Source organism: Molossus molossus, unplaced genomic scaffold (assembly GCF_014108415.1).
Source record: "Molossus molossus isolate mMolMol1 unplaced genomic scaffold, mMolMol1.p scaffold_m16_p_16, whole genome shotgun sequence".
Taxonomy (NCBI): Eukaryota; Metazoa; Chordata; class Mammalia; order Chiroptera; family Molossidae; genus Molossus; species Molossus molossus.
Window position 1 is genome coordinate 15960311 of NW_023425351.1, and position 222029 is coordinate 16182339.

The window sequence follows — 222029 nt, forward strand, 5'->3', positions numbered from 1 at the left end:
GTGGTACATCTTTTGATGGGCAGAGAAGAAAGTGAGTTGTAGCAGTGTTTCCTCAATTTCCCATTGTTGTTTCTGTTTTTGTTCCACCAAAATAAAGGTGCAAGTTTTTGTCAACTTTTTGCCACAGTGGATTTCTGAAAACCTTGTCACTGCATATACTGTTGAGAAAGTGCGTCATGTTTTCCCCTTGAGCTTTGGCCCCTGATCAGTGGTACAGAAAATTCAGTGGAGTAAATGTGAAGATCTGAGCGATTCATGAGTCAGCCAGCATTTCGTCTGGCGAGTAGAGAGGACCCCACAGGCTACAGCAAGGGAAAGGGTTTTAAGGGCAAGACAGGGAAGGCGTGAACAGAAAAGGTTATTTCAGGTCTAGTTAACATACCTGTGGGGACAGAAAGGCAGATTACTTCATTTTCCTGTGAACAGAAAGAGGGGTATGTAATAAACCTGACCAGCTCAGGAGGCCACATGGCAGGCTGCAAACCTGACCAAAAGTAACCTCACAGGGCGGCCTCATCACAAGTTCCTAACTGGGCCGGTCACAGCGGGTAGTCATGGCCCTGGCCTATCAATTTCTTAGCAAAGGTCAGTGTTTACCTTAAGTGAGCCCTTTCCCTTGTTCTTAAGAATCTAAGATGGCATACCTTTGAAATGTCAGACTAATTTCCTTTTATAGAATCCTCGGCACAGCCACCCACCAGAGCATGAGACCAGGAAACCTTGTTGTTACCTTGTTGCCCACATACCATCTCCATGTGCTGTAAACGTTCGGTATTAACTGTCCTGGCCCCCCCCCCCCCCCCATAGAAGAAGTATGTGTTTCTCCATCTTGCGTTTTGATCCAGTCCCTGAGCTTTCCCCACTTTGCCTCCTCCCGCCTCCTAGTGTGCCACCAGCGGATTTCATGTTTTTCCCTTTGATTTTAAAGCGTGAGTGAGACTGCAGAACTACCCTTTATTTTCTGAGGCATGTTCTCGATCTGTTGAGATCTTGCTTCCAGACATGTCCTCAAACTTTGGCTCAAATAAACTGTTATAAAACTTTTCTGTAGGTTTGAACGTTCTTTCACCTCTGTTCCTTTGAGGGATTACAAGGCCCGTGTGGCAGATTCCCTTGTTGATGACGACCAAGACACTTCACACTGAGCAGTTCCGACGACACTGGGCAGTGCGGAACTGCAGTCAGCTTAGGTGTTGAGTCCTGGTTTGCTCAGCACAAGTGACTCCGTTTGGGGCTTGTCATTTCTTTTTAACAGTAGTAAGGGCTTGTTTCTTCTAATGTGAACAGATTTTATCATTGCTATCCTAGGATCAGGAATAGTAAAAAGTATAATTGAGTTTTCTATCAGAATCTATGTTGGTTAAAAAGTAACAACAATAAATACAAATAATCAGTAGACTTAAAAGTGAAGGCGTGAACATGGTCGAGTCCAGGTGGGGTCTTGCATCCAGCAGCGGAAGTTTCAGCCGGTGGACTTTGAGCATAGTGGGTGGTAGGATGAAGTAACATCTCACAGAACTAAACGTTCATCCTCCCTCCAATCGTTGTCAGATTTAACATTCCCTGAGGTGAGGTGGTCGTCGTTATTAATGTAAGACTATATGCAAATCAATGTTTTATATGTGCATCATATAAAATGCATGATGATAACATTAAGGCTACGAGGTCTTTTCCCCCTTGAAATCATATTTTAAATATTTATGTAAGTAGATGTTACTGTTTGAAATATTGTCTGCATAGGTATTCTAGGGCAACTCCAACTAATCTGACTTTATATTCTTTAACAGTAAGCATTGTGTAATTTATTTGCAATAAGGAGTGCATGCTTTAGAGATAACTACGTGGGCTTCACATTACTGAGGGCTTGCAAGGGCAGAATCTGCACTTGGCAGCAGCTTGCGGCTTATGGTCAGTGTCACAGCCTGTCGTTCCGACCTCAGCTGAAATGGGATTCCTTCAGAGAAGCCTTCCCTGATGCCCCACCCGAGACCATCCCCTGGCCTCTCTCGCCACATTACTCTGGTCACTACAGAGCATTAGCAATACCTGCTATTTTTTTGTTAATGTGTTTGACTTTTATTCCCATTCCTAACATGAAGACAGTCTTTACAGTTCCTCCCTCCAGTCTTACGCCAAAGCAATTTAGTAACATGGTAATGTCCTTTGTTCAGGGAGGGGGAAATCCATGGGTCGGGGGATACTGCTCCTCAAAAGCATCGGAGCACTGTTTGCCGGGGATTTGGGCAAGAACGAGTTTTATGGAGCATTAGAAGAGGCAGCCTGGAAACGGCATGATGGCCAGGAGGGTGGGGATTTCCTTGTAAAGTCAGCAGGTCGTTTTCTAGGGCAAGGCGAGCTGGCTAAAGCTGATTTGGAGGATTGTGGGGTGAAGGTTAGGTTTCCTTGACAGGTGTTTCCCATAAGTACCACTGACTTGGGGTTAGATTTGTGATGTGGGGCCCCCATTTGTGAGTCCTAATATACAAATTAACTCGGTCACCCAGAGTCCCAGAATGTGAGTTTGTGAGAGCAAGGTTTTTCTTGTCCACTGCTGTATCCTTAGAGTCTAGAACAGTTTCTTCAATGTAGGAATAACTCAGGAAATGGTTAACAAGTAGTAAACCAGTGAATTAAGAATGGGACCCTCACCTAGCCAGTGTGGCTCAGTGGTTGAGCGTCGACCCATGCACCAAGAGGTCACCAGTTCTGTTCCCGGTCAGGGCACATGCCCAGGTTGTGGACCCGATCCCCAGTGCGGGGCATGCAGGAGGCGGCCAGTTAATGTTCTCTCTCATTGGTGTTTCTGTTACTTCTGTTCCCTTCCTCTCTCTCTAAAAGCAATAAAGAGAAAATTTTTTTTAAAGAATGGGACCCTCTGAACATTGGAATATATCCATTTATGTTTTAAAAATGGGAGATTCAGAATAGTGCCAACAGTTCATTATGGCGACAGAAAACATTTGTACATTTTGATTGAGTTTTAAAGAAAGTAGAGAAGTGTAGAAGTGGGCTCTTTGGCTCATTTCCAGGTGTGGTAGCCCCTCCACCTGGAAGCGAATGGTCCTGGCAGCTCCCCCGTGGTAGAATATGGGTGCAGAGGGCTGAGGAATGCCCTCCTGAGAAGCTAACAGCATGTGAAATACCTGGATTGTCCGAATCACAGTAACAGGTAGGTGCTGTGATTCTAGAAGTTTAGCGGTAAGGAAGAACACTTCTATGAAGACCATGGAAACCGCTCAACCCAGTAAGTTCTATTTGATTACTCAGAAAAATATGCTGGTCACTTGTCATGCAATCTGATTGCTTATAATAATAATTTTCTTGTAGATTTTATCTTTGCATCAGAGTTAAAATAGTGCTAGCCTTATAAAAGCTATTTAATGTATATTATGAATTACACATAATTTTAAATTATTAGCCATTTATATTTTATTTTAGAGTATAATTCCTCATCTTTTATTTACTTTAATACTGATAACCCCCAAAAAGTGAAAGTTGATTTATTGAAACTGAATCACAGTAAATTGGAAGTGTGCTAAGATATACATGAACACTTCTGTGAACTAAAAAGCTGCAGAAAGATGATCGAGAGGGTTAATCACATATCCCTCGTGCCTTTGAAATCACGCTCGTGTAGGAGGTGTTGACTTTGGCTGCACTCTCACGTTGGCTGAACTTATAAAGAAAAGTCTCACTAGTCATTAGATATTGTTCTTGTTCTCTAAATTAACGCCATTACCCAATCTTCCACGCAAGCAAGGAAGGCAGAGATGACCCGGAGTTACCGATTTCCAAATAACCTTTTAAACAGACACGGATATCCACAAACATCTATGAGTTTCAGTGTTCTTATTTTCAAAAAGATAATGATGTTATACAATTCTCCTTAATAGCAACCTTTTATGTATGTTAAAATACTCAACTAGTACTTATTCAATTTGCATAGGTTTCTTTTTTAAAACATAAGTACCAATCTTAAGTATATTTGACATCAAAAGTGGCACCAAAGCTTATAATTTCTCTATGTGCAGTATTTGAAATAAGAAATTACTTTAATGCAGAATTATAGCCACAGGCATTGTGATCCTTTGGCTTCAGATGTACTGAAAACAGCAGAGGCCCGCTCTGCCTCGGGCCCTGCGGGCCGCAGCGGGTGCGCGGCGTGTGTCCACGTGTGTCCGTTTGCTCTCGGCTCCGCACGCACAAGACCACCGATGATTCACAAACTGTATTTTTTTCCTAAATTTTTTAAATAATATTTTTAAATATTAATCTGTTAGTGAAAATAAAATTATAAAAGGTGTTTGCATTTCTAGGTTTTTAAATTTTATCACTTCTGTTTTTTTATATCATACCTGAAAATAGGTCCCCTGATTCCACTTTTGTGGATGGTTCTCCAATCAAGGTTAAGATTTTGCTTAAATAATTGATTTAAGTATATAAAAGTACTTTTGGTTGTTTCTTTAGTATTTTCCCTGTTATAAGTAGTGGTGCTTACTTTTACTTACAGGCTATATACCAAATTACCCTGTATGTATGTGAGGGTTGAGGGTGGGGGTGGTGTGGGTTTGTTCTCTAACCAACACAATTTCCAACCAATAATAAAGTTTCACTTCCGTTCTTCTTCCTTTCTGCTCTCAGGTTGTCTGTTCTCTTTGGTCCCTATATATTTCTAAGTATTACTTCCCAAACTTTCTGACTCAGTGGGAACTTTTCTCGGAACAGTGCATGCTCCCTCCTAAATTATGTAGGGAGAAGAGGCGAACGTGGACAGGACAGGGCAGAGCAAGGCCTTGATGAGACCTGGGGGATGAACAGGTAAATGTGACCCCCGTTATCTTCATGAGGAAACAAGTTGGACGACTGGGACGAATCACATTCTCCTTCCTCTCAGTGTTTCCGTTTCTACGTCCTGCAGTGCTGGGTAACAAACAGCTCAGTCTTATTACTCGTTTGCATTGTACGCAGAAATACCTGGACACAAATTTTCTAGATTACTAATAAAAGGTTAAATCGTTTTCTAAAGGATATTCAGCAAATTTGGGGAGTATTCAGCAAATAATTTTTAGCATATTAAGTAATATTGTAAAGGATAGTCAATAAACATGGTTAACTCTTAGCTTCACCACCCAAAACATACTCAGGTGAAATGGTAATGTATGATGATTTGATCATTCTGGTCCTATGTAATTTTTGTGTGTGGAGTACTCTAATGCAGTTCAATACTTTGTTACATTTTTCCTTAATGTTTGCTGTCTTCCTAGCAATTTTATTACATCAAAAATGATGTGGCAAAAAAAGCAGAGTGTTAAAAGGGTCAGGCACTACTATTTCTATAAGAATATTCCTTGCTTTTTCTCTAAACTGGAGATATGAATATCAAATTCTTTTTCACATTTATCTAGTGCAAGAATCTGGTATCCTTATTCAACTGTAAGCTGGAAAGTTAATAAACCTAGAACTCTGAAAAGTTCTTAATGCAACCTTTAAAAAAATCTTAGCCCTGGCCGGTTTGGTTCAGCGGTTGGAGCATCGGCCTGCGGTCCCGAGAGACCCGGGTTCAGTTCCCGCTAAGGGCACGTACCTCGGTTGCAGTTTGTCCCCGGCCCTGGTTGGTTGTGCGGGTGGCAGCCACTCTATGTGTCCCTTCACATCGATGTTTCTCTCTCTCTCTGTTCCTCTCTCTCCCTCCCGCTCCATCTGAACAAAAAATGGAAAAATGTCCTCAGGTGAGGAAAAAAAAAAGAAAAAAAAAATCTTACATTTTAAAATATTGGGGTCGGACGAGATGGTTATCTTTAATATGAGAGAAGAGATTATTGTAGCAAAAATCACTTCTTGGAAGCAATTAACAATATCAAAAATGCTACTGTTGATTATAATTTTACTTCTTTCACAAAAGGACTCCAACCTCACATAACAGTCCAAGAAGTAAGACGAGAAAGCTGCATTTGTATGTATGTACGGAGGGGGCCCACATGAGGCAGCAGTGAGCGGTGTCTGCATATGTCACCATCTGGCAGAAAATGCTGAGGGCCACAGGCCCCGTGAGTCTTTCCGAAGATCAAGAAGCTGCTGGTAGTAAAACAAAACCTTGAGTTACCTTTGACAAGTTAACGTTAGGACATCAGTGTGTGGGAATTTGGTTACTTATCATCTCCACCAGAGGGTGTGTGAGCCCATGGGAAAGAATTTACGCCATTAGCTTTCCTTGAGCAGGTTTAATAAACTGAAGGGAGAGGATAAAAATTACTTGTGCAGCCCTGGCCGGTTTAGTTCAGTGGTTAGCACGTCGGCCTACGGTTCAGAGAGACCTGGGGCACGTATCTTGTTGCAGTTTGTCCCCGGCCCTGGTTGGGTCGAGCGGGTGGCAGCCACTTGATGTGTCCCTTTCACATCCATGTTTCTCTCTCTCTTCCTCTGTCTCCCTCCCACTCTATCTGAACAAAAAATGGAAAAAATGTCCTCGGGTGAGGATAAAAAATAAATTAAAAAATTACTTGTTAAGCCCTGGCCAGTTTGGCTCAGCGGTTAAAGCGTCGACCTGCGGTCCAGAGAGACCCAGGTTCTGTTCCCGGTAAGGGCACGTACCTAGGTTGCAGTGTCCCTGGCACTGGTTGGGTCGTACGGGTGGCAGCCACTTGATGTGTCCCTTTCATGTCGATGTTTCTCTCTCTCTCCCTCCCACTCTATCTGAACAAAAAAAAAAATGGAAAGATGTCCTCGGGTGAGGATTTAAAAAATTGTTCAAATAGGAGAAGGAATTACCCAGACATCAGTATCATTTAGCACTGTTCTCTGACCTCCTGCAGTGTAGATAAGGAATACTTAGCATTTTCTTACAGAGAACAGACAGCTGTCGGAGGGGAAGGCAGGTGGGGGCTGGGTGAAAAAGGTGAAGGGACAAGCAAAGTGAAAAAACCCTCATAGACACACAACAGTACGGTGATGACCAGAGCGAAAGGCGGGTGGGGGGTAGAAGAGGGTCAAAGGGGATAAATGGTGATGGTGAACACAGTACAACATACAGATGATGTATTATGGAATTGTATACCTGAAACCTGTATAATTTTGTTAAATAATATCACCCCAATAGATTCCATAAATAAATAAAATTTGTATTTTCAGAACTGTAACGATGTTTGATTGTAAAAAGATTGATAGTGTCATTGTACTCTAGGCCTAGGAGGTTTTTAGTGTGATACTACCATCAAACATTGCTCAGATGTTTATTCTTTTGGTGTATTGCCCACTGACGACCATTCCCCCTAGAACGTATTAAATGCCCACTAGTGTTTGAACCCCTTGACTGTGCCTTCTCCACTGTGATGCACAATCACTCCTTAACTTTTTTAGCTGAACTTCATTACTCAGATTTCAGTTCTTGGATCTTTTATATCTTTGCAGTCATCACTTCTCACCTTAGTGAATCCTATTTTGATCTTTATTTCTCCTCCCAAATTGTGCATGCAAGTCTGCCTTCAGCAGGAGATGGGAGGGGCAGAACGGTAAGGTGAAAACGAAGCAGCTGGGGTAAAAGCTGGATGCCCTACATCCCTCGTCATGCCTCTGCCATCCACTCTGCGCGCCCCATTCTCGCCTCCAGAACAAGATTAGAACATGGTCCTTCAGTTCTTAATTCCGAGTCTTTGTTGCAAAATTAAGCACTGACCAACATAACATGCCTAAAGATGTTATGATGGAATTAAAGATGGACAATTCAATGGGAGCCAATAAAAAATTCAGAGAAAATGTAACTTTTGTTGTTTTTCTCTTCTTTTTGGGTTGGTTTTCTGGGACTATCTACTGGTAAGAGAATTTGAGAATCCTTATCAAAAACAATTCTCCCTGAATCCTATGTATTTTATTAACCACTGCCACCCCAATAAACTCAATAAATGAATAAATAAAATAGTTTCAATCCAGTAATATCTGTGGAATAGCTGGTAAATGATAGCATTAACAAATAGATTAGTCAATGAAAATTTTGCAGGCCAATAAAGTTTTCTTAGGCCAAATTTTTAATAGCTTTAAAAATAATGATGTTAGAGTCTTAACTGCACAGACCTGTAGCTTGCTGCTTTCATATGACACTAGTCAGTTATTTTTTAAATGTTTGGTAGAATACTTACTTATGTGGAAGAAATTCATGATAAGAGCAAAGTCAAGTTAGGATTGCAGTCTAGTTTAAAAAACAAAAAAAACTTGCTTACCATGTCTAGGCCAAATGTTGGTCTTTTATAATTCCTCACTAATAGTAGCCAGGACTCCTTGAAGAAATTACTAACTCCAGGCTTATGAAATGGAAGTTCAAGAAGAGTACAAGAGCCAGGCCGGTGTGGCTCAGTGGTTGAGCCTCTACCCATGCACCTAGAGGTTGCCGGTTTGATTCCCGGTCAGGGCACATGCCCAGGTTGTGGGCCAAATCCCCGGGGGGGGGGGGGGGACATGCAGGAGGCAGCCAGTGGATGTTCTCTCATCGATGTTTCACTCTTTTCCTGTCTCTTCCTCTCTTTCCAAAACTAATAAAGAAAAAAAAAATTTTTTTTTTAAAGAAGAGCACAGGTTGTCTTGTGACCAAAAGTAAAGGTAGTTTCAAAGACCTGTGGAGTCATGGCAAAGGGGCACAAAAGCCAGGTTGAAGTAGTTTCTACTGGCCTAATTTGGTATCATTTTAGCATTAGAGTAACAGTTAACTGAAATCAAGGCTGTGAAAACCCCTACGTCCTTTATGATTCTCAAAGGAGTCATTAAAGCCTCTGTCACCACTAAGGTGGCCATTGCACCACTCCTTACTTTGAAATAGCCCTCATTGGCAAGGGAAAGCTGTACTTTACAGGAAAATGCGTTAGTAAATGTGGGTACTAAAAAATAGAAATATAAAATCAACATTTTGCAGTCCCTAATGAAATTATTAGCTCAGGCAAGGATTATCAGTTAGTGTTAAAATTATTAGGTGATTGATGGGGAAGTGAATCCTGTGTGGTGTTTATCCAAGTAGCATTTAAAAAGCCTGCACTCGCCCTGGCCGGTTTGGCTCAGCGGTTGGAGCATCGGCCAGCGGACCAGAGAGTCCCGGGTTCGGTTCCCGCTAAAGGCACGTTCCTCGGTTGCAGTTTGTCCCCAGCCCTGGTCTCACATCGATGTTTCTCTCTCTCTTCTTCCGTCTCTCTCTAAAAAAAAAAAAAAAAAAAGTTTAAAAAAGCTTGCACTCATTATATTCATTATATTCCTCATATAAGTGAGATCATGTGCTATTTGTCTTTTTCTGCTTGGCTTGTTTCGCTTAGGATAATATTTTCCAGGTTCCTCCATGTCATCTCAAAGGATAAGAGGAACAGGGTAGACCCAGGGACATGGAAGTAGGGTACAGACTGACAACCCTCAGAAGAGGGGGTGGTGGGAGGAGGGAGGAGACAAACCACAGAACTTACATGCATGTATGCATGACCTATGGACATCGACAACAAAGCCAGGGATGGGGCAGGGAGATGGGGAGGAGGGTGTCAATGGGGTAAAAAAGGAGAAATATCTGTAACAAAAGTAAAATTTAAACAATTCTTTTTAATTAAAAAAAAAATGAGGGCAACAAGAATAAATTGAAGAATTAATATAGCATATATAACTTTCAAAATAGTAGAGGGGAAAAAGGAGAATTTAAAAACTTATCTAACCCTGTAGATAGTATACTATTGAGAGAGAGAGTATGATTATAGAAAGAAATGTAGTAATACTTGCCAAGGCCTTCAAAAAGCTTCATATACCTTACTTTATAATTTCACTCATAGCAATTTACCTTAATGAATAATCAAAAATATTAGTCATGAAAGTATTAGTTATACTAGCAAAAAAAAACCCAAAACAAACAAAAAGCTTGCACTCATCGTGGGGACCCCACACGTGTGCAGTGGGTGGGAGAGGAGCGGTGAGGCAGTGACCGGGGTCGCTGTCCTCCCTCGCCCCCCTCCCCCACTCCTGCCCGGGCACCGCCAGGTGCGGTGCGTCTCCCAGGGGCTGCCTGTGCTGGGTACGTGCCGCCTGCGACGTACTCCCAACTGAAACATTCAACTTGAATCTATCACGCACGCCTTTGGCTGTAACTTTCAGTTTACAGGAATAAGTAGAAAAAGTGAAAAGTTGCCACAAAAAAAGTAATCTATAAAGTAACTTCATCTGCCTGGCCAGTGTGGCTCAGTGGCGTGAGCATCAGCCCATAGACTGAGAGGTCCCAGTTCGATCACCGATCAGGGCACATGCCCAGGTTGCAGGCTGGATCTCCATCCTCAGTAGGGCGCCTGCAAGAGGCAGCTGATGGATGTTTCTAGCTCCCTCTCTTAAAATCAATGAAAAGAAACTTTAAAGTAACTTCATCTATAAAGTTAAATAGAAGCTAATGCAGGCATACCTCCCAGATGCTGAAGCTTTATTCCAGACCACAATATGGTGAGCTGTAATCTTTTTGCTGGTGGAGGGTCTTACCTTCGATTTGTAAAAAAAAAAAACAAAAAACATATCTATCTGTGAAGCACAATAGGGTGAGGTGACATCTCCCAAGGGTGAGAAAATTATGTAAAGATATTTACATATTGTTAACTACCCACCTCCCAAAGAGAGGGAGAGAGAGCATGAGAAAGAGAAAGTACTTCCACCAGCAGTAGCTATGGTTCCCTTCTAATTTCTAGATGAGACTGGCTCTGACTTTCCTGTCCTATGGAAATCAAAAGCCCTCCCCAACATTCCTCCATGTTCCCTTCATCTCCATGCGCATCCTTGCTTCTATTTAATTAGTTCGATTCATGAAGTCACCCACTGCCCCTCATATGTGGCTCCTGTCCTATTTTGCATTGACACAGATGTCGAACTTAAACACTGTGGTCTCCTGACCCACCCTGCCCTCCCCAAAAAGCAAAGCCTGGCAAAACAGAGCTTCACACACAAGGCTCTCTTTCAGCAGCTGACTTAAATAAGATTGCATGGGAAGAGAAAGAAATATTTCAGCAAAAAAAGTATAATAGAATACTCAGCATTTCTATTTTCCAAAGTCCCACTGTTCATCCCTTGAGTTTTCTTTGGCATCCTTGTTCTGCTTCACCCTGGCTTGTGCCACCGCACCAGCTCCCTGCTCACTGCTTGGGGGCTCGTGCGCCCTTGAATTCCAGTTTCTTCCTGTTGAGTAGAGCCTCTTTTCTGCCTCTAATCATAACCTTAGGCCCTTAGTCAAACCAGTTGAGGTCCTTGGTAGAAAAAGGCAGGGAGTTGTAAAGAGTATTTTCTCCATTTATTGCGTAATGGTTTGAGTTTTTAGTGAAAGTGTGGTGATAGTGTTGGTTTGTTTTTTTAAGCCATTTATCTAGTTTATAGGCCCAAGACAGGAGATGAGCTCAGCCTAAACGTAAGAAGCACAACAAGGGATCAAGGCTACGTGCTGGTGCAGTCTGGTTTCAATGTTCCAAGTAGGTGTAATACTCTAAAAAATAAAAGGACCTTGATAAATGCCGTTCAAGGTCTGCTCTTATCAGTAGATGGCCTTGAACTTGGCTGTGGGGTCCAGAGCTGAGCGCGCTCTGTATATAACTTGCTGGCTCATGTTGACTTTGGACACTTTACAGCTCTTCAGTGACAGAATGCTTGAATTCCTAAGCGTTCTAATGTGCGCACACAGGCACACTTCATTCCCACCGATATGTCTTTGTCCTAAATGATATAGTTAGGAGTTTGACTACCTTTTTGTGTAAGCCTATTATTTATAAGCTTTGAAAAGTATGCCATTTTAACAAAAGGTGAGAAATAAAATCAATTTGATTAACACATCTCAATATAATCAATTTGGGGGTCTTCCTGCTTTATTTGGGATATATATTTTAGGCAGTCATAGGACCTAATGTGTAGCCAATATGAGATGAACCCAAGGTGAACTGGATGGTGGAGTGTAGAGAACGTCTTCCTATCTGTCTTTGAGCTTCAGTTAAGTAACCAACACAAACAGCATGGCCCATGACTTCACGTGCTTGAACCAAATTTTCAATTAAGTTTTAGTAGATTAAAATCATGACAATGAGCTCATCAGATGATATGTTTGAAGATGCTTATTTCTCAAATGTCCGAGTCCCGTATGGGTTTCTCTAGGAGTGAGGTCGCATATAGACGCAACATGGCTTACAGGAAAGAAAAGCAACTATAACCTGCGTCCCCGCCCTGTGATGTTCAGGCTCTGCAGATAAGATCATCAAGCTACACAACAACAACCTGAGCAAAACTCCATTGTTTTAGAGGTACAGGTACACAAACTTGCTCTGTCAGCCTTGACTGACATCACTGACGTCACGTGAAGAGATGCCTGGTGGGAGCTCCCCAGCAGGTGTGCCGCACGTGGATGAGGACAGTGCGGAGGCGGCCAGCACCTGGCAGGCTAGTTGCGTGCTGGGACAGCTGGAGGCACGGACCAATGTCCTCCGGCCTCAAGCAGGCCCTTCCAGCTACACACATGTGCCTAAAACAGAATTGTTTTCTAGGTGTACCCTGATGGGGAGAATTTAAGAACCACTCGCCTGGATAAAATGTTTAAATATCCAGGTTGGACAGTCATCTGATCTAATATCTAGACTAATTTATCAACACACATATGTGTTTTCTAACAACAGCAAGATTCCAAAACATTGATCTAACCTGTTGCTAGGTTTAAAATTGTGATAAAATATGCATAACATTTACCATCTTAACCATTTTTTGTTGTTGCTAATCCTCATCTGGGAATATTTTTTCATTAATTTTCAGATAGAGTGGAAGAGAGAGAGGGTGGGAGGGAGGGAGAAAGAGAGAGAGAAGAAACATTGGTGTGAGAGATACATAGCTTGGTTGCCTCCTGCATAACCCCAAATGGGGGACTGGGGATCAAACTTGCAACCCAGGTATGTGCTCTTGACCAGGAATCGAACCCATGACCATTTGGTCCTTGGGCAGATGTTCTAACAGCTGAGCCAAACTGGCGAGGGCACCATCTTAACCATTTGTAAGTGTGTAGTCAATAGTGTTAAGTATATTCACATTGTGCGACCAATCTCGACATTACCCCTTGAACAACTCCCCGTCACCCGGGCGACCACCATTCTACTTTCTGTCTCTATGACTTTGAGTAAGTACAGCATATAAGTAGAATTATACAGGATTTAGCATAATGTCCTTAAGGTTCATGTGTGTTATTACATGTATCAAAATGTCCTTCCTTTTAAAGGCTGAAGAATTATTTCATTGTATGTATCTGCCACATTGTGTTTCACCCATTGATGTTTTGTGGATGTTTTGATTATTGATACAAACTTACTTGACCTTCTGGGGGTCAGGGTATTTAAAGCCCCTGTATTATGATTCATATTTGTTTACTATCCTTCTTAAGTCAATGCTTCAGCTCATAAGTCAGCTACAATAGTTGATCTTTCTGCCATGGTAACATAATGGGTGTCACATAACAACAACAGGTAGTAGAACTCTAGTCCAGGCCAAAGCCCTTGCGTGCCTGTGACACAATGAAATACCGTTGACGGCTGGATTCAGTACAGGGTTAGGTTAGTGAGGACCCTCGTTGCCAAGGACTCATGGGTATCTCACAGGAGCTAATGAAAATCTAAGGAGTAAGGGAGGATTTGCTAGAGCTACATGAACAGCTGTCCACGTTCGCAAATGGCATCAGGACTTCCTCTCTTACCTACTTGTCTCTTCTCTGCCAGCCTCCAACTTCTCTCTGTGCATATCGGCCACCTCCACATGGCAGAACATAAAACTTCAGAACCTAACTTAACCTGCAGGACCTTTAGGACCTGACTGGCCTTAACAGCCTTCAAGGGGCACAGATTTCCCCAGAGCCCACTTCAGTGTGAGCATGAGGACAATGAACACCCTGTCAGGGGGTGGAGCCGGGGCCTCAGAGAACACGGAAAAGGGGCCCCTCATGGAGAACCTGCTCGGGGTCTACTTGAGAGATTGCACACGCCCACGCCAGGGCAGAGTCCTGCCAATGCCGGCCCGTGCCAGTCCACCTTCGCTGTGACTGTTGGGTCTCCTCTTTTCCGAACGGGGTTTTTATTGCAATGGTCCAAGCCCTGTTTCACCACGTCCTCAGCAGGAAGGTAACGCAAGCAGGACTGCTTCTGGCCTCAGATCTCGGAGTGCCTCTCACCCCACAGCTCTGGAGACCGGTGCTCCTTGACCTAAGGCGGAGTACATCCCAAAAAACACATTGGAAGTTGAATATGCGTGAATTAACCTGCCAATCACCATAGCTTAGCCTAGCCCACCTCAAACATGCCCGGAACACACGTTAGCCTGCAGCTGGGCCAAATCACCCAACATAACAAACACGCTGCTGAGCGTGATGACGGCCACTGCTGATGTCCCCCGCCACCAGACGGCACCTTGCCGAACGTCGACTATCACTACTCAGGTGAAGATCAAAATTCGAGATTTCCAGCAGGGCTTACACTGACTGCGTGTTGCTTCACGCCATCATAGGGTCGGAACTCGCAAAGTGAACCATGGCAGCCGGGGACCGTCCGTATGCGGCTCCTTTGTCCCAGTCTCCGTGCCCTGTCCTTCTTCCCCTGTTCTGCTCTTGGACAGCTCAGGACAGGAGCGACAGACTGCTCCTCCCATCTCCCGTTAGTATCTTTGTCAAACCCGCTGGTGTGTACCTCGGATATTCCCCGTCTAACCAGTGGCTGGTGACTTCAGACGTAGCTTTTGGTTTTCCAACATCTTTAGCAGTTAGTGCCGGTGTTAGGGCTCTGGTCCGCTGGGACTCCAGACACCCCAAAGGGACCCACACGACTTCAGCGCAGGCCCTGGCTCTAAGAGAAGGTGCTCCCATCCCACAACCAGCTGTTACTAAGCAGCGTCTCCTTTTTCCTTCACACCAACAACAGAAGGTCTTTGGGGCTCAGCACTGGGGCCGACAGGGTTCAGATCATTACTTGGCCTCAAGTTATTTAACTTCTCTAAGTCTGTTTCCTCATCTGTAAAGAGATATAATAATAACACATATGTTATAAGGTGATTTTGAGGGTTACATGAGACAATCCATGGAAGACCTCAGCACACTGTCTAACACAACAAGCATGCAATAAGCTTATAATTATTACTGGTCTCAGTTCAAAATATTGAATGGAATTAGACACCTGAGGCTTTCATCTGATTCAATAAATCAAGAGATCTAAGCTATGAAAATCTCAAGAGAATTCCTGTGTCACTTCTCATCACAAAACTTCATAATTCCAATAATGTCGAGGTGACTTATATATACATTCTCCTGAACACATGGATTGATGGATGGATTGATGGATGGAGTGAAGGGTCAAAAAGTCTTTAAATTCTCCTACTGCTATGATTTGAAGAAGACATATTTTGGGAGCTGTACTTCCGTGCCTTCTGTGATGATCGCCTGTCAGAAGTGGGAGGTGGGTCTCTGCCCGCCCCTGCTCCTGCCCTTCCCAGCCTGACAGGCAAAGTCTGAGGGTGCACTCCTGTGTTCTCTGCTGGGGATTACACGGTCTTCTGGCCTGGCGGGGAGGCATAGCCGGACCGTTGAGTCAATAATGACTTGCAAAGATATGTTTGCCTTGGCTTTAGTTCTATTGGGATTCAGTAACCTTGGGCTAAAATGGACAGTTCTCAAACATATTTTTTCTGAAGGGCAAAGTCAGGAGGTTCCCCACCCCCTATTTTCTCCTTAGGAAGAGAGATAGGGAGCCATCAGAAACAGGACAAAGCTTCAGCTTTTCAGGCTCTGACAACTGAGACTCGCAGGGCCGGCTCAGTGAGACGGTTGGTGTGTCCGGTCCCGCGTTCCGGTTCATCTGCGGTCCCTGCCATGAGGGGGACCCGCTGAGCTCTGCTTGGGCAGCGACTCAGTCCTGCCATCCTTGGCGTTGAGCCATTTTCTTGGTCCTTCAGTCCTACATCTCTGTGGATAAGTCATTTTAAAAACATATTGTCTACTGTGTAAACCAGTACAGAACGTTCTCGTTTTTATCCCCATAACATCCTGAAACCTAAATCATAAACACTTGTAACCACAACTAAAACTTCCGTAAGCGTCACTGCGCAGTGTTTTAAGCTCGCATGTACCCCTGACAGCTCTCCGAGGCCAGTGCTTTGATATCACCTTTGTACAGGTGAGGAAAGCAGTGCAGACAGAGCAGGCTCGGAGGCGACGTGAGTGCGAGAGCAGAGAAGTGGATGCAGGCGTTCCGGCTCCAGATCAGGCTCCTAGCCACCGCGTGGGCAGCCGCCAGGAGGGCCCAGTGCCCTGCCATCTGCTACTACGGCTTTGCTCAGGAGCTGGGATTTTTGACTTGCTTCTAACAACCAGAATATAGCAGAGGTAATGGGATATTACTTCTGAGGTTGGGTTATAAAAAGACTGCAGGGTCCATTGGGGAAACTCCCTCATGCTGTCTCTTGGGTGACTCCCCTGGGGGTAGCCAGCAGCCACGGTGTGAAGCAGCCCAGTGTAGACGCCAACACAAGTGAACTTGGGTGCAGGTGTCTAAGGTCTGCCGACAACCACATGCGTGAGCCTGGAAGCACATTCCTCGGCCCCAATCTGGCCCTGAGGTGACCGCAGGCTCAGGAGAGACCTTGAGCCACAGGCACTCAGCTACCTAGTCTGGACTCCTGGCCCCCAGAAACCACGAGTTAATGTTTGTTCTTTAAAGCCACTAAGTTTGGGGGTACTTTCTTAGAGAGCAGCAATACAACCACCAAACTATGCTGCTAGGTTGTCTGTCTGTTTTAGACAGTACCTTATACTACAGTGAGAAGCTGCATTTCTCAAGAAGGCCTCTGGCTTGGGAGGGCGCTTGGCTGCGCGGCGCCTGTGCGGACTGCTAAGTCAAGCGGGTTCTTCCTTCCCGTTCGAGCAAAATGATTTCTGTAACGATTTCATGATGATTCGTTGTTTCGAAACTTAGCAAAGACTTTCTGAAATTCTACATATATTTACTGCTTATGTTATCTGTTTCTTCTCCAAAAGAAATCCGTTTGTCGTGCCTACTTTACTGGAATTATGTGAACAACTTTCGCTTACTGCGAAGTGACCATGCCCAGTGGCGCAGGCCCCGTGGCCTCGGCGGTGCGGGAGTGACAGCCATGGTTATCCCAGCCCGCCTCCCCTCGCTGGGCCTTTCCGTGACTTCATTCCTTTCTCTTTACCTCAGTCTTCCTTCTTCGTGTGCGTGTGAGTGCGCGAGTACTGAGAGCGTGTGTGTGCCGCGTTCAGGAATCAATCCACTGTGGTCTTCTCACCCGGCACAAATGGCCATATTCTGACCAGATTGTTTTCCCCTAGATTCTTACAAAAATATCAAATTATTTTCATCTGAGTTGAGTCATTTCTTAAAAAAATATTTATCAGTTCAGCTTAGAAATGCTGAAGAGCTATCTTATGATCTTGTTCATCCAATTTGTACATTTTGTGAATAAATTTGAGCATAAGAACCACTTTAACATCTTCTTCAATAAAAATAGAGATCATGGGGGTATTTATTCTGTGAGTCACCACCCTTTCCTCCTTAAATCTTTGCTCCATAATCATGACAGGGGGCCAGGGACGACTCCTTTCAGGATTGGCCAGCACAAGTTTGGACATTTAGAAAGGCCTCCCCACCATCCATATTACTTAGTACTCTGAGGTTTGACCAAGTGCCTTCAGTGTGCAGGAGCACGGCACTTACCTGTGAGTCAACATCTGGCCATCAGCCCCACATCAGCATCTTCACTTAATTCTCTGCGGCAGGCATGTTTTAAGGAGGAATGACGAGTTATAGCTGTATTTATCTCTAGGTGTCCAGGGGCTCCTTGTGGGCTACTAAGTGCTGTTACTGCCTCTTGTTTCTTCTCAAAGTCCTTTGGCTTGCATCATTTTTAGTTTGCCATCTGGTCTGAAGATTTTCCATTATTTGAAAATACATTTTCCTTGCTCTTATTTTATATGCATGCAAAGTATTACTGTGTGTGTGTGTGTGTTGTGTGTGTGTGTTAAACATGCCATATATGGGCAAGATTTCAGTTTTTTACATTCTTACTGATTAGTCTCATCACTGCCCTTAAATGACTTTAGATTCAAAGGCTGCCTGACTTATCAGAGATACTCTGATGGGTACACCATATCACCAGAAGTAACTAAGGTTAGGTACCAAGGTGAATACTTTGCAAACAACTATTGACTCTAGTTCTCCTGCCAAAATTTCAAACACCATGAGGCAGCACTGGAAGACATCCAATGGTGTTTATAGTTTGAACAGCAGGGTTGTTTTGCAGGATTCCTATGGCACACGAGAGTTGATAAGGTCAAGAATTTTTAAAATAAGACAAACAGCTACTAAAAAAACAACCCTTGGTGTTTTGTAAGTGAGCAGTGATGTAGAAGGGGCACCATTCAACTCTGAGACAGGGCTAGCCTCTAAAGTGCATTTGTGTCCAAACCTGGCTGCGGGACCTTGGGAAGGCATCCTCACCCTCTGTAAGAGTATCACCACCTGCAACTAGAAAACCTCTAATATAAGATAGAGTCTGTTTATTCTGCAATTAGAGGTTATGTTTTAAATACCACCCCCCAAAAAAGATATCATGTTATTTTAAATCTATCCTTAGGTATGCAAGGTGTTGGAATTAGATCTTCCTGGGTTTCTAAAATTGTCGAACTTGAATCTGAACTCCTTGTGGGCAGGGACTGGTCTCTTCATCTGGATAAGTCACCATGTACCATGGCTGGTGCAGTCTGAACGCTCAGCAGCCCTTAGCTCTTTTATGAATGAATGATAGACACTGTGAGATGAAGACAGGGCCACCAATGATAAACCTCACTTCATAATTTTGCCTTGCCTCATTCTGGAATGTCAGACTGAAATAATGTAGGGTTAGTCCAACAGTTCAGGGGGGTCATTCTGGATGCATGAGTTCTGTAGGATCTGGGTAGTTACAATATTGACCCATTAGCTTCTAAGGGACCCCCTGCCTGCATGTAAATATAATGTACCAAATGAGGCTGAGATTTGCTCTGTTGTCCTTACAGCCCTGCAATCACCTGCTTACTCAGTGGAAAACAGGAGTGGGGTGGGGTCTAGATATATATAGATTTTATACTCTTTCTTATTCTTGAGTTAGAGTCAACAAATGAGTAAGTTGGCCACAAGGGAACAAGGGTCAGGATCAGACCAAATCGAGTTCTTGCCTATGTCCTCCTGGGAGAGCTAAGCCCTGAGTGGGAAGAAGGGCACTACGGGTTCTTAGGCTGTCTTACCTAGTTCTGAGCAGATCGGCCAGGTCTCAGGGTGCCCACTTACTTCCATAGAAAGCAACTGAGCAGACACCAGCCATTCCGGGAACGTGTCCCCGAGGCCTCACTGCTACCTCCACCACAAACAACTGATCAAAGGACACCTGAGACGAATTTTGGTAAATGCACGTTTTTTCACTTTGTTGCATTTCAGTGTCTTTGGTGACTCTCACGGACTGGCTACTGGTTTGACTTTGATTTTGATTCCGATGTAGGTGGAGTGCAACACAGAGAAGGAGGTTGAGAGCTGGAAAGCAGAGTCGGATGAGGCTTGTGAAGAGGTTCCGAGGTGTTGGAGAGCAAGCTGTGCAGTAGACCCTCAGGGCTGCGTCAGCACGTGGGACCGGCTGGAATGCGAAGCAAAAATCTTTATGAAAGTAAATATCGAAGACAATCAGAAAGGAAACAAAGCTCTGGCCGGTTTGACTCAGTGGTTGGAGAGTTGCCCATGGACTGAAAGGTCAGTGTTGGGTTCGATTCCCTGTCAAGGGCACTTGCCTGGGTTGCGGGTTCCATTCCTGGCCCTGGTCAGGGTTGTGCGGGAGCCACCAATCAATGTGTCTCTTTTGCATCGATGTTTCTCTCTCTCTCTCCCCCTCCCTCCCACTCTATCTAAAAATTAATGGAAAAATATCCTCAAGTGAGGATTCATAGAACATTTTCAAAAGAAAGAAATAAAGAAGGAAAGACTCATTTAAAAAATGAGGCAATTTTTCCCAGCCGGTGTGGCTCCGTGGATTGAGCATCATCCCATGGACTGAGAGGTCTCAGTTCGATTCTCAGTCAGGGCACATGGAGCCCAGGTTGTGGGCTCCATTCCCAGCGGGGGGTGTGCAGGAGGCAGCCGATCGATGTTTCTATCTCTCTCTCCCTCTCCCTTCCTGTCTCTGAAATCAATAAAAATATATAAAAACAGTTTTAAATGAGGCAATTTCAGCATTACAAAAGGCTGCGGTACACCAACATTTCAGTGACTCAACACGGCACAGGTTTGTTTCTCACAAATGCAGCACCTGGTGTGAGTCAGACGCCCGCCCCTCGTGCGCTTGTCTGCAGTAGTGGCCCGAGGACACAGTGGCTCGGGAAAGGAGAACTTGCAGGTCTTGAAGATGGTTTTGAAAGGCCAGCTGGGGGTGGCTTCTAGCACTGTGACCTCATCGTGTCCACCAGAACCCAGTCATCTGGCCCCAACTTAACTGCAAAAGAAGCCAAGACGTGTAGTGTTCCCAGGCTTCCATGACGAGAATGAAGAAATGAAATTTGTTGAACCCATAGCATTGTCTTTATAACAATCTGCCCTCTCATCACTTCAGAAAACACTTACCACTTCTCAAGGGAGACCCCCCAGGGGGCCATGAGTCCCAGATCCAGTAAAGATTGGGGGCTCTCTGGCATAGACTCCATCAAGTCAGAGGCGCTTGCTCTTGACCCGGATATCTATGAGCTAAGAGAACACACACTCAGCTGATGTCCCAGGGTGGGGTAGAGGTAGGATAAAGCAAGAAAACACTCCTAAAAAATGCATCCAGAAGAGATGGTGGCAGGCAGGACCGGCGCTAGAGTGAGTGTGTAAGAGTGTGAGTAAGTGTGAGAGTGTGAGTGGACGTGAGTGTGGACAAGCAACCTTGAGCAGTGCAGAAATGTGGGGCAGAGGGTTTCTGGGCTGTGGATGAGGAGCAGCTGGCTACTGCACTGAACAGCTTATCAGGGCTCTTCTCCCTGCAAGGCCGGTAGGCCCTGCCATTCTGGAAGACCCCGGTCTTCTCTGGGAGAAGGCAGTGGGAGCAGCTAGGGCCAAGTGACCTGAGTCCACCAGTACACCTTGCACCATCAGACCAGTGCACCCCGCTGTGTGAACGCAGACCAGTGCACAGTAGCCGCACTGTCAAGGTGCCCGCTGCAGAACCCGCAATGGGTACCAGGAGCCAAGCACCACCCCCCACAGTAGCAGCCTGGTCAGAGCCAAGCACCACCCCCAGTAGCAATAGCACCAGCTTGGGAGCCCAGCACCTTCCCCTACAGGAGCAGTGACTGAGAGTGAGTGGAGCACCATGCCCAATAGCAGCTGAGGCTTGGGAGTGGACATCCATCCCCAGGCAGCAGCAGCAGCAGCAGCAGCAGCAGCAGCAGCAGCACAAAGTGGCAGCTGAGACCCATCCCCACCAGCATCAGCAGAGGTTAATCAGGAGCAGTTCCCCAGCCTAAGCAGCAGTAAGGCTTGGGACACTGAGGTCTGCCCCTGATAACTGCAGCAGCAGATTTGGAGCGGAGCCCCTCCCCCAGCAGCAGTGAAGTCTCAGGAGTTAAGCATCTTCAGCCCCCAACAACAGCAGAGGATTAGGAGGTGAGAGCATCCCATGGCAACAGCAGAAGCAGTAGCAGTACACCAGGAGCCAACACTCACCCCCAGCAGTATCAGCAGCAACTGATCAGGAGCTGAGCCCTACCAGGTAGCAGTGCACCTCAGCAGGGCACCAGCAAGACCCACACACCCCAGCAGTGCACCAGCGGGACCCACATACCCCAGAAGTGCACTGGCTGGACCCACACACCCTAGCAGTACCTATCACCAATACCAGCTGCCAGTGGACAATCCTCCAGACCCACAGCAGGCAACAGGCGCCACACACCAAAAGAGTCTGGGAGGCACAACAGCCTTATTTGATACACACCAACCTGCTACATGTCCCAACATCCCTCAATGGGCCTAGAACTACCAGACTGCTAAAATGGTGAGATAAAGAAACAACACCCAAATGAAAGAAAAAGAGAAATCACCAGAAAAACAACTACATGAAATGGAAGAAAGCAATTTGTCAGATAAAAAATTCAAAGCAATGATTTGGAGAGTGCTCAAACAATTTAGTGAGAACTATAAGCAACGTAATTATAATTATAAAGAGCTCAGTGGTAACTATATCAGCTTTAAAAAAGATGTAGAATCTATGAATAAAAATCAAGAGAAAATAAAGAATGACATAGCTGACATGACAAATACCTTAAAAGGATTCGATAGTAGATTAGAAGAAGCTGAAGACTGAATCAGTGAGTTCGAAGACAAAGTAGATAAAAACACCCAAAAAGAGCAGCAAATGGGAAAGAAATTAAAAAGCAGAAGAGTTTAAGGGAGCTTTGGGACAATACAATACATAACAACATTTACATCATAGGAGTACCAGAAGTAGAAAAATCAGAGAAAGGAATAAAGAACCTGTTTGAAGAAATAATGACACAAAACTTCCCTAAACTGGTAAAGGAAAAAGTGACAAAAGTCTAGGAAACACAGAGAGTCCCAAGCAAAATGAACCCCCAAAACACCCACAGCTAGACACATCATAATTAAAATGGCAAACATTAAAGACAAAGAAAGAATATTTTAAGAAAATTTTGTTTTCTTTATTGATTTTAGAGAGAGAGGAAGAAAGATGGAGAGAGAGATAGTAACAGCGATGAGAGAGAGCATCGACTGGCTGCCTCCTGCATACCCCACACTGTGGATCAGGCTGACAACCTGGGCATGTGCCCTGAGTGATAATTGAACTGGCGACCTCTTGGTGCATGGGTTGATGCTCAACCACTGAGCCACACCAGTCGGGCAAAAGAAAGAATCCTAAAGGAAGCAAGAGAGAGACAGAAAATTACCTACAAGGGAGCTCCCTTTAGACTATTAGCTAATTTCTCAATAGAACATTCCGGGCCAGAAGGGAGTGGCATGGAGTATACAAAGTAATGAAAAGTAAGGGTCGGAATCCAAGACTGCTCTATCCAGCAAGGCTATCATTCAAAATTGAAGGTGAAATAAAGAGCTTCACAGACAAAAAAAAAAAAAAACTAAAGGAATTTACCACCACCAAACCAGTACTGCAAGAAATGCTAAAGGGACTGCTGTAAGAACAACAAGAAATAGAGAGAAACACAGGTATAAAATTAAAATGGCAACTAATAAGTATCTATCAATAATAACCTTAAATATAAATGGCTTAAATGTTCCAATCAAAAGACATACAGTAGCTGATTGGATAAGAAAACACTACCTATATATATGCGATCTGTAAGAGACCCACCTCATAACAAAAGACTCTCACAGGATGAAAGTAAAAGGATGGAAAAAAATTTTTTCCAGGCAAATGGAAATGAAAAAAAAAAAAAGCTGGTGGAGCAATACTCATATCTGTTAAAATAGACTTCAAAATGAGGGCCATAATAAGAGACAAAGAAGGTCACTACCTAATATTAAAAGGATTAAACCAACAAGAAGATATAACCCTGCTAAACATATGCGCATCAAATACAGGAGCAACAGAACATTACAAAACTTCTGGAGGACTTCAAGGGAAATATCAATAGCAATACAATCATAGTGAGTGACTTTAACACCCCACTGAAAACACTGGATAGATCCTCTAGATAAAAAATTAACAAGGACATATTTAAGACAAACTAGATCAGTTGGAATTAATTGATATTTACAGAGCATTTCACTCCAAAGCTGAATAATATTCATTCTTCTCAAGTACACACGGGACATTCTCAAACACAGACCACATGTTAGGACACAAAATAAGTCTCTACAAGTTCAAGAAGATTGAAATCATATCAATCATCTCCTCAGATCACAATGGAATGAAACTAGAAATCAATTACAACAAAAACATTCAAACACATGGAGGCTAAATAGCATGTTATTAAACAACAAATGGGTTACCAAGGAGATCAAGAAAGGGAAAGGATAAAATTGAAAACTTCCTGAAAACCAATGAAAATGAACACACAATAACACAAAATCTATGGGATGCAGAAAAAGCAGTCATGAGAGGGAAGTTAATTGCACTACTGGCCTACCTCAAGAAACAAGAAAAATTTCTAATTGATTTTCTAACCCTACAACTTACAGAACTAGAAAGTAAACAAAACAAAAAACCCAGAACAAGCAGAAGAAAAGAAATAGTAAAAGTCAGAGCAAAAATAAATGAAATAGAAACTAAAAATCAATTCAAAATGTCAATGAAACAAAAACTTTTATCTTTGCAAAGATAAACAAGATTTATGGACCCTTAGCCAGACTCACCAAGAAACAAAGAGAGAGGATCCAAATAAAATCAAAAATGAAAGAGGGGAAGTAACAACTGACACCACAGAAATACAAAGGACTGTTAAAAAATACTATGAACAATTATGCGCCAACAGATTGGACAATCTAGAAGAAATGGACAAATTTCCAGGAACACACGGTCTCCCAAAACTGAAGCAGGAAGAGATAAAAAAAAACTTGAACAGACCAATACAACTAAGGAAATTGAAGATGTAATCAAGGCTTTCCCAGCAAACAAGAACCCAGGCCCGGACAACTTCACAGGGGAATTCTACCAAACATTCAAAGAAGATGTAACACCCATTCTCCTCAAACTATTCCAAAAAATCCAAGAAGATAAAAGTTTTCCAAATTCATTTTATGAAGCTACCATAATCCTATTAACATCAAGAAATCAACAGCAGCAGAGGGAGAGAAGATGGCGGCAGGCGGGCCTGGGGGGAGGGTGAGAGAGTGAGCTAGTGTGTGAGAGAGTGTGAGTGGATGTGAAGGTGGACGACCAAACCAGAGCAGTGCAGAGACACAGAGCAGAAGGTCCCTGTGCTGTGGATGGGAGCAGCCAGCTACCATGGTAAGTGGCACTTCAGGGCTCTTCTCCCTGCACCACGGGGAGGTCCCACCATTTTGGAAGATCCCTGGTCTTCCCTGGGAGGAGGTAGTGGGAGCAGCTAGGGCCCAGCAACCTGAGCCTACCAGCACACCTGGCACCATCAGACCAGTGGACACCCTGGGTCAACACAGACCTGTGCGCAGTAGTGGAGCTCCCAAGGTGCCAGTCACAGAAGCTGCGGACAGCCGGGAGTCCAGCACCATCCCCCATAGAGGCAGCTCAATCAGAATCAAGATATACCCCAGCAACAGAGGCTGGGGAGCAGAAATCCATCCCAGGCAACAGAAGCACAGACCAGCAGCTGAGAGACATCCCCAAAATCTACAGCAAAAGCTGAGCAAGAGTTGAGCCCCACGGGGCAGCAGCACTCCCCAGCTGCCAGCGGCAGGACCTGGGGCTCCACAGAGGCCTGTGCAGTCCAGCAGCCCACAAGAGCAATGGGAAGCCTGAGCCTGAGAGAGACTGGTGCAATCCAGCTCCCCGCCCACGGGACCTGCAGTGTGTCGGGGCACAAGAGAGGCCTGTGCAATCCAGCAAGGACTGTACAATCCAGGTACCCAGGGTGCTGCGGGGTGCTGAAGCACCAGAAAGACCTGTGTGACCTAGCAGGGACTGTGCCATCCAGTTACCCACAGGACCTTTGTGGTCCTGAATCATTAGAGAGGCCTGTGCGACCCAGCAGCCCATAACATAGGCATAGAGCCTGGTCCCCAAAGGGACTGTGTAATCTAGTTACCCGCGGGACTTGCAGGGTGCAGGGACACCAGAGAGGCCTGTGCAACCCAGCTACACACAAGATAGGCATAGAGGATGTGAAAATGGAGGCAGAGTGAATAGAAGCTACGCAGATGATCTCCCAGGACCAAATGGGAATTACAACTAAAATAAAGACAAATCCTCGGAAAAAAAGCAACAGAAAAGCAGCAGGACAGGACCATATAACCAGGGACACTGGTAGGATCAGTGGAGGTGTGAGAGGGTGGTGGGCTGGGAGCCCACGGACAGCAGCAGTCTTAGCTGTGAGCAGTGCCCTTGGGGAATAAAGACCAAGCCCACTCCACAGTGCAGAGAGCCGGGACAGAGCGTTAAAATAGCCACAGCCACTCCACTGGGGGCTACGGCAGAGGGAGAGTAGACAGGGCTGAAACTCTGTGGGGACACCTGGGATTTGGAGTGCACTCAGAGTTTTTGCAGAGTTGCAACCACAAAGGATGGTGGCCAGTGTGCTCCTTCCCAGAGTTGTGGGGAAAAGCAGCAGCGCCCTCCAACCCCTGAGATTCAGGCTTTCCCAGGTGAGGCAAAGAAATGCAAATTGAGGCTTATTAATAACCAGCATCTATCCAAAACTCTGGAAATCCTCTTATGCAGAACACCAGGGCTACATTCCAAGGCACTGAGTAACTGAGACTAGCCACCAGGAAAAAGCTAGAGGATAACTGAACCTTTCCTGGGCCTGCAAATCTACCCAGGAAAGTAAGACTTGACAGTGGTGGTTAATGGGACCAGCCCAGGCTCATCCAAACCCAGTAGAGGGAGCCACAAACTGCAGAACACCAACACCCATAGGGAAAAATTGGCAGGCTCCAAAACCCACTAGGATAGCCAAAATGGTGAAACAAAGAAACAAATCCAAAATGAAAGAACAAGAGAACTCTATCAAAGATGAAATTAATGAAATGCAGCTAAGCAAATTATCAGAAGTAGAGTTCAGAGCCATGATCTTGAGGAAACTCAACAGCATGAGTAACAACATCAGCACTATAAGTAAAGATATAGAAACATTGAGAACCAACCAAGTGGAAATAAAGAATGATATAGCAGAAATAAAGAACACATTGGAAGGACTAACCAGCAGAGTAGAGGAAGCGGAGGACCGGATCAGTGAATTAGAAGACAGGGTAGAAAAAATCAACCAATCAGAAAAACAAAAGGAAAAAACAATTAAAAAACAGGAAGACAGCTTAAGAGAACCGTGGGACAACTGGAAATGTAATAATATTTGCATCATAGGAGTCACTGAAAAGGAAGAAAATGGGCAAGGGTTAGAGAATGTATTTGAAGAAATAGTGACAGAAAACTTCTCTAACTTGGTGAAGCAAGAAGGATTCAAGTTCAAGAAGCACAGAGAGCCCCAAGTAAGAAGAACCCAAACAGGCCCACACCAAGACACATAGTAATTAAAATGCCAAAAATTAAAGACAAAGAGAGAATCCTGAAAGCAGCAAGAGATAAGCAACAGGTTACCTACAAACAAACCCCCATAAGGCTCTCAGCTGACTTCTCAACAGAAACACTACAGGCCAGAAGGGAATGCCATGAAGTAATGAAGGTCATGAAAAAGAAGGATCTGAATCCAAGACTACTCTACCCAGCAACGCTATCATTAAAAATTGAAGGGCAAATAAAAAGCTTCCCAGACAAAAAAAAGGCTAAGGGAATATATTAACACCAAACCAGCATTGCAAGATATGCTAAAAGGACTGCTGTAATTAGTAGAAGAAATAGGAATAAAAATAGAACCACACTAAACAAAAATGGCAATAAATAAGTACATATCAATTATCACCTTAAATGTGAATGGTTTGAATGCTTCAAGAAAAAGACACAGAGTGGCTGACTAGATAAGAACGCATGATTCACATATATGTTGTTTGCAAGAGACCCACCTCACAACAAAAGACTCACAAATGTTGAAAGTGAAGGAATTTAAAAAAATCTTTCAAGCAAACGAAAAGGAAAAAAAAAAGAAAGCTGGGGTAGCAATCCTCATATCTGATAAAGTAGATTTCAAAATAAAGATCATAACTAGAGACAAAGAAGGCCACTACATAATATTGAGAGGATCTATCCAACAAGAAGATATAACCTTGGTAAAAATATATGCACCCAATATAGGAGCACCAACATATATTAAAAATATTCTGGAGGACTTCAAAGGAGAAATCAACAGGAATACAAACATAGTAGGGGACTTCAACACCTCACTGACGTCACTGGATAGATCATCTAGACAAAAAATTAACTAGGAAAAAATGAAGCGGTAGATCAAATGGATTTAATAGATCTCTATAGAGAATTACACCCCCAAACTGCAGAATTCACATTCTTCTCAAGTGCACATGGCACATTCTCAAAGACAGATCACACATGTTAGGACACAAACTAAGTCTCTATAAGTTCAAGAAGATTAAGATCATATCAGGCATCTTCTCAGATCACAATGGCATGAAACTAGAAATCAATTGCAACAAGAACATACAAAGACATTTGGACACATGGAGGCTCAATAGCATGCTATTGAACAATGAATGGGTTACCATGGAGATCAAGGAAGAAATTAAAAACTTCCTGGAAACCAATGAAAATGGACATACAGCAACACAAAATCTATGGGATGCAGCAAAAGCAGTTCTGAGAGGGGAGTTCATAGCACTACAGGCCTACCTCAAAAAACAATAAAAATTTCTAATAGACTATCTAACCTCACAACTTAAAGAACTAGAAAGCAAACAAAAAGAAAATCCCAGGAGGGAAAAAAATGACGGTGGAGTGAACGGAGCTACACAGACCGTCTCCCAGAACCAAACTGGAATTACAACTATAACACAGACAAAGTGACGGGAAAAACCAACAGAAAAGCAGCTTGCGAGGACCATACAACAAGGGACACTGACTCCATCCCGGTAGGCTTGCGAAGGGGCGAGACGGGGCTGGGAGCCCACGGTCGGCAGCTCGGCAGCGGCCTTAGCTGGGAACAGCGCCCTCGGGTTACACTCCCAGGCGGCTCCACAGCGCAGCTGGGACAGAGGCTGAAACAGCCACAGCCACTCACCTTGGGCTCCGGCGGAGGGAGGGCGGACTGGACTGGAGCTGTGACGGGACACTCGGGGTTTGGAGGGCGCTCAGAGCTTTGGCTGAGTGCAGCCACTCAGGAAAGCGGCCACATTGCTCCTTCCCAGGGCTCTGGGGAGAGGCAGCAGCCCCTCCCTCGGAGATCCAACCCCACCCTGTGGGCCATTGAAGTGCTAATTGAGGCTCACTAACAACCAGCATCTGCCCCACCCTCCTGAAAGCCCCTTGGCTGAGCACCAGAGGGAGTTTTTCAATCAACTGACAACCCAAAACTCATCAATTAACCTAGACTGCTAGCCTCCAGGCAAAAAGCTAGAGGATAACAGTACATTTCCTGGGCTGGCAACTTTAACCAGGAAAGTAAGACTTGACAGTGGTGTTCAATGTGGGTCCTCCCTCGCTCATCTAAACACAGGAGAGGGAGCCACAAACAGCAGAACACCAACACCCACAGGGAGAACTTGACAGGCTCCAAAGCCCACAGTGATAGCCAAAATGGTGAAACACAGAAACAGAAGCCAAATGAAAGAGCAAGACACCACCACTGAAGATGAGATCAATGTGGAGCAATTAGGCATGTTAACAGAGCTAGAATTCAGAGCCATGATCTTGAGGAAGCTGAACAGCATGAGTAAGGACATAGAGACACTGAAAATAAGCCAAATGGAAATTAAAAACCAACAAGAAGAGATAAAAAATGACATATCAGAAATGAAAAACACATTGGAAGGTTTAAAAAGCAGAGTAGGGGAAGCTGAGGACCGGATCAGTGAATTAGAAGACAGGGTAGAAAAAATCAACCAATCAGAAAAACAAAAGGAAAAAATAATTTAAAAACAGGAAGACAGCTTAAGAGAACTATGGGACACCTGGAAACGTAATAATATTCGCATCATAGGAGTCCCCGAAGAAGAAGAAAATGAGCAAGGGATAGAGAATATATTCAAAAATATAGTGAGAGAAAACTTCCCTAATTTGGTGAAGGAAGAAGGCATTCAAGTTCAAGAAGCACAGAGAGTCCCAAGTAAGAAGAACCCACACAGGCCCACACCAAGACACATAGTAATTAAAATGCCACAAATTAAAGACAAAGAGAGAATCCTGAAAGCAGCAAGAGATAAGCAACAGGTTACCTACAAAGGGAATCCCATAAGGCTCTCAGCTGACTTCTCACAAGAAACACTACAGGCCAGAAGAGAATGGCATGAAGTAATCAAAGTCATGAAAAACAAGAATCTGAACCCAAGACTACTCTACCCAGCAAGGCTATCATTCAAAATAGAAGATCAAATAAAGAGCTTCCCAGACAAAAAAAAGGCTAAGGGAATACATTAGCACCAAACCAGCACTGCAAGAAATGTTAAAAGGACTGCTGTAATTAGCAGTAGAAACAGGAAGAAAAATAGAACCACACTAAACAAAAATGGCAATAAATAAGTACATATCAATAATCACCTTAAACGTAAATGGATTGAATGCTCCCATAAAGAGACACAGAGTAGCTGATTGGATAAGAAAGCATGACTCATCTATATGTTGTTTACAAGAGACCCACCTCTCAACAAAAGACTCACATAGTTTGAAAGTGAAGGGATGGAAAAAAATTTTCCAAGCAAATGGAAAGCAAAAAAAAAGCTGGGGTAGCAATTCTCATATCTGATAAAATAGATTTCAAAATGAAGACCATAACTAGAGACAAAGACGGCCACTACATAATATTGAAAGGATCTATCCAACAGGAAGATATAACCTTGATAAACATATAAGCACCCAATATAGGAGCACCAAAATATATTAAAAATCTTCTGGAGGACTTCCAAGGAGAAATCGACAACAATACAATCACAGCAGGGGACTTCAACACCCTGTTGACAGCACTGGATAGATCGTCTAGACAAAAAATTAGCAAGGAAACAGAGACTCTAAATGAAGCACTAGACCAAATGGATTTAATAGATATCTACAGAGAATTACACCCCAAAAACTACAGAATACACATTCTTCTCAAGTGCACATGGGACATTCTCAAAGATAGACCACATGATAGGACACAAACTAAATCTCTACAAGTTCAAGAAGATTGAAATCATATCAAGCATCTTCTCAGATCACAATGGCATGAAACTAGAAATCAATTGCAACAAGAACATGCAAAGACATTTCAACACATGGAGGCTAAATAGCATGTTATTAAACAATGAATGGGTCACCGAGGAAATCAAGGAAGAAATTAAAAACTTCCTGGAAACCAATGAAAATGAACACACAACAACACAAAATCTATGGGATGCAGCGAAAGCAGTTCTGAGAGGGAAGTTCATAGCACTACAGGCCTACCTCAAAAAAGAAGAAAAATTTCTAATTGACTGTCTAACCTCACAACTTAAAGAATTAGAAAGCAAACAAAAAGAAAACCCCAGAGCAAGTAGAAGGAAGGAAATAGTAAAGATCAGAGCAGATATAAATGACATAGAGACCAAAAAAACAATTCAAAGGATCAATGAAACAAAGAGCTGCTTTTTCGAAAAGATAAACAAGATTGATGGACCCTTAGCTAGACTCACCAAGAAACAAAGAGAGAGAACCCAAATACACAAAATCAGAAATGAAAGAGGAGAAGTAACAACCAACACCACGGAAATACAAAAGATCGTTAACAACTACTATGAACAACTATATGGCAACAAATTCGACAACCTAAGCGAAATGGACAAATTTCTAGAAACACACAGTCTCCCAAAACTATTCCCAGAAGAGATAGAAAACTTGAACAGACCAATAACAACTAAGGAAATTGAAGAGGTAATCAAGACTCTCCCAGCAAACAAAAGCCCAGGCCCAGATGGTTTCACGGGGGAGTTTTACCGAACATTCAAAAAAGAACTAACACCAATTCTCCTCAAACTATTTCAAAAAATTCAAGAAGAAGGAAGACTTCCAAACACGTTCTATGAGGCCAGCATAATTCTAATTCCAAAACCAGAAAAAAACACTACGAAGAAAGAAAACTACAGGCCAATATCCCTGATGAACATAGACGCCAAAATCCTGAACAAAATATTAGCAAATCGGATCCAGAAATCAAAAAAATTATTCACCATGACCAAGTGGGATTCATTCCAGGGATGCAAGGCTGGTACAATATTCGCAAATCAATTAACATGATACACCACATAAACAAAATGAAGAATAAAAACCACATGATCATATCAATAGATACTGAAAAAGCATTCGACAAAATCCAGCATCCATTTCTGATAAAAACGCTCAGCAATGTAGGAATAGAGGGATCATATCTCGACATAATAAAGGCCATATATGAAAGACCTACAGCTAACATCATACTCAATGGACAGAAACTAAAAACATTTCCATTAAGAACAGGAACAAGACAGGGATGTCCACTTTCGCCACTCTTATTTAACATTGTACTGGAAGTTTTAGCCACAGCAATCAGACATGAAGAAAAAATAAAAGGGATCCAAATTGGAAAGGAGGAAGTGAAACTGTCATTATTTGCAGATGACATGATATTGTACATAGAAAACCCTAAAGACTCCATCAAAAATCTATTAGACTTAATAAATGAATTTGGCAAAGTAGAAGGATACAAAATTAACGTCAAGAAATCGACGGCATTCTTGTACATCAATGATGAACACACAGAAAGAGAAACTGAAAAAACAATCCCATTTACCATCGCGCCAAAAAAATTACGATACCTAGGAATAAACTTAACCAAAGAAGTAAAGGACCTATTTGCAGAAAACTACAGGTCATTGAAAAAAGAAATAGAGGAAGATATAAAAAAGTGGAAGCACATACCCTGTTCATGGATTGGAAGAATTAACATCATTAACATGTCCATACTACCCAAAGCAATCTATAGATTCAATGCAATCCCCATCAAAACACCAACGACATATTTCATAGAACTAGAACAAATACTTCAAAAGTTCATATGGAACCAAAAAAGACCCCGAATAGCCACAGCAATCTTGAAAAAGAAGAACAAAGTAGGTGGGATCACAATACCAGATATCAGGTTATACTACAAAGTGACTGTAACCAAAACAGCCTGATACTGGCACAAGAACAGGCATATAGACCAGTGGAACAGAACTGAAAACCCAGAAATGGACCCAAGGCAATACGCTCAATTAATATTTGACAAAGGTGGCAAGAGCATACAGTGGAGTAAAGACAGCCTCTTTAATAAATGGTGTTGGGAAAATTGGACAGCTACATGCAAAAAAATGAAACTAGACCAGCAACTTACACCATACACAAAAATAAACTCAAAATGGATAAAAGACTTAAATGTGACCCGAGAATCCATAAAAATTCTAGAAGAAAATGTAGGCAACAAAATTTCGGACATCATACGGAGCAGAATTTTCACTGATACATCACCTAAGGCAACAGAAATAAAGGAGAAAATGAACACATGGGACTACATCAAACTAAAAAGCTTCTGCACAGCAAAAGAAACAATCATCAAAATGGAAAGGCAACCCACTGTATGGGAGAACATCATTGCCAATGATGTATCAGATAAGGGGTTAATTTCCAATATATATAGAGTGCTCATACAACTCCACAAAAGGAAGACAAAGAACCCAATTAAAAAATGGGCAGAGGAGCTGAATAGACACCTCTCCAAACAGGACATACAAATGGCCAAGAGACATATGAAGAAATGCTCAACATCACTAATCATCAGAGAGATGCAAATTAAAACAACAATGAGGTATCACCTCACACCTGTCAGAATGGCCGCCATCAACAAATCATCAAACAACAAGTGTTGGCGAGGGTGTGGAGAAAAGGGGACTCTAATACACTGCTGGTGGGAATGCAGACTGGTGCAACCGCTATGGAAAACAATATGGTGCTACCTCAAAAAATTAAAAATTGAACTTCCATTTGACCCAGTGATCCCACTGCTGGGAATATATCCTAAGAAGCCTGAAACACCAATCAGGAAGAATATATGTACCCTCATGTTCATAGCAGCACTATTTACAATAGCTAAGATCTGGAAACAGCCCAAGTGTCCACCAGTAGATGAATGGATCAAAAAGCTGTGGTACATATACACAATGCAGTACTATGCAGCGGTAAGAAAGAAAGATCTCTTATCCTTTGAGACGACATGGAGGGACCTGGAAAGTATTATCCTAAGTGAAAGAAGCCAAGCAGAAAAAGACAAATACCACATGATCTCACTTATATACGGAATATAATGAACATAACAGTCTGAGGAATACAGTAGACCCAGACACATGGAAGTAGGGCACAGACTGACATCCCTCAGAAAAGGGGATGGGGGGTGGGGGGGTGGGAAGAGATAAACCACAGAACTTATATGCATGTATGCATGACCAATGGACATGGACAACTAAGCCGGGGACAGGGTGGGGGGGGGGTGCCAATGGGGTAAAAAGGTAAAATATCTGTAACAAAAAAATAAATAAAAATTCATTAAAAAAAGAAAAAAGAAAAGAAAATCCCAGAGCAAGTAGAAGGAAGAAAAAAGTAAAGATCAGAGCAGAAATAAATGACATGGAGACCACAAAAACAGCTCAAAGTATCAATGAAACAAAGAGCTGGTTCTTTGAAAAGATAAACAAGATTAATGGACCCTTAACTAGACTCATAAAGAAACAAAGAGAGAGAACCCAAATACACAAAATCAGAAATGAAATAGGAGAAATAATAACTGACACCACAGAAATACAGAGGATTGTGAACAAATATCATGAACAATTATACGGCAACAAATTCAACAATCTAAGCAAAATGGACCAATTTCAGAAGCACATAGTCTCCCAAAACTGAACTGGGAAGAGATAGAAAACTTGAACAGACCAATAACAACAAAAGAAATTGAAGATGTAATCAAGACTCTCCTAGCAAACAAAAGCCCAGGCCCGGACGGCTTCACCGGGGAATTTTACCGAACATTCAAAGAAAAACTAATACCCACTCTCCTCACACTATTTTAAATATTCAAGAAGAAGAAAGACTTCCAAACTCGTTTTATGAAGCCAGCATAATTCTAATTCCAAAACCAGAAAAAGATACTACAAAGAAAGAAATCTACAGACCAATATCCCTGAAAAACATAGATGCCAAAATCCTGAACAAAATACTAGCAAATCAAATCCAGCAATACATCAAAAAGATTATTCACCATGACCAAGTGGGATTCATCCCAGGGATGCAAGGCTGGTACAATATTCACAAATCAATAAATGCAATATACCACATAAACAAAAAAGATAAAAATCATATAATCATATCAATAGATGCTGAAAAATCATTTGATAAAATCCAGCACACATTTCTGATAAAATTGCTCAGCAATCAAGGAATAGAGGGATCATATCTTGACATAATAAAGACCATATATGAAAAACCTACAGCCAACATCATACACAGTGGGCAAAAATTAAAAGCATTTCTCTTAAGAACGAGAACCAGAGAAGGATGCCCACTTTCGCCACTCATATATAACATAGTACTGGAAGTCTTAGTCACAGCAATCAGACAGGAAGAAAAAATAAAGGGATCCAAATTGGAAAGGAGAAAGTGAAACTGTCATTATCCGCAGATGACATGATACTATATGTAGAAAACCCCAAAGACTCCATCAAAAATTTACTAGACTTAATAAATGAATTTGGCAAGTAACAGGATACAAAATTAATGTCAAGAAATCGATGTCATTCTTATACACCAATGATGAACCCACAGAAAGGGAAACTTAAAAAAAAATACCATTTACCATCGTGGCAAAAAAGTTAAGATACCTAGGAATAAACTTAACCAAAGAAATAAAGGACCTATTTGCAGAAAACTACAGGTCATTGAAAAAAGAAATAGAGGAAGATATAAAAAAGTGGAAGCACATACCTTGTTCATGAATTGGAAGAATTAACATCATTAAAATGTTCATACTACCCAAAGCAATCTATAGATTCCATGTAATCCCCATCAAAATACCGACATACTTCACAGACCTAGAACAAATACTTCAAAAGTTCATTTGGAACCAAAAAAGACCTCGAATAGCCACAGCAATCTTGAAAAAGAAGAACAAAATTGGAGAGATCACTTTACCAGATTTCAGGATATACTACAAAGCCCCTGTAATCAAAACGGTCTGGTACTGGCACAAAAACAGGCATATAGACCAGTGGAACAGAACAGAGAACACAGAAATGGACCCAAGGCAATATGCTCAATTAATATTTGACAAAGGTGGCAAGAGCATACAGTGGAGTAAAGACAGCCTCTTTAATAAATGGTGTTGGGAGAATTGGACAGCTACCACACAAAAAATGAAACTAGACCATCAACTTACACCATACACAAAAATAAACTCAAAATGGATAAAAGACTTAAATGTGACTCATGAATCCATAAAAGTCCTAGAAGAAAATGTAGGCAACAAAATTTCAGACATTATACGCAGCAGAATTTTCACTGATATATCACCTAAGGCAACAGAAACAAAAGAGAAAATGAACACATGGGACTACATCAAACTAAAAAGCTTCTGCAGAGCAAAAGAAACAGGCATTAAAATGGAAAGGGAACCCAGTATATGGGAGAGCATAATTGCCAATGATGCATCAGATAAGGGGTTAATTTCCAGTATATATAGAGTGCTCATACAGCTCAACAAAAGAAGACAAAGAACCCAATTAAAAAATGGGCAGAGGAACTAAATAGACACATCTTCAAAAAGGACATACAAATGGCTAAGAGACATATGAAGAAATGCTCAATATCACTAATCCTCAGAGAGATGTAAATTAAAACAATGAGGTATCACCTCACACCTGTCAGAATGGCTGCCACCAACAAGTCATCAAACAACAAGTGTTGGTGAGGGTGTGGAGAAAAGGGGACTTTAGTACACTGCTGGTGGGAATGCAGACTGGTGCAGCCACTATGGAAAACAGTATGGTGTTTCCTCAAAAAATAAAAAATTGAATTTTCATTTGACCCAGTGATCCCACTTCTAGAACTATATCCTAAGAAGCCTGAAACACCAGTAAGAAAGAATATATGCACCCCTATGTTCATAGTAGCACTATTTATAATAGATAAGATCTGGAAACAGCTCAAGTGTCCATCAATAGATGAGTGGATAAAAAGCTGTGGTACATATATATAATGGAATACTATGCAGCTGTAAGAAAGAAAGAATCTCTTATCCTTTGAGACGATATGGAGTTACCTGGAGAGTATTATCCTAAGCGAAACAAGCCAAGCAGAGAAAGACAAATATCACATAATTGCACTTGTTTGTGGAATATAATGAACAAAACAAGCTGATGAGCAAAATAGACCTGGAGACATAGAAGTAGGGTACAGACTGACAAACCTCAGTAGATGGGGTTGGGGGGAGGGAAGAGATAAATCACAGCACTTATATGCATGCATGCGTAACCATGGACATAGACAACAATGCTGGGCATGGGGGCGGGATTGGGAGGAGGGTATCAATGGGGAAAAAAAGGAGAAACATCTGTAACAAAAAAATATAATAAATAAATAAATAAACTTTAGAAAAAGAAACACTCCCATTTAGAACATGGAAGAGTGGGATGCACACCGTGGGAACTCTGAAATTCCCTTGTGGAACACAGGGGAGATCTGGGGGGAAGGTCCTCCACTGGTCCTTAGTCACACGGTCTGGGAGAGAACCCCTCGGCCATTGCTCTGGGCTTGCCTTGTCTGAAACGGACACTAGGAATTATGCCCTCACTGGGGGCTGCACAGCCATCTCGGCCAGCTTCCCGTTTAAGGCACGTAAGATGGGATAAAAGCGCCCTCCCAGGGGTCTGCATGAGATAGCTTTGGGATTTAGGGTCCCTCAGGGAAAAGTAAATTCATGGAGATGACAATTGAGCCTTCTTAGTCATACCCCCCACACAGAAGGCCAAGTTGGGCTGAGTCAGGAGCCCCGCCCCACTGCACCCTCCACCCCCTGTGAAAGCTCCCAATTCTGTACCCCAACCATCGCTCAGTGTGTCCCATCCTGTTCACTGGGCCCCTTGGCAGTACTACAGCCTCTTTTAGCTTCTTCTTGTTTCCTTTCACGTTTATGGACCAAATTGTGCCCCACCCCCAACTCGTGTTGCTGTAACCCCCAGTACCTCAGAATTTGATTATATTTGAAAACACGGACTTTAAGGAGGTAATTAAGGTGAAATGAAGCCACACGAATGGGCCCTAGTCCCATTTGACTAATTCATTATAGGGAGGGGAAGAGACACCAGGGCTGTGCACCCGCAGACAAAGGACCAGGTGAGGACACAGTTGAAGATGGCATCAGCCAGCCAAGGAGAGAGGCCTGAGGAAAAACCAGGGATCGATCTCAGACAATGAATTTCTGAGGTCAAAGTCATCCAGTCTGCTACTTTGTTACGGCAGCCCTAGAAAACGAATGCCCAAGTCTGTCTCCTTCTCAGTTCTTCACATGCCATTAGCCTTCTGCCCGGCACTGGCTCACCTTTAGTGACACAGCTATGAGAAAAATTAATTAAATGAATAAGCTTTGAGGTAAAATTAGAAATATCCTCTGTATCTTATTTTTCTCAGCTACAGAATAAGTATCCATAACGTAGAGACCCTGAGATTCTAAACCACCTCCATTAAAAGTGCCTAGATAACTCCTTCTGAATCTTCATGTTCCATCTCCCAGCTCTTTTGAGACATCTGTTTTCAAGGTAAATCAAAATTATTTCTCAGTTGTCTTAGAATATTCATATTTCAACAGCATTTCCCCTCTCTTTCCTTTCACCCCGCAAAACTGTCCAAACAGAATGGCCCGTGTGACATCACAGATGAAATCAGCTTTCGTTCGTTTCTCTGGGAATTTGAATCCCACTGTCTAAACGTGGCAGAATTGAAAGAAGTCATAAATCTTGCTGCTATTTGGCAGTCAGCTTTAGTTATTATGAGACAAGTACCTTGACCTAATAACAATAGGAGCAGAAATCTAAGAAGAGGCTGACATCACAGCTCCATCCTCTTGCCCTAGAAAACTGTACAATGAATGGATGACTTCATGTCACAAGCCAAGGCCTGATTATAACCAAAAATAGGCCTAGACCCTCAGCAGGCTGAACATTTCTGAAACTTCACTTCATCACAAATAGAGTATTCAGTAAAGTCACGACTGAACAGGACAGAGTTCTGTCTCACACTTGCTTCACCTCGGCCGGTGTCTGACACCACCCACCTCCCTGGTCTCTAACACCCATCAGCAGCCCGGGCCGCTGTGGGTGGAGCTGGGTCTTTCTCCGCCTCCACCCTAATTGAGCAAGTAGCACACTGCCCTGTCACGCAAGGTAGGCCTGGGCTCAGGCTGGCTGTGTTCTCAGTTCTGTGTGTAACTCTTTCTCAATATCCTAATAGTGTGGGAGGTCAACAGAGAGAAGCAAAAAGTCTGATAGCAAAGCAGCCAACTAAAACATTGACAACTTGTTGGAGCTTGGACTGGGAAAAACAGAGACCCCCAGAGTGCAAAACGCCTCCACGCGAATCATTTCTTTCCCTCCTTGTTGTCTTCAGGTGTTTGCGCTCCTACTGTGTGTCAGACACTGATCAGGAGCTCTGGTGGGCTCCAGCCGAATTAAACCACGATGACTCCCTGTGGCGCTGCGTGCCCTGGAATCATTCCCAAAAAGTGATGAAGTAAAGGCACATTCAGCCAAATTTCTGAGAAACTGACTGCTGACTCTGCTTGATTGTCATGTTTTTGTGGCCAAAGCACACCCAGGGACACCTGCCCTCACACCTCAAATAATTCAGGTGCCTCAGGGACAGCCAGCCCTTGGCAGACACACCATGAGCGCTGAGGCCCCCAGAGCGCATTTTCACCCGGTTCTCTGGGACTTCTCCATAACCACACTCTCCCCAACACGCTCTAAGAAAAACCCGAAGAAGAAGAGTTTCCTGTGAATACCGCCCTATATGTAATTATTATTATGTTTTAGGAGAACAGTTTCTGTCTTCAGAGGAGTTGGAGCAAATTTCACTTTTTTTCCTGCCAGCAAAGTGAAAAAAAGTTTGTGTGTAGATGTAGTGTTGGGGACAGTGGGGAAGAGAAGACCCCATCAGCATCTCCCTGGTCCCCTCATCCCTTTCTCTGCAAGGTTCAGAGCAGCCAGATGAAACCCCAAGTTGGGAAACTTAAAAGGAAAATAAATTATAAAGAAAACTCAGCCCTGGCCGGTTTGGTTCAGCGGTTAGAGTTGGCCCGTGGAGCAGAGAGTCGTGGGTTCGGTTCCCTCTAAGGGCGTGTACTTTGGTTGCAGTTTGTCCCCAGCCCTGGTTGGGGTTGTGTAGGTGGCAGCCACTCGATGTGTCTCTCTCACATCGATGTTTCTCTCTCTCTCCTCCACCCTCTCTCCCTCCTGCTCTATCTGAAGATACATGCAAAAATGTCCTCGGGTGAGGATTTTAAAAAAAAAAGAAAAGAAAAACCCAAACTAAAACCATCTTTGTTCACAAAAGTGAATGTGGCAACATGTGAACAATTGGTGGAGGGAGATGAAAGTGGGCTCTGTGCTCTTTGGTCTCCCAGGGTTTGACATTTTGCAAAATAGTAAGTGGGGATGTAGATCCCCCGTTCCCCTTTACGGCCTCCCTTCTCTCCTAAACTCTCTCTCACAAACTCTTATAATTCTTAACAACTGCCATCCTTCACCCCGGGAGAAATGCTCTAGGACTGTCTGTGTTCGAACTGACTCGGCAACTGGAGGCTGGATGACGTTCCTGGGAAATGGGTCCTCAGCAAACGAAGTTGAGGGCAGCAGGCACTGTTGTACACTTTTCCCAATAAAGGTGGGGACTTGCAAGTGTATAGGAATGTTAAGGTTTACGAATTTAACATTTTTTCTATGTGCTTTTTATGTATCACCTTATAGATAAAGATATGGACTTCATGGAATCTGTGAACGTCAATGCCTCTGGCTTGGTGGGTGAGGTTCTTAATGTGCAGGTTATACCAGGGAATTCAGTGGTTATAGAACTTGCTGTGCAAACTGGAAGTTTCTAGAGCCAGTCCTGTGACTTGCTGTGCAAACTTTTCCACAAAATCATTTCTCACTCACCAAATGTCAGTTTTGAATGTGAATGAGAGCTTTAGACCAGATGACTCTGAATGATCTATGATGTTCTATGAAGCCTCGGTGCTGCGGGGGAACTCAATGTCACTTTCTAGGTCCAAGTGTCTGAACTGGTATCAGCCAAGGTGGTGTGGAGAGGGGTGTGGTATTGGTGCTCCATTCTCTGTTCATGAGACCCATCTCAATGAGCCATAATCCCAACCAGCAAAAAACGTTGAACTCTGTTCCTAGAGGAACACGACAAGTCCAAGCTCTCGGCAGCAGGAGGAATGCCTTCCCGTGGGGCTGCGTGGTTGAACATTGCAGTATTGTATCTGATTCCATCCTCACAGGCTCAGTCACAAGGTGGGAGTCCTCGGCGTCTTGGCAACGCTGGAGCCGCTGAGCATGGCCGCTGTGGTGTCCTCGCCCTCTGGCCAGATGATGCTCCCAAATAGTGGAGACTGTAGGACAGAAATGACATCATGGATTTTTATGTAATTGACCTGAGTCAAGAGAGTGTGTCACTTGGACTTGCTACAGAGTGGAGAGTGCTGGCCCTGGAGCCAGAACAAGCCGGATCCCAATACTCGCAGCTCTGTGCTTGCCAACATTGTAACCTCAGGTCAGTGACTGACTTAACCTTTGCAGTGCTCCCTCTGTCCCCTCCGTCAGGATGATCGTGCCAGGCACCTCAAAGGACTCTTACGAGGATAAAGTGAGATGACACATGTGAAACTGGACCAGGATCACAGTAACCCCGAATAACTGTAGCCACAGATACGTATCCCTGTCTGATCCCAAACAGATTACTATAATGCTTTCTTATTTTTAGGCCCTGGTGTCAAATAAAGACCTCTTGCCTACGTAACATGGTTCAGCCTTCAATAATGTTCTAGACTACCGCTTACAAGGAGACCATCTGTGTTGAACCTTTTCAAAGCACATGCTTCTTCAAGAGATGGAAGAAAGATTCCGGGCACTGGTGCACTTTTCAAGTTGAGAAAATTATAGCACAGATAGACTTTGAGATGCTATACAGCAGGGCTTGGCAAACATTTCCTGAATAGGATTAGACAGTAAATATTTTAGGCTTTGCAACCTCATGGTCTCCACTGCAATTGCATTGCAAGAAGAGCCCTAGACAACAGCCTGAAAAAATGGGTGAAATTGTGTCCCCTCAAAACTGTACTTATGGATGTGGAAATCTGAATTTCGTAGAATTTTCATGTCAAGACATATTCTTTTGATTTTTTTTCCTCCAATCATTTAAAAATGTAAAAACCACTCTGGCTAGTTTGGTTCAGCAGATAGAGTGTCGGCCCATGGACTGAAAGGTCATGGGTTCGATTTCTGGTCAAGGGCATGTACCTGGGTTTCAGGTTTGGTCCTCAGCCCCAGTCAGGATCCTGTAGGAGGCAACCAATTGATATGTCTCTCTCACATTCATCTCTTTCTCTCTCTCTCTGTCTCCTCGCTCTTCCCTCCCTTCCACTCTATCTAAAAGTAATGAACAAATATCCTCGGGTGAGGCTTAACAAAAATAGAAATGTAAAAACCATTCCTAGCTTTCCATCTACACAAAAACAGGTGCAGGGGCACCTTTGGCCCACAGTTCAATCAATGACCAACCCCTGTTCTACAAGAACAAAGATATGCTGAGATGTATGGACACCTCCAGCAAGTTATGAAATAGATTAAGACCCCACATCTAGTCGGGCCGGTGTGGCTCAGTGGCTGAGCGTCGACCCATGCACCAAGAGGTCGCCAGTTTGATTCCCGGTCAGGACACATGTCCAGGTTGTGGGCCCAGTCCCTAGTGGGGGGCATGCAGGAGATAGCCAGTCAATGTTCTCTCTCATCGGTGTTTCTCTCTCTCTCTCTCTCTCTTCCTTTCACTCTCTCTCTAGAATCAATAAAGGAAAAAAAAAGTTAAAAAAAAAAAGAAACCACATCAGAAATTTAGTTTCAAATTATTTGCTATAAAACAGAATTTTATTACTCTCTTCTTCTTTTTTTAATCCTCACCTGAGGATATTTTTCTATTTATCTTCAGATAGAGTGGGAGGGAGAGAAAAAGAGAGAGAGAGAGAAACATTGATGTGAGAGAGACACATAGACTGGTTGCCTCCAGCAGGACCCCAACCAGGGCCGGGGACAAACCACAACCAAGGTACGTACCCTTGACGAGAATCAAACCTGTGACTCATTGCTCCGCGGGCAGATGCTCTACTGCTGACCCAAACCAACCAAGGCTGAATTTTATTACTCTTAAACCACACCTACATGAGATTAATTTTCTTAATGTGAAAACCTATGTAAGCAATAATTCCATGTAATATGGAATAGCAAGATTAAAAACCTTTCATGAATTTTGGAGGTATGATGAGGATTTTTGAGTGAATAACTATTTTGCTTTTTCCAAGAGATGAATAATGAGCAAAACTGTTGCAGTTTATTGTAGGTGAATGTTTAAATGTTTAAGAGCAGACCAGCACTCAGCTGAGGCAGGGTCCGACCCTTCACGCCAGCAGCTCCTCCTCCATCCCAGCCTGTGGTGCCCTGACCCTCCTGTGCTGGGGTGAGGGGTGAGGGTGGGACGGCTGCTCAGGCTCAGACTGAGACTTGGGTAGAGGACCAGGGAGACCAGGATCCACCCAGCTCCACCCACCTCCACTTGACTCCAGCGCCCCCGCCCCCGCTCCCAGGCACAGAGGCCCCCTTCTGAGGCTTGGAGTCCTGGGCCCTCACTCAAGTACCCTCCCCAAGAAAAGAGGATCGGGGCAGGGTATGGTGTGGGGAAGCCCGGGAGCCCCATTCCTTAGTATTTTCTCATGGGCATTGAGAATCCTGCAGAGGGGAAGGGGACACTCCGGGTCACCATGGTGACTGTGATCAACTGACAGAGATGGAAAGACAGAAGCAGGAGGACTGACAGCCCAGGGGAAGACGGGCCCTCGGGCACCAGCACCCAGCCTGCCTGGAACAGCATGGGGGGGCTGCAGGCAGTGGGCACGCACTTAAAGGGCCCGAGAAAGTCAGGGTCACAGTCATCACCACAGTCCTGGAGAAGTCTGAAGGACCCCTCTGCATCCCACCCAGCATCAGCCCTAGGAGGGAAGAGGCGTCTCTGGGCTTGAGTTCCTCCTTATCTCTTGCCTTTGCTGGAGAAGAAGGCCCCTCTGGCCTCCTGGGACTTGTCCATCCTTTCCCAACCTCGCTCACATGAGGCAGGGAGAAGAGTCCTTCAGCTTCTTTCACCTTCACAGGGAAAGATTCTCAGCTTCTTGTCCTTGAATAAGAGGGTGTCAGAAATGGGGCCCTGGCTGTCACTGACTCCCCGACTCATCCCTGCCTTCCCTTCCTGGCTCCCCCACACACATACACACAGAGTGTGACCCCCAGAGGAAAGAAGAGATGGGAGGTGCAGGCATGAGGGAACCACAAGAAAGGGTCTGGAGGGGCCCTCGGCATCCTGTCTGGTTCTACAGGAGGACCGGCCTCCACACTGTTCCCACGCAGTCCCCCCGGGAAACCTTCCCTGGCCGACTGCTTGAAAAATTGCTCCAACCTCAAAAGTGAATGAGAATTGAGGACTGACTTCAGACATGCAGTGTAATATGCGGGCTTGAGGGGGGTATTTTTAGTGTTTCTAGAAGGGGACCATAGTCATTGTCATGAGCGCAGAGATGAGTATCGTGACTCGAAGATAAACTCCCTTCCCGGGAGGCAGGCACGCGGGTGTGGGGCGGGGGGCACTAAATGGGGACAGAGCCGAGGGCGAGAACACGATGTGCTGGCTCCAGGGGCGGGGACTCCTCGGCCACCTTCCCGGCGCAGCGCAGGGCGAAGACCCACGGGCCCTCCTGCAGGCCCGGCCGATTCTGGCTCCGTGGGAGGAAGAAGCGAGGAGGCAGGCATTCCGCATTACTGATGTCTGCCCTGAGAGGAGGGAAACTTTCCCCAACGCACCATCTGCTTTCTGTCCCTGGGAGTGGACACTCCGAGATCGGACTTTCGTGCAGGTACAAAATCGACGTGATTAATATTACGCACGTTGCCAATGCCCAAAGGCCACTTTGAGGCAGGGAGAATCACTTGTTCACGCTGAGTCATGGAGAAGACACTAAAAGGGCCTACTGCAGTGTTTTTCTTTTGCTTTTTAAAATCCTCACCTGAGGATAGGTGTGTTTTTTATTGATTTTAGAGAGGAAGAAAGAGAGACAGAATCATTCGATTGCCTCCCATACACACCCCAACTGGGGATGAAACCCACAGCTTAGGTATGTGCCCTGATGAGGACCCAAACCTGAAACAGTGTGGTGTGTGGGGCGATGCTCCCGCTGACTGAGCACCCGGCTGGGCCCCTGCAGGGCTCTGAGTTCTTGTAAATACTTTCAATAATGTCCTCCCTGCTGCCAGGCTGTTTTCTGCTGTGATTCTGACAGGAAAAAAACCACTTTGCTACTTCAAAAAAAAATTTTAAGCATGCACATTCACACTTTTATTTCTGAAAGGTGAATCATTTCAAAATTATCAAATGTCACGTTTTCTTAATATTTGCAGTGCAAGAGAAAAGGTAAATATAATTTATATATAAATAGATACAGGAATATCAATAAAAATATTACAGCTGATAATTCCAATACTTAAATATTTTACCAAAGCATTGTTATACACAGTAGATGAATACTATCATAGAGGCTTAAATTATTTTTCTTTCAACAACAAGTAATTTAAATAGCAATTTATTTTAATAGAATACAATGTCAAGTCATAAACTCTTTTTGTGTTTCATATCCAAAGCTTTTAAATGGTTATTTTCAATTTTAAAATATATCACATGAGCCCTGGCCGGTTTGGCTCAGCGGTAGAGCATTGGCCTGTGGTCCAGAGAGACCTGGGTTCGGTTCCCGCTAAGGGCACGTACCTCGGTTGTAGTTTGGCTCCGGCCCTGGTTGGGTCGTGCGGGTGGCAACCACTCAACGAGTCCCTTTCACATCGATGTTTCTCTCTCTCTCTCCCTCCCCACTCTAGCTGAACAAAAAATGGAAAAATGTCCTCGGGTGAGGATATATATATATATATATATATATATATATATCTCACATGAGAGCTCCATTCTTTTCACTGGTGCAGGTTTATCGATTCCAGAAAAAGCCCCCTTCTCTGCAAAATAAAATCTCCTCATTAATCGGATGAAAGTATAAATAAAACAGTTGACACTTGACATAGACATTGGATTTTCTAGGAGTAAATAAAACATAAAGGAAAAATATTAAAACCATTTCAGTGTTGTCAGGACAACAGATCATTATTTTTAAATTCCTAAATACTGGATCTAAGGAAAGCTGAAAAACATTTTCTTTTCTTTAAAAAGCATAATATAATCCTTGAAAATATCCTTTATAATATACATGTACACCTGAAGAGTTCCACATCTAGGCCAAAAAATTACGCAGTTTCACTAAAACGTGAATTTGTAACTTTTCACAATTGTTGGATAATTTTTATAAAAATAAAGCAGTTTCCTTAGGAAAAAAAATTCTGCCAATTGGAACATCTTCATTCTGGAAACAAAAGACTTTTTTTCCCGAAAATAATGAAGTTTAGTCCCTGGCTACATAAACATTCATTGACTTATTCAAATGAAAATACATTATCGTGCTTCTAGAAAGTAGTTTCTTTCATTAACACAGTCTGAGATAGCTTCTGGAAGCCATCACCAAAATGTTCGGATTCACAAGCAAGATCGGTGAGCAGAACCCGGCCTGAGTCAGTTCCAACGCCACTCAACGCATCTGTCCAAAGCGACGGGAAAGTGGTGGCGTTCCACAAGCTGTCACCTCATCTAATTTCCTCTTGTTCCCAACCACGTATTCACAAACATTTGAATTTGTATTTAAACTCGATATCGTTTAATGGTGGTAAAACACCCAAGCCTGCCCGGGACTGGTCCAAAGGAGGACATTTAACATGGTCCTCCACAAACTGTAGTTCAAAATAGGACAGCATCAGAATCAAAAACTGCTTGATTTCCTGGACAGCAAATAACCTTCCGGGACATATTGTTGCTCCTGAGCCAAAAGGCATGTAGTAATACTTTAACTTGAGTCCATTGCTGTAGAAGGTGGTCTTTGTCTTCCCATGTTCATCAAGATAGCGATCATATTTAAATGTCTGCAATGAAAACACAAAGGAAACAAACCTGTAAGCTACTTTTAAATAAATGTATCTCTTTCTTGACCTGGAAGCTCCAAAAGATAATTTTTCTTTTTTAATCCAATTTATTAGTAATTTAGCAAGTACCCCACCATAAATCAGAAGGTAATAAGGAGCAGGAGTTTAACAAGAACGGATGGGAATAAGAAAGCTTCTGACACCTCCTGCCCTGCCTGGGTGACCAGTGCCTCCGTTAGGCAGAACTGGAAAGAAGAGCTCAGATCAGAAACTAGAAGAGTCAGTATATTATTGGCCTTTGAGCCTCTAATTTCCTGGATTTGGAAGCAGGTACTTTTCAAGGAAAAGGAAAGACAGCGACTTTATTATCACGACTACATATATAATCTAGCAGGATTATGTGATGACAAATATGAGGGAAAAAATGAAAAATCCAGGCCATCATCCAGGTTTTCCAGAATATATGAATATTTGACATAATAAAGGAGACTATCCCCATGGCTTCAATGATCAAATTCGGTAATGGTAATTTCCTCTTTTTTTCTGTCTGGGTAGATATCACCTGGATATTGTACTTTGATGAATAGGCACTTACCAAAGGATCTGGGTAGATTTCCGGATCTAAATGCATTAACTGAGGGTACAGAGCTATGATGTCATCTTTGCGGATATTGTAGGAACCATCCTGGAGGTGCAAAGTGAAGTCCTCTTTAGCCGTCCGGATGTTCAGGGAGGCGCTGGACAGCCTCAGAGACTCCTTGATGATACTATCTAAATATTTTTAAAGGGTGAGGGAAAGAGGGAGGCAAGAAAAACAAATTAAGTATTTAAAGGCCATACAATATAGAATCTGAAATACTTCCAGCAGCCCATAACACACAGCTAAACAGACTCTGGGAAGCTGGTTAAACCCAAATTTCTGAAACTTTTTTCTTTACCACTATGCTGTAATCAACGAAAGTTGTGTCTGAATGTATTTTTTAATCTGAGTTAATAATAATTTTTTGATAAAGTTATAATCTTCTTGATGAATAGAAACTAGACTTTCCTAATTTTATAGACAAATAATCTTATTTATACCTGTCCCTAGACATCTAATTGGGAAAATCAATAAATCACTTTTATGTGAATTATTCAAAGTTTGTCACTTTTGAGATTTAATCTACTAACAATACTGTAATGTAGAAATATTTTTCCATATGTTTAATGCAGTTTTAATTCAGAGTTTACAAAAACTCATTTTCATCTGTACCTAGCTGATGCTTTGTGACAATGCCCTGCCTCCTGGCAAAGACTTAAAGAGACAAAAAGAACCATCCCGTGAGCAGATAAAACATACCAATCTAATGAGGAGGTCCCGCCTGACCTTCTAGCCTCTATCGTTTTCATTGTCATGTTTGGGTGCACCTCACATGAGTGTGTGTAAAATCATAGCATGTTAACACTCTATTTTACAAATGAGGAAGGCAAGGCCCCCAGAAGTGGAGTGACATGTTTGAGGTCTCCCGTGGCGGAGTCCAGCGTGGAACCTGTGTCAGGCCTCCTAGTTCCTTCCGCTAACACACACTGCCCCTAAAAGCATACAATGGCTTCTTTCCTATAGATAAAAATAACAAAATAACTCATTCTTGCTATAAAAGCATAACTTTTTGTGTGTGTTTCTATAAAATATAGAGAAGCAAAAATAAGAAAAATAAACTTCAGTCCATTACTCAGCCCATGCATCTAATTGTAGTTTCTTGGTGGTACTTTTTCCCCCTCTTGATTTCATGAAAATGAATAATATGCTCCCAATTAACTGAAGAATTAGTGTGAGAGAAATTACAAAAGAGACAGAGAACGCAAGCGCAGAGAAGTGGTTGAGATTGTGGGGTCAAGAGTCCCACCTCCGTGAACGTTGTAATTGGTTTCACTACTTCATCCTGGACAGCAACTAAGCCTCTAGGTGCTGGTTTCTTTACTTCTTATGTGGAAAGAGTAACTGTCCTAGTCTAGCACTTCTGTGAAGATCAACACATGGGAAATGCGTAGCATGATGCCTAGAACAAGCAAGTGCGTGATTGATGTACACTGACGATTCCTGGTCCTGGGAGGTGGCGAATGAAATGTAACGTAGGAAGTTGAGCATACCTAGTACCGGCATGTCATTCAGCTGCATCTGATTCAAACAAATAGGTTTGCCTTCTAAGCTGACATTTTGACCAGCATTCTCTAGAGTTTTATTCACTTCCTCAGTAGCTGCTTTCATTGCTTCAGGGCTCCTATTTAAAAGTTAAGAGAAAAGAAAAGAGAGTAAATTTTTTTCTATACCAAAGAATCTGCAAACATACAGGCTTTTCCCCTGTCTTTTAAATAAGTGACCAAAATACCAAAAAGGTGGGAAAGGGGTATTTCTTTCTTTTTCTTTTTACTTGATTTTGTAATCGTGTTTAAGCCCTTGGATATTAGCAGAATTGCTGCTTTAAACGGACCCTGCTATGTAGAAGTAAAACTTTGGTCATGTTTTTATAAATAAATGATTCTCGTATAGATTAAATGGTAAAAGCAGTCATTTATATAGCAGCTGAGGAGACAAAGTGCCTCTAAACTAACAATTGTAAAATACTGGTTAAGTTGTGCAGGCACATTTCCGTTTCCTTCTAAAATCCGTGCCGCAGTTTCAGACAGAACAACGCTTTCCCGTTTACAGTTGTTCTGCAGTGAGTGCTGCTTCGCTCTCCTGCCGGGGCCCCTGGTGCTCAGTGCCCCAGGAAGGATTCGTATGCATGATCACAGTAAGTGGCTCTCAGACATGTATGACTGGTAAGTATCTGTGTGATTACCATACAGTGGCTACTGTTACTGTGTGACATTAAATTGATACTGTAACCTTATTGTAAATACGTGACTTTGTTCTGGACAGAGCTCTCTCAAGTAAAAACTCTGTAAGACATTTACCAATTGAGACAGATTGAGATGGGTTTATTTTTTTATCTGAAATTGTTTTGAAAAGATTTTTTATGTTACAGACATAAAATTATCAGCCATCAATAGAATTTTGGCATTTCCAATTCGAGGGAATAGTAATTTTGTGTCTACGTGACACTAAACATCCAATTTAACTGGGATAATTCAATAAACCATTTGGATGTCAAATTTCCAAAACACAAACACTTTGGAAAGAAATGCCCTTCTGTTGTCCCTAAGTCAGAAATCAGTTAAATACACTTCTATGACTATGAAGACCAGATTCATGGATGTAAGTAGGTATCACGACAAACAGCCTGGGGTAGGAGCAAGGTCTCTGGGCCCAGGGCCTGAGGGACCCTGCACAGCGCACTTCTTTCCAGGGGAAGCTCTCTGCTTCTCTAAGACACGTTTCCCAGCCACAGCTGCTTATGCTAGTTGAATTTCTGCCTTCCACTGAAAGAAAGAAAGAACTGAATAAGTTGCTGGTTACCTCATCATTTGAAATAAGCTCCAGAAAGTGGCCGGAATGGTGTTGGCCTGCGATGCCCACAGGACAGCCAGTTGAGTCTTGGCCTTTTCCATGTCATCTAAGGTGGAGAGCAAGTCATTCAGAAACCTGACCAGTTCTGACAGGTGGTCTCTCTTCCCCAGGCTCTCGTGCCTCAAGCCCTCCGCCAGTTTTTCCCGGGCGTGGTGTGCGGACTTGAACACGTGGATGGGGAGGCCTGCTACCAGGGCTGGAAAGATTTTGTCAAATTCCTTGAAGTTGTCAAGTTTATTTAGAATAAGTGCTCTTTGTGCATCTTGTCCCATAAGATCTCTGCCAAAGAGAGTTAAATACCCAGCTTCGAACATCACTCGGTAGCAGAAGGCATACATCCCCTCCGTCGCCCAGGCAGGCATCTTTGATTCGGGTCCAGCTGGAGGCCTCATGATCAGTTGGAGGTTTTCCATCATGGCTTCTGTGAGGGCGTTCAAGGCGTCGCCCTGCAGAGTTTTGACGAAAGCTTTGCTTATGTTGTCGGTAGTATTTCCATCACTCGGGTCAATGCTTTTGTGCCCAAATGCCTGACAGGAAACAAAACGTGTAAAGAAAGAAATTACACCTAAAAAGAAATTACAGGGCTAATAAATGGCTGAAAAACAAATTAAGCACTCTCATAATTAGGAAAGTTTCCTTTTTTAAAAAGTCTACTTGTGAAAAGCAGGGGTGGGGGGAGGGGCATGGAACTTGACCTGTCCACATACTGTTTCATAGCATTTTACTAATAAATGGCTAAACCATACCCTTTCTTTATGGGCCAGCTTAGACCCCAGCTCCTCAGTGAAATTTTCCTCAACCACTCTATTTGTCTATTTCTTATTTATATTCTGTTAGGGCATTTATCTGCACATTAATTTGATACTAATCAATAGTGGTTTTTAATCATTAGTTCTCTTTCATATTCTTTTAACCAGACTTTAATTTACTTAGTGGGAGACATTGTGTCTAATATTTCTTTGCAGAGACTCAGTTAATGTCAGTTCATTGTTTGCGCTATAAAAAGGGCCTCTTAGATCACATCTAAGTGATGCCAAAAGATCTGGTCAATTCCTTAACAAAATTAAGCAAAGGTTGGCACGAGTGTGGTAGAGCACCTGCTCCGTGTTCGGCTCTCAGCACACGCACGCCGGGTGTCGTGCAAACACAACCGACACGAGGGAGTCTGTGCCGATCTCACGTCTACAGTGTCGTCCGGCTCAGTAAAATATTTCACTTTTATTTCAACCTCATTAGCTAGTTAAGAAATGACAAATCTATACCTATTTCGACTTTGTAAATGATTAGTAATGTGAGGTTTTGTCTAATTTGATTATATTCCTAAGAATCTCCATGGGAGCGTGACTCTCTTCCACATCTCGAAGTCAAAGTACCTCCAAACGACTGAGTAAACGGACACATGAAAAAGTAGAAAACACACAGAGTGCTGTATACTAAGCGTAAAAGTGGTTACCTTTGCAGAAGTAGTGAAATGAAATTTTTTCCAGTCGAAGTATTTTCCATGACACAACACTTTCTGGTAGGACAAGGGATTGGTGATGAAGTGGACGTAGTTGCCCATCAGTCTGCAGGTGAAAACAGAACCATGTTTCCTTTGATTCGCTCTGAGGAATTCGAGAGGATTGGCCCCAAACTGCAGAGCACATCCCAGGTATGGAGTCAGCCCATTCTCCAGAGGTGGTTCACCCACTCGTCTGCAAGACAGAAAAATACAATGGCTATGGAAAATTACACACTGCTTTATATTTATACCAGGTTTTTTCATTTTTTCTACTGACTTCAAACTTCAAAACTCTATAGTTTATAAATACATTTATTTATTTTATTTATTTATTTTTAAGAGAGAGAGAGGAAGGAAGAGGGTGAGAGAGATAGAAACATCAATCAACAGCGATGGACCGCCTCCTGCACAGCCCTTGCCAGGGATCTAGCTCACAACCTGGACATGTGCCTTGACCGGAATTGAACCAGTGACCTCTTGGTGCATGGGTTGATGCTCAGCCCCTGAGCTACACTGGCTGGGCTATAGATACTCTTTAGTGTTGAAGGGGCCTTGCTCTTTTACTAAAATAATGGGTTATATTAACCTAGTCAGATGATATGTTGGTGGAAACAGTTACTGAATCCACCCATCATCCATGCTTACATTCTACAACACTTACTAAATATCCACAATATGCTAATCACTTTTCCCAGTAATGAGGATAAAAGGATGAACAAGGCCAACAAGATTATTGGTCTCAATATGGAGATCAAACTACATTCTAGCATTTATATTTTTTTCTAAGCATCATTTGCCTAAGTCTTTGATTGTTTTCTTTAAAGATATAGAATACTGAATAAAAGAGAGGATTGCAGAGCTAAAGTTTTCACAATCTTCATAGTTTAAAGCTATTATTCTGCGATGATAAAGATAAGAATCTCATTTGAGAAATTGGCTTATTGTAAAATGAAATTAAGTAAAATAAGCATTGACAGAATTATCAATTGTAATTCAATACTCTTTCATGCTATTTTAAATGTTTTTATTAAAGAAATAAACATTCCTGAAGCCTATATAATAATGTATGTCAACTGTAATTGAAAATAAAAAATGCTAATAAAATTTTTTAAATAAAGGATATAAACATTTATTTTCCAACATAAACTGCTATCCCTCCTGATAGAATAACATAGCATAAAATAATTATTTTTATTTTCTTATCTTAAAGATAAGTAGTATAATTAAAACTAGAGCTTAGGTTGAGTCTATACAATACACAAGAGCTAGTTGAATAGAGAATATTAATTTAGTCAGAGCATCTATTTGATCATGTGATAGAAAGAAACCTTTTTCATTGCAGATCCTACTTACCACTTGTGGTCTTACTAATCCAGACTTCCTCTTTATACACACACATAAACATACACAAAGATCTCACAAATTTGCTGTCAGTTATATTTAACAAGTTTGTACATTTTTGCATTACTATTGGTATGCCAAAAGTAAAAATAAAACTGTCAGTATATCTTGTTAGATATAATTTAAAAAACCAAATTTATTGTATAACAATGAAAGTAAAAGAACATTAACTGGGTAAACTTAGATGCAATTTAAAGATGAAACTTTATTTTTACCTTCTCCTCATTCCAAGGATAAGCCACAAACAACAGCACATTGCTATCACAACCCCCCAGATCAAAGACATAGTCATCATTTTGCAAATCCAATGTAAAACCTCTGTGGAGGAGAATCTGAGTAGCAAAGTAAGGATGTAGCTGACCAGAAACTGCAGCTACACTTTTTATACATGGTAAGATCTTACACTTGAGTGACCAAAGCAAACAATTAACCATTTGTTAATCCTATTAGAAAAAAAATAACTGGCCTTGAACTAAGTCCACAGGTATCAGAAGAAGTTCCAAAACAATCAGAGACCTGCAATACTTGATAAGTTGAAGGTCTCTCAAACACATGTTGACTTAACATTCAGATCTGGGAGTGACAGCTGATATTACAAGGTTCTACTGTTTATAAAAAAAACAAATAAACCTGTTCAGGGTGAACAGGTTTATTAAAGAGAGATAGGAAATACAATCATTGAAAGAAAAATAAGCATACGTTCTTATCAAGCCAGTGATTTGATCTGTTACCTTTTGAAGAAGAAATCAATTTAAATGATTTATGAGAGATATAGTGTCAAGTTCCAAGGAAAGAGAATTGGGTGAAATGTTTCTGGGGCTTCATGTTTCGGTGCTTTTACAAAATTATAGCTATTGTACTATATATAGTAACATGGTGCTTACCTAACATCTTTAAGAAAGTATCCCACATAAATGCATCTTTCAATTAAACCATTTTGTGCAAGCATCAAAACTTGATCAACCGGTGGGGGGAGGTGGGTATAGAGGGGATAAACGGTGATGGAAAAATAAATAAATAAATAAATAGCTATTTAAAAAACTCTATCAACCATTTTTTTTCTTATTGAAACTATGTTTATTCATTTTTGTAATTGTTAAAATAACACAATTTTATTTCAAATAACTTAAAACTATCTGAAAAATATCTTGGTAGAAAGTGGAGGTCAGGTCATCATTTACCTTCCCTACTACCCCCCACTCAAAGGTAACCACTGTTAATTGGTTGGTATATATCTTTTCAAACTTTATTTCTGTGTACACACACACACACACATACACTTTTTAATCCTCATCCGAGGACATTTTTCTATTTTTTGTTCAGATAGAGTGGGCAGGAGAGAGAGAGAGAGAAACGTCAATGTGAAAGGGACACACCGAGTGGCTGCCTCCCGCACAACCCAACCAGGGCCAGGGACAAACTGCAACCGAGGTACATGCCCTTAACAGGAACCAAACCGGGGTCTCTCTGGACCATAGGCTGATGCTCTAACCACTGAGCAAACTGGCCAGGGCTATACACATATATATTGATTGAGCACCTGTTTTGTGCCCAAAACCCTTCAAAGGTTTTCTGGTTACAGGTGTTCATAAGATGGACACATTCTCTAACAGAGGCTCTATTTCAGTAGAGACAGATAATAAAATATAAGTGCTATGAATAAAATAAAACTAGCTGTAGAGAGCTATTGGAGGATCAGAGCAACTTTAAGTGGTGGTTAAGCTCTGAATGACAGGAAGGGATTAGCCAAGTGAAAATCAGAAGGAAGAGAACTTCAGGAAGAGGGAGGTACCTCTATGAGCCAGAAAAAAGGTAAATAGATTGGAGCAGAGTGAATGAGGGGAAATGTGGTTAAGATATAAAGGCAAATGTAGTTAGGAGCTAGTTCATACACAGGGATGCATTAGAGTAGGGAGAGACAGATTTTGGAGAACAATAGATCAAAATACTATTTTGGACATTTAAATTTGAGAGAACTATTAGATATCCAAGGATCAATGTTAAATTGGCAGTTGAGCTTAAGGGTCTGAAGCGAGGGAGAAAAGCTGGGATTGGAAATAAAAATCTCAAGTCATCAGCATTTGGATGGTATTTAAAGCCAAAAGACCTTATAAGATCACCTAGGGAGACAATCAACCCTGAGAAAAGAATAGAGCCCAACACCAGACCACAGAGTATTCCATTTACTGAGGTGAGGCAGAGAGCAGGAAAAGGAAGGATGGACAGGAAAGAACCAGGAAGAAAAGCAAGAAAATATGGTGTCTCAGAAAGACAGAGGAGAATGCATTTAAAGAAAGATGAGTAATTAACTACATCATATGCTACTTTGAGGTAGAGTAAGATGACAAAAAAATGACCACTAGATTTGACAATATGTAGACAGCTGGTGAGTCACCCATAAACACACACACACAGATGGGGTTATGTTAAAGACCTTTTTATAGCATGTAAAACAATGAATACATATTGTGGACATTTCCTGTGACAACACTTATCTATGTATTATGTGTGTGTGTGTGTGTGTGTGTGTGTGTGTGTATCCTCATTTTAAATGTGTATATTCTTTCATTCATTAAATGTACTATAGTTTACTGATTTCCTATTGATGTATATTTAGTTTGTTTCCACTTTTGGCCATAGAACCCATACGTTTAGTTTATGCTTTTATTTTTTTTCCTCCTTAAACAGAGAACACAAATCTTTTTGTGTAATTTATTATCATAATTATTAATATCCATCATTGCATGCAGTACATAGATTTCCCAATCTATTTAGGTTTTCTGGGGTTTTGTGCATATTAACCACATTTAGTCTGATGTGTGCTTTTAAATTATTATATCTTTTTCTATTTTTTTTTACTTCATTATATATTTTTATTTATTTTTATTTTTAACTCATCTTTATTGTTGAATGTATTACAGATATTCTCCTCTTTTTTCCCCATTGATTCCCTCCTCCCCAATCCTGCCCCCCTCCTGCCTTCCTCACACTATTGTCAGTGTTCATCGGTTATGCATGTATGCATAGAATTTCTTTGGTTTTTCTCATCCCAACCTCTCTCCTCTCTTCCCTTTGAGGTTCATCAGTCTAACAACCAATCTGTTCTTCTTAATTTCTTTATCTTTTCACCCATCTCCCCATCTGCCACCCATCTGGCAAGCAACAAAAAGTTCTTGGTATCTATGAGTCTGTTTCTGTTCTGCTTGCTCATTTTGTTTGTAGATTCAGTTGTTGATAGATATGTATTAATTGCCACTTTATTGTTCATCTCCTTCAAGAAGACCCTTCAACATTTCATATAATACTGGTTTGGTGGTGATAAACTTTTTAAGCTTTTTCTTGTCTGGGAAACTCTTGATATGTCCATCGATTTCAAATGCTAGCTATGCAGGATAGAGTAATCTTAGTTGTAGGTCATTGCTTTTCATCACCTTGAATATCTCTTGCCACTCCTTTCTGGCCTGCAAAGTTTCTTTTGAGAAATCAGCTAGTCTAATGGGAGCTCCTTTGTAGGTAATGGACTGCTTTTCTCTTGCTGCTTTTAAGATTCTCTCTTTGGCCCTGGCCAGTTTGGCTCAGCGGTTGAGTGTCGGCCTGCGGACCAGAGAGTCCTCAGTTTGGTTCCTGCTAGGGCCACGTACCACCACCAAAAAAAAAAATTTTTCTCTTTGTATTTAACCTTTGGCATTTTGATAATGATGTTTCTTGGTGTGGACCTCTTTGGGTTCAACTTGTTGGGACTCTCTGTGCTTCCTGGACTTGTATGTCTGTTTCCTTCACAGAGTTAGGTAAGTTTTCTGTCATTATTGTTTCAAATAGGTTTTCAATGTCTTGCTCGCTCTCTTCTCCCTCTGGCACCCCTATGATGCAAATGTTGGCACACTTAAATTTGTCCCAGAGGCTCCTTATACTATCCTAATTTTTTTTTTTTTTTTTTGGTACAGGCCCCTAGTGGGAACCAAACCCGGGACTCTCTGGTCCACAGGCCGATGCTCCAACCACTGAGCCAAACTGGCCAGGGCTATCCTCATTTTTTTGGATTCCTTTTTCTTTTTGCTGTTCTGATTGGGTGTTTTCTGCTTCCTTATATTCCAAATTGATGGTTTGCTTCTTGATTTTACCTACTCTACTATTGATTCCCTGTAAATTATTTTTATTTCCATTAGTACATCCTTCACTTCTGACTGGTCCTTTTTGATGTTGTTGATGTTCTCACTAAGTTCCTTGGAGGTCTTCTAAGTCCCTTGAAGGTCTCACGAAGTCCCCTGAATGTCTCAACAAGTTTCTTGAGCAATCTTATAACCTAAACATTGTGCTTTGAACTCTGCATCTGATTGATTGCTTATCTCCATTTTGTTTAGTTCTTTTCCTAGAGTTTTGTTCTTTTCTTTCGTCTGGGACATGTTTCTTTGTCTCCTCATTTTGGCTGCTTCCTTGTGATTATTTCTGTGTATTAGGTAGAGTTGCTATGTCTCCTAGGCTTTGTAGTGGGGCCTATTGTTGTAGGTGTCCTGCAGGATCCAGTTGCACAGTCTCCCTGATCACCCCAGCTGGGCGCTTGAGGTGCACCCCTAGTGCGGACTATACACCCTTCTGTTGTAATTGAGTCTTGATTGCTGTTGGCATGTCAATGGGAGGGAATTACTCAGGCTGATCAGCTGCAAGGACTGGTTGTGCCCACTAGCTACTGGCCTCTGACTACCTTGGTGGATCAGCTGTGTAGGGGCCCAATACACAGAGCAAGATTTACTTCATCAGAGGCTCTGGTACCCACTGAGCCACTCACTAAGTGTGTCACTTGTGGAGGTGGTTGGGTGGTGGGGTTTCAATGTGGTCTGAAGCTGTCCACTGGGTGTGCTGGCTCTGGGGCAAGGTCAGCCACTGCCTGTGTTCTATCTGGGGCCACCAGCATAAGCTACAAAGTGATCTGCAAATGGCTGCTTCTTGTGCTGGGCTTGGAGGTGTCCAGGAAAAGCCAAGTTGTGAACCAAGGCTGACTGCTTCTAGTGCCAGGCCTGGGCCCACTTAATGAGAGATATGGGGCTTGCTGAGACCAGATGCTGCTTGTTTGAGAGATTTTAGAAAACTCTGAAGCAGGATCCAAGACAGGCCAATCCTAAGGTAAAGCCTTTGGAGACAGCTTGGGTGGGCCCAAAAGTTGGGTGGGGCGGGGCCTCAGGGAATCACCAGGGGAAGGCAAACAGTGTGAGCCACGTTATGGAGTCCCAGATATGGTGGCCCTCTGCCACCCCAGGGAAGGGCTCACCAAAGGAACATCAGCTTCTGCCAGCACCTCTGTCCAAGAGAAGGCTGTCCCCTCCAGCCCTTGTTTTAAGGCCAAACAGCTCAGTTATTCCCTACATGTATCTGGCGCTCCTCAAGCTGCCTCTCCTCCACATTTAGAGGGAGTGAGTCTGAGTAAGTTCATGTTCAGGCCCTTTAAGAGGAGCTTCCTGGGGTTCCAGCTGACTCAGCCTCCCTCAGCCTCAGTTCCTGCTGGTTTTACAGCCAAAAGTGATGAGGACTTCTCTTCCTGGCACTGGAACCCTGAGCGGGGCACCTGGTGTGGGACGGGGACCCCTCAGTCCTCAGGAAGGACCTTCCCAGCCAAGGTGTCCTCCTGATTTTTATCAGCCACTCATGGGTGTGGGACCAGGCCGTCCGCCTCTGCCCCTCCTACCAGTCTCGATGTGGCTGCTGCTTTAATTCCGTAGTTGTAGGACTTCCATTCAGCTTGATTTCAGGCAGTTCTGAATGATGGTTGTTCTGTAGGTTAGTTGTAACTTTGATGTGGTTGTGGGAGGACGCGATACTGCGTTTACCTACCCGCCATCTTGACCGTGAAACTTCTCTTTTTTCTATGTTAAAGCTAAACCTTTGTGTGGCTTATCACAGTGGGATATCACAGTTAGAAAAAAAACACCATTCTAATATCTAAACAACTTTTTAGAATCACCTCAAACAAAAAAATGAAATCAAACAAACACATGTGAAGGAATGGCTACATGGGACCTCTAAGTACTATCTCTGCAACTTCCTGTGCATCTATCATTACATCGAAATTTAAAGATTCTCCAAATGGTAAAGGGGAAATACATTCACAGCCCCAGAAAAAAACTACCTTAAGTCTTGTCTTCTTCACCCCCTTTCAGAACACCATAAACTCCTTTCAAATATAGTCTGGTTAGTGTTTCTCTCCATGTCCCTTACCCTGGTTTATTCTTCTTCCTCCTTCACTTACTATCTCTCCTCCACACAACAAAAGCCCAAGAAACACATACGCAGGTTTCTTTAGTTGGCCAAAGAAAAACAGCAGTTTGAATATCCATATTTATTTTTTTCTTGTCACATGTGGCTTATATCTTCCTTCTGAGGATGCCACTTCTTGCTACTGTCACATATCCATGAGTGACATCTATCACACTCCTAATATTCTGTTTCTCATCTGGTGGGTAGAAATTCAGATGTTTGATAGAGTTATTAAAACTTAATAGGCTGGCCCGGCTAGTGTGGCTCACTGATTGAGCGTCGACCATGTACCAAGAGGTGGCCAGTTCGATTCCCAGTGAGGGCACATGCCCAGATTGTGTGCCTGATCCCCAGTGGGGGGCATCAGGAGGCGGCAAGTCAATGCTCTCTCTCATCGATATTTCTATCTCTCTCTCTCCCTCTCCCTTCTTCTCTCTCTAAAATCAATAAAGAAAAAATATCAGGAAAAAAAATGTAAGTGCTACCAACTTACAAAAAACATCAAAAAGAGTTACTTTTTGTATGTGGTATGAAGCAGGGGGTCCAACTTTACTGTTTTGCATGTAGATATCCAGTTGTCTCGGCACCATTTGTGGAAAGGAATGTTCATTCCTACTGACATCTCTTGGCACCCTTGTTGAAAATCAAGTAACCGTACATGTAAGGGGTTTATTTTTGGACTCTCAATTCAATTTTCTATTGACTTACATATCTATTTTTATGGCAACACCATAAAGTCTTGATTACTATAGGCCTGTAGTAAGTTTTTAAATCAGGAAGTGTGAGTCCTCCCACTTTGTTCTTTTTCAAGATTGTTTTGGATGTTCTGGATCTCTTACATTCCCATATGAATTTTGGAATTAGGTTGTAAATCTCTACAAAAGAAAAAAGGACTCTGGGCTTTTGATAAGGATTGCATTCACTCTGCAGATTTATTTGGAGAGTATTTTCATCTTAACAATATAAAGCCTCCTGATCCATGAACATGGGATATCTTTCCATTTATTTAGGGCTGATGTAATTTCTTTCAATGATGTTTTGTAGTTTTTAGTATACAAGTCTTGCACTTTTTTTTGTTAAATTTATTTCCGCATTATTTTATTTTTACTGATACTGTTTACAGAGAATTGTTTTCTTAATTTCATTTATAGATTGCTCATTGCTAGTGTATAAAAATAAACTAAATTTTTGGATGTTGAGTTTTGCATTCTGTGGCTTTGCTTAAGTATTTTATTAGCTCTAAGAGGGTGTTGTGTGTGTGTGTGTGTGTGTGTTCTTTAAAAATTTCAATATACAAGATCACATCTCATGAAAATATAGTTTTTCTTTCAAATACATATGTCTTTTATTTCTTTTTCTTGCCTAACTGCCTTGGATATAACTTCCAGTACAGTGTTGAATAGAAGTGACAAGAGCAGATGTCCTTGTCTTATTCCTGATCTTTGAGGAAAAGTTTTAGTCTTTCACTATTAAGTATAATATTAGCTGTGGGTTTTTTTATTTATTTTTTATCCTCACCTGAGGACATTTTTCCATTTTTTGTTCAGGTAGAGTGGGAGGGAGAGAGAGGAACAGAGAGAGAGAGAGAAACATCGATGTGAAAGGAACACATCGAGCGGCTGCCACCCGCACAACGGACCAGGGCCGGGGACAAACTGCAACCGAGGTACGCGCCCTTAGCGGGAACTGAACCCAGGTCTCTCAGGACCGCAGGCCGACGCTCTAACCGCTGAGCCAAACCGGCCAGGGCTAGCTGTGGGCTTTTTATAGATACCCTTTATAGATATTACCCTTGAGGTAGTATCCTTCTATTTCTTGGTGTTTTGTTTTTTGTTTTTAAGTGTTTTTATCATGAAAGGGTATGGGGCTTTTGCTAAATAGTTTTTCTGCATCTACTGAGATAATTATGTGGTTTTTGTTCTTATTGTATTAATATGGTGTATTTCATTGATTGATTTGTGCATATTGAACCACATTTGGTAATAGCATGCAATGCTTTTTATGTGTTGCTATATTTAGTTTGCTAATATTTGTTGAGAATTTTTGCATTTATATTCATAAAGGATATTGGTCTGTAGATTATTTTACTTGTGGTATCATTATCTGATTTTGGTATCAGATAATATTGGGTCCATAGTGAGGTGGAAAGTAATCTCTTCTTTTCTAATATTTGGATAAATTGTGAAGGATTGGGGTTATTCCTTGGTAGTAGAATTCACCAGTGAAGCTACCTAGTTCTGAGCTTTTATTTGCATAATTAAAAAATTTTTAACTTCAATATTTTTTTCTTGTTATATAGGTCTATTCAGATATTTTATTTATTCTTCAGTCAGTTTTGTAGTTTGTGTTTTCTGAAATGTGTCCATTTCATCTGGTTTATCTGTTTGCATACAATTGCTCTCAGCATTCCTTTATTCCTTTTTCCATTTTATTTCTGTAATGTGGTAATAATGTCCTCTCTTTTATTCTTCATTTTAGTAATTGAGTTTTCTCTCTCTGTATTTTCCATTTCGGGGGGGGGGCGGTTAATCTAGCTAAAGGTTTATCAATTTTGTTGATCTTTACAAAGAAACAACTTTTGGTTTTGTTTATTTTATCTATTATTTTTCTATTCTTTATTGCATTTATTTCTCCTCTGGTTTTTATTATTTCCTTCCTACTGCATGTTTTGGGTTTATCTTGCTCTTATATTTTTTTCTAGGCCCTTAAGGTGAAAGGTTAGTTTATTAATTTGAGATCTTTCTTTTTTTAATATAGGCAGTTATATTTTTCCTTCTAAGCATTGTTTTTACTGCATTAATTTTTGATATGTTATTTTTTTTTATTTCATTCATCTCAAATTATTTTCTACTTTACTTTGTGTTTTCTTCTTTGATCCATTGGTTATTTAAAGTGTGTTATTTAATTTCCACATATTTGTGAATTTCCAAAGTTTTTTTGTTACTAAATTCATTCCATCATGATTAGAGAACATACTTTGTATAATTTTAATTTTTTAAAAGGTATTAAGACTTGTTTTATGATCTCACATATATCTGTCTTAGAGAATATTCCACATGTACGTGAGACTTTGTATTCTGCTTTTGCTGTGTGGAGTGTTCTATATATGTCTATTAAGTCTAGTTTGCTTAGAAGGTTGTTCAGGTCTTCTAGTTCCCTGTTGGCCTTTTATCTAGTTGCTCTACATATTATTAAAAGTTAGATATTGAATCTCCTAATTATTATTGCTGAATTGCCTGTTTCTCCCTTAAATTCTGTCAGTCTTGCTTAATGTATTTTAGGAGTTTTTGTTAGGTACCTATATATTTATAACTTTTATACTTCTTTTGTTGGATGGGTTCTTTTATCATTCTAGAATATTTGGCAATAATTTTGTCTGATATTTGCTTACTTTTTCTATTAATGTGCATTTTTAGAAAATATTAAATATGTTCTAACCATAGTACAAACCAGATGGTAATATAAACATTAGTTAAATTTTGGTTGTTTTAGAGTTTATTCGTTACTTTTTCCCTAATGTACTAATATATTTGTACTACAGTCTGCTTTGGTCTCATGTTTTAAGAAACTAGGGCTCATATTACCCTCTAGTGGACAGCCATGCACATTGACACTTCCTCTGTAGTTAAAGAAATTGGAGGAAGCAACCAACTCTCACTGAGGGAACTGTAAACAAAATTAATTTTAGACTGTTAAAGGATAAAAAGCACTTATCAGAGCAAAAGGAGCTACAGCCTTGGAGACACAGATTTAGGGAGTTACCTAAATTGTGTTTCAAGACAAAAGGGAGGTCATCTTTTATAGAGAAAGTTCCCACCAAAGGTCCCAATTTTATGCAGATGAGGTTGCCAAATTATACAGTCCCACATGTGCAGTTCTGATTGCTCAGTATAGATGCAAACAAGGATACAATTTGTGTGATTCTGTTTGGACAGGGCAGGTCTCAGTCCATTGATAAAGAGAGGAAAGCAAGTGGTTCACTCAGATGGCTTAAACAAGTGGGATAGTGTGAAATCTCAATCTGAGGTCCTTTCTGTTATACAGAGTATGAGAGGAGCCCCTGTCAGCAAATGGCTGCTCGACATTTATTATTCATAAAATCTGAGCCCTCAGTTGATCACATGGAAAGTCCATCTGAGCAGATAAATTCCTTCTCAGGGTTCACAGAACCATGAAATAGAATACTAGAAAGCATGTATAAACCCAATTTAAATAAACAGAACTCTGGGACTTCCGGCCAAGAAGACGGGTAGGTAAACATGGTACCACATCCTCCCACAACCACATCTAAGTTACAACAAAACTACAGAACAACCATTATGCAAAACTGTTTGAAATCAAGCTGAATGGAAGTCCTACAACTATGAAATTAAAGCAGCAGCCTCATCGAGACTGGTAGGAGGGCGGAGGCGGACCGGCTCATCCCACACCCACGTGTGGCAGATAAAAATCAGGAGAATACCTTAGGTGGGAAGGTCCTCTCTGAGGACTGAGGGGTCCCCATCCCATACCACGTGCCCAGCTCAGGGTTCCAGTGCCAGGAAGAGAAACCCCCATCACTTCTGGCTGTAAATCCAGTTAGAACTGAGGCTGAGGGAGGTTGAGGCGGCTGGAGCCCCAGGCAGCTCCTCTTAAAGGGCCTGCACATGGACTTACTCAGACTTGCACCTTCCAGGCTCCAGCGTGGGGAGTGTGGAGGAGGCAGCTTGAAAGGCACCAGAGACATATGGGGAAGAACTGAGATGTTTGGCATTGGAGAGAGGGCTGGAGAGACAGCGTTCTCCTGGACAGACGTGGTATCAGAGGCCTTTATTCCTTTGGTGAGCCCTTCCCTGGGGCAGCAAAAGGCAGTCATATCTAAGACTCCAGCAACTTGTCTCACACTGGTTGCCCTGCCCTGGTGACTCCTTGAGGCCCCGCCCCACCCAACTTTCAGGCCCACCCAAGCTGTTGCCAGTTGCTTTACCATAGGATAGGCCTGTCTTGGATCCTGCTTCAGGTTTTTCTGAATTCTTTCAAACAAGCAGCATCTGGTCTCAGCTAGCCCCATACCTCTCTTTAAGTAATACACAGAAACAAACACAGGGAGGCAGCCAAAATGAGGAGACAAAGAAACAGGTTCCAAACGAACCTTAGTGAGGCCTCAAGAGCATAAAAAAGGAACAGCCAGAAATGAAGGATGCAGTAACTGAAATAAAGAATATTTTACACAGATTCAGTAGTAGAGTAGGTAAAGCCAAGAAGCAAACCATCGATTTGGAATATAAGGAAACAAAAAACACCCAATCAGAAGAGAAAAAAGAAAAAAGAATCCAAAAAAATGAGGATATTGTAAGGAGCCTCTGGGACAACTTCAATTGTACCAACATTCACATCTTGGGGGTGCCAGAAGAGAGAGAGCAAGACATTGAAAACATATTTGAAACAATAATGGCAGAAAATTTTCCTCATTTGGTGAAGGAAACAGACATACAAGTCCAGGAAGCACAGAGAGTCCCAGACTAGATGAACCCAAGAGGCCCACACCAAGACACATCATCATCAAAATGCAAAAGGTTCAGGACAAAGAGAGAATCTTAAAAGCAGCAAGAGAAAAGCAGTTAGATACCTACAAGGGAGTTCCCATAAGACTGTCAGCTGATTGCTCAAAAGAAATTTTGCAGGCCAGAAGGGAGTGGCAAGAAATATTCAGAGTGATGAAAAGTGAGAACCTACAACCAAGGTTACTCTATCCTGCAAAGCTGTCATTTAGAATCAATGGTCATATAAAGAGTTTCCCAGACAAGAAAAAGTTAAAGGAGTTCATCACCACCAAACCATTATTATATGAAATGATGAAGGGTCTTTTTGAAGAAAAAGATAAAATATATGAACAAACAATATGGCAATGAATACATATCTATTGACAATGGAATCTACAAACAAAATGAACAGGCAGAACAGAAACATTCTCATAGATACAGAGAACATTTTGTTGGTTGCCAGATGGGAGGGGGATTGGAGGAATGGGTGAAAAAGGTGAAGGGATTAAGAAGTACAAAATCATTGCTAGACTGAAAAACCTCAAAGGGAAAGGGGTTGGAGGGTGGGAAGAAATAAACCAAAAAACTTGTATACATAACCAATGGACACAGACAACAGAGTGGGGAAAGGTGGGAGGGGGCAGGAGTGGGGAGGAGGGGGTCAATGGGGGAAAAATGAGGAACATCTGTAGTACATTCAACAATAAAGATTTAAAATATGATCTAAATGTTGATTATTCAAATTAAAGATTAAATGAATGGAACTGGGGAAAAAAGCAGCAAGAGAAAAGCAGTTAGTTACCTACAAGGGAGTTCCCATAAGACTTTCAGCTGATTTCTCAAAAGAAACTTTGCAGGCCAGAAGGGAGTGGCAAGAAATAGGCAAAGTGATGAAAAGCAAGAACCTACAACCAAGGTTACTCTATCCTGCAAAGCTGTCATTTAGAATCGATGGCTGTATAAAGAGTTTTCCAGACAAGAAAAAGCTAAAGTAGTTCATCACTACTAAACCATTAATAGATGAAATGTTGAAGGGTCTTCTTGAAGAAAACGATAAAATATATGAACAAACAAAATGGCAATGAATACATATCTATTGACAATTGAATCTACAAACAAAATGAACAGGCAGAACAGAAGCATTCTTATAGATACAGAAAACATTTTGTTGGTTGCCAGATGGGAGGTGGGTTGGGGGAATGGGTGAAGGAATTAAGGAGTACGAATTGGTTGTTAGACTGACAAACCTCAAAGGGAAGGGAGGGTGGGGTGGGAAGAGATAAACCAAATAACTTATATGTATATATGCATAACCAATGGACACAGACAACAGTGTGGGGAAAGCCAGGAGGGGGATAGGATCGGGGAGGAGGGGTCAATAAGGGATAAATGAGGAATATCTATGATGTATTCAACAATAAAGATAAATAAAAAAAGAAACAAAACTCTGTAGGGATGGGGGGTTGGTGGATGGACAATTTGTAACCTTGTGATATGCATTCTTGAAACCTGGCCAGCCTAGGATTAAAGTGTGTTTGTGGACAGACAAGTTTGACAGGAAGGCAGGAAAATCACCTCGGGTGCACATGTATGCTTCGTTTGCATGTGTGTAAGATAAGGTTTGCATGACAGAGTTTGAAACACTGCCTTGTGTGGCCAATGAGTTGTAAGACTCAAGAACATCTGGGTTTATTATTTTTTAGCTTTAACGTCTCTTTTCACTGTAAAAATCGAGAGACAAGGCTAGGCTGTATGGTTTGCAGAGATGCCATCTCAAGGAAATAGTTTACATAAATCAACATGCAACTTGGGGAACCAATCTGCAAATAAACTGGGCTGCTTCCAGAGACCTGGAGTATTTGCTCCCTTGCTATGCTCCCCCTCACTCCTACCAGTGCGTGCTTGTAATTCATTGCCTTGTGCCGACCCCAGCAGGACGAGAGAGACGGCAAGAACTCAGTCTCTCGTCCCACATTTTGGAGTTAGCAAAACCTGGGCTTGGGGAAACCTTCATTTTGTTATTGTAAGCCAAAGCCCTGGTATTTACCAAACAAGTCAGTAGGACCATTAAGGAGGCAGACCTTGGAGAAGCTCCAAACCTAAAGATAGCAGAGTAAGTCCACATGAATTTTTCAGTTTCTATAGCATGTGGATAAAGGTGAGAAACCCAGCATTGGTGAGATTGCCTGTCATAATTTCTGCTTGACTCATGCTGACCACATGATTTTTTGCCACATTGTGGTGCTAGATTTATATGTAATGTTTTCCCCCGTCTGATTGCCTTCAAGATTTTTTCTTTAACTTTGATTTTCAGCAGTTTGATAATGATGTTTTCAGGTTTTCTTTTCTTTCTTTTTTTCCTTGGATCTATACCTTGCATTTTTTCATTAATTTTGGAAAATTCTTGGCCATCATTGCTTCAAACATTTTTCTACTATTCTCTTTTCTTCTTTTGGGACTCCAATTATATACATATTAGTTTGTTATTATCCCACATTGTTCTTTTCTTAAATTGTTTTTCTCTTTGTGTTTTATTTATATGATCCCTATTAGCTTATTTTCAAGTCCATTGATTTATTCTTCTGTAGTTTCCAGGCTGCTACCAGCTCATTGAAGAAATTTTCATCTCTGGTCTCATGTTTATCATTTCTAGCATTTCTACTTACCTGTTTTACAGCTTCTGTCTTTCTAATGAAATTCCCCTTTTGTTAACGCTCATTGTCCATTTATTCTACTAGATCTTTTAGGATTTTCACTATGGTTATTTAAAGTTCTCTGTCAATTCCAACATTGTGGTCATCTCTAAGTCTGGATTTGTTGAATGTGTTGTTTCTTAAAGGTGGATTGATTTTTCGTACTTTTTGTTAAATCCTGTAAATCTATGGTGAGATTTAAATTCATCTAAGTTAGCTAGTAGGAAATAAAACTCACCAAGAGGAAAGAGAAAACTTGTACTGGGGACTCTGGTTTAATAGAAAAGCTTGGATGTTTCTGATCAAGAGCTATGTGTGGTCAAATATATAATTGAGACAGAAAGAGCCTCTGAAACCAAGGCCCCAGATAAGACAGCCAGACTTTGTAAAAATAACTAACTGTGTGAACATAAAAATTTTAAAAGTCCCACCCAGCCGGTGTGGCTCAGTGGTTGAGAATCGACCCATGCACCAAGAGGTCTCCAGTTTGATTCTGGGTCAGGGCACATGCCCAGGTTGTGGGCCCAATCCCCAGTGGGGGGGCATGTAGGAGGTGGCCAACTGATGTTCTCTCTCATTGATGTTTCTATCTCTCTCTCTCCCTTCCTCTCTCTAAAATCGATAAAGAAAAAATATTAAAAAAATTTTTTTAAGTCCCAAATAAAATATCAAGTCTAAGACACACTGCTGCCTGCAAGGGGATTCAGACACATAGCAATATCACAACAAGGATACATCTGTCTGTACAGAACCAATTTTTTGTGTTTCTCTGTTTATTAACTAATAGATTTCATTTTTAGGACAGGTTTAAGGTTATCAAAAAAAAAAAAAAATGAGCAAAAAGTACAGAGAGTTCACATACATCTTCTCGCCCCACAGTTTCTACTATTATTAACATCTTGAATTAGTGTCGTATGCTTGTTATAATCGATGAGCCAATATTGATACACTGTTATTATAAAAAATAATATTAACCAAGCCGCTTTAAAATGGAGTTGGAGCTGCCATCCCAGAGGAACTACCTTGCTCGTCTTACTTCTCAAACCTTTGGAATGTTAAAGCTGGGCCAAATAACCTTTGCACTCAGCCTCAAGCAGCATAGCATTCCAAACAGCTATTTGCAAAGCAAACAGAAAAGCAGATATGACCATGAGACTGAACATTTAAAACATTCTTTAGAATCGGCACCACTATGTTAGCTTATCTGAACCCATAGAAATTCCTTTCTTCTAGTCACATAATTCTTCTTCTTCTCTGTCTCATAAATACCCCTCTGTCTGTTAAGTTTCTGTCTGAATTAGTGTTTCTCAAATTCTTTTGAATCTCCAGTAAATACTTGTTGCCTCTCCCTTTGGCCTTTTATTTTTAGGTTAACACTATTAACTAAAATTCATAGTTTACATTGGGATTCATTCTTTGTATTGTATAGTTCTGTGAGCGTTGATGAGTGCACAGTGCAATATATCCACTGTTGCAGAATTAGATGAAATGGTTCATATTCCACCCTGGAAATTATGGGGTTTCCTGATCCACTCTCCAACATCATACCCCGGCTCCACACACAACTCAAATTTCTCCTTACTCTACCAACTCTGTGTTCTAGACACTAAGCTGGACTATTTGAAGAAGCATTTATTAAATATCTGGAAATGAAAGTAGGATATGTCCTAGTTTCAGTGTTATAGAAGTCCTAAGAGTTAGGGAGCACTGCTTGTCATTTACCATTAGTTCCTTTCCAGTTTCCATCTCAATTTTGGGATATAGGGTTCCCAGGTCACCCCATATGGAAGAGTATAAGCTAGTCTGGTTCTCTGTCCAGGCTGCATTGTCCTTCTCTCACTGTAGCTCTTGTCAGTTTTTTAAAATTGATTTCAGAGAGAGGAAAGGAGAGAGGGAGTTAGAGAGAGAGAGAGAGAGAGAGAGAGAGAGAGATTTGTTGTACCACTTACTTATGCATTCATTGGATGATTCTTGTATGTGGCTTGACAAGTGATCGAACCTGCAACATTGGTGTATGGGGATGATGCTCTAACCAACTGAACTACTCAGCCAGGGCTCTTGTCAGTTTTTGATCTGGGCTGCAAGGTTGTTTAATCTCTACCTACATTTTTACCAAACACTATTCACAAGATAGAAAGCTGCCCCACTTTGTGCTTCCAATATCTATCAATCTTCTTATCTAGCCAAAGATCATGATCTTCTCTTCCAAGAATTTGGTGTAAGATTCTCAAAGATGAGATCAAAGGACGGTTTGGTTGTTGATTGAGTGTACAAGCTGCTACTCTCTCATATCAGTATTTCCCAAGAGGTTTCTCAGTCCTAGTCATACTGATCCCTGTTGGCTGATCCTAACACTACTGACATGGCCATATACATAAAACATATATTCTATTCCACTTTTTTCTGGTAAAAAAAACTCAGTTTTTTTTCTTTTTTTTTTACCATTGGAAGTTATTCTTTCCCATTCAACCTGCACAGTTCAGATGGGCCATCTCCATCGGTGATTTTATTTATTTTTTATGAGAAAAAGTTTATTTAGAAAGTCACTAAGGTATTGGAAGTGAGTTGTAGCAGAAATGGGCTCAGGAAACAAGTTACAGAAGCAAAAGAAGGGGCTCCTAGAGCTTAGGAGAGAGAAAGGTAAAGGTAATGCGTCTGGGGGGAAGAAGAGGGGTACAGGAAAGGTGTGGGCTTGTTCCCAAGAAGGTCCTCCATCCTAAGGGCTTTTTAAAAGTGGATATTTTAGGGGAGGTCCCAGGGGAGGATCTCAATAAAATATTCATCAGCTCTCCAGGGGGTCCTTTCAGGGTCATGGTCTCCACAAGTTGGTCAGCACCAAGGCAGGGGGTCATTAGTCAACGCAGCTGGTCCTGATGTCAGCCCTGGTGTTGCTGCTTTTCTGGGCTTGAAGCTGAAACACGACTGAGGTCTAGATGTATTTGATGTGGATTAGAACCTCATTGTCCTGGGGGCTCAATGCTTAAGGGCTGTTCTCCAGCCCCTTTCAGGGGATTTCACCCACATGACCAGCAACATGCCAGGGAGGAAAGGTCAGGGGAGGGTCCAATCTGCAGGCTATGTGATATCCAGTGCTATGCTAGGGGAAGAAAGGTTGCCCTGGGGGTGAGGTTCTTGTTTTCCCAGTTTTGACCACTGGTAGCACCGGGGACTTTCCACTCTGGGGATTTTCCATACGTGGCCCATCATCCTTCTCTGCTCACGTCTGTCTAACTGCCTACCCCATTCCCCCTCAGGAGTTGTGGCTTTGAATTCTTTAGGGGAAAAGAGCACAGGGTCTCTCTGTACTTGCTTTCTGCCAAAGAGGAAGTCGTTTTCCTTCGGAGCCAAGAGAGCCCTGGCTCGGTCAGAGGGACAGTGAGGGCTCTCCGAGTATGAGTAGGGCTTGTAACCTGGTGGAGACAAACTGCTACAAATTTCAGTGTTATAAGATTTATGACAAATGGTCCAATGAGAGGAAAATGTTTAGTTCTTAATAATTCCAAGTCAAAGGATGGGAGAAAAAAATGAAACACTAGTTTGGAAGGTTTAGCCAAATCTTTAAGAAAACTATAAAAACTTAGCATACAGTTTAGTTTATAGGTGAATAATAAAACTTTGAAGACAATTACCTGAACTAGAGTCTAACTAAAATTTCTCTTCACAAACCTTCTACAACTTTTCTAGTCCCTTTTAGTTTGCTTTACCTTATCCATTCAGAAACAACCAGCTTTAGAACAGCTCACTTGTTTTATTTTCTTTCAAAAAATATCTCCATACAGAGATGCAAATGGCTGAGACATATGAAGAAATGCTCAACATCACTAATCATCAGAGAGATGCAAATTAAAACAACAATGAGGTATCACCTCACACCTGTCAGAATGGCCGCCATCAACAAATCATCAAACAACAAGTGTTGGCAAGGGTGTGGGGAAAAGGGGACTCTAATACACTGCTGGTGGGAATGCAGACTGGTGCAGCCACTGTGGAAAACAATAAGGTGTTATATCAAAAAATTAAAAATTGAACTGCCATTTGACCCAGTGATCCCGCTTGTAGAAATATACCCTAAGAAGCCTGAAACACCAATCAGAAAGAATATATGTACCCCTATGTTCATAGCAGCACTATTTACAATAGCTAAGATCTGGAAACAGCCCAAATGTCCATCAGTAGATGAATAGATAAAAAAGCAGTGGTACATATACACAATGGAGTACTATGCAGCTGTAAGAAAGAAAGATCTCTTATCCTTTGAGACGACATGAGACGACATGGAGGGACCTGGAAAATGTCATTCTAAGCGAAACAAGCCAAACAGAGAAAGACAAGTATCATATGATCTCACTTATTTGTGGAATATAATGAACATAATATTTCATTGAGGAATGGGGTAGTCCCAGAGATGTGGAAGTGGGGTACAGACTGACAATCCCCAGAAGAGGGGGTGGTGGGGGAGAGAAAAACCACAGAACTTATATGCATGTATGCATGAACAATGGACATGGACAACAAAGCTGGGGACAGGGCAGGGAGGGAGAGGAAGGGGGAACTCAGTGGGGGGTGGAGGAGAAACATCTGTAATAAAAATAAATTAATTAATTAAAAAAAAATCTCCATACCTTATACCTTCTATTACCAAAACTATACAATTTTCTTCTAACTTAATTATAATTCTTAACTCTTAGAAACCTTGATTTATTTTTTAAATGACAACTAAAAGTAAGAAACAAACACTCTTTAGATTGGCAAATATATTTCATAACTTTTAGAAACATAAGTTCTTCCACTGGCAAACATACTACACATTTAGGAGACATGCTTTCAACAAAGTATAAGACATTCATTACAGCTCCAGATGTATTTTCTAGCTTTGCTGTAATAAAAAAGCCAAAAGCGTGTTTTAATATTTCATGTTATTTTAAAGTATCTAGATATTTAATAATTTCTATCAGAACTTATTAATTTAGAAAGGAACAGCTGAAATAAGTCAAATTGATCTGCTCAGGTTTTTTTGTTTTGTTTTTTCTTTCTTTCAATAAGAATTCTCTTCCAGAAACATGCATTTTAAAAGATGGTCCAGGCCTGGCCAGGTAGGTCAGGTGGTTGGAGCATTGTCCCAGTGCACCAAAGTTGTGAGTCTTCCCCAGACAGAGCACATACAAGAATCAACTAATGAGTGCAGAGATAAGTGGAACAACAAAACTGATGTTTCTCTCCCTCTCTTTCTCTAAAAATCAATAAATTAAAATTTTTTAAATAAATAAAAGATAGTGCAGATAAGAGTTCTAAAAGAAGACCAGGCATTTACTTGCATCTCAAAGGTAAGGGGAAAGAAATGTACCCTCCTCTTAGAAGGACATTGATTTCATAATGCCAATTATCTATAAGCCTTTTGAACTGAATAGGTGGTTTGGGGAAGGTAAAAGGATTTGGTGGGCTTTGAACTGTTTCTAGTCATACCTCTGGCCACGTAAAGACTTTATTGTAAAACAAGCACAGTTGTTTTTGGTATTTCAAGGATTGGGTTGCCACCAAATGTTGACAAAGGACTGACAAATTCATTCAACCATTTTTGGAATGTGTTTATTTTTTTCCATCTGTGTGTATTTTTTCTTTCAGGCTCTGTAGCAATTACAGAGCTATCTAGTTTACAGGAAGCATATAGCTTAGGGTCATCTCTGAGTGTCATCAAGGCTTAGATATATGGAACCTCAGTCCATCTCCCTTGGGAATGGTCTAGCTGCTAGACGATATGGAAATTAATGGCACCATCAACTGGCCAAACTTCTCTGTTGTCCTCTTTACACTGGGGCCAGGCTGGGTTGCAAAAGCAGACTAGCTCTCTCTGTATGAAGATGGGGAATCACTCTACAGTGCCTCAAGATAACCTTTTTGGTGTACATACTCACCGAACGGGAGAAATTTGACCCGGAGTCCCTCTAAAAAGGGCATCAGTGGTTTCTGTAGTAGATTCAAAATGGCTACAATTTGTCATTCTTTCAGTTCAGAGAGATGAAGGCTAATTCTCCTCCTGTTTAGTCTGGCTGTCTTAGTGACTTGCTTGTTCAATATAATGTGGTAAAAGTGAGGTGCTGGGACTTTTACATCTAGTTCTTAAACCTCACAGCTTCTACGTAGTATTCCTAAAAGACTCCTGAGAAATACCGGCCAATGTATAAGAAATCTGACTACTTTGGGAATTCTATACTGGGAAGAAGCCCAAGTTTCCACATGGGAAGTCCTCAAGGAGAAATAGCTGTTTCAGCCTATATATTTGAGTAAAGAATCCATCTGGGGTATTCCAAGCATCAGCAGATGCAATATGGAGAGGAGCCAGAAACCCAGCTCGGAACCAACACCAAGGTCCTCATTGAATGCCACTGTCTGCTGCAACCACTTGGGCCATCCAGATCGGGCTTCAGATATTGTGAAGCAAAGATGAATCATGCTTTTCATGCCCTGTCTATATTCTAAGCCCACAAAATCACTTCTATAATAAAGTTTGACACCATTCAAATTTACAGAAGTTTGTTACATAAATAACTAAAACAGCTCTAGAGGTGGGTCTTTAATTTAGAGGCAGACAGTCAGAATAGTCAGCAATAGAATTTGGCTCAGAACTGAGCATGTGAGCCAGGTCTGGCTGATCATTATTTCCATCCCACCATGTATAGTAGTAGTTGGTTAAGAGATGAGTTTGTGAGCCAAGGTGATTCACTGGCATGCTGTACTTAGAATTTATTTTTTAATTTTATTTTTATTTTTTATCCTCACCCGACGACATTTTTCCATATTTTGTTCAGTTAGAGTGGAAGGGAGAGAGAGAGAAAAACATCAACGTGAAAGGGACACATCGAGTGGTTGCCACCCTCACGACCCAACCAGGGCCGGGAACAAACTACAACCGAGGTACATGCCCTTAGCGGGAACCGAACCCAGGTCTGTCTGGACTGCAGGCCGACTCTCTCACTGCTGAGCTAAATTGGCCAGGGCCATACTTAGACTTTTAAGTACTGGGACAAGAATCTCTCTTCTGCAATGTTTCTGAGAGGATAAGGTGTAAGGACAGAAAAACAGGAAGTCATTGTACCTCTACCAGTTTACCTAAGAATGAAAGAGGAGAGAGCTCATCTGAGAAAACGACATCAAGACTGAGTCAGATAATGTAATTAAAGCCAGACCAACCTTGAACTTTTCAGGTTAAAAAGTCAATGTACTCCTTATTTTTCCTAATCTAATCAGATTTTTTGCTTTGTTTTGTTTTATTAAATAAAGTGAAAAAATGTACTAATGTCTACATATGTAAATCCTCTGGGTGTACTGGTTCAATTAAACTTCCTAGCAAGGACCACACTTGCTTATAATTGCCAATTTTTCTTTAATACATATGTTTAATTTTAACCATAAAACTTCAAAACTATATTTTTAAATATGAAGGTGAAATCTCATGGAATTATAAAATATGCAACAAATAATTAGATGGTGGAGATTTATCGTCACAATAACTTTCACCAGAAAAGACCAACAAAAAGAACAACAAAACAAAGGAAAACAAAATTAGAAAAACAAAAAATACATAAATTAAAAGCAAAAAAGAAAGAAAGAAAAAGAAATACAAAGCAATATATATGTATATATATATATATATATGAAGAAAAGAAAACACTAACAACCTCATTTTACCTTATTTCTATAAAACGAAGAAGTTGGAAAAAAAAGACTAACCCAGTAAGTGTTAAAGCAAGAATATGAACTCACATTTGGTTCTAAATTCTATATTTTATTCATTGTAATTTTAGAAACAGCTTCTTAGGAGCTCTAAAAAATCTGATGTTAGACATTGGAACACAAAATCAAATGTCCTGTTGGTACCTATACAGATACCACATGCTTACTTTGGTTTCTTAAATTCTGAAGACAGATATCGAAGTCACAAAGATGGCAGCAGGGAGAGAGGTTGAGTGTGTGAGAGTGTGAGTGAGTGAGAGAGAGAGAGAGAGAGAGTAGACGTGAGTGTGGATGAGCAACCAAGCAGCAGTGTGGAAACTTAGAGCAGAGGGTTCCAGTGCTGTAGACAGGGGAGCAGCCGGCTATTGCTACGCACTGCTTTTTTGGGGTTTCTCCCTGCTAGGGGTTGGAAGGCAGGGCTATTTGGGAAGATCCACTGGGTCTTCTCTGGGAGGAGGCAGTGGAGAGCAGCTAGAGCCCAGCTCCGGAGGCCACCAATGTGCCTTGCACCATCAGACCAGTAGTCCCTGCTATGCCAACGTAGACCAATGCACAGTAGTGGTGCTGTCAAAGTACCGGCTCCCAGAAGCAGCAGCAGGGCTTGGGAGCAAAGAAACACCCCCAGCAGCAGTAGCAGCCAGCTCAGGAGCTGAGCACCATCCCTGACAGCAGCAGTGACTGGCTCAGGAATGGAGCCCCACCCCCAACAGCAGCTGAGGCTCGGGAGCTGAGACCCCATTCCCTGTCAGTAGCAGCAGTGCAGATAGGCAGCTGAGACCCACACCCAGCAGTAGCAAAGTCCCATGAGCTGAGCATCCTCCGCCCACAACAGCAGCAGAGGATTGGGAGCTAAGACTCATCCTCCAGCAGCAGCAGCAGCAACAGTAGCAGCAGCAGCACAGACAAGTAGCTGAGACCTGCCCCCAGCAGAATCAGCAGTGACTGATCAGGAGCTGAGCCCCACCAGGCAGCAGTGGTACATGAGGACACATGAAATCCAACAGTGCCTACCATGACAGACCAACATGAGCAGCCAGCTGTCAATCCTCCAGCACCCACAGCAGACAAGAGGCGTTTCACACCAGAACAGCCTGAGAGGCATAGTAGTCTTATCTAATACACACCAACCTGCCTCCACATTCCAACATGCCTCACCTGGCCTGAAACTACCAGACTGCTAAAAAGGTAAGACAAAGAAATAATTCCCAAATAAAAGAAAAGGAGAAATCACCAGAAAAGGAAGTACATGAAATGGAAGCAAGCAATCTGTCAGATAAAGAATTCAAAGCAATGGTTTTAAGGGTGCTCAATTTAGTGAGAACTACAAGCAACTTAATGACAATTATAAAGAGCTCAGTGGGCCCTGGCCAGTTTGGCTCAGTGGTTGAGCATCGACCTGTGGACCAGAGAGTCCCGGGTTTGGTTTCCACTAGGGGCATGTACCACAAAAAGAAAAAGAAAAAGAAAAAGAAAAGAGCCCAGTGGGAACTAAACCAGCATTTTAAAAAAAGAGGTAGAAGCTATGAATAAAAATCAAGTGGAAATAAAGAATGACACAGCTGATATAAAAAATACCGTGGAAGGATTCCATAGTAGATTAGAAGAAGCTGAAGACTGAATCAGTGAGTTAGAAGACAAGGTAGGAGAAAACAACCAATTAGAGCAGCAAATGGGGGGGAAAATAAGAAGCAGGAGGAGAGATTGAGGGAGCTTTGGGACAAACCAAAACATAACAATATTTGCATCATGGGGTACCAGAAGGAGAAAAATCAGAGAAAGAAATAGAGAACCTGTTTGAAGAAATAATGACAGAAAACTTCCCTAATCTGGTGAAGGAAAGAGTCACACAAGTCCAGGAAACACAGAGAGTCCCAAGCAAGATAAACCCAAAAAGACCCACAGCTAGACACATCATAATTAAAATGACAAACATTAAAGACAAACAAAGGATCTGAAAAGCAGCAAGAGAGAGACAGACAGTTATCTATAAGGGAGTTCCCATTAGACTGTCAGTTGATTTCTCAATAGAAACATTGCAGGCCAGAAAGGAGTGGCATGAAGTATACAAAGTAATGAAAAGTAAGGGTCCGAATCCAAGACTACTCACTCTATCCAGCAAGGCTATTATTCAAAATTAAAGGTGAAATAAAGAGCTTCACAGACAAAAAAAAAAAAAAAAAGGCTAAAGGAATTGACTACCATCCAACCAGCACTGCAAAAAATGCTAAAGGGACTATTGAAGTAGAAGAAGAAATAGAGAAAAAGAGAGGAACACAGGCATAAAATAAAAATGGTAACAAATAAGAACCTATCAACAATAACCTTAAATGTAAATGGCTTAGATGCTCCAATGAAAAGACATAGGGTAGCTGTTAGGATAAAAAGACACAACCCATATATATACTATCTACAAGAGACCCACCTTACAACAAAAGACTCACAAAGGATGAAAGTGAAGAGATGGAAAAAAGTTTTCCAGGCAGATAAAAAAAAAGCTAGTGTTGCAATACTCATATCTAATAAGATAGACTTCAAAAAGAGGACCAGAATAAGAAACAAAGAAGGTCACAACATAGTATTAAATGGATTAATCCAACAAGAGGACATAACCTTGGTAAACATATATGAACCAAATATAGGAGCACCAAAATATATTTAAAAACTTCTGGAGGCCTGGCTGGTATGGCTTGGTGTTTGAGCATCGACCCATGCACCAAGAGATCACCAGTTTAATTCCTGGTCAAGGCACATGCCCAGGTTGTAGGCCTGAACCCCAGTGGAAAGCATGCAGCAGGTGGCCAATCCATGTTCTCTCTCATCAATGTCTCTATCTCTCTCTCCCTCTCTCTCCCTCTCCCTTCCTCTCTTTCTCTCTAATGTCAATAAAGAAAAAAATAATAAATAAATAAAATTTTCTGGAGGACTTCAAGAGAGAAACCAACAACAATACAATCATAGTAGGGGACTTTAACACCCCACCAACACCACTGGATAGATCTTCTAGACAAAAAAAAAAAAAAAAAAAAAACTAACAAGAAAATAGGGTCCCTAAATGATGCACTAGGTCAGCTAGATTTAATTGATATTTACAGAACGTTTCACCCCAAAGCTGCAAAATATACATTCTTCTCAAGTGTTTATGGGTCATTCTCAAAGATAGACCACATGTTAGAACACAACCTCAGTCTCTACAAGTTCAAGAAGATTGAAATCATATTAAGCATCTTCTCAGAGCACAATAGAATGAAATTAGAAATAAATTACAATAAAAGCACTCAAAAACATTCAAACAAATGGAGGCGAAATAGCATGTTATTAAACAATAATTGGGTTGCCAAGGAGATGAAGGAAGAAATTAAAAACTTCCTGGAAACCAATGAAAATGAACACACAACAACACAAAATCTATGGGACACAGTAAAAGCAGTCCTGAGAGGGAAGTTTATAGCAATACAAGCCTACCTCAAGAAACAAGAAAAATTTCTAATAAATTATCTAACCCTACAACTTAAAGACTTAGAAAGAGAACAAAAAGAAAAAAACCAGCGTTAGTAAAAGGAAGAAAATAATAAACATCAGAGCAGAAATAAATGACATAGAAAGTACAAAAACAACACAAAAGATCCATGAAACCAAGAGCTTGTTCTTTGAAAAGATAAACAAGATCGATCAACCTTTAGCCAGACTCACCAAGAAACAAAGAGAGTGGACCCAAATAAACAAAATCTGAAACAAAAGTGGTGAAGTAACAACTAACACCGTAGAAATACAAAGGATTGTAAGAAAATACTGTGAACAATTATATGCCAACAAATTTGACAACCTAGACGAAATGGACAAATTCTTTGAATAATACAGTCTTCCAAAACTCAACTGGGAAAGGTCAGAAAACCTGAACAGACCAATAACAATTAAGGAAATAGAAGCAGTAATCAATAAACTCCCAGCAAACAAAAACCCTGGTCCAGACAGCTTCACAGGGGAGTTTTACCAAACATTTAAAGAAGAACTATCATCTATTCTTGTCAAATTATTCCAAAAAATTCAAGAGGAAGGAAGACTTCCAATCTTTTTTTATGAGGCCAGCACAATCCTAATTCCAAACCAGATAAAAACACTACAAAGAAAGAAAATTATAGGCCAATATCCTTGATAAACATATATGCCAAAATCCTCAATAAAATCTAAGCAAATAGGATCCAGCGCTATATTAAAAAATTATACACTACAGCCAAGTAGATTTATCTCAGGGATGCAAGGCTGGTACAATATTCATAAATCAATAAATGTGATACCACATAAACAAAATGAAAAATAAAAATCATATCATCATATCAACAGATGCTTAAAAAGCATTTGACAAAATCCAGCACCCATTTTTAGTGAAAATTCTCAGCAAAGTGGGAATAGAAAGATCATACTCAACAAAATAAAGGCCATATATGATAAACCTGTATCCAACATCATACTCAATGGACAAAAACAAAAAGCATTTTCCTTAAGAAAAGGAACAAGACAGGGATGTCCACTTTCACCACTCTTATTCAACATAGTACTGGAAGTCTTAGCCACAGCAATCAGACAAGAAGAAAAAAATAAAAGGCATCCAAACTGGAAAGGAGGAAGTGAAACTGTCATTGTTTGCAGATGGCATGATATTGTACATAGAACACCTTAAAGACTCCATCAGAAAAAAAAATACTAGATTTAATTTAAAAATTAGGCGAAATAGGAGGATACAAAATCAACATCCAGAAACCATTGGCATTTTTATACACCAATAATAAACACAGAAGGAGAAACTTAAAAAACAATCCCATTTACTGTTGTAATAAAAAAGTTAAGATACCTAGGAATAAACTTAGCCAAAGAAGTAAAGGACCTGTTTGCCAAAAACTACAGGTTATTGAAAAAGAAATAGAGGACGATATTAAAAAGTGAAAGCATATATCTCGTTCATGGATTGGAAGATTTAACATCATTAAAATGTCCATACTACCCAAAGTAATCTACAGATCCAATGCAATTGCCATTAAAACACCAAAGACATATTTCACAGAACTAGAAAAAGTACTCCAAAAGTTTTTATATGGAACCAAAAAAGACTGTGAATAGCCACAGCAATCTGGAAAAAGAATAACAAAGTAGAAAGAATCATGGTACCAGATATCAGCTTATACTACAAAGCCACTGTAATCAAAACAGCCTGGTTCTGGCACAAGAACAGGCATATAGATCAATGGAACAGAACAGAAAATCCAGAAATTAACCCAAGATATTATGCTCAACTAATATTTGATAATGGAAGCAAGAGCATATAATGGAGTAAAAATATCCTCGGGTGAAGATTAGCAAAATAAAATAATAATTTGTGCTATTTGCATCTTGGTTAAATAAATCTATCTTACTCCAAGATAATAAAGATATACATCTATAGATATATGGTCTTTCTTTCTTTCTTCTAAAAGTTTTAATGTTTTGGGCAATGATTTTTTTTTTTTTTTTTTAACCTCACCCAAGTACATTTTTCCATTTTTTGTTCAGATAGAGTGGGAGGGAGAGAGAAAGAGAGAAACATTGATGTGAAAGGGACACATTGAATGGCTGCCATCCGCACGACCAACCAGGGCCAGGGACAAACTGCAGCCGAGGTACATGCCCTTAGTGGGAACCGAACCCGGTGCTCACTGGACTGCAGGCCGACGCTCTGACCGCTGAGCCAAACTGGCCAGGGCTCGGCAATGATTTTTGCCTGTTGGAATGACTACTATAGTCCAAATACCTGGAAGAGTGTTGTCACATAACAAGCACACAATATCTGTTGAAAGAATGAAAGGAGAGAAAATGCTCAGGGGCAAAACAAAGTGAAAATAAAAAATCAGAATAGTGAGGAACTGGATTTCTGGATTTGTGCAAGGTGGAGAGCTGGAAAGCCAGGACCCTCAGAAGGCTGCATCCTCAGAGAAAGGGTTGACAAGAAAAAATTGCTTAGCTGGACATTTGAAAAGATAACTATTATATTTTATCTAGTATTTTAGGAATTTCAGTGGAAGTAAGGAAATTCTTCAAGAGAGGTCAGCAATGAGGTGTCTATGGTGACGATTGTCCATGTGCTGTGCGTACCCTAGACGGAGGAAGGCTGAGGGTTTTCTCCCCTTACCTCAAACCAAATGAGGAGTTTTCAAAGAACTCCCGAGGCCTGTCTGTGGCCCCTGGCATTTGGATGACACATCCAAGGCCTGCTGGAGCCACTGAGGTAACCGAAAAGAGAAGAGGGGTCATGTGAAGAGCATACACTCTCAGAACTGGGCAGGGCGCAGTCTCCGGGGTTGAGTCATCTTGATAAGGGCATGCCCGAGAGCATGGCCTGGAGGAGGGAGACGGCTCCAGTAGGACGGTTTATGAGAGATGAAACTTCAGAATGCAGGAGAGTTAAAGGTGGGTTACAGACGGGGGCTTTCTGACAGGAGATCCCCCAGGGTCAGGGGCTCTAAGTCTATATCAAACACACCATCAGAGAAAGCACCGAAATGGAAACTGCAACGACCTCTGGCCGGATGACAACTGCTCCTGCCCATGGCTCCACCCACAACTCTGCTGCGGACTTGAGGAGGAGGGTGGGTAAGGTGGGTTCTAACAACGGCCATCCAACGAGAGAGCGGTTGGAATGAAGAGCTAGAAATTCCACGCTACCTTACTGCAGGTTTCCAAGCTTAAGTCAGTTGTTATATGGTGGAGGGCTGGGACTTAAATTGCAGGAAAATGCAAGATTTTGAAAACAGAACTACAACTGAGACAAGAACTATGAGGTCTGCTGGCAAACCTTGGCTACTAAAAAAAAAAAAAGAATGCTTTAAACTGTCATCCTTAATGAGCAGAGCTTATTCAGTAAACAGGTTTAATACATTTTTCTGGGTAATCATTTTATCTAAATTCCCCAGTGTGTTGATAGAGATGTACAAAGTATTTTAATGTAACATTAAAATCTCTGCCTGTAGTTATATCTCTTTCTTTTTTCTAGTGTCGTCTCTATGTATTTTCTTTCTTCTTGACCAGATTATCTATTTTAGTGAGGTTTTTTCTGGGGGTGGTGATGTTAATATCGTCCCTGGTGGATATTTTTTTCATCTATTTTTAGAGAGAGTGGAAGGGAGGGAAGGAAGGGAGAAGAGAAAGAGTGAAACATGGATGTGAGAGACACATCGATTCGTTGCCTCCTGCACACGCCCCAATGGCTAGGATTGAACCTACAACCCAGGTATGTGCCCTTGACTGGGAATCAAACCAGGAGCCTTCAGTGCACAAGCCAACACACTAACCACTGGGCACACCAGCCAGGGCTCTATTTTTAGTGAGTTTTTAATGAACAACCTTTCAATATATTAGTTAAGTCTATGTTTTTTGTTTGTTGCCAATTTCATTAAATTCTGTTTTTATACTTATTGATTCATTTCTTCTGTTTTCTTTGAGATTATTTTATATACTCTGCTTGTCTTCCAATTACGCCTAGTTTTTTTCAATTTTTGTACTTCTGTAATATTTGTTTTTAAGGTTATATTTTCACTTGAATGCTATTTTAGCCTTGTTTTAAAATTATTCTTAACCAAAGATTGAGGAAACACTGTTTCTCTCTTATTAAAAACAAACAAACAAACAAAAAAACACAAAAAACTTTTGTTTTCTTCATAAAGCAATGAAATTCAGAATGCCAAGAGATAGACTTCAAGTGAAATGGTTTTTCAAGATAGTTCCTTTTTTTTTTTTAATGATCATTTAATTAACTGGATGTTCTCTGCTCTGATTTTTCAACCATCTTATATTTAGACTACTTTACCAAAATGTCTCAGAGCTCTCTATATAGTGAAGAAACTCCATTTTTATATCTCTTATGAGGGACACAAACCTAAGAAGGAGCTTGACGAGTGGCAGTGATGAGTCTAATTGCATCACTTCATTTTTCTTGCTAGGAGCTGAAAACAGCTTCCCTTGATTTTCTAAAAGATGTGGTCCATAAGAGCAAGCATGAGTTAATTTCCACAACTTAGAACAAGCTATAATTATTTAGCAACACATCTCATATTTTCTTTTCCTCTTTTGTTATAATTTATATAAATTTCCTCTTGCGGAGAAGACGGCCTCTTGGTGGAACTATGCTCTCCTAAGTGAAAATTTATGTTGTCTGCCTTTTTTCCCAAATGAAGTATAGTGATATGGCAAACTGCCAAGAAGCCTTAGATTGCAACACAAATTCTAAAGATTCCTTGGCATATTATACCTTACAGAACTTCTTTTTTAAAAATGTATTTATTTTTGTTACAAATGATTCTTCTTTTCCCCCATTAACACCCTCCTCCCAATCCCCCCAACATTGTTCTCTATGTCTATTGGTTAAGCATACATGCATATAAGTTCTTTGGTTTATCTCATCCTCACCCCCCTATACCCCTCCTCTGAGATCACGTGGTATTTATCTTTCTCTGATTAGCATAATACTCTCCAGGTCCCTCCAGGTTGTCTCAAAGGATAAAAAGAGATCCTTCTTTTTACAGCTGCATAGTATTCCATTGTGTAAATGTACCACGGCATTTTTATCCACTCATATACTAATGGACACTTGGACTGTTTCCAGATCTTAGCAATTATAAATAGTGCTAATATGAACATAGGGGTACATTTATTCTTTCTGATTGGTATTTCAGGCTTCCTAGGTTATATTCCTAGTAGTGGGATCACTGGGTCAAATGGAAGTTCAATTTTTAATTTTTTGAGGTAACACCGTATTGTTTTCCACAGTGGCTACACCAGTCTGCATACCCACCAGCAGTGTACTAGAGTCCCCTTTTCTCCACACACTTGCTAGTACTTGTTGTTTGATGATTTGTTGATGGCAGCCATGCTGGCACGTGTGGAATAATACCCCAGAGTTGTTGTTTGTGTTAATTATTTTATTTATTTTTGTTACAGATGTTTCTCCTTTTCCCACCACTGATTCCCCCCCTTCCTCTCCCTCCCTGCCCTGCCCCAGCTTCGTGGTCCATGTCCATTGTTCATGTACACATGTATATAAATTCTGTGGTTTATCTCTTCCCCACCACCCCTTCTTCTGGGGATTGTCAGTCTGTACCCCACTTCCACATCTCTGGGACTACCCCGTTCCTCAGACTGTTATGTTCATTATATTCCACAAATAAGTGAGATCATATAATACTTGTCTTTCTCTGTTTGGCTTGTTTCACTTAGGATAATCCTTTCCAGGTCCCCCCATGTTGTCTCAAAGGATAAGAGATTCTTTCTTTCTTAGAGCTGCATAGCACTCCATTGTGTATATGTACCACAGCTTTTTTTATCCATTCATCTACTGATGGACACTTGGGCTGTTTCCAGATCTTAGCTATTGTAAATAGTGCTGTTATGAACATGAGGGTACATATATTCTTCCTGATTGGTGTTTCGGGCTTCTTAGGGTATATTCCTGGGATCACTGGGTCAAATGAAAGTTCAATTTTTAATTTTTTGAGGTAACACCATATTGTTTTCCATAGTGGCTGCACCAGTCTGCATTCCCACCAGCAGTGTACTAGAGTCCCCTTTTCACCACACCATCGCCGACACTTGTTTGATGATTTGTTGATGGCGGCCATTATGACAGGTGTGAGGTGATACCTCATTGTTGTTTTAATTTGCATCTCTCTGATGATTAGTGATGTTGAGCATTAATTCATATGTCCCTTAGCCATTTGTATGTCCTGTTTGGAGAGGTGTCTATTTAGTTCCACTGCCCATTTTTTAATTAGGTTCTTTGTCTTCCTTTTGTCAAGTTGTATGAGTACTCTCTATATATTGGAAATTAACCCTTTATCTGATATATCATTGGAAATTATGCTCTCCCATACAGTGGGTTGCTTTTCCATTTTGGTGGTTATTTCTTTTGCTGTGCAGAAGCTTTTGAGTTTGATGTAGACCCATGTGTTCATTTTCTTCTTTGTTTCTGTTGCCTTAGGTAATGTATCAGTGAAAATTCTGCTGCGTATCTGAAATTTTGTTGTCTACATTTTCTTCTAGGATTTTTATTGATTCATGAGTCACATTTAAGTCTTTTATCCATTTTGAGTTTATTCTTGTGTATGGTGTAAGTTGATGGTCTAGTTTCATTTTTTTGCATGTAGCTGTCCAATTTTCCCAGCACCATTTATTAAAGAGGCTGTCCTTACTCCACATTATGCTCTTGCCACCTTTGTCAAATATTAACTCAGCATATTTTCTTGGGTCCATTTCTGGGTTCTCTGTTCTGTTCCACTGGAATATGTGCCTGGTATTGTGCCAGTACCAGGATGTTTTGATTACAGTGGTTTTGTAGTATAACCTGAAATATGGTAAAGTGATCCCTCCTACTTTGTCCTTCTTTTTCGAGATTGCTGTGGCTATTCGAGGTCTTTTTTGGTTCCATATGAACATTTGAAGTATTTGTTCTAGTTCTGTGAAGTATGTCGTTGGTATTTTAATGGGGATTGCATTGAATCTATAGATTGCTTTGGGTAGTATGGACATTTTAATGATGTTAATTCTTCCAATCCATGAACAGGGTATGTGCTTCCACTTTTTTACATCTTCTTCTATTTCTGTTTTGAATGACCTATAGTTTTCTGCAAATAGGTCCTTTATTTCTTTGGTTAAGTTTATTCCTAGGTATCTAAATTTTTTTGCCACGATGGTAAATGGGATTGTTTTTTTAGTTTCTCTTTCTGTGAGTTCATCATTGGTGTATAAGAATGCCATCAATTTCTTGACGTTAATTTTGTATCCTGCTACTTTGTCAAATTCATTTATTAAGTCTAGTAAATTTTTGATGGAGTCTTTGGGGCTTTCTACGTATAGTATCATGTCATCTGCAAATAATGACAGTTTCACTTCCTCCTTTCCAATTTGGATCCCTTTTGTTTTTTCTTCCTGTCTGATTGCTGTAGCTAAGACTTCAGTACTATGTTAAATAAGAGTGGTGAGAGTGGGCATCCCTGTCTTGTTCCTGTTCTTAAGGGAAATGCTTTTAGTTTTTGCCCATTGAGTATGATGTTGGCTGTAGGTCTTTCATATGTGGTCTTTATTATGTTGAGATATTATCCCTCCATTCCCACATTGCTGAGCGTTTTTATCAGAAATAGATGCTGGGTTTTGTCAAAAGCTTTTTCAGCATTTATTAATATGATCATGTGGTTTTTATTCTTCATTTTGTTTATGTGGTATATCACATTTATTGATTTGTGAATATTGTACCAGCCTTGCATCCCTGGGATGAATCCCACTTGGTCATGGTGAATAATTTTTTTGATGTATCGATGGATCAGATTTGCTAGTATTTTGTTCAGGATTTTGGCATCTATGTTCATCTAGAATATTGGCCTGTAGTTTTCTTTCTTTGTAGTATCTTTATCTGGTTTTGTAATTAGATTTATGCTGGCCTCATAAAAGGAGTTTAGAAGTCTTCCTTCTTCGTGAATTTTTTGATATAGTTTGAGGAGATTGGGTGTCAGTTCTTTTTTGAATGTTCGGTAAAACTCCCCCGTGAAGCCATCTGGGCCTCGGCCTGGGAGAGTCTTGATTACATTTTCAATTTCTTTTGTTGTTATTGGTCTGTTCAAGTTTTCTATCTCTTCCCAGTTGAGTTTTGGGAGACTATGTGTTTCTAGAAATCTGTCCATTTCACATATATGTTGCCATATAATTGTTCATAGTAGTTGTTAAAGTTCTTTTGTATTTCTGTGGTGTCACTTGTTACTTCTCTTTCATTTCTGATTTTGTGTATTTGGGTTCTCTCTCTTTGTTTCTTGGTGAGTCAAGCTAAGGGTCCATCAATCTTGTTTATTTTTTCGAAAAACCAGCTTTTTGTTTCATTGATTCTTTGAATTGTTTTTTTGGTTTCTATGTCATTATATCTGATCTGATCTTTACTATTTTCTTTTTCTACTTGTTCTGGGATTTTTTTGTTTGCTTTGTAGTTCTTTAAGTTGTGAGGTTAGATAGTCTATTAGAGATTTTTCTTGTTTCTTGAGGTAGGCCTGTAGTGCTATGAACTACCCTCTCAGTACTGCTTTTGCTGCATCCCACAGATTTTGTGTTGTTGTGTGCTCATTTTCATTGGTTTCAAGAAAGTGTTTAATTTCTTTCTTAATAACCTCGGTAACCCATTTGTTTCTTAATAACATGCTATTTAATCTCCATCTATTCAAATGTCTTTGCATGTTCTTGTTGCAATTGATTTCTAGTTTCATGCCATTATGATCTGAGAAGATGCTTGATATGATTTCAATCTTCTTGAACTTGTAGAGACTTAGTTTGTGTCCTAACATGTGGTGTATCTTTGAGAATGTCCCATGTGCACTTGAGAAGAATGTGAATTCTGCAGTTTTGTGGCATAATTCTCTGTAGATATCTATTAAATCTATTTGGTCTAGTGTTTCATTTAGAGTCTCTGTTTCCTTGCTAATTTTTTGTCTAGATGATGTATCCAGTGATGTCAGCAGGTTGTTGTAGTTCCCTGCTTTGATTGTATTGCTCTTGATTTCTTCTTTGAAGTCTTCCAGAGGATTTTTAATATATTTTGGTGCTCCTATATTGGGTGCATATATGTTTATCAAGGTTATATCTTCCTGCTGGATAGATCCTTTCAATATTATGTAGTGGCCTTCTTTGTCTCTAGTTATGGCCTTCATTTTGAAATCTACTTTATCAGATATGAGTATTGCTACCCCAGCTTTTTGTCCTTTTCATTTGCTTGGATGATTTTTTTTCCATCCCTTCACTTTCAACCTATATGAGTCTTTTGTTGTGAGGTGGGCCTCTTGCAAACAACATATATAGGAGTTATGCTTTCTTATCCAATCAGCTACTCTTTTTTTTTTTTTTTTTTTTCCATTTTTTGTTCAGGTAGGGTGGGAAGGAGAGAGAGGAACAGAGAGAGAGAGAAACATCGTTGTGAATGGGACACATCGAGTGGCTGCCACCCGTATGACCAAACAGGGCCAGGACAAACTGCAACCGAGGTACGTGCTTTTAGCGGGAACCAAACTTGGGTCTCTCTGAACCGCAGGCCAATGCTCTAACCACTGAGCAAAACAGGCCAGGGCTACTCTGTGTCTTTTTATTGGAGCATTCAATCTATTTACATAAGGTGATTATTGATATGTACTTATTTATTTCCATTTTTGTTTAATGTGGTTATATATTTTTTTCTATTTCTCTTGCTAATTACAGCAGTCCTTTTAACATTTCTTGCAGTGCTGGTTTGGTGCTAATGTGTTCCCTTAGTCTTTTTTTGTCTGGGAAGCTCTTTATTTGACTTTTGATTTTGAATGATAGCCTTGCTGGGTAGAGTAGTCTTGGATTCAGATCCTTGTTTTTCATGACCTTGATTACCTCATGCCATTCCCTTTAGGCCTGTCGTGTTTCTGTTCAGAAGTCAGCTGATAGCCTTATGGGTGTTCCTTTGTAGGTAACCTGTTACTTTTCTCTTGCTGCTTTTAGGATCCTCTCTTTGTCTTTCATTTTGTGCACTTTGATTACTATGTGTCTTGGTGTGGGCCTGTTTGGGTTCTTCTTACTTGGGGCTCTCTGTGCTTCTTGAACTTGATTGCCTTCTTCCTTCACCAAATTAGGGAAGTTTTCTGTCACTATTTCTTCAAATATATTCTCTAACCCTTGCTCATTTTCTTCTTCTTCGGGGACTCCTATGACGCGAATATTATTACCTTTCCAGTTGTCCCACAGTTCTCTTAAGCTGTCTTCCTGTTTTTTAATTGTTTTTTCCTTTTGGTTTTCTGATTGGTTGATTTTTTCTATCCTGTTTTCTAATTCACTGATCTGGTCCTCCACTTCCTCTAATCTGCTGTTTAGACCTTCCAATGTGTTCTTTATTTCTGATATGTCATTCTTCATTTCTTCTTGATCATTTTTAATTTCCAACTGGTTGATTTTCAACGTTTCTATGTCTTTACTCATGATGTTCATGTCCTTACACATGCTCTTGAGCTTCCTCAAGATCATGACTCTGAATTCTAGTTCTGTTAACTTGCTTAACTGCACGTCATTTATTTCATCTTCCGTATAGGTCTCTTGTTCTTTCATTTGGCATATGTTTCTTTGTTTCACCATTTTGGCTATGTCACTGGGCTTTGGAGACTGCCAAATTTTCCCTGTGAATATAGGTGTTTTTCTGTTTGTGGCTACCTCTACTGGGTTTGGATGAGCATGGGAGGACCCATGTTAAACACCATTGTGAAGTCTTACCTTCCTGGGCAGAGTTGCAAGCCCAGGAATGGTTCACTTATTCTCTAGCTTTTTGCCTGGAGGCTATTAGTTGCAGTTACTTGAAGAGCCTTGGCTTCTCAGTTGAATGAAAAATTCCCTCAGGTGTTCAGAGTAAAGGCAATTCCCTGAGGGTGGGGCAGGTGCTGGTTGTTAATGAGCCTCAATTTGCTATTTAAGGGCCATGTGGTGGGGTTGAATCTCCAAGGGACGGGCCACAGCCCCTCCCCCAGAGCCCTGGGAAGGAGTAAGATGATCACTGTCCTGCGTGGTCGCAACTCAGCAAAAGCTCTGAGTGCCCTCCAAATCTCTAGTGTTTCCACACAGTTCCAGTTCAGTCCACCTTCCCTCTGCCAGAGCCCAAGGTGAGTGGCTGTGGCTAGTTTAGCGTCTGCCCTGGCTCTGCGTTGTGGAGCCACTTGGGAGTTTAACCCAAGGTTGCTGCTCACAGCTAAGGCTGATGCTGACCGTGGCCTCCCAACCCCCTTCTTGGGCTTCTGCAATCCTACCAGGATTAAGCAAGTGTTTCTGGTTATATGGTCCTTCAAGCTGCTTTTCTGTTGCTTTTTCCTGATGATTTGTCTTTATTTTTGTTGTAATTCCAGTTTGGTCCTGGGATATGATCTGTGTAGCTTCCATTCACTCTGGTACCATTTTTGAACGTCTCCCAGAGTTGTTTCAATTTGCATTTCTCTGATGGTTAGTGACGTTGAGCATTTTTTCATGTCTCTTGGCCATTTGTATGTCCTATTTGGAGAGGTGTCTATTTAGGTCCTCTGCCCATTTTTTATTTATTTATTTATTTATTTATTTATTTATTTATTTATTATTTATTTTTATCCTCACCCGAGGACATTTTTCCATTTTTGTTCAGGTAGAGTGGGAGGGAGAGAGAGGAACAGAGAGAGAGAGAGAAACATCGATGTGAAAGGAACACATCGAGTGGCTGCCACCCGCACAGCCGACCAGGGCCTGGGACAAACTGCAACCAAGGTACGCGCCCTTAGCGGGAACCGAATCCAAGTCTCTCAGGACCGCAGGCCGACGCTCTAACCGCTGAGCCAAACTGGCCAGGGCCCCATTTTTTAATTGGATTGTTTGTCTTCCTTTTATTGAATGGTATGAATACTCTATATATTTGGAGATTAACCCCTTATCTGATGTATTGTTGGCAATTATGCTCTCCCATAAAGTGGGTTCCCTTTCCATTTTGATGGTTGTTTCATTTGCTGTGCAGAAGCTTTTTAGTTTGAAGAAGTCCCATGTATTAATTTTTTCTTTGTTTCTCTTGCCTTAGTCATTGTATCAGTGAAAAATCTGCTGTGTGTGATGTCTGAAATTTTGTTGCCTACATTTTCTTCCAGGATTTTTATGGATTCACAAGTTACTTTTAAGTCTTTTATCTATTTTGAGTTTATTCTTGTGTATGGTGCAATTTGGTGGTCTAGTTTCATTTTTTTGCATGTAGCTGTCCGGTTTTCCCAACACCATTTATTAAAGAGGCTGTCTTTACTCCATTGTATGCTCTTGCCACCTTTGTCAAATATTAATTGAATATAATGTCTTGGGTCAATTTCCAGGTTCTCTGTTCTGTTTCATTGATCTATTTGCCTATTCTTGTGCCAGTACTAGGCTGTTTTGATTACAATGGCTTTGTAGTATATGCTGATATCCGGTATTGTGATCCTTCCTACTTTGTGCTTCTTTTTCAAGATTGCTGTGGCTATTCAGGGTGTTTTTTGGTTCCATATAAACTTTTCAAGTATTTGTGTGAAATATATCATTGGTATTTTAATGGGGATTGCATTGAATCTATAGATTGCTCTGGGCAGTATGGACATTTTAATGATGTTAATTCTTCCAATCCATGAACAAGGTATATGCTTTCATTTTTTTTATATATCTTCCTCTATTTCTTTTTTCAATTATCTGTAGTTTTCTGCAAATAGGTCTTTTACTTCTTTGGTTAAGTTTATTCCTAGGTATCTAAATTTTTTTGCCACGATGGTAAATGGGATTGTTTTTTTAGTTTCTCTTTCTGTGAGTTCATTATCGGCTGTTGATTTCTTGATGTTAATTTTGTATCCTCCTACTTTGCCTAATTTATTTATTAAATCTAGTAGATTGTTCATGAAGACTTTATGATTTTCTATGTATAATATCATGTCATCTGCAAATAATGACAGTTTCACTTCCTCCTTTCCAATTTGGATCTCTTTTATTTTTTCTTCATGTCTTATTGCTACCTTACAGCACTTCTTATCAGTAGAAAAGTGATAGGTCATAGTTAGGGCATGATATGTCCTTATGTTTGTCTATTATCCAAAACAAAAGGAAAGAAGATAGCTAGCTGCAATATAAATTTAGAGAAATAATGACATACAAAGGTCGAGCTATCACACACGGGTGGCTTTCTGCAGCAACTTAGAAATTATCATTTATGAATTCTAAACAGGTTAATAATTTGGCCATGTGTCTACACTGTTGTTCACTTTGTTTAATGAATAAGTTTATGGCCTCACTATATTGTATTGACCTTTTTTTTTTTTTTTTTTTGCATTTATCCTCAGGTAGAGCGGGAGGGAGAGAGGAAGGAAGACAGAGAGAGAAACATCAATGTGAGAAAAACCCATTGACTGGTTTCCACCCACACAACCCCAACCGGGGCGGGGAACAAACTGCAACTGAGGTGCATGCCCTTAGCGGGAACTGAACCAGGGAGTCTCTGGTCCATTCGTCGATGCTCTAACCTCTGAGCCAAACCAGCCAGGGCTGTATTGACTTTTCATATAGTATTATATAACATCGTGTTTTGGTTTTAAACTGATAAAAATGATCTATTGAGCTATTGGACCCATTGATGTGATTTCTGGCTTTCATAAATTTAACCCAAACATCAACATCTATTTTTGATGCGTTCTTTTTTTCTTTAATTGATGAGGAGATGCTTTCCCTAGTCTCACAAGCCGTAGTCTTCAAAGCAATGTTGACAATGACCTTACTTGCTTTCATTCAATCAACATTTATTGTTCTTTGGAGCAATGTAATAACTGCCCAGTATTTTCCCAAGCAGCTGTGGTATGATATGGCCCCCACTGTCCTTTAAGCTTAGAGCAATGGCAGATATATTTCAGAAGCTGAACATGCCAGGGTCCCCAAACTGAGCCAGTAAAATCTTCAATAATATTAGCAGTGTAGAAAGGGAGGACATGAATCATGGGAATAAGTTAAAAATTGAAGACGTGCTTAGAGGAAGAATAGAGAACTGGTACTTTTGTGGATGTGGAAACTTCCTGGACAGATTTCACATTTTTATAAACCATGGCATCCTGATAGCCTATTCTAGAATTGATGCATATTTTTTATCTCATTATTCATTGCCTTGCTTTTATCAATTCTGCTTCCCATGTGACATATGTATTTAGCATACACTTTCCAATTTATTTGAACATGTGTCATCATTCCATTGGTTGTCTATACCTGGTCCACAACGTCTATTGATCAGGCACAGGTGTTATAACTTCACCCATAAGGATAGCTATATACTCACACTCTAACACACTGTGAGCTGTGCATAGCTGCAACAATGAAAACATACTGGAAGGGAAAATAAAATTAACATATCAATTTAAAACATTGTTGGATCTTAAGTTATACTATAATTACCACATATTCTTTCATTTGAATATTCAGTATTACTCAACCATTAATTCTCCAGTTTGTGGGTTAGTTCCCAGGTAGTTCATTTGGACAAAGCGTTTTCTTTTTTTACCTATATCCTTTTGGCAACACAATAAAGTTGTGAATTCTTATTCTGGCTTATTCAGTAGATTACTATCAAATTATTTTCCCAGTTTATGCAAACAAAAATTTATAAGAACTAAGCAAACAAGTAAAGTTTGATTCTAATCCAAATAATAAATAATAAAATAAAGTTAATCAATTTTTTTCAAATGATTAATAACTATCACTATTTGGTATGTGTTGTATTTATATATTTAATAGTTTTAGGAAAAATAATACTGTAAGGTAGTGAATTTAGAGCCCATTTCCATTTTTCTGCTTTTTTCTTTACCTAAGAGTTATTTAAAAGGGTGATTTGTAAATTTACAAATGGAGGGCTGTGTGGGTGTGTGTGTTAATTATTTTGTTGTAAATTTCCACGTTTTCTGCATTGTGGTTAGAGAATGGGGTCTTATCTGACTGACTTCTACTTTTGAAGCTGTTTAAGATATTTCAGTGTAAACTAATATATTATTAATTTGGTGAGCATCTCATGTAGAATTCACAATGAAGTATATATTTTTAGACGTAAAATGTAAGGTTCTATATCCTCTTATTAGTAAGAATTATTAATTATATTAAAGTTTTTATATCCTTACTATTCTGAGTTTAATGTTTTGATTTCTGCATTTTAACAGAATTTTCTACAATGGTTGAGTATTTGTCTATTTCTTCTTGTCATTCTGTCAATTTTTGGTTGCTATATAGTGAAGCTGTGCTGATAGCTACATATACGTTCATGATTAAAGAATTACTTTCTCATTAAGAAAATGTTATGCCCTGGCCAGTTTGGCTCAGCGGTTGGAGCGTTGGCCTGCAGACCAAAGAGGCCTGGGTTTGGTTCCTGCTAAGGACACATACCTCAGTTGTGGTTTGTCCCCGGCCCTGGTTGGGTCGTGTGGGAGGCAGTCACTCCATGTGTCTCTCACATGTCGATGTTTCTCTCTCTCCCTCCCTCCCTCTTCTCTTTCAAGATAAATGAAAAAAAAAAAAAAAAAAAAAAATGTCCTCAGGTGAGGACAAAAAAAGAAAACTTTATGCCATATTGTCTATTTTATTTTTATTTAAAAAATTTTTTTCTTTATTGATTTTAGAGAGAGAGGAAGAGAGAGGGAGAAAGAGATAGAAACATTAATGAGAAAGAACATCAATTGGCTGCCTCCTACCTACCCCCTACTGGGGATTTGGCCCACAACTTGGGCATGTGCTGTGGCCAGGAATCAAACCAGTGACCTCTTGGTGCATGGGTTGACGCTCAACCACTAAGCCATACCAGCTGGGCTAATTTATTTTTATACTGTTATACTTATATTTTTTATGCTTGCCTTGAATATCTTTTCCATTCTTTTTCTTTTTTAAAAAATCTTCACTGGAGGATATGTTGTTTATTGATTTTAAAGAAGACGGGAGAGAGAGAAACATCAGTATGAGAGAGAAACACCAATCAGTTGCCTCCCATACATGCCCTGACAAGCAATTGAACCTGCAACCTAAGTATTTGCCCTGACCAGGAATCAAACCTGTAACCTTTTTTGTGCACAAGACGATGCTCCAAAAACCAAGCCACCAATCCAGGGCATCTGTTCTATTCTTTCTGATTATTCATTTATTTTTATTTTTAAAGAGTGGAACTTGTTTTTATTCCAGTATAAAAGCTTGTCTTTTAGCCCTGGCCGGTTTGGCTCAGCGGTTGGAGCGTCGACCTGCGGTCCGGAGAGACCCGGGTTCGGTTCCCGCTAAGGGCACGTACTTCGGTTGCAGTTTGTCCCCGGCCCTGGTTGGTCGTGCGGTGGCAGCCACTCGATGTGTCTCTTTCACATCGATGTTTCTCTCTCTCTATCTCTTCCTCTCTCTCCCTCCCACTCTGTCTGTACTAAAAATGGAAAAATGTCCTCGGGTGAGGATAAAAAAAAAGCTTGTCTTTTAATAGGATGAAATTATCCTTTTTATGTTTACTTTGGTTCCTCATATCTGTATATCCTGCTTTTCATTTTCTAGTTATCACTCTTTCTTATTCCTTATCTGCTTCCTACCTTTTTGTGCTGTCTTAAGGAAGTTTGTTTTTCTTTGTTATAGCAGCAATAGGAAACGAATACAGGTGGCATCTTTCTCCAGAAATAGTTATTCTTTGGGTGTGGGTTACCTATTCCCCATGCTGTCTTCAGTGAAGGGTGGTCTCAACCAAACCAGCCAAAGCTCTTGAGCAAAATCTGTTTTCTCCTTCTCTGCCTCGGAGTCCAGAGAATGGACAGGTGACATTCACTTCACAGATAGGAAGTTATGGAGGTTTGCGCTTCAGTGGAACGAGGCTGTTGGATCTTGTTGGCTGCTGGAAAGGCAGAATGGCCCAGGACTGAAATTAGAACTGGTGAAAGATGAAATACCGTTCAGGAATTGGGGGTGGGGGAGACAAGCAAAAGAAGAGCTGTTTACTGAGAGCTGGGTGGAAGGCATGGTCCCCCCGGCTAAGTCCTCTGCTCTGCCTGCTCCCTGAGAGAGACTCCTGGCTGTGGGTTCCCAGGAAGTCAACCTCCGGGATACGAGCTTGCAGTGCAGTTCTGTACTCCAGTTCTTGTATCTAGAAGCAACTGTCCTTTTAGATGCGCAGGTATTTCTGAAGCACAAGCTGACTTCTGGAGACTGGGCCAGATTCAGTCCTGGACCCAACGTCACAAGATCCAGGTGCACCCACCCTTCACTTCTCTCTCGGACTCAGTATCAGAGCGGGCTCCCCTCTAACTTTACAGCAACTCTGTTTCCGGGGCCCCATTTCTCACACCTAGTCATGCAATTTTATCTGGGTCACCCTTGTTGATTCTGGAAGATTTCCATAACTTAAAATCTTAGAGGACGAGGATGAGATTGCTGCTTTCTTTCCTGTAAAATGTCTTTGAGTTCTTTCATTGAATTGGCTGTTGCTCCTTCGCACATAAGAAAAATCTGCTTCAGGGTGAAAATCTGCTTCCTGAGGTGTGACTGGGAAGCAAGTAGCAATATTGCTATAAAAATAAAAATAAAAATTTTTTTGATGGTGCACACTAGGAAAAGCACTCTTCCATAGGGGGCTTGAATCCAGGTTCTGTGACTTACCATGAATTCTTGTATCAAACTTTGCTCATCATATTGTCATGTATCTTTAATGGTAGAAAACGAGTTTTACTTATCTTTGACCCAGTTTCTGGCATGTTTCTAATGCTCAATACATATTAGATATTTTGAAATAATACTGTGGCAGATAATGCAGATTGCGTCATAATGTCCATTCTCCCTTCTTTAATAACAGAACCGTGGGAAATGGGCATCATGAAGCGGTCTTACTTCTGGATTTCTTTTATGTGAGAAAAATCGATGTCTATTATGTTTAAGCCACTTTACTGTAGGTTTCTGTGAGCAACAGAATATAATCATAACTAAATCAAGGCTATTTTCCTTGCTTATATAGAAAAATATAAAGAGAAACGAGGATTGAGGAAAATGAACGCAGAGTGAGGGGGATAGAAGCAAACCCAACTAGTAGTAGAATTCTAGGGGTGGTGTATTCCCTAAAGTCTTTCAAGGAATAAAATCTAAGGTCTGTTCTGCTATGACGTGTTTCGGCAATATGAATGAGCTCAGACATGGGGAATTAATATCAGGGTAATAAAGCTGAAGTTGTATTGATTCATACATAATTTTTCCCAGTATGTGATTTCCAAAAAATCAGAAGCAAACTTTCTCCACAATGAAAGAATAAGCCTTAGCAATATATGAACACCTTAAGAAAGAGATCCTACAGAGCTTACTTTTTTTTTAGAGAAAGCAAGGGCTAGTTTAGTGACTTCAAGAAGCGCCATGCATTTATCGGCATTAAGCTATCCAGTGAAGCTGTGAAGACAGATAAGGAAGTTACAAAAATATTTCCCCCCGTATTTAAAAAAATGATGAAGGTTCCTGAATCAAATTTTTAGTTTTGATAAATCTGACCTTTTGGATATAAATGCCCCTAAATCTCAAAGAAGAAAGTGCAAACTCAATGTCAGAGGTTGCTAATGGAGACTAACTGAGCTGTTTTTTTGTTTTTTTTTTTAAACTATGTTTAGTGCTTTTGTTGGTGCTCTTATTATAAAGTTGAGCAATGTGATTGGTGTGCCCCAACCCTATGTACCCCATATGCCTTGTTATTTTAGTGTGTGCTTTTAGAGTGAAAAGCTTTAAATGAATACATGTACAATTTTATAAAAAACTGACTCTACTAAGGAAAAAATACCTTCAGAGCAAACTATAACTAAGATAATATTTATCTTTCACATTTTAACACCAATTCTTCAGTCAAAGTTAGCTTTCTAATTTCCTTTCTTCCATAATTTTCTTTTCTTTTATCATTTAAGACAAAATCTTGAAAGACGCAAAGCCTTACCCTGGCCCGTTTAGCTCAGCGGTTGGAGCGTCAGCCTTCGGACCGAAGCGTCATGGGTTCAATTCTCAGTCAAGGGCATGTTATACCTGAGTTGCTGGTTTGATCCCGCCCAGTTGGGGGTTGTGCGGGAGGCAACCAATCAATGTGTCTCTCTCACATTGATGCTTCTTTCTTTCTCTCTCTCTCTTTTCTCTCTCTCTTTCCCCCTCCTTTCCTCCCTCCCTTCCACTCCATCAAAAATAAATAAATGGAAAAATATCCTCAGGTGAGCATTAACAAAATAATACATAAATAATAATAATAATAAGAGGAAACAAAAATGCAAAGCCATAAGCATTTTACCTTTTACGATCTTTTTCTCAGGAAGCTTCCCGAGAATGTGCTTTTCCCAAAGGAGAGGGTGAAGGTGGTGATGCAAGAGTTAGGGACTCAGTAGAACGGTGGGGCGAGGCGGAGGGGCGAGGCGGGGGGGCGGGGGCAAAGACCATGAAAAGTCCTGGTAAACAGCTGTCAGAAGAGCCAACTGCTCAGATGAAGCTCTGAAACAGAGGTTCCCAGGGAAATGGAGCTGAGGGGATATGCTTGCGCGTACAAAAAAGTAACAGGTAAAGGTATTTTACACATCTGTTGGGGATACCAGGAAGAATGAGCTGTAAGACCATACATAACCAGTTCTAACTTGACTTGACAAACAATACATAGGACAGGTTGCACCTCCCACTGTGGAGCGTGGATTCCACAGCCTACATTGGCTCCTAGGATTTGAGAATTAAAAAATGGATGTCACCCTGTTACTTTTCAAGAGTTCCAGTAATAATCCTGTACTTTTAATAGGAGATTCACGTACACTAAGCACATGGAGTACTTCCTGCGTCTGTGCCAGTGGCATAGCTCAGAGGGCTGCTCTGCCTCCCAAGTCCTGGTCAGGAAGCCCATCCCTGCACCTCTCACGCAGGCACAACATTCTGGTGGTCCATGCTAATCTTCCTGAGTATCCTTTTCCAGACCTTCGGCTTCAAATAACAAGAGTATACCTAGTTCTCCCAATGTCCTATGCCTGGCCCAGATCTCACACCTGAAAGATTCCCCTGCTCATTCTATACAGGTGTTTAACAGATGTTAGGGTTATTGTGATGTAGCCTCCCCTGCAGAGGCTGGGCCTTCATAGAGTCAATCACTGGAAAAAAGACCAATCCCCAGAGAGGAAATGACCTCCTAAAATATGTGCAGGGTAAGATAAGGAAATCCTGCTCTTTTCTGGCCTTGTTTTGTTGTCTCTCATTGTACAGGAAATCTACTTTGTACCTAGTGGGTTTGAGTAACTGTATTGTGTAATCTTTTTAAAGGCATTTTCAGTCACAACAGGAATCCCAACTTAAGTAAAAAATGTAACAGTTGGGCCCTGGCCAGTGTGGCTCAGTTGTTTGGGCATCATCCTATGCACCAAAGGGTTGCCTTTTCTATTCCCGGTCAGGGCGTGTGCCAGGGTTGCTGGCTCCATCCCTAGAAGGGGGTGTGCAGGAGGCAGTTGATGGATGTTTCTCTCTCACATTGATGTTTCTATCTCTCTCCTTTTCTCTCTCTCTAAAAAAATCAATAAAAACATAGTTTTAAAATGTCAATAAAAAAAATATAACAGCCAGAAGTCCTATGAATGTAAACAATGCAGCCTGTTCAAGGGGTACCTTCTGAGCCCGGCTAAAGAGAATAGGTGAGCAGACAAAGTAACCTGTCTCAACGTACTCTTTGGCCTGGCAACTGAAGTAGTCTATTTGCATTGATCATGACCTAAATCTTAAGTTCTGAATAGTTAAAATGTAAAACACAGTATGGATCCTAGAAACAGGAAAACACCGGAATTCTTGAATTCTAGAAATCTTTTCTGTTCCTTAGGCATGTGCCAGGCATGAAAGACCACCTGAAGCATAGCCCCAGCCCTCAGGAAGTTTCTGTAAGATGAAGTAATGATTAGTACAGAAGAAACAACAAAAACGAAAAGCAAAGGCCATTTCTGCTTACATGTAAAATTAGACAGTAAGGATGAAAACAAAAGCTGAAGGATGAAGGTGGGATTCAGAGGTCAAATTAATATAATCGCCCCATTATCCACACAAAAGCAACTACATGAATGAAACTACAGTAATTTTCCATATGAATACGGTTCAGAAATTATGTATTTTCCTGGCTGTGTAAATACAACTAATATGGTTGATTCCGAACATCTGGAACACTTTTGGCCATGTGTAATTTGGAACAGAGCATGGCATTCTTTTTAAGGGTGTGTGTATCCACGTCTTAGGGAGGAATCCCAAATAGAATTCTACACTTAAAAGCAAATACAATTTCCAACATACTGAAAGAGTACTGTCCTGTGTGGTTGAGAAACACCAGCCAATAAATTCTGGAACTCAGGGCAACTCAAATGTCATTGTTGTGCATCTCCTATGAAATGTGCATGTATTCAGAGAGTTCAACGATCTTCTTTTTTGACACAACCCAGATGGTCTTAAATATTCCAGATAGTATTAAAAATTAAGCTAAACATAAGTGGCCACAAATATTGTAGTTAGTGTTCCTATGACTGTCGTTTTGAACCCTAATGTAGAAAGAACCACATCCTTTTACCAACATGGCTATTTCAAACTGTACTATAATAAATTCTTATATATTATTAATCACCTCTTTATATTTTCTGTTAGAGGAATCCTGCATCAAGTGGTCTAACATATATTTAAATTTTTGTCATTGTAAGTGTCAATAAAAATGTTGGCATCAATTCAACACCAACAGAAATTTCAGGGTTTGGGGTATGGTGTAGAAGGAAACTTTATTCAGTGCAAACAGCTTTATTGTGATACAGCACAGCTGTGAAAACAGTGCAGCTATGAGGAGGCCCTGGGGCCCAGCCCCATTCTGACTAGACAGATCTGCTCTGCTCCCTGCTGGTCTGCTTTACCCTGGTCTGGCCTGGTCTGGTCTGACCTGCTCTGCTTCTGCGAGACATCTTTGGTGTTTCAGCTCCAGCGGGGGAATGCAGTCTTTAGTCTTCCCTAGAAAGGAAAAGTGCACTCAAAGCCAGAAGGGAGCTGACTCACACAAACAAAAGTCCCTGCCACTGGTCCCTGATTGGTTTGTCCTCATGCAAATGAGGACTCCAAATTCAAATCCTTGCAGTTTGATTGGTTCAAAAGGCACTGGGACTGGTCAGAATGGAACTGCTCTGACTGGTTGGTTAAGAAGCTGATGGAGATATAGCTGTGGCAGCTCCAATTGGATGGGGAAAGCCTCAGTCCTATTGGTTAAAGTAGGATTCCAGGAGTTCCATTGTAAGGGTTGGTACAGATGGCAGAAACACAGTACAAGTAGGTGATGTGAGGTTTGCATGAGAGGCCCCTGTTTAGAAATGGCTGCTAGGCTCTGTTTTGTTTTAATTTTAGCTCAGTCAGCCACCTGGAGCTCTTCTTCGAAGGTATCTTTTTTCTCAGGATCCACATAAATATTATCCATCATGATGGCCAGTGCAAAAGGGAGAAGATAGAGCCTTGAAACAAAATAAATGCCCAACTGACAATTGAGACTCCTTTTTTGTTTTAAGGAGTCACTGTACCTTTGTTTTAAGTCACTGTACCTTTGCTTTAAGTATTTTTGATAAGCCCACAAATATTTCCATTTTGTGGAAGGAAGAATATTCTAACTATGGTAAAGTTTATTTTAAATTTTTAAGAAAGCAGAATTCAACACACACATTTGAAAGAAGAACCAAATGTCATACTATAAATTAATTTAACTTATATTTACAAGCTCTGTTTAATGTATTGATATGTCAACCAACCATATTTTTTACGACCTGTCAAAGGTGTGGCTCATAACTGTGATGGAACTTTTAGTACAGATGACCACTTCACTATGGCAAAGTCATCTATTATGGAAGAACTTTAAAAATAGCTTTGTAAACACTGTAAATACCTGGGGAAATGATACTCTAGAAATTGTGACTATTTTTATTTACACAGGGATGTTCTATTATAAAATAACCAGTAATGCATATCCAACATGAAAAAGTGATATTTACTAAGGAATAATTATTTACTTTCACAAGTATTTAGATTTTACAAAATGATATATTTCAATATTCTTTGTAACAGGAAGTACCCCTTGTGCATTTAAAAAGTGACTGAATTGACAAAATATAATTTACAGTGCATACATTTTTTTCAGGAACATGTTCTCTTATTAAGTGAGATTCTCTAGAATGTGCATAAACAAATTGTTCCTAGGAAAGTTAGCTGTGGAGTGTTTTAAGTGGTGGTTTTATTGTTTAACAAAACATTATTCATAATTTTGTTGATATAAAACCCTGAGGAGAGAAAAGTGTTCTGGAATAAAAGATAACATTATAAGAAGTTTAGGGCAGTCTGGTTTACCATGTGACTGAGATTTTTAAAAGGAAGAGGAAGTTACATAATTCAGTAGAGCAAGTGACTTGCAAATGATCGACATTTTTTTATTTTTATGTTAAAATGAAATCTTTAGAAGTAACAACAATGCTAATTACGATAGTGCTATTCATTATTATTATTTTAGGAACCTTTAAAAGACAAAATTCTAAGTTCTGAAAATGGAATAAAAATGTAATTATTCTCATCTTTACTTCTACCCTTAAGCAACATTATAAGACAGGAATAGATTCAGGAAGCATCCTTTTAAATAAGAGCACTATATACTTTAGGTGTAGCATGGAATATTAAAGAGATTTTAATATTTAGTTCTCTAATAAAAAGAGAATCAATGTAATCTTTGGTTAGTTGTACCCTGTACCCTACCATGGTAATTGTAGAATGTATTTATATTTGTGGATCTATTTTTGTATCAGACCACTGAAAATCCTAAAGAAAGTAACATCTTCTGGAAAATAATGTTAGCATCTGTTGTTAAATTATGATCATAGTTTGAGCGTAAATTAATAATATGTTGATTTATTATGCCTGTATAAGGATTATTCAAATGTAAGTCAGGTAGAGTGATATGATTACATTTTTTTTCTTGGACAATTTGCCTCATTTTTTTTTTTTTTACTCTTATTTCTTATCATTTATTCATCTCCCCATCCCCAGCAGCAAGAATTTTATGTTCAAATATATTACTTTTCTTGGAGACATCCCTCCTGGAGCTATCATCAGATTTCAAAGGGGACTGCTGCTTTCTAGGCCCCTTGTATATATAGTTGTCATCTCAGGATCTCCCTTCGTCATCATATGATTTCACTCACATGTGGGATATAAAACTAAAACGTTTTTTAAATTATATTTTTATCCTCATCCAAGGACATTTTTGCACTTATCTTCAGATACAGTGGGAGGGAGAGAGGGAGGAAGAGAGAGAGAGAAACATCAACATTGATGTGAGAGAGACACAACCAGTAGTTGCCACCCATGGACCCCAACATGGGGGGGAGGGGGGAGGGCGGGACAAACTGCAACCTAGGTATGTGCTTTTAGCAGGAACCGAGCCCAGGCCTCTCCAGTCCGCTGGCTGGTGCTCTAACCGCTGAGTCAAACTGGCCAGGGCAAAACTAAAACTCTTTTTTTTAAATTAATTTATTTTTGATACAGATGTTTCTCCTTTTTTCCCCCATTGACACCTTCCTACCCATTCCTCCTCGCCCTGTCCCCAGCTTTGTTGTCCATGTCCAAAAACTAAAACTCTTGAACGCAAACAGTAGTGTGGTGGTTGCCAGAGGGAATGGGGTAGGTGTATGGGAATTTAAGGGGGCCTAATGTATGGTGATGGAGGATAATTTGGTTTTGGGTGGTAGGCACAAAGTGCAATATACAGATCTTATAACAAGAAAACCCACACCAAAAAGAAAAAAGAAAGAAATGCATTGTACTTTCTGGTGGTCTACATGACTACCCACTATATGGTTTTACTCTTAACCCCCTATAAAAAAGAGGCTCTGTCCTGGGAGGGATGTTGTTAATTCCTGGCTGGCCACCTAGCTGCTTTGCCCAAATATGTGTTTCTCCGATTAAATCTCTTATAAATTTTAATAAGGCTACGTGTCAGTTCTTTGGAAATGATCCTGAATTTAGACTTTTGGGGTTTTCTAATGAAGATGTATCTCAATCATATCATATAAATTAATGTTAAGGACCAATTTAGACTATATAAATCAAGATCTTAGGACAGTGCCTGGAACACAGTTGGTCCTCAAGAAATACAGTTTTTTAGTTTTTGCATTAGGACACAGCTGTTACTTTTGTGTACTATTACACAAAACCTTCAACTGCCAACGAACTTTAGTTGGGATGGACAAAAAGTGATCAAAGCCGAAGACCAGTTATAGCACAAAGAGGTCGGGAGTTGAGAAGGGTTAGTGGGAGCAATGTTCCTGAGCCTGTGGGTGGAGAGGGTAGTGACTACAATGGTGGAAGCCCAAGGCTGGCGGAGGAAAGCGCCAAAGGAGTCTCTTTTTGTATCGGACGAGGTGGGATCCACGTGACCCTGAGCTTAGCCCAAGGCAGCAGTGAACAAGTGGCACCAGGCCCTTGGGTAGAGCTCTTACTGGCAGGGTGGGGTAGGTGATCAACAGAAGGCAAGGCGGCAGCGGGCGACTCTGCATTCTCCAATCGCGGGAGCAGCAGCAGCAGCAGCAGCAGCTCCGCGCCCGCTGGCCTCTACCACCCCGCTGCCATGTTACTATGGGGACGGGTCAGCTGACTGGGCGCCCAGCGCCTGCGCGGTGGGAAGGCGGGGGCGGCGCCATGATGCGCCTCAAGGGCGGTCCTCCGGTGCGCGCCGGTTTCCTTTCCGCAGGTTTGGGAAGTCAGTACTGGTGACCGGAGGCATCGAAGGCAGCGGCTAGCGGTTCCCTGCGGCCTAGGTAAGCAGCCCTGGGGTGGGGAGGTGGAAGAGGGACGCTCATGCCGTGTCAGGGCGTGGGATGAAGGGCAGGGGCGTGGAGATCTCGGGTCACAAAGCGGAGAGCGTCTTGGTCGCCACGGTTTGGGGAAGGTGGCGGCGGGGACGCCCTCTCCTCAGCGGGCTCGGCGCCCTCTGTGCGCTCGGCGGCCCGGGTGAAAGTTTGCGCGAGCTGTGCGCTCTGCCTGCTGGTTCCGTGGTCCGGCCACGGCCCGTGTGGTGGCCGGGGTTGGACACAGCCCCAGGCGCCGCCGCAGCTCGGGGACTCTTTCGCATTCCGGTGCTTCTCGACCCTTTTTGTTCCTTGTGGATGAGAATGAGCCGCAGGCTCTGGTTCTTCGCGGAGCTCCGCGTTCCCGGGGGTTGCACTTAATCACCTTCCTTGGTGGCACAAGGGAACGTCCGGGATTTGGAAGGAGCAGGGGGTGTTTGTTGAGTGGCCGAAGCCTGACTTTCGGGAAGGGGGTGGGGGAGAGGTGGTTGTGCGCTGCTTTCTGGAGAAGTTGGAGGAAAGGGAGAAAGGTTTCCAGTAGGGTGTGTGCAGAAGGAACTATCCCTTGAGATCTCATGACTCAGAGCTTTTATTTCAGGATTTCCTGGTAATAATGGGAAAGTGAAGGCGTATGGATGTACAAAGTTTTCCTTTTCGCTAAGTGGATTTATTTAATCATGCGTCTCCTAATGGGTGCCGGTTTTTTTGAAAGGAATTTCTGTATGTATTATTTACTGTACATTTACTGTTATGTTTCTATTATGTAAGTCCATTACTCAGAAAGTACACTTGGTTCACCAAACTTTTAACATTCATTTGCTTCAAAGAAAAAAAAATTGATTGAAAAGGAAAGTGACATTGAAAAACAGCTGTAATCTGTTAGTCTTATCTCAAATATATGTATGTGATTAATTTAAACTCAAATTTGATCAGGCTTTAGTTTTTGTATTTGCAGTTATAGGTAAACAGTGAAAAATGCTGTTTTTTAAACAAAATATTGTCTCTGTTACCAACTTAGTTCTGTTTACTTTAGAGTTTTAAAGGTACATAAATAGGATAGATCAAATGATTTGTACCACAGAATAAAAATAAGGAAGTTCTTTGAAAAGGTTCAGAAACTATCACTGCATTAATATAGATATAATTTTGGCAACATTAATTTTTAGTTATGTTTGTGCATTAAAATAAGAAAGGATATAAAAATCATGACCAAAAGAGGCAGACTTTCCTAATAGTTGGCACTCAAGTGTACTGTTCAATTATAACAGCAACAACAAAACCACACTTCCTTAAACTGCTCATGACTCAACTATTACTTTTCCTGTTTTTGCCAGATTTAGGTACCTTTTTAAGTAGTAAATACCAAGACTTTCAAAAAAAGAAAGATTCCCCTAAACAACTTTTAATAATACTTCTCACATCTGGTAATAGTTATATTGTACTTTTTAATTTCTTTGTAATTGCTGCAAGCATTTTTTTGTACATTTATTTAGTTTTTGAGGAAGTAAGTAGTAACATGACTCAAAATTTAAGCAATAAAAATGGTGTATAGTCTAGTCTTCCTTCTAGGTTTTCCAGCCAACCATACTCCCTTTCTGTAGGAGTCAGCCGTTTTACATTTCTTAGATATATCCATCCAGCGATATTTTGTACCTGTACAAACAAACATATACATATATTTCCACCCATTGTTTTTTTCTTTTTATTGTGGTAAAATACCCATAAGATTATCATCTTAACCATTTTTAAGTGGTATTAAATACATTGATACTGTGCAACCATCACCACCACCAGCCATCCCAGAACTCTTTACTCCTTGTACCTCATATAAGTGGAATCATATAGTATTTGTCCTTTTGTGATTGGCTTCTTTCACTTAGTGTAATGTCCTCAAGTGAGCATATTGCAGAATTTCCTTCCATTTGAAGGTTGAATAATATTTTATTTTATGTATATGCCACATTTTTCTTGTCCATTCATCCTCTCATGGACACTTGGGTTGTTTCAATGTGTGAGCAATTGTGAATACTGCTGCTATGAATATAGGTGTATAAATAATGTCTTAAGACCCAGATTTCAATTCTTTTGGGTATATATACCCAGAAATGGAATTGCTGGATTATATGGTAATTCTATTTTAAATTTTTTGAGAAACTTTCATATTGTTTTCTATAGTAGCTATAGTGATTTACAGTCTCACCAACAGTACAAGGGTCCCAATTCCTTAACATTCTCACCAACACTTGTTTTTTTTTTATAGTAGCCATTGGGTGTGAGGTGCTATCTCCTACTTTTGATTTCATTTCCATTATGATTAGTGATGTTGAGTACCTTCATGTGCTTGTTGGCCATTTCTTTATCTTCTTGGGAGAAATGTCTATTCAAGTTCTTTGCTAATTTTGTTTGTTTTTGTTGTTAAGTTTTAGGAGTTCTCTAAGTATCCTGGATATTAATCTGTTATATATATATATGATTTGCAAATATTTTCTGTGGGTTGCCATTTTATTCTGTTGATAGTCCCTTTTGCTGCACAAAATTGAAAAATTTTCTTGAAGTCCAATATGTCTACTTTTTCTTTCATTGCCTATGCTCCAGTAAGCCTTTGCCAAATCCAATCTTGTGAATCTTCTGTAAGAGTTTAATTTTTTTAGGTGTTACATTTAGATTCTTGATGCATTTTGAGTTAGTTTCTTTTATATGGTATTAGATAAGGTCCACCTTCATCGTTTTGCATGTGTATATCTAATTTTCCCAGCATCATTTGTTGAAAAGACTGTCTTTTCCTCACTGAATGGTCTTGACTCCTTTGTCAAAAATCAGTTTACCACATATCTGAGGGCTTATCTCCAGGCTTTCCATTCTGTTCCATTGGTCCACATGTCTTTTTTTAATTTTAATTTTTTATTCCTCACCCCGAGGACACCCTTCCACTTATTAGACAGAGTGGGAGGGAGGGAGAGAGAGAGACAGAGAGAAACATCAATGTGATAGAGCCACATCGACTGGTTGCCTCCCACATGACCTGACCAGGGCCAGGACGAACCGCAACCAAGGTACATGTCCTGACCGGAATCAAACCTGAGACTCATTGGTCTGCAGGCCAGTGCTCTAACTACTGAACCAAACTGGCCAGGGTGATCCATATTTCTTTGTGCCAATACCATGCTGTTCTGATTACTGTAGTTTTATAGTACACCAGGAAGTGTGAGTCCTCCAGTTTTGTTCTTTGGCAAATTGTTTTGAGTATTTGGAGTGCCTTGAGATTCCATATTAATTTTAGGATGGGTTTTTCTGTTTCTGAAAAAAAGTCATAGAGATTTGTATAGGGATTGAATAAAGTCCATGGGTCATGTAGGGGATAATTTTGACATTTTAACAACATTAAGTCTTTATTGATGAACATGGGATGTGCTTCCATTTATTTCTATCTTCTTTAATTTTTCAGCATTGTTTTGTAGATTTTATTGTGCAATTCTTTCACCTCTGATTAAATTCCTAAGTATTTTATTTTTTGATGCTATTGTAAATGGAATTGTTTTTGTAATTTTCTTTTTAGATTGCTCATTGTTTATGTATAGAAATGCAACTGATTTTTGTGCATTTACTATATCCAACTGAATTTATTAGTTCTACCAATTTTTTTCTGAGTCTAGGATAGAAATTCTAAACCCTAAACACATAAGATCATATCATCTGCAGACAGATAATTTTACTTCTTTTCCAAGTGGATGCTTTTATTTCTTTTTTCTTCTTTCTTTCCTTACCTAATTGTGGTGGCTAGAACTCTGTTGAATAGAAGTGGTAAAAGTGTGCCTCCTTGCCTTGTTCCTGATCTTAGAAGTATTCAGTCTTTCACCATTGAATTTGCTGTGGCTTTTTCATATATAGCTTTTATTATGTGGAGATAGTTTCCCTCTATTTCTAAATTGTTGAGTGTTTTTATTATAATATATTGTTTTATCAAATGCTATTTCTGTATTATTTGAAATGATCAAGTGGTTTTTTTTCCCTTTCCTTTTGTTGATGTGATGTATTACTTTGATCAGTTTTTATATGTTGAGTCATTCTGCTCTTCCAGCAATAAATCCTACTTGCTAAAGGCATATAGCTGTATAATCCATTTTAATTGATTTTTTTTTTTTAAAAAGAGAGAGAGGAATGGAGAGAGAGAGAGAGGAATGGAGAGAGAGCAACATCAATGTGAGAAACATCTATAGGTTGCTTCCTGCATGCCCCCTACTGGGGATCAAGCTGGGAACCCCAGCATGTGCCCTGACCAGGAATTGAACTGGGACCTCTCAGTCCATGAGAGGACACTCAATCCACTGACCTACACTGGCCAGTCTGTATGATCCTGTTAATGCTGTCAAATTCTGTTGGCTAGTATTTTGTTAAGAATTTTTGCATCAAGGTTCATGAGGAATTTTGGTCTATAGTATTGTTTTTTATAGTATATTTGTTCTAGCCTTGGTATCAGGGTAATGATGTCCTCATAGAGTGATAGGACATGTTCCCTCATCATTTTTTAGCATAATTTTTAGAAGGATTGATATTAATTAAAAAAAAATATTTAGAAGAACTCACCAGTGAAGCCATCAGGCCCAGGGACTTTCTTTGTTGGGAGATTTTGATACTGATTCTATCTGCTTACTAGTTATAGATCTATTCAGATTATCTATTTCTTTGTGATTTAGTCTTGATGGGTTTTGTGTTTCTAGGAATTTGTTCATTTCATCTATGTTATACAGTTTTGTTTTGTTTTTTTGGCATATAGTTGTTCATAGTACCCTCCAATAATCCTTTTTATTTCTTAGAGTCCCATGTAAATTTACCACTGCCATTTCTGATTTTAGTATTTTGAGTTTTCTCTTTTTATTTCTTAGTCCATCTAGCTAGAGTTTTTTCAGTTTTGTTGATCTTTTTAAAGAACCAACTCTGGTTTCATCTATTTTCTTTATCTTTATTGTTTAAAGTATTGTAGATGTCCCTCCTTTTTTCTCCGGTGATCGCTCCTCCCTGCTTCTCCCCGCTTGCCTTCACCACACTATTGTCTGTGTCCATTGGATATGCATGTAAGTTCTTTGGTTTATCTCTTCCTGCCCCCCACCCCTCTTCTCTCTGAGATTTGTTCCCTACTTCCATGTCTCTGGATCTATTTTGTTTAATTTCCTCTATTTTTTCAGTTCTATATTTCTTCTATCTTTGTTTTAATCTTTATTATTTCCTTCCTTCTGTTAGCTTTGGGTTTATTTTGTACTCGTTTTTTCCTTGTTACTTAAGTTTCCCCCTTCACTTTAACACAAGTGTTAGCATATTTTATAGTACACTGCTCTAAGCCATGCTTGTTTTTCCAGTTAATGATAATATATTGAACCTCTTGCAATATTAGGTGTATAGAACTTCCTCCTCTATTTCTTGTGTTCTGCTATTGCAGTCGGTGCTTCAGTGAATAAACTGTACATATGTCTCTTTTTATTTGCAAATATATTTGTAGACTAAAGACCTAAAGTGGTATTGCTGGGTTGAAGGGTATCTGTGTTTATAATGTTGTTAGATATTGTAATGTGACTCTCTGTGGAAAGTGTACTAGTTTACACTTCCAAAGTAAAGTGTGAGTGTTTCTCACAGCTTATTATCAGAGAATGTTGTCAAACTTTGGATTTTTGCCAGTCCAATAGGTGTAAAATAAAATCTTTTAGATTAGAAGAAATTCTTCTTCTTAGAGTAGACTTTATATGACTATATTTCTTAGTGGCTTAGCATCAGAATCTCCATGGATATTTATTAAAAAGAATTCTGTTATTCCATGAAATGTGTGTCAGCCTGGGAACTATTTTTAACTAGTGCCCAGGTAATTCTGACCTGATGATTAGCCAGTTCTGGGGAACATTGCTCTGGAAGACTGTTTAGGGCTTTTTCAAAGTGTGTACTTTTCCTTGACACTGTATATGAATCATCTGCTTGCTTATTAATTCTCAATACATTAGAAAACATGGTCATCACTGTTTACTGTTGGGGTCCAGTGAACATTTTAAAATACTTTAGGCCAAAAAAAAAATTTTTAGACCACTTTTTGAATAATTTGCAGAAGGGAAAATAAAAGGGTAGTAAAAAAAAAATTAGTAACAACTTGAACATAAGAAACCCAGATTTTTATTATAAATTTTCCTAGCTTTGAAGCTATATGTATAGCTGAAATGGGCAACATCTTTGAGTACAACTAATTACTGTCATGCATGAATTTAGAACATAATACATCTTATAAATATTATTCTACATTTCAAATACATCTCTAATGTGTTCTAGGTTATAACTACTTTTGGTTCTTCGTTATGCACTTGGTTGTCAAAATACAACACTGATTCTAGAGATCAAATAAATCTTTAATAGGTTAAGTCATTAATATCTGGTCATTTTTCTACTTGTGTCAGCGGTGATCCAGAGGCTATCTCTGGCCAGAGACAGTACTTTGTACCCCCAGTTCTTGGCTTGCTTATAGGAATGAATTCAAACAAGAGCCAAAACACAGCAGCAAAAGCAGGTGAGAATTTATTTGTAGGGAAGAAATAACACTCAGAATAGAACCTGAGCAGGCAACTCGGCTGGCTGAGACCAAACCAAGTGCCCCACTTAGGTGGGGTTTGGGATATTTATATCCTTAGACAAGCCCCTCAGTAAGTCTCCTCCTCTCTTATTTCTGAATGAATGAGTGAGTGAGTGAGTGAGTGAGTGAGTGAGAGTCTTTAAGCTATAAGGCTCCTTCACCTAGGTGTTATGACACTGGTTAGACCACATCCTGAGGGTTCTGACTCTCCTCCTCATATAGGGGGGTCGGCCGCTTCCATTGTCTATTTTCAGTTAGTCATGTTTCACATATGCTTTCTCCAAGCCCCAGCTGCCTTTCCCAGCTCATATCTTTCTATCTGCCTAGACTAACACTTGCACTGTTAAACGCAGTAATTTTGCAAACTTGAATGACACATAATTTATTGAGAGGATGATCATGTTCTGAGTTCTGTATTTGCAAGTAATTTTCATTTATACTTTTAATTAATATCAATTAGAATAATAAGTGCAATGAGTTTTTAAGAATATATCTGGCTCTGGCTGGTTTGGCTCAGCAGTTAGAGCGTCCGCCCACGAACCAGAGAGTCCCAGGTTGGGTTTCTGCTAGGGGCGCATACCTCGGTTACAGTTTGTCCCCAGCCCCGGTTGGTGTCGTGGCAGCCACTCGATGTGTCTCTCTCACATTGATGTTTCTCTCTCTCTCTTCCTCCCTCTCTCCCTCCCGCTCTATCTAAAGATAAATGCAAAAATGTCCTCGGGTGAGATTTTTAAAAAAAGAATATATCTGCTGTTTCCTTCCACTCACCTTGTTTAAACATTGCCTTCATTTGGCCACTTAAAAACTATGTCATGTAAATTTTACAGTACAAAAAGATCAAAGAAGATGGTAATATCCTTTTTCTACCCGACTGCTTCCTTATGTGTGTGGGGGGGTGGGGCGGTGCTGACCTTGTCCTGGCAACCTCTGAACCTTTCATGTGTCAGGCGACTTCCAGGTTCTTGACTTGTGCAGGAAAAAACTTTATATACAACTCCAGGTGAAAGTGAGAGTGAGTTTATTAATGCTTAGGTCAGTGAAGCAAAGGAAGGGCCCCTGGAGAAGACAGGATTAGCGGGTAAACCCAGGATAAACTGCCACTGCCCATTGCTTCCCTGGATGTAAGCCTCCTGGAGACCCTTAGACCTTAGCTTCCGGGTAGAAGCAGCAGAGGGGGCATAGCTGTGCTCAAAGAAGGTAGTACACTGGCATCCTTTGACCTGAGGGTTTCTATATTTGGGAATTTTAGGGGAGGTCCCAGGGGAGGATCTCAGCAGAATTAGATTTCAGGGTGTGTCAGTTAGTAAAAATGAGGGTATAGTAGGGTTAGGGATCATTCTCTGGTTAGTTTCAGCTCTACCTTGGATTAGTGTAACTCTTAATTTTTTTGTTATCTTTCTGACTAAGGTGATTTAAACCACCTGTTTTTAGGTATCATTGGTTAGTGTTCTTATTGGTGGGGAATTTTCCTCGTTTCTTACTAACCTGCCTCACTTTTAGTAAAGCAGAATCCAGGGACTTGTTTCAGAATATTGCTTTATTAAGTTCTTCCTTCTGAATGACTTTCTGAATGAAAAATGTTATTTCTTTTATTAATTAGCTATTTTGTTTATGCAATAATTCTTAAGTTTGAGGAATTTCAATTTTAGGATATCACCATACAAAAACTCATTTTTTATACTTATGTGATTAATTTTTTCATTTATAAGAGTCTAAAGCACAGCTACCTGTCTCTTTGAATTCATCTTCTGATTTGTCTAATCAGTGTCTTCCTCTCTCAGCTTTCTCTTTGCAGAATTAAAAATTCCAAATTTTTTACTGTGTTCATTAAATTCTTTTTAGAAAAAAGGCTACAAAGATGGTATCTTTGGACTACATTCTTGAAAGAGGATGCAGTACGTTGGGCAGTACAAACTGAAGGGTGGCATAATGGGATGATTTATTTCACTATTGCATCATCATTCTAGGTGACACGATTTTTTGTTCTTGTCACTAGTTTTTTAGCATGGTTGGAATAACTGATGAATAATGATTAAATAATTCCTAGATTGATAAAATAGCAAAAATATTTCAAGATATGGGGGAAAAAGTTGACTAAGATCACATAATGGATCTTAGATTTTAAAATGGGTACATTAAAACACTTATGATATTTGTAAGATGGAATATTACTTTATTTATATATTTTTCTTTGGAAAATCTCTAAGAAAGAATAAAAGTCATTAAATAGAACTGCTGAAAAAAAACAACTCACTAAAACGTTAAAATTGGGTCCATTGAACACAGAGAGGTTAAAGGGTGGATTTCTGGATCCTATTTTCAGACTTGACTGTTTTAGTTTCTGGTTCTAGGACTCAGCAGTCAGTATTATTAACAAGATACTTGCATTATCCTTATGGACTTTAAAGTTGAAGAAGCACTGGTTTAGGACTTTAAGATGGTTTTATGGTAGTTCTTTAGGTTACTACCCTGATGTGCATTTCAGTTATGTCCTGTGAAAATTAAAACAATTTTATACCATTTTTTTCTTTTACACTTATTGAAGCTAATTAGGCTACTCTTGTGTTTTAATAGGGAATAGTTTGATGTGCTGGATTCCTGTGAAAACGATTTATGGGAATAGAATGTTCAAGCCCATTGCTGTTGAAGAGTTAGACCAATTCACTTATAGTAGAAGATTTAAAAAAAAAAAAAGTGTGTCCTAACTCTTTTGCCTTACAGAAAAGATTTGTTGATTTACTATATCATATGTTAAGCTGAGACCCTGGAAAGCAAATTAAGTTTGTGGCAAAGCTGGAGCTAGGACTTGGGCTTTAAAATTTTTTTCTTTATTTTTAAAGTTCAGATATAATTGACATGTTATATTAGTTTCAGATGTACAGCATAGTGATTCGATATTTGCATTACCACAGTAAGTCTTGTTAACATTCATCACTGCACATAATTACAGTTTTTTTCTTGTGATGAGAACTCTTAATATTTACTCTCTCAGCAACTTTCAGATATACAGTATTAACTATAGTCACCATGCTGTATATTACATCCCCAGTATTTATTTACCCTATAGCTGGAATTTTATATTTTTTGACCCCCTTTACCCATCTCTGGCAACCACCAGTATGTTCTCTGTATTTATAAGTTCATTTTTTTGTTGTTGTTGTTGTTTATTTTTCACACATAAGTGAGATCATATGGTATTTATCTTCCTGTGACTTATTTCACTTAACATAATGCCCTCGAGGTTCGTCCATGTTGTCATAAATGACAGGATTTCCTTTTTATGGCTAAATAATATTGTTTTATCCATACTTTATTCATTTATATATTGATAGAAATTTAGGTTGCTTCCATGCCATTGGAATTTTGATAGAGATTGCATTAAATGTGTAGATTGCTTTGGGTAGTATGGACATTTTAATAATTCCTCCAATCCATGAATATTGGATACCTTTTCATTTATTTGTGTCTTCACTTTCTTTCATCAGTGTCATATAGTGTCAATGTACAGGTCTTTTATCTCCTTGGTTATATTTATTCCTAGGTATTTTATTCTTTCTTAGCAATTATAAATGTGATTGTTTTCTTAATTGCACTTTCTGATGCTTTATTAGTGTATAGAAAGAAATGCAACTGATTTATGTATAGTAGTCCTGCCCTTATTCATGGGGTATTTTCCAAGACACACAGTGCATAAAACTGGATTATCCTGAAACCTGTATATCCTATGGTTTTTCTTATAGGTATATACCTATGATTAATGTAAAATTTTGGCATAGTAAGAGATTAACAATAAGTAATAACAGAGTAGAACAGTTATCACAACATACTGTAATTAAAGTCATGTATTAGGTTTATCTCTTTTCTCTCTAAATATCTTATTGTGCTATACTCACTCTTCTTATAATGATGTGAGATGATAAATGCCTAATTAAGTTGAGAATTTTCACTTAAAGGATATATCTTATGACTTCTCTTTGACATGTCCAGGTTGCTAGTATCACTACTCTTGTACTTTGTGACCATTAAGTAAAATAAGGTTTATTTGAAAACAAGCCATGCAGTACTATGACAGTTGATTTGATAACCGAGATGGCTACTAAACGACTAAAGATGGGTAGTGTATATAGTGTGGGTACACTCGACAAGGGGTTGATTCAGGTCCCAGGCAGAATGGAGTGGGACAGTGTGAGATTTTGAATAGCACACAATTTAAAATTTATGAATTTTTTTTTTTTTCTATTTATCATTTGTGGACCACAGTTGCCTGTGAGTAATTGAAACCTTGGAAAGTGAAACTGTGGATAAGAGTGAGAGGGACTACTGTTCAATTTTTTTTAATCCTGCAACACTAATTAATTCATTTATTAGTTCTGACAACTTTTGGTAGACTCTTTAGGATTTTCTATAAATAATAATGTCACCCACAAATGAAATGAAGACAATTTTACTTATTTATGATTTGAATGCCTTTTATTTATTTTCTTGCCTAATTGCTCTGGCTAGAACTTCCAATACTATTTAGAATAAAAGAGGCGAGAGTGGTCATTTTTATCTCTACATTTTAATCTCCCTCCCACATTTTATGTTTTTGATGTCACAGTGTCACAATTTATACCTTTTGTCTTGTGCGTTCCTTAACAAATTGTTGTAGTTATAGTAATTTTTACGTTTGTCTTGTATCCATCATACTAGCTTTATAAGTGATTAATCTTACCACCTTTGCAGCATTAGATTGTTCAGAATTTTACTAGACACTTACTTTAACAGTGATATTTACACTTTCTTATGATTTCTTGTTCATAATTAGTACCCCCCCCCCCTTTTTTTCTTTATTGATTTTTAGAGAGGAAGGGAGAGGGAGAGAGACATGAAACATCGATGCGAGAGAACATGGATTGGCTGCCTTCTCCATACCCCCCCCCCCCACACACACACACACACTGTGTGACCTACAACCTGGGTATATGCCCTGACTGGGAATCAAACCGATGACCTCTTGGTGCATAGGTCCCTTTAGCATTTCTTGTAAGGCTGGTCTAGTACTAATGAGCTCCATTAATTTTTGAGTGTCTAGTAAATTCTATTCTTTTCTGAAGGACAGCTTCACTGTAAGGTTGTAGAGTATTTTTGGTGGCAGTTTTTTTCCTTTTTTCTTTTAGCACTTAGAATATATTCTGCCATTCCCTCTGGCTTGCAAAGTTTCTGCTGAAAAAAATCTTGTAGTCTCATGGGGCTTTCCTTGTATGTTAGAAGTTATTTTTTCTCTAGCTGCTTTTGAGATCCTCTCCACATCTTTAACTTTTGACTCCACATCTTTAACATTTTAATTATAATATGTCTTTGTCTGGGTCTCTTTGGATTTATTATATTTGGAACTTCCTGAGCTCTGGATCTGAGTTTCTGTTTCCTTCCCCAGGTCAGGGAGCTTTTCAGCCATTATTTTTAAAATAAGTTTTCTCCCTTTCCTTCTCCTCTGGGCCCCTTATAATATAAATGCTGGTCTGCTTGATGTTGGCTCATGAGTTCCTTGAGCTACCTTCTTTTATCTTTTTGCTGTGCTGATTGGAACAGTTCCATTCCCCTGTCTTCAAGTTCACTGATCCTTTCTTTTGCACCATCTAGTTTGTTGTTGAACCCCTCTATTGTATTTTTCTGTAAAATTATGTTCTTTGGCACCGTGACTTGTATTTGTTATTTTTTTATATTTTCTGTATCTTTTTTTCCTTCTCCTCACCCAAGGACATTTTTCCATTTTTTGTTCAGATAGAGTGACAGGAAGAGAGAGAGAGAAACATTGACATGAAAGGGACACATATAGTGGCTGCCTCCCACATGCACGACCCAACCAGGGCTGGAAACAAACTGCAACCGAGGTATGTGCTCTTAGCAGGAACTGAACCCAGGTCTCTCTGCACCACAGGCCGACGCTCTAACCACTGAGCAAAACCGGCCAGGGCTATTTTCTGTATCTTTTGAAATTCTTACTTTGCTCTCTTGAGCATGGTGAGCAACTTTATGACAGTTATTTTGAACTCTTTATCAGGTAAATCACTTATCTTGGTTTCATTAAGGTTTTTATCTTGGAACATAATTGCTCTATTTCTGCATTTTCCATTAAACTCTGTATTGATTTCAGTGATTCAATAAAACAGCCATCTCTCCTAGTCTTGAATGACTGGTTTCATGTAGGAAGTAACCCTTACCATTCACCCCTGCCCTCCCTTGGTTTTTACATACCTTTTTAAAAAAAATTCTCACCCAAGAAAATTATTTCTATTTCTTTTAAGACAGAATGGGGGGAGGGGCGGAGAAACACCCATGTGAGAGAGACACATCTATTGGTTACCCTCCGCATGACCCCCACCAGGGCCAGGGACTGAACCGCAACTGAGGTACGTGCTCTTGACTGGAATTGAACCCGTTACTCTTTGGTTCACTGGCAAACGCTTTAACCACCAAGCCAAACCGGCCAGGGCTCTCATACCTTTTTAATTGTCCCAGCAGAATATTCCTCCTGGGTCCCAGTAGTTGAGGGTGAGCCAAAATCTGTCAGTGTCCTGAAGGGGATAATCTCAGCACATACAATCAAGACCATCAGGCAGCAGCTTTGAAAGTATGTAAATATACTTTTTTCAGGGGAAGAGTGGGAGACCGGCTTTTCTGTGTGCTTCCTCTACACTGAACCCTGGGATGATAGGCAATTAACTGTTTATCTTTGTTTGCTACTGTCCTGCTACACCTGTAAACACATACTGGCTACCACAGCCAGGTTATCAAGAGATATCTCCTATGGGTGGTTGTCACAAAAGCCGACCTGCCTGATGCGTACACTAACTAGCTCCTTTCCTGGAGAATCTGGTGACCTGGGATGGGGCAGAGGCAGAATACAAAGATGATGTTTGTTGGCCTGTTTCTAGAGACAATTGTAGTCAACCTCTAAATGAGTGTTTAATTAGAAAACTGCCCCTCAGGCCATAACTTTTAAGATAAGCTAATAGATCTCTTTCACAGAGGGGGGTGCATTTTTTTTTTAAGATTAGTGATTCTGCAATCCTGAATTTTCATCATCCCAAGATTTCTTTTAAACAACTTAGATTAAACAAACAAATATTTTAAGTTAATAACATCATTTTAAAAAAGGGAGACCAGCCCTGGCCTGTGTGGCTCAGTTGGATGAAGGTCATCCTATGTGCCACTGGATTGTGGGTTTGATTCCCAGTAGGGAGTGTGCAGGAGGCAGCTGATTGATGTTTCTCTCTCACATCGATGTTTATCTCTCTCTCTTCCTCTCCCTTCTCTCGCTAAAATCAATAAATAGTAAAAATAGAAAAACTAAAAAATAAAAAGGGAGGACAATTGTTGGTGATTTAAGAGAAGGATTGAAGTCAGCAATTCAGAAAATGATGAGTATTGCCATTTCAGGTGATATTATCTGGAAAACTATACTATTATGTTTTCTACTTCATTAATCAGAGTGTTACAGCTAAAAAGCCAATTAAATAGATGTTTCAAAATATTACATACAGTGTTAGAGTTATGGAGGCCTTTCGTCTGCACATATCTAAAGACTCTAAGGAAGTTTCCCTGACATTGCACTGAGCAGGTGGAGGGTCAATTGGGAAAGTTGATACTGAGGCAGAATGGTCAGGTATTTTTTTATCCTTAGATGTTCTGAAGAAGCCCTGAAACTACTGCAAGCGCTAACAAACTCCTTAGTAGAGACTAAGGCATAAAGAAAGTCAAGGAAGTTGCTAAGAGCTAGAATGAACCAAACCTGATATAGAGTAAATGGAGAGCACCAGTATTTTTTTAAGGAATTATATCAGTGAAACAAAGCTGTTTTGTATTCAGTTGTGGTAGAGTGGATGATAGGAAGATGTTTTGCCTACTGATCTCAGGAACAATGGGAGCCATATTGTGCTATTGATTATTCAGATGAAGGGAACAAAAGTCTGGAGTTTAGTTGATACAATAATAGTTTTGGATAGATTTAAGTGAGGGTAAAATAAGAATTCTCACACTGACTTAATATAATTATTTCCAGAATCCTCTTAAATCTCATTATTGGTTATCCTGAAATTCAGGGTTGAGGTTCTTCAAAGGAGCTAAATATTTTTGACACTTAGCATTAGGTCAAAGATTTAAATATACATGTGAGCTAATGGAACCTTCAGGAAAAATTATAAGAATTTATTATGTTTCTGGAAATCTTTTAACAGTACTATGTTCAGAATTATGGATTTGCAAGATAAGAAAATTTGAATTTTTCAATAAATGTTTTATTGATTTTTTTTTCTTTTTCTTTTTCTTTTTTTTTTTTTGAGAGAGAGAGGAAGGGAGAGAGTCAAACAACGATGGGAGAGAGACATTGGTTGGTTGCCTCCCCATATGCGCCCTGACTCGGGGCTGAACCAGCAACCTTTTGGTGTATAGAACGATGCTCCAACCAGCTGAGCCACTTGGCCAGGGCTACTCTTATTTTGAAAATATTAATCAAAATACTTAATAAACATTTGATTCCTTTTGTGATAAAGCATTGTGCTAGATATATAAGATATTAAATGTGGGCTTTGACCTCAAGTAACAGAAAAACATAAACTAGCTGTAATGTAAGATAGAATGAAATTGCTGAATTGAGAAAAACAATGTCAGACTGAGGTCCTCAAAGGTGCCCTCACAGAAGTGGCTATTGATTAGGATTTTGATAGAGAAGTCCTGAAAGGACATATTCCAGGAATAGGAGACAGCTTTTTCAAAGATAAGAGCACAGAAGCACTTCAACTGGGTGGGAAAGAACGAGTACTTTCTGGCTAAAACACTGTAATGCTGGGAAAGAAATTGGGTGAAATGAAGCTAAGAAAATGGATTGAAGTAAAATCATTGAGGAATTCTTTGTATTTTAAAAGAATGGTGAGAGTTAGTCAAAGTCAACATATTTAGAGTAAACTTGAAACTAAATTTTTAAGGGAGTATAAGTTAGGGTGATATTTGTTATTAAAAAAGAATTCTGCGTAATCAAGATGGTGGCAAGGTAGGTGGAAGCTACACTCACCTACTCCCAGCACAGTCAACTTGAATAACCACTGAAGACTAGCTAAAGAGAAGTCTTATAACCAAAGATTTATAGAAGAAGCCACATTGAGACTGGTTGGAAGTGTGGAGATGTGATAACTGCTGGCCCTAGTCAGTGGGAGATGGCTGAGGTTCCAGAAAGATATCTCAGCTGCAGAGGTTCCCCCTGAGAAGAGTGGGGTCTCAACCCCAAGCTAGGCTATCCAGACCAGAAGACTAGAATGCGGAAGAGGTGCCTGTATAACATCTGGCTGTGAAAATCAGCAGGGATTCTATCTGCCAGGGAGAGATGGGAGTCTTCGAGAGACACAGGTGCCCTCTTAAAGGACCAGTGCACAAAATCTCATTCACAGCCACTCTTAGCAGAGGGAGGGTGAAGTAGAATAGAGTGGTGTCAGGAGAGACTGTGGTTTGTGGCTCTGTGGAGAGAGCTGAAGCAACAGCAGCCAGGATACCTGTGCTGAATCATTCTCCCACACCTCAGTTGCCTTCTTTTTTGGGTGGAGCACTCCCCTCCATGTGGCATCAATCTGAGGGACTGCAGTAGCCCCACACTCTGGTCTCCCAGTTGTCCTACCATGTGGAACTTTTTTTCTGCTGAGGAATCAGCTGCCTGGGCCCAGTTGTAGAGGTAGGAGCAGATTCAGGGGTTGTCAGTGACTGAGTTGTGTGACTTTGGATTGGGGGCCATTCCTCCCACTTTCCCATGAACGTGACTGGCAACTCCACCTCACGAGAGATCCGCTAGTCACACTTTCCAGCCTCCTGGTGGCCCCACCCTCCCCACTTCTATTGGCTCTACCTGGCCGAAGTCTCAGAGGAGTCCGGAATAAACTGAGTTGTGTGGCTGTGGAGCAAAGGCTTCTCGCCGCACCTTTTCCCAGGCCTGACAGGTATCTCCCCCTCACTGGAAATCCATTAGCCCCATTCTCCCAACTTCTGCCAGCCCCATCCTGCTGAGATTAGGCTCCTGGCAGAATCTGGGACAGACTGAGTTGTGTAGCTCTAGAATGGGAGCCATTTTTCCCTTGTATGCCCTGCCAGTATAGAGCGCTCCCTTCACATGGCCAAATGTTTGTCTGTTTGGACACAATAAACTCTGCTGGTCTTACCCTGACGACTCTCTGAGACCTTCGCCCCACGATAAAGGTGTGCAAGCACTCAGTGGGTATCATTATATTTCCTCAGTGGCCTCAGACCCAGCACTGGCACCAAGGTTGAACTTGTATCACTCTGGGGGACACCACTCATTTCTGCCTGGTTACTCACTGAGAACCAACCTTATGCAACTTGAGTACTGCCAGAGACTCTTTCAGTGACTGAGACTAGTAGGCAGAGAGGCAGGTGAAGGTGGATCATGAGGTGCCTTGGGACTTTAGCTGACCTGCCCTCATCCCGGTGCTGGTAAAAGCCAGTCTTGGTGCACAGCTTGGTCCTTGGTGCACAGCAGAGGTACCCACAAAAGTGTGAATTGCTTTGTAGCTCCAGACAGATTGTCCAGGGCCAGTCAAAGACAGTGTCTGACATTGGTGTCACCAGAATCCCACCCGAGAAGCCCCATAACCAACACACCCATTGGCCTGCATCAGAAAACATCAGAGTAGGATCAAGTTAGCTTCACAAGTGGAACAACCAAAGGGAGATCTCGACAGGTACCAGACCTTGCTGAGGTGAATTCTGCTTTGTGTGGTCAGCACCTGCACAGCAGCTCATACACTGTGGCCGGGGTTGATCTTAACAGTCAGCAGCTTAAGGGTTGACCCTATGCACAAATGGGCAAATAGCAATCAAGACTCTAGTACAGACAGGCCGGTGTGGCTCAGTGGTTGAGCATTGACCCATGCACCAAGAAGTTGGTTTGATTCCCAGTCAGGGCACATGCCCCAAGTTGTGGGCCAGATTTTCAGTGGGGGGCATAAAGGAGGTGGCCAATCGATGTTCTCCCTCATCAATGTTTCTATCTCTCTCTCTCCCCCTATCCCTTCCTCTCTCTCTAAAATCAATAAAGAAAAAAAAAAAAAAAAAGACTCTACTACAACAGGAGGGCCTGCGTAACCCACACTAAGGACATTCCTGGAGTACCCAGTTCAGGTGATTAAGGAGACTGCACCACTGGGTCCCACAGGACACCTGCTATGTAAAGTCACCCTACCAAGATGAGGAATCATAGCAGATCTACCTAATGCATAATATAAACAAACATAGAGAGGCAGCCACCCTGGGAAGACAAAGAAACAAGCCCCAAAAGAAAGAAGAGATAAAATCTCTAGAAAAAGAGCTAAATAAAATGGAGGCAAGCAATTTATCAGATACAGAGTTGAAAAAAATGGTTATAGTGATACTCAAGGAACTTAGAATTACAACAGCATGAAAAGGGACATAGAAACCATAAAAAGATACAGTCACAAGTGAAGGATACAATATCTGAAATGAATATACTAGAAGGAATAAACAATAAGTTGGATGAAGCAGAGAACTGAATCAGTGATTTGGAAGACAAGGTAGCAAGCCGGAACTGTTTGGAATGAAATAAAGTCATGCAAAGCAAGGACCTACAACCAAGGCTACTTTAGCCAGCAAGGCTATAATTTAAAATTGCAGGAGAAATAAAGAGCTTCCCAGACAAGAAAAAGGTGGAGTTTGTCACCATCAAATCAGTATTGAAAAAATGTTAAAAGGTCTTCTTTAAGAAGAAAAAGAAAAGCAGAGACATAGTTAAAATAATAAAATGACAAAAAATACATACCTATTAGTAATCTCTTTAAGTGTAAGTGGCTTAAATGCTGCAATCAAAAGACAAGGTACCTGAATGGTAAAGAAAATAAGACCAGTTTATATGCTGTCCACAAGAGACCCACCTTGGAATGCAAGATACACACAGACTAAAAGAAAGGTATGGAAAAAGATACTTTATGCAAATGGAAATGGAAAATAACTGGGGTAGCAATTTTTATATCTGACAAAATAGACTTTAACACACAAGCTATAGTAAGAGACAAAGAATGACAGTATATGATGGTGAAAGGAGCACTCCTACAAGAGGATATAACCCTGTAAACATTTATGCACCCAACATAGAAACACCTAAATATGTAAAGTAAATCTGAATGGACATAAAGTGAGAGATTGACAGTAATACAGTTACAGTATGGGATTTTAACACCCCAACTGACATCAATGAATAGACCTGCCAGACAGAAAATGAACAAAGGGATGATAATCTTAAATGGCACACTTGATCAAATGGATTTAATTGATATCTTTAGAGCATTTTCTTTCAAAGTAGCAGAATACACATTCTTTTTAAGTACACATGGAACATTTTCTAGGATAGACCACATATAAGGACACAAAACAAATCTCAGTACATTTAAGAAGATTCAGATCATATCAAGTATCTTCTCTGACCCATAATGATATGAAATTAGAAATCAATCACAAGAAAGATGCTCAAAAACACACAAAGACATGGAGGCTAAATAACATGTGACTAAATAATGAATGGATTAACAATGAGATCAAGGAAGAAATGTAAAGATACCCTGAAACAAATGAAAATGAGAATATAACCCAAAATCTATGGGACACAGCAAAAGCAGTTCTAAGAGAGAAATGGCTAGCATTACAGAGCTATCTCAAGAAACAAGAAAAAATTCAAATAAACAATCTAACTGTATACTTCAAGGAACTAGAAGAATTAACAAACAAAGCCCAAAGTGAGTAGAAAAAAGGAAATAATAAAGATTAGAGCAGAAATAAATGAAGTAGGGTCTAAATAAACAATACAAAGGATCAGTGAAACTAAGAGCTGGTTCTTTGAAAAGATATACAAGATTGACATACCTTTAACCAGACTCACCAAGAAATAAAAAAGGGGACCCAAATAAAATCATAAATGAAAGAAATATTAGCAAGAGACACCAGAGAAATACAGAGGAATGGCAGCTGTGGCTCAGTGTCGGCCAACACATCAAAGGGTCATGGGTTTGATTCTGAGTCAAGGGCACATGCTGAGTTACAAGTTCAATACCTGTCTCTGGTCAGGGCACATGTGGGAAGCAGTCAATTGATGTGTCTCTCTCACTTTGATGTGTGTGTCTCTCTCTCTCTCTCTCTCTCTCTCTCTCTCTCTCTCTCTCTCCTTCCCTCCCCCCCACCCCCTTTCTTCCCATCCCTTCCACTCTCTCTAAAAATCAATGGAAACTATATTCGGGGGCGAAGATTTACAACAACCAAAGTATTGTTAAAATATTACGAACAATATATGCCGACAAATTGGACAATCCGGACTAAATGAGTACATTCCTAGAAACATACACTGATCCAAAACTGAATCAGGAAGAAGCAGAAAATACGAATAGACCGATTACAACTAATGAAATTGAATCAGTAATCAACAGACTCCTGTCAAATTTAAAGTCCTGGACTGGAATGGTTTACAGTTGAATTTTACCAAATATTCAAAGAATTAACACTGTCCTCCTCAGTCTATTCCAAAAAATTCAAGGGGAAGACTCCCAAGTTCATTTTATAAGGCGAGCATTATCTTAATTACAAAACCAGATAAAGACACTACACAGGAAATTATAGCCCAATATCCCTGATGAACATAGATGCAAAATCCTTAGCAAAATGTTAGCAAACCAGATCCAGCAATACATAACAACAACTAAAATCTGAAATATCCATTTCTCTTTTTTGTTTGAGTATGTGGGTATGTGAGTTTCCTCAGAGTTGATCAGGTAACTTCAGGTAATATTTGGGGGGGGGGGGAACTTGTATGGGGGAAAATGTAGACAACTACTCATTGAGTTTTGAAATGAACCACTCAGCTAATTTTTAGTGAGTAAAATATGATTTTTAGGTAAGCCAGTGGTAGAACTAAAAATAAAAATAGTACTAGCCAACATTTGTTTCAGTGAATTTAAAATGATTTTGTTCATAATGTTGATAAAACTGTTGAAAGTTTAAATAAAACGTATTTAAGGGCAAAACTGTTAGGAAACTGATCCATTATTTGACCCCCAAGCCATTATACTCAATTTGACAGAGGAGGCAAGAGTATACAGTGGTATAAAAACAGAGTCTTCAGTAAATTGGATAGCTACATGCAAAAAAATGAAACTAGACCACCATACACAATGAAGCTTACACCATACACAAGAATAAACTCCAGCTCTGGCCAGTTTGGCTCAGCAGTTGAGCATCAGCCTGCGGACCAGAGAGTCCCAGGTTTGGTTCCCGCTTGGGGCACGTACCACAAAAAAAGAATAAACTCCAGATGGATGACTTAAATGTGACTCGTGAAACCATAAAAGTCCTACAAGAAAATGTAGGCAGCAAAATCGGAGACATCTCACATGGCTGAATTTTCACTGACACATCGCCTAAGACGAGAAACAAAGGAAAAAAAATTAATAAATGGGACTACATCAAACTAAAAAGCTTCTGTACCGAGAAAGAAGCATCAAAATGAAAAGAGAACCTACTGTAGGGGGAAACATAATTGCCAATGATACATCAGATAAGGGGTCAATTTCCAAAATATATAGATTACTCATACAACTCTACAAAAGGAAGACAAAGAATTCAATTAACAGAGGACCTAAATAGACACTTCTCCAAACAGGACATACCAATGGCCAAGAGACATATGAAAAAATGCTCAATGTCACTAATCATCAGATAGATGCAAATTAAAACGACTATATCACCTCACACCTTTCAGAATGGCTGCCATCAACAAATCATCAAACAAGTGCTGGTGAGGATGTGGGGAAAAGGGGGCTCTAGTACACTGCTGGTGGGAATGCAGACTTGTGCAGCCACTATGGAAAACAGTATGGAGTTTCCTCAAAAAATTAAAAATTGAACTGCCATTTGAACCAGTGATCCCACTTCTAGGAATATGTCCTAAGAATCCTGAAACACCATTCAGAATATGTGTACCCCTGTGTTCATAGCACTTTTCACAATAGCTAAGATCTGGAAACAGCTCAAGTGCCCATCAGTAGATGAGTGGATAAAAAAGCTGTGGTATATTTGCACAATGGAGTACTACGCATCTGTAAGGAAGAAAGATCTCTTACCCTTTGAGACAACATGGAGGGACCTGGAAAGTATTATGCTAAGCAAAATAAGCCAGTCAGAGACACACAAATATCATATGATCTCACTTATTTGTGGAATATAGTGAACAAAATAAGCTGATGAGCAAAATATACCCAGAGACATGGAAGTAGGGATCAGACAAAAACCTCAGAGGAAGATGGTTTGGGGAGGGCAGGAAGAGATAAATCAAAGAACTTATATGCATATATGCATAACCAATGGTATAGGCAATAATATTGTGAAGGTGGTGGGGAATGGGAGTGGGGAGGAGGGTATCGACTGGGTGAAAAAGGAGAAACATCTGTAACAAAAATTAATAATAAAAAAGACAAACGGTACTGCATTTTGTTTCTCTAGATTAATGGAATTAAGCTATATTTGTGCTTTCTCAAGAATTTGCATTTAATTCACTAACCTAGGCCCTATTTTCCCCTTAAAATCTCTATCAGTACACTTCTATTCAGCATTTTTATGGAGGTTCTAGCCCAGGGCAATATGTGAGAAAAGGAAATAACATGGGCAAAGAATTTCAGTAGATACTTCTTCAAAGAAGATATACAACTTTTTAATAAGCACCTGAAAAAATGCTCAATATTACCAGTCATTGGGGTAGTACAAATCAAAACTATGGTAACATGCTACTTCACATCAACTAGGATGGTTGTAATAAAGACAGATAATAGCAAGTATTTGCAAAGATATGGAGAAATTAGAATCCTCCCTCATGTTGCCTATGGGAATGTAAATTGTAAAAATGTAATAAACTTTGCAAACCAGTTTGGTAGTTCCTAACAAAGTTAAACAAGAGTTACCATATTACCCAGCAATTATACTCTTAGATTAATACCAAGAGAATGAACATATGTTTATAAAATATTTGGCTGTACATGTTTATTCCTATTATTAGAAACATTATTCATAATAGTAAAAAAAGGTAAAACAACTGAAAATGTCATTGACTGATGAGTGAAAACGAAAATGAGACAGTCATGCAATAGAATATTATTCAACCATAACAAGGAATGAAGTACTACCACCTGTTACAACATAGATGAACCCAAAAGCATTATACCAAGTGAAGAAACCGGACACAAAAGGCCATAACATGTTACGTGATTTTAAATTAAACGTACAGAATAGTCAAATTGAGAGGCAGAAAGTGGATTTGTAGTTGCCTGGAGCTGTAGAGAGGAGGTGGGTGGGGTGGGAGGATGGGTAGGCATGGAGTTTCTTTTAGGGCTGTTGAAAGTGATGGTAGGTTGCACAATTCTGAATTAGAGTTAGTCAATGGTGTGTGAAGTATATCAATTTAAAAATGCTATTCAGCATCTAACCAAGAGACAGAAACCATAAAGTAATTTGAACAGTGAAAGTTTAATGTATAGAATTAGAATTATTAACTATAACATTGAAGAAACAAGGATTAGCTGGTAAGAGTAAAGAGAACTTTAAGGAATATAGGAAGAGCAGATATGATATCTACAAAACCCAGGACTGAAATAGAATATGCTAACCTAGAAAGAGGCTGCTGTCTTCCTTTTTCTGAGATCCAGGCCTTGGAGAGGGTGCATCCATCACTCAGTGGATGGTAAATTGCTGAGTTACTAAACTGATTGGAAATTATCCCTTTGGGGTACTGGAGGAGGCCATTCACAGGGAGGTGTTGCAAGGCACATGAGGGAATACTAGGGAAAGCTACTCATGGTGAAGATGCTATGTTGGTAGCACTATGCTGGGAAGCTAATCAACATTGAGTGCTCGGGTCACTATGGGCTGAGGAGCAGGGGAAGCTGCCCCCTGCAGGAGGAAGACACTAGAGAAGTAGGTAGTGCAGGAACCTGGCTGGAGAAAAATCTTTCTCCTCCAGTGTACCTTCACTTCTCTTTACTGACAAAGGTTAATGTCCTGCCAGCTGGCAAAAGAGCAATATGTGAAAGACCCATCTCCATTTTTACAGAGCAGCCAATAATGGGTGGATTTGAATTTGAGAGGTAATAAACTGATAACTGGATCAAGAACCTATGTTAAACCCTGTACAATTTCGGATACATTGGAATATCGGGTTTAAAAAAGTACCAGGTATTCATCTAAAAACAGCTAAACAAAACTTTAAAGTACATATTCTTGTAATACTTTTAGAAAATTATTCTAAACTACTACAAAAAGCAATTCATGGTGACTTAAAAAATATTGACCAATACAGAAATGTTTAAAATATAATAATTTCCCTCTTATCCTGCAGGTTCTTACTATTTCATTCATGTTTCCTGAAGATAAAACTATTATTAATAGTTGGTATACAGTTATTGTTTTTTCTATATACAGTTAGTTAACCCTTGAACAATAAGGGTGTAGGGGCATGGACACTCTTGCAGTGTAACAGAATAACTTAAGTCGGCCCTCCACATATTCAGTTTCCCATCTGCAAATGGAAATTTAAGTTGACCCTTGAAAAGGTCAGCTGTACCCATATATGTATATTGGGGTGGGCCAAATAGGTTTACAGCTGTATTATAAATACTATAATTAATAAATAACAATATAAGAATAAACCCTTGTGTACTTACAACTGTAAACCTACCTTTGCCCATCCCTGTGTATATGTATTTTCCCCTAGTGATAGAGTTTTGATAGATAGGCAGGCTAGGTAAATCACATAACCGTTCTTTCTGATTTTCTAAGCTTTTGAAATGAAGGGACTTTTATTTGAAGGCAAGTTTCAAGTCTCTAATGGATATAGTTTGATAGTAGTGGTAAGGGAGGAAGAGGTAGTTTGGTCGCCATTAATCAGTTAACAATTTTTATATAGCCTAGATGTTCATATTTTCCCATATGTTTTGAAATTTAAATACTTTATTGTGTTAAACATATATGTTTATGTATATGTTGCTGGATACGGATACTAAATTTCAGTGAAATTTGAATTATATAAATTTTTGTTTGTTTTTTTCTTTAGAAAAATCCTGCAAAAATGTCTTTGTATCCATCTCTTGAGGATCTGAAGGTAGACAAAGTGATTCAGGTATGTTTAAATCATTTAAGTTCTTTCCCCCCCATGTACTATTTCATGCACTTTATTTTTTATTTTCTTTTTAATCCTCACCCGAGGACATTTTTCCATTTTTTTTGTTCAGATAGAGTGGGAGGGAGAGAGAGGGAGAGAGAGAGAAAACATCGATGTGAAAGGGCCACATCGAGTGGCTGCCATTCGCACGGCTCAACCAGGGCCGGGGACAAACTGCAACCGATGTACATGCCCTTAGCGGGAACCGAACCTGGGTCTCTCCGGATCGCAGGCTGAGCCAAACTGGCCAGGGCTATCAGGCATTTTAGTTACAGGTAAAGTGAAGCAAGAAACTTGAATAGATATATTTGTTTGCTTTTATACATCATGTACCTTTTTCAATTTATTAATCGTAGACTACAGAGTTACAGAAATGCTAGCTGTTCCATTTTATTGTGAATTAATAGACATGAGATATTATTTCTTTAAAACTAGACCTAAACTACTCAATGATAGCTAGATTTTATGACTAAAATTTAAATACAGCATATATAAGTTGGTAAAATACACTTTCAACTTTTTGATGTCCTAGTTTTGTTTAAAATTAGGACAGTATTTTGGATCTTCAGCTTTGACCAATCTTTAAAATAATTCTTTGCCTTCTCTTTGAAGTTAAAAATTATCAAAATAGTGAAGTGTACATGCTGCTCATAGAAGAGTAGTGGTGTGAAAGCACAAGGAAATGTCGTGATTTGTTTCCTTTTATGTGTGAGCCCAGCCAGGTCACATGTTTGTGCTGTAAATACTATTGGGGATTACAGCATTTCTCATCTCATCAATTAAAACCTTTTGAGGTCTTCATGTAAGTGTTATCTCTGGAGACATGTTTCTACTTAAGAAAGTTTGGGGTTGGTATCAAGTCTTGCTATTTTGTAAATTTTTGTTATACTTTTTTAACTGGAGATGTAGTTTTTAATGAATCCATCTTGATTCCAGTTTACTTTTAATTTGATCTCTTATAAACTTAGAATTTTTTCAGCTGTTGTTTATTCTTTTATTTTGAGATTGGTAAATCAAACTCCTTGTAGTTCTTTATTTCTAAACTCTTTTTAATGTGATGAAATTATTTCTGAGTTTGGTACTTCAAAGCTTCCTACTCTAAAGATCATTTTATTTGAGGCCTTGACCTCAGTTTACTCTAAGTGAAATTTACTTCTTAATAATTATTTAATGAATATAAATAGTTTATTTCAAACTTGTGAGAAGTCTTAAGCAACTTCAAGAATAAAAGTGTTTTTAGGCAAACTGTTGGCCTTTTTAGGGTGAAAAACCCTGGCAATAATAGTAACAAATAGGTAGCTGGAATTATTAACTTTGTAGTAATTTAGTTAAATATGAGGGGAGATCAATGGACACATATTTTTCATCATAAAGGATATTAAAATATGGTTTGTAAAATCTCTGAAATCTATTGTTCAGCAGCCAGGGTTTTGATGTCTCACAGTTTTAAGTGGCCTGTTCAGTCATCTTAAATGCAGAGAACTTTCTATATACCGGGTGGGGCAAAGTGAGTTTACAGTTGTGAGTACTCGAAACACAGTTTATTTTTGTATTACTATTTATTTATTACTGTATTTTCCATATGAACGACTGTAAACCTACTTTTGCTACACCCTGTATATTCTTACTTCAGTGTTCCTTAGATCAGAACAATAGCAATGAGGCCCTGGCCGGTTTGGCTCAGCGGTTAGAGCGTCGGCCTGCGGTCCGGAGAGACCCGGGTTCGGTTCCCGCTAAGGGCACGTACTTCGGTTGCAGTTTGTCCCCGGCCCTGGTTGGTAGTGCTGGTGGCAGCCACTCGATGTGTCCCTTACACATCGATGTTTCTCTCTCTCTCTCCCTTCCTCTCCCTCCCTCCCACTCTATCTTTAAAAAAAAAAAAAAAAAAAGAACAGTAGCAATGAATGAAAGAATAGAAAATAATAATCTAAAAAGAAATAATTTTTTAAAATTAATAAATCTGACCTTTTAGAGCAGTTTTAGGTTCACAGCAAAATGAATGCAAACTACAAAGAGTTTTCCATTTTACCTCCCCCTCTATACACAGTCCACATTTCTCCCGCACCATCAGCATCCTCCTCAGAGTGGTGCACTTGTTACAGTTGATTACCAACACAGACACGTTGTTCCCACCTGAAGTCCATAGTTTACATCAGGGTATGCTCTTGGTGGTGTACACTCCATTGGTTTTGACAAATGTATAATGACATATAACTACTTTTTGTAATATAGAATACTTGCACTGTTCTAAAAATACTCTGTATCTGTCTATTCCTTCCTCCCTCCCCACTGATCCCTGACAACTCCTGATAATTTTACTGTCTCCATAGTTTTGTCTTTTCCACAATATCATATGGTTTGAATCACATGGTATTCAGCTTTTGCAGATTCATTTCTTTCACTTAGTAATACGAATTTAAGTCTCCTCCATGTCTTTTCATGGCTTGATAGCTCATTCTTTTTAGCACTGAATGGTATTTTTTCGTAGAGATTATCCAAGCAGTCCACTGGCCACTTGCTGCTTTCAGCTGGTAGCTGGTGAAAGAACTTTAAAAATTCAACATACTTTGACTTTGTGCATTGTTACTTAAAGTTATAAAGATTTTCATGCTGCATTTTAATTCAGTTTTGAATGTGATAAGTTATAAAAAATAAATATTGAAGAATGACTCAATAACAAGCGTATCAGACAACATTTACAATCCATGACAGAGTACTATTCAATGCTTTTGTAGGACATACTTATTTAAATTAAACTTCCATTTCTCCAAGGATCTTTGGGATTACCCTTGGCATTAATTTCAGGGCTAAGTTGAAATATAGGTATAAACTTCATTAATCAAAATATTTTATGATTATTTAAAAACTGGTATTGGAGATGGGTCATACAACTTATTACCAACCTTGTCTCAAATGACATGTCTATTTGAGAAAGTCAGATCTCTGTAAGGAGAAAGGATTTCCATCAGTAGAATACATAATAGAACAGGAGCTATGAAGGCAGCCCAGAGAGGAGGTCTTGGCTTACATGAGCATGAGTAACACTGATAATATATATGTTGTCAAAGTGATTTTGGCGAGTTTGTTTAACAGTTACAAGTTTTATTATCATTTTTATGCCAGTGACAAGGTATGCATTTTTTATACTTTAATAAAACTTAGCTGCTGCTTATACTTGCTAAAATGAAGGTAAAGTTTATTTCAGTAGGAAATGCCAAAATGATAAAATAAATATTAGAACCATAATAAGTATTTAAATATGTAGGTGTTTTTCTGATAGGGCTTTTATATGAATATGGTTGAGCTTTTTTTCTTATGCAAATTAAATATTTTTAGACTAAAAGAATAATGAAAATGTAAAATGGGTAGTAATGCATTTTGAAAATATTACTTTATTAATTTACAGCAGCACTAGGAAATACTGGTTATAAGATAATATGGACTGGCCTGGCTGGTGTGGCTCTGGTTGAGCATCAATCCATGCACCAAGAGGTCGCTGGTTCAATTTCTGGTCAGGTTGTGGGCCTGATCCCCAGTGAGGGGCATGCAGGAGGCAGCCAATTGATTTCTCTCTCATCAATGTCTTTATCTTTCTCCCTTTCTCTTTCTCTAAAATCAGTAAAGAAAAATTATTTAAAAAAAAAAGATGTGGACTGGTGCTTAGTCAAGTTTTATGTGATAGTGTTAAATATTCAGAATGTGAAAAATATTTCTGATTAGCAGATTTTTGAAAAATATATTGCTAAACTGTTTGAAGTTAAACTTTCTTGAGTACTACTTCAGTGTTTTAGCTTCTTTTTGGAAGTATAGTCAAACCTGGGTTCTTGAACTTTTCCCATTTTCAATAATTCAGTTCTCAATCTGACAACCCTTTCATATTGATACATCAGCTTGACAAAAAGCCCCTCACAGAGGAGAATGTGAGTCAGTTTACCACTAAACCTCCCTTGTTAACATCTCAGGAAATCATACTGTGAATATTTCTGTGGCTTTTTTTTTTTTTTTTTTTTTGCTTTTGTTGCTGGTGAAATGGAAAATTAGCACAATTTTAAAACATAAAGAGGCCTTCAAGAGTGCTAATGATGTGAAAGAAACAATGATCACAGGCAATTGAAGAGTCAGAAAAATTTGTTGATTTGGATAAAGAAAAAACAGCCAGTTTAAGTGAAAAAGTAAAGATGCCTCATGCTGACCTGAAGGACACCCCTGGACCTCTTGCTGAAAGTGATTGCTTAAGGCTAGTAGGGGGTAGTTCAATAAATTTAAGAAAAGTTTATAGATTAACGAATACATTAGACATGTACTGTATATAAGAAAGGTTAAAACGGGAATCATTTGGGAATCTGGAATGAATCGATTGAATTTAAATTATTATTTTTTAAAATGTATCTTTATTATTGAAAGTATTACAGATGTCCGTCCCCCTCTTTTCCTCCATTGACCCCCTCCTTCCCACTCCTGCCACCCACTGCCTTCACCACACTATTGTCTGTGTCCATTGGTTATGCATATATGTATATAAGTTTTTTGATTTAGCTCTTTCCACTCCCCCTTCCCCTTCTCTGAGGTTCATCAGTGTGTTCCCTGCTTCCATGTCTCTGGATCTGTTTTGTTTGTCAGTTTATTTTATTCATTAGATTCCACATATAAATGAGATCATGTGATACTTGTCTTTTCTCTGATTGGCTTATTTCACTTAGTTTAATACTCTTCAGGTCCCTCCATGCTGTCTCAAAGGTAAGAGATCCTTCTTTTTAACAGCTGTGTAGTATTCCATTGTGTACTAGACCACCAACTTACACCATTCACAATAAACTCAAAATGTATAAAAAACATTTTTTAATAAAACAAATCCTTTAATTTTTCAAGTGTTTAAAAAAATAGCTTTATACTTAAGCCAGCTGTGAAGATAAGCACAAAATTTACCAGTTTACATTTTTTAAACCACAACAACTTGAGCACCCACTCTGTGCATAGCACTATTCTAGGTGCAATAATAGGGATTCTTAACCTTAGAAATGTGATTTCACTTTCTGAAATTGTATTATCACCTTTTCCAGAGAGTAAAAATAAATAAAACCACTATTCTTTACTACCGATCTACCCCAAACCTACTTCTGGCTCACGGAAAAGCTAATTTCTGCCAAATTTAAGATGTTTCGATGAACTCAGCTCTTCTTAAAAAATAAAAAAAGTAGAACTTTTCATTAAAAAAATTAAAAAACAATTTTCCATGAAAGTGCAGTTTCTGCTTCTAAGAAGTATTTTTTAAATTTTTGATAAACGTTTTTAAATGTAAGTCATGAAACTGTAAAAATCCTAGAAGCAACCATAAGCAGCAAAATCTCAGACATCTCACATAGCAGAATTTTCGATGACATATCACCTAGGACAAGAGAAACAAAGACAAAATAAACAAATGGGACTATATCAAAATTAAGTTTCTGCACAGCAAAAGAAACCAACAAAATGAATAGGGATCCCACTGTATGGGAGAACGTATCTGCCAGTGATAACATCTGATAAGGCGTTAATTTCCAAAATGTATAAAGAACTGATGCAACTTAAGAGGAAGACAAACAATCCAATTAAAAACTGAACAAAGGACCTAATATACTCTTCTCCAAAGAGGACATACAGATGGCCAAGAGATATGTAAGAAAATGTTCAACATCACCAATCAGAGAGAGATAAATTAAAACAATAATGAGCTATCACCTCACACCTGCTAGCATGGCTACCATCAATCAATTAACAACAAGTGCTGGTAAGAGTGTGGAGAAAAGGGAAAAAATGATTCTGTTTTTGAACAAATCACTTCTCAAACAACCTTCTGGAACAAACTAAGTTTGAGAACCGAGGTCCCACTGTACTGAATTAAACTAACAAATTATATAAGAATCTTAAGTATATATATAACATTATTGTTAGAATTGTCTTTTCTTTTTCAGGCTCAAAGTGCCTTTTCTGCAAACCCTGCCAACGCAGCAATTTTGTCGGAAGCATCTGCTCCCATCTCTCAAGATGGAAGTAGGTTTATACTTTGGGTTCATTCTCCTTGAACAGAAATCTTTAAGCCTTCTTTTTATGAAATAAGGAATCCAAGATTTAAAAAATTTTATTCAGCATAAAATTGGTTAAAGTTCTAGTAGTAAGAAGAAAAATAATGTTTATTTCAATGCCTAAACCTTTAATCAGGAAAGTGAACTACAAATATGAAGATGTGTTTTATGGTTTAATGAAATTAATTACATTTTAACCCTCTTAAGTTCAGAATTTAAGGTGGATTCATTTGTGTGAACTGTGCCCATACTGCTGCTCTTAAACATCCTAAGCTGTTTTCTGTCTTGGGGGATGGAGGGGGTAGTGAAATTTTCAACTGCTTCCCTTTGGAGAACTTTCCCAAATCCTGGAATCTCTACTCAGTCTCCATATCCTTCTGAATTTTGGGGGATTAGAAGAGAGCCCCCTGCCCTGGCCAGTTTTGCTCAGTAGTTAGAGTGTCGGTCCATGGACAGAAGAGTCTCAGGTTTGTTCCTGGTCAGGGGCACGTACCTGGGTTGTGGTTTGGTCCCTGGCCTCAGTTGGGGTCATGTGGGAGGCAGCCAATCGATGTGTCTCTCTTGCATTGATATTTCTCTCTCTTTCCCCCTCTTACTCTATCTGAAGATAAATGGAAAAGTGTCCTTAGGTGAGAATAAAAAAACAACAAAAAAAAAGAGAGCTCCAAAATAAGACTTAAGGTACAAAAGGAGTGTTAAGTAGATTTTTTTTTTTTTTTTTTTATCCTCACCGGAGGACATTTTTCCATTTTTTGTTCAGGTAGAACGGGAGGGAGAGAGAGAGAAACATCGATGTGAAAGGAACACATCGAGTGGCTGCCACCCGCACAACCGACCAGGGCCGGGGACAAACTGCAACTGAGGTACGCGCCCTTAGCGGGAACCGAACCCGGGTCTCTCAGGACCGCAGGCCGACGCTCTAACCGCTGAGCCAAACCGGCCAGGGCAAGTAGATTTTTTTTTAATCCTCACCAAAGGACATTTTTCCATTTTTGTTAAGATAGAATGGGAGGGAGAAAGAGGACGAGAGAGAGAGAGAAACATTGACATGAAAGGGACACATCAAGTGGCTGCCTCCTGCACAACCCCAACTGGGGCTGGTTTCTTAGTGGGAACCAAACCCAGGTCTCTCTGGACTGTGGGCTGACGCTCTAACTGCTGAGCCAAACTGTCCAGGGTGGTTTTTTTGTTTAAAAAATTTTTTTTTCTTTATTCATTTTAGAGAGAAAAGGAGAAGGGGAGAGAGAGAGAAACATTGATGAGAGAGAACATCGATTGGCCACCTCCTGCATGCCCCCCACTGGGGATTTTGGCCCACAACCTGGGCATGTGCCCTGACTGGGAATCGAACTGGCATGGGTCGATGCTCAATCACTGAGCCACAGGGGCAGGGCTTAAATTGGTTTTTGTGGCCTCATAATATTTATAACTTTTTTTTTTTTTTTTTTTTTTAGAAAATGTATTTTATTAAGTCATAAAAAAAAATCATGTAAAGAACTTTTGGAAAATTTTATCTAACTCTGTTACTAAGTTAAATACTGTTAATATTTAAATATACTGTTTCCAAGATTTCATCGAATGTGGTTCACATTCTAAAAATGGCATGACACTAAATAAATTTATAAGCTTTGATTTTTAAAAAACAATTGTAGTTCAGAAGAATCATTTTATAGCCATTTTTACTAAATGAGTTATAAGGTAGCTACCTTGACAGCAGACATTTTTGCTCAGTTATTCTATATTGGAGAATCAGTGGTGGTTCACATAATTGCTAATCAAGTCAGTTTATTTTAAGAAAAAGGAAAGGTAAGATAATTTATTTGGAAAAATTATTTCTACTCCTATGAATTTTTAGAAGCCTGAGATTATTAATAAAAGTAGAAGCCCATTATAACGACAGTTTTCGTTTTGAATATTCTACCAATGTTTTTTTCTTTCTTTATTCATTTATTTATATTAGATTTCTATCCTAAATTGTATCCGGAGCTTTCTCAGTACATGGGCCTGAGTTTAAATGAAGAAGAAATACGTGCAAATATGGCCATGGTCCCTGGAGCACCAACTCAGGGGGTATGTATAGTGTAATTAATTTTGAATTATATAAAATTATACTTTACACATAAATATAAGCTCTCCTCTTTGTGGCTAACTCACATATTTATAACTTTAACATTAACTTCTCAGAAATTTTAGACTCCCTTCTGAATATTACTTCTAAATAGTCTATTTCCTTTGTGCTTTACCACTTTATTTATTAGGAGTTAAAAATTCAGTTGCTTTGACTAGTCCATTCTCCTGAGTCTTCTGCATTTAGTCAGTTATTAAGATCTAATGATTCTGTCTCCACCATGTTTCTTGTGTTCATTTTGTCCATTCCAGTCCTTCTGTAACCCTGCTCAGTTTCTGTACTTCTAACCTAAGTTATTCCAGGCATCTCTTAATTTCCTCTAGCGTGTCTTACAGCAGACGGTACTAAGCTGCTGCTTGAGTAATCATTACGAAGTACAGGTCTATCATATCTTTTTTTTACTCAAAATTTTTTAACGTTTTGAGATCTAATGTTCCTTGTTATTAGACTCCAAATTCTAAGTTTAAATACATTGTATCTCAGCCTTTTGTTAAGGTCATTTGTTAAGTGTGATAAGACCATCACACTTTAATGCAATTATTATTATGGTTAAATACTTCAGGAAGGATGGGGTCAATATATATCTTGTTGCCATAACCCCAGTGCTTAATAAAGTTCCTGATATTTATTTATTTACCAACTATTTATTGAAAACTTGCTTATATCAGTTAGGGTCCATTTGGGAAAACAAATCACAGTAGATATTTTAACAGATAATTTAAGAAATTAGACAAAGAGGTTGAAGAATTGAAGAAAGCAAAAATGGAATACAGTGGTAATTGCAGAAAGTCGCTACTCTTCCTAGGATTGGAGTAACAGGGAAGAGGTTGGAGTTGTCAGAACCTAGAAGCTTGGGGCCTTGGAGGGGGCTCACCACTGGCAGTGCTGGTACCTCTGAAGGTTTGCGTGGAGTTTGGTTCTGGGAGTGTCAGTACGTTACAGAGAATAGAGTTAACTGCTGCCGCCAGGGTCTCGGGCTAGCCCAGGCGGTGCTGGCAGGAACCAGAAGCATGCAAGAAGGAGCAAGGCACTTGTCCTCCTCCAGCCTTCCAGTCTCCCTCTGGTGCCTCATGTGGTGGGTGCTAACCAGAAGGAAAATGTAATTTGCCCAGTTCAACCTCAGCATCACTAAGTAGAGTGTAGAAGGGTGGGTTTGGAGCTGACGGACAACGTGGTTTATTACCTGGCACTGCCTACTCCTTTGACTACTCAGTTTATCCCCACACTTCTGCAGTATTCTGACTTCACACAACAGCAATAACAACTTTATAGTTTCCCCTTAAAAGATGCTGTTCTTCATAAAAATGAGGTTCAGCAAACATTTTCTATTAAGGAAGCCACAGTAAATATTTTAGGGTTTGCTGGTTTACACATGATCTCTGGTGCATATTCTTATTTTCTTTGTCTACACATTTTTAGAGCTATCAAAATCATTCTTAATTCAGAGCGTACAATAATTAAGCCAGTTACCTCTGATAAAATGAAGTTACTCTAACCCTGTCCCCAGAATAGGACACCACCAGTTACCGTGGCCACCTCAGAGCAGTGGTCCATGGGGTCAAGTGCTGTGTGGGGTAATTACCCCTCTGAGTATTCACATTCCCAACTGAATACTTTTAATCTAAACATAAAAGCATGAAGTTTTAACCACTGCCAACAATTCATGTATTAAAGTAAAAGGTAGGGACGAATGAACAGATTAATTGCTACATGTACAGAAAATTTATAGATACACAGCAGAAAAGAAGAGAATACTAGCTGCTGTGATCCTTATTTTGGTAACTAGTCAGGAGACCATAGTAGTCAGTATTAAGACTTCCTTTTCTGCTACACATTCTTTACTTGTCTGGCTCTTTGGCCTTTTCTTTTTTTAATACCTAGTGGGATGATCTGAACCTCCATCTTTGAAATATCTGAATCAGGGCTTGTAGTCCCTTACCTTTTTTTTTTTGCTTTAATTTATAGTTGGAGATTTCTAGAACTCTTCCCACTCTAGTGAAACTCACATTCTAAACAAATAACCAATACTTAGGGCACGTCGAGGAAGAGCAGATGAATCAGTGCCAGGGCTGTATTTCAATAGGGCAAGCGTGTATGTTCTCTGAAACGTCGACCCTCGAGCAGGGAGCTGATTGAAGGAGGGAGTGAGGCCTGTGGGCCTGGTGGAGAGCATGCCATGTGTGTGCATGGAGAAATTGAAGGACCTTCAGGCATAAAGGAACTTGGCAGACCTGAGAGACAAGGTCTGTCTGTTAGGCAGAGGAAACAAGGCAGAACTTTGTAGCAGATGGCACTGCAGGGTGGTTAGGGCCAGGTGGTTGTCTGTGACCTGGACCATTGCGAGGGATTGGGATCTGAGTTGTGGGAGTGGTGTAATCTGTTTTTTAAAAAAGATATGTTTTTATTGATTTTTTTGAGAGAGAGAGTAAGGGAGAGAGAGAAAGAGAAACATCAATGTTAGAGAGGAACATTCATTGGCTGCCTCCTGCACGCCCCCTACTGGGAATTGAGCCCGAAACCTGGGCATGTGCCCTGACCGGGAATTGAACTGGGACCTCTCCATCCATGGGATGATGCTCAGTCTACTGAGCCACACCAGCTGGGCTGTAATCTGATTTTTAAAAAATATTTCTGTGCTTGCTGTGTGGAAAGTAGATAGTAGAAGGACAAGAGTGGAAACAGAGAGATTATCTAGAAGGTTCTTGGAGTAACCTTCGCCAGACAGATGGTTGCATACAGGGAATGGGAGAAGGGGCAGAAGTAACGTGGTGTTGGTCATCATGGCCACGGTAAGTAAGGACACATGTAGGTAATTCAGTATACTTGCTGGAGAAAATAAATAATTTCTAAAAACCCGCTCCAAACCCCCCCCCCCCTTTTTCTGTATTCTAGCTGAACTAAATAATTCATTTGTATCTGAAGTTTTTCTTTATCTATCCCATTACCTGATTTCCCTATCTCATAGCTGTTCATTATTTCTCGTTTTGAACCTTTGTAATTCTTCATAAGTAATATATTCTCGTATTGTTTTGATTTTTGGTATCGTTGTGTGTGTGGTATGTGTGTATGGTTCCTGTTAGACTCAGCTTTAGAATATGCTGTCATCATTACCATGAATTCTGAACAAAAACTGCACTCTATGGTGTATAGCTGAGGTTCCTCTTTCCCTACAACAATCCCAATTCTTAGGTAGATCAGAGCTTTTTATGAAAGATTCCAAGCAAGCCGTGTTAAGCTCTTCTCCGCTGTCTTTTTGGTTGAGGAAGGGATCCACTTAAAATAATAAGCCAATTTTGGTTTTGAAAACAATGAAAAATGTGAAATATGATACCTGGCACAAGCCCCTGCTGTTCTAGGGCAGTCTACACTGTGCCTACAGTCGGCTGTCATAGGCGGTTATCGAAGGGACGGAAGGAAGACCGGGCTGCCCGGTGTGCTGGCGCCCATGGTGCGCACTTTCAGTCCTCGCAGTGCGGGCGGTGAGGAGGGTGCCCTGTTCTAGAAGCTCTGACAGGGTAAGTGGGTTGCTAAAGATCAGACTATATAAAAGAACCCTCTGGAAGATGTTACATAAGTTTCAAAAGTGTGATATGGCCTTTAATTTCAAAGATCATATATTTGAGTTGAAGGCAAGCCAAAGTACACACGAAACAAATGGCAGTGAATGTAGAAGGCAGCAGACAACGTGGGAATAAGTTACCTGAGGAAGTAGTAAATAAAAACCAGGGTCATTTTTGTATGAATCAAATCATTTGAGGAAATAATTTCTAGATTACTTTCTGGGAAACCATAACTGCGTTTATTCATTATTCATCATTTTAGTTTTTGTCTTTTTTTTTTTGCATGGAGAATGTTGTAAATACTGACATGTTGTGTATCTTCTTGTCAGCAGTTGGTAGCAAGACCTTCCAGTATGAACTACATGGTGGCTCCTGTAACTGGTAATGATGTTGGAATTCGTAGAGCAGAAATTAAGCAAGGGATTCGTGAAGTCATTCTGTGTAAGGATCAAGATGGAAAAATTGGGCTCAGGCTTAAATCAGTAGATAATGTAAGTATTTTTAATGTCTATATGAACTTGTCTAAATAACTTTTAGAATATTAAGTGATCAGTGTTAGAATCATTTAAACTGAAATGCTTTAGTAAACTACATGGGTGTGTCTATAATTGAGAAGACTCTTAGGAAGCCATTACTTTACCTTTAGAATTACTTCCTGTCTCCCCATAACCACACTGAAGAAATTAAACAGGGTTACTCTTGTAGGACGTATTCAGGGTTGTTAAGGATGTGCTAAGTCTTTACTCCAATTTATGGTTTTAGATATTGCCTTATTGGATTCCTTTTTAGTACTGAGATCTCAGCTCGTGTGTCTAATCTTTTCAATAGGGAAATAGAAAATAATGAGCATGGCACAATGTGGTAAATGGTTGAGGCTGATCTTGGCAGGATGCCCCAACCCTGCTTCCTACCTAGGGGGCTGAGGGCATCGATGTGTGTGTGTGTGTATGTATGTATGTGTATATATATATATATATATATATATATATATATATATATATTCCCCCCCCCTTTATTGATTTTACAGAGAGAGGAAGTGAGAGGGAGAGAGATAGAAACATCGATAAGAGGAACATCAATTGGCCTCCTCTGGCATGCCCCACATTGGGGATCAGGCCCACAACCTGGGCATGTGTCCTGACTGGGAATCTAACCCGTGACCTCTTGGTGCATGGGTCAACACTCAACCATTGAGCCACACCGGCCAGACCATCGATGTCTTTATACACTTGTAGCTTACTCCAGACGCATCAGCATACTTCTTTGGGAAGCTCTGACTTTGCTCCTTTCCCTTCCTTTTCAGTGAATAGAGTGTTTGCTTTCCCTTGTGCAGGGGTTTCTTCTCTGCTTTCCTCTGTCCTAAGGAGACAAGATACTCTTCATAGGCCTCTACCCCCCAACTGCAGTTACCCTTCCAGTGGGTTTGTCCACTTGGACAAAGCCCAGTGGTTAGACCACATTACAGATGCTGCCTAGTGTTCCTATACCTCCTAGACTGAAGTCGAGGATACACGACAGAAGTCATGCTGACCCAGCTTAAGGTGGTAGAAAGGGTCTAGCCTTGCAGATGCTTTCAGGCTGTGTCAGGTTCACTCTTCTATACTTGTTTGTGTATATTTTGTTCAATGTCTGAGCTTGAGTTTATATAAGTAAAAATATCTTAAACATACTCGAGTTTCCTATATTTATTTCATAGTGGATTCTTTGTAAGAACTGGAGTGGTATTGTATGTGCCCACATTTTTAGGCTGTTAAATAAACCCTATTCTTAATTATGCATAGTTTAGCAAGTGGGTAAAGGAATCCTTCAGCTCAATAGGTAGAGTTAAATTTAATAAGTTTTTTAAACTGTAAAAGAACCACAATACTTCTAACAGTTGACTTGCTTTTCCCCTAAATAATGACCATGTGGTTAATACCTATTCAGTATTGTCAGACTCATAGAAGTGTACATCTATTATAATAATCCTACTTTGTTTTCCATAGTCTTTTTATTCCAAGATGAAGAGGGTGATTGAAGTTGGGCAGATAGGTCATGATTTGAGGTATAAGTTATTACTGAGATTTTACCTTTTTTGCCTTATTTCCTGGGATTCTTGCCTTGATAAAATTTTCAGTTTCTTTTTTGGGGGCAATGATACATAATACTTACGTAAATTTTTTTTTTTTAATTACTAAGGTGGATTCCTAGACCTAAACATTTGCTTCCTAATTTTTTCCATCATTGTAAAACTATATCATAACAGTGATAAATGACTAATGTTATTTTCTTACTCTCTAGGGTGTATTTGTTCAGCTTGTCCAGGCAAATTCTCCAGCTTCATTGGTTGGTCTGAGATTCGGGGACCAAGTACTGCAGATCAACGGGGACAACTGTGCAGGCTGGAGCTCTGATAAAGCACACAAGGTGCTCAAACAGGCTTTTGGAGAGAAGATTACTATGACTGTTCGTGACAGGTAAGCTGACTAAACCCTTCAAATGGAAATGCAAGACCATTTTTCCTTTTTCTTGGGCTTTTCAGATTCTGTGAATATAGTATTTTGTTGCAGAAAGTAATCAAATGTTATTGATGAGCCTTAGTCATAAAATTGTGGGGTGCAGACTTTTCTTATATAGTTTGGTTTTTTAAAAAGTAGCATTCTGATTTTGCATACATTTATATTTCAGAGCTTATAGAAATTCATCCTCTAAGAAGTTACTTCTCTATTTTAATCTATTTCTCTAGAAAATAGAAAATGTACATTGGAAAAATAACTTAGCAGCATGGTGTCCTTTATCTCACTTTGCAGTTTACTGCTGAAACACCCCATCTCTAGTGTGTAAGGGCCAGGGTCCCTGCAGAACGGTAACAGCCTATGAGTTCTAAAACACAAACCTGGTTTTGTGGGTTGTTATGAAGCTCTAGTTGTCACAGTGGGAGGATAGAATGTTTTATTTAGCAGTTAGTCCATTTATACCTTAAACATCTAGCACATGAAATATGGGCCTCCATTTATTTTTTGCCCCGGCCCGGCTGTCATAGGTGTTAAGGGTGGGCCTGTGTCATATCGTTAGGAGTTAGCTTTGGCATTTTTATTCACCTTAAACTTTTTGTGTTTCTAGTTTCTCACACATGGTAGGTGTTCAGTAATTATTTTGTAGATGAATGCCATTTTTACTTTATATCTAATGAAAAGAGTAATGTGAACCAACAAGAAGACATGACTTTTCTGTATTTTATAAAACACAGGTTTATCAGAAAACCCATATACTGACATGACAGGATTATAGACAGGTGAGCAAGTGTAATGGGCATGGTAGCTTTTGAGAGCAGACAGCTGACTGCCTTGTTGTAATCGCTACATGCCTTCCTTTCTAAAAGGCGCTTTCTGGAAGCCAGTTAAGTATGGATACATAAAAAAGTACATCTTGTAGTAATTTAGGCAAACCATAATGGATAAATAAAAAAAAAATGCAGTTGACCTTTGAACATGGGTTTGAATCACGAGGGTCCACTAATACATGGATTTAATTAATATTTGGACCTATGCAGTTTAAACTGGTGGTGTAGAGTCAACTTTTTTGAGCCACTGTTGGGAATCTGCAAATGAGGATGGCCTACTAGTTAAGTTTATGTAGATTTTTAGCTGCATGGGGTCAGTGCTCCTAACCCCCCACATTGTTGAAGGGTCAACTATAATTTTTTACGCTAAGATGTTCTGTGAATGTGCAAAATCATAGCCATACTTAGTTGCTATTATTAGAAACACTGCGTTTATTATAACAAAGCATCCAGTGTGGTAGAATAGAAATTCATGAAAATGTTTACCGTGTGATTTTTCATTTAACCCATTATGTTTACAGGCCCTTTGAACGCACAATTACTATGCACAAGGATAGTACTGGACATGTTGGTTTTATTTTTAAAAATGGAAAAATAACATCCATAGTGAAAGACAGTTCTGCAGCCAGAAACGGTCTTCTCACAGAACATAACATCTGTGAAATTAATGGGCAGAATGTCATTGGATTGAAGGTAAGGGATAGAACTTGTCTTGTTCTGCTGGTTTTATTTTAGCAAATGTCTTTTTTATTTGTCTGTTTAGGTGGTGCTGCTTTCTTACTGCCCTCCAAAATACGGAAACACAGTGGGAGATAGGTGACATGGGACCTGGGCTAGCTTTCCTCAGGCCAAGGTTTATCTTGGCTGTTTCTGGCATTACTGTTCCTGTAACAAGGGGGCTGAACTATATGATCTCTGGAGGCCCTTGGACTAGAATTCTGTGGAGACATAGGCACTGAAGGTTTTGATGGCATTTTGAATGAATGATTGTCTAACATTTTTCAATCCAGATTGTAGGAAACGAGTAATTGATAGTTTCTGTTCATACTAGTACTTTGTTTTATTTATTTTCCATCCATAAATTCCTACGTAGGGCTATTTTAAGGTCTAAAGGTTTTCATTATGACATGCTTATTTCATAAACTTTATTTAATTGAGGGGATGTGGTAATATTGTACATAGGGAAAATTATTTAATCTTAAGAAATAAAAAGATAGGTGGTATGTTTTTTTGTTGTTGTTAAAATAGTCAACTCAGTTTACTTAGCACTTTTGCTACCACCTATAAAATTAACAAGAATAACATAATTCTATGTTTATTGAATAAAACGTGGAATTAATTTAAATTTATGTGTTTTCAACAGGACTCTCAAATTGCAGACATACTGTCAACATCTGGGACTGTGGTCACTATTACAGTCATGCCTGCTTTTATCTTTGAACATATTATTAAACGGTAAGTAGACAACTCTTTAACTCAGTGCTTATGGTTAGGTGGCTTAATATAAGCACTGGGCTTTTAATTCCAAAACTTTTGGTTCTTTGGTATTTATCTAAAAATTTGGAGTAAATTGTTTAAATCAGAGAAATTCACAGCCGCCTCTGGTTTCTCTGCTCCGTGGAAATCTGCTCATGGTGATTCCTGGCAAATTCTTGCGTACTGGATGTTAGGAGTCACAGTGCTTATTTTCCAGCTTCTCAGGAGGCAGGTGGAGGTGTGGAGAGGTGTTTGGGGATGAGGACTGGAACTGGGAAGGGAGACTAGACAAGGGGCAGCAGGGGTTGTCTTCCCTGGAGCTTTTAAAATCTTGGTTCTAGCAGAGCTGTTTTTGCCAAGGCAACTTAGAATCCTTTTTTGCAGATTCTATTTTGCATGTGGAAATAAGATTAAAAAGATTTAGAAACAACACACAGTTGTAATGAAATTTTTGTTAGTTTTAGTCTGGGTAGAAAGCAAGTAGCTTACTCTGGGTGTGAAAAAAGAAGTTACTGTCAGGACTAATTGTTCTAGAGTTCTCTCTTCTTAAGTGAGTGAGAGGTGTCCCTCTCCCTGAATTTCCCTCCCAGATCATAACAGCATTCTCATTTTCTTTCTTTTTAAAATCGTCAGCCTTGATACACAAACTTACTTGCATTTTATCTAACTTTTCTAGCTAAGATACACATAGCCTTGCAAAACTAGATTACATGAGCCCTTAGATCAGAACTCATGAAAAAGACCTTCCCCACCATCCCACTTGATAACAGATACTAAGCAGGTACTAAGTTTGAATTGGGGTTTTCTTGGATCAACATAGAATTTTTGAGAAAAGAAACCCAAAACTTCAGTATTTAATAAAAGCGACTCTCTTGTAGGATGGCACCAAGCATTATGAAAAGCCTGATGGACCACACTGTTCCCGAGGTTTAAATGTCATGACACAGTGGAAACTTGGCGGAACTTCTCCAGTTCACTTCTTTGGCAACTTCACTTTCTATTATGCACAGGAAGCTTCCCAGGAACCAGGGAGCAGTGCTGCATGAGGTCCTTTCTATCCTACAGTATGGCGGGGAATCTTAACTGTTCGATCTGATACCTTGTTCAGACTGCAAAATAGTTGTAGCCTTATCCTGGTTTTACAGATGTGAAACTTTCAAAAGATTTGCTGACTTTCATAGAATAGTTTTTTCTGCTGGAAACCTGATGCTTTTATAAGCCATGATGATTAGAATGACTGATGCAAGCTTAGCTTTGTGGTAGAACCAGTCACTTCTGTCCTAGAAATCAAGTAGTGCTGTTCGTATTACTTTAGTTCTATGGCATATTTGCACTTTCACTGTTACCATGTACATTTAGAATGATTGCTTCTGATCGTTTTTTTAGTTCTGTGTGTGTAGTGTGTCTATAAAACACGAATTTAAATAACACTGTTTTATTCCATGTAAGCATTATACAGTGTGTGTGGGTTGCAAGAGATTGCATTAATTATCATTACATTTTAACTACCTTCACTTAATATGCTTGAACTGTCGCCTTAACTATGTTAAGCATCTAGAATAAAAGCCAAAATATAACGATTGCTGCCTTTCTAACACCCAAAATGCAGTTCTGTACTAAACTGAAATGTACTCTAGCCCTGAACAAGTTAATGCTACATACGGAGCTACAGCATAGCTGCTTAGTTGCATTTGAGATTTTCTAGTCATTGTGTAACGGAAACTTCTTCGCAAAGTTACTTGGTATCATTTTCTGAGAAATGAATTACTATATATTTAATGTAAAAATTCCTAAACCTAGTAGGATAAACTTTTGACTTACTTTTTTCATTTATAGATTAAGTGGGATAATAGTTAATTTTGACATTTTACTCTAAACATTACATAACCTAATTCCTTGGGGATGGTCTTACAATGTTGTCCTAGTAGTTCTGTTTCCTGACTCTTCCCTGTAAACAAAATGGCATTGACACTTTATTCCTGATTTTTCTTCTTTTTGGTTTATGCCTATTCTAATTAAATATGTATAAATAAAGTTAAAATTTAGTCCGACTATTATTGTCATTTGGAAACTGTTCATGGCTTTCACCAAACTAGTGCATGACCGAGAAAATAAGCATGTGAAATTCACCTGGGACCTGTGGGAGACTCATCTCCACAGCAGCCGGCGCCCAGGGGTCCTGAGAAGAGCCCTCTGCTAGGAGAGGGGGAGTATCAGGGAAGGTGCTTTCGGCTGTGAACCTGACGGACGGGCCTGCAGTCCTCGGGAACACCAGGACTCAGTGAGGCTGTAGATTCTCCCTAGCAGCACACTTCAAACTGACCCAAGATCCTCTCACCTGGTCGGATTCAGTTTTTCCCTGTGCCATACTGCCTACAAGATACGACAACATTTTTATATAACAATACTTTTGATGAGTATAGAAAGTTTTTAAATCACATCATTACTGTGGTTCAGGAAAGAAAACCAGTATCCGGCTTTACCTTGTTGGAAATTAGAAAAGAAAACCATGTTTCCCAGTTTATCTGCTTTGCTGTCTGGACTTGGGTCTGGAGTGTGAGAACAACATTCACATCACTGAGGATGGTTTTCTAGGAGGATCAATACTTGAAGTTCTCAAATGGTACTAATTTTTATAATACATTTAAATAAGAAAATGAAAACAGGTTTCATTACAGAAAAATATTTTTAATGTTGTAGAAAAGATGAGCATTTAATGGCTATAATGAAATAAACTGTCCCTGTACACAGTAAACTTTCTGTTATAAGAACTGCTACCATGCCCAGGTTCTTAGAATCTGGGAACAGTAGGTTATAGAAAGTAACCACTCCATGAAAACACACACACCCGGAAACCCAGTGGGCAGCAATTGTGTAGATCAGGAAGACAAAAATAGGTGACTCAGAAGTAGTAGAGAATACTGCACATTTTCTCGAAAAATTCTAAATTGTTGAGCGCTTTCTGAATGTTTCCCCAGCCCAGTTAGTATCTCTTAGCAAGTAAGACTTAGCTACCTTCTCTGCCACTCAAACCTGTCTTCTCTGACCAACATCATACTGGGACAGTCATCTGCCTTACAAATGTAATGTTTTCTCCCTAACACTGCTGTATCTTTATCTGCCTTAGAAGATGGCAACTAACAATTTTCAATGAAGTCACATGATTTAGAAAGTTTAAAACCACACATTTCTTATGTGGTAAAACTTCTAATTACTATCATTGCACATTCACCAATTCATTTAAAAGTTTGGTTTAAAAATACATTAAATAGAGTTCAATTTAACATTCAGGAGAGGAAAAGGCACTTAATACTGCAATTTCCAGAACATAATTTGTCTGTCTTCCCCTCCTGTGATGATACTGCTACACTGTTCATTCATCCATATACATGTCACAGCACCTAAGAGAAAAAGACACTGTGGTTAGGGAGTGTGTTGACCAGGAGGTCCCCAAAGATACACCAATAAATAACACATTGTCTTGTCTCATCCTATAATACAATCTTTGTAGAAATTAAAAATAACTGCTAGTACAAGGAACTTATGAGGAGTAAGAAACCATCTAAATGTTAAGCTAAAACAATTGGGAATTATGGGTATAGAACAGAATGTAAATATGTACCGCTAACAAAAGGAAACAGATTAGGGAAAGGGGGAATTGGTGTAAATGTGCTAATTTATATCCATTTCTTTTGGAAACAGTAAAAATGTTATTTAAAGCTAGTTAAAAAAAGGCATAGATATATCACTTGACAAAGTTAGAAAGAACTAACCATACAAAATTGGGTAACGGAAGAGATGAGGGTGAGAAGTCAGTGCTCACAGTGGGAAGTTGGCAGCTACTTGTAACCACAGACACTAGAAGAATTAAAAGCCATAAATTCTCCAAATGATCTGGAGGAAACATGCAAATGTAAGCAAATATACTGAATCTCCAAGAGATACTATTAAGTGAGAAAAAAAAAGAACAATTATGCACACATGCAAACCCTCTCAACAATAAGAGGACACACCCAGGACTCAAACTGGAAAAGTCCTCTAAGGAAGAGAGGTGGGAGGCAGGAGACAGTGGCAAGAAGATGACTTAGCTTTTTTCATTGTAGTTCATTACTTTTATATTGTTTGTGTTTTCGTGTTTTTTTATCCTCACCCGAGGACATTTTTCCATCTTTTGTTCGGATAGAGTGGGAGGGAGAGAGAGGAAGAGACAGACAGAGAAACATCGACACGAAAGGGACACATGGAGTGGCTGCCACCTGCACGACCAACCAGGGCTGGGGACAAACTGCAACCGAGGTACGTGCCCTTAGCGGGAACCGAACCCCGGTCTCTCTGGACCGCAGGCCGACGCTCTAACTGCTGAGCCAAACCGGCCAGGGCTGTTTCTGTATTTTTTACCTGTATTACAAAAACTAGCACAGCAGAACTTACATGCAGACATGTATAACCAATGTACGCAGTCAACAGTGTGAAGGTGGGGGGTAGGAATGGGGAGGAAGGGGTCACTGAGGAAAAGGGGGGGACATCTGTAATAATTTCAACAATCATAAAAAAACTATTACAGTTTTTATTATGGTTTTTGATATGGAAGTTAATGTAAAAACTTCCTTCTTGGAGTCAGATGTATGTTAACATAAATGTAAATGCTGAAGGACTCAAGAGGTGCCGACCACCTGGCCAACAGGATGCTGGAGGGGAAAGTTACAGCATGGAGGTGTGGTCCGCCTCAGAGCAGTAAATTCCCTGAAAGGAGAGCAGGTTTTAATATTAAGTTTGTATCCTGCTACTTGACTGAGTTTGCTTATCAGCTCTCATAGTTTTGGTGGAATCTTAAGGAGTCTATATAGTATGTTATCTGCAAATAACAGTTTTGCTTTTTCCTTTCCAATGTGGATGTCTGTTTCTTTCCTGTCTGGCTGCTGTGGCTAGGACTTCTGGGAAAGCAGGTCTGGGCTCAGTATTTTAGGAAGAAAGGTCAGGCCAACTGAAAAACTCCAACTCCTTACCTTTGTGTCCCTGTATTCTCTCACTGATTTTTCCTCCGAGGAGGTCCCACACAAGCAGTTCACCAGACTGACTTCCAGATAAAACAGTATTTCCATCCCAGATAAAGCACCTGCAAGAATAATTTAGAAATAATCATTATTTATCATAAAGGAAGGGCTATATTATACTGGCCAAAGCAAGCCCAAAGGCGCAGTCATGAACTTGTGTGTAAATGTCTTCACCACTAGTAACCACAAAAAATATACCTCTGGGGCTCATCTGAAGTCATGGAGGAGATAAGCATTCCTGTCTGCACGTCTATGACGTTTACATGGCCATCTTCTCCTGTGCTGAGGACATGGCGACTGTCTGTAACATGAGGTGACACATACAGGTTACAGCTTCAGGGTAACTCAGTTTATTTCTGAGTCCAGTGGCCTAATGTTCCTTTTCCTTGAACTAGTTGTTTTATTTAACCAATGACTATCCTCTCTGAAAGGCTCAAACTCTTATGGGAAAAAAATGCTTCTGTTTCTACACTAGCCAGCGGTTCTCAACTTGTGGGTCACGACCCCTTTGGGCATCGAACGACCCTTTCACAGGGGTCGCCTAAGACATAACAGTAGCAAAATTACAGTTATAAATTAGCAACGGAAATAATTTTATGGTTGGGGGTCACAACATGAACTATATTAAAAGGTCGCGGCATTAGGAAGGTTGAGAACCACTGCGACTAGACTGATGACCCTTTGATGTGAGGAATAAAGAATAATATCCAATACAGTTTCCTACTAGGTACAAGTGGCAGAAGTAGACTGTATTCTGCCATGAAGCAGCTTTAGCTATAGGCAAAACCTGTCATCAGCAAAGTGGTTTTTTTTACATTCTTACTATTTATTTCAAAGTAATAGTTCTAAATCTCCCCGTACCATCTGTATTAAAAAGGATCTTACTATTTATTTCAAAGTAATAGTTCTAAATCTCCCCGTACCATCTGATTAAAAAGGATAACACCACCTGGGCTGAAAGCAGCGTCACACACAGGCCCTGAGTGGCACTGAATCTGGTGCAATGCGGTGGCCGTCGTGAGGTCCCAGATGTTCACCGCGCCTTCCTTGGTGCCTGAGACCAGCAGTGTGCTCGCAGCATTTAGACTGATGGTATCCACCTGAGGAAGAAAGCACGTAAGTATTCCATTTAGAATTATGGTCACAGCTGTTTCCCTAGGCCAGTTCATATATGGCCTTTATTATGTCAAGATATGATCCATTTATTCCCACTGGTGAGCGTTTCTATCAGAAACAGGTGCTGGATGTTGTCGAATGCTTTTTTAGCATCAATTGATAAGATCATATGGTTCTTATCTTTCATTCTGTTTATGTGGTGTATCACATTTATTGACTTGCGGATACTGTACGATACTTGCACCCCTGGGATGAATCCCACTTGGTCATGGTGAATAATTTTTTTGATGTATCGCTGGATCTGATTTGCTAATATTTTGTTAAGGATTTTGGCATCTATGTTCATCAGGGGTATTGGCCTGTAGTTTTCTTTCTTTGTAGTGTATCCCGTTTTGGAATTGGGATTATGCTGGCCTCATAAAACAAGTTTGGAAGTCTTCCATCTTCTTGGAGTTTTTGGAATAGTTTGAGAAGGGTGTTAGAACTTCTTTGAATGTTCAGTAAACTCCCTGTGAAGCCGTCTGGGCCTGGGCCTTTGTTTTCTGGGAGTTTCTTGATTATATCTACAATTTCCTTAGTTGTTATTGGTCTGTTCAAGTTTCCTCTCTCTTCCCGGTTCAGTTTTGGGAGACTGTTTCTAGAAATTTGTCCATTTTGCCTAGATTGTCCAATTTGTTGGCGTATAATTGTTCATAGTATGTTTTAATGATCCTTTGTATTTCTGTGATGTCAGTTGTTACTTCTCCTCTTTCGTTTCTGATTTTGTTTATTTGTGTCTTCTCTTTTTGTTTCTTGGTGAGTCTGGCTAAGGGTTTATCTTTTCAAACAACCAGGTTTTTGTTTCATTGATCTTTTGAATTTTTTTTTTTTAGTTTCTAAGTCCCTAGGTCAGTTCAAATATGTGGGTGGAATGATATAGATTAAACTCTCTGGAGTACTGGTGTTGTTAATGCAGACACTGTCAACACTGCCTACTGGATGATAACCTACTTAAAAAGGAAATTCTTTATATGCTAGTCAATAAATTTTTTTTTTCTTTATTGGTTTGAGAGAGAGAGAGGAAGGGAGTGGGGGAGAGAGAGAGAAACATCGATGAGAGAGAACACTGACTGGCTGCCTCCTGCACGCCCTCCACTAGGGACTGGGCCCATAGCCTGGGCATGTGTCCTGACTGGGAATGAAACCAGTGACCTCTTGGTGCATGGATCAACACTCAACCACTGAGCCACACTGGCTGGACAAAGTATATATTTTTTTATTGTTGACAGTATTATAATGTTTTAAAATAGCCTGAACTTGTCAGTCTAACTCCATGAATGATAAGTTGTAGTGAGGTGCCAAACTGCCTGAAACACAGCTGACTGGTGATTAGAAGGGTTTGGGAGAAGATTCGGGGGGGGGGGTGGTTCTTAAGGTTATACCTACATATTCATCTTGAATTACACAGTAAATGAATATTTCTCGACTTCAGTTGATCTATTAACCATGCAAACTAGGTATCAATTCGCAGCCTCAGAGAAAAGGCAGTTGTGAGCTAGAGCCTCTGATGCAGCCGTGAGACCCAGTGGACACGGTGTGTGCAAGGCCAGGTGCCAGCCCTGGTTCTCCCCGACCGTACACACTTGGCCATCAGATATCAGGTCAGTGTCCTTAGCTGTGGATGTGCCCATCTTAGATGGTCCTTCCACCTTTTGTGTCAGAAAACATGAAAGACAATGGGTACATCTCGCCCCAATTTGAGGATATCCAAATATTCAATGTCATGCTCAGGGAAATAGCCAACTGGAGGAAAAACAGACAAAGTAGACTTGGAAACCCAAAGAGCCAACTCCATAAAAAAAAACAACAAAAAAAAAAACAAAAAACAACTGATAGCCTATGATCTCCAATAAGCAAACTAACACAGAGCTAAAGATCATAAACAGGTAAGTAAAACCAGGACTCTCTCCCCCGAAGTCCCGGTGGTGCAGCTCAGCTTTCGTGTACTTCTGTTGCCGGTACTCACACTGACATCATGTTCCAGCTCGGCCAGCATGTCAAACTGGTGTCTTTTAGTGCCTGTCATTTCTGCAGGAACACCAGACCACACCTAGGACGGAGCAGAGTGCACAGGATATTTGCAAACATGTAAAGTAATGAGAGCATTTCTAATACACTGAAGAACCCTCTTGACTAACCAACTTCCATGAACATACTTGCCAACAAATGAAGCTGCCGAACGCTCCGGTTCCCCTCCCAGTGCCCGTGCCTTTATTCCCGTCATCCTGTGCTTACCCAGAGGTGACCGGGCCAGCCCGCTTCCACCCCTTGTACTTGCTGTTGTAATTACGTAATTTAAGTATTGTGTGAACTAAGGAAATACGAGTGCATACATGTTGTAGTGTCTATTAATGTTTTGAGAATACTCAAAAAGGCAAATAACTAAAAAAACTACTAAAGTTAGGTGTAGGCAAGAAACTTATTTATAAGAATAAAAAATCTTGAAAAATTTTTGAAAGAATTCTAATGGTTTTAGGTTTTCGCTTTTTTACACAAAAGTAGATTGGAAACTGAAGATAATGAATACTGGTGTGGTTTATATACGGTCCTACCTCAATAGTATGGTGAGTGAACGTGTATTTGTATGTTTTAACTTGAACAAAATGCATTACCTTTTAATGATTTTCCCCACTTTAACTTGACGTTTTCTGATTGATCAGTTGCTAGTTCCCACTGTATTAGATAAAAGGTGTTGCTAGTTGCTACTGAACATTTCTCCACAACTTTGCTGTCTAAGGAATACTAGATCATTAACCCCCTGTGAAACACACAGGAGAAAAATTATGAGAACTTCCTATTATATTGAGAGGTGTACATGTTAAAAAAATTCAGTATCCTTATCAGTTACATGCTTTGTGAAAAATAGTGAAGTTATTGAACACATTAACAGGTAGTTGAATTGTTTATAATATTTTTATTATCTAAACATTGTAAGTCAGAAATTATATATAAACCTTCACTGTAGAATCCCACGATGCGGAATACAGCCTGTTGTCATGCCAACAGATCTTACTAACAGCATCATCATGTCCCATTAATGTGTCTTGGCGTCTTCCAAATGCTATGGAATAAAAATAGCTAACATAAAAGATAACGAGAACTATTAAAACAGCATTCAGCTCAATTTTAAGACTCTTAAATACATATTCAAGAAACATATATTCTTTCATTTTATACTTACTAAGTAAGGCCCACTAGAATTACAAATCACTTGTTCTCATGTTATAAAATCAAAATACTGAAAATTTTCATTTAAAACTAGAAATGTCCAGGTCTGGCTCATTTGTGTTTTCACCTCAATTTTAAACAGAAAAATAGAGTCCAAATGGAGAATTTATTAGATTCAAATAATCATAGTAAAATCCAACAATATTATCCCCATCTAATACTTGTTTCTTTTTGGAAACAACACAGTGTTCTGCCAATGGGAGAGTCTGTTGTTGACTGCTTCGCGTCCCCAGAGACAGCTCTATGCAGAGATAACTCTATGTACATGAAATGAAAGAAGCGTGCTCACCCCTCCCCCAATCTGACCATTTTAGTGTGTGTTAAGCAACTACAGAATACTAAATAAAGTTTGGCGAAAACCAACAATGAAGCTGCCAAAAAGAAAAAAAAGAAAAAGACATGCTTAGATACGTACACATTATTATCCCATGAAGAACTTATGACAGTGGCATCTCCTGGTAAAAGTAAACAAGATGATAATGCCTGAAATACAAATGATTTGACATTAATAATTTACAATAATTAGTGAATCCCTAACATAGTAAAACTATCTTATAAGATCCCTCCCAAAATTAATACCCAAATTCTGTTTATGTTAGCCTTCTGATACAGACGTTTTCTCAACTGGCTAATTCCAGATGCCTTGTTTCCTCCCAACTGCAGGAAAGTCAGTGTGCCAAGTGTGCACACGAGGATCTAGCCTGATGATGTTCAGGAGCCTGCAAGCCCCCCCCCCCCCACTACCCTGGGGTGCAGGAGCTCCTACAACTGCAGGGAATCCGGGGGGGGCAGGCTGGGGATTATCCTCTCAGGATTACTATTTATGTGGGTAAGGAAAACTTCCAAAATTCTTTAGGGAATTTCAAAATCTTTCAGGTGATGTACATTAACAATAAAATGTGCTTTTTCAGAATCATTGATTTTTCTGGTAATAGGTATCCCACCAACTCAGAAATGCATGATTTATTTAAGTAGCACATACACATTAGTCTGACAGTTCCCAAAAATAAAGATTAAGAAGAATTCTGCTGGGTAGCAGTTCAAGTTTTGTAGGCTTCAAATGAAATCGCATTATTATGAGAGAGAGGCAACTTGAAAACATTTTAAAATTAGCAGTAATCTAAAGCATCTGTCACTTATCACAGGAACAAAAGTAACTGTTTTCGGAGAAACAAAATGTCATTATGTGTGTGTATAAAACAGTGCTGCATGAATTTTTATAACACTGATTTAAAATTAAAATGAACTCACCATATTTGAAAATGATATACTTCTTTGTAGCATTTTGGATTCTTTAGAAAACATCTTCAAGGTAGAATCTGATAATGAGAAGGCAAACAGGTGAGACCGATTTCCCGACTCACAGACGATAGGGAACGCTGCCTTGTTGCGCAGGCTGCAGGCAGTACACTCCTGTATCTGCTGGGGGTGGATGAGGTAGATGGGGCCAGATGACCGCCCTCCTCATCAACATCAAGGTCTAGGATCTGTAAGTCCCTAACAAGGAAATCAACTGAAACCCAGCACGGAGACAGCGGACATGTCAGCATGACTGAACACAGACAACTAGTAAGTTCAAGTTTTGAAAGGAGTAAGATAGCAATTAAAAATAAAACCACCAAAAAGATTGTGTAATATATATATTTTTAAAACAGCCCAATTTGGGTGTGATACCTTGTACTGAATTAGCATTTATAGAAGAGAATCAGTAACTGTCCAAAGAATAATAAAGTAGGGATTAAAATGTCCAAGTTTTTAAATTCCTTGCCTAACAGAAGTTTTAGAAGTGTAACCAACAATCTCTTAAAAACCAAGACTTTCAAATTATACTGTGCTCCAAACATCCTGTATTCGAAACATGTAACATTTCTTAACTTGTAAACATACAACATGATAAAGAAAAGGTCAGAATAGGCTTTAAATATTCTGTATAGTAAAATTTAATATTTCAATTTAATTTTTGGAACACCAACACACAGAAGTCTTGAGACTTTATAAACATGAGTTTAAGTAAAAACATCTTCTAGAATTAGCCTAAAACAAAAACAGAAGAAGGAACCCAATATCACCTGAACATTTCCCTGAAGGGTATAATTCACTCTGATATTCTTCCCAACCTTGCTTTTGATTTTTTTTTTTTAATCTTCACCCAAGGACTTTTTTTTTGCATTTTATCTTTCAGATAGAGCGGGAGGGAGAGGGGGAGGAGAGACAGAGAGAGAGAGAGAGAAACATTGACGTGAGAGAGACACATTGAGTGGTTGCCACCCATATGACCGCAACCGCAGCGGGGACAAACTGCAACCGAGGTACGTGCCCTTAGTGGGAACCGAACCCGGGACTCTCTGGTCCGTGGGCTGACACTCTAACCGCTGAGCCATACTGGCCAGGGCTGGCTTTTGATTTTAAAGAATGACCTTTCTATTAGGCAATTCTGAATATTCACCACAAAGTCTGCTCATGCTTATTTAAGCCAGCCTGGTGTGTAATGATGCTTTTCTTGAAACCAAAGGTCCCCTCCCCGTCCCAGAGGTGATCATGTCCCAGCCGGCTGGAGGAGCTAGTCCCATAGGTGACGGTTCCCGTCATGCCCACACACGAAACATATACGGCATATCGAGGAAGAAATGTAACTTTAGGGTAATGATCAGAACATATATAAATTGGTAATATGAATTATTGAGAGGAAATGAACAGAAAAATATAAAAGCTTGTCATTTAAAGAAAGAAAACACTTTCCCCTTTATTTGGAAAAATTCACAAAGAAGTAATATAATGATTAATACACCTCAGAGATTTAAGCCTTGATGTTCCTAAATCTCATGGTTTACAAGGTCATACAAATACAACAAACTGGAGGATTTAACCAGCCATGTCAGACAAATCCAGCTAAGAAAACAGGCTGTGTGTAAAAGTAAAGCGCTCTGTCGCGTTACCATGTCGGCAAGCTCAGTGGGTAAGATTCCTGGTAGCACACAAGTGCCCTCTCCTACCCGAGCAGCGGGGCGGCGAGCCCAGCACGGCCCCGCGTCCATCCTGCATGTCTCTCCCTCTGCTACAGGAGGATCATTTTCTATGCTTTGTGGAAAATCCTGTTATATGACATGAGACTATTTGAAAGGGGGAAAAAATGACAAGCTCAGATAGATAATAAACCGTGATTACAGAATCTGAGAGTAGTAACCCATGGAAGTGTTTAGTTGGCTAGCACTATTCCTTAACTTAATGGATAAAAAATGTAATTTCCTATAGATTCAAAACCGTCAGCTGCTAACTTTGCCTGAACCAGCTGTCTTGGAACCCAGGCAGGATAACGGACACATTACCCTTTCATCTGCACACCTTCCAGGGTGCCCGCCACCATGCTGTGCACACAGCAGGGCAACACATGCTTTAGCTAATTACATCTGTGTAGACTGCCAGGAAAAGCGATGTTGTGTCTGTAGCAAGATATGCTTTATGCTTAGTCCTTTTTAAAGATCAAAACAGTAAAATTCTAATACCATTCAAATATAATTATTACAAGTCTTATCAATGAGCCACTGCAGGGTTTTCATAATGTTGATAATGTATAAGCACATTAACAATGTAGAAATCAGATTTCAAGCTAAACGCTACAATAAATACCTGACTATATACTGAGGGACAAGAGTGTAAACCTTCCCAGCAAATCTGCCGGCAGGTGCTGACACCCTGCTGTGAGCCCAGGCCCAGAGCAGCCCCGCCTCCTTCCGCTCTGCGCTGGCCCACCCTCCGGGCAGGAAAGGCTCCTCCCACGCAGGAGGATGGGAAACAAGCTCTTTCCGCCCTTCCCCTGAGGTTGTGGGAAACCTCAGCAGCAGAAAGGCATGTTTCATGGTTGTTTTTGGCAAAGTACAATAAGATTTTCTGTAATATCCACAAGTGAATTACTCAAGCTTTGTTTTATGTGGGGGCAGCACAGTCCATGCCCTGAGATTCGAGACACTCGGACACCACGGATCTAGGGAAGCCGTTCTCCAGGTGGGAAAACACACCTTGTGAGGTTGTAAACACTGACGATCCATTGCAAGAGACCGCTATTCCGGTAACCGCCCTGTTCGGAAACAAAGTTTCATGAATCACCATCAATCATGCACTGGGACACTGGTCTCCTTCGAGCCCTTGCTTTACCTTTACAAGCTTCTGTCATGTTTCCTTACAGCTGCCATTCCCTGACCACTGCTTGGCAACTTGACACTTTGTTCTGGCCATGCTTGTGGCTAGAAAACCTCCCTCAGCTTCCCTAGCTGCCACGCTCGGAGCTGGACACGCTGCTGATGCTCCTGCTTCAATTCCACTTTGTCTGGCCGTCACCCAAATGACTGAAACCCTTCTTGACAATCACTTCCCCTGCTTCATTACTGAACCGAATTTACCGGCATCTGTCAGCCATGACACCAGGTCTGGTTCTAGCACGTCCTGCTAAAGGTTCATTCATGTCTTCACTGCTTTGGATTACAGGGCTCCTTTCGATTGGCCACTTAGGGAGGTTGAGAGAAGAAAGGCCATTGTTACAATGAATAAGGAGGAGCTGTGTATTTTTTTCAGGAGCTGTGCTCTGATTTTAAACCACTGATCTAAGGTAGACTGGCCTGTTCCGTTTCACCCATGACCAGTGGTGTACTTGATATAAAAATGTCAGACAGGGTGTCTGTGGTCGTGGAGCAGGACAACGAGCCTGGTCTCTGGCCTGCGTTTCCTTGTCTGTAACAGGATGGAGCAGGTCACTTTAGTGCTTCTCAAGTCTTTCTGCCCGACTATAAAAATATCCTTAATAGCAGAAGACAGGAAACCCTCCTAACCCCTCTAGGTCCAACAACAAGCCCAATGTCTTGGAAGTACAGGTATTATTTTTAAAAATTTAGATGGACCAACTATAGAAGTGACAACATGGTAGGCTGACACAAATCCATCTTGTGCCAAAAGTTCCCTCGCCACACTGACCTCAGGTGGCCGATCACTATAAACACTTGGGGGAGACAGGAAACAATCAAGATGACATTAAAGAGAACTTCCCCCTTGACTCGGTCTAAAACGACGTCAGCCAGGCCAGACCTGAACTCCTGCGAGGACAACGGCTTTCTTACTCTTTGTGGATTTTGCACTGCTCCTGCAGCTGCAGTTTGGCGATGTTGCTCCAGGCCAGGGTTTTGCTTTCTTCAGTCAGGTCCTCAAAAGACTCTTCACCTGGAGAGACTACATTAAATTACTGCTAAGCGAGTCAACTAAATTACTAACAAGCATCAGAGTCATATAATTTTCTATTAAAATCAAACAACCAAGAAAACAAAATATCCCAACAAAGTATGATACCTTTGAAATGTATCTGTTAGAACGCTCCATGTTATGTAGTCAAGGAAAAATAATAAAGTATACAATCTAAATATAATAAAAATCATTTGGAGACAGATTAAAAAGTATACTGAAATACTACAGTATTTTTATACTTTTATCAATGTTTGCTAAGTTATCACTTGGAAATACAAGACTGAAGAACCATTTCCTTGTCAGTAATTTGCAAATGCCCGAAGGTTCCCTAAGAATGCTGCAGTTTTGTTTTTTTTTTGAGAGAGAAAAAGCAGAGATGAAAGCAGTTACCCCAAGTGCTCCTGGACAGGACTAAGGGAAAAATCTTGTCACTTCTGTTTTAAGAAGGGCTGGAACATTACCCTTTAAAATAATCACAAGACAGTGGTGTGCGCCTGGTGAGGCAGCAGAGCATGGGACAATCCTCTGGTCTTTCTCACTTAACTCTGTGGGGTTGTGCCTTAGAAAAGTACTCCCAGCCAGCCCTGGGTCATGTGACCAGTGAGGTATTCCTCCACACTTGAGAGCATGCTCAGCTGTGTGTGCCTGCGAAGTCTGAATATGCCTAGAACAGAGAGCAGAACTGGAGATAATAATAAGTCAAGTGATTCTGCTCCCTAAGTTCCATATAGTGTCAAACTCCTGAAAGCTGTCTTACGTGAAACATAAAACATGGATAACTGGATGAAGGTGTGGGTACATTCCACCCTTTCCAAATACTAGTGTCAAGTTCATTTTAGCACCTAGATATGCCTGGCACAGAAGAGATACTTAACAAATGTTTGTCAAATGCTTGAATAAGAAAATACAATTAAATAAAAAAAAAACAGAGCACCTTGAGACCTGGATCTGCAAGCTGAATATGGAAGAGGAGAATAAGAAGTGGAGGGAGTAATGTGGGGGAATAGGGTTGGGGTGGTGGCTACAGAGCCATGACCAGGAGGTATCAATACAAGGGAGTAGCTCAGAATCAAACACCAGCTTGGAAAAGCACAGAAAAGAAACAGAACCATAACAATAACAATAAAAATACTGTCAGGTTTCAAATGACCAGAAAATAGAAGTAACTTGATTGTCTTTAAAGTTAGTAGTTAAAAACAAATAAAACAACAACAGGAGAGCAGCAATAGGTGGTAAAACAGTTATCTCTAAGCAGCACAACAGGTCACGTTTCCTGTTCAGAATCGTCAGAAACATCTTAATCAAAGAAAAATGAAAGGTGCTCACATTATTCCCTTTGCAAAATTTACCTGGAGAATCTGCTACGGAAGCATTGTAACAGGAGGTCTGGGACAAACTTTTAAACTTGGGGGTGATCCTTTGAGGATGTGGTGTCACAAAGAGCTGTTTTGGTGTCTGCCCAAATTCCAAGATTTGGATGAGCATGGCTACTTTCTCATCTGGATCCTCGATGCTTTAGGACAGAACACAAATAATGCAGTGAACCACTAGGTTCAAGTTTCTTGAAAGCACGCATTTCAAATAATACAGATCAACAAGAGAGAGCTTCAAATACTAACAGTATGTGTCGGGATTGTCTAAACAATACCACAGATTGTTTTAACATTTTCTGAGGCTCAGTAACTCACACAATGGTAAAAGCAAGATATAATTCATTGTAAAATTTCCATAGCTTAATATTATCAAATAAGTGCATTAACCATTTAGTTAAAGAGGTATTTTGTACCCTGGCTGTTTTGTTCAGTGGTTAGAGCATCAGTACATGGACCAAAGGGTCTCGGGTTCGATTCCCGGTCAAGGGTATGTACTTGGGTTGCAGGTTTGATCCCCAGCCCTGGTTGTGTGGGAGGCAACCAACTGATGTGTCTCTCTCACACCAATGTGTGTGTCTCTCTCTCCCTCTGTTCCATTCTATCTAAAAATCAATAGAAAAATATCTTTGGGTGAGGATTAAGCAAAACAAACAAACAAACAAACAAACAAACAAACAAACAAAAACACACATTTTGTAACTCAAGCAGAAACTCCTTAGACATGCGTAAGTACCTGTTCAAGTCTACACCTCCTTCGTAGGTCAGGGGATGAAATACTGAAAAGAGAAGAAGTACACCACCGTTGAAAGATGTACTATTGAATTATAACATACACTCTGTTCAGAATTTGATTTTCATTTTGCAAAACAGACTAATAATATCTAACTTCAGTAAACGTCAGTTTGGATGAACTTCTGCAGGGCAGGAATCCAACTGGCAGGTGAGATGACCTGCTCCCAGTGCAGCTCCCAGTCGGTGTTTCGTCCCCTGCGGAGCAGTCACCTGCCCTCCACTCTGGGTGTGAGAAGCAGGGTCTGAACTTGAGCCCCACTTCCTTGTCATCAGCACTGAGGGGCCTGGAGGCAGGTAAGAACCGAAACCGATGGTTTCTTTCAGCTCAACTAAAAAGAAGCTCTGGCCCTGGCTGGTTTGGCTCAGCGGTTGGAGCGTCGGCCTGCGGTCCGGAGAGACCCGGGTTCGGTTCCCGCTAAGGGCATGTACCTCAGTTGCAGTTTGTCCCCGGCCCTGGTTGGGCTGTGCCAGTGGCAACCACTCGATGTGTCCCTTCACGTCGATGTTTCTCTCTCTCTCTCTCTCCCTCCCACTCTGTCTGAACAAGAAATAAAAAAATGTCCTCAGGTGAGGATTAAACAAACAAACAAACAAAACAAAACAAAAAGAAGCTCTGGGGCCCTTTATAGCAATTGAGGTCGCTGTTCTAACACATTCTGATTGAGTTTTAATTGACATTATTGAATGGGGCAGAGAGTACATGCTAAAATTAAGACCAGAAAAAAGACCTTGAGATCATGGTAATATAGATGTTCTTTAGGCAAAAGTACTTCCTCCTCTGTTACACAGTATCTAATCCAGGGCCACGAGCCAGTAGGCACTGTTTGCTGATCTAAGATGCTCCTGCTGAAAAAGTAAGCTTGACGCTCTGCCTTCATTTTGTTTTTCTGGTTTGTTTCATTTTCATTAAACGCTATATGCACTTGCAGTGACTACTACATACCATTATGGGCTCTGACAGCCTCACGTCCTTTTTGCTTGTAGCCAAATATTAGGTCAATCCACTCGTGAAGGTGCTCTGACACGTAACTGCTTTCCAGCGCATCTTTGCTCTTCTGGAGAAAGTCCTCGGGACCTATTAGATTAGACTCGATCAAAATATGAGTGTCCGTTTTATTTTCTCTCATTTCTTTTGTCTATCCACATGGAGATAAAGCTGCTAGGATAGGCAAGAGTAACATATTTCTTAATGAAGTTTTGCCCCTGTCATATAAAATATAAATTTTGTGGGGGAGAATGTCGCAAAAATCCTTTTACAACATTTAGGTTCCTCAAATATATGTCAATATTTTTATAGCATAGATTCATATAATATTTTTGATTTGGAGTAGGACTAATATTGCCTCATTTAGATGAAGAATTATGCTGTTATTTTCCTTAAAATCTAGGCAACTAAATAATTAATAATACTGAAACTGTACTATCAGGTAAAGAATTTCTACAATACACCCGGCTGGTGTGGCTCAGTGGTTGAGCGTCATCCCATGCACCAAGAGGTCGCTGATTCAATTCCTGGTGAGGGCACATGTCTAGGTTGTGGGCCTGATCCCCAATGGGGGGCATGCAGGAGGCGGCCAATTGATGTTCTCTCTCACTGATGTCTCTATCTCCCTCTCCCTTTAAAAAAAAACAAAACAATTTCTACAACCCAACACTTCCAAGGTACTCACTCCGTGCCCAAGGGGGAAGTTCCACGTCATCCACCATCTGCCCTCCTTGTCTCTTCCCCAAGTCCAGCTTCAGAGTGTTCACTAAGAAGCTGACATCATCACCATAGAATTCTGGAATCAACTGAAAGTTCCCAAAGAAGAAGAAGATGAAAAGAACAGCAACAAATATTTTTTAAAGCAGTTAGAAACCACCAGTCCAGTAATCATTAGCTTTTTAAACCGCGTACCTCTTTAAAATCTGTGGCACCATCCAAACAGTTTTTCCAAGTTTCTGCAATACTAAATATAAAAAAAATTAAACTGATTTTAACTCTGGGATATAGAAACAGCAACCACAGTGCTGTCTCTGCACTGAGGCATTGTTCTGCATTTTATCCTATATGAATTCATTTCTCTCATTAACTCAGGATTCTCAACATCTATGTGTGTATCCCCCTTTCACAGAAAAGTTCTAGGCTCACACGGGAGTGAGTGTGCAGTCAGAACACAGCCCCCAGAGGAATGTCTAAGTCCATGCCATGAGCCTCTGAACACGTGTTGCCTCATCAAAGGACTGATGGAGGCAGGTGCTTAAACACTAGAAAATTAGCACAACTATTTTAATAGCTCACCTCAAAAGGAATTATAAACAAACGTGTTGAGCTTATACAAAGATTGGAAAGGCACAGACCAAAGATTAACAATGAATATTCTCTCAGCGTGGCCAGATGCCAAATTAACTTTATTTTTTCTTTATATTTTTCTAATTTTGGGGGGTAAAGAAATACTACTTTTCTAATTTTAAAAGTTATTTACATACCCACCAAAAATTGTGTTCAAGTCATAGCAAAATTATTTAGAATAATAAAATATTGGAAACAGTCTAAATGTCTAACAATAGAAAAATAGTTAAAATATATTCTGGCATATATTAGGATGTGATACAATAATTTTAAAAATTACAGTTTTGAAAAACATATAATATGGAAAAAAATTTCAAGATCTAATATGAGACTACAAAAGATAGGACAAACACTGTATTTAAAATACGTTCTCACATTTACACACACACACAGAGGCAAACACAAACACATGACCAGAAAAAGCCTGAAAGGCATCAATGTAACAATTAGTGACTTTGCATATCTCTACATTTTTGGTCCTATATAGTTTTTTGAAACAAACATATTGTGCATATATAATTAGGAAGTTTTAAAAATGGTAGGTGAGGCACTTATGTCAAACCTGTTGAACATTCTATCTGCGTTATCAAATCTTCCATTCTGTAGGCACAGCATATACTCTGGTGCTAGAGGGAGGAAATTGGAGATAATGAGATATATAGACTCACTGAAGAATCCATGTGAAATAACACTGACTTGTGGTAATAATAAAAAACCTTACCGATCCTGACAAGATAAAACAGCACATAACCCGGGGAAGAGTAGTGGCTGCCATACATGAACTTTGGCTCTAGCATCTCCTGGTAGCGTGTCTGTAATATGTGGGAAAAATACTAAGTGTTGGCTATGAAAATAACAACTGACTCAAAGTAGTAAAAGCCTAAAAGAAATCATGGCATGAATACATTATACCTCTTAATTTTTTTTTTTTAATCCTCACCCAAGGATATTTCTCCATTTATCTTCAGATAGAGTGGGGGGAGGGGGAGGGAGAGAGAGAGAGAAACATTGGTGTGAGAGAGACACATCATCTGGCTGCCTCCTGCATGACCCCAACCAGGGCCAGGGACTGAACTGCAACCAAGGCATGTACCCTTGACCGGAATTGAACACTAGACTCTTCGGTCTGTGGGTTGACACTCTAACTGCTAAGCCAAATTGGCCAGGGCTTAACTTCTTTGTTAAAGAAGAAAAGGAAAAATAAAAAGAAGGGTAGAAACCTGAATAAACACAGCATTCCTGTAACAAGTGGTTTGGTTTTCTTGGTACAGTGGTAACAATGTTGGGGCTGGATTGACTAGTAGGGATTTTATGCATCTCTTGTGCAATTCATCAGAGAGTACCTTCCTGAAAGTAAGTTAGTAAACTGGGGATCAGGTCAGCCTCCTTTCCTGAATTGCAGGCAAAAATGCAAATGGCGAGCAGCTAAATTCACTGGGGAAGGCAGCTGGCAGAGGGGCAGGAGGGTAAGAAGAAAACATGATCCCTCTGGACATAGTTCCCCTAAGTCTTGACTAAATGAGTTTTAGTTACTATAAAAACATAGGCCATGACTCAGGAATTTCCTCATAGACCAAGAATCTTTAAATCCACGTACCAGTAGTCTCTCCAGCCGCTCTGTATTTAGGGCCCCTACTGGTTTACTAAGATCCCGGAAGGTTCCTGGATTTGACAAATCTATATAAATAAATACATTGTATAAAATTAATTAATTAGAATAAATAAAGCAAACAAGCTTATACTTAATAACATTACTTCCCTGAACTGATTCACATACACACATTTATTTTTACAAAATAAAGTTTTTAAAACTGAGACAGATCCATTAGAATTATGGTATTTCTGATATTTATATACATAGCTGTAAAGGCGAGAACTTTTGAGTTTTAATGTAGCAGCAGCCATTCAAGAGTAATTTCTAATTCAAAAGCACCATGAATGTTGATTTAAAAAAAAAAAAGGCCTACTAACAAAAAACTATATTCTAAGTAATAATAAAATCATAAAATTTAAAAACCATTATTTTTCTACTAAGATTTACTTTTTAAATCTGAATTACAGCAGGTATATTATTCTATAATAATAGCATAATTTGAGAACTGGGGACCTGAATATTATTAGAGAAATAAATTATCATATTGCTAGCAAATCTATTATCTCTTTCAAGTACAAGGGTTCAATAAGTGAACTGTCGAAAGGAATTTACTGTTCACAGTATATAATTTAAGAATATTACAAAATAAAATTACAACCCAATCACTATTTCTGTTCAAATAATTTGAGAGAAGTACATATACCACAAAATTAAAATGGCCACCTCTCAGTAATATAATTATTGATGATTTTTATTTCCTTTTCAAAATATTTCAGTACATTCTAAATGCTCTATAATGAATAGTTATTAGTTTGGTAATAACATTTTTAATGTCAATTTAAAATAAGATAATCTGAGACAATTTTCAAAGTAAAAAACTACAGTATTTCAAAGCTTGATTCTTATAGGTAGTAATGATAATATGCCTTAAAATTATATGCATATTTTCTGGGCATGTACTGAACAAGTATGTGAATACTTTTTTGGATTAAAAAAATTAAGAGAGAGTAAACATATAAAACACATATTATTTATATAACACGTATCTAGTGTCTTGAAATGAAAACTGGCAATCTTTCTTAATAAAGTCAAAATGGGTTCTAATCTGTTCAAAGATCATGTCCTAATTCTACAATGGAATCTTTTCTGTCCTTTAAAAATGCAGCCCTGTGGCATTTACCCAGTTCTGAACTGCAGTAATCGCTGATCACCCACGGGAACACCGGGTACTGGGACAGGTCGTTGCAGCTGCGGTCGGCCAGGTTGTTGAGGTGCAGCAGGTACTGGTAGTTGGACAGGTGCCCGCGCTGCCACTGCAGCGTGTAGCTCTCGGCCGTGCGTTCCGCCACGTGGTGCTCTGGGGAGGACAGGGCCTGGAAGGTCACCACTGAACTTGGCAAATGACGGCTAGGTTTCACTTAGTGTGTAAATACTGATGCTTTAAATGTAGTTCTTTCAATGCATTTTTAAGAATACATTTTAAGAAAAACAAAAGTAGGGTACAGTTAGTTTTCACTAAATAGTTGTTCCATTGAGTATGAACATCTCCATCCAGGAGGGAAAATTAGTAAATATATGATATAAAACATATCACATATATAAAATATATAATATAAAACAAATAAAAGTATGGAGTAAATATATAAATATTACATAACATATATAATATTTACTATATTATATATAGGTGATAATATATAACTAACGAGTATCTTTCCAAATGCACTTGAGTTTAATGCCTGTAAGAAGCCATGACCACTTATAAAACCATATTTTCTCCCTTTTTTTAAAATCAAAAAACCAATCTTTTAGTTTTCTTTCAGATCTGGAAGAGGTGCACTATTGCTAATTTTTCAATGACTACAGTATTATTCATGCATGTGAGGAACAAGAAAATTGTTAATGGAGAAAAAAGGTATTCGACAGGAAGATATAATTTTACAAACCAGAACCAGAACGATCACCCCCAGAAATACCTTAGGAAACTGGAACCACAGATTATGTGGCACCAATGACAGCTTTCCTTTCAGAGAGTATAAAATAAGTCAACTGATGTATTTTGTTAAAAAAAATTCTTTTAAACTTTTTACTGGTTGCATCAAGCAACTTACCTAACTCATTTATTGATTCAACATTTATTCTTATTTACTTTTACCAAGTTTCTTCTCTAATCAGATACTAGGAAAGGGTTTAAAAAAACAAAACAAAAAAAACTTACTCTCGACCTGGCCGGTTTGGCTCAGCGGTTAGAGCCTCCGCCTGAGGTCCAGAGAGACCCGGGTTCGGTTCCCGCTAAGGGCACGTACCTTGGTTGCAGTTTGTCCCCAGCCCTGGTTGGGTCGTGCGGGTGGCAGCCACTCGATGTGTCCCTTTCACGTCGATGTTTCTCTCTCTCTCTCTCTCCCTCCCACTCTATCTGAACAAAATATCAAAAAATGTCCTCGGGTGAAGATAAAAAACAAAAAACAAAAAACAAAAAAACTTACTCTCCTCATTTTCAGTTCTCAGAACACCTCAGAGAAAGTCTGAACAATGTTAGAAATAAACGCCGAGAAAATGAACTGCTTTATAGAAGACAGACTTTTTAGGTTATGGCAAGTTTTTGACTTAAGATTGTACAACTCATCATGGAAGTTGAGTTTTTTGTTATAACCTTATTATAGTTAGAAAAATAAAATGAAAACAATTAAATCAGGAGGCAACAGGAAACTTGCACCAAAGCTACGCCTACTTATGTATCAAGTTAAACCGAACAGCTTAATGTGAGAAGAAAACAAACTCTAAGCCTACAGTAAAATAAGATTTATTATTATTGAAAATAAACTATTCCTTCTTGAGGGAAAATTTCATTCCTAAGGGAGTACTTCACTATAGATCTCAGAAAGGGCTTCACTGTACACGAGAAGAGCAAACAAAATTAAGATGGTATTAATAAAACCCCAACATATATTTTTAAAAATCATTCTATTCTAGTCATCTAGCAACTTTGTAAACAAGAATAATTACATTCAGCCATGCAAATTAATATATTTATGCATGAAAATAAAAATACAGGTGTTCCTTCTAACAAAGAGGAAAATTCACACTTTCCATGAAACTGAGGAAAAATTCATTAAAAGTAACTTCAGTCCCATGGGTCCTACACTGGGCCTAGAGGCTCATGTGTTCCTTCTGTGTTGTTATCCAGCTTTGTGATTAGGATCACAATTAACAATCACAAACACATGACTGGATAACTCACTGTCTCACATTAGAAACTAAATCTTGGTTTTTATAAACTAATGTAAGACATTACTGGACATAAAAATAATTAAGTGGAGCCTTTATAATCCATTCAACTTGTTAAGTTGTTAAAATACACAAAAAAACTTTAAATATATTTATCAAGAGTTTTTAAAATGCACAATTGTGCCCAAATGGTGTGGCTCAGTGGTTGAACATCAACCCATGCACCAAGAGGTGCCGGTTTGATTCCTGCCAGGGCACATGCCCAGGTTGTGGGCTCAATCTCCAGTGTGGGGTGTGCAGAAGGCTGCTGACAAATGTTTCTCCCTCTCCCTCTTTCTTCCTCTCTCTCTAAAAATCAATAAAAACATTTTTAAAAATGCACAACTGTAGTGAGCTATTACCAAAATTCATTTATATTTCTATTAGTTTTTATTTTTATTTTTTTAATCTTTACCCAAGGATATTTTTCTATTTATCTCCAGATGAAATGGGAGGGAGGGAAAAAGAGGGAGAGAGAGAGAAAAATCGATGTGAGAGGGACACATCGAGTGACTGTCTCCCGCATGACGATGCCCAGCGCTGGGGACGAACCACAACTGAGGTATGTGCCCTTGACTGGAATCGAACCTGCAACTCATTGGTCTGTGGGCTGACACTCTAACCACTGAGCAAAAATGGCCAGGGCTATTTCTATTAGTTTTTGAAATGACATCTTGCAAACTATAGTTACTAATGAGAAGAAATAAGTAGAACCACAGAGAGGAGATTCTAGATAAAGCATTTTTTCTCCCAGTTACTTAGGAACTAAACTACCTCCATATGAAGAGATATGATGAGTACCAACCTAGATATGTGGCAATGTAAAAATAGAGGTCATCTCTGTCCTGTGGGTCATAGAACTTTAAGTAGATGTCAGAACACAGATCATCTTCTGTGCAAAACACTTCCAAGCCCTATAAATTCAGAAAGAAAATAAAACAAATAGCATTTTATTAATCTTGCAGTTGCAATATAAACTGTTCAATTACCAAAACTTTCCAATTAAACATCTACATTTTTTACTTATACATGTTGTATTCTTATTCTCCAGCTTTAAATTTGATTCAGCAATGCATATACATATATATATATATATATATATATATATATATATATACACACACACACATTTATATATATAAATTTCCTGAGAACAAGACTTGTGTCTTTAAATTCTGTAAAATCCCCTTTGGTGTTGAATATTTTTATTGATAATAGCTTTTGTGAACATAGTATTTTAAAATTCAGAATTGGCTGACAAGTGTCTTTACAAATCTTCTTCAAATACAAATGTTTAACTCTCTTTTATAATTAAATGATTATGTCAATCTAAGAAATTGATAACTAAATAACAATTTAACTAATAATTTGCAGTTATTATTTTAGAAATATGTTTTTATTGATTTTAGAGAGAGAGGAAGGGAGAGGGAGAGAGAGAGAAACATCAGTGAGAGAGAACTATCGATTGATTGGCTGCTTCCTGCACGCCCCCTACTGGGGATAGAACCTGAAACCCAGGTATGTGCCCTGATCTGGAATCAAACTGGGACCTCTTGGTACACAGGACAACACTCAACTAACTGATCCACACAGGCCAGGGCGACTTGTAGTTATTCATAAGAAAACTACGAGCTTTGTGAATGTTGTGTTGGTAAAGCCAAGACAGGGCAGGAATAGACAAAGAAATTATGAAAGTGGACTTGTCCTTGGTTCAAATACAGGCTTTCACCATTTACTAGATAAGGAAAAAAGAAAATTAACTCTTCGAATCTCAATTTTCTTATAAAATAGGATATCATCTACCTCACAGGATTTGTTATAACAAAATACTGTACATAAATTTCCCAGTACACAGAAGACACAATGTCAGTTTCTTTTCTGACTGTATCTCTATGTCCAAAGGAGGAGATTTTTAATAGTATGTTTCCACAATCCTCTGTTAGCACTAGAAATGAAGAGTAGCCTTTAAAGTGAAATAGGTAGGAAAACCGGTAAATTTGACAAATATGAAACAAAAATGAGGTGCTTAAAATTCTAAGGTGCTTTTGTAATGCTACCAGGTTATTGGTTAATCTTCAAAGGAGAACGAATTTATTTATATTGTTATTAAATTAAAACACCTTGGAATCACACCTTATGTGAGGATTGGTTTCTGAGGTCAGCATGTAAGACTAATATAAGTGTGGACATATGCTTATTTAGGGGAATGGTAGGAAGAACTGCCCATATGAATGAATTGGTTATTTTATTCATTTATCTCACCGGGCTGAAGGCTGAATTACTATAAGCTAACTGAAGATACTACAGTTCCACTGAAGAGTTAATTTTGTACTAGCTGCTATGAACAGATGGTGGCAAGTCGCACTGGATTGTTATGCATAAATTATCCCTGCATAAACCCAGGAACTCTGAGAACACAGGAGTGAAAAACTCAAGTCAGCCCACCCCACCCCTCTTGCTCTTGGAGCCAAAAACATTTCACAGCAGCCCTGTTATGCAGAGAAAGGAGTTACTCCTTTACAAATTTCTAGCTTATCCAAAAGAAAGAGCAGCAGGACTCAGAGTGCACTTGCTCACAATACAACATAGTTACACCTTCCAGACATGTCACAGGAGTTTATAAGTTAATAAACGACTGGTTAAGACTAGGACAATCGTGCACCTCACACTGGCACTCACCAAAGGCATGAGGCCGTGCCTCCTTTTGTAAATGCGGCGGACGTCGTGGAGTGTTATCTGGACCACAGGTTTCTGTAAAGGTAAAAAGACAATCTCAAATGTCAACAATGAGAGGTCTTTAGTATCAGAGAGCAGAAAAAAATGACCAAAGCTTGCCTTCCTGATGCCTTACAAAGTGAACAACCGGGAAGGGATATCTTACAGGCATATCTGATTTTACATTCTAGTCTGTTCTTTTTTGCTTTATAACCTTGGACAAGTCTCCTTACCTCCATTTGGTACCAAAAATATAACAATGCATTCATCTTTCAGGTTATTGCAAGGTTGTTGCATGTTATGAAATACCAAAGGATTGGTATAGATAACTTCTCAGGAATTTTGCTATTCTTTTATTGAGTGATGGTTTGCTTAGTACTGATTCATTTTTTTTTTTAGAATCTTGTCTTTTATCTCCTTAAAAACTATATATAATATACAAACAACTATAGTATCTTTCTTTTATGAGGAGGGCAATTTTTTTACTTCCCTAAAACTTTACAATACTAGTAAGAGAGGAATGATGGTAGAAAAGGCAATAGGGTTGGTTAAAAGGTGACACGTTCATTTTCCTCTTTCTGAGTGGGAGGGATCAATGCTTATACTATGGATCCTGGAGCGTTGGCACCTACATATTTTTCCAAACGTTTCTGACTCCAAGCTACAGTAACAGTAGGTGGTTAAGCCAATTCATTCATTACACCGCTAGAGAATGCCATCTGCAATGTGTACTGCATTGGAGGGTTTGGTGAGCGTGCCCCACCACCTGGTGGAGAGCATTATTATAGCAACTTTCACTTAACAAAAGTATTAGAAGTTTAAGTGACCTATAATCACTGACCAGCCTGGATCATTTCCAGGGTATAACATTCTATGGCAGAAAACACTTCTGCTGTTCTTTACGCTCCCCTGCCAATTGGTCCAATGTCATCATCAGAGTGTGCTAGGATTTCTGTTCCTTTAATGAGCAGCACCCAAAAGGGGCCAGATCTAGACAAAGCAACCAACTATGCAAGATCAGTGTAGTCACTGGCTTGGCCGGTCTGTCACTGTGAAGGAGAAGACTGGTCCAGCGCCAGGGTCGGAGCGCGGCAGCTGCCCACTACCAGTGCCTCTGCACGCACCTCTGTTCTGGCTGGGTGAGGACCACTTCAAGCTGCTGCTTTGGAAAGGATTCAGATCTACTGACTTCATTGGTAATAAGAGATAAAAAGAAATACCCACAGGCATACATATAAGCAGATATACAGAGAACATTAATTTCTTTCTTCTTTTTTTTAAAAAGTGGGTTTTTTTGTTTGTTTTTAGAGAGAGAGTAAGGAAGAGACAGAAACATCGATGTGAGAGAGAAACATTAATCAGTTGCCTCCTGCACACCCCCTACTGGGGATTGAGCCAGAAATCCAGACATGTGCCCTGACCAGGAATCGAACCAGTCCATGAGACGACGCTCAATCCACGGAGCCACACTGCCTGGGCAAATTTCTTCTTAATCTTAATATATTTCATTTGTCTCTTCCAGAAGTGCCTCCGAGTAGAAAGGTATAAAACTCTCATGACCTTTTACTAAAATTGGAGGTCATGAGAGCAGGGATTCTTTTCACCATACCGAGAGCAAGTGACCCCGAAATGAAAACAGACCTGAAGAGTTCATACTCAGATTCCGTGGGATTACATAGGGAGCCTATTAAAGACACAGATGATGGAGGGAGCCGGGGAGGTCATTTTGATCCTCACCCAAATGTGAGAACAGGTAGTCATGTCTCAGCCAGCATCTTCCTTGACAAAGGTCATCCTTTACCTTAACTGAGCCTGTCTACTGCCTTTTTGCATCTATGATAACATATCTTTAAAGTGTCAAAGTAATTTTCCTTTTTCTGGACCCCTCAAAGCAGAGACACCATTCCAGAGACCACAAGTCCCCTCCTTGTTATTTAACTAACTGTTGACTGTTAGCTATTCTGTACCCACCAATGTAAAAGATGTATGTGTCTATCATGTTACTCTTCATCCAATCCCAGAGGTTTCCCTGCTCTGCTTCCCCCCACTTCCCTAATCTATTACCAATGGATTTCATGTAACTCACTTGCATCTCCTCTTTTGAATGTAACATATAAAATAAAATACAAAACTGCCATTCTCTGGAGAATTTTCTCAATCCGTTGAGATTTTACTTCCTGACAGCTGTCGACAGTTTTGGCTCAAATAAACTCATAAAAATTCTTTCACAGGTCTGAATGTTTCTTACGTTGATACTTGATGGTGAAGTCAGGTGCACAGGAAAAAGTGCTAAAGGAGCTCTCCATCTGACCCTGTAGCTTTCACTTACCGGGTACCCATTGAGAGGTTGAAAATACAGGTTGGTGTCAGTGATGCACACGTGTCCAGGATTTGTCACCAGTGGGGTCACCATTTCTGCTTTGCATTCCATGTGCAGCCTTTCAGAAACACTTTGGAATCTGATTATTTTCAGCAAAAGCAAAAAAAAAAAAAAAAAATCAGAAATTGCTCTACTTTCTAGGTTTAACTTTATCTAAGAGAGTTACAGTGTGACTTCACATAAAATCTGTCTAAACACTAATTTAATACCAAATAAACGGTAATATAAATTGGTCACTTAAATAAAACTGACATTCTTTTAAGTGGTGTAATGAAACTACAATTTTTAAAAACACAGACGAGGACACAGTGCAGAGGGGAAGATGGACAAGTAAATAAAGCCAAATCACTCAGTCCTCCTAAAATAAATCGACATAGGAACTTCTTAAACGAACTGTTCCATTTCTGTGCCATGACGGCCCACTGCAGTCACACAGGCCGGTTCTGCACAGGCAGCATTTATCTCGCACTACACCTCATAAGGCCATGAACACACAATGACAATTACTTGAATGTCAGTTCCAAAGTACAGTGGACCCATGAACAACACAGTTTGAACTGTGAGGATCCACTTATGTGAGGATTCTTTTCAATAAATACTGTGAAAAAATTTTCTCTTCCTTACGATTTTCTTAATAATATTTACTTTATTGTAAGACTATAGTATATAGTACATATAACATACAAAATATGTGTTAATCAACTGTTTATATTATTAGTAAGGCTTTTGGTCAACAATAACTATTAGTAGTTAAGTTTTGGGAGAGTCAAAAGTTACACGAGGGTTTTTACTATGCGGTAGGTTGTAACCTAACTCCCACATTGTTCAAGTGTCAACTGTATATTCTTTTGAGAATTTACTGCAATAAAACCAATTGGAGATGATTTTTCTACGACCCCTTTGTAAATTATTTAAACAGTAAAAAAAAAGTTCATTGTCTTGTTTTACTAATTAAAAAGAATTTAGAGAGAAAACAACCAAATAAACAATATTTTCAGGCAATTACTTAATTAAATAATTGGGTTAAAAAAATCTCTCTTGTAAGTAACAAGACAAAAAAGGATACAGGGACAGACTTCCACTTCCAGTCAGAAGAAGACCTCATAGCTCTCACCCTAATAACAAAAACCAGCCAGATATGCTACAATCCTCATTATTTTAAAAACAACAGCAGCCCCGGCCGGTTTGGCTCAGCGGTTAGAGCAGTGGCCCACGGTCCAGAGAGATCCGGGTTCGGTTCCCGCTAAGGACATGTGCCTAGATTGCAGTTTGTTTCCGGCCCGGGTTGGGGTCGTGTGGGTGGCAACCAGTCGATGTGTCTCTCTCACATCGATGTTTCTTTCTCTCTCTCTTCCTCTCTCTCTCCCTCTTGTTCCATGCAAAAATGTCCTCGGGTAGGATAAAACAAAACAAAACAAAAAACATTAGAAAGAGGAAGATGCGAAGAAATCTAAATGCCAGCATCTGAGTGGCAGGAGGAGGGGCAACGGCTCATAGCAGGGGCTCGGGGCTGAAGGGCGAAGAGCTTCTTTAGAGAAGCAGGAAGCTAGATCAGGACTGGAGAGCAGAGATACAAAAGTGTCAAAGCCCCAAAAGCAGAAGGAACTAAGCATAAGACTAGAAATCAATTTTATAAAAAATTAAAACAAAAAAAGTTGGTGTTTTGAAAAGGTTAATAATATTGGCAATAGCAAAACCTGACAAATACATGTAGACTTATAGAGCAGTATCTCTCATGAACACAGATGCAAAAATTCTTTACAAAATATTAGCAAAGCAATTCCAACTATACATGAAAATAATAATGCATCAGATGTTTCTCCTTTCTCCCCAACTAGACACCATCCTCCCGATCCTCCCTGCCCTCCCTCCCCTCCCTCGCCGCAGCACTGCTGTCTACGTCCATTGGTTACGCACACTTGCATATAAGTTCATTGGTTTATCTCATCCCTCTCCCTGGCCCGCCCCCTGCTTTTATAACCAGTAAACAAAATCATCAAAAACTTACCTGTTTTTGTCAAATGATGTTCTAGCCAAACGCGACTGCAAAATAGCTGTTATCTATTAAAACAGAACCATTTAAAAAGTATGGATATAAGTATTTATAAATAAAAATCAATACAAGTTAATTCATAATAAAGATACAGATCTTTAGAAACTCTTACCATAGCAGTTTGGTCCCCTAGTTTGTCAAGGCAGGATGCTCTGTGAAGCTACAATATTATAAATATACATGAATTTATTTTTTCTCTCAGATGATATGAAGATATGTTCTTAGAAGCAATGAGAAACAGCAATCATTCTGTTACTTAGAAACAGTTAAGATAGCTTCTGAGATATATATGGCTTCTTCCTAATATAGTCAAACCTAGGTTCTCAAATGTCTCCCAACTTGAACAGTTTGCTTCTCAACCCAACAACCCTTTCATGCTGATACATGTATGATCATTCAGACGTGTCTCAGGACAAAGGAGAGAATGTGTAAGTATGAATCAGTTGACCATGAAACCTCATGTTAACATCTCAGGAAACTATGCTGTGAATATACATATATATATTTTTGCTTTTGTTGCTGCTTATTATTAAATTTTCATTTTCTACTATACATTTCATTTCCTTTTTGTTAGCTTTTCATTTATAGTTCATGTCCTTTTTGTTTTTAAAGGGTTTATTTATAGATTAAACAGTACATTAGTCATGTACTGTATATAGGAAAGGTTAAAACAGGGAATCATTTGCAGTTCTGGAATGGATTGATTCAGTTTACATTGTATCTACTAGGAAAAACGGTTCAGTTTTCAAACAGCCTTCTGGAACAAATTAAGTTCAAGAACCGAGGTTCCATTGGTATACAGTTTTCAAATTCAATATAATTAAATAATTCTAATTCATATTTATAAAAGAGTTTCAGTAAGATATATAAATATAATTTTTTTAAAGTTTCTCCCTTTGTTTGTTTTGGTCGGATCCCTGCCCAGTAAACGCCCGAGTAAGGCACTGGCTTGCTTACCTGCAGCAATGTCTCCACAACATCTTCCACTTTCCCTGAAACATCCAATTCAAAGGCATATTCCATTGTGCCCTAGCAAAAACAGAAAAGAATAAAAACAGAAGAAGAGACGAAGCATGTCAAAACATATTACTTGAAGAGCATTTGCAGATCCCTGGCTGAACGCCGCTCACGCATCCACCTGGTGTGCCCTCCCTCACGCAGCCCAGAATGAGAGCTCCAGGGAGCAGAGCCTTTGACGTTACTGCTGTATTTATATGTCCTTGCTTCTGCTAACGTTGTGCTTAGTTTGCTACTCATTTTTTAGTTCCTTGAGGTGTAAAGTTAGGTTTTAAAATCTGAGCTCTTCCTTCTTTTTTAACGTAGGTACTTGTCACTATAAACTTCCCTCTTAGTACTGCTTTTGCTGCATCTTTTCAGTTTTGGTCTATTGTGTTTTTATCTAGTGATAGTTTTAAATTTCTCTTTCATTTCTTCTTTGACTCACTGGTTGGTCAAGAGTGTTAATGTCCACACATTTGTGAATTTGCCTTCTGCTATGGATTTCTAGTTTTATTTCATTGTGGTTGCAAAAGATACTTGGTATGATTTTAATTTTAAATTCAGTGAAATTTGTTTTGTGACCTAACATGTAATCAACCCTGAAGAATATTTCATGTGTACTGAAGAAGAATACATATTCTGCTATTGTTGGGAAGAATGTTCTCTATGTGTCCATTAGGCTCATTTGGTCTCTACAGTTGTTCAAGTCCTCTGTTTTTTTCATTAATCTCTGTTGGGATGTTCTATCCATTATTGAAGTGGGGCATGAAGTCTCCTTCTATTACTGTGCTGCCATCAATTCTCCCCCCAGTTCTATCAATGTTTGCTTCATATGTTTAGGTGCATATATTGAGGCTGGGTACATGTATGTTGTGGTGGTTAATTTTGTATGTCACATGCTCTCCTCTTTGCTCTCCCTCGAGGGCATTGGCTTGGCTGCACCGGCCTCTGTCTGCTGTGTCAGTCCTCTGCAGCAGCAGCATGATGCCCAGTGCTTCCTTGCTTTCTAGAGAAGGCTGGGTTCTGTAGATGCTCTAAGGTAAGTGATACAGGCAGCGGCCCCAAGTCAGAACAGTGGACATATGGTTATGGTCCTGGGTTGTCGTTCCCTCCCCAAGGAGAATCTGGGAGCTCGGAGTTTCTTCCCAATCATGTGACACTATGCTCAGGGAAGGTTACAAATTTTCCTACTAGCTTCAATGAGGCTGATTTCATATTAACCCAGGGTGCAGTAGGTTCTTAATTGGTTTCGAATTTCTCACAAAGAGACCTGGTCCTGTATGAATGTTGAAGTGTCTCCATGTGAGGATGGAGGGTCTGGTAACCTGACATCTCTCATCATGATCACTGACCACCACTATCTCACCTCCTTTTGTAATCTGAGAATCATCTGATTTTCTTTTTTTTTTTAATTCTCACCCAAGGACATTTTTCCATTTTTTTGTTCAGATAGAGTGGGAGGGAGAGACAGAAAGAGAGAAACATCGACATGAAAGGGACACATCGAGTGGCTGCCTCCCACATGACCAACCAGGGCCGAAGACAAACTGCAACCGAGGTACATGCCCTTAGCGGGAACCAAACCCAGGTCTCTCTGGACCACAGGCCGACGCTCTAACCGCTGAGCCAAACTGGCCAGGGCTGATTTTCTAATTCACATTGTAACAACAGACCTTTCCTTTACTTCAGACAACCTCACTCATTTCCTTTTACATAACTTTCAACAGACCAAGTGCAGCTTTGCACTTCAGGTGGCGGTCAGAAGAGCCTTTGGAGGGAGAGCACCCCAGGCAGCGTTCTCAGTTGGGGGCGTGTTGGTGCTACACACAACAGGGAAACAGTGTATAAGGGCAATTAGTGGGGGGGGGACAGGCTGTAATATGAGGGACGACCCCACACAATAAAGAACCATCCTGCCCAAAATGCCAACAGCACCATCTGGGAGTAACTAAATCTCAGTATTTATCGTTTTGGACTAACTGGCACATGCAACTATTTCTTGTACATGAACGCAAGGCCACTGCGTGCTGTGCGTGTGCTCCGCACGCTGCTGGCAGAGAGGCTGCCGGCCGGCCCAGCTGGGACGAAGATCAGCCTGTGAGACTGTTTCCCCAGAGGGGCTGACTCTTCCTGACTCACAGAGGTGACACTGTGAGGAGCACTAGCCCTGTCTCTAGGTCCTGTAAAAATGATCTTTTGGTAGAACTGTCCCTTTACTATACATTAAGTTGAAGCATAAGGAATTAAATAAAACAAAGAATAGTTAAATGTAATGTCTATGCTTTCTTAAAAACTTCCAGAAAACCAGATATTATATTCAAGTCTACTCATAGCTTCTACCCAATTAAGAGAATTTATAAATTATTATTAAGCTCTCAAATAAGGGTATTTTATAACCAATACATCTCAAAAAAATTCTCAACAATATCCAGTAAGTAATCTTATGAATGATGTATGTTCTGATTTCAATTTTAATTCTAATAATTTAAGCTTTTTTGCCTATTAAATACATTTTTTAAACAAAAATATTAATTTAAACCTCTTGGACTAAAGTCTGTGATTCCCTGGGGTAATTTTGTAATAACTGCTAGGTAACAAGATTTTAAATACCCATTAATATTATATTTGATTAAAGATGTTAATAGAGTCACAAAATCTTATTGTTTAAAAGCACTATATTAATTTATGGGAATAATGAAAAGCCTTACTTACTCTTTCTATTTTATATGGTGCAACAATGTTGTGTTCTTTAATGAAATATACCTGAGAAAAACAAATCAATATTTGTAAAAAAAAAATTTTCATAGTAATAAGTTACTATAAATTCAGTTATGAATTAAATTTAAATCAGTGACATAATCTCCACTTTCCAAAACCACTTACATTAATATTAGTAAAGTTTTAAGATTCTGATGTTAAAATGACAAATATAAAATTACAAAGTGATGCGTCAAGGCAACAGGGCATCACCCATTACTAGATAAATAAAATATCTAAGATGATTTATGAATGCCATCATTTATACCAAGTAACCAAATAGACAGGTGAAGGAAGCTAATCTAAGTGCCAGTTTTCTGAAAAATGGGTAAAACAAATCACTGTGGCATGAAATACATTCATTAACACAAGTGATCTGCTCTTCCCTAGAGATGATCTGGTCACACAGTGTTCTTACACGCACGGGCCACCTGTCCTTACACTGTACACCAGTACCTGCGTCAGACAAGCAACGCCACCTGCCAGAGCCAACCATCGCCCACACTTACACCTCTTTGCCTGCCTCTCCTGCTGTGATGGAGGGTCTGCCCGGACTCTCAGCGACCAGTCACAGAACTTGGACCTACCCCCACACACCAGCTATTCAAAAACTTTGGTCCCATAATTATACACTGTACCCTCTCCCATTTGAAACAAAGCACAGTAAAAAACAAACAAAAAAAAAACAACTCTCCATGGTCTCACATCCTTCTTTGGCCATTTCTCTGTTCCTTTTTGTGGCAAAACTGTTTGCAAAAGCTGACTTTACTTTCTTGGGTCCAGGACCAGTTTTTCCCCACACCATGTTACTGAGAACACTCCTGAGAAGGGCATAAAAGATGCACAAAACCTCCATGCTACCAAGCCCAAGAGCCCCTTCTCAGGGCTTCCTCGGCTCTTTCTCAGAGCATGTGACAGAGCTGATGGCTCTTCCCGGAAGCAGTTTTCCCCTTGCTCCCCCCACCTGCTCCTGGTTCTTCCTGACCTCACCAGCTGCTCCTACTGCCTCCCTCCCAACCCTGCTCTCTTCCCAACCCCTAAAGTTACCGAGCGGCAGGGACTCCTCGGGCGGCTCTCCACACTCAGTCTCGGGGAAACCTCATCCAGGCTTAGCAGCGTGTCTGGAAACTGCTCACCCCAGTTTATTTGTGTAGCCTCTGCTTGTGTGAGGCCCAGGCAAGTGCTTCAGAATGCCCGCCAAACTTCTCTGAGGTCACAGTGTAAACAAAGCCTGCTTCTTTCTAACAGTACAGGGCACTACTATCCACCTAGCTGCAGTCACTCTGGACTGTTTCCTTTCCCTTGCAACAGGTCCATCAGCACATCTGTCAGGTTTTTCTTCAGAATACATCCAGACACCCACCACCCCTCGCCCTTCTACCGTTATCATTCTGATCTAAAACACCAGGTTTCTGAACACCCTAAAAGGCCTCCAGAGAGATCTACAAATACACACACGTCAGAACACTCCTCTGTCAGCTCTCTAGTGGCTTCTCCTCTGTTTTGTCCCTACTCCGGGTGGCCTGCAAGGCCCTCTCTGACTGGTCTCTGCCACTGCTCTAACCGAGGCCCAGCCACCCTCACCTGCGCGGTGCCTCCCACCTGACAGGACACTCCTGTCTCAGGCCCTCCCCCTGCCACTCTCTGCCTCCAAACACCGGTTCTCATGGTAAGCACACTGCTCACTCCCTCTGCCTTCCCAACGGCGCCTTCCAGTGGGACCCTCGGGGAGGCATCCCTGACTGTTCTGTCTGGAGTAGCACAAGTGCCCTTCACTGTATTCTATCCTTTTGTCCTGTTTTCACTTTCTTCATGACATTTATCACTACCTGGCATTACAGAAGATATCTGCTTCTTGTCTCTTTTCCCCACTTAGAAGTAAATTCCAAAGGGGAAAGACTTCAAACATTTTGTTCTTCCCTGTATCTCTAAAACCTTGAGTATAATACTTATCAAATGCATGAATCAAAATTATTATTTACACACACACACACATACCCCTTCTTTATTCTACCAGTAAAAGACAATTTGGAAGAAAAACTCTCTAAAGCCTAACCTAACATACAGTAACCCCCCCCACCCCCATCCATGGCTTTGCTTTCCACGGTTCCGGTTACCTTCGGTCGACCTTGGACTGAAAATATTAAATGGAAAATTAACAATCCATAAATTTAAATTGTGTGCTGTTTCACAAGCATGATGAAATCTCATGCTCTCCTGCTCCAAACCACCCAGACGTGAATTATCCTTTGTCCAGCGTATCCACACCGAACAGACTGCCCACCCCCAGTCAGTAGCTGCCTTGGTTGTCAGAAGACTGCGGCGGTGTCCCAGTGCTTGTGCTAAGTCACCTTTATTTAACTTGCTGATGGCCCCAAAGCACAAGCGTAATGATGCTGGCCATTCAGATATGCCAAGGAGAAGTGGCACAGAGCTTCCTTTATGTGAAATGCATGATGCATAGGGAAAGTAGGTATGTGGAGGGCTTGGCACTATCTGCTGTTTCAGGCACCCACTGGCGGTCTTGGGATGTATCCCCCGAAGATAAGAAAAGACTACTATGGTTTTGAAACATTGTGACCTACTAAATAATAAAAAAAAACATAAAAGTTGTATTTCTTGGTTGTGTACTTAATCCAGGAAAATTAAAACAATAATTGAAAGAGCAGCTTGTATCTAGTTACCCCTTGCATTTAAGCGGTTTTGAGTTTGCTTGATATAAGACCTCTTCTACAAACTATTAAAAATAGGTGGGGCTGTGGGAGAAAAGAGAAGTATCTATAACAAAAATAAATTAATAATAATAAAAATATATATATATACACATATAAAAATAATAATAAAATGGGGGGGGGGATTTAGGGGCTTTATGTCTAAGCCCAAAGTTATTAAAATTTTACCAAAATGTATATTTTTCTAATGGAAACCTCACTTCCAACTGATAAAGTACTTCTTCCTTTCTAGATGCAGACTTTCTAGAGTACAGGTGACACTGTAGAAGCAAGGGGAGCAGAGGGGCAGACCAGAATCATCAACAGTGGTGCTCCCGAAAGTAACAAGGTGGCTGAAACTTTTCCATACGTGCCAGGTAAAACAGTATAAAGTCGAAGATAGCCTATGAAATGTTTTCTTCCTTAAAATTACTGGATCATGGATGTAGATCCAGAAAATCCCAGCTTTCATCACTCCGTCTTCAGTATACATTAAGAAGTGTTCCACGATCAAAGGGTTCGACAACCCGAAAACCACTGGGAGCCCTCCCTGCTCCTAACCATGAGCCTCGGTGACTCACAATGCACTTCTGTGTGTTAAAGCTTTGAGTTGAGTCCTAGAGTAAAGAAATCTGTGTATCTTTGTCTCCCACATTTTCCTACAGTTACCTGATCACAGAAAGCTTTTTCTTTGAACACTTCAAAGAACTAGGGCTCTAGTTGACAGTTGAGGCAACGCTGATCTCCTCTAACCCGTTTCATTTTAAAAATTATGGAGGTGAAGTCCAGAGCCAAAAGAAAGTGGTAGATGGTCTCTACTCCTTTCTTATTTATAATTTTTCAAAAATCTACAGACAAATTAAGTATATGACAGGAGAAAAACCATATTTTTACTTTATTTCTGTATTGTCAGTATTAAGCGCAGTACTGGGAATAAATAAAAAGTCATGACCCCACGCGTCATAATTATACAAGGCTACACATCCTGAGTCGCTGCCTTGGTTGTCATCGTGAGTCAAGCTGAGATTATTTATGTGGTGTGCTGCTGGCCTCCACCTTCTAAATGACTAGGAGGCCACCGGGGGAACTGCAGTCCTTTTATCTCAACCGTCAAACCGGCCAGGGCTCCGGAAGACAGAACCACAAGCCTGCAGGTATCACATACTTAATAAACATCAAGGATCTCAGGGATCACACTTTAAAAAAAATGTATTTCTCAATGATCAAATTGTTTAAAGGCATTTAAACATCTATTGCAATGACCTTCCATTATTCCTACAAATAATTTAATCATGCTTAAATACACACACATACACATACACATTTCATTCAGGTTAGGGCAAAATATTTACTATGTAACTCTTACCTGACTGAAAATGAGTGAAATCTCCCCTGATTTTGCCCTAAAATGCAGATAAAAGTTATTCAACATATATATAATTTTTTTTGGTAGAAGTAACATCAAACAGTTAGTGACAGTGACATACTTTGCGAAATGTCTATTGGCTCCATTTTCTCCATGTTTTCCTATTTTTATACAATCTCGCAAAGGAATCTGGATAAAATAAAGAGAGAAATATAAAAATAAGCAAAGGTAAAATATACAAAAAAAAAACAGGAATGGCTCTATTGCTACAATGCATTTACCTTAATGATCGGCTGGGATATTGCATCTGGTTCAAAGATAACTGATTTTGAACATATTTTTAAGGAGCCTCTGATTCGCCTAGAGATCAAAGTACAAAGGAGGATTATTAATGAACATTAACAAAAGTCACAAAAGGATACATTTTAACAAAAAAGTAGATGGCTAAAGTATCAACTAATAAAAGATCAACAACAGAATTAAAGAGAAGGGTAAAATAACCTTCCTCATCTCCTAGAGGTTAATAAAATCTACACATATTGCAGTATGGTTTCATTTGGTGAGCACTGTCCCATGTACTTTATTTACATCACTTCATTTGGAATTCACAGCTAAGAAAGGAAACAAGGATCAAAAAACTGATCCTTAAGAAACACTTTCCTACCCTGTCTCTAGTAAATCCTTTTTATTTTTAATTTCTAATATCTATAAGAACTATTCAGGGGGCAATACTAAATTCTAAATTGGTTATATAAGATATTTTTCCTCCTTATCGTAATGGACAAATAAGCAGAGTTTGAATTTAGCATGTAAAATGCTTTTAACGGTGATTTAGGGGTATGTAGGAATTCAGGAAAATTTTTGTTCCACAATAAGCAGTTTTAAAGACTATCAATTCAAATGTTAGATTTGAGTTTTTAATTACACTTCTTGAATTTGTTTCTGCATCTCTATATAGTTTAAATAATCTATTGGTTGGAAACTTATAGTATCTAAACAAAAAAAACCAAATCACATTGAGAAATATAGTCTTATAGCCTGAGTACCGCCCCCCTTCATTCTGCCATCACCAGAGTAAAACTCCCTGTTCTCCTGTGGACAAGCATATTTATTTAGCTTTCTACCTTCAGCGCTCAGTATATATGTATTGAATGGATGAGAGGACTCATCATGCTGAAGGTTCATGACTTAGTTTGCAATTCTTCTTCCTCAAAGGAATTTTTACATTGTTGATTTTACATCATTTTTTTCTATGCTATTAACTGCATTTACTTTTTTAACATCCTAAATTACCTACAATAACTTAAGAAAAGTATTTTTATGGACATTTCTTAACATATACTAAGAGAATAAAAAACTCGCAAGTATCTATTACCTAGCTTATGCAACTGTTAACATTCTTGTTCTGTAATTTTTTTTTTTTTTAGAGAGAGAGGAAGGGAAAGAGAGAAACATCAGGTGGCTGGACAGCCAAGCAGAAAACTGCTTCAGTGAAGAGCCATCGGCTCTGTCACATGCTCTGAGAAAGAGTCAAGGAAGTCCTGAGAAGGGGACTCTTGGATTTGGCAACCTGGACATATGCCCTGACCAGGAATGGAACTGGGACCTCTCAGTCCATGGGATGACACTCAATCCATTGAGCACACTGGCCGGGCAAAAAATTTTAATTTAAAAAATATAACCAAAAAATTACATATGTTCATTTCTATATTTTCCAGCATATATTTGAGAATGTTTTCTAGAAGTAGCATTGCTAGATCAATAGGTTATTGCACATGCAATTATGCTAGATATTATCAAATACACTTCCATGGGGTCGTACTATTTCACCCTAATGATAACTCAGGTTTCAGTTTACTAGCTTATATTTGTATTTTAATAATAAACAAATGTATTTAATTTTAAGCAAGCCATTAATATAGGACACAGGAGTGTTGGGAGAAAAAAAGATACGAAATTAGAGAAAAGAATATGAGCAAAATTCCAGAGGTGAGAAAGCAAGGTGCTACTTTCAAAGAATAATAAGTGTTTTATTTGATTGAACACTAAGGAAAGATTTGTCCTAAGATACCAAACAAAAAGCTAAGTCAGTTTTACTTCTGTTTGTATTTAAACAAATACTACATGGCCTTGGTCCTTTCAGGACAAACCCTGAAGAACACTGACAATGCAAGTGTTTAAAGGTTAAAGCATGATGGAAGAAGTGGCTAACAGTTGTTAAGTGACGTCCCAAAAGGAAATCATTAGCAGAAACATTTTTTCTGAAACAACTTTCATTTTAGTTAGTTCCAAGCTGGCATTTTAAATAAAAAACTTCATTGTATACTTTTGTACATAGCTTTCAAAAGGTATGACCAAAGAAACAGAATCTGTTTTTTTCTAGTAATAAGTAGTCATTAAAATAGAGAAAATTTTGCTTCCAGTTCAAATTGAAAGTACTGATTTTCATACCACTCTGTGTTTGATGATCATTACTTTATAATCCAAATAACTGAGAGTATAAGTACAAAAGGGATGCAAGAAAACGGTGATGGAATGAATCAGAGTCCTAGCCAGCTGATTTGAGATACTCATAACCTTGAAGGAATTAGTACACACTGATTCTTAGCTTTGGAAAATATCTGAATTATGACAGCAAGTTATAAATCCCCCTTTTCTCAATACCTTCCCAATACAAAAGAAAGAAAAAATCTACATGATCATACAGAAAAGTTTGCTAGTGCATAGAAACCCAAAAATGCTCCTTACCTTTCATTCTGACTACCCTTATGCTGGATATGATGAGCCGTATGCTGTTCAAAGTAGTATTCCTCCAAGTTGAGCAGGAGCAAGGAAAATCTAAATTTGGGGGGGGGGGGAGACCTCATGTTTATTTTTTTTAAGTATAACAAAGAATATTTAAAGCATCCATTCCCAAAGTACGTTTCGATTCATTAAATCAACAAATGTTTGTTAGGTGCATATGATGTGCCAGGCACTCCTCTCCAATGGGGAGGAGAAAACACAGACCAGCTGGCTATGCCAAAAATAAATAAATAAATAATTTTTTTTTTTTACCAGGCAGATTTATTATTTCTTTAGAAAAACCCAAAATTTCATGACATAAAAGTTATTCTTGCATGAAAAAACTTGGAGTGTTCCCACCTGTGGAGTTGTAATCCTGTTTTCCCATTGCCCCTTCCCCACCACAAATAATCCCTCCAGTGTGAACTCATGGGTAGTTGAGTTCATCTTGCTACTCCTACAATATCCCCTGAAATAATCAATCTAATGCTTTGTACAAAATGGTGTTTAATAAATAAGTAAACTAAACTGAATGGGATTGAAAAATAGTTCTTTTTAAAGTTTTAAGTGTTGCCCTGGCCAGTTTGGCTCAGCGGTTGAGCATCGGCCTGCGGACCACAGAGTCCCAGGTTTGGTTCCCGCTAGGGGGGGAGGGAGGGAGGGAGGGAGGGAGGGAGGGAGGGAGGAAGGAAGGAAGGAAGGAAGGAAGGAAGGAAGGAAGGAAGGAAGGAAGGAAGGAAGGAATGAATTTAGTTGTATGGCCACAGAAAAAAAACTATGACAAAGAACTGCACACAAGTGTTTTGTTTGTTTTATGGTAAGAAGCAGGAAGTATCAACAGCATCTAGAGTTATGGGGAAAAGCTTAATAAAAAGTGTGGGACCTGAGATGGTCTTGAAATTCTGGTGTATGATTAAACATGTTTATTTCTGTTCCCTTTTTAGTGGTGTTTATAGAGGGGGCAGAAATAAACATATGTTTAATCTGCATATTAATCTAAATATCTTCCTCCATCAGAGAGATAGTTACTAATTACCTTGACCCTTATTTTTAGTTTGTATCTTAATGCCTTGAAACTCTTTGCTTGGGCTGGAGCTATGCAACCCTTCCTTCTCCCTCCTGATCTTCCCACTCTTCTCTTAGAGAGAGGGTAAAAATAAATAAGTATTCTTCAATAAGACAATGGCATAATTTTATTGCTTTGAAATACAAGTAGCCTTCACAGGCAACCAGCTCTTTCATATAATTATTAAAATATAATCCAACCCTGGATATTGTTAAAATGTTCATACTACCCAAAGCAATCTATAGATTTAATGCAATCCCATATCAAAATCTCAATAGCATTTATTGTGGAAAAAAAATTTTAAACCCTAAAATTTATATGGAATCAAAACACCAAAACAATTGAGAAAGAAAAACAAAGCTAGAAGCCTCATAGCTCCTGATTTTACAACATATTACAAGGCTACAGTTTCAAAGAAGTGCAGTACTGGCATAAAGACAGACATACAAACCAATGGAATAGAATAAAGAGCTCAGAAATAAACCCTAACATATATAATCAAGTGATCTTCAAGAAGAGTTCCAAGGCCATACAATGGGGAAAGGATAGTTTCTTCAACAAATGGTGCTGGAAATCTGGATATCCACATGCAAAAGAATGAAGTTGGACTGTTACTTTACACCATATACAAAAATTAACTCAAATGGATTAGAGACCTAAATATAAGACCTGAAATCATAAAACTCCCAGAAGCACACACAGGGAGAAAGCTTCATAACATTGGATTTGGCATTGATTCTTGAATATTATACCAATAGCACAGGCAACAAAAACAAAAATAGACAAATGTGACTACATCAGACTTAAAAACTCCTATGCAGCAAAAAACAAACAAACAATACACAGAATGAGAAGACAACCAACAAAAATGGAGAATATATTTGCAAACCATATATCTGATAAGGAGTTAATACCCAGAGTATATACAGAACTTAACAACACAATGCAAACTTAAACAATGGAAAGGGGACTTAAGTAGCCACTTCTCCAAAGATAACCACATGTCCAAAAAGTGTATGAAAAGATGTTCAACATCACTAATCATTTGGAAAATGAAAATCAAAACTACAATGAGCTATCACCTCACACACTATTTAAAAAATAACCCAGAAAATAACAAATGTTAATAAAGATGTTGGTAAATTAGAACCCTTGCGCATTGTTGGGATTGTAAAATGTTGTAGCTGCTATGGAAAACAGTATAGAGGTTCCTCAAAAAATTAAAATAGAACTACTATATGATCTATCAGTCCCGATTTTGGGTACACACCCAAAAGAAATGAAAACAGGATTTCTAATAGATTATTTGCATATACATGTTCATTGCAATATTACCACAACCTAACTGTCTATCAACAGATGAACAGACAAAGAAAATGTGTTATATACATACCATGAACTATTATTCAGCCTTAAAAAGAAGGAAATCCTGTCCTATGCTACAACACAGATGAACCTTGACGGCATTATGGTAGGTAAAACCAGTCACAAAAAGACAAATACTACATTAATCCATTTATGTGAAGTTATTTACAGTAGTCAAACTCTAAGGGAAAATAAAAGGGTGGTTGCCAGGAGCTGGGGGTAGGGAAAATAGGGGAGTTGTTCATAAGTACAGAGTTTTGGTTTTGTAAGATGAAAAAGTTCTAGACATCTGTTGCACAACAGTATGAACATAGTTAACACTATTGTACTATACACTTAAAATGGTTAAAATGGTAAATCTTTATTATATATTCTCTTTTTTTTATCCTCACCTGAGGACATTGTTGCATTTATTTTTATATAGAGCTGGAGGGACAGAGGGAGGAAGAGAGAGAGAGAAACATCAATGTGAGAGAGAGAGAGAGACATTGAGTGGTTGCCACCCACACAACCCCAACCGGGGCCAGGGACAAACTGCAACGGAGGTCATGCTCTTAGCGGGAACCAAACCCCAGGACTCTCGGGTCCATGGGCTGACGCTCTAACCACTGAGCAAAACTGGCCAGGGCTATATGTTCTTTTTACCACAATAAAATTTTAATTATATGAACGATTGTAGAACTAGACTCATTATTTTGGTAAATGAGTTATATCCTCCTTAATTTATCAATATACATATTTTCTAAGAAATGTAAAACACATGGTGAAGGAATAAAACCAAATCATATACAAAATTAAAGGATTAAGAAACTTTTTGAGTTTATTTTTTCTTTTTACTGAAGTGTTCAGTTATACCTGTTTTAAAATTTTTATAGGTAAAAATTACAATAAAGATTCATGCTATTTTGAACAATAACTTTCAAACTACATTCTATTCATAAAAGATTCCATGCTTTAAAAAATTATAATCCCTTTTATAATTTTGTGATCTCACTCATTAGTATTATATCAGACCATAAATTATTTCTTTAGGAGACTCTTGGCCCTGACCCTGGGTATTCCTTAGTTTATTCCATCTTTACAGAGGTATGGTGGCATTCTCTGTAGATAAATTTACTAATTCAGCATAACTTCCCTAAAAGGTGCTGTCCCATCCGCATGTCACCTAAATTTAAAGCACAGTGTTCAACACTTAACAACATAAAATAAGTTCGTTTCAGGTAGCTCTCAGAGCAACCTTGTATTCATGGCCACTTGGCAATTATTCGACACTCTGCTAGTGAATAGCATTATGGATCCAGAAGATTTTGTTAGCCGTCATTTTTTTAGATTGGAGATGTGGAACAGGCTCCACTGTGTTGAGGAGGATCGTGACATGGGCTCAATGGGAGACAGTGCCACGATGCCTCCGTGATGTGTTCAGGGCACAGGAAAGGGCACCAGCCTTGTGTATTTGCCATTTCTACTCTGAATATCCCAACACAATCTTTAGATTAAGCTAGACGGCAGTGCCCCCACCACCTAGAGAGTCAGTTTAACTAAACTGGGCAGTTTTTGTAAGCTTCTTAAAATGGCTTCCGAAACTAGGAGGAAATTAGAGAAAAATGTTGAACAAATAAGGGTAAGAACACAATCCTGTGACCCACCATTAGAAACATTCCCCCAGTCATACATGTGACAGAAACCTCTGAAATAGTCATTCAAACAAATATTATTCCACCTAACTACATTAACATTAATTCCTCCTTTCTTAAATCTGCCCTTAAGACATCACAACAACAAATCTTATTCTCTGCCCAAATTCAGATGAACTAAGTCTACTGCATTTTCCTGAGCAACCAGTTAGAACTCTGCAAAAGAGATTAGATTAGCATGAGAAGACGTCAAAGTGAATTCATGCTGGGGAGTGGTAACAACTTCCTCTTCTAGTGGTTTATGAACAATGTGATCTAGAACTAGCATTAAACCTACTTATTATGTATATATGTTCTTTCTGCACTTTCCAAAGTTCCTAGATCACTGAAACAATTCTGGGGTTCTAAATTCCAACTCTCCCAGGAGTTGATGCCAGGAGACACAAGCGCATGGGTGCCTTGGGCATCTTCACCCATCTTATGAAAGTTTATCTTTATCATTAACAGATACAAAATAGAAGCCACTTTCTCTGTCCTCAATCAAGTTTACACTACCAGGCTGGGTCCTAGGCAGGAGCCAAGTTTTTTTTTCCTCACCCGAGGACATTTTTCCATTTTTTGTTCAGGTAGAGTGGGAGGGAGAGAGAGGAACAGAGAGCAAGAGAGAGAAACATCGATGTGAAAGGGACACATCGAGTGGCTGCCACCCGCACAACCAACCAGGGCCGGGGACAAACTGCAACCGAGGTACGTGCCCTTAGCGGAACTGAACCCGGGTCTCTCAGGACCGCAGGCCGACGCTCTAACCGCTGAGCCAAACCGGCCAGGGCAGGAGCCAAGTTTTAAACACAACTCTAGGAGACTTTAAAAATTGTTTTAATCTGTAGTTTCTTAAAGCCACCATTCATTAAGTTTCTTTCTTTTTTTTTCCTCAGTAATTTTCTTGATGCTAAGGGTGTAAGTCTGTAACATCTCTTAATCTGTCCTTGTTTGCTGTCCTTCTTGGTTTGTGTATTATGTAAACAAACTGTAAGCTGAAAGAAACAGTACCTATACAACCATTCCATGTTTCTTTGCTTGTCTGATTTTTTCTAAATCTTCACCAAACACCATTTGGATTAGATGTTCTGAATTATACTTTTGATAAGTTTCACAAACTTCCTAGGTCGATAGCCTTTCCAGAACTATTCCAGTGATAATACCGATCTTTTTTTTTCTTTCTTGAAATTTTCAATATCTGCCTTTAGAAAAATCTAGATTCTATGTATGATAGAATCTTCCTTAATCCTCCTGGGCTTCAACAACAAGTAACTGGATATGACTGCTTTTTCTGAAGGTTTCTGTCATTGTTACTTGGTTAATTAATTTCTCTTCAATATTTAGAATTTCATAAAGTTCTCAAATTCTCTGCCTTAAGATAAATTAAAACTTCAACAGGGGGAGTTACGGAACTGTAATGACAGCTCACGGAGCTGACTCAGTAAGGTCTCCTGTCATTTCTGTATCACACTTCCTACTTTCAGTCTACATCAGGCACATCTGACATTTTTTCCACCCGCTTAGGAGGCCTGTGACAAATGAACGCAATTATGTTATCTCTTTCTAGTAAGTTCTCTGGTGTGTGTGTTTTTCTCCCTCTGGTTCATGGTTCCCCAGCAGACATACCTTCTTGACATCCAGAGCCCACTGCCTCCCTCCTAACAGGTCTTTCCTTTTGAATAGGTCTGTAGCTTTTCAGCACTGGATTCCAGTCTTGAGTCCTAACAAGCTTCAGTGACACCTAAAACATACACTACCTCTCTTTTGTAATAAAATTCCACTCATTTTATTATGCATGTTCTACACATTTGCATAACACCATCTGAGTGACTAAATGTTATTTCTAGTCCATGAACCAATTATTTTCCCAAGTAAATTACTGGCCCCTCCTCCCATGGACTAGTATTTCATCACATGCCTGATGTCCTCTAGTAAAATCAAATTCACTATTTCATCTGATCCCTTTGTTTGGAAGTTTATAAAAGCTCTCTCTATCACTGGGCCAGACTCTAGAAGTTACGTTCTCCTCTGTGTGAATGCAGCTGCTTCCTGGCCAAGGTGGATCAGACATCAGAAACAATTTCACTGACAACATTCATGTTTCCATTTTCAACTCTCAACTATCTGTGAAAACAAATGGCAAAAATAGCACCTATGCTCTCAAAGTCTTTCAATTTCCTCATCAAGGAAATAGCCTGGGAGAATGTTTTCATGAGCCTTCACTATACTATCAGAATGGAGATGGAAGTACAGTTTGAAGGAATCGAAACAAAAAAATCAAAATAAATCGTTAATTACTGTTGTCTAGACACTGCTTCTCAAACTTGAAAGTGTGGACAACCATCTAGGGATACTGCAGATTCTGAGGTCGCAGATCTAAAGTGGAGCCTGGGATTCGGCATTTTCAGCATGTTCCCGGCCACCTTGATGCTGCTGACCCATTGATCCCACCGGGACTAACAAGGTTCTAATACTGACATAAAACCAGGCTTCTGAGTATTCCTGAATCATGCTAAATTTCAGAGATATCATAAAAATAAGCACTGGCCTAGTATTTAAAACAGAGGCACCAAGTTATGGTGGAAAAGGGGCTGGACTTGGTTCAGAAAACATTTGTTTTAGCCTTAGTTCAGCTGTTTGGCTATTGGACTTTAAATCAAATCATTTTACTTACTCAGACCTCAACTATAAAATTGAGGGAAGGGAGCTACAGACTAGATCACTTTGAAGCCCCTTCTTAAACCAGTGGGTTTATGGACTTGGTAAATGAACCTATGCTTAAAGAATCCGCAGGAATTCCTTTTCAGGCATTTGGCAGATTAGATGTCCAGGAAAACAATCTCAGTACAGATCCTCTAAAATTGCTGGATGAAATTTTTTCAAATGCTTAGCTGAGGCAATGAAAATGTAAGGGGAAATCTTACAAGAAAGAAACAAAGAAGTTAGCAGGCAATGGAGTAGTCTTTTCCTATGGACGTTTGTCCAACTCTTTGAGTAGTATAGAGCCTGAATTGATTAGGACCATGTGCCTTGAGAGGATGGTCATGGGCGCTGGGGGGTATTTAGAAAAAGCTAGGATCCATAAAGGTAACATCCTTTGAGGATGGAAATAAAAATCTCCCACCCCATCTTCCCCAGAGGGAGATGGTAGGACCTTGGCTCTGGACGGGGGATAAGTAAGTCTCCCTTGAGAGTTTGAAACCACATGCCTGCTTTGACACATTTCAGGCTAGAATTTACACTACCTGTTTAGCCCAGTGAAACTGAAGACAAAACAATGTGACCTCTCCCCCGACCCAGGCAGAAATAAATGCAAACACTTTCTGGAAAAATGCGCTTCAAACCCAGGCCTCTAAGAATTCTCAAGGATAAACTCCAAGAAACAAGAGGCTACAATCAAGAATCATAAAACAAGTGAGGAAGTACAAGCAACAAAATGAAACCTGTAAAGGCTACAGATAATTTATTTTCTGTATATGATCATTCCAATAAATAAGTTTAAAGAATATAGGACATAAAAATATAACCAAAACAGACTTTTATCAAAAATGATCAGGCAGACTTCCAGTCAAGATGTCAGTGAAGATAAATGTGATCCTCTAATCCTCCCATGACCACATCAAAAATACAACTAAACGACAGAACAGCCATCATTCAGATCTGCCTGAGATCTAGCTAAATGGAAGTCCTATAAATAGGGATTTAAAGCAGAAGCCACAATGAGACTGGTAGGAGGGGCAGAGATGTGGAATGGGCTGGTCCCAAACCCATGTGTTGTGGTTTAAAATCAGGAAGGAAATCTTGGCTGCTAAGGTACCCTTGAGGAGCAAGGGTTCCCAAACACCTAAGCCCAGCATTCCAATTCCAGAAAGACAAATTCCTATAACTTCTAGCCATAAAAACCAGCAAGGAGTATGGCTGAATGAGACAGAGGGCTTCTAGAGCCCCAGGCAATTCCTCTTCCAGTGTCCATGCGGGGAGGACTCACTCCCTCTGAGCTACAGCACTAGGGAAGCAGCGGGAAAGGAACCAAGAACATACAGGAGGAACTGAATTGTCTAGCATCAGGGCGAGAGTTGGGGAGGCCGCTTTCTGCCAGACAAAAGCGTTAGCAGAGGCCATTGTTCCTTTTCTGAAACTACCCCCACAGAGCTCACACACGGGTGCCATATCAGAGTCTCCATTAACCTGGATAACACTGTCTGCCCCTCCCTAGCAATTCCCTAAGATCCTGCCCCACCCAACTTACAGGCCCATACACAATGTTTCCAGTTGCTTTTCCATATAACAGGCCTCTCTTGGCTTATGCTTCAGACTTTCCTAAAATCTCTCAAACAAGCAGCATCTGGTCTCTGCGTACCCTCTACCTTGCTAAGTGGCCCTATGCCCAGCACTAGTGGCAGCTCATCTTGGTTCACAGTGTGGCCTCTCCTGGCCCAACACAAGTTGCAGCCATCTGCAGAGTAGCCTGGGCCTGATGGCTCCAGACAAGGCAGAAGTAGTGGCTGACTTTGCACCACCTGAGAGGCCCCAGAGCCAGTGTATCCAGGGGAGAGTTTCAGACCGTGCCAGATTACCTACCACCTCCATGAGCGACGCACTCAAGGGGCAAACTCAATTAGTACCAAAGCCCCATTGAAGCAAGTTCTGCTTTGTAGGGTCGACTCCTGCACAGCAGCCAGTCCTCGCAACCAACTGACCTGGGGGTCAATCCCTCCCAGTAATGCCAACAGCAATCGAGACTCAACTACAAGACAGGGCACACAGCTCACACAGGGGGACACATGGAGTGCCCAGTCTGGGTGACAGTAGACTGCACCACTGGGCCTTATAGGACACCTACTACACAAGGCCACTTTACCAAGTCTGAGAGATGTAGCAGCTCTACATAATATATACAAACAAACATTGGGAAGCAGCTAAAGTGTGAAGACAAAGAAACAGGTCCAAAATGAAAGGACAGGAGAAATCTCCAGGGGGAAAAAAAAAAAAAAACTAAATGGAAAGGAGGCAAGTAAACTACCAGATACAGAGTTCAAAATAATGGTGATAAGGATGCTCAAGGAACTTAGTGAGAACTTCAACAGCATGAAAAAGGATATAGAAGCCATAAAAAAGAACCAGTCAGAAATGAAGGATACACTAACTGAAATGAAGAATAATTTAGAGAATCAATAGTAGAATAAATGATGCCAAGAATCAAATCAGCGATTTGGACTATACAGGGGCAAAAAACACGCAATCAGAACAGCAAAAAGAATGCAAAAATATGAAGATAGTGTAAGGATCCTCAATCATGTGGGTGCCAGAAGGAGAAGACAGACAGCAAGAAGTTGAAAACCTGTTTGAAAACTTCTCTTACCTGGTGAAGAAAATAGACATACAAGTCTGGGAAGCGCAGAGTCCCAAACAAGATGAACTCAAAGAGGCCCACACCAAGACACATAATAATTAAAACACAAAAGGTTAAAGACAAAGAGAGAATCTTAAAAGCAGTAAGAGAAAAATAGTTACCTACAAGGGAGCTCCCATAAGACTGTGAGCTGATTTCTCAACAGAAACTTTGAAGGCCAAGAGTGAGTGGCAAAAAATATTCAGAGTAATTAAAAGCAAAGACCTACAACCAAGATTACTCTATCCAGCAAAGCTATCATTTAGAACTGAGGTCAGAGCGAGCTCCCCAAACAAGAAAAAGCTAAAGGAGTTCATCACCACCAAACCAGTATTACATGAAATGTTAAAGGGTCTTTTTTAAGAAGAAGGAAAAAAAAAAAAAGATAAAAAATATGAACAATAAAATGGCAACAAATACATATCTATCAACAATTGAATCTAAAAATAAAAATAAGTGAACAAGCAGAACAGAAACAAACTCATATATACAGAGAACATCTTGATGGTTGCCAGATGGAAGGGAGTGAGTGGGTGGGTGAAAGTGGTAACGGGATTAAGAAGTACATATTGGTAGTTACAGAATAGTCATGGTGATATGAAGTACAGCATAGGGAATACAGTCAATAATATTGTAATACCTATGCATGGTGTCAGATGCATCCTGAGATTTATCAGGATGATCACTTAGTAAATTATATAATATCTAATCACTGGAGTGAACACCTGAAACTAACATAAAATTGTATGTCAATTGTAATTGAAAAATAAAAGATGATACAAAAAATAACCAGGCAGTTATAAATGACCCAAATAAAACTAGAAATTTTAAAATATAATAATTAAAATTAAAACTTAAACTAATAGAATAGACAGAAAAATCAGGCAACTAGAGAGAAAATCAGTAAATTGTAAGATGGATTTAAATAATCCACAACACAGCACAGAAAAATAAATATTAAATATTTATTGAAATAAATATAAAAGAATGGGGAAGAGCAGTATTCTAAAAGCTAAAGGCTTGGCTCTTAATTTTTCCCAAAGTGTTTCAGCTTCAGGAACCCCAGTCAGGATAGATAAATATAAAGAAATCTCTATATAGACAAACATCAAAACACTACAAAAAGATCTTAAGCAACCAGAGAACAGATATTACTTAGAAGGAACAAATAGACTTAAACGATAGGGGTTTATTGTGGGCTTGTCTCCCAGAATAGAAGGTGGCCTTTTGCAAAGCTACATGGAAACCTGCTGTAGTCTTGTGTTAAAGAAAACAGCCCTGGTCTACCACAAGGCTAGGGCCCCAGTGTCTTAATCACACCAGAAAAAGGGCACATGGTTTCCTAACCATAAACACAGATACAACAAATACTGCCCCATCCTGCCACATCATACACACCCAAGTTCAAGGCTTAGACAGTCCCCAGTCAAGCCAGGAAAGGGGCAAGGCCATCCCACAGACACAAAAGCTGAGCCGGACATGGTTCCATCACAGTGTAGCTCTGCTGTATTCTAGCCCAGGCTACTCCACGGGGTCCAGGCTTCTCCTGGAGTCTGAAGCCTGACCGTAGGAGCAGCTAAGTGCTGCAACAGGGGGGCATGGCACACATATTACTAACTTCTTCTCTGTCGAGCTTCCTCCATCAAATGCTGCTCCAGCAAGCATATTCCCTGGCTGTTTGCTTTCATTTGCACAATTTTCAAAATGCTGAGAGAATTATACATCTAGCAAAACTGATTTTTCAAAACAAGGACAACATAAAGACTTGTTCAGAAAAACAAAACGAACATAGTTTACTACCATCAGACCCTCATCAGGGGAACTTTTAAAGGATATTCTTTAGGAAAGAGAAAGTAGTTCCAAAAGGAAGACATGATAAGCAAGAAGGAATGCTGAACTAAATATGCATGTAAAATTATATAAGCATTAACTGGACAATTATACTGTAGACACCTCTCCAACCCCATTGTTGTCGATTTCACTTTCTGTAGTTTCAGTTACCCGCAGTCAACCAATGGTCTAAAAATATTAAATGAAAAATTCCAGAAACAGACAATTCGTAAGTTGTAAATGATGGCAATGTTCTGAGTAGTGTGAAATCCTGTACCTTCCTGCTAGGTCCTGCTCATCCCTTGGTCCAACTTCTCCCACCCCATTAGTCACTTAGTAGCTGTCTCAATTATCACATCAACTGTTGTGGTATCACAGTGCTTGTGTTCAAGTAACCTTTGTTTTACTTAATAATGGCCCCAAAGTACAATGGTAATGATGCTGGCAATTCAAATATGCCAAAGAGAAGCTGTAAAGTGTCTGTATGTATAGGAAAAAACATTGTATATACAGGATTTGCTACTATTTGCAGTTTCTGGCATTCATTGGAGTTCTTACAATGTATCGCCCCCTGGATAAGGGGGACTACTATAATGTTTAATTTGTAGGTTTCCAATATAGATGGAAAATTCTGAACAATAACAGGTTATAATTTAGGATGGGACAACAGGAGTTAACTATTCCAAGGTCCTTATATTATAAGGGAGGTGGATAAACTGAATGATTAACTTCAGACCTTAAGTTAAATATAAACATTAAAATTTCAAGGGTAAGCAGTAGAAAAACAGAAGCAGAATATATAATTTCCATACATTTCAGAAAAAATAAAAGGGAACACGGGGGGGCTTAATTAACTCAAACTAAGTAAAAAACTAAGACAAAATTAAAGGAAAAAGTAAAATTGAATCCAAATATATCTGTAATAATAATAAATATAAATGGAGTAACCTGTTAAGACAAATATTATCAATGCCCTAAGCTTAAAGGGTATGAGTGAGGGATACACCCAAGTCCTGAGTCCCCAACTCCTATCTAATCTCGTGCTTAGTCCAGTTATACAAAAACTTGACAGAAAAAAATCCCAAATACACTGGACCTGGAAGAATTTTCTTCAGTTCAACCAATGTGACTGTAGCCGACCCAACTCTGCCTAGACTTGCTCACATGCCCTCCTCCCCAGACCAGTCCTATACCAGGCTTCCTGAGCCACTCTGAGCTCCTGTTAGTCTTCACATTACCCTCTGGATACAAATTCATACATGTGAAGACATACACACAAAAAGCCCTCACTTCCTTTACCTCCTGCTCACACGTGGCCTTCTCTGTGAGGTCCTGCTGGCCGCTCTGAGGCTGTGCGTCCCTGTCCTCCACTCACACTGGCAGCCCCTTCCCGGGCCTGTCTTCCCTCCCTAGCAGTTATTATTATTATTTTTCAATCCTTACCCGAGGACATTTTTCCATTTTTTGTTCAGATAGAGTGGGAGGGAGAGAGAGGAAGAGAGAGAGAGAGAAACATAGACATGAAAGGGACACATTGAGTGTTTGCCACCTGTACAACCCATCCAGGGCCGGGGACAAACTGCAACTGAGGTACATGCCCTTAGCAGGAACCGAACCTGGGTCTCTCTGGACCGCAGGCCGACGCTCTAACCACTGAGCCAAACCAGCCAGGGCAGCAGTTATTATTCTTTATCACACTATACCCTTTACTTACCTTGTTTATTTTCTGCCCCTACTAGAGTATAATATCTCCATTTTAAAAATTAATAAATAATAAATATCCCCCCAAAAGAAAAAAATCACAATAAATTATTTAAATATCTAACCCTAAGCTTTAGAAGAAATATGCCTAAAACCTAAGGACACACAGAAGTTGAAAGTGAAAGAATGACAAGTTCTATATAATGTAAATAATCAATTAGTTATATTAATATCAGACAAAATAGAAAAATATCATTACTACAAGAGGTCACTATATATTGATGAAAGATTCAACTGACTAAGAAGATATCAAGTCTAAACTTACATAAACCTAATAACATACCCTGAAAATATCTATAGCAAAGACTGATAGAAATACAAGGCCAAGCTTGCATCATGAAGCATCTACCAGTAATTGATAAGTCAATCAGAAAAAAAATAAGGAAATAGATCTAAATATAATTAATAAACTTAATGTAATTTCTTTTAATCCATCAGCAGTCCTGACTAGGTAAGTACTGATTCTGCAATTTATCTCCATTTTTAACACTTAGTATATCCCATAGAAATATTCTAAAATATATATAGGATGATCATTTTTAGAAATGAAACATTAAACAGGAATATAACAAATCATTTTACTCTCTAACAAGTATTTTTAGTATAATGACTACATAATCAATTGATAAAATAAACATATAAAGTAAAAGATATTTAATGTCAGCCAAGAAATATAATACCAGCATAACCAAGAGAGTGACACACATGAAATGTTTGAAGCAAAGCTGAAGTCTGAGAAATGCCTGGAAAACTGTTCATATAATATGTGTGCTCAATATAGAATTCACGACTACTAATGTTTTATCCTGGAATGGCAGTTTACAAGCCATAGCTAGGTAATTTGTTCTATTATAGAGAGAAAACTATGACTCTTCCCTGGTAGGAACATGCCTCAACTAACTAAATTTCTACATCACCCAAGAAGAAAATAGCTTTAGTCCTCCCCTACCACTTCTAGACATGAAGACAAAAAGCATTTAACAATTATCCCATTCTTAAATCGTAAAACAGAAATATCTTAAATAGCAGCAGTGTGTAGAATATCTTCATCTGCCAACCCACTGTACACATCTGCCATGTCCAACAACCAAAGGAAGATACGTGAATTGTCCTTTTAAAATGTTTTCCCTTTATTTTCATTAACACTTGAGCAGGACATTTTAAAAAATCAGGAAAATCAATACGGTTTCTGCCACCTAAATCTTAACCAGAATACTACTGTACTTAACTTGAATGGCAAAGTATCTCTTTATTTTCTAATACTGAAAATGACCACAGCATCCATTTATAAACATCACCAAAATTTGGCTCCACTTACAGTTGTTCAAACCAGAAACCTCAGATTACGACTGCCATGTTTAGCAAATAAAAGTGGGTGCCACCTAGTTAAATCTGAATTTCAGATACATTACAAAAAGTTTTCAGTATAAATATGTACCAAATATTGCACAGGATATACTTATCCTAAAAGATTATTTGTTGTTCATCTGACAACTCTAGTTAGGATTCGTCCTGTATTACCTCCTACACATAATCCACCACACCAAGACCTGTCAATGCTACCGCCTTTTTATTAATTTATTATTATTTTTTTAATCCTCAACCGAGGACATTTTTTGATATTTTGTTCAGATAGAGTGTGGGGGGAGGGAGAGATAGAAACATCAACATGAAAGGGACACATCGAGTGGTCGCCACCCACACGACCCAACCAGGGCCGGGGACAAACTGCAACTGAGGTACGCGCCCTTAGCGGAACCGAACCCGTGTCTCTCCAGACTGCAGGCCGACGCTCTAACCGCTGAGCCAAACCGGCCAGGGCGATGCTACCTCCTAAAAACATCTAAAATCCATCCACTTCTCCCTTTCTTCTGCCACCACCTTGATCTAAGCCACCAATACAAGAATCTCCCAGTCTCCTCTGTTTCTTCTTGTTTAGAAATATCACTTACTCTAAATGCACTACCATCAACTTAATAGTAAAAGAAATAAAAGCTAACTTCAAGTTTCTCCTTTTCTGGGGTCATTATTTGGTAGCAGTAGAAATCTAAAATCTCTAAAGCATCATGAGTGGGACCAGTGAATTTGCAACTGGCAAGAGGTGTGGCCTTTCATGAAACAGTATCAAGAAAAGTAACAGTTCTTTCAGATACATGCCTAAACCAATGATCCATAACAATCATTTTGTTAACTGGTATTTACTGACACTAAAGGAATTAGCCATAAAAAATCTGTGAAAAAATTATAAACTTGGGGCTGAACAAAGTTGGTTGAAATGTTCTTAAATTTAGGAATGAATTCAAAGATTTGTAAAGAGACTGCTTGATTCTAGCCCATATCTGATTGTGAGACAGATTCCTGTCATTCAAACTGATATTCTATGGACACCATCCTGGTTCAAGTCTGCCAATCCTGAACTTGCCAAGTCCTGGGGCAGAGAGCATTCAAGAGTTTGGGTAATAATAGGATTCAAATAAATATAAAATACATGGCACCAACTTTTTCAGATTACTGGTGCTCAGGAACAGTTGCTGCCTCACTGCCTGATGAATAAATGTTTTGGTTGTAAGATCTAGTTATATTGGGTGCTGCTAGCCTGTCACGTCTGATCAATGAATACTGACAAAGCTGGCTACACACAGACATGGAAGTGCACGCAGACTTGTGTGACATTGTAAAGCTGTACAAGCTAACCAAATTCAGCACAAATTACTGCCATTGAAATAACTGGCAGATCTAAAGAAAACAGGTTTTCCTGTATATCAGCGAGGCAATGGAATTGTTACAAATGACACTTAGATCATAGAGCATGATGGCAATTCAAGTGTTTCAAAGTTCTTACAATGTAAATTTGAACATTCATGTACTTAACACAACATCATAACGTCCTAATGTTATTGGTACAGAACAGAGAAACTCTACTCAAGCTCTTTCCACATGAAACAAGAGCTACAAATGAAGTCAGAAGAGCCTCTACAAGTGTGAGTACTTCATGGTCCAGTTATTGAATAAGCAAGACTTGCTGTGGAAAAAACCTAATCACACTGACAAAAACGTTCTTGGAAGCCATGTCCAAGATGTTTTCTGTTATATCTTATCTCCTTTTCTACACTACGGAAACAAAATATCAGACTCTGGATATGCTGGCCAGGCCAAAGTAAGGATTAGAAAGGGATATGAATGTTTGGATGAAACGGGTCCAGGCAACACCTGTAAAACAAGTGTGGATGCTACAAGATCACACAAACCTTTCAAGTCTACATCTGCATGTATAAGCTGCTCTGTTGGTGTCCACTGATCACACAACGTGACAGGTTACCAGCTCTCCGAAAAACCAGCTCCCATAGCTCAAATAACATGTGTAAAATAATCCAGCCCCAGTTCCTTCCGCCACCTGGGACTCCAGGCCCGAGGATGTGCAAGTTGTTTCGGTCACCATGAATGCACTGGGAGGTATACTTGGTGCAGAAGTGAGCTTTCTTGTAAGACACTTCCCCAGGAGACCGAGGATCAGAAACTGACCGGGCACTGCCCTGAGGCTTTTTAGCTGGTCCTGGGACCCGAAGTCCCTCCTGGCTGCGGCGGTGACGGCAGTGCCCCGCCAAGCTCTCCGCTGCAAAGTGTTCAATAGCACGTATGAGGCTCACCGCCTAGATGAAAACATTAGGGGGGCTGGATCCTGGCTTTTCCCAGATAAGGCCTTGTTTGTGGCCCTCCCCAGAGGGGCATCTGCTTCACTTCTGAAGAAGTGGAACTTGGCAGAAAAAGGGTCTGTGATGTGAGGAGGCACCGACGTCTACACCCCCCACCCCCAGCCCCTGACCCCGGTGCCGGCTCCGGTCCCGACTCGGGAGCAGCCGCTGGAAGCCCGTGGGGCTCTGCCCAGACTTGCGACCTCTCGCCGGCTACCCGGGGGAGGGGGCGCCGGCCCGGACGAGGCGACAAGGAGGGGGTGCCCGCCTCGCTCGCTCTCACCCCCGCCACCCGCCGGAGAACGCCCGGCCCCGCGCGCCCGGGAAGTCCCCGCGCTCCCGCCGGCGCCCGCGGGAGGAGCCGCCCCGGACCCGCGCGGCCTCTTCCGGGTGAGCCGGGCCGCGGCCCCGGGACTGCAGTGGCCGCCGGGCTCCGCCGTGGGGTCCGGCCCGGCTCCCGGCCCGGCTCCCGGCCCGGCTCCCGGCCCGGCTCCTGCCCCCGCTCCTGCCCCGGCTCCTGCCCCCGCTCCTGCCCCGGCTCCTGCCCCCGCGGTCTCCGCCCCGACCAGGCCGGCCTCTGACCCCGACTCCGGCTCCGGTCGCGGCCCCGCCGCGGTGGCCCCTCCGCGGCCTGAGCGCGGCTCCGGCCCTCCCGCCGCCCGCGGCGCTCACCGCTCCTTGGAGTAGAGCTGCAGCTGCTGCTCCCGCTGCTTCTTCCGGAGAAACGCCATGGAGGGCGGGCGGCCGGGCGGCGCAGACCCGCCACCGCCCGCCGAGCAGAGCGTGTGCGAGGCCCCGGGGAGAGCGCGTTGCCGGCTTCCCGCGCCGCTCGGGGCGAGAGCCCGACGCTGCCCAGCCCCGCGGCGGCCGGCGCGCTCACCGCATCTCCGCGTGGGGACTCCGGCGCCGTGACTCAGCCGGAGGAGGGGCGCGGTGACCCGCGGCGGCGCAGGTGCTCGCGGCCGGAGGTGAGCGGGACACCTGGGCTCCGCGCCCCGCGTCCGCTCCCCGCGCTGCTCCCGGAACTCTTCCCGCGGGGACGGGCCTGCCCGCGGCGACACCCCGGCGGGGCCCAGGCTCCTGGTAGTTGAAATAATGGGTCACAAGACATTTTTTTTCTCTTTTTCTAACAACTTTATTGAAATATACCTCACACACCAAACAATTCACCCATCTGAAGTGTACCATTAAACTGTTTTTAGTATATTCACAGATATATGCACTAGAACTATCATGATGAGATATTTTTATTACCTCAAAAAAACAAAACAAAACAAAAAATCCCATGCCCTTTGGTTATCACGGCCCGTCCCACTAATATCCTCAGTCAGCACACAAACCCCAAGCCCCACCCCCAGCCCCAGCCAACACTCAGCTTCCTGCCATGAATTTGCCTGTTCTGGACATTGCATATAAATGTAATCAGACATGTGTGTGGCTTTTTACGTTCGACTTATGTCACTGAGCATAATGTTTTCTAGGTATAGCAGTATCAGTACTTCATTCCTTTTTATTGCTCAGGAGCATTCCACGTGTGGATATACCACATTTTGTTTAGCCATTGGCCAGAAATTTTGGTTGTTTCTACTTTTTGACTATTATGGATAGTGCTGCTATGTATCAGTTTTTACGTGGACATGTGTTTTCATTTCTATTAACTACACACACAGGAGTGGAATTGCTGGGTCATACAGTAACTATGTTTAAACATTTGAGAAACTGTCCAGCTATTTTCCTAAGTGGCTGCACCATTTTACATTTCCACCAGCAGTGTAGAATGGTTCCAGGTTCTTCACAGCCTTGCTAATGCTTCTAGTTGTCTGACTTTTTAATTATAGTTGTCCTAGTGGGTGTGAGTTGTGTTTCACTGTGGTTATGACTCCTTAATATATCCTGAGTGTGAGCCTACGAAAAACAACCTTTGAGGGATCCTTTAATAATGAACACTTAAATTGTGTAATAGCTGACACATATCTAATATTGACTTATAGACCAGGTTCTACAGGCTTAGATTTTTAAAAGCTTCAAGGCAAATGTGTATTTGAGCGCTCCAGTGTGTTGTAGGACTCTAATGGGAAAATGGGGGAGCCAACAATAAAAGTTGGGGCTGGGTCTTATTGAACTTGGAGAAATGATATGCATATAGTGAGTACCCATTAAATTTTTTTTGGAATGAATGAAGGAGCATAGGTACCCTGTGACTTGGATTGAATCCTTTCCATGTGACCATGAGCTGCACAGAACCTTTAACTATAAAAATGTTATTGGTGGGGTGCCCTCTGTGTCCCCACCCGTTGCTAGAAGTGGAGTTCTTGTTGTGCTAGAGTAGCAAGAAATGCATGACGCCCCCATGGAAGGATAAGGTATCACGGAAAGCTTTATTGATGATATAAAATTAAGGGATTTCCCCTCCAAGTTCCCACCTTCCCCTGTCCCTCCATGGAAAAAGTCCAGCTGTGTCCTGAGCAGGGCCAAGATCAAAGCCACTGCCCAGAGTCTTCACTCCATAATAAAGCACAGTCCAGTCCAGCATGTGGCTGGCTTAGCTTGTGTTCCCAGCTGTAGTCCATTGTGTGGGGCCATGTCGCTCCTAGGGCCACATGGCTGTAGAGGAAGCACGGGAAGTGTGGATCACGGAGCCAGGGAGAAACCAGAGCGCACGAGAGGAAGAGGGAGAGAGAACTCCTTTGTCTTGGGGTTATAACCAGAGAACTCCTTTGTCTTGGAGTTTAACCAGTTAACATTTCAGGATTTCGGGTTGCAATTATCTTTTTCCCAGGTTAGACCAACAAGCAAGTACCTTCACTAGTCACCCCAACTTCTTCACTGTGCATGTGCCCATTTCCCCCTTCTCCCCCTGTCCCCTGCCCTCAACAATCCAGGAGGGAGGAAGGGAGGGGTGTGAAGCTGAAGCCTCCCAGTGAAGCTGCCCAGACGACCGTGCTTATAATACCTGAGCTTCCCTTTGCTCTCTTCCTATTGTCAATATCAACGAGTTAGTTACAACACTAACAAAAAGATGTTAGTATTGTAGCCCAATGTCCTATAAGAAATTATGATTTAACTTGGGAGCTGAGGCAAATGCATGAGCAGGTATACGATAAAATAAGATAATAAAAGTTGCTAAGCGGCATGACAATAACTTTCTATATAAGTAGTACTATCATAGATGCTATTAGTTCAGAAGAGATAAATAACTTTGCTGTAATAATGTAAGAAAACCGCATGCAAGTTTTTTCTTTTAGTTAAACATTAAAGGATGATGTGGTCCTGGTAAGTGGAAAGTGACTAAGATTCTCTTCTTGACCAAATTCTAGCCAGGACCTTTTGAGCTTTCTTCTGAAGTAGGCCTCAGCCTTGGCCTTTAAAAACTACAGATTCACAGCACAAATGATTTTGCCCATTGCTCTCCCCCCACATGAAAAGAGTTTGCTAACGTTTCCTAACAGCTCAAGGCCTCATCCCTAGGATGACCCTAGCCCCGGTTAACGTCCTTGCCTGAGAAAGTTCAAGATGTACTGGTGTTCTACCCAACACCAGATATAAGCCCCTGACTTCTGTTTCTTAGAGCATTTTCTAAAAGGGCTTACAAATGTGAATTCCTTCTCTGTAGCTTTGAGATGTGTTTGTATCTCCTGCAACTCAGGAGTGCCTTTCACGTGGCCTTGAAAGCCATTCCTTTGACATGCAATCATCAGGCAGGACATGGCTTCTGTCTTCCAGTTACTGTGGCAGATAATTGCCAACTAGCAGATACAGATACACAGCATTTGCCCGTGATCAAACCTTTGTAACTTTTCACTTCCTAGCTTTATCTTTGACAGGAGAGGAGAACAAACTGGCCCAAAAGGATTTTCTTGAATAGCACAGAAGACAGATGCTTCTGCTGCCACAGACTTTGTGTTTAGGGAGAAAAAGCTGAGGTGGTAACTTCTTACCCTCCTACTACCAAATCATCCAGCGTACTAACATCTGTTCCCTTATCTTCATTTCTGTGATTTTAGGGTATATTTTCTCCTATCAAAGCCCAACTTCTTTCTCAAAATCTTAGGCTTTGTAATTATCCTTTCTGTCTTCTCTCTCTTGCTTTGTCTATTTCTCCCTTATTATCAAATCATTTCCATCTGAATATAAACATAGTTTAAAAAAAAATCTTCCCTTTATCCCACATCTTCCTCCAGCTCGCATTCTTAGCAAAACTTCTTGAAATAATCAGCCTACACTTGCTCTTCTCATCTTGCATTCTCTTCAACCTATTCCAATTGGACTTCTGTTTCCACCACACCACTGTAATTGTTCTTGTCAAACCACAACATTCATTGGTCACTTTTCTAGTTTAGATTTTCCTGAACTCTCAGCAGAATTCAGCATAGTTGACCACAGCGTTCAACATAGCTCCTGTTGGGCAGTGTGAAGCTGTAGCTTCCTAGTGAAGCTGCCCAGATGACTGCAAGCAGGCACTGCTTATAATGTCTGGCCTCCCCTTTGCTTTCTTCCCTTTATTCATATTAATAATGAGCTAATTACAACAATAACACCACGATTGGGTGGAGGTGCAGGGGACAAAGTGGGGTGAGGTCTTCTGTTTAGGTGAATGTGAATTAAACTGAGTAGCAAATTTCCAAGGCTTGACCATGTAGACACCTACCACATGAGGAGAAAAGTCTCAGAGAACACAGTGAAGGAAAAGGTTTCCGAGGCGGTTGAGTGAGAGATTGAATTGTATGTCCCTCAGGAAACAGAAGTTTTGGACAGAGCATTTAGCTTCCAACTAGGCTTTACCCAGCCTTAAGCCAGTCTTAGCTTGATCTTTAGACCCTGAAAACTGTGGTAATATTACCTACATCAAATGAAGGTGATTGCACATCCCAGGAGGTACAGTCAATTCAGGGAAAGACCTCATCTCCCCCCACCCCCTGCTGCCAATTCTTGTCCTCGTAAAAGGGGAGTGTGAAGCTTTGTTGTATCAAAACAATTTTCATTCAGAGCTTTTGCAATCACAAAACACATCTTTGAACTCTTAGTAATGTTTTTATTTTCACTTTATAGACTAAGCCCTAAAATCTTCAGAGCTTTGTACTCAGTTTTTAAAAATTGCATTTGATCGCAGATGAGGATCTTTATGTACCTCCCATTAGCTAGGTGTCAATCACTGGGTATCAATGTCTTTACTTTATTCTGTTTGTAAAATAAATATCTTTTACTATTGCATATTTCTGAAGAATGCTTAAGTTAATTTTTTAAATCTTATGAAGGCAGAAACATTTAATTGTTGCCCTTTATGTTTGAAGTGGTAGCATACATGTTTTTACCTGTAAAAACAGAGACAATCACCATTCATTCTCTTTTTGTTACAACTTCCTTCCATTATGCCTTTATGCTTCCTGTTTTCTCTGCCTAACGTGCTCTTTTACCTTTCTCCCACCATTTCACCCTGTTGAAATTCTACCTGCACTTAAAAAATTTTTTTTTTTCTTTATTGATTTGAGCTAGAGAGGAAGGGAGAGGGAGAGAAAGATAGAAACATCAAGGAGAGAGAACATTGGCCGCCTCCTGCACGCCCCCCACTGGGGATCAAACTCACAGCCTGGGCATGCGTCCTGACTCGGAATCGAACCGGCAACCTCTTGGTACATGGGTTGATGCTCAACCACTGAGTCACACGGGCTGGGCTACACTTTTTTTTTAAATCCTCACCCAAGGATTTTTTTCCATTTATCTTCAGACAGAGTGTGTGTGGGGGGGTGGGGAGAGGGAGGAAGAGAAACATCGATGTGAGAGAGTCACATCAATTGGTTGCCTCCCACACTACCCCAACAAGGCCCAGGATGATACCACAACTGAGGTACGTGCCCTTAATGGGAATCGAACCTGCCAGTGCTACTTTTTTTGTTTTTAATTGATTCTAGATAGAGCAATGGAGGGAGAGAGAGAGAGAGAAGGAAAGAGAGAAATATTGAACATTATGCCCTGTTCCTACTGGGAATTGAATCTGCAACCTGGTGTGTACCTTGACCAGTAATTGAACCGCAATCTTTTGGTGCATGGGACAACACTCCCACCAACTGTGCCATGCCAGACAAGGCCTATCGGTACTGTGAAGCTGCCACTCAAGACTTTGCAGTCTTCCCTGATGCGCCCAGGTGGCATTCCTCCCGCATGCATTCGCTCAGTACATGTGTACCTGACACTAATATGTCAGACATCACATGGTGGGTAGTGACTTGACAAAGCTCGCAGTCAGATGGGGATTTTCACAGTGATCCCATTCTACCTTACGTTGTTAGGGTCTCTTTCCCCATTTAGGCTGGAAACTTCTTAGAACAGGAACATTACCTCTCACCACTGTGTCTGTTAGGATTTGTCGCACTGTAAGTAACAGAAAACTCAGTCAACAGTGGAGTTCCTTTTCTCATTGGCATTGTTTGAACAGCTCAGCAGCGTGCCGTGACTGTCCTCTCAGGCTTGCAGCCAGTGGTCACAAGAGTACTGTTTCATCACCACGAGCATGCCTGGCTTCTGTGCAGAAATAAGGATAAAAGAGTCAGCTTTGTTTGTGCCTTTACCCGGCAACTGGAGCACCCCCCGAAACACACCGCAGACTCCGCCTATGTCACTGCCAGGACTGTTCCTGCGCACAAGCCCGAAGCAGCAGTGGAGGCCGAGAAAACGAGCACTTACATCTTGCAGGTAGGAGAGTGGAAAGCAGCCAGGCAGAAAGGAGGTAGGGAATGGTGTGTACCTGTTACTAAACCAGAATTAGCCAAGGGCTCTACGTTGGTAGTTCTTTTAAGGAAGATCACTTTTTGAGATTATTACTTTCTTCTTTAGTTTTTATTTTTCTTCCATAAAGATTTATTGGCTGTTTATTCTATGCCAAGAAATGTTCTGGGTACTGGAGACACAACTGTGAATAAAATAAAGGTTTGCCCTCATGGATCTTACATTCTGGTGAGATCGACAGATTTAAAAAGCAAATATAAAGCCAGGCAGAGAGAAGTACCATGAAGTAAAACGGAGCAGAGTGAGGGGTAGGGTATGGAAGAGGTAGGTACTGCTTTGCATAAGGGACATTGCCCATCAGGCATTAGTATAGATTAGACTGGAAGGTAGTTAATATTTGGGCTGGCGAGTGAATGAATTCGGAGACTTGAATGTGAAGATCTTGGGAAAAGGCAATCGAGACGGAAGAAATAGTAAGTGGAGCAGCACCCGGACGAGAGCTGCAGTAGCTGGAGCGCCCCCGGGGAGGTGGCACGGACACAGAAGGGGCCAGAGCGCATGGAGCCAGGGAGGGCCCTGCACGGCTCTTCATTATTATTGTCATTGTTGACAATGTGTGACAGAAGCCACTGGAGGATTAAGAACAGGGGAGTGACATGATTTGATTTAAATTTTTTAAATTTTTGTATTGATATTTTGAGAGAGAGAGGGAGGGAGAGAGAGATAGAAACATGGATGTGAGAGAGAAACATCGATCAGCTGCCTCCTGCACGCCCCCTACTGGGGATCAAGCCTGCAACCTGGGCATGAGCCCTGACTGGGAATCTAACCGGGACCTCTCAGTCCATGGGACGATGTTTAATCCACTGAGCCACACTGGCCGAGTTGATTTAAATCTTTAAATCTGACTACTGTATAAATAACAGGAGAGAATCTCAGAACTCAAATGAACAACTTTGAAAGTTAGGTGGGAACAATTACAGGCTCTTTTCCTTTCATTTCTTGCTTAAATAACAAAGAGAATTTCAACGTTGGTACCTGGAAATCAGAGGTATAATGGGCTTCAGGGTTCCTTGAGCCAATGGCTCGGCAAGTTCATCAAAGACACAGTGGCCATTCATCTCTGCCAGGTCTTCAGCATCATGAGGTGCACGATAGGTCTGGTTCACCACCCTGTGGGGCGACTGGTGGTTGCTGGCTGTTTTCTCCTTCAGGGTGACAGACCGCATCCAGCCCAGCATGCCCAGCATACAGGGATTCACCTTGAGGGGATCTCTTAGGTCACACAGCTACCTTGAATCAAAGGCTTTGGTGAGGGAAATGGAATGTTCTATGGGATTTGGCCCAGGGCCATCTCTAAAACTGAAAGGGAGTCAGCGTTCTCCAAAGCCCATGGGCCAAGTGAAGAAGGGGAGGACAAACAAGTGGAAATACACGTGTGAGCACAACCAGGTCACCGGGTTGTGGGATGGTGAGGAGATGCCGGGTAGGCCCCTGCCAGGAGACACCACACGTAGCCTGTTTTCTCCAGTTGGCGATGTGTGTACCTCTGCTCCTTTTCATGCCCATCCAGGCTTCTGAGTAAGTGTTGAGGTTAGTGGAAGAACAATACCAAACATTTCCCCCCCCCAGAAATTCTTATAAACTAGATTTTAAATGATTTTCCCATAAAATTAACGTTTTCTGAAATCCTGATTTTTATGTCCAGTTGCAAAATCACAGTGTGCCTAAGGAGCTGCATACCACATGTACATCAGTTTCCCCTCCTCGAGGGGTATACCGTTGTCAGTGGGCACCTGCTATCTGTCATCTGCAGTTTACTTTCCCTACAGGAGTAAAAATGACTGTAATTGCTAGAGTCAGCCCTTGTTCAGGGTCTTTCCCTCGTAGTAAATCCAGGAAAATTTTACCAGGCATGTCATCCATCAGAAATTAGTATAGATTGGATTAGGAACTAAGCAGAATATGATTAATGATTTTAAGATATATATTATATCCTTTTGAACAGAAATGTCACTTTCATTAGTAAATAAAGAAGATTAAGACAAAATGAGATGTCATTTCAGATATCAAGTTAGTAAAGAATCAACATTGTTAGTGGTAGTATCCAGTGCTCATGTGAGAAGGAATTCTTCAACACTACAGCTAGAAGTATAATTTGGTACATTTTTCCAAAGATTTACCAACTAGCAAGCTGCAAGAACACAGGCTGATTTGGAGAGTTTTGCCGATTTCTATGGTATAAATACTCTTATCATGGCCAATTTCAAGGTGCCAATATGATGTCACTCATTGCAGAGTTAGGCATGTAAAAGACAAACACATGACCTTGCCCCGGGATTTTAGGGAATGGCAAGAACTATCTGCTAATAGATAACCACTGCATTGTATAAGATAACCATCGCTTTGTGTACACAGAAACTGATTGTTCCCTCAGGCCTAACAGCTAACTGCAAATATCTGCTTCTGTACCTGCTTGCTTGCTCGCATACCCTTAACCCAAATTCCTTAACAGGGGCTAAGACTACCATATAAGCAACCCTCCCCCTGAGTTCGGGGCTGCTCTCTCCTCTGAGTAGGATAGGATAGTCACCGTGCGGCTAATAAAGCTCTCTTAATTTGAACTCAGTTCGGAGTCTGAGTCTGGTCTGTCTCGTTGGTCTACAACATTTGGAGGCTCCAGTGAGATAGACAAACAAGTTCCCCCACTTCGGCGGGTTGACCTCCTCTGACTCTGGGAGACAGGTCCATCCCGGGAGCAGACGGGTGGTCTAGGGGAAGGCCTCAGAGAGACATTCCTCCACTCCAGACGCCATTCTGCCCTGGAATTGTCTCCACTCCAAATTCCATCTAGAGAGCATCTGGAAACCCCGGGCCCCGGTTCAGTTCAGCAGACGGGACGTCCCTCAGTAAGTCTGTTTCTGAAAACTTTGCAGAGTAAGGGCAAGTGGATCTGCTGGACGCAGCACATAGATCCAGCCCCAGGGCCATAGCGAGACGTTGCTTTTGGCCCCGGTTCGGATTGTCTGTTTTTTGTCTGTCTTATTTGTTTGTCCTTTTGTGTTTTGTGTTTCTGTGCTGTGCCGGCCTGTGTCCTTCGAAATGGGTCAGGAACCTTTAGGACCTACGACCCCTCTTCAGTGTCTCCTTGATAACTTCTCAGACTTTTCCAAGCGTGCTTCAGGTTACAGCATCTCAGCAGACCCTGGATTCTTGTGCGATTTGTGCTAATTGGAGGGGCCCACTTTCCGGGTCAATTGGCCCTCCCGGGGCACTTTTCATTGAAGCTCTTTGTTTGTAGTTTGAGGCGTCATCTAGGGACTCCCGGACACCCAGACCAAACTCCTTACCTCGATGTTTGGATTGACATAGCTACTGACAAGCCTAATTATATTAAGAAATGTTTGTGCCCTAATAGGGAGAAGATTGTAATTGCCCAGCTTCCACGGAAGCCTCAGAAGCCCTCGGCTCCTGCTCCCTCCCAAAGACTTTACCCTGTTCTTTCAGGTCCCCCAGGAGACCCCCTCCCTGACCCTGTGGGGCCACCCCCTTATCGGTCTCCGCCACCTGCTGCTGCCGTGGCCGGAGAGGCTGAAGCCCTTCAGCCACTCAGTCCTCCCCATACCCGTGGCGGCACCCCTGATAACCCCTCCGCAGGCGCCAGACTCCTCGGCTGCCATCCTGCCCCTCCAGCAGGTTGCTCCACCACCGGGTAGAGACCAGACTCGGCCCTTCATGGTTTATGTCCCCTTCTCAACTAGCGACCTGTAAAATTGGAAACAACAGAACCCTCCTCTCATAAACCCCAAGGTTTAATCTCTCTCCTAGAGACAGTCTTCCACACCCATCAGCCCACTTGGGATGACTGTCAGCATTTGTTGCAGGTCCTGTTCACCTCCGAGGAGAGGGACAGGACCCACAGAGAGGCAGCAAAATCCATCCTCGGGCCAGACCGCCAACCCCTCACAGATCTGGCCCAAATAGGAGCCTACCTCCCAACTACCCGACCCAATTGGGACCCAAACACTGATCAAGGTAAGGAGGCTTTAACCCAGTATCGCCGATCTCTACTTCAGGGCCTCCGCGGAGCAGCCAAAAAGCCAACTGATCTGTCTAAGGTAAGCGAGACTGTTCAAACCGCAGGGGACTCCCAGCGGCCTTTCTTGAACGTCTCATGGAGGCTTATCGCCTCTTTACTCCCATAGACCCAGAAGCCCCTGAGAATAGGCGAGCAATTAATACTGCTTTTGTCACCCAGTGGGCCCCAGACATTAGGAAGAAAATCCAGAAATTAGAGGGTTTTGAAGGAAGGAATCTTAGTGAGTTAGTTGAAACAGCTCATAGAGTATTTAACAACAGGGACGACTCAGAAACGGCCAGTACTAAAAAAGTCACAAGAGTAATCATAGCCACTCTTCAAGAGAATCAAAAAGGACAACGGGGAAATGGGCCTAAAAACATAGGGCCAACCCCACGGAGACCTAGGCAACGATCTCGGCCACTTCCTGACCCTAACCCATGTGCCTACTGCAAAGAATATGGTCATTGGAAAAAGGACTGTCCTAAGAGGGGGGCCCAACAGAAACCTAAGGACCTCATCCGCCAATACCCGATCTCCATAAAGGCCAAACTAGGCATAACTATGCATATTAATAGACTCAGAGAAGCTGGCATTTTAAAACCTTGCCAGTCAGCCTGGAACACTCCCCTCTTGCCGGTTTAAAAACCTGGGACTGAGGATTTTAGGCTGGTCCAAGATTTAAGGGAAGTAAACACTCAGGTGGAAACCATCCACCCCATGGTTACGAACTATTACACGCTTCTGAGCCTGATCCCCCCCTAACCGGGTTTACTGTACTGCCTTGGACCTCAAGGACGCCTTCTTTTCAATTCCCTTATCGCCTCTCAGCCAACTCATCTTCGCCTTCGAATGGGTTGATCCGGAAGGGGGATTCTCAGGACAACTGACCTGGACCGGCCTGCCTCAAGGATTCAGGAACTCTCCCACCATCTTTGATGAGGCCTTGAGCAAGGACCTCCAACTGTTCCGGGAAAGGTACCAACACGTCACCCTGCTACAATATGTAGATGATTTTGTTTCTAGCAGCCGCTTCTCTTCCTGAATGTGAGGAGGCCTCGAAGACACTCCTACTAGAGCTAGAACACTTAGGATATCGGGTCTCAGCCAAGACATTGCTCTAACTCAGGCTTTAAGATGGGCAAAAGGCAATTATGCACCACCACCGCGACCTACCTAGGTTATGAACTCAAAGAAGGAAAATGGTCGCTCCCCAATAGCAGGATAGAGGCGGTCATGAAAATCCCTACCCCCACAACCAAGAGACAGGTTCAGGAATTTCTTGGGGCTGTAGGGTACTGCCGCCTCTGGCTCCCTAGCTTTGCCGAGATCGGTAAGCCTCTCCATACTAGCACAGGGGGAAAGGACAATGCCTTAATCTGGACTGAGATAGAACAACAGGCCTTTGAGAAACTAAAAATGGCCTTAATGTCTGCCATCCCTAGCTCTGCCTGATATCACTAAACCCTTTCAGCTCTTCCTCTCTGAGACTCGAGGCATTGCCAAAGGGGTCCTAACCCAATCGTTAGGGCCCTGGAAGAGACCAGTTGCGCACTTATCTAAGGGATTAGACTCGGTAGCCTCTGGCTGGCCCAGCTGCCTGTGAGCCATAGCAGCTACTGCTATTTTAGTTTAAGAAGCATCCAAGCTAACCCTAGGGCAAGACCTCCAGATCACTGGGGCACACTCTGTTGAGGCTCTCCTCAGGAGCCCTCCAGACTGGTGGATGTCTAACGCCCAAATCACCCAATACCAGGTACTCCTCTTAGACTCCTCCCGAATCCAGTTCCTGAAGACCTCTGCCCTCAACCCGGCCACCCTGCTGCCTGACGATGACCCTCAGGCTCCCCTTCATGATTGCTCAGACATTCTTGAGACTCTATCTAACCTGAGGTCTGACCTAACTGACAATCCTCTCCCAACTCTAGAGCATGCTCTCTATACAGATGGGAGCAGCTTCATCGGGGAAGGAGTCCAATATGCGGGAGCAGCGGTAGTCACGCAAGACAAGGTTATCTGGGCCCAGGCACTAGGGCACAGGACTTCAGCTGAGAGGGCTGAACTAGTTGCTCTAACTCAGGCTTTAAGATGGGCGAAAGGCAAGTCAGTCAGTAAACATCTACACTGACAGCCGGTATGCCTTCGCCACAGCCCATGTCCACGGGGCCCTCTACCAACAAAGGGAACTCCTAACCTCAGGAGGGAAACATCAAAAAGAAAGAAGAAATTCTTGCCCTCCTAGAGGCCATTTGGCTACCAACAAAAGTGTCCATTATCCACTGCCGGGGCCACCAGAACTCTGACACCCCTGAAGCTAAGGGGAACGTCTTCGCCGATCAGACAGCCAAGGAGGCTGCCCTATGACCAGTGGGGCCACTAAATCCTTCCAGTCCTTCCAGGGGAAAGCCTCCCCAAGGAGCCCTCCTATACCCAAGAGGAGGAAGAACTTGGATGGAGGCTCAACTGTAACCAGGGGCCTCGAGGCTGGAGGCTTCTCTCTGATGGGAGGATCCTCTTGCCTGCGGCCCCAGGCCGAGAGCTGATCTCTCAGCTGCATCAGGGCACCCACCTGGACAAGACTAAACTCTCCAGTCCCATAGCCCGGGACTTTATGTCCCAAACCTCAACAGATGGACAGAATCTGAAATAAAGAGATGTCCTGCCTGTGCCCAAGTCAACTCTCACCCTCAGGAAACAACAGACCTCGGGGCCCGAGAACGAGGCACAGCTCCTGGTGACCACTGGGAAACTGACTTTACTGAGGTCGCCCCTGGCCAATACGGCTGTAAATATCTGCTTGTTTTCATAGATATCTACTCCGGCTGGACTGAGGCTTTTCCTACCAAGACTGAAACTGCAACCACGGCAGCCCGGTTACTGCTCTCTGAGATAGTCCCCCGATTTGGCCTCCCTCTAGCTCTGGGGTCCGACAATGGCCTGGCATTCATTGCTAAAACCACAGAATTGTTAGCTAAAGTTTTAGGGATTACCTGGGAATTGCATTGTGTCTACAGCCATCAGAGTTCAGGACAGGTAGAAAGAATGAATAGGACATTAAAGGAAACTTTAACTAAGCTCCACCTTGAGACGGGCGACAACTGGGTAAGGCTCCTTCCTTTTGCCCTCCTTCATGTGCACTGTACCCCTTATCTTAAAATTTGAAATCATGTTTGGCCAGCCTCCCCCATTCTACCCAAAATCGGGGACAAGGTCTTAGCCAACCTATGTAACCATAACATCCTCAGCTCTTTGCAGGCAATCCAGAGGCTGAGAGAACAGACCCGACAGCCAATCAAGGACACCAGACCCCAACCGGGGACACCCCAGATACCACCACAAGACTTCACCCCTGGTGACTGGGTCTGGGTCAAGAAACATCAGCCTGCTTCCCTCGAGCCTCACTGGACTGGCCCTTTTCCTGTTATCCTGACTACGCCCACCACTCTGAAGGTAGCAGGACAGAAATTTTGGATTCACCACACTCAGGTAAAGAAAGCACACCCTGAGCAAATACCTGAACAATGGGCCTTACAGTGGACCGAGGATCCCCTGAAGATAAAGCTCTCCAGGGTTTCCTCCTAGTCTCTTTCCTGACTCTGATTGCCAGTAAAGCACCTACCCAATTTAGATGCACTCAAGGGCGGTCACTGCTATGAAGGTATGGCCCACACCTGACCCTCGGAGTCCTACAAGGACAGGGGACATGCTTCATCATCGGCGACTACGACCTAAGCTCTTTCCCTTATGCAGACTCATGCAGGGACGCTACCACCCTAACCCCATTAAGCCTCTCATCACAAGAGACTTGGGTCCTAACTGCACCCCCGGGACTTGGTTTGCTTGCGCCTCAGGACTGACTCCCTACGTCTTTCCCGTTGGAACCAAAGACTTATGTATTCTTGCTGACATTATTTCACAGGTTTATTTCTTCTCTGTTTGGCCTTAGGAGAAACCTGTCGCTTTTATGCTAACCTGGTATTATTAGAGAAAGCATAAAATTAGTTAGTGACTAGATGAACAAGACAGGCTCTATCCACCTCTAAGAATTGGTCTGAGAACCTCTTTAATTGGTCCCCATGGTTCACTACTCTTATCACCAGCCTTGCGAGCCCCTTACTCCTCCTCCTATTAATATTAACTTGTGGCTCAATCCTAATTAATCACTTAATGCAATTTTTTAGAGAAAAAGTACAGGCTGTTAAGCTCATAGTTCTTAGCACTCCCTATCAGAGGCTAGCCACAATGGAAGAAATTGAAGACACTTTAGAATCAAAGATTTGATTTAACCCTAAAACAAGTGGGGAATGTAAAGGACAAACACATGACCTTGCCCCCTGGATTTTAAGGGAATGGCAAGAACTATCTGCTAATAGATAACCACTGCATTGTATAGATAACCATCGCTCTGTGTACACAGAAACTGATTGTTCCCTCAGGCATAACAGCTAACTGCAAATAACTGCTTCTGTATGTGCTTGCTTGCTCCCATACCCTTAACCCACATTCCTTAGCAGAGGCTAAGACAACTATATAAGCAACCCACCCCATGAACTCGGGACTGCTCTCTCCTCTAAGTAGGATGGGACAGTCGCCGTGCGGCTAATAAAGCTCTCTTAGTTTGAACCCAGTTCGGAGTCTGAGTCTGGTCTGTCTCATTGGTCTACAACAGGCAGACATGTGCACAGGCAAGCCAGCTCTTTTGAGGGCAATTTAAATAGATGACAAGACCCACGAAACTCATTTCTAAGACAATGTTCAGCTACACAGAGATTTATATAGATGAATAGTCATTGCAGTTTGTTTTATTTATTTATTTAATTTATTTATTTATTTATGTAGGTTCATCATTCTCACCTGAGGATATTTCTCCATTTATTTTTAGATAGAATGGAAAGGAGCAGGAGAGAGAGAAAGAATGAGAAACAGAGACAGAGAGAGAGAGATATTGACATAAGAGATACACATCGATTGGTTGCCTCCTGCATGACCCAGACCAGGGCTGGAATTGAACCTGCAACCTAGGTACATGCCCCTGACCAGAAATTGAGCCTGTGACCCTTGGGTCCACGGGCCAATGCTCTAACCGCTGAGCCAAACCAGCAAGGGTGCAGTTTTATTTATAGTTGATGAAAAATTGAGAAAAGCCTAATGTATACTAAGAAGTCAGTGGTAGATTCCAAAATGGTGGCGGAGTGAATGGAAGCTACATAGACCATCTCCCAGGACCAAACTGGAATTACAACAAAAATAAAGACAAATTGTCAGGAAAAAGCAACAAAAAAGCATCTTTGAGGACCATATAACCAGGGACACTGATCAATCCTGGTAGGATTGCAGAGGTGCGAGAGGGGGGCTGGGAGCCCACCGACAGCAGCAGCCTTACCTGGGAGCAGTGCCCTCAGGTTAAACTCCCAAGCAGATCCACAGCACAGAGCCAGGGCAGATGCTAAAATAGCCACAGCCACTCACCTTGGGCTCTGGCAGAGGGAGGGCGGACTGGACTGGAACTGTGTGAAGACACTCGGGATTTGGAGGGCTCTCAGAGCTTTTCCTGAGTTGTGGCCATGCAGGACAGTGGTCATCTTACTCCTTCCCAGGGCTCTGGGGAGAGGAGGCAGCCCCTCCCTTGGAGATTCAACCCACCCGGTGGCCATTGAAATGCAAATTGAAGCCCATTAACAACCAGCATCTGCCCCAACTACGGGAAATGCCCTTACTCTGAACACCTGAGGGAGTTTTTCATTCAACTGAGAAGCCAAGGCTCTTCAGGTAACAGGGACTAATAGCCTCCAGTCAAAAGGCTAGAGAATAAATGAACCACTCCTGGGCTTGCAACTCTGCCCAGGAAGGTAAAACTTGACAGTGGTGTTTAACTTGGTTCCTCCCATGCTCATCCAAACCCAGTAGAGGGAGCCACAAACAGCAGAACACCAATACGCACAGGGAAAATTTAGCAGGCTCCAAAGCCCACTGACATAGCCAAAATGGCAAAACAAACAAACATATGCCAAATGAAAGAACAAGAAACCTCTACTGAAGAGGAGTTAAATGAGGTACAGTTAAGGAAGTTAACAGAAGTAGAATTCAGAGCC

At 40.4% G+C, this 222029-nt stretch overlaps 3 protein-coding genes across 5 annotated transcripts; 1 reads left to right on the plus strand and 2 right to left on the minus strand.

Annotated features, from left to right (window-relative positions):
• Positions 1-46892: 46892 nt before the first annotated feature.
• LOC118631757 (cytochrome P450 7A1) lies at positions 46893-53879 on the minus strand. The gene is made up of 6 exons (XM_036264346.1): positions 53800-53879; positions 52136-52376; positions 50632-51209; positions 49323-49453; positions 47788-47963; positions 46893-47192 (listed from the first exon to the last, which is right to left on the minus strand). The coding sequence occupies exons 1-6, from the start codon at positions 53877-53879 to the stop codon at positions 46893-46895; spliced, it is 1506 nt and encodes a 501-aa protein (XP_036120239.1).
• Positions 53880-105025: 51146 nt separating this feature from the next.
• On the plus strand, positions 105026-148616 carry LOC118631793 (syndecan binding protein). 2 transcript variants are annotated; one of them, XM_036264391.1, is made up of 9 exons: positions 105026-105139; positions 129913-129978; positions 135972-136050; positions 138043-138152; positions 142103-142261; positions 144051-144226; positions 145614-145785; positions 146456-146547; positions 147447-148616. In XM_036264391.1, exons 2-9 carry the CDS (start codon positions 129928-129930, stop codon positions 147499-147501), a joined length of 894 nt encoding a protein of 297 aa, XP_036120284.1. In that variant the 5' UTR covers positions 105026-105139; positions 129913-129927; the 3' UTR covers positions 147502-148616. The 2 variants fall into 2 exon arrangements, with proteins under 2 accessions (XP_036120284.1, XP_036120283.1); XM_036264390.1 differs by having other exon boundaries at positions 105027-105139; positions 142100-142261.
• A 624-nt stretch (positions 148617-149240) lies between these two features.
• NSMAF (neutral sphingomyelinase activation associated factor) lies at positions 149241-205894 on the minus strand. Of its 2 annotated transcripts, none has more exons than XM_036264389.1 (31): positions 205809-205872; positions 188322-188411; positions 185855-185933; positions 185695-185762; positions 185574-185610; positions 181452-181502; positions 178698-178769; positions 177853-177900; positions 177696-177748; positions 175637-175766; positions 173272-173343; positions 171398-171506; positions 168506-168682; positions 167329-167408; positions 166453-166543; positions 166294-166357; positions 165297-165348; positions 165070-165190; positions 164343-164474; positions 163341-163383; positions 162584-162747; positions 161114-161213; positions 160022-160080; positions 157257-157324; positions 156421-156488; positions 155732-155855; positions 154744-154827; positions 152572-152722; positions 151821-151923; positions 151575-151684; positions 149241-149969 (listed from the first exon to the last, which is right to left on the minus strand). In XM_036264389.1, exons 1-31 carry the CDS (start codon positions 205865-205867, stop codon positions 149875-149877), a joined length of 2754 nt encoding a protein of 917 aa, XP_036120282.1. In that variant the 5' UTR covers positions 205868-205872; the 3' UTR covers positions 149241-149874. The 2 variants fall into 2 exon arrangements, with proteins under 2 accessions (XP_036120282.1, XP_036120280.1); XM_036264387.1 differs by having other exon boundaries at positions 149282-149969; positions 161114-161222; positions 205809-205894.
• Positions 205895-222029: the final 16135 nt, after the last annotated feature.

Bases quoted from the DNA above. Each gene is read 5' to 3' on its own strand.
- LOC118631793 (XM_036264390.1), top strand. From the start codon at position 129,928: ATGTCTTTGTATCCATCTCTTGAGGATCTGAAGGTAGACAAAGTGATT. The intron at 144,227-145,613 runs GTAAGCTGACTA...TTATGTTTACAG, and splicing joins ACTATGACTGTTCGTGACAG to GCCCTTTGAACGCACAATTA. The intron at 146,548-147,446 runs GTAAGTAGACAA...ACTCTCTTGTAG, and splicing joins TTTGAACATATTATTAAACG to GATGGCACCAAGCATTATGA.
- NSMAF (XM_036264387.1), bottom strand. From the start codon at position 205,867: ATGGCGTTTCTCCGGAAGAAGCAGCGGGAGCAGCAGCTGCAGCTCTAC. The intron at 161,223-162,583 runs GTAAATTTTGCA...AATTTAATGTAG, and splicing joins TTCCGTAGCAGATTCTCCAG to TCTCTCCAGGTGAAGAGTCT. The intron at 157,325-160,021 runs GTGTGTTTTCCC...TCTCATTATCAG, and splicing joins AGTGTTTACAACCTCACAAG to ATTCTACCTTGAAGATGTTT.
- LOC118631757 (XM_036264346.1), bottom strand. From the start codon at position 53,879: ATGATGACTATGTCTTTGATCTGGGGGGTTGTGATAGCAATGTGCTGT. The intron at 51,210-52,135 runs GTAACCACTTTT...GTTTCCTGTCAG, and splicing joins ATTTCACTACTTCTGCAAAG to GCATTTGGGCACAAAAGCAT. The intron at 49,454-50,631 runs GTAACCAGCAAC...ACTTTTAAATAG, and splicing joins AGCTTATTTCAAATGATGAG to GAGCCCTGAAGCAATGAAAG.